Genomic DNA, 256,393 nt, shown 5'->3' with positions numbered 1-256,393 from the left:
TAACTAACCCTAACTAACCCTAACTAACTAACTAACCCTAACTAACCCTAACTAACCCTAACTAACTAACCCTAACTAACCCTAACTAACCCTAACTAACCCTAACCCTAACCCTAACCCTAACTAACCCTAAACTAACCCTAACTAACCCTAACCCTAACCCTAACCCTAACCCTAACCCTAACTAACCCTAACTAACTAACTAACTAACCCTAACTAACTAACCCTAACTAATTGAAATTGTGTCTTGTGGTGATATGAATAGGCTAGTAGGTCTCGTGGGACGCAGTTACGGCGATATTTTGCCATATTTTCCAATATGAACTCTGTGGCAAGACACGGAGATTGGGAATTACGAAGCAGTACTTGTTGGGGGAAAAACAATATAGAAATTCAGACAAAAGAGTCGTCGTCGATCAGTACCGTATATATCCTCGATTTTCCTGTTGACGAGCCCCACGTAAGACAACTGCAAGGCCATCATCGTGATGCAATCCGCTGCTTTCCGAATTTTCTAAACATCCATATCTAGACAATTGGGAAAGTAATGTGCCACCATGGCGCTCACATTCCTCTTCTACTTGCTGCTTGGCATACTCAAGGCCAGTAGTATGAAGCTGGTAGTGGGAGAAATCAATAACATTGACTTTGTTCGATACCCGTACATCCCAACATATGGACCTCAAGTAGGTGTTCCTCTATTCAAAGTATGCATCATGCTCAGAGAAGCTGCCATTCTAACATATTTTTTAGCCCAATGCAGACTATATGGTTGACAATCAACATAACTATTTTCATGCCGCGCCCGACAAAGGTCCGTATCATTGAAAACGTGTCAAAATCATGCGGTTGTTGTTTTCTTGAGACTGGATTCTAAATCTGAAGAACAGGTATCCAAAATGGCGCCGTGTGGGACTGTTCTGGTTCTTTTGACAATTACATGTCGAATCTTCGTGGATACAACGTATCGCGTTGTGCCAACGATGAGAAGCATTTACCGATGGTCAACAATACTTCCCAATACACGAACAGGACATCGCACCATCTCCTACCCAAGGACACTAGATCGTTGAGCTCGCATATCCGATCCTCGGACGTCTATCAAAGCCCGATACTGCTGGCTACTGGCTGCCGGTCCTGTCCTCTCTCGGCACTGTACGTAATATCCAAATAAATGAAGCCATCACTTGCCACGCCCAGTCTTTAACTGATATGAATGATTACTCAAAAGCAACCCTTGGCAGGAGCTAATTATAAGTTCTATCGCAACGTTGTTACGGACTACAAAGCAGACAATACGGGGAAAACAGATGCCTCGGAGGCAATCAACGCACCAGTTCAGGACGGCAATCGGTGCGGTCTCGAGTGCGGTAACACGTTCACTCTGGGTACTATTGTTTATTTTCCTGACAGTCGAACATATGTGCTTGTTATTTCTTGACCTTGTTTCACGAGTATCTAACAGGGGTCCATGGCTGGGCCGGAACATACAAGATCTGCTCGCCATTATCCAGTATTACTACACTCAGTTCATCGGCAACGCAAACGACAAGCCTATCATTAAAGGATGCAACAAGTTTAAAGGGATAGCTTTGATCGACACTGATCAGTACATCCCAGGAAGTGAGTTCATCCTGACATGCGTATATATATCCACTATCTATCTAATACGGGTTCCGTGGCTAATTATATTTGCAGGTCCGGTGCCGAATGGTAGGTATATTCCAATGTACCGTGGAAGCAGGCTCATGATAACTAATGCCCTCCAGGTACATCAATCAAAACCAGTTCTTCCGCTAGATCCGAAACTTTGCTTTTGACATCACGGATATGCCACTGGCAACAAACGATGCAGACCAGGCTCTGGTTCCAACTGGAAGCCACTGGCAGGCTTCGCAGGCTACGACATTGCAAAATCTTGCTTTCAACATGCCACAAGCGAACAATAAAAATACATCATCGCACGTCGGAATTTTCATGGAGAACGGTAGCGGTGGCTTTGTGTCAGTTACGTGTTTCTACGATAGCTTCCTTTTTTTTTTTTTTTTTTGGCTCTTCTTCTAGTCGTTCATCGTACTAACACTGAGAAACAGACCATGAGAGACCTAACCTGAATAATACAACGATCCATCCAATCATAACCGAACAAAACTAATCTCATAGACATTCAATAGAGGCGTAATTGGATGGCGTGCCGGTAAGTAGTAACAAGGATCTAATTTCACATGTCCGTTTATATTAACAGTGAGTTTCTCCTAGTATGTGACTCCATGTGGAAAAGCCGCCAAAAATGGCAGGCTTTCAGTAGTATCTGACTCTTTGTGGAAAACCCACCGCTGGTGGTGTTTCTTTAGTCAGACGTAAGTCAACGTTCTAAGCCACACCTTCGTGTGCTAGTTATTTTTGTGCCAGTTATTCTTGTGTCAGCCACTTTTGTGCTGGCCACAACTGTGCTGGCCACATATGTTAGGAAAACGGGTGTTTATTTCACACGCTCTCGACAACCTTTTGTTAATATGTGGTCTGAAACCTGAAGCGATAAAGTCGGGCGCGATCTCCTAAATAGGAAGCCGCCAAAAATGGCAGGCGATCCACATGGAAGGAAATAACTAATATAAACAACAGGCTCACAACAATAAACTGAAAAGTATCGTTGCTTTATACGGTCTTTAACGTGCCGTGTAGTAAGACTACACTAGGAAACGCGGTTAGGATACGCCTGACTCTGTATAGATAACACACCCATTATATAACACGTCAAATCCTCCTCCTTAACCCACCACGGGCTTTTCTCAATCTTATATCTCCATATATACCAGTTAATTAGGCCGGGGCCAAACATAAGTCGAGAGACATAAAGGCAGACCGCCCGAACTTCACCGGCGTCCGAATTGTCCAAGCAAGGTTCTTTTAATTCTCGTGTCAGCCCCTCCAAGGAGATATGGATGATGGTCTCTGCTATATGGCTATTAGGCCCCCACCCCTCGAAGGAAGCTCGCCTTAGCACAAGCCGCGCTCCCTACACGACGGGATCCTCCAGGGACTGAAATTAGTCACCTTGGACCGGGCGGAGGCGCATTGTGGTCTAGGCCCAAATTTTGGCCTGGCATATTTTGGCCGTGGCCGGGGGATCAAGCAATTCATAAATGGCTCGTCCTCTTTGCTCGTTCATGCCCCTGTCTTGCCGCATACACAATCCCCCAGAAATGGCAAGTGCGGCTCAGACCCAGCCAATATTCCGTTACTAGTGGCCGATGACATGGCGTGCCCCCTGTTCATCCCACAAACGTCAATCGCACCCAGCAGCACAAACACTTCATTCCTGTATGCAACGCAGAATTCCACCGTGCACATAAATACATCAACGGCCTTCACTTCTCCGAGGCCACCGTGGACGCCGCCCGCTCCTTTGTCTCTATGTTACCTAGCCTCCTCCTTTGTCGCCTTCTTCTGTGCCCGGGTCGGATAGGCTGCGTCAGGTCCATGGAGGACATTGCCAGGGTAGCAGAAGTGGTAGAGGACGAGCGCAAAGAACATCGGGCCAATGTCGAACACATAAACGAACCACTCGTTATTGTCGAGGGAATTGTTAAGCGTAGTGTGGACGCCAGCTGAGAACTCGATAATACGGAATATGATACGCCACTAGACACCTCCAGTCAGCATCCATCATATGGGCATCTAATTCATGGAATACGTACCGTGATCAACAAAAGACTGGCATAGAGCACAAACACCAGCTTGGTACCCCTTGTCTTGCTCTTGATCGTGTCGGCCTGTCGAAGTCGGATCAGGAAGTGAATACCCAGGCCAAAAAATGCCAGAACGACTGCCTGTTGCAGACACACACCAGCCGTATACACATGCAGGCCGTTGGTCGTCGAGTTCGCCGATGAGGTGCTGCTATTGTTGCTTACCGTCATGAGCGCACCAGCCAGTTGAACGATAAAGGACGTGATGTCGAGGGCGACAAAGATGGTCGACATGCGCGTGGCCTTAATGCCGGCCAACCTCTTCTCTGGAAGGTAGTACCAAATCATGCGGCCGAGCACGACATAGTCAAAGGCGTTGATCCACAGTGGAGCCAGGACGAGGAAGACGAACGAGACCTCGTAACTATTCTTGTTGGTGGGGTTCTGGATGGATGCCACTCGCGACGCCGCCGCAATGAGCTCCCAGATCGCACCCATAATCAGTACCCAGAGGAACGTCTTCCGGTAGTAGCATGCTTGGATGATGTGTATGAGCGTCGTGGCGGCGAAAAGCGCAGCAAAGGCGATGGCGGCCGGGCACCAGGAAGGGCAGTAGCGGTTCCAATGGCCGTTGGGATCGTCGAGAGCTATACGCCAAGAGAATCAGTGTGGTGTATGCATAATCGGTGGGACGAGTGGATGCAGATAGTACTTACGGAGACAGACTGGTGCCATTTTGCAAAGATACCTAATTCGGTCAGAAATACAGTCAATGTGAAGTCAAGGGAGTGAGATGCAGCATAAAGGAAGACATTAAATAATACGGCCCTCGACACGCCGCTTTCGTGAACCTTTATATAAGTCAACATTGAAGAAGATCAGAATGGGAAATACGCGAGAAATCGGCGGTCGAACTAAAATTAGCTAATCGTGACGATGCTCCGTTAGACGCTAGCAACGGCGCACGGACGGCTATCCTGCATACAAGCGAGCCCGCCAATGACATCTCGCCCCAAGACTTTGGGACGTAGGGTCTTGCACTCTGGCACTTTGTCTCCTCCTGGCCCTATGTCTTTCAACCTCTTTCACTCCACCTTTCACGATCCGCCCGAAGACTGCAATGTCCGATCGGCTTGTCACATGGCTCACTTAATTGATTTTTTTATTATTATTTATCAGAGGCTGTTTGCTGATTCGTTCGCTCGCTAAGGCGGTCACTTTACACTAGTATGGTCAAGCCTCTGGCTGCCGGTCGTACACGGTTTCACATCAATCTGAAGACACGATGGGGGTAATTCATAGCATAAGAGATGAATGTTTTGACCCAGCAGTGGGCTGAAACGCCAGGTATGCCATGTCGTTGTGAAAACACAGGCTATCTATCCTACACTCGCAATTGGGGAGATTAGTCCGTGTATAGGAATCTGAGTTATTCAAGTGGCATAATATAGTTTAGGATGTATCAGTCACAGACATTATCTACTCCCCACCCATGTGATAACCTCTTCCCTCATAACCCCGTCACCCTCCCTCCCAATCCTCATCCTTATCGCCCGCTCATACGCCATCGGCATAGTCACCGCCACCGTCAGCCCCACGAGTGGAACCCCCAGCTCCTCCATCTCGGCCCTAACGAAGCGCCTTGCGATCCCCGCCGCCATGCTCGCGCTCCAGATGCCCTCCTGCCGGGGCGCCGCGTCCATTAAGCGCAGGGCGCGTAGCCGGACCGGCAGCGCGCGGCACTTGATGGCCGTGTAATACAGAGGACCGATCAGGCCCGCCTCAAACAACAGGTTGACCTCGTGACTCGGGCGCTGCATCTGGTCCTTCGACTCAAGCAGCAGCGCCGTTCCTGCAACAATCGCCTCGAACGTTGCCGTGGCCACCTCGAACGCCACGTCGCCAGTCACGAAGGCATCGCTCATGATGCCGAGCGCCATCGCCTGTAGCTGCAAGACCCCTGCGGCGTGCTTGGCCTCGGTCGAGGGCAGGTCGGCGAACAGCGGCACCATGGTCGCCTGCCACTGACGGAGCAGTGCGCAGGCATGGTGCGAGCCGGAACCGGCGCCGCTGATGCGCCGCGAGTGCTGGATCAGCAGGCTAATGCGCTCGAGGGCATCGTGGGCTTGGCCGAGCGTCGTAAAGTCGGCGGGCGGAGTGTCGACGAGTGGCGCGAGCACGTCGCGGTGCCCGTGCCCGTGTCCGTGCCCGAAGAGCCGGTCGATGAAGAAGGCCTGGCTGAGGATGTTGCGGAACAATTGGACGAGGAGCTTTCTCGTGTCGGAAGGGGGGCTGTCGGATGAGAGGGGCTGTCGAGCTTGAAGGTGTTCGAGAACACGCAGCCCGTGCTTGACGTGTACGACGGCTCCGTTGTAGTTGTTCTGCATGAGCTCGATGCAGACGAAGAGCACGCAGGCGATAAGCGTGACGTCCGGAGTGGTCGTAAATTGGGGCTCGCGCGCCATGTTTAGGGCTTTGCTGTAGTTCTTGACGGCGGCTAGTTGAAGCCCTTGGAACCGTCCAATGCCGTCCACTCCACCGATCTCGAGACCTTCGTGGAACTGGGCTACTGTGACCAATGCTTGAAGAACGGTTGGCTCGTTATAAGCAGCTTGCAAGACGAGCGTGTTCCAGAAAACCGAGTGAAACCGCCCACTCAGTGCTGTGGCGGTCTTGGTTTGGAAGTATATGAATCCTCGACGCTCCTCGATAGACCATAAGTGGCTCACACTGAGCGGATAGCTTAAACTGGAATATCCTAAGCTTATCGGTCCGAGTTTACTCTTCGACGTTTTTATTAAACCCTTTGCTAAATTCTTAAAAGCTGGCCCAGGTGGTCTTCGTAGAGGATAACCATCACACTTGCGACCTGTCGACGTGCACCTGACACATTCGGGTTTAGTCTCGTCGCATCGTACCTTGCGGATCCTTCCGTCGAGTTAGTCAAGATACTAGTAAACACAGTTCCAGTATTGGTTTTTTTTTATATACCTGTAAGTCAAACACCCTGTCCTGTTCCTCGTATGGCGCTTTTTCTGCTCTGGAATAATAGTGACGGCGTTGTCGGGCGCTGATATCTAACCGAACGCATTCGGCGGAACACCGAACTCGGTCGATAAGAGCACGGGCCCGTCCTTGGTGCTAGCCTCTACGGAGAGTAAAGCCATGAATGTCGTCTCGAATTTTCGGATGATACGAAAAGTATCAAACGCTGGGCTACAGCCATTTAATATGGCTGCTTTACCGAGCAAACCAATTAGCAGACGGCTTCTAATAATAAGTAATATAGTACGCCGCGGAACAACCCACATGTCGTCTCGGAGAGGCAGGGCAGAAGACAAATGGCCGAAAGAAAATTTAACGAGATGTGATTGGCGGGCTCGCTTATATGCGTGTGGCTGTTTTGGGCCGTACTAAGCTCGTGGCAGCGGGGACCATCCCTTTTCCGCCCATGATTAGCAATCATCTCCAGGATTATTCTTCCGAAGACTACTTTTATTTTGAAGATTACGATCCTCATAGAGCCAAAAATAGTATGGTTTTATCAGAAGACAATAGAATTGGACAAAACCCCTATATACATATGAATTACAAGCAATGCCTGCGAGTCTTTTTCACCTCCCACCGGAGCCGTTTTGAAATTGCCGCAGACAAAACAGCTGCCTGGTACTGGTTTTAGACGATGACGACGACACTATTTGTAATAGGGATAACTCTGAGTGCACAAGGGATACACAGCCCTCTTCATAAAGAACCTGGATTTTTTTGGATTTTTTTTTTGCCTGTGGCCTGCAAAGAGGGTGTACAGCTTTCATGATAAGACTGTCCGATTTCTTGATTTCCAAACTATCGTCGTCAAACTAGGCAACGCTGTCACTGAGGTGTGGCTCATGCGGCCTCGTAATGTATCACCGCTGGAATTGTCTCTGACCATGCAGCTCTACACAACAAAATTCCTCGCATGCTAGGTAATGTGCCGTGATGCAAAGGTTCGGTTTCGGGTGCTTTCAGGCCATTGTGGGAATTGCCTTTCGACATGCCTTCTTCTCTTTGCATAGTACAATATCTTAGCCCTAGCTGCTGCTCTAGTTGTATAGGAATATGGGAGTATGCACCAGCCAGCTCTACGACGTTAGCCAAGAGTCAAGAGTGAGACACGAAAAGCGACTTAATACACCAACAGCAGAAATGGTTTGCCATCTACGATCTTCTACGTTTCGGGCATTATTAATGCATGAAACATGCTTCTACAAACGTGAACGAAGTGAGGTGACTCGAAGTTGCGTCGTCTGTGCGAGAAAAAAACAGGGCCAGCCAAACACAGAAAAAATGCATAGAACACAACGAGTCAATAAACGCTACTCGTTCCGCGTGAGCATTTATGGTTCATGGGGTCGGGCGCGGGGGGACTTTCAAGGAACGAGATTTTGGTGAGACAGCGTGGAGCTAATTCGGCGGGTCCGGTCTTGGCGACCATGCAAACTTTCGTGGGTCGGTGTTAACCTTGACTGACTAACAAGACGGCTTATTTAATCCTAGCGGCATAAGGCCTGGCCAGGCCTAGGCCCCCCGCGCCGGCTCAATGCGACTAGTGAAAATGTATAAAAGTTGCTTGTTTTCTTTAAGTGGAATAGTAAGCGAGTATTAATAATCCGAATTTCACCGTGTAACGTGTAACATAAAAAGAATGTAGCGTTCTTCATTAATACAAACTAACTTTTGTCTTGTCTCAACCTACACATTCAACAAATCCGTCCACCATGCATACAAATCAGTGCTGGGCATGTAGAGGTACTGTCCTTATCCCTTTTCGCCTGTCCTTAATTACGTGCGCTGTTAACTCAACGCGTACAGATTCTAGAGCCATTTGCAACCGCGCACGCCCATGTTGTTCCAAGTGTGCCAAGTCTAATAGACAATGCCAATATGGATTGCGGTTGTCGTGGCCAAAGGCTACGAATCCGAAGCGGAGCTTGACCCATTCCATTCAGGTTGTCTCTGAGATTAGCAAAAATGTCTCCCAAACAAGCTTTGTGAATACGACGTCATGGGATATTCAGCTCCACCATTTCCTAAGGATGAATCAAGGTTAGTTGCCTATGGTATGGTTAAGAATTTAACCATCATACTTATTATATCTATCACCAAAAATACAGGACTTGGTAGTGACGAGGGACTTGTCGTTCAAAGACTCGATCTACCGATGGCGCCATCATGGCTCCCAATCAGTCTAGGTCTTGAGAACATGGAACTTCTTGATCACTGTAAGTATGCTAGTTAGTAAATTGTAGCATTTGATAAAGGCTAACAACTTGTAGTTATATACACGGCATCATCCACGCTGGCTGTTTTCGAACCGAACAACAATGAATTCTTTAGTCTTCTAGTACGCCTGGCTCTTTCAGACAATTCACCGTCTTCGATGGCTGTACTACAGTCGGTTTTGGCGCTCTCATCATTCCACAGGCATGGCCTGCAAGCAGATGTTTACAGGTTCAAAGCTCTCGCTCTCCGTACCCTAGTCACATCTTACACTCCCGGTATTGATAGCCCCATAGTCGCTCAACATATTGCGGCTAGTATGGTACTGTGCCACCTCGAGGTATGTTTGGGCTTCGGGACTCTACCTTTCTTGAACAACCAGGTCAAAAAATATCAGACATAACAAATACTTACCAACGCTCAAGATGCTTGGAATGCCAAATAATGTCTCCTTGTGGTTTTGTGAGTATCGTGTGGTTAATGTGGTAGTTCCTCGCGCCGCCTTCGCTTGCTATGGGTGACTTGTTTCTTCCAAAGACATTGCTAACCTGCATTCTGGATTCTAGGTCATTTGAGCCAAGCCAAAAATCTAATCGACAACGCAGGCGTTGACAGTCAATATTTTCAACGCGAATTTTCCGGCCTTCTAGGTTGGGTGGAGTACCATATGGTCATGGGCCGCTTTACTATCCGACATTGGTATATACATGATATGCCTAGAAAAGGAATAAAAACGTCCGCAGTTACGGACCAGGGTACTTGCCAGCTACGAAAGGTGAGGCTAAAAAATATAAATTACAGTGTTTCTTTACCGGCACTAATTCAACATGACATAGTTCAAAGATGTATCGTACTGCTCACATGAGATTCTTCGACTTCTGAATTTCCTGTTCGAGATGATTCAACAACCGACAGATGAACTATACCTCGATGACGAATACGAAAAGTCTTTACGCTGTCTTGAGAATAAGATAAATCAGATTGTCCCGTCGGCATCAGAAGGTACATCGGATATGATGTCCCAGCGGAGCACAGCCTGGGCAGCTGTAATCGAGCTCTTCAAGCTTGCCGCTTTAATTTACATGAAAAGGGCATCGCGGAACTTTTCAGGCATCTCCCCTCAGATTGACGCAATGGTGGAGAGGGCGTATCTACTTTTAGATGACCTGGAGGCCTTTCATCCGGCATTCCCACTGCTCATTATTGGATGCGAGGCTCGTAAAGATGAGCAGAGAAAGAAAATTCTCGAGCATATTGGCAGAGCAGGGAAAACCTCGAGTTTGAGAAGCTTGCATGACCTACAAAACATTCTCCAGCAGATTTGGGTCCAGCATGACCTTGCTGTTGATTATGATATGGATTATTTGAATACGTTGGACGCCGTCATAACTTCTTACCGGATTATGCCGAGTTTTGTTTAAAAGATTTATATTGGGATTTTTCTTGTTGTGTTATCATTTATTTTTTTATTTTATTTTTCAATTTATGTTTTACAAAATCACATCTTTATGATACTCCCAGGCATCAAACCGTGAAGTAGATTGTGTTTTACGTCCTCGATAAAGGTCGTTTGCTAAGAACCATAGACTTGTTCCCGGTGAGGTCGACAAAGTCGGCCGAAATGCGGACCAAGTTGGCATTATTTTAAATGCCAAGGTAGCTTCGTAGCCTTTTGTAGCACAAAACTCGAACCACAAATATGCCAGGCATTACGACCGGAATCAAAATGAAGACAACCGGAGGCGTGCTAACAATACTTATGCATGTACAAATGAACGAGATAGTAGCTGTCAATGATTAAATCGCCGTTCCGCCCGTAAGTGTCGTTAGTAAGCGTTTGGTCTTTCTGCTTTAAGAAAACTGGCAACTTTTTTGTGTGGTAGTTTAAAGTGGAACCGACCCTACTTTCAGCGTATTGGTACATGATATAAGAACAGATTTGAAATCAATAACAGCGAGTAAACCAGGTTCACGGTCGATATATAAATACGTGCACTTCTTGCTGCTCTTTTGGATCGATTAACTTTAAACTCTCAGAATCACTCCGCAATTTCATCTCAGTCTTTCGAAATTTCACACTCCTAAACGATGTCTTCCTGGGTGATTACCGGTGTCTCGCGGGGACTTGGCGTATGTTCTTTCTTCCCGGACTCATACACAAGACTCGTGTCACTAATACTAATTATTCTAGTTCGAGTTTGTCCGCCAGCTCTCTGAAAACCCATCCAATATCGTCTTCGGTCTCGTCCGCGACAAAGCAGCCGTCGAATCCAAGATTGCCGCTGAAATCGGCCGGAAAAATATCCACATTATCCAGGCCGACACCACGGACCCAGCGGCATTGGAGGTAAGCTAATGAGTACATACTTAAACAAAACCGCAGTCGAAACTAACCCGTCGGTTTGGTAGAAAGCAGTTCAGTATATTTCTCACATGACCAATGGCACCATTGACTACGTCATAGCCAATGCCGCACTTCAAGCCAAGACGGCGTTGGTTGGCTTTGATACGTTGTAAGTTCTAGGCAGAGTGACAGAGAGCGATCCTTCGACCACGTCAATTATTGACTAATTCCTTTTAAGGAGCAACGATTCAAAAGCCCTTGAACAAGATCTCATAGACCACTTCCGAGTCAATACCATCGGCGCTGTCCATCTTTTCAACGCTTTCATGCCCCTGGTTTTGAAAGGCCGGGCCAAGAAAGTAATTGCCATCTCCACAGGAATGTCGGACCCGGAGATGACACTCCAAGCGGACATCTACCAAGCCACCTCTTACGCCATAAGCAAGGCGGCTCTCAACATGGCCATCGCCAAGTTCAGCGCCGTGTACCGTGAGAAAGGCGTCCTTTGTATGGCTATATGCCCTGGTGCCGTTGATACCGGCAGTCTAAATATTGGTCAGTCGTCGTCTTTGATAACTAGTGAAACAGAGTTCTGCTTTGCTAACGTTTTTGATAGAAACTGAGGAGGAGGGACAGTTGGCTATCGCTATGTTTGGGAAGTTTAAACAATATTCACCCTCTTTCCAAGGACCTGTGAAGCCAGAGGACAGTGCGAAATCGGTCCTAGCTCTCGTTAAAAAGGCAACTGTTGATGATGGTTATGCAGGCGTCTTTCTCTCTCACACAGAATTAAAGCCATACCTGTGAGATTTTACGCTCGTAAGCGTTTTTGGTATAGAGATGAAGGACACCCTGTAAGTTCACCAGGTTGGAAGGTTTATGTTCTTTACAAATTTGACATTGCAGATCACAGAGTACGATATGGTATACGAAGGGTAATACAACTTTGCAGGCTATGTGCGCTATAGGAATTAGAATCGTGATACATGTGAGACCTTATTCCTTGTTCCGTTACCTGGTATCTCGAAGCCAGTGACGTACTACGTATTGTGCGCAACAACGAAGTAGGCTCGATTTAACATAGATTGGTATGTAAAACAGTAAAAACCCAAACCTAAAGGCCTAGTAACAATCCTTATAATTTTTAATTAAGATCAGGGCGGTATAACATCTCTTTTGCGATCATTCGTTTGAATCTCCGTGTAGACCAGCCGTACCCCCTTGGTTGAACAATATCACACAAGTCTAATAACACACTGCTTTTCCAGTTCCGTGCAAATGGCGACCCGCCAGATGAAAATCCTGTCTGCCAAAGGAAGTCCAGTTTTGATTGTACCAGCGTTAAATCATTGGCACCATCGTTAATAAACTCATATACTAAGGCAGTATATTGTTTGTCTTCACAAAGGTCCCGATATACTTTGTTAATTGTCAAAGGAACCCACTGAAATCCTTTGCCACGTAGATCATCGCGAGTGACGGTCATCCAGCCGTAACACTTTCGTAGCCGTGGCATTTGGGTTATTTGGTTCCATGAAGACGTTGGTGAAAACCGCCCGTCGTCGTGTTCTCGTTGGCGTTTCCGCCGTGTCTCATCGGAGAAGGCGTCCAGGTTGTCCGTGGCTTGTTGCCATGTTAGTGGCTCTGGCTGTACCAAGATGGGTCCAATGTCGGCCGAATTTTCTGCGAGGGCCGCTTCCATGATATGGAAGATGGCTGCATTCTGGCATTCCCGCTGCGCTGCGTGATAGTGTAATGAAGTCGTTGGTTTATCATCCCAGAACTACGTCGAGTTCGAGAGAACGAATGTGTTAACAGCGTTACAAACGGGACGCAAGGCGAATATAAAAAAGAAGCAAAAGGTTTAATAGGAAAGGCAGGGGTTACAGAGAGAGAGGGGGGAGGGGGAGCGGGGACGTACAACTTTCAATACGTAGATGGGCCCATCGTCGCTAAATCGAACTTTCCAGTTCATCCCATCCAGACCCCCATCCAGCCCCGTACACAGGTTCGTATCCCAGTTACTGTTAATACGACCGGCATATCTGAGTTCGGTCGCGTCAAAGGCGCACCGTCGAAGCTTGGGATTTCGGATGTCGTCAAGGGTACGGTTGGGTGTCGCGTCATCGAAGGTTCTATCGTCGAGGAAGGGCTGGCTCTTGCGCCTCTCTGCTCGCCGTAGGCGCGCGGCCATATCAATCTCATGTCTTGTCTTGACACGTGGCGGCCGCCGCATCGCACGCGCGCGAACGTCGGGGTGGACTTGCATGATCTCTCGTTGAGTACGTGTGAAGGGACGTGGTCTTTGCTGTGCCAACACACCGGCGGCGGGGCCCATGGCCATTTTACTTTAAGCTGAAAGGTGGCAACCTTACACGTGATCATTGAGGCGCATTTAAAGTTTGAACCAATTAGAGGAGAGATCCATTAGGAGGACCTCATTGGTGTAGTAAGGTTAGCTATGCGGTACAATATATGACTAGTACTCTTGGGATTCAACCTCCTAGCCCGTGAATTTATAGGTCACGTGTGCATGCCACATGATACGCCCCGTGAGCAGTCCGTCTGGCAAACTATCACAGACCACACCTTTCTTCAGGCCTGTTACTGGCTTAATTAATAGTAACGATCTAGTTCGTACACAAAACTCACCGGTTCACAGTACTAAACAAAAGTGGCCATAAGTGGTCTGTTCACATAGCCATTGCGCGCCAATTTTCGTGAAACTTCATGTGTGGTCTTCGTCGCAATAATACAGTCTGTCAAGGCCAGCTAGGCAACAAGGCAGTTGGGGGCCGTATTTCGTGTATCTGTTTGTGATTGGTTGGCACTTGAAGGAGGATACAGACTAGGCAACGATATTCTTCAATCATCACATTTGGTAACACAGCCACCAGTACTGTAACCCCGCAAACGACTTGAAAATAAAAGTAATAAAAACCAGGAAAATACTCTCTAAGACCCCTTTGACAGCCATTATTTCTTTCGAAACGAACTGATTAGCACGAGGCCGCTTGAGCTATTATATCAAATCTGATTTTTATTCGACATTTTAACTCACCCACTTTCTCACCAACCCCTTTATGTACTGAATGTAAACTCATGAGACAGACGGGACTGGATTTCTTATATTTCATGAAGTCATCTCTGGCTTCGTCTGCGCTGGGAGAGCTGTCATTCAACAGGTACATATGTACCCCTATACTTCTCAACCTGTCACAATGCGGTACTATTCGGTAATAGAATCTGACCGTGGGATCGGTAGGCCATGGTCAACTTACTTTCGGCCTTGACAAGCCGCAACTGGTCCTTTGACTCTTCTAGTGGAATCACTGGTGATAACACATCGGTCGACAGCGACATCCTGAACGATACATGGTTCGACTGGGACGATTTCACATACAGTAATATCACGACTATCTTCAGAAATGAGCTGGCTACTCAATATTCAGGAGACAACGTGGGACGACCACTCGAGAAAGACCTCTTAGTTTATCAGGAGGATTCTGTTGAAGATGGCATAAGGAGATTCTTTATGCCGACGGTGAACTACGCTTTGGACGAGATGCCTGGTAGACCCCACTATGGCCGCGGTAGTCGATGTCCGTTATATTCATCTTACAAACCAGACTGGTCGTGCGTATCCGACTTCTGTCTTAACGACGACATGAGCACATATATGAATACTGTCCCTGGAGAGACAAAAATCAGTACGAAATGGGCTCCCGACCTATGGAACACTGATTTTAGGAACTGGCAAAGAGTTCTTCAGCAGCAAGTCACATACATGACGGAATGCTCTACTCGATACGGCTTCATTGTTACAGATGAAACCGTGGTCGTACTCAGGATCACGAAACATAACGAACATACGGGGTTGGCTGCCTCCCGTACCCCGCGCGCAACGCACACAAAAACAGTATCAGCGGACACTGTAATGACGAACAATTCATCTGAGAGTGCAATCAGTGAAGCAACCACTGATTCCTACATAGATGACTCGTCAGTTAACTCGGAGTACAAGATCGAATATAAGAGCGTTCCCTGGTCCAATCACGGCACCCAGTTGACCAGTAAGCTGGCTCTGTGGGCTATCGCCATGATGTCAGTTCACGGTGACAACCAAATTGACTCATACTATCCCGGGTTGAACACATGGAGGACTTCAACACCCGCAGAAGGCGGACGCATCAAGCATAATACATCAGGTGTGGTCTCTAATCGAATGACTGAGCGTCGCATTATGGATGAGCCTGGTGTGTATTTTCAGGCCACGTTTGCCGGAGACTTAGAAGCCGTGGTATAACCTTGAATAAAAATAGGGTCAGGGCGACTTAGGGCTTAACATTCATTCTGTACCGCCTAATTGTCGAATTTATGGGTTCCATGGTAGCCCGTAATTTGGAAAGGTGGAAGTACCTCGACGTCATCCTATGAAATAAGAAAGAAAAAGGAACATCCGGACCGAACATCTCACAGATATGTTGTAAGCTTGGAGCACCACAGCTAGACTAGAATTTACATAGAGTGGTATGGAGTGCGTCTTCCCCTATTGCTCAGATTTCCTTCGCGCCGGCTTCCAACAGGAAGGTACAGATCCGACGGGTGATAATGGCACAGTCGTCGTCCGACGAGATAACGGCCGGGAAGGGATATGCGGTGCTTATCATTAATCTTCAACAGGCTTAATCCGCGTCATGTCTCCGTTCATTTTATATACAGTAACGAAGTTACCTTTAATTATGACGATTTAGTTGACTTACTTCCCGTCTATTCTAACGCTAACACACGTTAACAGACGGCAAAAAGTGGCGTAATGCATTTCAATCGTTTAGTAAGTCTCTTGTGACACCCAAAAATTTGCACATTACTGTTTACTGTACGGTAGAAACCTACGTAGAAATTTTAGTTTAAAATTTTTATCTCAAGTGTTTACTTTGATTACTACTTATATAAATAGTTAAATAAAGTAAAACATGTGTTAAATCTTAAAAATACTATTTTTCAGCTTATACTAAAAAACGTATCGTTTAACCGGTTCTGGTAAACTGCCACCAGTCAAAGTTAAACAATAAACCACTACCACTGCCAGTAAAAAGAAAGACTAAATCGTGCGTTCCAGTCGTATTAGAGACCGGGCAATTCACCGAGCTCCATGTCTGCGCGCCTCCAGTACCAGGAACGGTACATGTCCCAATAAGCGTTCCAGTCTTGCTTCCCAGATGAAGCTCGATCTTTCCACCATTTCCCGCGGAAGCTACACTTGCCGTGAAATTAGCAGCACCAGTTCCGTTTCCAAAACCAACCCCATTGACCTTAATATAATCCCCATTGTTAATAGACGTCACATGTATCCCGCCCGCGCTGCTCACCTCAGTCTTCAGACCAGAAGAGAAAGCAATAGTTTCTGCTTCCTGCCGCACGTAAGGATTTAAGTCCTCGATCTGAGGAGGACCCGTTGTGGTCCACTTGATTTGCGGAATGGTGCCATCTGCATTATAATTAAATTTTTCAACGCAGATAGATCGCGTGTAGCCGCCACCGCCAGGCAAAGCTCCATCATGATAAAATAAATAGGAGTTATTTTTGTACTCGGCAATTCCGGGGTGGTTCGTGAAGCTACTGCCTTGGGCTGGCATGATGACACCTTTGTAAGTCCAGGGACCAACGGGCCCATTGCTGGTTGCGTAGCGGATGTCTTCCGTGGGACCGTTACCGGCGTAGATGAGGTAATATACGCCATTGCGTTTATCAACCCATGGTCCTTCCGTTAGTGCAGTTGGTCTGGCCATTGAAGTTGGACCACCGCTAATAGAGATCATGTCTTCGTTTAATTTGACGTATCCGAAGCCGGTATTGGCATCTGAGGAGGACGTGGATCAGCAGATATTCGTATAATGGTAGCATACCTTAAGAACAAATGGGTTATGTCGACCAAGACTCCTTACTACAGGAAAGGAATGGCCGTGGAGGAGAAACGCGACAGGTACTCACAATACAAATAAGCTTGACCATCGTCATCAATCCATACCGTCGGGTCGATATTGTTATTATCAACGAGAGGCTTCCCAAGAGCATCTTTGTAAGGTCCCGTAACATTATCGGCGACACCCACGCCAATGGCCATAGCCCCACTACTCTTTTGCATCGGCAAATAGTAGTAGAACTTGTTGTTCCGGTTGATAACCTGACCAGCCCAAGCTCTCCCCGTAGCCCACTTGAATGTGGAGAGACTCGCAACAACACCGTGGTCCTGCCAGTTCGCCATATCAGTAGTGGAAAAGAGCCTCCAGTCCTTCATGACGAAGGTTTTAGATCCATCTTCGTCATGGTCAGCGAACAGGTACATGCGACTATTATATACAAACGGTGCTGGGTCCGCGGTGTAGATTGTTTGTATGGCGGGGTTATCGGCTTTGCTAACATTGACCATGCTTAGCAGTGCCGCGAGGAATAGCACCGTGCAGCAAGATGCGTCTCTGATGCCTTGACCACCGAAGAGTTTCATTCTGAGGATATGAGAGAGTGAGAATTGTGGAATATGGATCTCGACAGGAAGAAAGTTTCGTGGAAAGATTGAATCGTGGCACTACACGGTAATCAGTATATATTTCGTTACGGATACTATTCTACCTCAAATTCTCGAAGTAGGGGAGGCGATTTTAATATACACGAGTTTCGATAGTCGTATGTTCACACAAGTAGTAACTTGGATACTCTGGCTGTTCGTGCCGGCATCCAAAATGTCCAATTAACAAATAGTAGCGATCTTTAATTCGGTGGGCTCTAAATGAACGACTTCATCGTGAAATTTGGATATTGATCGGGTTCCAATTTACCGGACAGCTAATTTCTGACTCGAACGCCTAATTAATAAAGATACTTTATTCTTATTATATCTCCGCACCCAATTATACCAACTTTCTTAACCTATCGGCTATGGGCAGGCTAATGACTTCAGCCGAACAAAGTTTAACAATCGTTTCTACAGTTAGTATAAGACCAAGAGCTCCTAGGATAGTAAAACCATTTGATACGCTTTCTGTCATATCTGATTCCGTTTGTAAACACGGCCGCTATGAAGTTCTCATCCCATCTCCTTGCGTGGTGCGCAGCGTTTCTGAGCACGCCCACGTCGGCTGTCAATTTCTACGTTTCCCCTACCGGTGCCGACAGCAATCCCGGTACATCTGCAACCCAGGCATTTCTAACCCTCAACGCAGCGCAGCAAGCAGTGCAAAAGCAGGTCGCAAAGCCAATTACAGAAAATGTGACTGTTAGCATGGCTAACGGCATTTACTCCCTTTCGGCGCCACTACGATTCACTTCTCTAGAGTCCGGAAACAATGGCTTCTATGTCAACTGGGTGGGAACAGATGCAACAATATCTGGCGGCCTCAAAGTCACTGGTTGGAAAGTTGGGACCGACGGTATATATGTTGCCAGTGTTCCGGCTGGTACAAAATCACGCAACCTCTATGTCAACGGAAAGGCTTCCAATTACGCGCGGAGGAAGATTGCCAACCGGAAGGATATCACCTTCACTATAACTTCCATGAAATGGACGTCGTCATATTATGACTGGATAACGAACACCCAGGGAATTGCTAATGCGGAAGTTCGTTTCATCAACTCCTTCACGGATCGATATGCGCCAATCCAGTCTGTTGGAAATAGAGAGCTCGTCATGAAGCAAAACTGGTGGTTTAATAATAATTGGGGTTATGATGACGTTGCGAAACCAAACGCCGACTTTGGAGTGTGGGTGCAGAATGCCTTGGCTTTATTGGCTGAAGGAGGCCAATTTTATCTCGACTCGGATGCAGGCAAGGTTTACTACAAACCCTTAAGTGGAGAGGACATGTCTACGGCGGAAACATATCTTGCTACTCTCGGTACGCTCGTATCGGTTGGTGGGACATACGCAGCTCCAGCGCATGATATCTCATTCCAGGGCATAAACTTTGTGAGCCCCCGTGAAGACTTTTTTCAAACATTGTTGATTTTACTAATTCAAAAATATAGGCACACACCACTTGGCTACAAACGACAGATATGGGCTACGTTGACCAGCAAACTGGCGGCTACATATGTGAAAACAAGACTTACACAGCGTCAAACTTCGAATCCGTGCGGCCCTGGTGGTGCCAGATGCCCTCGGCTATCCAAGTTAGTGCTGCGAATAACATCACATTCTCAGGTGGCAGCTACACGCAACTCGGCGCCGGGGGTGTGGGCATTGGGAATGACGAAAATGCACACATCTCAGGAGTCGGCCTTGGAGCAAGCTATATTTCCATCAAGGATGGTTATTTTAGCCAGGTGATGGGCAACAGCATCACTGCAGGCGGAATTAGGGCAGATGCCCACCACCCTAGCGACAGCCGCATGCTAAACACGCGCTTAGAGATCACCAACAACATATTTTACAACGTCTCTTCGCTCTATAGCTCTACCGTACCGATTTTCGCCAGCTATATCCAATATTCCATCATCTCACACAATGATATCAACATTACGCCATACTCTGGTATCTGTCATGGTTTTGGCTGGGGCTCAAATGATGCCGGTGGCAGCTCCGAATACAGTGATCGCGGTCTCTACAACTTCCAGCCTAAATATACTACCCCGACTACCTCGCAGAATAATCTCATTGACGGTAACCTGCTCCACCGCTACGGACTTTCTCATACAGATCTTGGAGCTCTCTATACACTTTCCAAAAGCCCATCTACGATTATCTCTAATAATTATGCTTTTGACTCGACCGGTTACGGTGTGTATACAGACGAAGGCTCGAATTCGTACACAATTTCCAATAACATACTGCTTTCTACTAGTATATGGGACGCGGTTAACGGGGTCAATACGGCAAATAACAGCTACATTGATAACTTTGGTAAAACGGGACGTCGAAGTTCCGGGGTTACAATTATCTCAGAGCTGTCACAAGCGTCAGTAACAGCAAAGAGAGCGGCGTATAGAGCTGGTGTTTTACCGGCGAAGCGCCGTGGTCGCCAGGTCTCGAACCCGGATATACCTGATGGGTGTATCACAATCGGCTCGGAGAGTGGAAACGTTACTATCACATTGGACAACTTCGATGACACTGCATTCACCAGCGTTAACTTCACAGTTACTGCAAGTAATACTACTTTTACGCCAGTCAATGTCCCGAACACAATCCCGGCCAATTCGGCGAGAGTTGCGACCTACGAGGCTTTGGGAAGCAGTCGGCCGCGTGTCTCAATTACTGTGAGGTACACAAACGGGCGTACGGGAGACTCGAAGACTCTTACGGCTGTCAAACAATTAACAATGTAGTGTTATACTATTTAACACATATTAGCACGGTGCAGTTTTCTCTATCGAAAGTTCTCGGCTCCGTGAAACCTAGCTCAGGATATATATATCATGATACTAACTCAGTATTATGGCTATCTGATGTCATTGTCAATCATTCTCATGGCCTCGAGACACTCCTCATTGTGTAAGGGCAGGGCGATGACTTGAATTATCATCAAATTCTCTAGAGACGTCTGTTTGTGGTATTTTATAAGTACAATATGTTCATATGAAGAGAAGGGACAGGCCATACAAGCTAGTTGGAGAGTAGTCTTAAATCACACAAGGCTAAGATCAAGATCCGGCATTTCCAAATGTGTCACGGGGTACGGCTGTGCTCTACACCCCTACTATAAGGAGAACGTTCATGTTGTGCTTCAGCCAGAGCTGCGGCCAATATCCAAATAGACGTTACGAAGGATATCGAATGACTGATGCTGGGGAGGTATGTCCAAATGGGATCAACCGGGCGGCTGTCACCGGCAAACGGATACCCACAGGGCGTTGAAGTACGAAACTGTCTAGGAGACCACCGTGATCGAGCTACAATTCTTGTCACCAGTTCATACGGATGATGTTTCCCTTGACAATGTTGACAAGCAGCAATGCCACTCTGCACAACTCCATCCCTGAGTCAGTGTCTCTACGAGTCCATCAACTGCACGCGAATTGGTTCTTACATTGTCTCAAGGTGCGAGGAGTCCCGTCACGCAGTCTTGGGGCCCCGTTAATCGTATATTTTGCGTGTAAGGTGCTTCTTATCAGCTTATGTGCGAACCCGTAGAAGTGTCGATGTAAATAAGCGGTGTTAACGATAAGGATGTGTTCGGTGCCTCTCTATGGGCTAGGATAGTGTTTTGGCGTCGGAAATGCTGACATTTGGGGCGTAATATCCTGGAGTGTCCCGGGCAGCCAGATAAGCTGCACCAACAGTTATACGAGGTGAGATTATAATAAAATATTCTCCTCTGACACCGACTGCTTCTGTTTATCAATAAACTCTGCAAACATGTTTTACGTTGTATTCAATAACTCCAGACAGTCCATACGCTTGAGCTAACCGCACATCACATGCAGGATATACACCACGTCGTTTACACATGCTCGCTACCTTGGAGAGGTACAGGCTCCTATTAGCAACCCGATAAGAGCGATATTTGAACCGCATGTTGTCAGGATCACTGTATGTCAGACTTGATTTTGGTGTGTTGTAGATTATTTCCTGTATACTTGAATTTATTTTACGGTTGACCAAAAATATTCTAGCGTGATATGTTTCGAGTTATAGAGCCAATGTATTCTTAAACCTGAGTGTGATTCTATGCAAATAGGAAACAGATCACTGGCATCATAGTGTCATACACTAGAATTGACCTGCACCCTTTCCGAAATGGCCACCGGTCGGAACTGTTAACCAAGGAACAGCCTTTTTATCGTCCGTATTCGAGCCGACGGTATTACCCCACCATTTCAGTGTAATATTGTTATAGCTCAGGCAAAAGAATATTAAAATCGTTGCAATGGCAGTTCCCGTATCCATTGCGGCCTGGAGGATGTCTATATTATCATCAGTGTACTGTTTTCATTATAGTATATCATCCATGCGGTCCTAAAAACTCACAGTTGTATCTTTTCCACCATTCAAAGGCGTGTCGGCGTATAGAAAAGTTAAAAACGAAGCCAAAAATGAACCATAACGAATATTGAGCTAAAGGTCTGTCAATAATATCCATGTAAACAAATACATATGAAAATTAAGTGTGCTTGTCCAACGTACTAGTATTTGCCGGGGGGATTTGTCCGGCTGCGTTGAAGAAAATGGGAACATTAATGTACCGTGCCCAGCTCTTAGGGTATCTGCGATAGACCAGGTAGACGAGTACTGTGACCACGGGCTGGAAAACGTTAGCAGAATTCAGCAATATTGACCTCGAGGATGTGCCGGCTTACTCCAATAAGGAAAAATACATGATACCGCTATACACCTGGCCTGACTGAAACATGCGTTGAGGGCCAATGGTGCCCCAGATTAGCGACGCGTTGTATACCACCAAGGCACCGTTGCAGGTAAATCGATTCATATTTGTAGGTTCACAAAGCCCGTCAATATGCCCAATCATCCAGCGGAGAACTATCGTTATGAGTTAGCTTGTTGCTGTTCCATTTAATATAGTAGAAAGCAGCTGTTACAGATGCATACCTCCAACTTGAGTCATAGTGGCGAGGATAGACGCATATATCTGCCCTATGAAAAGGACGCGCGGTGGAATTTTCTAACACGTTTTGTAAATTAGCACAATAATAAAACTTACAAGCAACAGGCACGGCTTCCGTCCATATCCTTACCATGTACTGTCCAAGTTTAAGGTCTTGCGCAAAGTCCATCCCATGCTTAACCGAGTTGTAGCCATAGCACTTGACCATCATGTTTGCAATAGGTTTACCTGGCCATGCGTAACCAGCGATGAGCTCGGTTATGATATTGAGGAAACTGTTTTCTGTTAGCCAGCATATTCCTAGCCGAGCATATCCAGTGGGGTAAATGCTCACATCCGTTGATTTGTGGTCCCCTCTAGAATACCCTCTGGTACGATCAGGAGTACGCCCATGCCGAAGCATACCACAATAAACCCCCAAACAGGTAACCCAGTCTCCCAGTAACGGATAGTCAGAATCCCCAGACCAAGTACAGATACAGTCAGCACACCGTACCACCAGTCAGGAACCTCCTTGTAGCTGTTCATGAGTCGTTTGTGGATATCTTCACCACCATGCCGCGCATTCTTGAATTTTGCGTATATTTCGCTGCCGTTGTACAGATACGTATATACGACGATGGAGGTGACTGCAGCAAAGGACAGCGCGTATGTGAGCGAGTATGACATGGAGATATACATGGGCGAATACTCTTCATATTTGCTGATAACAAAGTCGAGATTTTCGTTAACAACGCGTGTGATGTTGTACGTTTTACCCGTATTATCGTAAGTGGTAGATGAAAGGAGTGGAAGGCTGATGTACCGTTAGACCCTAGTTCTACTGGATGCGGATGCAGTTTTGCAGAAGTCCGGTACTCACTATGCGCTGTTCCACACATTTGCATAGTACAGTATTGGCGACAGAAACAAGTAAAACAACACCACTACGGCGAATGCGTTACAGGTGATATAAAACGGGGTCATCAATGGAGAGCCAGCAAAGTTGATCTGCGTCCAGTCAATGCTGAGCGGCAGCAGGCCGAGGCCAGAACTCATCTAATAAAACCGGGCGGGTGAGCATAATACAGCGACAGTTTATACGGCACTTGGAAAATGAGATACGTACCCCAAAAATTGTGTTCACCTTTTGGTTGTGAGGTGCAATCCATGTGACAAATGCAAATGTACCCAGACTCGTCCAGATGTAGTCCGGGAACCAAAAGAGGACAAATGCAAACAAACTGAACCAGCTGAAGAAGTGGTACCGAGAAAGAGTCCATCCATTTACAGGAGCATGCTCCTGGGGCTCGTGCAACGCTCTGAACAAGACCGTCGATGACAGGGTGGTAGGCCAAATAAGGGCGCCGGGGTAGACGAGCCACCGGCGGGCCAGGCCGGCGAGACCAAACCCCAGCATCTGGGATGTTAGTAGATAGAGAAAGCCAAAGCCAGCGCCGTAGTCCCGGTCCCAGTAAACAGGGCTAATGATAGCCACGAGTGACCCCGAGGCGTACGCAACACTGGCACTGATATTGACACACTGTTAACGTATTAGCACAACGAGCGGAGCCGGATGTATTTGACGCTGAAGTCTGAAAGTCCAAGGCGTACAATGACAATTAAAGCGTGCTCTTTGATTGTGAACCTGCCCGGGTTGATGTCAAAGGACAATCTTCCCAGTGGTAAGCGCCATCGTGGCAGATTCTCCCAAGCGCGTCCTACGGGAAAGACGAGAAGCTGGGCAACAACATAGCCGATCGTGAGAGACGGCTGTATGTCGAGATGAGACCGTTAGAGTTTGACGAAAGGTATTGTATTTTGAAACGCCATGACTCACATAGCGCAAACTAAAGAATTGATTGACACCTGCAAACAACATTACAAAAATCGTCGTAAGTGTCCAGGCGCGGAAAGCTGGCTTTTGTTAGCCAATGTAAACAGACCCTTAAAGAGGCACTTCGGCCACAAGACATACTACTGCATGCCTTTTCAGGATCATCTGTGTTTGGTACGCAAGCCGCAACCTCCGGAACTAGACAGAGCAGCAGTCAGAAACAGGTCACACAAATAGAAGGAATATTAGCTGGGCATACATGGAGACTGGTCGCCACTGACATCCCATCGGAAGGCTTCGTCCGGTGTCAGCTCCGTCTTTTCGACCCGCTGTCGTAAGGGCCGCGAGCTGTTGGTAGAAATCTCATCGCTAGCATCCTCGACGTCGAGGATATCCGTTCTAATGGCGACTTTGTTCTCTGTAATGTTTTCGGTATCGTTACCCTGGTCGCTCGGCGTCTGGCCGCCCCGACCCGTGAGCTCTATCCCGTATGCCATGTTTTATCAATACATATATGTGGAATAAAACTCTGTAATTCTCGAAAGAGTCGAAGGCAGCGACAAGCCAAAGCGCTGATTAGATATAAGCGGCAAAAGGTCAACCATGTTATCTCACCAGCAACGTCTGTTTATCGCGCCATTTACTTACCTGCTTTTGCCATTCGTTATGAGCCTCGTACCCTTGTTAAGTCATCATTGTTCAAGGCATAGCAATCAGGCTACTAAACTGTATCCAGCTTAAGACGCCTAAACATTCCAATGTCGGTGGTTCTTCGAGCGTGTTCAATCCTTCCTACGGTTGCTTCATGCAGCATCAAATGCAGCTAGTCGCCGATAAACGGCCGCATGGCCAACTCTAAAGCCATGTTCAGGCGGCATCAGTCCGACAACGTTTTAGATTTGCTGTTGCTGCCATTATCACATCATATGCAAACGACATGACGATGCGTACAAGGTTGGCGGGGTAAGAACATCGGCCTATCTCTGCCGAACATACCGGTCCACACATTTCGTGTCAGTAGTTTTCCTATAAGTGTTCTTAGATCTTTACCAGCTGAGTCTACATATTGTCAAAATACAATACACCCGTTTGAATCTCGTGACTTTAGAACGTTATACACGACGAAAAGTCCTCATCAACATGTTGTCAATCACAGCAATTACGCTCGCTGTCTGCGGTGCACAGGCCACACAAGTTGTCCTGTCGAGCTTACCCGCCGTTGGCAATATCGCCTACTCGCTACCAACTGATCGCACGTTTCTTCTTAATGTTCCAGTCGGATATACGCATGGAGAGCCACATCCTCTGGTGCTTTCCTTTCATGGAGGTGTGATTTTTTGTCTTCTTCTGTTTTGTGCTTGTAGTTTAAGGCAAAACGTTCTTACCATACTTGTATGCTAACTCATACAGCCGGTGGCTTCAGTGAGAAGCAGCAGCGTATCACGGAACTCTCGGATCCGTCGTTAACCATTTCCGGTCGGCCATTTTTGACGGTATATGCGCAGGGTGTGAATAATGCGGACTGGAACATGCATCACATCTGGAAGGGTGCCCCTTACGAGAACACAACTGTCGATGATATTGCCTATGTATATGATATCATCGCCACCGTTGCTGACGCTTACACTGTTGACCGCACACGCATATACGCTTGTGGAAAGTCAAATGGCGGTGGATTCACTGCACTTCTTGCCTGTCGCCCTGACACCTCGGCAATTATCGCGGCTTTTGCCCCTGTCTCTCCTGCGCTCTACCAAGGAACCTATTCCTTCTTCAACTGCACTCCCGCGCGCCCGGTACCGATCCTGCACTCTCATGGCATTGAGGACCGCGACACCGAGTTTCTAGGCCGCACGCCTCTAGGTGGTTCTTTCGGCCCCGAGCCTGATGTGCGTCTCTGGCGTCGCGAGTGGGCAGAACGTAATGGTTGTCGTGGGCCTTACGCCGGGGCCTGGCCGTTACCATCCGTCCGAGAGGTTCATCCAGGTGCATGGGAAGAGGTTTGGGACTGCCCAAAAGATGCTGAGGTGCGTGCCTTGACAGTTGAAGGGCTCGGTCATGCATGGCCATCGACTGTTGGGCTTGACCTGGCTGGCAGCCCCAACCAGACTGCCAACTTCAACTTCACCAGCCAGCACCTAGTGCAATTTTTTTCACGGCACCATTTGTGACCTCATTCTATTGTGCTACGAAGCAAATAGAATAAATACACCTGCCTCTGCTATGAGCCAGGTTAAGAACATTGAAAATCTGCGGCCTACAACCCTTCGCCTTCTACAAGCAGTGCCAAATCACGCTATTCAAAGTGATGCATCCATAAACCAACTATTCCATGCATTAATTCCCAATAATTAATGTTGTATGTACGGTGAAAACTACAAATATGGGTTTCAAATAAGTTAAAGGCATCCGTTGAACATTACAAACTCGACGTGGTTGTCTCGTTTACTCGTATGGAGTAGGTAGTTTCCCAGGCTCTCGAACTACAGCCCAATGCTGGCTTGCAATACGCCGTAACTAACCGAGGCTAGACTCCCGGCGGCGAGGGGCTATCCGTTATCGCTATTTGAAATCCAGCGTGATTGATAGCACTGTCGCCCCCTCGGCAAACTTTCACCGGTACTTCAGCACTTTATGGCCGCCCACGGGCCCGAATCGGCAGTGTCGATTTGGGTTTCAGCAAATGTAAGGCGTTGACTTTCGTACAAGCACAACTTTCCGTGGGCCCTTGAATACGGGTACTGCTGGTGTACTTAAACCGACAATATTTCCCAATCAGGTTCGTTCACATACACCCTTACAACAGTTTCGTACGATTTGATGGAGCACGAACGCCGTCTGAGTACGACACCCCGTACTAGCAAATCTGAAAAGATGCCCACTGTTTGTAAAAGCACCGAGCTCGGCCACTCGTCTTTGTAATGGGCCAGTAAGAGTTGCCAGTCGGCCACTAACTGCTTTTTAGTGTCGACTCTTGGCCGCTTTTTGACACGGCGCTGCACGTGATGACGTCGTCCACGGCTCTCCAGAGCCCCTTCTAGCTCAAAGTTCGGTAAAACCCCATATTTGGGAAAGGCAAGATTCTTACATATAACCGAGCTCATTGTTCCGCCCAACATTGTGCTATTTTCGCAGTAGGCAAAAGCGACAAGCACATCAAGCTACGATACATGAAATAATCGTCTCGATACCGATCGCTTATTTCATTTACCTGTCTCAGTCCGAACTTCACCTCTCTTTTCCACGCTACAACGACCATGCTGCGGCGAGCCGTTGGCCAAGCAGCCACTCGACGGACCACACCGGCTCTTCTCTCCTTGCCCCGGACGGTTGCGCCTTCTTTCAGCTATAGTGCCACACGCCTCCTCTCGACAACTGTCTCGCGCCGCATGGCGACCTCCTCCGCTCCTTCGACAGCCGTTCTCCCCACCGTTGAACCACCACTTTCCAAAGTCCTGGCCAGCGATGCCTTCCAGCTGCTGCCCGAGGCCGACAAGGCTGGTGCCTCCGAGGACGCACTGTACGAGTCGCAGCTGAAGGAGGTCGAGAAGTGGTGGGCATCCCCGCGCTTTGAGGGCATCAAGCGGCCCTATTCCGCTGCCGACGTTGTTTCTAAACGCGGCTCGCAGGTCCAATCGTATCCCAGCTCCACCATGGCCCGCAAGCTCTGGGAACTCATCCGGAAGCGCGCTGCGGCTGGCGAGCCCATCCACACTCTAGGTGCCATTGACCCTGTTCAGATGACTCAACAGGCACCCCACCAGGAGGTGCTCTATGTCTCCGGCTGGGCTTGTTCGTCTGTCCTGACGACCACGAACGAAGTGTCTCCTGATTTCGGCGATTACCCTTACAACACCGTGCCCAACCAAGTCCAGCGCATGGCCAAGGCACAGAGCATGCATGACCGCAAGCAGTGGGATTTGCGCCGTAAAATGACGCCTAAGCAGCGTGCTACCACGCCGTACGTCGACTACTTCCGCCCTATTGTTGCTGACGGCGACACCGGTCACGGTGGCCTGTCCGCTGTCCTCAAACTTGCTAAATTGTTCGCTGAGAATGGTGCTGCGGCGGTCCATTTTGAGGACCAGCTGCACGGCGGTAAGAAGTGCGGCCATTTAGCTGGCAAAGTCCTTGTCCCAACGGGCGATCACATCAACCGTCTCGTTGCTGCCCGCTTCCAGTGGGACGTGATGGGAACTGAGAACCTGGTGCTGGCACGCACAGACTCTGAGTCCGGTAAACTGATAAGCTCGGCTGTCGATGTCCGTGACCACGAGTTCATTCTTGGCGTCGCCGACCCCAGTGTGGAGCCGCTCGCAGAGACACTGCAATCGATGGAGGCGAACGGCGCGACGGGCGCCGAGATCGACGTCTTCGAGGCCGCCTGGGTCAAGAAGACCAAGATGGTAACCTTTGATGAAGCTGCTGTTGCCCACCTCAAGGCTGAGGGTGTGGCCGCCGCTGATATTACCGCTTACGAGTCCGCCGTGGCGGCAGACCGCGATCTCGGCATAACAAAGCGCCGCGCTCTCGCTAACCAGTACCTTAAACCAGGCCATGAGGTCTATTTCAACTGGGATACGCCACGGACCCGTGAAGGATTCTACCACTTCCGTAGTGGGATGTCTGCCGCCACCAAGCGTGCTCTCGCCTTTGCCCCATACGCGGATCTGTTGTGGGTTGAGACTGGCGATCCCAATGTTCAGGTCGCTCGGGACCTCGGTCGTGCAGTGCGTGCCAAATACCCGGGCAAGAGTCTTGTCTACAACCTGTCGCCGTCATTCAACTGGATGGCCCAGGGCTTCACCGAGGAGACGCTGCGCTCATTCATCTGGGACATCGCCAAAGAGGGCTTCATTTTGCAGCTGGTGTCCCTGGCCGGCATCCACACCTCTGCGACCGCTACGTGCCAACTGTCAAAGGAATTCAAGAAAGACGGCATGTTGGCTTATGTCAACCTCGTGCAGCGCCCTGAGAAAGAAATCGGTTGTGATGTCTTGACACACCAGAAGTGGAGCGGCGCAAGCTACATTGATGGCATCATTGGAGCTATTCAGAGTGGCAGTTCTAGCAACAAGAGCATGGGCGCGGGTAACACAGAAGGTCAGTTTGACTAAACGACGTACTGTGCCTAGCTTTTATTTTGAAAACTACCATGTATATAGATTACCGAAAAGAAATGTTTATAAATTGAAGGTTTGCGATGCCTCAGATTGGAAATATATACATTCGCAGTCGTTATTGATGTATTGTACTACTGGCCTTGCACCAGCAACGTCAAGGTAGCTTGACATATCAATATTCAAAGAGGAGACTACGTCCTCCTTTACGAAGTTTTGTTTCTCTGTAGAGAAACGCTCCTGCAAACAACGGAAAAAATCTTGTCAAACCCTGCATTCTCCTCTGGATCAATACAAACTCGTAGGCAATACCCGGCTTAAGATCCCGCCCCCCTCCACGCGATCTGTGCCGGTGTGTAAGCTTTGACGGGTGCCGTCATGTCCCGTAAGATGTCCACGAATTTTATTTAAGTATCAGTGCAAAACTGGAAAGTCATCCTGAGCGTTCTATCACTTCCACTTCAACGAAGATTTTTGAAAACATTGAATGCGGCCCGGCGCGTGCGCGTAACCTAAGATAAACGACGAAGGAAGCAATGGGCAAGCGACGTATTAAGAGAAACACATATACACGATACTTCGCTTACCACTTAGCTCATGGTTGTGTACAAATTACCGTGAAAATTGGTCATTTCACAATGTAGAAGGTACCTCTTGCCGGCTCCATACAGTCTCGTCTGCGAACCGCTCGTGTGACCTTCCAGTTGTTTTCCCGGTATCTACGTCTAGAGACTGAATGTCTCTAACCACGTAATATAGCAAATTCAACTTACAGGTCCCCAAAAACGGGTGTAGTTTCGAATACGTAGATGTTGACGCAGACCAGCTTCATCATTATGTTGGGCGTCGATCCAGTGTAAATACAAACTGAGTATGAAAAGGTGCCACTACAGTATCAATCTGTGGATCCGGAGGCCTTGAACGGGAACTGACCATGAATGTTAGATATGTGGAAGGGTCTTTTTCGTCACTTCCAGCACTTAAAGAGAAGTCATACGTAGCATGCATACTTACTTTCTCGTCCGTCAGGCCCATTACATGAATGTTAGCGCTCAAAAGAAATAAAGAGGTTCATATGAACTAATAACGCTATGTATTGATGGCATGCCAACATAAGCTCCTGTCCCGAATGTCTACAATAAAAAAGACTCTTGCTGCCATGCTACTACATGTCCCATACGCCCGTTAAACAATAAAATGAAGCACCCAGCATAAAAACAAAAAGAAAAGAAAGGAAAAGAAAAGAAAATCTGGCATTACCATGTCCCCAGCACGGGAAGGTCACGCGAACTCTGCCCCACATGGAAGCGGTATTGACCACCGGTCACCATGACCCAGTTTTGCTGCTGCACGTCCCAGTAGCTAAGATCACGCCGTGTGAGATTAAATGTCACAGTCTGTGTCTCGCCCTTCTTCAACATCGGCTTCTCAAAGCCCCGAAGAACTTTCACAGGGAAGTCAACGCCAGCAGCATCGGCAGCATCCTCGGGGTAGGACAAATACAGCTGCACCACTGCCTTGCCGTCGCGACTGCCAGTATTTTGCACGTCCACACTCACAGACACGTACGCCTGCCACAGATCTGGGTTGCCACCTTCGTCTCCACCCGCCCCGGATGGCGGCTGCACAGTATCGTAGCCATCCGGATACGGGTACTTGGTCGACACAAGGTCAAGGTCGTCCACAGTGTCGAGGTATGGGTAAATATACTTTTCGAGGCGGCGTATTTCTTTGGGAAAGAGAGCTTCCTTGATGTCGGGGACCTCGTTGCTATAGGTAGGCGGAGTGGCGGCAGGGGGTGGCCGGGCTGAAGGTAGAGAGCTCTTGGGAAGGACACCTTGGACAGACAAGTTGCCAACGACAAAGTCGGTGTAGGAAAGGCCGTAACCAAATTCAAAACGTGGCGTGATGTCGTATTTGTCAAAATGACGGTAGTCGATGTAAAGGCCTTCTGAAAAGTCCTGCTGAGGAACAACACCGTTGGGCAAGTACATGACCTTGCCTCCAGGACCGAAGTCCTCGAGGGTGCGTCCGATGGTGTACGGCAGCTTGCCACTTGGATTAACCCGGCCAAAGAGGACATCGGCAAGGGCATCTCCGCTTTCTTGGCCGGGCAAATTGGCATAGACAAGGGCCTTGACCTGCGGCAAGTCAATCCAGCGCTCCATGACAACTGGCCCGACAGAGTGAATTACCACAATTACATCACCCTTGCCATCGCCACAGCCAATAGCAACGCTGTAGACAAGATCATCGCCGCCTTTTTGCAACAAGAGATCATTCCGGTCGCCACCAATGCCACCCCAAGAAACAAAACCTTCGCCGGCATCTGCATTGGCAAACACAATGCAAACGTCCAGATCTTTAAGTGTCTCGGTATGCACACCATGGTTGGATAGGCGACGGCGAAGGTCAACCTTTCTTTCGTCGAAAACGGACGACAGCGCATCGACGGGTGAAGTGAGATACGGAAATTCAACAGCACCTGAACCCCATCCAGACCCCAGTGTACCTTGGTTGCAAGCCCTGTTCTCACAGTAGTTAGGACCCTGGCCCGGCCCAGCGTCTTCGCCGAAAATACCAATCTTGATCCTGGGAGTCGGGCTGGCGGTGGAATCTCTTTCGGATTGCGGTGCAGGGTGCTGTGTCTTGACGATGCGGTTCGGTTGGCCTGTAATGCCGTCGGTGCCAATGGGCAGAGTATTGTTGGTGTTCTTTAAGAGGACGATGCCTTCGGTAGCAACATGTCGAGCAATGTTGGCATGGTCACCCTGCACGTCGACAAACTGGTTCACAACAACGGTGTCTTGTGTAGACGGGCTGCCAGGCGCGAGCACGCCTGTACGATTGTGCGTCCACGAAGAAAAGTTGGGTCGCTCGCCGGCCCCATCAAATCCGTGGAAGAAGTTTGGATCGTCTTGTCCCATCTGGTACCAGGCAGCAACAATGCGTGTCGCCATGTCGTTTAAGCGCTCAAGAGGTACGGACCCGTTGAGCACGGAGCGTGTGAGTTCGGGGCCCCACAGAGAACGGCCATTCTGCCAGCGCAGACCGTCACCGGGCATGGTCATGTCCAGGCCAGCCAGCGCAGTACTGACACCGGATCGCTGGGCGAGCCTGAAAGAGTCAGCAAAGGCAATAGGTCTGCAAACGGAGTGAGTGTCCTTACCAGTCTGACATGACAAAGCCTTGGAAACCAAGCTCGTCCTTCAGAATGCCATTGAGGAGCTTCGAGTTGCCACATGAATAGCTGTTATTGACCATGTTGTAACTACACATGACACTGGCCACGCCTGCTTTCACAGCATCCCCAAACGGCCATGCATACAGCTCGTGCAGTGTACGGTCATCGATGTTGGAGCTCAATGCATGCGGTAGACCCCATTCATACGGCTGCCGGAAATGCTCCTGTTCATTTCCAACAAAGTGCTTGATCGTGGCCATGATGCCCTGGTCCTGGATGCCCCGGATGGTCTCAGCAGCCGCAATTCCCTGCAGGTATGGGTCCGATCCAAAGCCCTCCCAATTGCGGCCACCAGCCGGCATACGACCAAGAGGCCCAACACAGGGGCCTAACAGAGCATGCACACCTTTAGCACGGGCCTCTTCAGCGTGTGCTTTACCGTGTGCATACATCAGCGCGCGGTTCCATGTGGCGCCAACGGTGATGCCAGCCGGCAGGGCCGTGATGTTGTCGGCCATGCGGATGCCCAAAGGTCCATCTTGGAGGTTCAGTTGCGGGAATCCGACATGGACTGCAGGCCCGTTCGTACCGACGCTCAAGCCCATCTGCCAGCCCGTCCCCGTGGTTATGTTGACTTTTTCTGGGAGTGTCATGCGGCTCACCAACTTGGCAGCCTTTGTATAGCTGTCGGCCCACGTCTGCGCCGTGCCGCCCAGTGGTGCCGGATACCACGGTGGGGACTGGCCATAGAGAGGTTCCTCACCAAGCTTCTTGTAGACAAAGCCGCCGCTTGCCGCTGTCAGCAGCAAGATTGTGCCGCCAACGACCAGTGCTAGTATGCAGCACCGTGACCGCGACCATCGTTTACGAAAACGTGCTGGAACCAGCCAGCTAAAGGAGGCGCTGGATCCATGGGTCTTCTTATCGCCCTTTCCGTCTGAAACATCATTGCCATGTAAAGGATCGGTCGTCAGGAACTCCGTCGCGTCAATGTCCGAGTCGCGGTCGCTGTCGGAAAGATCGTAGGAACCACGCGCATTGCGGTTGTGTTCTGATCCTGATGACAACAGGCCACGCTTGGCCTGGTAATCGACGCTCATCTTGGAGAGGGATTTCGAGGGCAGGAGAATGTCGAGATTGTCGGTGGGTCGAATGAGTTGTGCTTGCAGAAAGGTCTGAGAGGAACGGCAAGTACGGAAGGGCCGGCCTCGAATTGATTAGGCCACTGCAGTCGACGGCATTCGCAGAGTGATGTTTTCAACCTCAATAGCCAAGGAAGAAGTATCGCAAAGGTACAAACAAGACTTGATCCCGCTTCAAAGAAGCCACACTAAGGGGTGCTCTAGGAAAGATGATTTAATTCCATAAAGATGGTGCTGTGATGGGAACCGCGTCGGTGCGCTAATGTCGGCTGCCCCTTCCCAAGGCCGAAACATTCAAAACGTGGGGGTTCAGGAGCCACAACAACAAAGCCACAAAAGGCGCCACAGTAGGTCCGAGGGTCAGCACCGAGTTTACAGTGTCTCCAGATGGCTCTTCAGGAAACAAAGGCCGTCAACAATTGAGATGTACCACATTCCTCCGAGTGATGGGATTTTTTTATTTTTTTTATTTTTGTTACTGTGTAGGAGCTTGACAATTATTTTCCCTTGTTTTATGCAATTTCCGTATGATTAATTTTGGAGAATTTTTTTTTATTCAATAATATATCTTCCGCAGAGGATTTTAGTACTTAAAATTGAATAGAACTTTGATACTTTTACATCAATCACGACCAATTAATAAATCCAAGTTGTTTTCTTCCTCCCGCCCTTGTATTTTGTATGACAAAGTCAAATAGCGAAGAATAAAATTGTCCCGGAGACTCGATTTTCCGGGATTCTGTTTAAAATCAACACCCGCATTTCGTCAACCTGTAAATTTTCCTCACCGGACAAAATGGCATCATTTCCCCACCAAGACATCCGAAGCTGAACAATGCACCTTTCTGAAAAAGCCATTCGACTATGGCATGCGAGGTGGCTTAATGTTTACGGATGACGACTCTCAAAATAAAGTACGGAAGTGTCTTGCCTTCTGTTTCGTACCTATCGAATTCACATGGCCCTCGCAGCTCAGCATGATATGACTGTTACCTGATGTGGAAAAAGGCGACATTGCAATGGTAATCCGTTAAGTAACTATGACCTTCTAAACTACAAACCGAAATCCACACCAAGGATTTGTGTGAAACACAGCCGGACGTCCAGATTAGCCGCCACGTCCGAGAAACTGGACACAGCTTATGCAGGAAAGCCTTAAGTGTTCTGAAAGTACGTCCCGTTACTATGTATCCCAGCATTACCTGACAATTGGCAGTAGGGTAGCGGCTTTAGAGCTGGTCTATCCCAGACGTGATACAGACTTGACTAGAAAAGAGAAATACAGATAACCAAGCAATTCTATTAACGCCCCGATTTCTGGAATTGACCCCGTCCGGTGATTGATACAGCGTCCTCCGCTTTTCTCCAACACCGTCCGGTGGCCACCTGTACAGTCTGTCTCGGAACAACGTCTCCTGAAAAACATAAATAGGGACAGATTCCCATAAAGATATAAAACATGGCTGCCAACCACACGCCGTCAGCTGCCGATCATTCATTCCATATACCTGGTAACCTGAACAAAAAAAAAAACCAGCCGCCGCGCTGGCCAAATTCGTCGAGTACCTCACCCAGGCCTTCTGAGCCTTTTCCAGCCCCTTTTCCGAGCTATTCGCCCTTTCTTTCTACCAACACATGCTTCAAGAGAAAGCAAAGCACCTACCTACTAAAATGGGGTCCACCGAACACACCGGCAGCAAGTACGACGCCATCCCTGGCCCTCTTGGTCTCCCTGCTGCATCCCTATCTGGCAAGGTCGCCTTGGTCACCGGTGCGGGTCGCGGTATTGGTCGCGAGATGGCTCTCGAGCTTGGACGTCGCGGTGCTAAGATCATTGTCAACTACGCCAACAGCGATGCTTCTGCACAGGAAGTTGTTGAGGCCATCAAGAAGAGCGGGTCAGATGCGAAGGCCATCAAGGCCAACGTTTCTGATGTTGAACAGATTGTGCGGCTATTCGAAGAGGCCGTGCAGGCATTTGGGAAGCTTGACATTGTATGCTCCAACAGTGGTGTTGTGAGCTTCGGTCATGTCAAGGACGTTACTCCTGAGGAATTTGACCGTGTCTTCAGCGTCAACACCCGGGGTCAGTTCTTTGTGGCGCGTGAGGCCTACAAGCATCTTGAGGTGGGCGGTCGCTTGATCCTGATGGGATCAATTACGGGCCAGGCCAAAATGGTGCCTCGTCATGCCGTATACTCGGCGAGTAAGGGTGCCATCGAGACATTTGTGCGGTGCATGGCTGTTGGTGAGTACCAATTTACGTTGAAGTGATACATGACGAGAGCCGTACTGACAAGCGTAGACTTTGGTGATAAAAAGATCACCGTCAATGCCGTTGCCCCTGGTGGCATTAAAAGTAAGTTCTTGGCTCCACACATGCATCGACTATTGAGGCTCGCAAGTGGTTTACTGACTGTGCACAATAGCCGACATGTACCATGCCGTTTGCCGTGAATACATTCCGAACGGCCTGGGCTTCACAGACGAAGAGACAGACGAATACGCTGCCGGTTGGTCGCCCATCCACCGCGTGGGCCTCCCTATCGACGTCGCTCGTGTTGTGGCTTTCCTCGCCTCTCAGGACGGCGAGTGGATCAATGGCAAGGTCTTGGGTGTGGATGGCGGAGCTTGCATGTAGAGAAATATATCGAAGTAGACCAAGGCCAGGGTGTCTTACGTGGTAGGCTAAATAGTGATCAGGCGAAATAAATTAGACGTGGTACAGGGCATGTGCTAAGAAATATTTACTGTGTGTGAGTGTCTAGGTGAGTATGCATTTATTATATTTTGAAAAATATAGAGGAAGGCCGTAACCCCAGCCGCTTTGGATTGTCTACTATGCACTAATTAACTGGAAGGCCGGAAATGTCGGCGATAAGTTTGTTTAGCGCTGTTAAAACAAGGGGTATGTCAACAAACAGCCTCCTTTGTGTGAAATTGGCGATGAGTCCATGTGTTCAATTTCAAGCAGAATTAAAATACGTATCTAGAATTCTGAGATCATTTTGGTTTTGCCATACTGTACGAGTATACTTCTACTCCGCATTCATTATCACGTGTTTGGCTAATATTTCGCGTATGTTTTGTAAATGCCATTGTTCCATTTCATCGATCTTAAAACTAAATACAAAGGGTAAAAATACACGAGCCTCCGTAGGCCCTCAATGAGAGCCAAAAAAGTAAACAATATGCGACGAACACAATTCTACACTCGGACATCTGTGGACCCACCCTCTACTTTGTGATACAAGGGAACTGCACAATAACGGTTCAGGCCGAGTCGTAGTCGTTCTTCCGTGAGCTGCGCGACGGACTTCTATGGAGATCTGACTTGCGCATTACCTGAAATCGGCCGCGATCACCAGGTGTGCGGACTATGACCAGGTCGTCTTTGTTGTTCTTCTTGCCTCCCTTTTTCGAGGCACCGCTGCCATTGCTGGTCACCGATCCGGCAACACCGGCGAGTTTGGCCCGCATTTTCGCCAACTGGTCTCGAAGGGCCATTCCTTCGGCCTCGGATGTGGCGTATGCAGCGCGTAACTCCTGTAGACTCTCTTTCTGAGCCGCAATTTCGGCAGCCAAATTGATATTTTGCTGCGTGATCTCTGGGAGCTGGGCAGCATGGGCAGCGGCTTCCGCCTTGGCAGCTGTGGTGGCATTCTGCGCGTCTGCTAGAGCGTTCCCGGCGTCTGTTTGGGCTTTGTCCAAAGCTGCAGCTGCAGCTTCTTTTTCAGAGGAAAGACTAGATTCCAGAGAAGTGATTTTTTCTTGCAGCTCAATGTGGGTGCTCTCAAGTTTTAAGTACTTCTCCTGAAGCTCGACATCAGGCGTCGTGGAGTCGATGTTGTCGCTGTCGGCAGTGGCCTGGATGTCGGTCGCTGCTTTGACCTTCAGTGCCTCACATTCTGCTGATAGAGCTGCGCGAGCTTCTTCTAGCTTTGAAATTGTTTCCCTGAGGGAATCTGAAGTCTCCGTCTCCACAGTGACGACTGCGCCTTCTGCCGCCTGGTGTGCTTTGTCCAAGTCGGCTTCATATCTGGTGATTGTTTCTTGGTGAGCAGTGTTCTCCTTCTTGACCTTCTCGAATTCTCCCATTAGTGCCTCAAGCTCAGTAGTTTTGGCTACCATGTTGGAATTCAGCGTTTTGATTTGGCCTTTCAGATCGTTCACCTCTTTTTCGACCACCTTTCGCTCGCTTTCCTGCGCAGTGCGTTTTGACTCTGATGCGGCTAGTCTCTCCTCAAGGGACGTCCTTTCATTGGCAAACTTGCTGGCACTCTCGGAAACTTTCTCTTCTGCCGCTGCAGCAGCGGCCACAGCTGCAGCTGTGGCTGTGACTCGATTAGCCTCTTCTTCTTCCAGAACACCAATGCGGACCTGAAGTGCATTCTTGGTTGCCTTTAGGTCCTCGATCTGTCCAGCCATGAGAAGATGCAGCTCTTTGTTGGCATCCCGCGCGGCAACGACCTGACTTTCGAGGCCTTCGCATTTCACTTCGAGATCGCTACAGCGTTCTTCAAAGGCAGCTTTGCCCTCACGAAAGAGGGCCGATTTGGTTTCTTCCTGGCGGAGCGAGTCGCGCAGTTGGGTCAGATTGACGTTGGCATCTGCCAGTGCTTGCTTTACTGCCGCAAGCGCTGCCTTGGTCTCCTCAAGAGCCATTTTGCTGGACTCCAGATCGGCACGGAGCTCGAGAAGTTCCTGTGTTTCGGTGTTCTTGCGCTGAAGGCTTTTGTCCATTTTCGCGTGCAGATCGTCAACTTCCTCTGCTAGGTTCTTGGCTCGCTGCCGGTGCTCGGCAGCTTCACGACGCAGGTCATTACGCTCGGCCTGGGCCTCACCGAGGGCAGTGATTGCCTCTTCGAGCTCGATAGCAAGTTTCCTCTGCTCGGATTCGAGGCTTTGTTGTCGCTGCTCAAACTGTGCCTCCAGGGCCACTTTGTGTGCCTCGAACTGCGCAAGGCTATTCATGTCACTGGCCTTACCACGAGACATGGTGCTCGAGGTGCCAGAGGGCACTGGTGTTTCTTTTGTGGCATCGAAAGTGTTGTGAGAATAGGAGTCTATCAAGGACCACCTTGTAGGAACATGTACAAGGCCTGACTCTGTGCGACGTAGTTCATGGTCAGTACAGCCATTGAAGGACCGTGAACGGCGACGTGTGGGTAAAGAGCGTGTTGGCGGCAACATTGTTGCAGTGGAGGATGTAGTAGACGACGGCGCACGCTGAGAACAATCGACAGTGGCGGTTGCCTGCAGGGTGTCGCGTATGGCCTTCTCTTTGGGCAGGTAGTCGTAATAGTCATAGTGCTCGCGTTCATCGACTGATGTTGCCTGTGTGCTGCTAGACAGGCACGAAAAGCTGTCTTCCGTCTCGGAAGAGTCGAACGTCACCGTCTTCCTGGTATTGGTGTTGGTTCCGTTGTGGTTTGTAGAGATTGAGCCTACTGTGCTTCCGTGCACAGAGCTGTAGATGGGGTGGGGTGGAAAGTGATTATCGGCCCCGAAAACTGGGACGGAGACTCGGTCTCCTGATCGCCGCGAAACAACCGTGCTCGTATGCGCGCTTGGAAATTCTGGGAATCGGTCGCCCATGTCGTGTGGCCGACGTGCTGCTGTCGCTGGTGTTGGTATCTCCCCTGGTGCAGGGAGAGTGAGCATGACCTCGGATCGACCCGACGAGAAGTGAACTGTCGGCCGAGAGTGATCTGCTGGACGCACAACACGGTTGCGAATCAAACCTCGGCGTGTTGCGGTCAACCCATTGCTGCGAATGGGTGTGGAGGCGGTACTCCGTCTAGCATCGTTGCGAGAGTGTGTTTGCAAGATGCGATCCGTCTCAGAATCATCATCGTTTGCAACAGGTGGCTTGTTTGTAGTGTCTGATGTGAGTGATAGACGGCGTCGGAGGCGCAGATGAGGCGCAGACCACTTGTTCGCGACAGGAGCGTTGTCGGTGTTTTTGCCCATGGCGACTGCCGTATCTGTTGGGCGATATGTGAGACGGGGCTTGTGGACACGAGTCGCACCCTCGCGGAGGTACGAGCTGCCAAATTGGTTGTTTCGGTCCATTTTGAAGAAGTTGTCGGCTCCGCGCTCGTTGTTTTTAACCCTATTTGTGATTTGATTTATTTTGGTTCCGCGTCTGTTTCCTTGTCTTTATTGTCGTTCTGGTTTCTGCGTGCAGACACACTAGAGCTTCGTTGAGAGCAGTGAGCCTGGCGAGTGAACCACGGTTAATTTGTTGGTGATGTTGAAATAGTCTCGGTGTTGTCCTTGAATATGATAAAGTTGTCGGTCATTGTCATTGAAAGACGTTGTATGATGGAGGTACTATTGTATTAATGTAACTCATGCCGAGAGACGTAAATATAAGTTATGGAGAAGATTGAAATGAAACTATGAAGAGGGATCTATTCGAAAATGAGTCCGGTTTTGTCATTCTATCATTGGCGGAAGTTTGAGGCGATACCTGTACGGCAAGAAAATGAAACTGCAGCAGTAAATAAAAGTACGACGTACCATCCCGAGCTACATACTCAAGCATTCCCTTCAGAAGTACATGTTCTACCGAGTACTGTGACTGATCTCACGAGGTACCGGCACGGATGGTTTGTACACAATCAGGCAGAAAATGCAGGGGATAGGGCGTCGTGGGCAACATAGGGCCACGACCTACTTGGCTATCTCGGACTGGACAGCGAGATGACAGAATTGGACAACAATGCCCGCCCCAGCCTCAATATCACCTGATTGGGTATCAATCAGAAAAGCCAGGCGAATTGGGGGATACGGGCGGAAAGGCAGCTGCGTAGGCAACAAAGTCAGTTGGTGAGATGGAGGCCTCGTACTATCTTATTGTTTTGCATTTCGTTTCTTTTTTGTGTCCGTGGGTATTCTTTCTACAAACAAACTTTCACGCCAAACTGTTGAAGTGACCGGACTGGTATCTAAATACGTCACTGAGGTCATGTACCAGCCACTCGGTCCAGAAACAGCCTCAAACGTGAAGGCCCAGTAAGGGGGCCTGGGCGACTGGTGCCAAAATGTGCTTTCCGTGAGCCCAATCTCCACCTTTGGGCGCCAAACCCCCAAACATCCGCCTTGGTGGCGAGAACAACAACAACAACAACAACATGCTTGCTCGTCATTAGACATCGCTGTTAGCTTGGGGATTTGGGATTCCTGTCCGTCGTGGAATATTCGCTGGTCAAGAACCGGGGCTGATGCAGTATCTTACTCCTGGACGGCACTATTGTCAGGGCAGCGGCGAAAGGATCTACCGGTTCTACCAGCATTCTTAATTTCTCGCACATTTGTTAGTCTTGGCTTGGTTTTCGTTTTCTTTCGTGTTTCGTTGTCTAACAACTACATGTTGTTTCCGTTTTTGGCTTGCGAATCGCACGGAGAGCGGTGATTCGATGCAGACAGCTGTATGTGCAGCCATGTTCGCTTTTCTGCCTCGTTTTCTTTCTGTTTTAATTTTTCATGTATTCCCTTCGCATATTCTCATAGACATTGTCCCTTTACGTGGTCAACTCTAATTCGGCTGTCTCTCTGCTTAAAATGGCACATCCAGTCGAGCCTCTGTTGGTCTGTTGGTCTGTTGGTCTGTTGGCTTCTGTCGTATCACATCCAGACTCCAGTCATCTGGCCCCTGTACAACCTCGAAAATGAAACACATCGTGACGAGTAGCTATGCTGTATGAAATATATTGTTTGGACTGAAAATGACGCAAAAGAATTGTTGGGAAACAAGATGGGGGCGCCAACCAAGCCAGATTTCCCAGACCGCAGCAGTGGATTGTGGTCTGAAAGCTGTTCTGAGTCACCCCGAGTGTTGACGACCGGAAGGTCCACGTCTCCACTTTTCGCATCGGCAAGTAAAGAAACGCATCGTAATGCACGGCATTACGATTAGGACCCTTTGGCGCGCCTAGTGTTGTGCATCGTGCCATTGAATGGGGCCGCACAGGAAGAACTCTATTGGAAATCCAATATGCCGAGAAACGAACACTTATGGACACGGTCAACCAGTGCAGCACTTTGCCAGTCTCATAAAATCAGCTCGTTGAGTCACATCAGCTTTTACCAACCAAGCGCCAAGCTGCACGGTGGTAAAGAAATTCTACAAAAATAGAAAAGTCAAAAGTTGGACAACTGGTCTCTCGTTCCAACCAAGATGCATGTGGTTGGCCATCTCCCTTAATAGAAAAGCTCAACAGAGCACGAGCAGTTGAGATCAAGCCAACCTAGTGCATGCAACATTAACACCTGATAACACAAGCTTCATGACTGACCACGTCCTCGGCTACGTCGACGTTTACCAGCAAAATGAAATGACGTAGCTTGTTCCGTGTTCAATTCACAAGCATGCGCACTTCTTCACTCTGGCGGTTCTCCACATGCTGCGGACCTTCAGGAGGGAAATGGACGGGATCAGACTGGTTTTCCCAAGTCCGCCGATTTTCCTATGGCCTTTCTTTGTATTCGCTACGATCTCATTGGGTGCAGGGGGCGCTAACTCGTCTGGCCGATCCATTTGCAGAAACACAAACCACAGTATGAATTTTCAATTCCCGAGTTCGGAGGCGAAAGGTCGGAAACAAGGCGATGGTGCAGCCAACCGCAATAGACTGCAGCTAACAGACATGTGCCGTGCATACGACATATTTGCAAACCGGCCTGCCCCTTATTTGGCCGCAGCAGACAACGGGACACCGGACCTGACCGATGTCAAGCTCTGCCCTCAAGTTTGTTTTTGAATTGCACTGTACGGAACATTCTCTCATCGTTTTAACCTCTTCCCTCTCATGCTTTATCGATTAAGAAACAGTCCACGGCGACCAAATGCGGCGAACTTCGGTGTATCCTAAAACAGCATCGGTGCATTTACACGCACCAGGCCTCTGACATATTGCTGCTCCAGTCGACGAATCCCGAACAACGATCGTTTGACAAAGCGATACCACGGCTTAATACACTCTCCCGTTACGTTCATAAAAAGCGGCATTATTTAATCACGTGAGACTGCCAGGATATGGTTACCATGTACTCTCTCTTCCCGCCACTGTGCCGTGTGTGTCTCCAATTAAGCGACGTCAATAAATCAGACTCTCGATTTTTCTTCCTCTACCAAGAATGGAGATGTGGGTGGGTGGCCCCAAGCGAGTGTGTTTCAGTACATGGTCGTCACCATCGTAATAGTGATGTTATGTTCTTGTTCGCAGGTGCACTTTTCAGCGAATTTGTAGGTGTTATATGCCAAAGCATGAAGAGAACACCGCCGCAGCCGGCCCTTGCCCATTCCTTTTACCTTACTTTACATCCCTGTAGGACATGCGTGGGGTAACTACGGAGTATGCAACAACTGTCGTATGCAATGGGAGTTCACAGTGCGGGGTTGTCCATCCCCTGCATTTAGCAACATGATCATTGATTGGTGGGAAGAAGACCCACAGCCGCATTGCCTGCCATCCGCAGCCGACCGCCTAAAAAATTGGCAGAAAAAAATTGGAAGTAAAAAAGGGTCCAGAAAAATTCTCATTGACCAATTGGGGTGAGTCACCCAATACTATTTTCCTCGATTCTGCAGGGCTTGCAGCGCTCATCGGAGGGCGAACCTGCGCGCCTTTAGTGTCAAGTCACCAACTACAAGCCCCTCCTCGCCGCTCTCGCCGCCCTCGCCGCCATCGAACAAGACAGAGAACTTTAAACCCACCCGCCGCTGTCAATTTTTCCAAGGATTCTGCTTTCTTCTGTCATTTTGCTCCTCCCGTCCCAGATCCATCAACGAAACAGTCATACTCACGATTCATCCGACCGAAGAAACTCTTTAAATACCCTCATTTTTGACCTTCTTCTCAATAATCCCTTTTCTTCAATCAACTTGACGCCTCCTCTCTTCTTTCGAACCCTCCCCCCACCCACGGTTCGTAACGACAGCCCTCGACACCATGTCTCCCTCTGCCGACGTCAGCGTAAGTTAAACCAGAGTCACCATCGTCTTGACAGAAATGCTAACCCTCTCATCAGGGCTCAAGCCTGCCCAGCTCGGGTCAACAAGCCCACACCACCCGCAACTCCAATCCCTACCAGCCTGTTGGCGACTTCCTATCCAATGTCTCCCGCTTTAAGCTGATCGAGTCGACGCTGCGGGAAGGCGAGCAGTTCGCCAACGCCTTTTTCGACACAGAGACCAAGATCAAGATCGCCAAGGCCCTCGATGAGTTCGGCGTCGACTACATTGAGCTGACCTCCCCTGCCGCTTCCGAGCAGTCCCGTATGGACTGCGAGGCCATCTGCAAGCTCGGCCTCAAGGCCAAGATCCTGACCCATGTCCGCTGCACCATGGAGGACGCCAAGATTGCTGTCGAGACCGGTGTTGACGGTCTGGACGTTGTCATCGGCACCTCGCACATGCTGCGTGAGTTCTCCCACGGCAAGGACATGGAGTACATCACCAAGAGCGCCATCGAGGTGATCAACTTTGTCAAGTCCAAGGGCCTCGAGGTTCGCTTCTCGTCTGAGGACTCCTTCCGGTCCGACCTAGTCGACCTGCTTGCCCTCTACCGCACCGTCGACAAGGTCGGTGTCAACCGTGTTGGCATTGCTGACACCGTTGGCTGCGCCTCGCCCCGCCAGGTGTATGAGCTGGTGCGCACTTTGCGCGGTGTTGTGTCTTGCGATATCGAGGTCCACATGCACAACGACACGGGCTGCGCCATCTCGAACGCGTTCTGCGCCCTCGAGGCAGGTGCGACTCACGTTGACGTCTCTGTCCTCGGCATTGGCGAGCGGAACGGCATCACCCCCCTGGGTGGCCTCATGGCCCGCATGATCGTCCAGGACCGCGAGTACGTCACCAAGAAGTACAAGCTGCACAAGCTCAAGGAGATTGAGGACATGGTCGCCGAAGCTGTGCAGGTCAACACCCCCTTCAACAACTACATCACCGGTTTCTGTGCCTTTACCCACAAGGCTGGCATCCATGCCAAGGCTATCCTCAACAACCCCAGCACGTACGAGATCATTGACCCCGCCGATTTCGGCATGACTCGTTACGTGCACTTCGCTTCGCGCCTGACTGGCTGGAACGCTGTCAAGACGCGTGTCGGCCAGCTTGGCCTGTCAATGACCGACGACCAGGTCAAGCTGGTCACTAGCAAGATCAAGGCTCTGGCCGACGTCCGGCCCATTGCGATTGACGATGCAGACTCAATTATCCGGAGCTTCCACCTGAGCTTGAACGGCAAGGACGCCGAGGGCAACGGTGCTGAGAGCAATGGCGCTGAGAGCAATGGTACTGAGAGCAATGGTGCTGCTGTTCCAGTAGAGGTGCAGTCCGAGGTTGCCGCGAACTAAACCAACCCGAAGGGAGAACAAAGATCACAGGCGAACCGCCGTCAACAAAATATATGGGAAGTGTCACAACATATTTGGAGTTTTTTCATTTATTTACTTACGTTTTGAGAGGACGGGCATTTTTGACATGGTGCTTGAATGTCCTTGCTAATGTTTTCTTGCTTGTATATTTTTGCTGTTTTTTTTTTTGGGCACCATATTTGGGCGTTTAGAGCACTGATAACATGCGTCATACGTATGTGGTAAATAAAATAATGGAAAGATACAGCGTACTTCCAAAAGACACCATGCATCGCAATCCAGATGACAAAATACATCCGATTGACTACATACAACTGCTGTATTGATGATTTGCGATTTTGCTAGTTTGATTGTCCATGACAAATTGTATTACGCCAGACTCGACAAGAACGCCCGCCTCTTCTTTTCTATTATCTTGACTTGCATCACGAAGAGCAAATTTCGGGTCCTGCTATGTTCTCGTCAGAGCTGCCATTGGCTGGTTTAATTTCTGCGGTACAATTTGTGACCAAGACAATGATATGAAACTTTCGACATCTAAACATTTCGTTTTCATTTGAAACGCAAGTAGCATTTCTGCATCCCAAGTTCACGAGCGAGTGCACCATCATTCACGATCCTTCCATTCCATTCCCGTCCTGCTGTCGATATATGGTTAAAAGTGGAATCATCTTAATATATGCCATTCTTTCTTGAATTTTTATTCGGCGGTTATGACGCTCTTTGTTACACGTTGTAAGCTACATGTGACAACTGAAAAGGTGTTACTGTTGTATTTCATACGTCGTCATCCCGTGGCTCCGCTCCGACAATCTGGGGCAACACCGTCAATTTCAACTACACCATGAGTTACGAAAGATTCATGCATAACATTCTCGCCATCTCTAAACCACACCACCTCCGACATTGGGCGGGCGGTATGCTTTAGTAGTGTGGAGGTACAGAAGAAAACTAAGATGTGTATGTGGTTCCACTATGAGCCAGCATGTGGTAACGAACCATTAACAACCTGCCGTTTGTATATTCCAACCAGTAGCCTTCTGCCGCCCGTCGTTTTGGCACATATTGATCTTTTGCGCATCATTTGTCTACTTCCAAACACGGTTTGCACCTTTAGATATGTCTTGGGACCCTTGTATCTAAAATCAGTTATCGAGCATGTGTGAACATCGCCATCAGTCAAGCGGCAAGTACCGACGCGTTATTTACGAAGGCATTTGATTTTGGCAAAGATTCTCATACCAATACGATGGACGGACTTGTGTCCAACCGTGCCTTGAGGGTGGCACATATTGTGCCGGCCAATTGGATGGACCGTTGCGTCATACCAGAATCAGTTGACACAAGTCAATTATTGACACATATGGTAACGAGTGAAGCTATGATATGACCTCGCTAATAAGTGGAATACACAGGGTCGTACAAAATGCATGCCTAACGCGGCACCAATAGAATAAGAGAACCTCCAACGCTGTTCCCCCGTACCAAACAATTCTGAAGTCACATTTTGTACGAGTGTAGGTACGGCGCACCTCAACCACGACGGACCTGCGATACGGAGAGAAAGGATCGGTAAAGTATCAAGGCCTACGAATTGACTAAGGATTGACTATCTCGACAGAGACCAGATTCGGCCTTAGCGAAAGGGTAAAATCAAACGCGATGAAATAAGAGCCAAAACTGCATAAAAACACTGAATAACTGCCATGTATCGTCGAAATGTGCGTTGTCGAGACCGTTAACGGTATTGTAAGGGCAATATTGCACAATGTCAAGGATGAATTTGGTTGTGCAAGAGTGCAGCTGCATCATCAGATGGGTGCATTTGCGGTGTTAGTAAGGGTCTCTTTGTTATGCAAGCGGATGAGAACCAGAATACCGCGAGGCTCTCAGTGTTTCGCCGTGAGTAGCAACTAATGTTACCGAACAGCGAGAGAGCAGCCAATGCTCTGTCCGTTACCAATATACTTTAGCGCCGTTGTTGATTCACATTCCTCTGCCCAACGCTCACCGGTTCTAGCTTTCAGCTGAAGAAAAAGCCGCGGACCCAATACGGACAAAATGCCAAATCCCTTGCTGATCTCCTCGCTTGCCACATTTTTGAGTTTTGATGCGCAGCTTGGCCTCGGTGTGTTCTACTTTGTGTATGGTGAATACCAACGACGCTACCTGTTGTGTGAGCGCCCAACGTTGTAACTAAAAAGGGACAGGCGGGCGAAAAAATAAATAAATAAAGATATGCAACTAGTTCGGCGTACTGCTACGACATCCTTACAGCCATGTGTAAGGTTATTTTCTAAGTGCAGATTCCATAGGGCAAGACAAGATCGGCGACCGGGATATCATAGTGGACCAAATCGTACACCCGCGCGGGAACACAAGCCGATGCAACTCAGCGATAACTGCACTTTGCTTTCAAAAATATGTTTACTTCCTGTGCCTTAATTTTTGCGTTTCTTAGTGGAACGCTCAATTATTACCGTGTGATCTAACTTTGATTAAATACAGAATTTTGGAGCTGGACCTCTTTGTACAAGTACATCGGTCAGTGTTTGAATGACAAGTTGGACGTTTCGCATTTTGCAGACTGGAGAAAGGGGTAACAACACGCTAGAAAATTGCAAAAATAAAATCATCGGATAAAAAAGAGGCGATCTAAACAATTAGTCGAGCTGATGGTGTCGTGGTCTGACTAGACACCGCGAACAGATCCCTTGCCAATCTTTCCTTACGATCTGGGGTTCCGCAGTAGCCTTTATTGGTCATTTGTCGCGGCTCGCCGTTTGTTTGAAAGCGTGTACCCAGTCCTCGTCTCTGCATTTCTCCTGCTTTAGCGACCGTGGCTCACTTGTGCTCTCCACCTCGCCCTGAACTCGATAGTCTAAGTAGTAGTGCGGCCGGTGCAGTAAGCAACCATTGACAACCAGTCCCGGACGTCGGTTACCAACAAGGGCTGGTCGATCGGGTGGTAGAGTTGAAAATATGTCCGTGCTGGCAAGACAGTTTACAATGAGACGCGACCATGGCCAAATACGTCTGAGAAAATACCATAACGGAACAAGAAGCAAGGTTACAAAAATACACAGGAAGAAATGTAAATAAATATGAGACCAGTTAACTGTAGAGCTTTGACAGTAGACAGTCAACAGCGTGACTCCCAGTGTCTTATAGCTAAACAACTCAGTCTACGTTCAGGGCGATATGCGATGCAGTCGGAGGTCACGTTCTCATTCTGGAACAGAGAAATTAGCCAACAATTGCCCGCATTATCGAACCACTGCAATATTTCTCGTGTCTCGATGGTGGACACCGTGAAAGGAGTTGACGATGAATCCGCGGCAGTCTTAGAAAAGGGAGGCGGGTGGATGGTTCTGATCCGAAGTATTGACCATGAAGGTATTATTTCCGGATACCAGAAGCCTGTACATCCACCTAATTTTTCAGTGTTTCGCAGCGCAGAAGACCAAGGCGATCTCCATGTATGCAACGTTTTGGTTGATCCCCTCCCCTTTTTGGCCCTGGGCACTTACAGTGCCTCTTGTATATTCTTTGTCTCATCTGCCTGACAGCAGGCCTCCTGACTAACGAGATCTACTTTCTTTCGTATTCACGCTCTTTAATTTGCCGTTTGTTTTTCAAGGCTTGGAATACAAGAACCGAATTTGTCATATTACATTGTAGTAGCCAGTCTCACTGTGTTTCTGTCTAGTCCATTTCGTCTTTTGCACACTCTGCTGGCCCTCACCTCCTTCATATCTGTCTTGGATTCACGGCATTCGCTTACTTTTGTTCCCCTCCCTCCCGCCAACCTCCGCGTGCCATTTCTGTTTTGTCCCTTGTAGTCCCTTCTCTGAATCACCAGAGATGTATATGTATATATATCACAGCCACTTCGGCTTGTTCCATCCTTTGAATTTTGTCGTCCTTCTCTCCTAGTCTACCTTTTCTACCTCCTTCTTGTCTTCCATACAAAAAAGTTGTTGTTGTGCTGATAAGAGTACAACAACCTCATTGTTTGGTAATTTCTTTATTTTTTTTCACCTCTCCCGTTTTCAACACCAACCTTCAATATGGCTCGCAAGAACGACGGTGAGCAGCTCACATTTGCTCGGAAGCTTCCGCAGGAAGGCAAAAACCTCTTCGTGGCTGGCATGGCCGAGTTCGTTGGCACGTTTCTCTTCCTGTTCTTCGCACTCGGCGGCACGACAGCTGTCAACACGGCCGGTCCCCAGGGTACAGTCCTGGCTGCCGATCCATCACAGCTTCTGTACATCTGCATCTGCTTCGGATTCTCACTCGCCGTCACTGTGTGGATGTTCTACCGCGTGTCTGGTGGCCTCTTCAACCCGGTTGTCACTCTCAGTCTGGTGCTGGTCGGTGCGGTGGGCCCGGTCCGTGGCGTCGTCGTCTTCATTGCCCAGTTGCTTGCTGGCATTTGCGCTGCGGCCGTCCTGTCTGCGCTGCTACCAGGTCCGTTGATGGCTAGCACCACGCTGCGTGACGATACCAGCATTGCCCGCGGTCTGTTCATCGAGATGTTTGCCACGTCCCTCCTTGTGCTGTCGATTCTTCTCATGGCCGTCGAGAAGCACCGTGCTACCTTTACAGCACCGCTCTGCATTGGCCTCGCCCTGTTCGTGGCCGAGTTGACCAGCATCCCCTACACAGGTGGTAGTGTCAACCCTGCGCGTTCGTTCGGCCCCTGTGTCGCCACGCGCTCGTTCACTCACTACCAATGGATCTACTGGGTCGGCCCCATTCTGGGTAGCCTGCTCGCCACTGTCTTTTACAAGATCATCAAGTTCCTCGAATACGAGACCTGCAACCCAGGCCAGGACGGATGCGGCTTCGACGACCGGCCGTGCAGCATGCAGTACGGCAACGGTGATGGTTCCAACCTGCGCCAACACAACGCGCACGGCAGCATGGGCGGCATGGGCGGTGCAATCGCTGGCGACAACACTGGCCTGGCAAGTAACCACCAACACTCGGGCAGCGACATGTCTGCGCAGCGCAACAAGCTCGACGGCAAGCTGAGCGGCGATACCCATTTCGGCCCAGATGGTACCTACCGCAGCTCGACTGCCACGGTCCCCAACGCGAACGTCAGGGGCACCAACGCCAACTTTGGCAATGTTGGTGGTGTCGACGCCACTGGGTACCGTAACGCCACCAATCTAGAGGCCGGCGTCGACGCGGCAGTCGACGGTTACAATAACGTCCGCGTGTAGTCCTGGTGAGGTATGCACAAGGATAATGGCTGGTTAGAAAGCAACTTACTTGTGTTTTTCTTTTAAGATTTTTGTATGCGTTTGTAATGAAGTTGTGAGAGGATTACGGGAATTTTCGAAATTGCAAAGGCGTGGTTTGGATATTGCTCTGTGTGGTTGTCGCTGGGAAACACCGGTGTGCTGGGGCAGGATGCCGGAACAAATACATCATTGAGAATAAAATAAAACAAAACCTTATCACGTACCCGCTGTATGTACTCCGTACCAATGTACCCTTTGTGATTGTCGTCACCACTGCATACGTCCCCTTTATGGTGTTGCTGATCCTGTGTTCTAGATGCCCTTTCAGTAAGTACGGGCGATGGATACGTACTGGTTCGGTTTGGGCTTCTGTATCTGTAAAAGAGGACCAGTTTAAGTTTGTCAAAAATAGGCGGAGAAAGGTGCCCATAGGGCTGCACCTAGTGCACCGAGTGCACGTTAGCGGCATGTTTCCTGTTTTACCAACCGCACAGCTGGTGTTGTAGAAGAGCCTCAAAAGCGTTCAATTGACAAAATTGGGATAATTGACATTATGCGGGCTTGACCACAAACGCCACGCTGCTATGGTCATACTTTCCGGATCGTGAAAACTGAAATTGGGTCAAAAAAGTGACGCAGTTTCTAACTCCGTTGAGCCTACAACGACATTACGTATTCGGGAAAACGAGATCCCTGGAGGTACAAATATTCCGCACAGTATTTCGTACTTCTGTAAATTACTCAGCAATTGCGTCGTTCTGTGCGGAGTAGTGCAAGAAGCCATGCGGGGCATTGCGACTTTTGGGCTTGTTCCGCTTGTTCCGACCAGCCTTTGACTAAACCAGTCTTGCCTAGCCAATGATCGCACAGTCGTGCCTTCTACTCCTGAAAGGATACGTGATTGCATAATATGCTTTGGATGTCTGCATTTCAAAGGATACTGACAAATGAAGAAATAGAGACCACCATAAGGAGAGGGGAACATCAGAAACAAACCTGAGCAGCGTTATATAACAATCAGTTTATGCACCAGCTCTTGCAGCATCTCAATCGACGAGACAGAACCATCCATCAACGTGGCGTTGCGCGAACAATATTCTCGAGTAGCCACAAGAAACGAAAGCACCTGCAAAACACTATTTATTTACTCACAATGGCCGACGCCTCATCACTCGCAACCAACGGCCCTATCAAACAAGAGCCTACCAACCGCCGCGTGCGCGCCCTTCTCGGCGGTCAGTGGATCTTTGACACGCTGGACGCGGTCTATGTCTGGGAACATAAGTACTGTAAGTGGATCCTGGACAGCCACCTAACCACCGAGTGCATACCTGAATCGTACGTCGTATTAACAACAACAAAACAAAAAACAGACCCTGTGTACTATGTCCCGGTAGCTGCCGTCCTGGCCGGGCCAGGCAAACTCGACAAGAATGACGGGCCCACTGACAATGGCGTTGTCCTTGCCACATTGCAGAGCAACAGCAAGGCTGCCACGGTGACCATTTTCGAAGCCGGTCCGCTGGCCGGGCTTGCTAAGGTCGCCAGCGAGACGCTCGAGTGGTATGCAGAAGACGAGAAACTGCTTGGATCACATCCCAAGGACCCCTATACTCGCATCGAGTGCCTCCCCTCGTCACGCCCTGTACGTATTGAACTGGGCGGCACAGTTCTCGCCGAGAGCCGCAACAGCATCTTCCTGCACGAGACGAATCTGCGCACGCGCTACTACCTGTCCCCGACGTCAGTCAAGGACTGGAGCGTTCTGAAGCCGAGCGAGACGACAAGTTTCTGTCCGTACAAGGGCCAGGCGCGTTACTACCACGTCGTGCTGCCGGACGGACGCGAGGTGAAGGATGGTGTGTGGTACTACCCGTTCCCGACACTGGAGTCAGCGGTCATTCAGAGCCGGTTGTCGTTTTACAACGAAAAGTTTGACGTCTTTGTGGACGGGGTCAAAGAGTAGGCCGCATAACGTATGGTTTTGACGACGAAAGTTCTACTTATGACATGCATATAGGCAAATAGTGTCAAGTCAACAGAATGGTATCGTGCTTCTTCTCAATAAACAAAAGTGGTATATTCGCTCTCGCAGTGTCTCTCCCAGTCACCTCTCCTTCCTGTCAAGCATCCGACGGCTGTCTACCATGTACCATCCCATACTGCTCCTTACTGTGGTGACACCAGTGTCTCACCAGCATGCGGCTCCTTCTTCTCAGTGGGCGTTGCATAGCCCGATGCACCAGCACCGTCGATAGCTTCAGCTTCGATGGCCGTGCGCCGCGTTTTGGGGCCCTTACCCACCAGATCACGGCCAATGGACTTCAATGTGTGCACCAGTGTCTGGCGACCCTCGAAGACAGGGTAGATGCCGACAGCACAGAGCGACAGGAATATCCAGATAATACCGATAGTGACCCAGCCGGTAAAGAAGGGCTTGGAAAAGACGTAACCCGAGCCATACATGGGCATCGGCCACAGCACCAAGAAAGAAACGGCCAAAAAGACCGTGCTTACCTTGCTGATCCTGCCAGCACGCGTGAGCTTCTTCTGCTCTTCCTCGAATTCGGGACCAGAAATTGCAGTGGCAGCACGCGGGGCGGGCACGCTGTCCTCCAGGTCGGCGTCGACAGCTACACCATCCACATCGACATCGGCGTCGTCTCCCTGGCGAATGTCCATCATAGACTTCCAGTCATACTTGTCTAGGCCGAAGATGAGCGTGAAGACCGGGATCAGGACGAGGGGCGAGAGCAGGGCCACGACATTGCCAGCCAGCATGGGTTCATTGGAGCCAGTACAGTCGACGTCAAGCACACCGCACTGCTTCTTGGCCGTGACGAGCCACGCAACAAGGGCCAGGGCCAAGCCCAGGACGGGCGTGAGTGAGGCAGCCCACTTGTTCTGGCCGGACCAGGTGAGGGTTAGCGTCACGGGCAGAACGGCCGACGAGACGATGACACCCATCATGAGGTACAGGTAGCCCATGCTGATGCCGGCATACCAGAGACCGACGGAGAAGCTGGCAATGAACAGGGCGTAGCCAACGACCATGCAGTGGCTCATCCACACAAGGCGACGACCGCTGGCAGCCGGGTTGATGTATGTGCGGTAGATATCGTAGGTAAAGATGGACGAAACAGCGATCAGCTCCGACGATGTGGCAGACGTCACGGCCATGAACACAATCAGCAGCGTCGCGGCAGCGCCTCCCTTCCCGAGCAGTGCAACGGCGGCATATGGCAGGACCAGACCGGCCGAGACCTCGGACTCAGCCATGCGGTTGGGGAAAGTTGGAAAAACAGGGTTGGACTCGAGGGCCAGTGCAGCCAGACCCAGGGTTGTGGAGGCCAGGAAGGGAATTGCGAACCAGCTCAGGCCGCCCATGATGTATCCGGGAAGGGCGTGGACGGGTGAGGCGGCAATGGCCTTGTTCCAGTAGCCGTTGTCGTTGAAGATGGTGGCAAAGTTGCCGGCAATGTTGATAACAAAAAAGATGGCGCCCTGCTTCGAGCGCATGGTGAGGTAGCTGCCGTGCGCGTTGCCGTCAATGGGGTGGTCGTTGGCCGCCTGGACAAGTAGGTCGTACACGGCCGCCGGCGAGCCAAGGAGATCGGAAGACGCGTAGGTCGTCAGCGCAAAGATAATGAGAATGATGAGCAAGATAAAGGTGTGGATCCAGTCCGTCAGGATCGTGGCCTTGAGGCCGCCCACGAGCGTGTACGCCACGACACCCAGTGGCAGCAGGTAAATGGCCGCGATTGTGTGCATTCCGGTCAGGGCATTGACAGTGGCTGAACCACCAATGATGAGCATCAGTGACACGAGGATGTTGGTGGCCAGGCCGAAGACGAGGAAGACCATGTGGGCCACGGTGCCGTAGCGCGCCTTGATGATTTCAAGAAAGGTGTGGGCATTGGGAGCACGGCGCTTTAGCTCAATAGCGAGGGTAGCAAATAGCAGCACCTGGACGGTGGCACCAGAGGCATACCAGAAAGGGCCAGAAACACCGTAGCGGTAGCAGACGGCTGTGCTCTGCAAAAGTGTGGCGGCCCAGGTCCACGACGAGACGACAGCAGAGCCGACCAGACCCGACTTGACGGTACGGCCAGCTGTTGTGAACATTTCTGACGTTTGCTGCTCTGCGTTGTAGCGCTTGAGAATGAATGTAACGAGGATCATGCCTGGACACGGGATCAAAAGTTAGTACGGCATCGGCTGGGAGCCACTGCATAGCTGGTCTGTGACAAGACTCACCAAGGGCAAAGGCGAGGCCGAGGCCCAGCACCACGCCATATCCGACGCCCTGGTCAAGGGCCGGAGCAACCATTTTGCAAGTTGTCTGAAGATCGAGACGGGATGTGACGAGGTGACAATAAGGGGAAAGTGGTATGATGGAAAAGAAATGTCAGAAATTTTGAAGCATACGAATTAAGGGACTGTGATTGGTACTCGTGTACAGTGTGAGTTCTTGAGACGAAGAGGCTTCGATGATGAAGCAAAATAACATTCGTCACAGACAGGCTGATCATCCCCTCTATATATAACTAGCGAGATAAGTGACGTTAAATATTCAAGAAAACATGGAATGGACGGCTTAGGCCATGTGAACAGAACTTTGAACTTGAGCTCCGATAGAGATAACGGTCTAAGTTCCATTCGATGGCACGGTGTTGCCATATTCAGCATCTTGATAACAATGCGATACTTTGAGTAAGTAAGATGGGACAAACGAACCACCAAAATAGTAAAGAAATTAAGAATATCGGACAAAACAAAAAGCCAAGATCCACGGCGGGGGGGTAGGACAATCTCTGGCAAATCAGGGCCCGCTTAGTGCGGTGTTAGCGGTCCTACTTTGTACTCGCAGTTAAGACCATCCCAAGAACGAAAGCAAGACACAAGGCACAACCAGGATTTCAAACAACAAGGACTGAACGATAGACCGAGTGGCAATAAGTACGAACGTCCGTTAATGGCCAAAGCTCTTTCGTAACCTCATAGCTGCCTTCTCGTTCACCGCCGCGTGCTAAGATCCAGGGCGCCAAACAACTAAAAGCGGCTTTCAGTTGGGACAGCCTAAACAGCTCCTGGTGGAAAATACAACGAAATCCTGGAGTACCACGCCCCATTACACGCTGTTCTTGTTCGCAGGATTTCAGGTCAAGGCTCTGATTTGTGATCGTGTGTCGTGTAATTCAAAAGCCACGAGAAGCTGTCTAGGTAGCGGGTAACGAGCGGGTCTATGAGCATCGACAGTGGGCTGAGGTGGATCATTGTCGCGATAATTCTGAGCAGATTATCATGGACAAATTCAATGAGGTACAACATGGCCTAACCTGTCTGCCAATCAAACGGCTTTGTCTAGCATCATTTACACAGTACTTTGGGCCAGGCCAAGCATCCTCCGATAAGCCCTGGGGAAAGACGAGATACGAACACAAGGGTAAGGAATAACTGAAAAATACACGGAGTTACAAATTCAGCTGAAAGGGACCAGTTTCTGCGACAGCCAATAGCGTGCAAGTGATAAGAAAACAACGGTTCACATTGTGTTTTAGGAAATGCTTAGCGCGGCCCGGTACCTGTCCAGCGAGCTTGTATGGCGGTATGGCATAGGCGATCTTGGCGTGCATGCTAAGGTGTGTATTTGGACTGCCGAAGGAACGACCACCTAGACCAGCCGCAGCATGGACAGTAAGATTTAGACTGCAAGAGTGACAAGTGGGAAGGCGACATAGAGTAGATATTCGGAAAGAGTGAGACAGAAGGGGGCATTGTAAAACGACAAAGATGCGAGGATATCAAGCGAGAAAAGGGACGCCGAAGGTGGTAAGAGACACATGCGATCTCGGAAGAGATACGCTATCGACATGTCGCGTGCTTTTCCAAAAGGACTTCGACGGGAAGGGGAGGGGTGGGGGGGGGGGGGGGGGTAATGGTCAGTCATAACTATTGCTCATTTTTGTAATTGCCTTTTGTCTCCCCACAAGAAAGCTTATCCCCACGTTAACTTCTCCATATTGACGGTTTCTTTTCGGGATTTTCAGCTTCTTCCTCGCTTCATTCAATCCCGCCACATCTAATTTTGTCATTCTCGCTGGGTTCGTCTTTAGATGTCTGATAAAGAATACCTGGAGTTGATTGGTCAACATAAGGGCCTCCAGTTAATCCCTGTTCCGGAGGTGGCCGTTCATCATTGTCGGACGAAAGGGTCTCAAGTGTTCAACTGGTACTCCGTATTACTTGGTTACATTTACAGTTTCATTTTCTGTGTTTCAATGAATTGTCAATAAAAAGCAGAACGTAAACGCCAAAGTACTTGACTAGTTTACCCACGTGCCTTACTGTCAAGATTTTCACCATAGTTATAAGCATTCTTCCACCTTCAGGTTCCACATGTACAGACGAACACCGCTACATTCCCTAGTCAATCATCAACCATGAAATCTATCCAAATATCCTTCCTATTTCCCCCACCCCGTTGTTGAGCTATTTTACCTGAGATCGTGGGGGAAATGCTTTGGCTAATGGCAAAGTCAACTGTCCGCCGCAAAATCAAGTCTGGATATCAAGACAGCGAGGCTCAAACAAGAGCTCATGAGATGGCACTGGTGTGGATTACAAGTCGGGTCTCCTCATACTGGATCCTCGCTTAATTTTGATAAGATGTTGTAAAATGGGGAAATAGTCACACATAATATGCAAGTACGATGCACACCATGAGCACGCTGCATCTCAAATGTCCAGGTATTACCAAAGTGTCAGCTGTCAGCTGCCAGACATCAGAACCGCGTGCTATTCCGTACAGGAAGTCGAGTTTAGATGCAAATAAATCATACGTTTGGGTATCCTCACATATCTGTTGACTAATATTGGAAGCCACATATATTTTATTTTGTTTTCCACTTTTGATTTTCGTCTTATTCTAGCGCTGTACTCCATTTGGAACAAAGAATTATTTGCTTGGCATCAAGTTACGTACAAAACTAACAGAATATCATATAAATATGTACCAAAAAAATGCACTACGTTTGAATCACACATCAACTGACCATTTTCTACTTTTTCCAAATTATGTGACCACTGGCAAGTATTGATATGGCCCGGGCTTAACTCGTCTATTGAAAATGAAGAATCTACGTTTTGCAGCGCCATACTTAACAGGTACATGATAATAATAGTTATGAATAGAAATGAGAGCAGAGAAAGGTGGTCGGAGGTTACTCCTGGGGTGGCTTATAACTCTTCATCACGTCTGCCAATCAGTTGGACTCTGCAAACATCGTGGCACGATTTTGCTGTTTCCGTAAAAACTGGCTGTTAAGATTCACGTACAGCTCAGCTTCAAGCAGCAATTATGCCTCTTTCTTCCTTGTGGCCAGAGTCATTGCTACTGGCCACTCGACTTCAATGGTACCGTTGGGTCCGGAGCAAACAATTGCCTCCAACTCTTTCCACTCCTCCGACGCCCAAGTTTTCTCATCAAATCCCATCTGTGAGCTGGCCAAGAAGCCACGCAACCACGCGACGTCCGCTCGACGTCCCCATGCTGCATCTTGGACATATTCCAATACGTCTGTTGGTGACACAAATGTCGGGGCCTCTTCCCATAGGGACGGATCGTTGTCAACAAAGTAGAGTGGCCGTTTCTCGTCCTTGGTCACATTGATGTATGTGCGGCGTACGCCCTCCTCGAAAAGATTTGAGGGGAATGCCACAAAGTCCAGGCCAGTCATGGCCCGTGCAAGACCGCGCGTTGCTGCAGGAAACAACTTTCCTTCACTCATGAGTCGCAGTGTTGCGCGGCTGGTGGTTTTGTACCAAAGCTCTTCAGCTCGTAGTTGACCAGGGAACAGTAGACGGAATCCGTAGGTAACGGCAGCAAATGTGCCGCCCGGCTTCAGGGTTTGAGCTACAGCACGCACGGTAGCAGCACTTTCCATGTAGTGGAACGCCATGCAGATGGATGTGAAGTCGACGGACGCTGGTGATAGCCACTCGGCTGTCTTCTCAGCAGGAATTCTGTGAAACGTGAATTTTTCGCGTGGTTTGAGACTGGCCTCAGCAGTCGCCAAGTTGGAGGCACCGGCGTCGGATACAAACACCATTTTGAAATGCGGACCGATGGCCGTGGCAGCCGTCCCGGGACCTGTACAGGAACATAAGCCATGGACTTGATCCATGCTCGAAAAGCGGGTGCCTTAACTCACCACATCCTGCGTCGTGTGCAATCTCAAATGCGCCACCATGGTTTCGATGGTAGTCGAACCATTGTTTCCACATAGACTCTGGATAGACTGGACGAAAGCGGTGGTATGCTTCCCAATCAAGGTTCTTGAATGCAAATACGTATTTGATATCACGTTTTCCGTCGGCATCGACTTCGGCCTCGTGTCGTTCCGCCAGGACGGATTGGACGGATTCGATCTTACTCGCCATGGTAGTAAGTGATTTGAATGAAGCCGAAGTCAGGAAGAGAGTAGCAAGTGCAACACCCAGGGCGAATCATTGGGGTATTTGAGGGAAAAGAGAAAGTGGAATAAATCAAAAGCTTTGAGCAAAAGCAGGAATGATCTGCTCCGTAACGAGCGGCACCAGTATTGAGAGCGATGGACGATGCTCCCTTTGGGAGATATTTGTGCTTTAGTTAGAGCACAAGTACGAGCTAGGCTAGAAAAGTAGAAAGAGAAGACGAAAACTGTAAAAGAAAAATACGATAGCGTCTAGCACATCACTTAGGAACGGAGCAAACAGAAATGCAAGGAGGCTAGTGAGGCCCGACCGTTTTTGAACGTGAAGGGCTCATGGGACAGGACGAGAACTGGACTATGAAGCTTGGCAATCGTCAAGGTCTTTTGCGGAGTAAGACTCACTTTAATATTTAGCAAGAGAGGCCCAGGAGAACTCGCAAAGCCAAGGACACCAGCGCTAACTCTGCGGCGGACGACGAAGCCGGTTTGGACGGGGACGGAGGGGGAGACGAAGAGCGCTTCGATATAAAAGCTGCTAGAAGAGCCCAACAAGAATCAGACTGAGTCTATGGCGCTCCACGGGGTTTAGTTCTACCTATGGGTGAGAGTGAAAGAATGCATGGAAAGGTGGGTATGAACAAGTAAAACATGTATCCCAAAAGTAAGCACGCCCAGAACTGGACGGTTTCTTGCTTGCCATGGCGACCTGTCCATTTATTGTTTCTGGTGTAGAAATTTCAAAAGGAGGAAAGCGATGGCGCTAGACGGCCGTCCACAAAGGGTAGAGAACAAAAATACAATAATACCCAAGTGAGAGGCTCGCCTGCATGGAGAGGGCCCGGTCCGTCGCCTGGCCCCTGCATTAAATTCGGTAACTACGCCGCTCAGTAATTAGGACTTGCTCCCAGTGTTGCGTATTTGAGTGATAAGGGCCGCGAAGTTTAGATGATTCTTTGACGAGGAGAAACAAAAAAAAAGAAGCAAGAGGTTTCAAACGCTTCTCATCCCCCAGTCCGTTTCCTTTGTCGCATGCTGAATAGATTTGTTGGTAACACTACATTTATGTGGCCCCCTACAAACGATATGATATGCACAAAAATGGCCCGCGCCGACGCGAAAAGCACATTGCATACAACCGTAAGCGCTTGGTTGTGTTTTGTTGTGCTGATGAGCTGGAGCGAATTCGCAGTTTGTACCGGTGACAGTGCGCCAGTAGATCAGGCCTAAAAGTGATAAGGGCAACGCCCTGCAGGGAGGAGCTGCACTTACAATAAATATGCAAGCCACTCCGTATTACAACATAATAGAGCAAATAAAGCAACTTGTGGGTAACAGTAGGAAAGCTGAACTGAAAGGAATCGTGGGCTTCGAAACACAACTGCATTGAGTCTTACGAGGAATGCATATTGATTTACACGGTATGAGAACTGAGTACTAGGTTTCTCTCTCTCTCTCTCTCTTCTCTACCCGCTCCCTTTAAAGATTAAGTAAAGGGAATAAAATAATGCGTTTCTTTGTCAAGCCACAGTCCAGATTCAGATATACGGGTCGATAGGGATATCAAATATAAAAAATGTGTGCATCTGGACCGTTCATTCAGTATCGTTCAATACGCTGTGTATTCTTATTCAGAGGCTGGAAACTGACCCCGTGATGCAGAGTACACACTGAAGTAGCCGGACGAAATGAACGTTGAGACTAGGTCGTACTACATAAGCGATCGCCAGGCCATCAGTTTTCGGGGCAGGAGCCCAATATCCCGTAGCTATGACCTACATCACGTCCGTCACTTGGAATCCCATCCTTTCCGCTGCGCTACGTCTGTCGGCCATTCGGCTGTAAAGGATACACAACATGTAAAGCAGTATGCGGAAGGCCTCCGCTCCGTAATTCGGAGGCCGCAACGCAGCCTTGGACTTTGCAGACAATATTGCAGTACGGTGAGGGCCAAGTAGCACGCGTTCTATGGGAGACTCTTATTTGAATGGTTCTTGCTTGGTTTCTCGCTGCAAAACGATAGAATAAAAATGACATGAAATGTCAAAGGCAATGTGTCTTCACGCTATGTATTACAGTGGCTTATCCAAAATATTCAAATCTCGTGTCAAACCGCTCTCGCAAGTTTGAAAAAAGGCATTCCAAGAGCCAAGTACTACACACAAAACTTCCGTGTTTTTGACTTACACGGTCTCTATGTAGCGTTTCATTTCCCTAACAAAAAATGGTCAGTAACAACGTCAACACTGCCAAACGAGAGAAGAAAACTAAGGGCAAACATACCAGTCGGTCACAGCCTCGTCCCACTGGCGTATCTCGTGGTTACGAGTCCCGCCGTAGTGGTCGACAAACTCGTCTCCCAGCACCTCGCGCGCAATGCTCTCCTTGTGCATAAAGCGGTCGTTGGCCTCTCGCAGGCTGCGTGCTAAGCGAATACCACCATCGGCCTCACTGCCCACGCCCTCGCCCTTGCCCAGAGGGGGACACGGGATCTTCAGCTTCCTCTCGACGCCGCGCCAGCCCAGCGCCAAAATGGCGGCGAGCACAAAATGCGGGTTGGCGTCGGCGCCAGCAACACGCACCTCAAAGCGCGTGGCGCCCGCCTTGGAGCCTGGCGGACCAATCAGTCGAATCGACGCTTGGCGGTGTTCGTATCCCCAGGAAACGGTAACGGGTGCCCAGAAGTTCTCGACGAGTCGCTTGTAACTGTTGATGGTGGGCGCAAGGAGCGGCATGACGTCCGGCAGCCCCTCGAGAATCCCGGCAAGGAATTGGCGACCCAATTCCGAAAGATTGGCAATATCGGGCCACGCGGCATCGTCATCGGGGGCGTCGCGTGCTAGCAGATTCTTGCCGGTCTTGGAGTCGACAAGCGAGATGTGGATGTGGCCACTGTTGCCTGGCAGGCCCTGCTTGGGCTTGGCCATGAAACAGGGGGTAATACCGTAGGGTATGGCGACGGACTTGACCACAAGCTTGAATAAACTGGCGCGGTCGGCCATCTCTTGGATGTCGCCAAACTGGAGCGCCGCTTCATAAACCCCCGGGCCACTCTCGGTGTGCCAGCCCTCGATGTTGCAGGCAAACTTTTCGCACGTCTCAAAAACTTCGTAGTAGTAGTCCTTGTTCGCAGCGGGGCGCGTTAGACTGTAGCCAAACATGCCTTCAGTCAGTGGTGGTAGGGTATGTGGCGGGTTGTTGGCCAGGTAGGCTGCAGTCGAGGGTTGGCGGGCAATTGCATTGTTGGGCGCCGAGTTTCCATCTGTCGGCGTCAAGAAGTGAAAGAATTCGTACTCAGCTGTCGAGAAAACTTGTCAGCCGTCGACCTCGGTATAAATCAGACACGACGTGGTACATACCGCCGGCCATGGCCCCGTAGCCTTGGCTGCTGATCTTGTCGACTTGAGTCTGAAGCAGGCCGCGCGGACACGCACATATGGGCTCCTTGCTGTCCGGGTCGAAGAAGCGCAAAAGCACAAACGGCACATTGTCCTCCCACGGTATCCGCCGAAACGTTTTGAGGTCGGGGACGGCCAACAGGTCGCGATAGCCGTTTTCTTTGTTGCTGACTTGGAGCTCCTGGAAGTACGTCTGATCGTGCATGTCCCAACCGAAGATAACGGAGCAGAAGCCAAAGCCGCTTGTTGCAATCGACAGAAACTTAGCCTTGGACACAATCTTGCCGCGTAGAATGCCGTCCACATCCACGCCAGCAACCTTGACTTTGGTGTCGTGCTCGAGAATGGCCGGCAGCCGCTCAGCCGTGACGTGTTCCGCAGCCATGGTGACGTGGCCCGGCAGAGAGACGACGGGCGAAGTGCTGTTGAGAGAAAGAAAAGAACATGTACAAATCACAAAAGCCAGAAACTCAAAAGCCAAAACCGCGGGGGAAGAAAGATAGCAAAAGAGTGTAGACGACACGAGTGTTGGAAACTTGGCAGTCTGTGAAGCTGACGATAAGATCGGTGAAAGGACAAGTGCGGGGCCAATCGTCAAGCTCCCTTGACAGCGCAAAATGACCATCTTCCTACGCCCTGTACTTTAGTGACAGACGCCGAAACGGGGTCTGGGGGGGTTCTGTAACGTTCCTGGTATCTTACTGGCGCCCTTAGCCTCACCGTTTCGCTGGCAAACAAAAGTGGTGAGCACGTAAAACGTACTTTGCGTGTCTGCACCTCGTAATGGGTAAGCGCCGACAAAAGGACGCCTTAAATTTGGGATCCATGCCAACAACCCCTTCCGTTGTTTGTCGTGTTAATGCTTTGAGGCCTTCCCGGAGCACAAGGTGCCAGCCTCCTGAATTGGTGCACACGACAAAACCGGGCGCATGTCGTGTGCTGTAGTGCTGATAGAGGCACGTGTATTTTTTCCTCTCGGACAAATGCACAGCGGGCGGCCACTGAAATCCGGACAGGTCTGGTCTAGACGTAACTAGCCTGGCTGGTCGTATTACCAGCGACCGAAATACGGGGAACAGCCAATGATTGCAAGCTCCAAAACTGCTGCAACAAAAAGCGAGCCACCGAGCCACTTAGGAGCACCCCTGTTCCTGCCATGGGTCGTGCCTGCCGCAGGATCTAATTACTGTGTCTGTCTGCCGTTGTCGGCGGACATTGGTCCGTGACGCATCCCAATGCGGAAGGGACAAGCGGCGCAAACACTGGGCATCCAACATCACCGTGCAAAGGCCATCAGTCCTTATCTGAGAACCTATCGAGGTAGTAATTGGAATTCGCCGTTAGAAAGGCGCATTCTGCCTCTCGTGCCATATTCTTCTCCTTGGCCTGTTTTAGTTTTGTCAAGTTGTGAGTTTTCTTTCATTTTCCCTTCTTTCAAATTCATCTTTTCTTGAACAAGATTTCCCCAGCGCGCCTTCTTCATTCGCTCCGCCGTCGCCGTTTCGAACTCGACCCCACCCACCGCCTGTCCACCCTTCTTGGCAACCTCCTTATCGTGAACAGTCTCCTGACTCGACACCCCCTCCACACCATCCGAAATTCTTGACATTCACATCCTCCACAAACCGCATTCTCTATATCTCATCAAACGTCACGACACGGTCCTCAAAAGCACCAAGAAAGACATCTACAGGCAGTTCAACCTCCCCTAGTCACTGTATAATGTCCTCGGCCGGCCGCCTCGCGGGCAAGAATGCCATTGTCACCGGTGCTGCTGGGTAAGTTGGCACTGCATCTCCTGGCGTGCACCGCATTTTCCGGCAATTTCCGTCTGGGTGTCTACTGACTCCACTTTGTTCACTTTGTCTGCAGTGGCATCGGCTTAGAAACAACAATCTTGTTCGTCAAGGAGGGCGCCAATGTCCTCATGTCGGACATCTCGGCCCCGGCACTCGAAAAGGCCCTCGCCAAGGTCAAGCAGCTGCTACCCGATACCACGGCCCGCGTCGAGACTGTGGTCTGCGACGTCTCCAAGGAAACCCAGGTGAAGGCCATGGTCGAGAGCCTCGACGCTTGGGGCGGCCTCGATGTGATCTTCAACAACGCGGGCATCATGCACGCGCACGACGACGACGCCGTGGAGACCCCCGAGGAGATCTGGGACCTGACCCACAATATCAACGTCAAGGGCGTGTGGTTCGGTAGCAAGCACGCAGTGCTGTCGTTGCGGCGCCACAAAAAGACCAAGGGCTCCATCATCAACACGGCGTCGGTGGTCGCACTCGTCGGCTCGGCCACCCCGCAGCTCGCCTACACGGCATCCAAGGGCGCGGTGTTGGCTATGACACGCGAGCTAGCGATTGTGCACGCGCGTGAGGGCTTCCGGTTCAACTCACTGTGCCCGGCGCCACTCAACACCCCGCTGTTGCAGGACTGGCTGGGCGACGACAAGCCGAAGCGGGCGCGGCGCGAGATCCACTTCCCGACAGGCCGGTTTGGCGAGGCCATTGAGCAGGCGCAGGCCGTTCTGTTCCTGGCGTCGGACGAGTCCAGCTTTGTCAACGGGCACGACATGGTGGTAGACGGTGGTATGACCAAGGCGTACGTGACGCCCGAGGGCCCAGCTGCCGGTGCGCCGGTCAACAACGCCCTGCGGGACTCTCTGTGATACCTAGGCTGCTGCCCCCGATTTTTATGAATAGTAATGCGACTGCAAATTGCGCAAATCGAATATGTTAAATCGCACAAAAAACGAACAGACGAACCGATGCGGTTTTCCTGCAGTACATGTACCCTCAATGTTCGGTTCTTGGCATATGATTTCACCGTCACGTGTTAATTTGCCGCGCCTACTAATGTGGTGGGGGGTGGGGAAAACAGCTGAGGGGCAAGTTGGCTTGTGACATTGGCCAATAGAAGACAACAACCCTGCCCAGGCGACTGTCAAATAACCGCACTGGTAGCCGTGGCGGCCAACCAAGGCCGCTGAACCGTGCCCGCTAAGGCGGCTTTCCTCGGTTCATTCTGGTTTGAGGAAAAGCAGCTCGGCTTGGATAAGAGGAACCGAGAAGCGCAAAGCACACCGGGGATGAGAACATGACGAAGGAGGGATGGTGCCGCAAACTGGTCCCTGATTCGGAAAGACGACGTTCTGCGTCGCGTATAATTTTTTTCTCTCCTCGTGTCCTGTTGTCTTACTTTCTCTTCCTCTCTTTCTTCTTCGTTATTTTTCTCCCCGCCTGTCTTTGTTCCTTTTCCAAGCAACAGAACAAAACTCCTGCTCCCCACCCACATCACTTCACGATGAGTGCCCGGACTACTACGAGAGCCTTCGGTGCTCTGCGCGTAAGTAACCATGTTGGCATCTGCATCGAAGCATCTTTGTCCATGTATTGAATGCACTACTAACCACCCCGTCAGCCCCTCGGCCGCACCTCGACGCCGCTGGCTTTCCGCCCCCGCCACTACTCTGCGTCTGCCGAGCCCGACCTGAAGGCCACACTTAAGGAAGTCATCCCGGCCAAGCGCGAACTGCTCAAGAAGGTCAAGGCCAATGGCAGCAAGGTCATTGGTGATGTCAAAGTTGAGAACACGCTTGGCGGAATGCGCGGCCTCAAGGCCATGCTGTGGGAGGCCAGCGTGGTCGACCCCGAGGAGGGCATCCGCTTTCACGGCCGTACCATCAAAGATTGCCAGCGCGAGCTTCCCAAGGGCACGACCGGCACGGAGATGCTGCCTGAGGCCATGTTCTGGCTGCTGCTGACGGGCCAGGTCCCTTCGACTGCCCAGATCCGCGCCTTCTCGCGCGAGCTAGCCGAGAAGTCCGAGCTGCCTGCCTTTGTCAACAAGATGCTCGACGATCTCCCGGCGGACGTGCACCCCATGACACAGTTCTCGATGGCCGTATCGGCGCTGAGCCACACTTCCAAGTTCGCTGCTGGCTACGCCGCCGGCCTGAACAAAGCCGACTACTGGGAGCCTACGTTCGATGACTGCATCAGTTTGCTGGCCAAGCTGCCCACCATCGCCGCCAAGATCTACCAGAACGCCTACAATGGCGGCGGAGCCCTGCCGGCCAAGGTCGACCCCAACCAGGATTGGTCATACAACTTCGCTGCGCTGCTCGGCAAGGGCGGCAAGGAGCACGAGGATTTCCAGGACCTGCTCCGTCTGTACCTCGCCCTCCACGGTGACCACGAGGGCGGCAACGTCTCGGCCCACGCCACCCACCTGGTCGGCAGTGCCCTCAGTGACCCCTTCCTGAGCTACAGCGCCGGTCTGCAGGGTCTGGCTGGCCCGCTGCACGGTCTGGCGGCCCAGGAGGTGCTCCGCTGGGTCCTCCAGATGAAGGACGCCATCCCCGCCAACTACACGCCCCAGGACGTCAAAGATTACCTATGGTCGACCCTCAACTCGGGCCGTGTCGTGCCTGGTTACGGCCACGGTGTGCTGCGCAAGCCCGACCCGCGCTTCGAGGCCCTCATGGACTACGCGGCCACCCGCCCCGCCATCTCGGCCAACCCCGTCTTCGCCATCGTCAGAGCCAACAGCGAGATCGCTCCTGGCGTCCTCAAGGAGCACGGCAAGACCAAGAACCCCTACCCCAACGTCGACTCGGCCTCGGGTGTCCTGTTCCATCACTATGGTTTCCACGAGACCCTCTACTACACGGCCACCTTCGGTGTCTCGCGCGGTCTGGGCCCTCTGGCCCAGCTCGTCTGGGACCGCGTCCTGGGCCTGCCCATTGAGCGCCCTAAGAGCATTGACCTCAAGGGCCTGCTTGAGCTGATCGAGAAGAACTAAGTCGGTATCTGTTTTTCTTCTTTGAACGAATGGGGGATTAAAAAAAAAGAACTCGAAGGGGATCTGCTTTTGGTTTATTTCTTAGTATGTTTTCACGTTATGTTTTACGTTTCAAATGATAAACTAGAGCCAAGACCAGGAACAACGAGCTTTCTGTACGACTTAAGCAATGAAATGATACAGCGAACGGTGAAATTCTTCAACAGACGCATGTCGCCACAAGCTACCTCGCAATGCTTCAACTCCACATAACACCGCGGAAATGCAACGGTAAATGGATCAGCTGTCAGGAAGTCGAAGACGGCTAATCAATTAACCGACATCATGCCCTCGGCTCTTTTACTGCACTTTATTGGGGGTTTGTGCTTATTTTAGGTTTTGTTTTACGTTTGGTTTTTTGGCATTGCTGAGTGATTTTATGCGTGGTTTAAAGCGTCTTTGACCGCCTTCTCCAAAATTTACCCCTGGCGCTTTCCCATACCCGCCCCTGTCCCTCTGAAAAAGTTACGCAGCAAACGTGCTCCATTTAGCTCAGTGGTTCGTGGGGAAATGGCAGTCTTTGCATTGCCGATGTAAGCTGAACCATGGAGATAGATCATTGAGCCTGAGATCAGTGGCGCTTTCGGCCTGCGCCTGGCCGCCGTTAGACCTGGCGATATGCATCATCATCCAGGAACAGACATCAGTCACTACGCAACGACGCCTGACTTTTTAAAAACAACAAGCAATGAAGAACCAGCGACGCACGGTTGTCATCGACTCCTTACTTATAAGAGGCTCTCCGTCCAGTGAAGGCAGATGCATTATAGCGGGAACGGGCTGTATGTCGGAAGACAGATACAAGGCGGCCCACCCCCGCTCGAGTATGCTGGCATTGCATATTTGGTTCTCTTCATGAACATCTATACGAGCGCCATGATATGGCGAGCCTGAGTATGGTCATTCCGGCTTCCCGGGCCAATTCAGTTGGTGGGACGGTCCATTCGGAGTATGCGTAGCCAAACACGTAAACAAAATGCGTAAACAAAATGCGTAAACAAATGCAGATTATAACAACGGTCCCTTTGAGCCAAGAGAGACAAATTGCAATGATCAATTAACTTCTCACCAAAGACGACGAGGATCAAAAGTCCACCAAGAGAACGGGGACAATCATCCTATGGATGATCAGTCGACTTTCTCAACTTAAGCTTATTTGAAGCAGTCACTAGCAATATAAAAATAAAAATGTATGTGTCCATCCGCGAGGTCCCATCCAGCCGTCCGTCTTAAAATAGCACTGTCTATAGCATCCACATAGGATCCCTTGTATATGTCGTGCATCCATGGTATTCCGGGCTACGGTGGTCAGGTGTTCGTCCTTGTTAATTTCGTCTACTTTTCGCCGCGTTTACTGAATTTAGAATTCCCCAGTCAAGTTCATTACGCGCCGCTCCAAGAAATGCACAATGAACACAATTCGTCTTGATACAATCATATGATCAACTCCACAGCGACAGGCCCGTCTTACCGTTCACTTCAATACCCATGAAAGACGCATCCCTCCGGTCCTTGGTCCGGTTTTCCACTAGCATGCCTTTGCTCGTCCCGCCGCCCAATAATTGTTATTGTTCGCCAAATTCGCTTTCGTGCCTCGTATACAAAATAGTTCCTGGAAGCAAACTCTTGGGTCGGCCGTCCGGTCTCCATCAAATCAAGGGAATAGATTGCATTGACGTAGCTTTGCTTGGTCCTTGTGTTGAGCAATTTTGGCCCTCTCGGCAAGAGACGGTCTAGACTTTAACCACAATCGTTTATTTGATAGCCGTAGCTCGTTGTCCGGTCGAGCCGCCAGTACGCAGTAATGCAGCATGGAACAGAGAACGACCAATAAGAGGAATCGCGGAGGTGTCATATCCCGCCCGTTCCAGGGTCACCACTTCGTATTGAGTCCGCCATGTTCTCTGTTGACCTCAAGATCTAGCTTGTCTTTTTAACTGAAGAGGTCGATGGCCTCTTTTTGTATTTTACTCTATACGTTATCCTTATTATTAAGTGAAAAAAGTGGTATGTTATTGATGTGTATAATAAAAATCGAAATCGTGAAATAACCGAATCTAAACCCAGAAAATGAAATAAAAATAATAAAAAAATAAAAATAAAACATTTTAGGTACAATATGTACGTCAAGAACGGAGTACTTTTCCAAATACATCTCAACTTATGATCCCTTCCCCCTAAAAATAAATAAACAAATAAATTACAGGTCTCAATATTCAGCATAGATCGACGCCAACGGAAAAACCAGTTGATCTGAATTTAGAATCTAGATGTCATGCTTCATCCTACGAGTTCGTGCCTGGTCAATCTAGACTTACCTCAACCACCCAACAAGGATAAGTGTGACTACACGATTCTCCAGAGTTATTGTTATTCCAAATTCGTCGCGGTTCCAGATCCTTGGACTGCGTACTTGAAAGCGTTTCTTCATAATTAACATATTAACTAAACGAAAAATTTTATATAATAAAGTAAGCGATGAAAATGTTCACGTAAGGAAAACAGACTGTGAGGTCCTTTATGAACCTAGCTTGATATATCGGCAGCGTCGTCACGACACCTGTGGTCTTTGTGTCTTTTCTGGCCATCCAGCCTTGGCCGTGCGTGCGTTCTCTCTCCACGGATGCTTTTGCAGGCCTCCCTGTTCTTTAACACTGCTTCCGCTCCAAATTAACAGGGGTAAAAAAGGGAACAGGCCGATCTTTTGTTTATCATTGTCCCGTGTCTTGGCTGCATGTATGCGGCGCAGTCTCTGTTATTTTCTAACTTCCGAGCTTAGAGGCGGGATGGGAGACAGAGCATTGCCAGCTCCAAAGAAGCACACCGACCGGAAAAACATGGAGAACAACACAAAGCAAATGGCCAAGACCCGGACAACTTGTAGCCAAGGCCATGGTTGCTCAGGCGGACAATGACTGCAATGGAGCTATTAGTCGCTCGAGCCCTTCCATTCTATGCATATTGCGGATGACGACGAGATGTGCTCCGCAAATACTAAGCGAATAGGCAACTGGGACAACAAGCGAGATGCAAATAATATGGAATGACCGACCGTCGTCTTTTCCGCCACGCTTGCACTTCGTCGTCCGGAACACCAGCCGTCTCTGTATGCATCGGGCAAGCATAGCCACAGACTTCGATATCGTGCGAAGATGAGCTGAATCGGAAGAACGAAAAGGATCCCTTTGAATTAATCTGGATAAAAAATATAATGGGAGAGTTAATATCTGATGCGCGAGCCAAGACGACACATCGTGACCCATGAATCGCTATATAAACACACCGCAAGCCCCCTCGAAAGAAATCAGATTTTGGGAATATCCAGCATCGTCCTTACTTTGAAGCCAATCCTCGAGCATCATCTCTCCTTACAATTAACTCGAATCCTCAAAGGTTTCCCTAACCAGTCCTTTCAAACGTGTACAATGCGTTCTTCTGCTCTTCTCTCTCTCCTCCCGGCTCTGGCTGCGGCCTCGCCCACCTTTGTGCTTGGCGATGGCAGCACGTCTCTTACTACGGCTGGCAACGGTGGTGAGTCCTCGGGGTTCACCGTGAACCCGGGCACCGACTCCGCCAGCGCCGACACGCCCGACCCGAGCCAGATCCAGGTTCAGAGCGTGAGCTTTTCGGGCAGCGGCTGTCCCCAGGGCTCGGTTTCGACGTCCATCTCGACGGACCGCACCGTTGTCACATTCGGTTTTGACAAGTTCCAAACCTTTATTGGCCCCGGCTACGATCTGGGTGACAAGACGAAGAACTGCCAGCTCCACCTGAACCTCAAGTACCCTGGAGGCTTCCAGTTTGCTGTGCTCGACAGCACGTACCACGGCTTCGCGCAGCTGGATTCCGGCGTGACGGGCTCGTTCTACAGCACGTACTACTTCTCGCAGGACGCGAGCGCCACGACGACGACACAAACGTCCATCTCCGGCGGCGGTGACTGGGAGGGTGGCCAGGTGTACACGAAGCACGACCAGATCCCGACGGCGAGTGTGATTTACGCACCGTGCGGCGCCAATGGCATCCTGAATGTCAACAACCGCATCGTGCTTGCAAGCACCGACAAGAAGGCGACCGGCCAGGTCACCGACGACGATGCGACCGTCGCCTTCACGCACCAGTTGCACCTGGCGTGGCGCGCATGCCGCAAGTAAGCGGCGGACAGGGAATGTTAAGAGCGCTCGGTGTTGCCGAGGAGCCTGTCGAGAGCTTGTGCTGTTGCTCGAGTTCTCGCTGTTGTGGCCTGTCATTCATTCAACATGCTTCTTGTATCTTGTCAATCAACCCGCACAGTACATAGTCCGTCAATATACTTTCAAAACACATAAACCAAATGAAAGAGGTGGAAATTGCAGTGACGATGTAAATGAATCAATTCCAAAAGCGCGATACATACGTGGATATTAACAGAAAGCGGTATTGTGACAAAAAAAGAGATAAAACATAGCAGAGAAAATTGGAACAGGATGAAAATGAAAGTGGACTGTTATGCATACGACTTCGTATCATAAACAGTTACATGAGTCCAGCATGCGTTAGCGTGGCCATCACCGGTCCAGGCAGACCCCTGGCAAAGGTGTGGTTGGTGCTACCCCCAGTAGTTGTTGTTGAAACCACCACCTTGGTGACCTGGGGCGCCCTGGTTGTATTGATCTCGGCCGCCGTACGGCGGGCCGTTCCTTGAATTGCCATAGCTACTGTCGGTGTTGTTGGTGTAATTGTTGTAGCCACTACTGCCGCTATAATCAGGGCCGGTGTTGGCACCTCGCCAGCCAGCATTAGCGGTGTAGCTGCGTTGTGGTGTTGGGGCGGCAAAAGCAGGGGATTGTGTCCGCACAATGCCGTTGTATCCTATGTTCGACGCGGGGCCCGGCGAGGCACGCATCTGAGCATTTGGTGCCGAGAAACTGCGTGTGGCCGTGCTGCTGGGGCCGAAGGTGGGCGATGTGGGCGATGGGAGGCCGGGAATTGGCGAGTGCAGGGGAGAGACCGGTGGCGCAGGGGAATGCATGCGGCTCTCATGGGGGCTGCGGCTGCCGTTGTTGTTGTACATGCTCCGGCTGTTGTAGTTGGCGCTCCGTGGTGTGCTGTTGTTGAAGCCGCGGTCATTCACCGGACTCTGGGCGCCGTTGTGCAGGAGCGGCATCGGGCTGCGCATGGCCGAAGCGGCGGTTACACCAGCGGCGCCACCGACAGCTGCTTCACCCCATGCGCGCTCCTTTTCGTCGGCAACGCTGTCAGGCGTCTGGGGCACACTGTAGGCGTTCGCACTAGCGTTGCCATTCTTGGCCATGTCACGGGCGTTGTAGTCGGTACCCTCGTGAGTCAGGCTGTCGGGGTCGATGCCAGCCTTCTTGAACTGATCCAGCTCCAGACGTTCTGCGGCAAGGCGTTGCTCGTACAGGCGGTTCTCCTCCCGTCCGCGTCTGCGCTGCTTGATGCAGTAGTATATACCGACAGCAACGATGATCGCTCCGAGAGCACCGGCGGACGAGTAGATGGCAATGTGGGCAACAGGGGAGAGCTCGTTCCATTTCTCAGCGATGGTTTTGGGTGGCTTGGCGTTGATCGTCTCGACAGCGGTGGAGTTGCCGGCCGCAATTTTAATACTTTGCCAGGAGCCTGAGTGGTCGCCGTACGAGTACTCCTTGCCTGTGTTGTAGTCGGTCACGCGGGCGCTCTTGACGTACATATGGAAGGGGCCCTTGGTGTAGTCCGTGGTGCCGCCGGCCCATTCACGGGTACCTTCAGGTAGCGTCGGGTCACCGCCAGCCCAGATACCAAGCGAGATGCGGACAGGCGTCTGCGGGTAGTTGGAGGTGTTGTTTGCATCCTTGGGAAGCAGCGTGCGCGCCTTGGTGCCGTCAATGTAATATGTGAGCGATTCGTTTGTCCAGACGGTGGTGTAGTTGTGGAAGTCGTTGCTGATGCCGCCGTTGACGGGGTAGTAGATTGCGTTATTGAAATCCTGGCGGCCCTTGCCAAAGTAGTTGGTCTCAACGTACGATTGGTTTCCGCCCATAAACTCGAGATCGATCTCATCAAGGTCGTCGCTGAGAAACATGACGGACGAGATAATACCGGTGCCACTGGCGGCTTTGATCATCATCTCAGTGCGGCCAAAGAAGATGTAAAACGATGAGCGAATGGTGGGCGAGTCGCCCTGCTTGTTGATGGTGAACTGCGCACCGTTCTCCGCAGAATAAGACACGGAACCGGCCGTGGGAACCCAGAAATCAGACGAGGGTGTCGAATTGAAGATGAACATGTGGTCGGTGCCGAAAGCCGGGTCGGCTGGACAGTTCGTAGTGTTGAGCGGCTGGCAGTCGGTTGTGACCTGAGCGGTGGTGCTGTGAGCAAAAAGCGAGAGGGCCGTGGCCACGAGGGCCAGCGGCGAGAATAGTCGCGTCATAGCGAATGAGTGTCGTGTGTATCTGGCCAGCAGGAAACGAGTGTATCAAAAGAAGGTGGTGATGATGTCTGATGGCGTCAAGCAGAGTGAGACGGTTCTCTCAGACTGAGGTGACTACCAGAGGTAGCAAGGGAGAGACTGGTGACAAAGGTCATGGAAAGAAGAAATACAAAAATGCAGACAACCAAAACGACTCGGTGCGTCGAGATCAAGAGTAGCAGGAGATCTCACAACACGGAGCGACCACGCAAGCAAAGCAGCGCGGCGCGATGAAAGAGGTCGAAGGCCAAAGAGGGAGAGACGAGACGCGCATAGCCATAAACATTAAGGTAGGAAGGAGAGGACGCTGGCGAGGCCAAGCAAGATATCTAGGGGAAGGAATGGAGCAAGACGTGGCGAGAGTCTCCCTTACACGACTGTTTGAGAGGGAAAAGTGAGGGAAAGAGCAATGCCCACATATCAAGGGCAGAAAAGAGCGAGCCAGAAAGGAGAGGTCAGGCGAGACTCAACAGACCAGGCCATGAGCCACTGGCACTTTCAAACAGGAAAGAACGAAGGGGCTACGAGGAAAGGGGCGCCGGGGTCGACAACGACGCCGCTAGGCCCATCTGGGGCACTACAGGGAGCGTCGATGCAACTTAAGCTCGAGGACACAAGAAATAAGAAACACACAACCAGAGCACAACGACGGTCAATACTCTATTTCGCGAGAGAGGCTTTGGGTCGCTCTCCATGCAACAGGCGCTGTGATTGGCTGTCACCGGAAGCGACGGCTCCTGGCTCGCTAGCCCACCTTTTTCGGGTAGTCAGGGGTAAAAAAGCGGACTTCTGCGACGAGAGCTAGGCAGGAGCGGCCTGTCGGGGCCTGCCTTTGCTTGGTTTTCGCTGCAGGGGCAGGTGGCAGGCCATTGGTCAGAGGAGCCACACCGGCCGTAACAACTGCCAAAACCAGGGAAGACTCGCTCCGTTCGAAGTAGCTCGAGTGGTTCAGCAAAGTAGCGATCATCACCCCAAAATTTGGTAAGTAGCGATCACGCCGTAGTAGTGCACTTTTTCCGTGTACTGAGTAAATTAATCTACGCAGGCTCCATGGTAGGATCGACTCTGTCCGTCTGTTGATTGCAGGCTGTCTGCCAAATACATAATGCTTGGCGGGCCTGGGAGGCGAGCATGTGGCTACACAAAAGATGCGCAAAATCAAGATTGTAATCTTTGCCTTCATGATGCAAAGCTCTTTGATAGCGACAAACACCCCAAGGCGCTTGTAACTACTCACTTAACCACATTAGTCTATCGACGCAACTGAAGCAGTGTTTCTGTCTCCCTGGTCCGGCCGTATCCTGTCCTTTATTGTATGCGACCACTTTGTGCATGTCTTCGAAGGCAAGACACAAATAAGTTGTTTCATGTTTCTAGTCTGGGCGCTTGACGCTGTGCGACGAGAGCCATTTGAATCACCGCCGGCCGAAGGCAGCCGTACAGAAAAGAGGCCGATGGACCTGGCCACTGCCCCTACAAGGTATTGATTAGCCCCCTCTTTTAATGTCGAACTACAAAACCACCACAGACGTTTCATCCCACATGCCGCCATACCGAACGAGGTCAACCAGTGATGAATTTCCGGGCCTGCTTCCTTGGCACCTTGGCTATCGGCTGCACGTTCTCAAAGTTCTCCGTAGACATGCACGCACTGCAAGGAGTGGATTAACAAAAAGAGGAATGAACCAGAAAACGACATGTTGAGGGGTAATACGGTGGACCATAAACATAAACCAAAACATTTTGTCTATTCCCAAATCAAACTTCTATCTACGTCGAGAAGTTTAACCTATCTATATGCGCTGTACGGAGCAAGGCCAAAGAAAGGGAAAAAAACGTGAAGCCTGCGGGGAAGCTGAAAAAGAAAAAACAATAAGAAAACAAAAGTGCAAGTGCAATGCAACAAAAGCAATAAAATCCGTCTATGCAACATTAAATAGCGTAAGGGACAAGGGCCAAGAGAGAAAGATCAAGAAACCAAGCAAAAGAGTCATTAAAAGGATGCCACAGTCAGCCATTTACTCCTCCTCGTCGTCCGTGTCAAGCGGCTTGGGAGTGCCCTTGGGCGAGTTGAGCCAGACAATCTCGCGCTGGCGACGGCGGTTCTCGCGTTCCTTGAGCTCCTTCTTGGTCATCTTTCTCTTCTTCTTGGCCTTGAACTTGAGCTCGCCCGTTGCGTTGTCCTCGACGCCGCTGTTGACGGCGCTGGATACGACACTGCTCGACAGTGCCGGGGTGGCAACACCAGCAGGTGTCATCATGCCGGGGGTCGTGCGGCCACTGCCGGGCCGGCTGCCGTCTTCGAACCGGTCGAGCGAGATGGTTGCGTGGCCACGATGGGTCATCCGACCGGCCTCGACATGCCACTGCTCCGAGGAAAGAGCGCCGACAAACTCTTCATTGTGAGAAATCATGACAACACCACCCTTGAAGTCGCGGATAGCGACGGCCAAGCCACCGAGGGAGTCCCGATCCAAGAAGTTAGTCGGCTCGTCAAGAACCAACAGATGGGGGTTGTTCCACATAGCGCCGGCAATGACGACCTTGACCTTTTGGCCACCGGACAGCGAGCCGATCTCATTGTGGTTGGCAATCTCCGGGTCGAGGCCGAGGTCCTCAAAGTGCTTGGAGATGACCGCTGGCTGCAGGTCACGGAAGCTGAGACCCTCACGAGATGACTCGTGGTCGTCGAACTCCTGGATGAGCTTGTCGAAACCGAGGTCAAGCAGCGTCTCGCGGGTGACCATCGTATTGTGCTTGGGCAGCATGAACCTCCATTTACTGAAACTTGTTAGTAGATGTTTGGGAGAAACACGACGAAAATGTGGGGATTGTCACTTACACTTCGTACTGGAATGTCTTCTTGTACTTTTGGCGACCGACTAGAGCCTCAATCTGGCGCTTGCCCATGCCCTCCCCGAGCTCGACGAACTTTTCCATCTGCTCGCGGTCTTTCTCGGACAACATGCGCGTTTGCTTCATGTGCACCTCGCGGTCGTCGCCGTGCTGGTAGCGCCACTGCAGGTACTGGTTGGGCGTCTTCTCGAGGTGCATCTCCACGTGCTCTAGCGCGTGCTGCTTGATGTAGCCAATGCGCAGGTTGGGGTGCTTCTCGACTTTGCCACTAGTGGGAATGACCTCGCCGGTCAGCAGCTTGATGAGTGTCGACTTGCCCGCACCGTTGGGCCCAATGACGGCAACACGCGACGACAGTGTCAGCTGGCACGAAGCATCGGTTAACGAAGGCTTGGGAGCGCCAGGGTAGGTAAACGACACGTTGGTCATGCGCACGATGGCCCGTGTCTGCGACTTAATACCCGACAGGATGCCCGGCGGTGGGAACTTGAACTGCACCATGCTAGAGGACAGCGTGTAGTAGCTCTTGGCCTCGGGGTGGATCTTGACAAACGTCGCCAGGTTGCCCTTGTAGTGAGCGAGCTTCTTGCCCGGCTCGTAGTGGTAGATGTCCGTGGTGACTTCGTCGAGGAAGCCCGAGTCGTGGGACACGATCAAACTCGTGATCTCGGTGTTGCTCTTTAGGTACTTCTCCAGCCATGCAATGTTCTCAACGTCCAAGTGGTTGGTCGGCTCGTCCAGGAGCAGGACGTCGGCCTTCTGCAGCATCGCACGCGCCAACGCCAGCTTCATCTTCCAACCACCGGACAGAGAGCCGACTTTCTGGGCCTGGCGGCCCTCCGGACCAGCCGTAAACCCGAATTCAGAAAGAACGGATGAGATGCGGTCCCGGCCCTCCTGTGCAATAGTAGGGTCCTTGGCAACAAACTCCAGGATGCTGATCTCGGCATCCTCACCCTGGTTGTGCTCGACGTAGCAGGTGCGCAAGACATCCTGGGGCGGGAAACCCTCAAGCTTACCGCCAGCAATGCTGCGCATGAGAGTGGACTTGCCGGCACCGTTGCGACCAACAAGGCCGTAGCGATGGCCCTTGAGCAGGCGCATGTTGGTGTGCGACAGCAGCAGCATACCACCGTAGCCGAGAGAGAAGTCGGCGTTGACAATCTCGACCTCGCCATCGTCCTCCTTTTCGGGAACACCGAACTTGCGCTGGTCCTCCTCGACATAGAAGGTCTCAACAGCCTGTGCGACGGCTGTATGGTTGGCGACCAGGCTAGTCAGGTAGGGGCTGACGAGGGAGGCGATGCGGTTAACATAGCGGAAGTTGACATCCTCAGAGACCATGGTCGTCAGGTACGGGCGCAGACCGTTGAAGAGATCCGAGTTGCCAGCCAGCAGACCGCCATCGTTCTTAATAGCCTTGTCCAAAACCTTGCCGACATCTTCGGCGGACGTCTTCTCAACAACGACAGCGGCGCCGCTCTTATCTGTAGCCATGGCAATGTCCATGACGTTGAGGGCGCGCGTCGCCATCTCGCGAACCTCGGGGAGCGAGGCACGGTCCTTGACGGCCTTCACACCGGGCTGCAGCTTGGGCAGGAATGTGCGGGCCTCGATGGGGTCGTGGACCAGCTTGGTCAGGTTCTCCGTGATGACGACAGTTTGACGCAGGACCTCCTGGGCGGTATTCGGGTTGTTAAGCGAGCGTTCGAGGAAGGGAGTCAAAAGGGCGAGAACGGGCGATGTGACAATGGCGACAAAGGTGGTGTGGGCCAGGGCGTGGATGGCCTTCTGGAGGGTCGCGGGGGAGGGGTGCTGCATAGTGTCGATGAGGAGGGGGATGCGCGGAGCGACGTCGTCGTTGGACAGCAGGGTAGTGAGCGAGGTCATGGTGACGACAGCCTGCTTCTCGACCTCGGACTTGAGATCGCTCATGGCGGCCTCTGCAATGGGAATGAGCGTGGCAAGCTTGGAGCCCATCAGGTCGCGCAGCACATCCTGCTCAATGGCCTCCTCCTTGGTTGTGCCGAGTGCAATCTTGGTCTTGTCGGCCATGCGCTGGAGCAGCTTCAGGGCGCCAACGGTACCCTGCCACTTACCGGTCTTCTTGCCAAGGTAGGTGACGAGGGCGGGTAGCAACCCGGTAACTAGAGACTCGGCACGCAGATGGGTGAAGAGAGCGTCGAGACCGTACTGGGCGGCATCGCGGACGACGCTGCCCTTGTCCGCAAGGGCGTCGAGAGCGCAAGCGACCATGCCGCCATCCTGCAGCAAGAAGTTGACCTCGCTTGCGGGCTGCTTGGCCGGGAAGCGCTCAAAGAGAGCGCCCAGCAGATTCTGGGCACTCTCGCGGCGGAGGCCGCTCTTCTTGTCGGCAGCAGCCTTGCGGACCTCAGCGAGGATGCCGTATGACGTTAGGCCGCGAACACCGACTGCCGGGTTCTCGAGGAGCACATCGCAGAGCTTGTAGGCGGCTTCGATAGAGGCGTTGGAGGTGGTCGCTGTAAAGACGGTATTGAGGATGGCGGTCACTTCGGCCTGCGATGACGCGCCGTCGACGGTAGCGGCTTTGGGGATGAAGGGGAGGGCGTTGTGGTTCATGGGAGGCGAGACGGGGTGAGGCATGGTAGATGTAGAAGGGGGAGTGAAGAGGACTAGGAAGAAAAGGAAAGTAAGGAGGAGAAAGCGAAGGAGGTTGGATGTCGAAGAAGGCGCGACTTGGTTTTGGAGGGGAGATGGTCGTCCAGCAAAATTGGAAAGTGGCAGAAAATGAGGCGGAAAGAGCGACCGCAGTCCCAAATCCACGCACGAGGCGATGGAGGGGAAGAGTGAGAAATAGGGAATCGCAAGGGTCGCGGACTTGCGTTGTCGGAGAGTTGACGAAGCAGCAGCGGAAAGTGATGTCAAAAAGAACGAAGACGAAAAAAACGAGAAGCAGGAAGGACGGGTTATGAGAGGCGCAACCCACTGTTAGTGAACTCTAAACGCAGCATATGAAAAAGTCTCGCCCCGCCAAAAAAATCTTAATACAATTTTTTCTTATCTTCCGGATACTGCCACGAGCAGCTTATCGTAACTATGATAGGCGGCCTGGGACCTGTGCTATAAGAGGTTAGAAGATTATATAAGCGGGGCTATTGCTCCTTGCCAACAGGCCGCTTATTAGTGGTGCAGCGACTCGTTTGTCAATGTGTTTGCTCCTTTACATGCTGTAGTGGGCCTCACACAAGTGGTAAGAACAGGAACTCTGGCCCGTACGTTGAGTTCTGCCAATAATATTCATTTCACTCACCACCATACAGAGTTGCACGCAGTGTACACATGTGACAAGCAATTACTACTAAAGAAGTTGGTATAACATGTACGTACAGAACCAACCACAACCAACCAACGCCATCAAGTCCAATGCTTTTCAACATGTCTTTCGCTTCAAACGACTTTTTCCATTGTGCTTTGCTTCTCTCCCTCTTACCAAGAGAATGTCATCAAAGCCGGGTTGAGAACCAGAGGCAGCAGGAAATGTGACACCGCCACGGTAGCCATCGGCAGAATGGCGACAAAGTCGGTGATTCGCCAGTCCACAGGCACGAAGGGAGCGACGGCCAAGATGACCATGCCAATAATGGAAACTGTTGCAAAAAGCATGGAGAACGCGAAGCGCTTCAACACCTTTGGCACCTCGATGAAGAAGTTGGAGAACTCGACCTCCTTGGCGGTGGACCCCCAGGTCATGTTGACTTCGAACATGTGCGCTAAGATGGCCTGCGAGACGTGCAGCGAGAGCCCGCCCAGGAAAATGGCGAGTAGCAGCGTCCACTTGAAGTTTTCGAACAACGAGTGCAGCAGACGACGCTCACCGGTGCGGTATCGCATGATGGCCAGCGCAATGTTGCCGAGGCCGTTGAACACGAGAATGATGGAGAACCAGACCTGCCACGAGTCGACATAGTACTTGTCGAGATAGCCGTTGAACCAGCCCATCACAAAGTAGTTGGCGGTGGTCATGAGCCAGGCAGCGCCAATGGCGTAGTACGTGCCGACGTACGAGATGATGGTGACCTTGGACGTGAAGCGGATGTTGGAGAACAAGAACTTGCGGAAAAGCGGCGTGAACGGGCCGCGCCACAGCCAAGTGCGCACGGGGTGGAAGAGCAGCTCGTTGCAGCCGTAGGCGTACTTTTCCCAGCGCGCCAGCTCGTCATACACCGTCAGGGACACGCCCTCCTTGAACCCATCGCCAGACCAGGCCGCCATGCGGATGATGTAGCCGTCGCACTGCAATCTCAAGGACATGTCAAAGTCTTCTGATACGTGGCTCTCGGACCAGAACTTTTCATACCCGTCGTCGTCAATGTACGACACCTGCTGGACAGCGCTCCAGCGCAGGATGGCGTTGTGGCCGACAAAGGGCGCGACGTCGCCGTTGGACACGGTGTATCGGATGGCCGTGTAGATGAGGTTTGTGAAGAAGGTGATGCCGTTTTCAAAGTAGTTGTGCACAACCTGCATAACGCTCGAGGAGAACTGCAGAATGCCGACGTCGGGGGACTGCTCCATCTCGCTCACGGCATCCAGCAAGCAGTCGGACGGTACGCGCGTGTCGGAGTCGATGATCAGGATGTAGTCGCCCACGCGAATGTTGCCGTCGGCCCATGCGCGGCCGTCCTCCTCAAGAACCTCGCGCAGGGCATGTTCATACGCCCGGGCTTCGTGCTGCTGCGTCCAGGCCGGTCCCCGCTTGTACACACGAAGCTTCTCCTCGACACGGTTCGAGATCATCAGTGCAAAGTTCATGTTGGACGCCTTCTTGAACTTGCCACGCCGTCTGAAGCCGTTCTCACCATCCTTGGGCCGCGCCACCCAGCCAATGCTGTGATCGGCATAGAAATCGATGCGTGCCTGACGGGCCTCGTCGTCAAGCAGCTGCAGGCCGTCGTCGTTGATGAACATGTTGGCGGAGCCGCCCTGCAGCTCATATGTCGATATGGCCTGCTTGATGGACTTGACGGTAGGCTCGATGACGGCACCAAGACCCTCTTTGTAGACGGGGCATTGCACGGTGACGTGTGGCAGGACGGACGTCTGCAGCCGTGGCGAGCGGCGGGCTGAGTAGAATTTAGAGTTGACGGTCAACTGGCGGACGGGGCCAAAGATTTGAGCCAGGCAACCAATAATCACCTGGGCAAAGAAGAGGGTGAAGAAGATTTGGACGGGAAACAGGGCCACCAGTGCCAGACGCGTGTAGCTGTGGTCGACCGACACTTCGATGGCCAGCTGGCGCCAGGCCGCGCCCAGAGACACAGTCACCAAAATAAGTGTCAGCGTCACAAGGCAAGAGTTGAGCAGGTGGATCGGGCGCTTCTCAGGGCGGATCTCTCCGTTTTCTTCGTCCAGGTCGTAGTCAGTGTAGCCGCCAGAGCCAAAGGCGTCGCCGCCGGCAGCCGCACTCCCAATACGCCCGCCGCTCTTTTCGTTGTCTTCGTCATCGCCACCTGACCGCCATACGAGACCCATAAGCTCGGCCTCGATGTCCTGGGCTCGCGTGACAATGTGCATGGCATCGTCGTCCCACACAACCAGAAGGCCCTCGGACGCCACAAAGGCAGCAAATTGGTGCTTGCGGGCACGAGCCAGGTCTTCAATAGCGGGCAAAATCTGGATGCGCAGGCCGTTGAGCAGCGGTACGTCCACGGCATCAGGCGCCCATTGCAAGAAGGTTTGGATGACTCGAGAGTTGACCGTCATGGCACACGGCACGTTGAGGGAGGCACACGCTTGAGCGAGGGGCGACTCCAGCAGCCGAGGCGGGCAGGCCATGTACTGTCCGCGTATCTTACGCAGCAAGACTCCCTCTACCGCCCCGGTACCATCGGCAACCCAGAGGCGGGAGCACTGCTGCTGGTAGAGGTAGTTGACCATGACCTCGTGCTTGATATCGTCAAGGAAGACGGAGCTGCCGGTGGAGCGAAACGAACTGGTGCCGGAGCGGACAGATCTCATGGACCGCCTAGAAACGACGGACGCGGGGCGGAAGGTGGCATTTTTGCTGCCTGTTCCCGGTGTGTCCACCGCTGTTTCATGCTCCGGTTTGCCCGGGATGTTGAGGTGGTTAAACGTCTCGGACGGCGTCCTGTCTACCAATGCTGGATGGACCCCGAGACCGTCCGTGGATCCGGGTGTGTGTGCCATGACTGGCGGCGTACAGAGTCGATATAAATGCGTGCTCAATGTGGTGGATGGATGTTAAGTGCAAGGCCGCAGGAAAGATTCTCTTGAGAACCGCCGCCTCGTAACGCGAGGCGTCGTCCGGCGTGATACCGTCGTGATGTGTGCTTCTTAATGCGAACATCAGAGTGCCAACATCCCACGACGTAGAATCTCATGCACGCCTATTCATAGTTGGATTGATGCTATGGTTGCAAAGAAGGATGAGAAGGGACCTTTGTGGAAAAAACAAGCACATGATCCGGCCGAAGTCAACTTCAGGAAGGCAAACAATACAGACAAGTGCTAGTAGAAGTACGGATGGACCGTAAACTTGCGGGTACGGCGTTGGTCGTTGAAGATATCAACGGGCCATGTTTTTGAGAAACAGATGCTTTTCCTTTCATTTTTATCCTGGATATGTAACAAACCAAGAAACTCTGGTCGGTAAATTAGCTGCTTCTGGCTTTCCCTGCTAAATGAGGAGAGAGCTCACTTTACTTTCTCTCGCTCCGTTCTCTCCATCGTTATCGTCCTTTCGAATTCAGGTGACACCGGAAGAATGAATCGGGAAGCTGGGCAAGTAGGTAAACCGGATGACAGGGGGTAGGGGAGGTCAATATACAGGCCGTGTCCCTTTCCGACTGTGCTTGTTTCTAATCCATGCTCCAATTCGCCATGCTTACCAGTCCGAGGGAACAACTCCGTCGCCGCAAGGCCAAATAGGAGAGGGCCAAGGGCCAGGCCTGTCCTTTTTATTTTTTTTCATCGTCTTCCTCACCAACCTTCAAACTATCCCAACACCAAGCCCGACCTGGCCACCGAGAAACTGGTTGTGCAGGTTGTTAAAAGGGACGATGTTCCTGTACATCGGCAACGGGTCCGAGAGAGGGGCCAGCTGAGTGGATAGAAAACGTGTCCGCCCGTTCCGTTTACTGGGAATTATGGCGGAGACGAGTGAGCAACCTGATAAAAGGACGCGTGAAGTCTCGACGAACCTGGCTGGTTGTGTAAGTTACAGGGTGCATTTCGACTGCGGCACTGCTACTGCGCTGCTACTGCAACTGTAAGCCTTGGTCAATTGTGGTGGGCCTGGACTTGGTGGGCCGTTTTACCCTCTGTAGGCACTAACAAGAACAAAAGGCCACCAACGTCAGCGGGCTAGTGCAGCGGGGTGACTTCGCTTTTGCAGCTGCACCCTGGTCCATGTCTGGCTTCTTTCTTACTTCTCGGATCTGGTCTTTCTGGCCCTTGGTGTTCTCTTCTGTCTGATTTCTTTGGGTGGGAAACAAAACGTCGGAGCGACTGCTCTCGATGTGTCGTTCCGGCCAGTTCGCAGTAAGTCGAATTAGCCGCTTCTTATTAGTGGACCAATACAAGAGCTGTAAGTCCCCCGTAGCTCTCCGGGCATTCCCTGCAAAATGCGGCACAATCTCAACTCCAAGCTCGCAATATTCTCGCACTGTGTCCAGCATGTCGACATTATTCTGGTCTGATGGGTGATGGCTCTACCCTTCTGCTGAGGAGTTACAATAATAGGAAACTTATGTGTGCCTTTTCGCTTAGTAGACATGACGTCCAACTCGGTTCGAAGCAGGGCAATGACAAAAAAAAGCCAACAACTTGTTCGTCAATATATTTGTGCACCGTCCGTGACCTCGTACTCGAGTCTTTGGCTTCCGTTCAGCACGGTTTTTTGCCGTAGAGAACAGGGGGAAGTGGTTCAGCTGGAGAAAGTTACGAGTCTTTGTGTGACTGTGGAGGTACTGGGCGGCCAGTTGAGCACATTTATAGAGCACGGTCAGTCTTTTCTTATCGTCGACGTCGTAGTCTTTGGTTATTTCCATCTCACCCGCCACGAGCGGCCTTCCATTATCGTGGCGGCAGCACAGCGTTTGTGCGAGTGTACTTGTGTGGTTGTGTTGGTCAAGGCTGTAAATGGAGTTGGGAATAGCATCCGTCAGTGGTGCATTTTATTTGAGCCTGCAGTCGCCCGAGCTGGTTCTGCAGACCTGAGCAAGCCACACTCATTTGTAATATGTCAATACGTCTTTTTCTTCAAGACGAAAATACTTTCATATAATATCAAGCCGAAGATCTGACGCAAGTTGTTCCGAGATTGACCTCCAAGAACGCCATCGTGACCACGTTAACCAAAAATAAGCAACATAAACAGCCCGATATTAAAGTCAAACATCAACAATCAAAGGAAAAAAGGCGAAACGAACCAAGCATTAGAGAAAGAAAACAGGGAGAAACAAAGAAAGAAAGAAAGAAAGAAAGATACTCAACCTCGTATCCGCTTATCACTCATCCTCCTCTCATCTCTTACAGCTCTTCACCGGCATCGCACTGCTGCCACATCTGTACCTTGCTTATTTCCATCTGCGGCTGCGTCCACGTCGGGTACCACTCGTGGCGTGCGTTCCAAAAGTCCAGCTTGGCATTGGGGCTGCCGTCGAACCAGGGCTTGCCGTCCGAGTTGTCCTTGAACCATCCATTGGTGCCGCCCACAGCGACATTCAGAATCAGGTAGAACGGCTGGTCGAACGGCGTGTTGGACCGCCCCGTCTGCGCCCACACAGTATTGACCTTGGTGTAGTTGGCCGCGGCCGAGTCCTGGGGGAAGTCGCCGCGCTGCCACATGGGCTGGTCAAAGTTGATGTACAGAGCCTGCATCAGACGCGAATTGATGTACATGAACATGTACTTTTCGGACCACTCGATGCCGAATGTGTTAAAGTCGTCACCAAAGGTCGTGTGCAGCGCCGAGCGCTTGCTGTTGGTGCGCCACCAGGCATCGTACGCCGGTGCAGGGCCCCAGTGCAGCGCCGACGACATGACATTGGCGCCGCCAAGCGAGTAGCTGTAGTTGTTGCCGCGGGCCTCCATAATGTCAATCTCGCCCGACGCCGGCCACGGTCCGTAGGTGTCGTTCATCGGCATCATCCAAATGGCCGGCCACAGCCAGTCGCCCTTGGGCAGGCGTGCCGTGACCTCGACGCGGCCGTACGCAATGGACGCGCTGTTTTTGGATGTGATCCGCCCCGACCGCGCCGGTGGCACAATGCTGCTGTTGCCCGACGTCGTGTTCGTGGCTGCCACGCAGTCTGTCCAGACCGTCGACGTGCACGTGTGGTTCGCCAGCAGGTCGATGATGCTGCTTTTCTCAATGAGGGTGGCGTCTTGCAGCGTCGGCTTGATCCATAGGTGGCCGTCCTTGACAAAGACGTTCTCGTCGTCGGCCGTCGTCTGCTCAAACTCGCCGTTGCCAAACCCGCCGACCTGCACCTCCTTGCTCCACAGGTCTGGCCGGAACCCTTGCGAGAAGTCGTCGCTCAGCACCAGGCAGTACTTGTGCTTGACCACACTCTTCAACCCGTCCCAGACGAGCAGGCCCGACAGGATCAAGCCAACAGCGATGCCAACAAGCGGCAGGATCGTCACCCATTTCTCTTTCGGGTCCTTGTAGCTCTTGGCTAGCCACGGCTTTTCCACCGAACCCTTGGGCACACGCCGGCTGTGGAAGTAACGGTGCGCCTGAGCCTCCATGCGGTGGTTGAGGATGAGCGCACTCTGGCCTGACAGGGACTGTGGGCGAGATGCCAAAGGGGTCCCGGCCGGGTTTGCAAACGGATCGATGCCGACATCTGCGGTGCCGGCCGTGTTGACACCTGTTTCCGGTCCATTATCGCCCTCTGAGTAGTGGGACACGGATTCGTCGCGAAACGGATCTTGGTTCTCGCCGCCTGCTATGAGTCTGCTGCCGTCACGCTGGGCCTGTTCTGCATCCCGATACCGTCCGCCTCCATAGTAACCGTTGTAGTCGCCATAGTTATGATCCATGGTGGCCTGGATCCCAAAATGTGGTAGTATGTGGTTGTGTGAGTGTGAATCAATAGGCCTTTTGAGTGATTCGTGCCGCTTGAAAGCCAATATGACGAGATGATATTACTTTAATCGTAAGGGATAAGAATGAGCATAGGAGACACATGAATTTCTGGCAAAATGCCCCTTCCGGCTTAATTCTCAATTCTCAATTCTGGTAGAAAAACAAGCTCAACTCAAAAAAAAAAGGAGTGGATGATTAGGCCACCGAGTTGAAAATGTAACGGAATAATTGAAAATGAGCGACTGCAGCTTATGTTATAGCAGAGAGGTTTTTTTTAAGTAGAGAGAGAGAGAGAGAGGGAGGTAGAGAGAATAAGGACTTCCGTGTTAGTGGCGTCTCTCGGTACTTTTAATTGCTGGTCTCATACAGCGCCTTGTTTCTGTTGGTTGGTAGACGAAGCAAACATGACAGAGAACTTGAAAGGAGAATCAGAGTAATGGGCTATCGCTGTATCCGTCATCTGCTCGATAAAACAATCAGAAATTCACACAATCTCTCATTCTTCATTCTATATCTTCCGTAGGAAGTGCTGGGACGGGAGAGACGGGCAAGAATATAAAAAGGCGCAGCCGTGTAATATTGAATTGCATATGCAAGGTATGTCGTCTTAGCTGCTTGAGGCACAACATTTTTAAAGTATCTTACATGCACTCGTGGGAAATTTACACAGTGCGATCTGGAAAACAGAACTCGTCCCGTATTTTTGTTGGTTGTTATTTTTCCGGTGCCTCTTTTCTAAAACTTCTCCCCTTTCCCACTTCTTTTAACTAGAAAGGAACACCTTAAATCCCACCTTGGATGACCCCTGACGAAAATGCCCACGTGTGAGCCAAAGTGTCTAACGAAAAGGTATCATTGGGTGGGTGGAAATCGGCAATGAGGCACAGGAAAGGCGCAAGCCAACCGTCGATCCCTGTGAACAGGCCAGCTTCCTGAAGTGGCAGGAGCACATGAGCACAAGAGCACAAGTACGGACTGGAAACGAGAATACTTTAATCATGACACCTTTAACGAAAAGATATTGACCCCAAGTTAGTCGACCGTCTTCCAAGAGAATTTGGCAGCTTAAATACGCGAAACCCATGCAGGAGGCCAAATTGACGCAAGCCAAAAATTAACACTGCCAACCTGAGTAACAAAGACAAAGCTCATGCGTTACAAGGCTACTTCTAGTCATCATTATGCCGCCCCTTCTTATTGATATTTTATATCTTTAACCTCTTCATTCTCGTAATTCTTTAATTTTGAAAACAGCATGTAATTGTCGCCTTCTTTCATAAATCCCTTCGTGTCAAAATTTGACAGAATTGGAATTCATGTATCAAGTAAAAATACCGTAAAAAATGCTGTTACTTTGACTGGAAATCAATAAAAACTCCACGTAACCAAAAACTTCTCTGCGCATCACACAGTAATGTTAGACTGTCTGCTATACAGAAAATTTTACCTAAACTGGATGGAATGCATCTTCAGCATCATTATTATTTAACATTTTGTTTCGACAGTACGTATCACCATAGCCCAAACTTGTGAAAACATGTTACCTTTCTACAATAGGCTCAACATTTCAAATGTAACAAATCAAAAGCCATATTGAAAGGGACATTTGCTATTTATTTTCATAGAAACAAATCTTAGTTATAATTTTATTGACAGCAGAAAACGAATCTTAAGAGAAACGTGCTTTCATGCTCTTGGCATAGACTGTGTCGTTACGGAGACGGAACATTTCCATTACTTTATTTGTAATCATAATAATGGTCTAATACATACATCAACTCAACTGCAAAACGACCTCTCAATAAAATACACTCATACTAACTATTCAGAACAATATAATAACGAAAAAAATACAGTCGCTCGAGGGCAACATGCTGTCTATCAATCTCATCTCACCAACGGCGTCTGTTCCCTCATCTGGTCCATCTGAGTCTTTATCATTTATGCCCACCAACTTGTCAACCATACTCCGATTGCAGCCTCGATGGCGTGTACCATTGCTGCACATTTCTCAAATTGTAAAGTGTGTATGTCGAATGGCTGTTGGCGACATGTTAGCCAACTGCGGCCATGCCTTGTAAGCGCCATAGCGCTTCTAGACGACCATGCAATGCAACAAACCGATGTTGGGGCGTTGGTGGTGGTGTCGGACCGCCCGATCCGCCACCACTAGGATTGATCGGGCCAGGGCGTGGACGAGGTGAGGGTGACGGTGGAGGGTTCGGCACCGGAAACGACATCAACGGTATGCACGTTGCGCCTTGCATAAATTTGTCGCCGCGGGTGTACATGGCTCGTCGTTGGGGGCCGGAAGGCTGTTGGTGATCACTGAGGCGGGGGAATGCAAGGCCGACCCAACGTCGTCTGTAAGTGGACCAAAAGTGGAAGTTGGGCAGGGCTTCTGTAATGGGATCAAAACATAATCCACGGAGAAAGAAACAAAAACACAAGTTCAAATTAACGTGAAAATGAATGGAAGTAACGAGCGGATTGTGGTCTGATGAGATATCGAAAAGGAATAAAAAGGACAGGAAAAACGCCGTGGCAGTTGATCGTGAAGAATTAGGACCGTGAGGTCAAGTAGTAATAGAGAAAAAGAATAAATGGGAGAACAGCATAAGAGACAAGGGCAGAATAAGATGTAATTGACACAGATAAACGAAAGAAGATGTGGTGATGAATTAAACACGAATCCAAGTACAGGATCAACAACGCTTTTTATACCACGGCCAGCTCCCAAACCTTGATTCTTCACAAACAGATTCATCCCTTTTCACCGGACGTCCCTTCGTTTTATCAGTCGCCTTTAACCCGTCCTGTCAAAGATCACTAAAGGAGAGAGAGAATAGAAGCTCCGTTTGCGTGCGTGCGTCGCCTTTGGAAAGGAGCAGGGAGGTTAACCATCACCAGACGCGGCTGTAACTCCGGTCGAGACACACACGCTGAGCGGCCCGTTTGTGACACCATGGGAAACAGAGACAGAAGGGAGCAGAGCCGCCGCCCCACCGAATTATGCAGGTGTGAGCATAAGATCTGCAGGTCCATGTGTTGGTAGGTCCAGGCAGACGCCCATGCAAGAGAAGCAAAAGAAGCCACGAAAGAACTTGAAATAAAATGGAAGATGCCACGAAATATGCAACTCAGGGTTGTTTTCTTAAGAAAATAAACTCGACAAGGACCAAAATTCACCCGACCTGTGACGAGATTCAATCTGCGTTGCATCGTTCCCACCAAAAACTTTAACACGGACAACCAACGCTGCACTGCCAACAAGCCGCAATACTAGGCCATTATGATTGGTTACGGTCGACTTACACTGGTTGCAGCCTTACATGCACACAACGCACGAGGCAATATTCTAGCAAAATTTCATGAGCTTTTACCTCACACCCTTTACTTCTTCTTCTTCTTTCTTCTTTTTTGCTCTTTTTTTTACGCTTTCATAAGTTTTTCTCATATCTTCCATTTAAGGTCAGTTAATGGAGAATGCAAATAAAAACTGCACATGCGTGAGAATCAGGGCTTATGACACTTCCCACTGACTCTTCATACATATTATGCCCTTCGCTCCTTTATTGTATAAGCTCCATGTAACGCCTTTCCTTCCCTGTCCTTATCGCTCTCCCCGATTCTGGCCCCCAACCGGTCCCTCCACAACACCGAAGACCCTGAAAAGGGGCTGAACAGAAAAAAGCATCGAAGAGAAGCAATAAAATGCAAAGATATGATCCGCCAACAGAATGAAGCGAATGTTGGCTGCAGACAAAAATACATACCCGGACGAAAGATATGCCTTTTTGACATCCACCAACAGGTCACCGTGGTGACACCGAGACGGAGTAGATGAGGGATAAACGAGCAAGGAGCAGTAGAGGTGACAGTTCGAAACGAAGTCAACCAAATGGTTAGACCTCAGCTGTTGCCATAGCTAAATATCGCGCTGCACATCGACCATTCTGCCGTTGTCTCTTTCGTTATCCCTGCCAGAGTTACCGCCGTTTTCGAAGCGATTGTTGGTCCATCTGCTATTCTTTTCGTTGCTACCACCACCACCACCACCACGGGCACCGCCGAATCCACCACCTCCGCGCCCTCCAATACTGCGTCGTCCCTTGCGTATTCTGTTTCGGCCACTGCGATGGTCAGCAGCCGGAGGAGGCGAGAGAGAGCGGGTTCTGGATCGCGAACGAGACCACGACCGTGAACGATAGGGAGACCTCGAGCGCGACCGGTTAGACCGCGGCGACCGACTGCGGTACCGATACTTTGGGCTGTCGCCATTGTCTGGCCCTGCTGCAGGCGACCGCGAGCGACGGCCGCCAGGGGACACGGACCGTGGGCGGTAGGTGTCAAAAACACGCGCATTGTTACCGCGGTCCCGGCGGCGTCCACCGCCGCCGCCACCACCACCGCCGCCAGTATTGCCTCCGTCAGCAGCGGCATTGTTGCCCAACTTCTTTTGGTTCCGACCACCGCCGCCGCCCCGCCGCGCTTGCTTGGGAGCGCGCGTCAGCTTGCGACGCGGCAAAACGACCGAAACGTTGACGATATTGCCGTCGAGCTGGGCCTCATGCATGTGGGCCGTTGCAGACTCGGCGTCGGCCTCGTTGCCATAGAGGATGTAGGCTGTACCGCGGTTGGTATGTGAAACATGGCTGATCGGCAGGTCAAGGTCGACAATGTGGCCGAACTCGCCGAAAATCTCGTAGAGATGGTCTTCGTTGACGTTCGTTGTCAGCTTTTCGACAACGACCTGTGTTTTGTTAGCGACGGTGTAGTATGACCCGATATTTGTAGTATAGGATACGGGCGCAATCTACCTTGGCAGTCCGGCTGGGAGGCGATCTCGTCCGGCTTCTGCTCCGACTCCGACTGTAGCTCCTGCTGCGGCTGCTGCTTCTTCCTCTGCTGTCACTACGGTCACGCGTCAGAGACCGTGACCGCGACCGCGATCGTGTTATGGACCGTGACCGATTGGACCCCGGTGAATAGGAGGGACGACCACTGCGGCCACGCGAATGCGACTGGGACCGGGATCTGGACCTGGAAATGGACCGCGACCGGGATCTCGACCGCTTGCTGGAAGCTGGGGACGGATCGCGGGAAGCCATTGTGTGATATGGCTGCGTTGGCGAGCCGCGTCTTGAGTATTTAAGTATGTGAAGTTCCTTTGTGAACTGTGTTTCGATACGGCCGCAATGGGTTCTTGTGCTTTCGTGGGACGGCCGAGGAATTGAATGGCTAAAAAATACTGCATTGAGGAACCAGATGCCGCATATGCCGCGTGAGGTTTTCGAGCTCTTTGTCGCCTTGTTTAGCTCTGGGAGCTGGGGCCGCCTTCTGTTTGCGACAGTCACGTGCAATCTATCAAATCTGCCCGCAATTCATTTAGCGCTAGTCCATTTATGGCTACTCATATTTCGCCAACCAGGCAGAGGTTCCTTGCGTGGGCTCCGTGCTGTTGTTGTTTGTGTTGGCTGTGTGCGTCGCTAAAGCCAGCCTCCACCACGTCCTTTCACGAGGTAGCCACTTCTTACACCTGTAGCCACACACTCTCGACTTCCCGACTACAACACATCTAACGAACCCCCGATTGCGACCGAGCTCAGTCCCTGAAGCGAGAACAGCTACCTTTCCGACATCTGTCTCCTTACCACCGGATCCTGATCTGCCGTTGCCACCATGTCGGACGGTGCGCTGAAGCCGGAGAAAGACTTCTCCAAGGAGACGGCCAAGGTCATTGGCGAGGCTGAGGAGCTTGCCAAGGTGCGTTTGACCTTGCAACAGACCGGGCGCGGCCTAGGATGCGCCTGGATATGCTTGCGCGTTGTTGTACCCCATGTGTAATGATGCTAACAGCTCGTCCCTCCACCTCAGACCGACATCAACGCTGCTATTGAGAAGCTCACGCTGCTCGAGAAGCAAACCCGCCAGGCATCGGACCTCGCATCGACATCCAAGATCCTCATCGCCATCGTCACAATATGCAAGGAGGCTGGAAACTGGAGCCTACTTAACGACCAGGTGCTCGTGCTGTCCAAGAAGCATGGCCAGCTCAAGCAGGCGATTACGCGCATGGTGCAGACGGTTATGACCTTTTTGGACGCCACGCCCAACTTGGAGACGAAGCTGTCCGTCATTGAGGCCGTGCGGACAGTGACAGAGGGCAAGATCTTTGTCGAGGTCGAGCGCGCGCGTGTTACGAAGATTCTGTCGGACATCAAGAAGAAACAGGGCGACCTCAAGGCAGCAACGGACATTCTGTGCGAGCTGCAGGTCGAGACGTTCGGTTCGATGAGCCGCCGCGAGAAGACCGAATTCATCCTGGCACAGGTTGCGTTGTGCATTGAGAGCGGCGACTGGACGCAGGCTGGCATTCTGAGCCGCAAGATCAGCGTCAAGTTCCTAGCACGCAAGCCGGCCAAGACGGCGGAGCAGCTGGAGAAGGAACGGAAAGAGAAGGAGAAGAAGGAGAAGGAGAACCCCGACGGAACGGATGAGCCCGACGAGAAGGAAGACGACGTGACCGACCTCAAGCTGCGCTACTACGAGCAGCAGGTCATTCTCGCCAAGCACGAGGACAAGTACCTGGACGTGTGCAAGCACTTCCGGCAGGTGTTGGATACGGAGGCTGTTGAGAATGACCCGGCCAAGCTGCACCCGGTGCTGCAGCGCATCATCTACTTTGTCATCCTCGCGCCTTACGACAACGAGCAACACGACCTGCTGGAGCGCATCGCACGTGACACGCGCAACAGCCAGGTGCCCAAGGACGCCGAGCTGCTCAAGTTGTTCACGGTGCAAGAGCTGATGCGTTGGCCCGAGGTGGCCAAGTTTTTCGGCCCGCACCTGTGCGAGAGTGACGTCTTTGACGCTAGCAAGGAGGAGGAGGACGACGACGAGGACGACCGCAAGGCCCGCCAGCGCTGGAAGGACCTCCGCAAGCGCGTCATCGAGCACAACGTGCGCGTGGTGTCCAAATACTACACACGCATCCGCATGAGCCGGCTGACGCAGCTACTGGACCTGACCAACGACGAGACGGAGAAGTACATTAGCGAGCTGGTGACATCCAAGACCATCTACGCCAAGATCGACCGACCGGCACGCATTGTCAACTTTGCCAAGCCGCGCGACGCCGACGACATCCTCAACGACTGGAGCTATGACATGAAGAGTCTGTTGAATCTGCTGGAGCGCATCGACCACCTGATTACCAAAGAAGAGATGATGGCGCGGATCCAACCGACAGGCAACGCGTCATCGGGTGGCAAGGGCAAGGGCACGACTGTGAAATAGAGACCTGACTAGATACTGGCAGCGTGAGATTTACGGGTGGGCCGAGTCGGCGTGTCATTGGAATGCCATTGTAACAATTACTTTTTTTGTTAAACATGCGGTCATGGTATATTCGCTTGCATGCCACATAGACTGAAGGACACGAAACAAAACAAAAATCAAATTACCGTCACTCTATGTAGACGTCTATTGGTGGTGATAAGCTATTTGCAAGAGGCCCGCCTTTTGTACACGAGCGCGAGACTCATTCCTCGTCTATATCTTGGAATCGGTAACGACGCTCCCTTCGGTATTTTCCGAATGCGTCTTCACAAATGACACCAGCGGCATCACCCACTCCTTGTTGATGGGCACATAATGGCCGCCAGGGTGCGTCAGTGCCACCGGCTCAATGCAACGATCCACTAGTGCTTGTGTCCGAGTCTCGTCGACCACTGTGTCCAGGCCGCCGATAAAGTGCAACGAAGGCGTCGTGATTGCTGGCTCGTACAGCCACCTGAGGTTTTCGGGCTGGGCAAAAAAGCCACTGTAGATGACGGCGAAACGCACGGCACGGTGGCCATTGGCGGCCCGCAAAGCCTCCACCCAGGACCACTCGGCCCCTTCTGGCGCCGGACGGTCCTCGAGAGCGGACGCCACGATCGCTGCCCCAGCACCGCCTTGGCTGAAGCCCAAAACACCGTCAACGCCGCCGGCCTCTGCAATGTACTTTGCCAAGTGGGTCATGCCCTCGTTTAGGAACCGGTACTCCCCGGTCGCATCGTCACGCCGCCACCATGCCCACGAGTCGGATGTGTCGTCCTCGTCGTTCTCGACAGAACCATCTTCGGGTGGCTCGTAGCCGGGCAAGTCCCGGGGCCGCAGACGATTGGGCCCCGTGGGGTAGAGCAAGACTGGTGAGAGGTGGAAGGGCGCGAGTGACTTTTGCAGCATCTTCTCGAGAGCGCGCGTCTTGGCACGGAATAGATTACCAGACTGTGTGAAGCCATGCAGCATCAGGATCTTGACATCACGCTTGGGCACTGCGGCGGGCTTTGGTGGCTGATTCGCCTGGGGATGTGGTTGGCTGGCCATTGTGCAGAAGCAGGACGTGAATGGCTGAGATGGAAAGACGGAACGAGACTGGCGGAATGAGCTGCTGGACGGGCTTCGTAAAACTCGCAAGGCCAGTGACGACGGGAAGACGAAAGGCAATTGCATGGGAGATGCAACTGCAGAGGTTTTGATGTTGTGTGTACGAATTAGTTCGGAGGTATTGATAATCAATGGGTCTTGGCCATGTGAGGCACTACATGCGGAAGGCTCAGGTACCTTCGTTAGCGCGAGGGGCAGGTTGCGGTAGCCGCGGTAGGCTGTTCCTAACTCAGCCCTGGATCGTAGCTTACACCACACATACTCACTGTGAAGTTCGACAAAAAGATTTTATGCTGTGCTGACTGCGTTGCAGCCGCTTGGTCTACAGCGTTGAAAGGCTGGTTATGTGTTTCCTTGTTATGATGAATGTCATCGTATCTGCGCCGGCACTGATATCGACAGGCTATGCGCACCATCTCCCAAGGCATGTGGCTTTACGAGAAGAGCACCGAGGAAAAATACAGCTGCAGAATCGCCGACGGCCACACCTAGTTGATATACAACTAGCATTTACCTTCAATTTGTTAGATCTCAAGCATGGTTGTTGTTGCCGCTACACGGCTGTAAGTCACCCTTGTGTCAATGTCGTCTTCCAGTCTGCTGCACCTCAGATACACCATTGCACATAAGCAACCAATATCACAGAAACAAACGCAATGTCGCAGTCGTTCAATGGATGCACTTTTGGGTTGTTGTTCTATGGTACAAATCTCACGCACGCGCGTAAAAACACATAGTCGTGGAGTGGATGATGGTCAAATGAAACGCGATCGGCCGTTCCCGAAGAAAGCCTATCTAGCTTTGCCCTCGATTCGTCTTTATATGCTTGCTATTCCAATTTTGCACATCGTCGTAGCTCGTATCGTCCACTACTTTCGTCGCCAGTTACCGCCTGCCCATGCTCGTCCGTTGGAAGGTTTAGTGCTTGTCGGCGGCGGCCTTGGCGTAGACGTTTCTCGGGTCGTTCTTCCACTCGTCGGCTGTGTCAAGAGAAAAAAGGAACAGTTAGCAACAGCATGGCCGTAGTATGGTATACAAGCGAGTAGTTTTATTCTAAGTTCGGCGACTCCCGATTCCGGAGGCATATGTACGTACACTTCATCGAGGCGTTCTGTGCGGCATTGACGCCGTAAGCAATGACCAGACCTAGAAGATGTCGTGTTAGCCGTTATATCATCGTAAGAATACATATGTAGGCTGCGTCGTGGCAAGGGAGCCCGTCGATAACCGGATGTCGCAGTGTCGGATATCGAACAACGGGGAAGTCGGCGCATCCGGTCGCGGTTTCGGCGGCCGGTGTGAAGAGACGGGCAATCCGGGTTGCTCTCATCGGGCGTAGAACGTACCAGCTACAAAAAAGGGAGCCATCGGCCGCACTGTATCAGGCGTTAGCATTATGATCATGGAACAATGCAACAATGGCGAATCGCGAACTGGACGGGGATGAGGCAAAAGAACTTACTGACGGGGCCCGGGAACTTCTTCAGGGGGGTGACGCCGAACCAAGACATGGTGCAAGGGGTATATGGGTGGAAGAAGATGGTGGGAGGATGAAGAGCGGTGAAATTGGCCGGTTGTGGTCGGTATGGCGAGGTGAGGTTCCTGTGCGAAGTGCGTTGACGAGTTGTTGTTCTCAACAGGAGAAGCGTTGTTTTCTGCCGAACCGTTTTTCCCTTGGTCCCGTCCTAGCCCGGTCCCGCCCATGTTGCTGTTGGCGCCTGAAAGGTGAGGCAAAGACAAATGAGTCACGTGCGCCTCCCAGCTCCACCAACCCATGGTGCCCACATTGGTCGAGCCCCGTTTTGCGGAGCCACGAGCTGTCCATGTGACATCACCGCCAACTGAGGGGGTTCCAAGCTGCTAAGAAGTGGGTTTACTTGTCTGTTGCTGTCTCTCTGAGTGGCCATCCCCATGTTTCCGCCGTTTACTCTGGGGCATATCAGGTCATTCCTGACGACAGCAGACGAGGACAGGGAAGGAGGAGCCGGAGGCAACGACAAATTGGGTGAGCAAATAAAAGGCAAAGCTCTCGACGTGTTCCGGGTTTGAGTTTACATCTGTCTTTCTCAACTTCGTTTTTCAATTGATCCATCCAGACAACTACCGTTTTTATAGTTGTTGCGGTTGACTGTTACGGAATTAGAACCTCCTTCCAGCAACCGTCAGTCAATCGCGCCTGCCGCCTCATTTTATTGCCGTTACTTTCCCTCTCGTCGACCTTTCACTATTTGCCATTCGAGGCTTTACGTTTTGAAAGCAGGAGTGTTCATCATTGCAGCTTCCCAGTCTCTCTCACAGCAGCCCTTCTACGCATTGCTGGTCCGCCAGCCAATTATCCTACGCCGCTGCACACCCTCTTTGTCTAAACCCCCGCTCTCGTCGCCCAGAGCTGTTGCCAGCGTACCTTTCTTTGTGCTGTCGTATTCTACGTCTGCAAAAATACATCGCCCAGATCACTCTTTTGCCTTGCTCCAACTGCCAAACTATCTCCGCAAACTGCTGACCTGAGCAGCCTTGTACCGTGTTTACCCTGCCATCCCGGTGCTACTCCAAGGAACAGCTGATTCGTCCCCTCTCAAACTTCCCCTCTCCCCTCCTGTGCCCTTCCTGCATGCTCCCAGACTTTGTACCCTCCATCCCACAAACAAAGCTGATACAACCAACCGCCACCACCGCCAACTCCTCTTTCATGTTCTCGTCCACGAAACCATTCCAGTTCTTGATTCTTGTCGCTTGCCACAGCCGCTTCTGCTGCTGAATACTTCTTACTCTGCTTGCTTGTCTGCCGTCCCTGGAAATACCCGTCTGCCGTCGGATTTGCAAACGCCAGCGCAGGACAAAAGGACAAACGTCTCTGCCACCCCAAGAAACTTTGCCAGACCCTGTTTCTGACTCTGTTTCTGTGACGTTTGTTCCTTGTTCGTGCTCGTTGGCTGCATGTGCGCACCCTAACTCGACCCCCCACTCGCCGTCAACGCCGCCACAACGACTGATTCGTTGTTTACGAAGCTTTCGACAGCTGTGACGACGACCTCGACATCTTCTACTCGCACGATCCCTCCCACTGTACTCCTCTCCTTCTCCTCCAAAATGCTTGCACTTCGTCGGGTGTCCGTGGCGACCGCTGGGTCTGCACCGCGCGTCGTTATGACCCGGACCATGAGCTCGACGGCACCCTCGCACGCAAAAAAAGTGCCTACCCTCTCAGACATTGTACCAGACAGTCAGGACGACTTCAACAGCAAGCAGAAAGAATTCCGGGAGAAGCTGGCCGAGGCGCAGAAAGCGCAAGATTCAAGTGCGTCGTCCCCCCCTCTCTTTAACTCCAGACGCCCTGTGGATCCGGTGCCGGCCGACGGTGCCGAGGACCCCAATGCGCCACCTATGTTGCAGGGCCTGGGCTCACTTAGTATTACCGGTGGTAAAGGATCACGGGCCGAAGCGTCGTCCAAGACACCAGAGCGCAAGTCCGGTCCCATCGCCAACCTGATCTACGGCACCAAAGAGGGCCGCGAGCTCGACGCACAGATCGAGGCCAGCTTTAGCCAAGTCCTGGCACGCGGCAAATACGTGCACTCGATCGTGACACACGAAGTCAAACCCGACAAGGTTGCCGAGTACGTGGACCTAGTCGGCAAGTGGTACCCACGCATGGCGAGCATTCCAGAGAATAAGGTGCACCTGGTGGGCAGCTGGCGCACCGAAGTCGGCGACTGCGACACATTTGGTAGGTTCCGGCTTCTGCGAATTCCATCGTGCGACGTACAAAATTTTATCTAATCCTTATTTTCTTCGTAGTTCACATCTGGGAGTATCAGCGGTACGAAGGCTACCATACGTCCATCAACGCCGTCGCAAACCACCCCGAGTACGCCGAGTTCGACAGCAAGCTACGGTCGCTCATCAACAACAAGCATGTCTCTCTTATGCAAGAGTTCTCATTCTGGCCCACGACACCGCCGCGCCAGCTTGGCGGTCTTTTTGAACTGCGTTCGTACACACTGCACCCAGGCAACTTGCTCGAGTGGGAGACGCACTGGCGGCGCGGGCTCAAGGCACGGCGCGAAGTCATGGAGGGCGTGGGTGCGTGGTTCGTCCAGGTGGGCGAACTCAACACGGTGCACCACCTGTGGCAGTTTGCCAACCTGGAGGAACGCAAGGTCCGTCGCGAGCAGAGCTGGGGCATAGAAGGCTGGAGCGACACGGTGCACAAGACGGTCCCGCTCATCCAGTTCATGAAGTCACGCATCCTGGTTCCTATGCCGTGGTCTCCCGTGGCGTAGGTGTAGAGGGCATGGGCGACGCTCTTGCGTTTTTATATTAAGAGATTGGATTGGGATGGCCGCGTATGGTTGGTATTTTCTGTGGGTTGAGATTTGGTTTCGATCGCATTGTATTGAACGCCTTCGTATTGGTTGCATTTTTTGTGGCAGCTGAGGCTCTCATCTCGCGCCACTGTGTCTTAACTGCGAAGCTTATTTCCCCTGTTACATTGTAAATGAAAATACATCTCTCTTAACCGAAAGTGCCTACGCAGTTGTATGTACAAGATTTGTGCACTCTCTCTCAAACGCCACCAACGTCGGGATACCCAGAATCACGTAACATCAGTGGTATATGCAAACAATTCCCACCATGTACTTAGTCCCTATTCGTCAATTTCCTCGTCCATCACAGCAGCCAGATTTCTTCGTATATGTACAAGGGCGTGGCTCAAGGCGTTCAATTTGGCGCTCAGGCTAAGCAAACTCGGGTCGGCACTCTCGACGCGGATCTTTTCCCGCACGTATATGCGCGCAGGACCTTCGGGTGTGGCGGAGCCGGTGCCCGTACCACTGTCATGTCCGGAATCAGAACCAGCAGCACCGGTAGGTGGGGGGCCATGCAGACCCTTGGCGCTGCCGTCCTCACAGCAGTAGTTGAAGACGCGATCGGCCTCGTCATGTTCAATACGTCGCGCCGTGCCTAGCGCCAGTGCAAACTTCATGCCGAGGTTGACCGGCATGTCTGCCGGTTCGAGAGCGCGCAACCACAAGACGAGCTGACTCTCCTGGAGGCCAATATAGAAGCTGATGCCCGGAGGTAGTTGGGGCAGGAAGTGGGAGAGGGCGGCGGAGCGGGAGGACCACGCGGAGTCGGACGTCGTGAGTGCTGGCCCGCGCAAGATGGCCGAGGCGTCCTGAAGAGCTTGGGCAAGGACGCGCAGCTGTGCAGCCAAAAATGTGCCGATTTTAGGAGCAGGGCCAAGGGCGTGGGCCGATTCCGAGGAGGATGTCGACGATTTCTCTGGATAAGCGTGTGTGAGGGTGATGTTGAGCAGTTCGATGGAGCGGGCGAGTAGGATGCTGAGGTCGTCCAGCGGAGCAATGGTTATAGGATGGTGGGGATCGATAGAGAGAGTCTGCGGAGGCAGGGTACGCATCTTGAGGTTGACAATGCCTTTCGTGATGCGTGTGCCGAGGCGGGTGATGTGGCCTTTGACGGCCTCGGTCCGTGGCGTGGTCACAACAAGCGTGTTGCCTTGGTCGGCGGGCTCGAGTAGCTGATAGCAGTCTTCAAGGCTGACCTTGAGACCGCGCAGGTCGTCACCCATCTCGTTGAGAAGCCATTCCAGCTCGCGAGCCTTTTTATCGTGTGAGCCATCTGTTAGTAACGAGGTCCGCTGTGGTGACAAAGACTTTTGCTCGCTCTGTGGCTCAAGCATCATATGCGCTTGCGAAATCTCTGCTTCCGGTGTCTCTTCCGCCGGTGGCCTTGATTTGATTGTCTTCAACAGCTGCGCCCTCCCGCAATCCCGTTTGAAAGTCTTCGACTTGAGCTTCTCCTGGTCGACGAGCCTCTTGAAGGGGTTATCGTTTTCAAGACTTCGCACCATGTGTCTTGGTCGCGGCGATTCTTTAAGGAAGCCTACGTCAAAAGCAGGTGAGGGCTCGGGCGCCGATCGCAGAGCAGAGCCCGGCAATGGGCAAACAATGACCCAATCGGACGACATGGCGAGACGTTCGAGGAGAGCCAGACTGGTGGGCCGGCGTTGAAGAAGCAGCAAGGAGCAAAGATGCTGGACGCAAGACGACGCACAAGGAGCAAGAGTGAGGATCAATCCGAAATCGAGGGGGAAACGAGCTCACCTGTGTCGTCTCGATCGCATCTTTTAACTCCTCCGGCGGCAGACTTGGCCAGATCGCCACAGACATGTTTGTTTGTCTGAACGGATGCGCGTGTATGTGTTCTCGTTCGTTTCGAAGCTGCCTAGGCCAGTTCCAAGGCCGCCGTCAAGTCGTGATCGTGTCCTTTGCCCAGCGTCCTCTCTGCGCTTTCCATTAATGGCTTTGCTTGCCAGCAGAAACCGATCATGAACAGGCATCCATATTTCGCTGCTTGGAGCTAAGGGTCGATTGGCGACATGGCCAGGCCACCAAATAAATTAATATCCCGTTGGCTGATGAGGAGATCAAAGGTGTCGGCAGAGGGAGGTCGGGGTCGACACGAAGAGGAGCTATTATGGAGAATCAGAAATGCATCTGCCTGCACAAGGTTTGGGAGAGCAAAGTTGGTGATGTGTCTGGGGGAGGATGGAGGCAGCTAATCAATGGTTCAGTGGAGAGCTACGCCGACAGGCCCCCGGGGGTGCTATAGAACGCGAGCAAATTTTAGTCATCCGAGCTCCACTAAAACCCAGCCTATGCCTAGATTCATTTGAGCGATGCAAAGCAACAACTTCTTTTGTCAAAGATCCCTTCTAATTCGGCAGCCTGGTCGAGAATGGACGCAGCCTTTCCACATCTTTGGCGAAAGGGTCCTGGTGTTCAATATGGCAACCTCAAAGTCGGCAAACAGTGAAGTGGCACCATCCTCACCAGGCAAGGCCCAGTCTCAAGGGACGAATCAACGCACATCAGCAAAGGGTGAGTTGGAGCGAGATTTTCCGAAAAGGTTTCTTGTCGTTTGAAGACTTAACGCCGGCCCTAACAACCACCACCAGGACACGTTATTACGCGTAAGAGAGCCATACTGGGCCGTGGTCAGCCCGCATCGGCTGCCGTCAAGCCGCTCGGCGTGCTGTTCGTCGGAACCAAGGCGCCGTTCATGTCAGTCGTGAAACGGGCTATCAAGACACTTGACAAGGGCCCAGGCGGTGCACGGTGGTCATCGACGAAAGTCAAGACACTCCCCGAGCGCATTGCGTTGGCGCAGGAGGCGCCCATCCACGCGGCGACGACGGCCGCTACCGGCACCGGCACTGGCTCCATCTACAAGGCAGCGCGACAGAGGGAGGTGGTCATTCTCGGCACAAGCCACGCCATTTCCAAGCTCGCACTGGTGGCTGCATGGTTCCAACGCCAGCAAAACTACGTGGTGACCGTGCGGACGCGGTCTGCTGTGTCGATTGACGACGTGTATACGTTTGTGGGGGGGGAAGCGGAGGACGGCGACAATGGCGACAACGACGGCGGAGGTGCCGATGCCGACGATGCCGACGGTCCCGCAGACACAATGGATATCGACGCTCCGGCGAGGACGGCCACGACAGCCACGACGACAGCAGCCACCCAGCCACACAAGTCAACACGGCTGCGGAATATGAGCTGTCTTGAGGTGGCTGTACGTTTAAAGTGAGGTCGCGATTTTGGAGCCTTCTTCACACACTTGTTTTCGTCTCTCTGCGGATCTGCATTGGCGTTCCGGTATACACAAATTCGCTAGCGTTCAATCATTCAGGTTGCTATTTACATCTTTTGTCTGGGCTGTGTGCCTTCTGTACTCTGTCTTTATTCATACAGTCTCGCCGACCTCCGCTAGACGAGCTCGTCCGCCCATCCTACACAGAGGCCTTGATCTCCTGCACCTCGAAGAGGGTGCTGTCAACATCCTCCTTGGAACGAGATGCCTTGCGGGGATTCTTGGCCTCAAAGATGTCGTTCAGCTCCTCAAGCGTGCGGCCACGGGTTTCGACCATGACAAAGTAATAGTACAGCGCCATGGCCGAGCAGGTGGCCAGGTAGATGAAGTAGGTCTTCCAGGTAATCTTCTCGAGGGCGACGGGCAGCGCAAACTGGTTGACGAGGCCGGCCGCCGAGCCGGCCATGTTCTGCAGGGCCATGCCTTTGGCGCGCTGCTCAAAAGACAGCACCTCGGCCGGGTAGAGGGCCTGGAACGGTGTGTAGACGGCGGAGAAGGCAATGGCAATCAGGAAAATAAAAACAATGGAGGCCTTGGCCGAGCTCGTGTTGCCAAGAGTGTAGTAGGCGCCGGTGCCGCCGAGCATGCCGCCCCACAGCAGGGCCATGCAGACACAGCAGGAGATGAGCATCTTGCGGCGGCCGAACCGGTCGACGAGACTGGCGCCCGTGCAAGCGGCAACAGCGCTGGCAATGGTGATGCCCAGGTTGATGTTGAGCACCGTCGTGGTGTCGGTGATGCCAGTCGTCGACAGCATCGCAGGCAGGAAATAGGACACGCCGTTCTGGCCGGTCCACTGGCTGAAGACGGACACGGCAACGGCGCACAGGATGGCTCGGTACAGCGCTGCCTTGGAGTTGAAGAGGACGCGGTAGTCCCACCAGCGCTTGTCCGCGCCGTCCAGCTCGAGCTCCTCGGCGAACTCGCGCATCTCGAGCTCGACGTACAGTGAGTTGGGGTTGTCGTTTCCGTGGTATTTGACGAGCAGCTCCCGACACTTGTCGACTTTGCCGTGCACGAACAACCACCGCGGCGACTCGGGCGCGATGATGGCGCCGGCCAGAAGGATGGCCGAAAAGACGATCTGAACCCACGTCGGAATCAGCCACGACCGGTTGTCTTTGTACTCGACACAGCCGCGCAGAGTGGCTGCCGCCAGGATGGCACCGAGGAAGTAGCAGCAGTTATAGAGGCCCGTAATAACGCCGCGGAACGCCGGGTGGGCAAACTCGACGACGTAGGACGGACAGGCGGCGTTGCCGATGCAGCCACCAAACCCGAGGAAGAACCGGCCGGCCAGGTATTGAGGGAGGGCGTGCGACGTGCCCTGCACTATGGTGCCCATAATGACAATCAGGCAGCCGACGGCAATTCCGAAACGGCGGCCCCAGGTGTCAGAGAGGGGGCCGATAAAGGGAAGGGCGGACACGGAACCAATGGAGTACATGCTGGAAATGAGACCGGCCTTGATGCCGAGGATGGAGGCGCCAAACTGCTGCTGGAAGGACGGCATGTCGAGCAGGTTGCCCATCAGCGAGCCGTCGAAACCGCCCGTGGTTGAGCCCAGGAACATGACAGCGCAAATGGCATACAGCTGGATCATGCGCTTGCTCGTCTTGTCGACGGGCTCGAGACGGCGGACAACTTCGAGCGCAGCCACGCCACGATGGTCACGGAGGACGTCGACAGCGGCCTGGGCCACGGACTCGACATGTTGCCGCGTCTCGCTTGCCTTGGTTTCTGGAGACGTCATAAAGATGGTAATGGTGTGGTAGTGTAAAACAGTTGTGTTCTTGACGATATAGTGGCTGTCGTGTAAGGTTGTGTGTACGGGACAATGATGGTAAATTACAGAAATATTGGATAGGGAATATGATCAGATAAAAGAAGGATGCGAATGCCGGCAGTGGTTTGATGTACACGATGTATGGTCACAACAAAACCAGGAGTAGACGTCCTAAGGCCTCGGTATTTATGCTTCGTGATGTATGAGGAAGATGTCGAGGCTCCTTGTGGATTTGGGCTCGTCGTGCAATGGTGCAAGGCAATTGCCGCGGTGTGATTGTCGATAAAACACGACAACAAGCGAGCTTCCAACTAGATGAAGGTCTGAGCCAGCCCCAGTCTGGGGAAACGAAAGTCGCAAAAAACGGGTGAGGAGATGGGGAGAGATGAGCAGGAAGGCGACGAGAGGTGAGCCCGAATGGACGCAACGCTCTTTCGTATTCCGACGATATTTCCGCTCTGCAACCACAAACGACGAGCCACTCGCCAGCCTCTTTACATAATAGGCCACTGTGAGGGGGCAGGAGGGACGTCCGTGTGGTAGAAAGAAGCTGGAAAGGAGGCGTCGAGCCGTTGTCGACTTCGTCCCTAGGAGGCGCAATTCGAATATCTTTTTGCCTTCAGTTTTTTCAGTAATTTTTGGCCCGCTGTTTCTCTTGCAGTTAGCCTGTTGAGCAGGCCTTATTAGTTTTTTGCAGCGGTGGGAGGGTTAGCTATGGTAAGCCCAGCGGTCTAACATCGGCGGACACAAAGGTGTTCTTGTCTACACTACTTACCAGCAGTGTGACACCAACATTTGTCGCCGCTTTGCCTTCCTAAAATGGGACTGCCCTTGCACATTTTGGGGGACTTACACCAGGGGACCCTGACAGCAACGACATCTCATTGGCCAAACCACACTGTGTGCCGCTTGATAAACGGAGCCTCCGCAATTGCTCTTTAGGAAGGATTTGTCCCGCAACACCTGCGCTTTGGAAACAAGGCACATAACCGGAATTTTGAGCGGAAATCCTGGTATGCCGTTGGGATGGTCTCGATTTTGGCTTTCCCCGCGTTTTGGCTCGTGTTGTTGCGGAGATGGACTGCAGATATTCGGCTGTCATTACTTTCTAGACAGGGGGAGGCAACATGTTAGCATTTTCCGATCTTTTTTCCGACGTCAGGTGGCTCTAGGTGCCAACTGCGAATGGGGCGGCGAAGTCGCTGTGGGGAGACGAGGGGAAATCGAGGAGACAGATTCTTGTATTCAATGATTCTGCAAGGATGGAGAAGATGGAGTAGGCTTGTTTGAGTTGTGGAGACAAGTCGATGAGGAGGGCGGAAATTTCGTAGGAATTATTAGAGTTATCTAACGAGACTGAGAATAAAAAGTAAAACCAAATAAATAAATAAAAAGAATACAATAACAAGTCTGAGATAAGACATATTGTTCTTTACGGACTCTTCGGGGGTCAGATGTGCGTCAGAGCATATATAATGAATGTCCCCTTATGGAAGTGAAGCTGTGAATTGTAAACATCACTCGTCGTCGTCGAACAACCTCTAACTCTTCCCCTCTACGTGTCTACTTGTCCTTGTGCCACCGACGCACCGCAATGCCGTCTAATGCTTATTCCTCCACGCCGCCGGTCATCACGACCGCGTCGGTCGAGGGCGATGTCAACTACCAGCCACCAACGTTCCCGCTCGGACCGTTCACCAAGTACGCCGGGAATCCACTGCTGGTCCCCAACCCGGACAATATGTTTGAGTCGGCCTACATCTACAACGCCACGGCCATTGTGCTCGACAACCGGGTATTTCTGCTGTACCGTGCGCAGACGGCCGCCCTCTGCTCGAGCATTGGCCTGGCATGGTCGGACGACGGCTACGACTTTACGCGCCTCGACCGACCGGTCCTCGAGGCTTCAGAGCCCTGGGAGGCCGGCGGTGGCGTCGAGGATCCGCGCATCACGCGCTCCGAGGACGGCCAGTTTGTCATGACGTACACGTCGTGGGACTTCAAGGTGCCGCGCCTGTGCCTGGCGACGTCCACAGACCTGGTGAACTGGACCAAACAGCCGCCGCTGTTCCCGGACCTGGAGGATGTCGAGTACTGCGAGCACACCGGCCGCACTCTGATCCGCAAGGGCCACTCCAAGTCGGGTGCCATTTTCCCCGAGAAGGACAAGAACGGCAAGTACCAGATGATCTTTGGCGATTCTCTGTTGTTGAGAGCAGAGAGCGACGACCTCGTGCACTGGACGGCCAAGCCGTACAACGAGTACTTTGCGGAGCCCGTGCACCCGTGGGAGTCGCGCTTGCTCGAGCCCGGCCCAGCACCGATCAAGACGCGCGACGGCAAGTACATTCTGGTGTACAATGCCGCGACGTTGGGCTGTGCGGGCTACCGCAACAACCAGTACTCCATCAGCCAATTTTTGATCGACTATGACAACCTGGAGAACGGCCCATTGGCCCGACTGGACAAGCCGTCGCTGGTAGTATCGACAAAAAACGAGAGGGAGGGCCTGGTGAATGAGGTAGTCTTCTGCGAAGGCCTGGTACAGTTCAAGGGCAAGTGGTTCTTGTACTACGGCCAGGCAGACAGCGAGCTGGGGGTGGCGACGGCGGATATATGAGGCGTGGGTTTGGTTTGCTTCTTCTGTTTTTATGTACAACTTTTTATGATTAAATTGTTCTAGACTGCGCCAAATGTAAATGACTAAAACTTTAAACATCATCTACCGTCATGAAAATTGGGTATCAGGTTACTATTTTGATTTATGTGTCTCGCATTCTCGGGCGCTTATCGCATACCGGGGTCTCCAACAATCAGCTCCAGAGTCAGTGCCCTCAAGTCCCGATATGTCCAAAACACCGAGTAGCCGTCAATCTCGTCCACGGTCCATGGGCCCGTTCCGATTTCCTCACGGACCTGAGCTGCAAACGCCGCATGCCTCTCCTCCACATCCGTCCACATATCCAGGATGGCTCGGCAGTTTTCAAAATGTGTCTGGTGCCACAGCTGCAGCATGATGCGCGCCGTCGTCGCGCGGATGTCCACAATCAGATCCCATCGGTCGAGAACAGCGCGAGGGCAGATGAATACACTGCGGGCCAATGCGCACATAAAGTAGAGCACGCCAGGCACAGGACGAAGAGCAATAAGACCTCCCAGCGTGTCGGCGCGGTTGAGGATATAGCTGTACAGGGAGAGCAGGACCAGGCTGGAGAGCTGGTGCATCACGAGAGACTCGGGTGTGGCCGGCAGCTCGTCTCGAAGGTCCAGAAGATGGGGTGGCAGGCGGACTTGCCACAAGAGGCATTCGTACTCGAGCTTGGCCCAAGCGATGCGCGTAATTTGTGTTTGCGTGGCGTCATTGGCGTCGCTGATGCCGTCCAGCTCGGTGCGGATGCATTGTTGGTTGAACCGCGCTCCAATGTCGGCAAGCAGCAGATAGTGTCGTGCGAAAGTGCGCTCGCCCAGCGACATTGCATATCCATGCAGCATGTTTGTCGGTAGACGGAGCAAAGTGGTCGGCCGGCCGACGAGTTGCCTCCACGTGTACGCACTGACAGCTCCCGCCATGACGCACGCTGGGATACCAAAAGAGCGAGGTATCGATGTATGCTGCTGCTGCTCCTCTTCCTGCCTTCGTATGCTGGTGGCCTCGACCGTTTTGAGAATACGCTCGATTGTTGCTTCAGAAAAATGCATGCAGGGCATCAGCAACAGAACGCCGGCAGCATCGGCCAAGGAGAGATCGTGTTGCCGTGCAATTGCGTCGTCGAGTGCAGAACCGTCGCCAGAGCGTTGTGCATGCATCAAGTGAAGAGACAGGGCGCAGGCCCGTGACAAACAGTCGGCGAGAATGCCGCTCTCATCAAAAACGTCGTCAGCAAGCATCTCGACTGCGACGAATGGCAGGAAGGGCTGGACATCATGCACATAACGGTCATACAGCGAGTTTCGTAGTACACCGCCGCCTTCTGAGTACCTGCGCTGTTCGTTGCTCGCCGTGCTTCCATCTGAACCGCCTGCTGCTCGCCTCTCCAGCAGCGTTTTGTTGATCTTGCCGGTCAGGCTGTCGACCTTCACCCTTCGCCGGCCAGCGTCAGAAAAAACACCGTCGTCCGGAACGGCCAGTCCGCTCGCAACTGGTGGCACGTCTGTCGGTCTACTGTCTTCACCTCCCAGTCCCAGCCGTGCAGCAATGTTCCGCGACGTCTGTCGCCGCTTGAGGCTCGGCCGTCGCTGGCTAAACTCGCATGGCAGATCCAAATGCTCGCAGTCCGTGCAGCGCGAGCCCGCCCCATCTACCACGCATCGCTTTTTGCGGTGCCGGCAGTAGTCGCACGACTTAAACATAAAAGTAAGCGTGTAAATCGGTCAAGCGGGAATCTGCGGTCGTAACGGGGGGTTGCATGAGCCGCTGTTTCGCCTTGGTGATGTCAGAGCTGCTACTCATGCGGCGAAAAGAGCGGCAAAAAAGGCGGCCGACAGCGAGGCAGCGACGGATGACAGCATTTATGGCGGCGAAGGGGTTGGGGCGATTGGGGGTGGCAGGCAGTGATCGTGCGGCTTAAGGGAGAAGGTACGCTTTCCTCTGTCGCTCCTTCCACTTGCACACACCGTCATCCGATTGATTTCCCCAGAGGTAATACCTCTCTTCCCCTAGCGCAACCATCTCTTCTCTCCATTTTCTCACCATCCCATCCCTCCTCACCCTCTGCATGACTGCATTGTCTCCATCTCGAGCCAAGTTAGTGTGATGGCGGAATGGTGGTGGACAAGGCACTTACCGGAATCGCGGTTAGTTGACTGTTAATTGGTCTGTGGGACCTTTCGGAGGTCGGAAAAATCGTCGGGTGTTTTGAGAGCTTCACTGTCCCAGAGCTTCTTTGCTTGATACAACAGCAAAATCGATTATCATGTGCCAATACAAGACCGTATATATGGAAGCGCGCTTTCATGTTCATACGACAACATCACGAAATGGCTTTCATTGGCATCCACTGGACGGTTCACTAACTTCCAGAACTTGATCTCCGGCTTCCTCCTCCTTCTCCCGCGGCCACCGAACATCACAATGGCTGTCATTGCCATTCACCAAGCCGAGCAAGGGCAAGGGCACGTTCCAAAAGTAGCTTTATAATTTGATTTTTGGCCACTGTTTGCTAACCAAGTCTCCTACCGCAGTCCCCATGCTTTTGCCTCTCAGACCCTCTCTGGCTGGAAGTGGCGCCAGCTTGACAAGCAGCAAGAGTGGACAGCCTGCGCACACGACAAGCCCACAACCGAGATCTTCACAGACCTGATCGATGCCGGTCGTATCCCAGACCCGTTCTTGGACGAGAACGAGAAGCTGGTGCAGTGGGTCGGCGAGGCCGACTGGGAGTACGAGTGCAGCTTCAAGGCGGTCGCCGGCTCAGCTCGCCAGGTGCTCGTCTTCGACGGCCTCGACACGTTTGCCGCGGTCTACCTCAACGACCAGCTGATCCTCGAGTCTGACAACATGTTTCACACACACCGCGTGGACGTCCATGGCACCCTCCGTGACGGCGCAAACAGCCTGCGCATTGTGTTCCGCAGCGCGCTGAACCAGGGCAAGGCCATCGAGGCTGAGCTAGGCAAGCTGACGTGCTTCAACGGCGACAGCTCGCGGGTTTATGTGCGCAAAGCCCAGTACCACTACGGCTGGGACTGGGGCCCGACGTTCCTGACGTGTGGTCCGTATCGGGAGATCCGTCTCGAGACGTACGACGCTGCAGTCCTCTACGACGTCTTTGCAAATGCCGTGGTATCGGATGACCTGCAGCAGGCCAAGTTGGACATCACCTTTGCGGCGGACGTTCCCAAATCTGTGATAGTCCAGGCCACAGTCACTTCACCTAGCGGTAAAACTGTACCGCTGGCAACATCCTTGGTCGCTGGTGCGACAAATGGATCTGTGTCCACGGCCATTGCCCAGCCAGAGCTGTGGTACCCCATCAATCATGGTCCCCAAGCGTTCTACACTGTCAAACTTGAGGTCTATGCCGCTGGTAACGACAACGACACAGCCTCTTCACCGACTGTCCTGGCTACATCTAGGACTCGCATTGGCATCCGCCGCGCGCGCCTTGTCCAGGAGCCGCTTCTTGACGCCCCGGGCACGAGCTTCTACTTTGAGGTCAACAACGAGGCTGTTTACGTCTCTGGCTCCAACTGGATTCCCCGCCACTCCTTCTTGACAGCCTTGACGGACGCCGACTACCGCCAGTCGGTCGACGAGTGCGTCGCTAGCAACCAAAACATGCTGCGTGTATGGGGTGGCGGTCTCTATGAGCACGACGCCTTTTACGACCAGTGTGATGAACGCGGTGTTCTTGTGTGGCAGGATTTTATGTTTGCCTGTGGCCAGTACCCGTGCCACGACATCTTTGAACAGAGCGTTAGGCGCGAGGCCGAGGATCAGGTGCGTCGCATGCGTCGGTTCTGCTCGATTGTGCTGTACGCCGGCAACAACGAGGACTACCAGGTGGCGGAACAGATCAGCCTCGACTGGGACCAGGACGATAACAGCGGCAACTGGACCACCACCAACTTCCCTGCCCGCTATCTGTACGAGCGCACCCTGCCTGCCGTGGTGGCTGTCCTCAACGCCCAGGTGCCGTACCATCCTGGCTCACCATGGGGCGGCATCAACACCGAGGATGCCACCATGGGTGATATTCACATGTGGCATGTGTGGCACGGCACTCAGGAGCCGTACCAGAACTGGCCGAAACTGACGGGTCGTTTCGTCTCCGAGTTTGGTATGCTGGCGTTCCCGCCTCGCCGGTCCGTCGAGCGTTATGTCACCGATCCTGCCCAACGCTACCCACAGAGCGCTGTCCTGGATCTGCACAACAAGGCCGGCGGTGGTGAGCGGCGACTGGGCTCGTACATACTGGAAAATCTGCGCCTCAAGAGCGTCGATCTCGATGCCTGGATCTATGCGTCGCAGCTCGTGCAGGCCGAATGCTTGGCATCGGCAATCCGCAGCTGCCGGCGTCAGTGGAAAGGCCGGCGGCGCGAGTACTGCGGCGGACAGCTGGTGTGGCAGATCAACGACTGCTGGCCGGTGTCGAGCTGGGCGCTGATTGACTTCTACGGCGAGCGCAAGCTGGCCTTTTATGCTGTGAAGCGCCGCTCGGCGCCGCTCGTGGTCGACCTTGGCCGCACATATGTGTCTGTCGAGGAGGGCAAGAACACGCTCGAGGCACTGAAGCCGCGCCGTGCACACATTGACGTCTGGGCGGCCAACGCGAGCCTGTCCCAGTATGTGTCTGACGTGACGGTCACCATGTTTGACATTGTGTCAGGCACGGTCGTCTCTACACGGAAGCTGAAGTCGGAAAGCCTGGCAGCCAACGAGACGACCGAGCTGCTGCATGGCCTGGCTGTCGACGACAAGACGGCCGTGCAAGCGGTGGTTCGTGACGCAGCGACTGGTGCCGTTCTGAGCCGCGCGTCCGACTGGCCTCAGCCGCTGAAACACGTGGCGCTGGCAACCTCACAGGACAGCGGCGTCCAAGTGACGGTGTTTGATAACCGCGTGGAGATTACGAGCAAGGTGCCCATCAAGGGCCTGGAGCTTTCTCTGTCGGCTGACAAGGCCGTTACATGGTCAGACAATGGCGTAGACGTGTTCCCGGGCGATGTGTACTGCATAGACGCGCCGGGGCTGTCGCGGACGGACACTGTAGATGTGCGGTACTACGGGCTTCAGTAAGGTAATTTCAAATGGACAGTCGACGATGATGTAGATATAGGTACTAGTAAATTTGGAAGTCTAGATTACTTAATGAGTTCGCTGTCAAGGCCCTGCGTGCCGTCCAATGGCCCAATGTACATGATGTCGTGGAAGACTTGAATCCAGTCGCCATCCGCTGCGTCCTTGCTCTGGTCTCTTGCCCACCAGTACTGGACTTTGATCAAGGTTCCCTGCGACAATCCGTCGGCAGTTTTCTCCCCGTCCTCCTCCTCCTCCCACAAGTCGACATGCATGCCCACCCAGCCGCGTTGCTCGGCGTGTCGTTTCAGGTCGTCCACGGTTGCAAAGCCTGCATGCTGGACCAGCTCGTCATTCCCAAAGTCAAACTCCTCGGGCCGCAGAGGTCGAATGGTGGCAAAGCTCTTCTTCTTCTTGCTCGCCTCTTCCTCCGTGACAGAGGCGCCGTTGATGCTCAGACCAGACGACTCGTGGAGGTAGCGCACGATGGTCGCCCGATTTTGGGCCGCATAGGTGGGCTTCGGCCGGCAGATCTGGCGGCAGTCGGCGGCAAAGAAGCGGCCCCGGGCATCGATGTCGGCCGTGTTGCGATAGTCCGCGTAGAGCTTCTTGAGGCGATTGGTGATTTCGGGCGAAGAAGTAGCCATAATGTTTTGGTCCTCTCCTTTTTGACGCTTTCATAGATGTGACGGATTCTAGAAGTTCTATTGTAGATATGGATATACGTAAAGTGTCAATATTGTTATGTCGAATGCAGTATGAAGTGACAATGGAATAATGAGATCTGTTCTTTACAAAATAACTGCTTTAGGGCGTGCGTCACCGAGCGTGAAGACGGAGACTCGGGCCGTTAGCACAAGAGTCCTGCTTTCTGAGCAAACATTCAGCGATGTCATGGCACTGGCACAGCCAAAGAAGCAGACGTTGCAAGATACTTCATTAAAGTCAGATATCATTTAATGATTGCTCTTTTTGAATTATTTTCTTTTGCTCTTTTCCTAACCTTTCCAAAACACCGTGCTGTTATGCCTGCTACTTGCCAACCACGTCAAACAGGATGCCGTTGCTGCCAACCCTGCCAGGGAAGACAACACACGGCAACCACTGGCTCGTCCCGTCCCACCACCAGTGCTCGTCAGATATATCTTACAGCGGCATGGAACTGGGTGTGCCCGTTGCGACCATCATGACGTGCGGCGCGCCCACCGGCCAGGCCAAAACGGGGGCGGGCGAAGTCGCGGCCATGGCCAAGCGCGACGGCGAGGGCGCCGACGTGACATACGGGAAACTGATGCCGGTGGCCGACTCGATTGAAAAGGGTCTGCCCATTGGTCTGGCACACGGTATTGTGCTGAAGCGCAACGTCAAGAAGACCTTATCGCGGTTCGTAGTAATATACAGCGGCGCCAAAGCTGGCGTCATGTGCTGTATAACGTCTCGTCCAGGCCAAGCCTACTCTTTTCAGCGGTCTAGACGCACTCCTCGCACTGAAAATGACTAAATATAGGGGAGTTCGCATAGAAGTTTACTGAAGCGTTGATGTTCCAGACCCCAAACCAGGGACCGTCGGTCGCACAATTCTACCCATTCGAGATTATCGCGCGTAAATGTTATATAATACTTGCGGCGTCCCATCTGTTAATACATTAATAGGCCATCTTTGCGCTCCAATGAATACTTCCTCGTTCGTCGTGAGCCTCTTTCAGCCGTCTGCGTGGGGGTTGCTAGCTTGGCCAGGCCAGATCGCGGAGCTCTTCCCGCTAGCATGGCCGAGGAAAGTCCCAGTGCGTAAGATACCTCGCCGTCCTTAAGCCAGACTCGGGGTGTTGTCCACCAATCAGCATCGCGCTTGTGTGTGCTGAGTCTGCGAAGTTTGCCATGGATCGCCGGCCGCCACAGCCGCCATTGTCTCGTTTTTTTTTATCAGTGTTGCCAATTTTGTGATCGTTCCGCCGTCTATTCTACAGTGCAATGACATTAAGGCATCAGCAGAGCCGATAGAGATTTTTCATCTCGATCCTTTTGCTTCCTCTTCTACCCTTCTCGTCATCTCTCCCTTTTTTCTTGGTCTCAAATCCGCTCCCCTTTTTCTCTCTTTTCTCCTCTCTTTGCCCAGGATGTCGTCATCCACGTAAGGTAGCAGCATCGCCAACTTTGGCGCTTTTTGGCACTCAGTTCGCGCTCGCTTCTTCCTCCCTTTCCCTGCACACCTTCCTGTCGGGTACGATACGCCTTATATCCACCGTTCCCTTGGCACCTTCTAGCTCTTGCACCTGCCAATCCAACCCTGTCCTGCCTCCTGTCCCCATACACAGCGCCCCACTCTTCCAGACAAGCTTCTGCCACCAAAGTAAACTGTCTTCCTGCGAACATTGACATCGACATCCCAGTCCGCCCGCCCACCACATCGACTCGTTCACTCCAATCCGCCACCATGGTGCAGCCGAGTGTGGTGAGCGCTGCGGCGGCTGGCACGTCCCGCCCACGGCAGTCATCCTCGTCTGCCTTCCGTCCGCGCATGATGTCGCGGAGCTCCCAAGGCTCGTTTCACGCCGGCGATATTTTCCCATCTTTTGACACAGCCGGCAGCCGCAACAACGCGACTTCCACACGACGAGCATCAGTTGGCACAAAATACCGCACGCTCCCAGCACCAGCCACCGGTGACGAAAACACGTCGCTCCTTAAGAAACAGAAACAAGCGGTGGCAGCACCGACAACACTTTCACCACCAAACGAACGCGGCGGTGAAGGCGATGGTCACCATGCCGCCCAACGAGACCACGATACCCGGTCGACTTCCCGCCCGCCCTCTGACCGCTCGCCTTCTCATAGTCCCGGCGCACAACATGACGCGACTCCACTACCCGTCCGCCAGCTCGGCCTCCTCGCCCTCCTGAGTCTAGCCGAGCAGACAGCCCTCAACTCCATTGGTCCCTACCTACCCACCATGGTTGAGTCCTTTGACGAGGTGCCCGAAAACGAGATGGGGCTGTACGTCGGCATACTCGCCTCGACGTTTGCGCTCGCCCAGCTGGCCACAAACCTGTTCTGGGGCTACCTGTCGGATGCCATTGGCCGCAAACCCGTGATGCTCTTGGGCTCGTTCCTGCTCATGCTCTGCTTCTGCGCGTTTGGTTTCTGCACCCGCTACTGGCAGGTCGTCGTCGTCCACGTCGCCATGGGCCTGCTGAACGGCAATGCGGCTGTGGTGCCGACATGCCTGGGCGAGGTCACTGACCGCACGAACCAGAGCAGCGCCTTCACGTGGCTGCCCGTCGTATACTCACTAGGCTCGATCACAGGTCCCGCGCTGGGTGGCCTGTTGGTGGGTGTGCTGCCTGGCGACTCCTACCCCTTCTTGGCGCCCAACCTCATGAGTGCCGTCCTGCTGGGACTAGCCGTTGTGGTGCTGGCCATCTGGTTTGACGAGACACTGGACAGGTGCGACCGGCGCACGCTGCCGGCGGGGCTGATGTGGATCGACGAGCTGTGGTCGTGGTGCTGCTCCTTGACGTCGCCGGAGAATGGCAAGTCGTCGGAGGCCAGTACGCCTGCGAGTGCCAGCGCCGGTTCTCCCGACAACTCTTCCAACAACGAGACAAGCCCACTGCTCGGGAGCAGTGGCCGCGGCTCGGAGGACGCGACACAGGGCGGCGACGACAGCGACGACAACAGCAACACGGTCGCCAAGCTGCCGCTCAGCAGCAAAAAGACAGACCTCCTCAAGCAGCTGCTCAACCACAAGACCGTGCTGCTGCTCCTGACGTACCTCGTCTTCCAGCTGTCCAACATTAGCTTCAACAGCTTGTACCCCATATTCTCGTCTGCACCGCTGCCTACGGGCCGAGACCTGCCCCCCGGCATGATCGGTCTGCTGTTGTCCTTTGCCGGCGCTGCCACCATTGTCTTCCAGATCACCGCGTTTCAGCCTCTGAAAGTCAAGCTTGGCAACCTCGGCACCTATCGTGGGGCCCTTTTTGGTCTAGCTGTGAGCATGCTCGTCATGCCGTGGGTGCCGCCCGGTCACGACGGCAAGGAGTGGCAGCTGCACGTCCAAATCGGCGCCGTACTTGTCTTCAAGAACATTTGCGCCGTCGGCGGCCTGTCCAGCGTCATGCTGCTCATCAACAACTCGGCGCCGTCGCATGAGACTCTGGGCACCCTCAACGGCATTGCCCAGACCCTCTCGGCTGCCGGCCGCAGCATCGGCCCGTTCTTGTCGGGCGCCTTGTTCTCGCTCTCCACACGCATCCAGCGCCCTGCACGCGGCGAGCTGTTGGCATGGTATATTTTTGGCGGTGTGGCCGGTCTCGGCTGGCTGCTGAGTCTGGTGATCAGTGGTCGCGGGCTGGAGAGTGCCGACTGGGAGGGCCACGCGGAGAATGGGGACGATGACAACGATGACAATGAGGCCGACGAAGAGTCGGCATGACGTGAAAAAATAATAATGATATAATGAAGTTTTGGATATTTTACCACCATATAATTCGCATTCATATTTTGCAACGGCTCCTTTCTTTGATACATCTATGTTATGCAACTCTCCACAAGACCGCAGGGGTCGCGAGAGTCAACTTATTCGACAGAGGTGGTGCATGATGGTCGATACGTTGTACACGCCCAGAATTACATCGCCCAAACTCCGGGTCGTGCCCCAAACTCCACCATCTCCACTTCTTGTTCTTCAATTTGCCAAATTTTTTGTCGTTGTCTTGTTGTCCCGCCTTTAAGAACTCGTCTAAGCACGCTCGCCGCCACAAGCAAGACAGGCCCTGTTCTTCCACCTGCCGGACGTGTAGCTCAGTGGTAGAGCGAGGGATTGCAGATCCCTAGGTCGGGGTTTCGAATACCCCCGGGTCCTAAAAGAGGCTGAACAGTAGTCCTTTTTTGCTGCTGACAGTAGTAGATGCGTATTAATTGTCGTTTTTTTTAAAAAAATTGCAAGTTACCAATCAACCAAGTTCATATCATAGTGTTGACTTCGATTATACTGTTGTTTTTAACAGTTTAGCTGTTGTTTAATTTTCATAACGTAACCTTAATCCGATACATGTAATAATAAGTTTTTTTGTTCTATTAAAAAATCGTTATGTTTTTTTTCCTCTCTCGTATTAAAAGAAACCAAAACCTTTCACATTAAATTTCGTCGTACTACCTCGGGTTCCGTTTTGCATTACCTCCCAAGTATTTAATTTCTAAAGAGCAAATTGTAATTGAATGTTCCTAGGACAATCCTTTCCAAACAATGGCAAGCCGTCGCCTTATTCCAACCAGAGCATATCGTTCATTGTTTCTCACCTCCACTTCTTGATCTTACCACCCCTTTTGGTTGCCATATTTCGCCCCGTTTTCAGCCTCTCGTAGTTAACAAAGACTCGTACATGCAAGAGACGTATATGCACCCGCGGAAGAAGACGTCGATGCAACGAGAGGCGTCTACTAAGTGACTTTGTTGGATCGCTCCCGATCCGTCCCATATGCTGCGGGTAGGGTAATTATGCGCTGCTCACAGCCTGCGTCCCCCTTGGCCCTTTTCCGTCGTCGCCTGATCCTTGATCTTCCCACTTTTGTTCCTGCATCGCGGCACTTCCGTTCAGCCTCATGGTATCGAACATCCAACCAGAAGCGTAAAAGGCACGATCTTGGAGCGCGCTGCGCTTCTGACACGTTTAGATCCCTCGTTTAGCTGCCTCGTGTTTCTGACGGCTCTTGCATCTCTATTTGGTGCGGTTTCGAGGTTCTCGCAATTAGTCCCACCCGACAAAGTATATATTTCCTCAGGGGAAATACGAAAATGCATGTGATCGTGCATGGGATCTCATCACGGCTGCAAAATCAGCCTTTTGCTCTGACAGGAATCGCAGGAACTTGGCCTCTCCTGGGCATGCTGACAGCCCTTTGCATATGAATTACTAACTATCGTGTGGTTGTCGTACTGTAGCAGTGGCGGCTCTCGGCAGGTAATTACGCTGTCTTGCCCACTGGATCACGATCTCGTCAAGCGCTGAATTTGACTCATGCTCCCCTGCTGTCGCTGGGAATGCCCTGGCCCCTGGCTGAGCCTCGTGCCAATGTCAGGGTCTCCTTCTGTTTCCTCGACACGACACAACCCCCCCCCCGGGCCATCTTCCTATTTCTTGGCTTTCCGGGCTCCCTCCTTCCTTCCCCAGGTAGTATCTTACCTTTGATCCCGTTCTATTGGCTCTGCCGGTGCCGCACCTCCTGCACACTTCTGCACTCTCTTGCTGCAAGGCTGTCCTGCAGCATTTTGTCTTTTTGTTTTAATTTCCCTGTCTCCGTCGTCCCCGTGTCTCGCATTCCTTCCACTTGTCCTTCCTTTCCTGTTTTGTCCTCGTCCATCAGAAGCTAGATTCAGCCCTACGTAGGGCTGACCTGCGAACGGAAATGATGCCCGTGATGGTAGCAACTCGTTTGGCCAAGATGGATTGGTCAAGATGGATTGGTCTCGACCTCGATCTCGACATAAGTCTCGTGTTGATAGTTTCCCGTGTCTCCGTTTCCTTGTTGGGCTCCGTTTTGACATGCTGCAATTGACGCCTTCGCATTCCTCGGCCGGCGGCCACGTCGTTTAGCCGTACCGGCGTATCATGGCCGTTCGTAACCTTCGCTCTGCTCCGGGCACCGCCTCACGTGCTGACCTTGTGGCCGTGCTCTTTCTATTTTCTGTCCGGCTCTTCGCTTTTCCGTAGCTGTTCTTCTGTTCCCCTGCCTTCCACTGTATCTTTTCCAGTTAGAGTCATGGCTTTGCGCTCACACTTCCTGGCATCATCACTAAAATCTCACTGCAGGGTCTTTTTGTCGCCTGCCGGCCAATTTCTGCCTTCTTTCCTCTCTCCCCTCTTGCTTATCCCGCAGTTCCGGTCCTTTTCTTGTCATCCTTCTTCTATTGTTTGTTTTACTGCCAGTGTCTATCCCTGCTAGTGTTTTGCTGTAGATTTCGCATCGCCACTTTCCTGTCAACAAGCATCGTGATGATTTACTTTTCTGCCAGTTCAATTGTTTTTTTATTATTTTTGCTTCGGAATTGACATGTTCCGAGCCCTGCGACTGCCTGCGCCGCACTGGATCCCAGCAAGTCGGTACGCTGTGGCGCTTCCCCATGTCCGCGGAAGGATTTCTACTGCGTCCTTGACTTCCGCATTACCCTTGCGCCTTGTTAAGGCAGCCCAAAACGCGAGCCAAAAGAAACGGAAACAAAACGAACGGAGTTGTGCTCCGAGCGCCGTAATACGTCTATTAAATACAACATCCGTCTTGAAAGAACAACGTACAGTAGTTACATCGGCGGAGCGCGCCCAGTGTCTTGGAATCACCAGATCTAGCGGGACGGCATGCCCGTAGTTCTTCACCTAGAAATTTTGAATACCTAACGAACGCTCAAGGACGTATTTCGTACTTCCGTCGGTTAATGACAAATTCAATTGCCACTCAACTTACACAGATATCCGTCAAGCACTCATTTTTGTATCTTAGCTCACCCGTAGCCTAATAAAGTCACATCCGAAGTCACCGAAAGCCGCCCAATGACCCCTAAAATGTCTAGAACATGATGATTACAGAAGATGGTGACTGTCCCCCAAACAGTCAATACGCTGTTCCAGGCTGTTATATACATTGCTCAGCAAACGCGGTGATAACGCAGAAACAAATCACGACGAGACTGTAGAAGACCATCCTCGCCCGACACTGGTGAATGCAGCTTCGTAAACCAGTAGAAAACTAGCTAAGGTTTACTGGAATCTAACAAAGCCAAGACCAGAAAGAGAGATAGGTCTCAACCTTAACAGAACCGCCATTGTTTTTTATCACCGTCCTTCCAGCGTATTCTGTTCAAGGCCGATCGTTTAAACGCCGTTCTGGCAAGGTGACCCTTTGCACGTCATTGTCAGCAAAGGGAAACGGCATTTGACAGGTGACAACCGAAATCGAGGGAGAGAAACGGAGAGGCGAGAGAGAGAGAGCGGAAATCCCACTTTTTTACCACACCTTCTCTCTACTCCGTGCCCCTTGTACCTGCGCGTTGCTTTTAAGCCACGGCGTTTCTGGGGCGCTCCCAACCTCTTTTCTTCGACTGTTTCTCTTACTGATGACCGCTCGCTCACCAAAATCTCGTGTAAGATCAGAGAAAGGCTCTGATTGGCCCATACACGCGACCGTTAGATACATGCAACCCTCTCCAACGGCACCTTTTCGTGCCTCGTCGCTCATGCTTACCGTCTTCGAGGAAACATACGAATATGGATCACCCTCCCACCCCTGCTTTACCACGTACCTGGGATAAAGATGGAGGTGAGAATCGGTATTTCGTTTTTTTTTTTTTTTTTTTTTTATATGTGGATTTGTTGTCTTAGCTGATATTCGTCCATCCCAAATTTTTGCATACATACCCTTCTTTGCCCTACTGAACCTGCTTTTGATTTTAAAACAAGGTGCTTCTTTTCCATGTTTATTTTTAAAAGAAGAAGAAGAAGAAGGCGAGAGAAACTGCCTTGACAATTCAGCCCTTTCCCTCTCATCCTTCTACTCCATATTACTCTTCTGCCGTGAGCATAATCACAACGTCAACGCCCCTCCTCCTTCGCCCCTCCAAGGCACCTTCTTCTTCGTCGTCCTTACGAGAGGCATCGTCAAAACGTCACCTAAAAGGAAACATATAACAATGGACAAGGTCTCCTTCCCCAGCGTCGGACTTGTGTTCGAGTATTGCCAGCACGTCTTCCGTTTCCTGACACAGTCCATCGCTACTTCTTTTGCTTCGGCTCGCTCTTTCTGTTCCTTTTTGGTTCTTGCCGTTTTTCATTCTCTCAACTTCGTATAATATCCATTCTTCAGTTTCATTCTCTTCGTTCGTCCCTCTAGTTTCTGTTTCCTCTTTATTATTGCGGCCTGCCTTTTCCATGCTGCACCCTTGTTTCCTTGCAGTCGAAGTACACGTTGGGCTTTCTCACGGTATCGACAGATCCTTCATCCAGTCATTGCTTCCTTATTTCTTCAGATGCTATTACTTTTCATCTTATTGTCCTTTATCTACATCCATAAGCCCTGTCGTCCGGTCGTTTGAGGCCAAGCTACTCAGATCACGGCGGACCACGATCGAAGTCCGTGCCGCTTGGTTCTCGCGTGGACCCCATAGACGACCACAAGATCCCGTTACACTACCGTCACGACCAGCACGCTCTTCCAAACCCGGTCCAAGGCCATGTCTTCTTCGAGGTCTAGCAAGTCCGGTGGCTCTGGCAGCTCCGCAAGCTGCAAGTTCAGAACATCGCATGTATGTCTGTCACCTCGTGCTCGCTTGGCTTGTTCTGTTTGCTAACGCGGAGCCTTCTTTAGAAAACAATGAAACAGCTCATAGACTCCCTCACCACCCACCGCGTCAACACTCTCACCGAGCTCCGCCGCATCGAACAGATCGCCGCCGCCTGTGAAAATGAGGCCGACGCCCGTGCCTTCCAGGAACCGATGACCAGTGCCTGGCTCTACTATGTGAACAGCAACCAGTTCTTGACCGAACTGCGCGGGCTGACGCCCAACTACCCGTTTAGCGGAGACGTTCTGGCCGACGCCCAGCAGCGCGTGCTCAGTGACCCCCTGAGCAACCGAAGCTGGAACATGGCGTGGCTGTGTCTGTCCAAGATTCGCAACGACGGGCTGATTCCGCTGTACGCCGTGGCCGAGGCCAACAAACCGGAGATGTGGGGTTCCTATGACGCCTGCGGCGAGTCTGATGATGGTAGCTGCCAGGTCTACCAGCCACAGCCGGAAGAGCTCGCGCAGCTGGCACAGTGTTTCGAGTACGAGTGGACAAAGGCCGTGACGACGTTGCTGCGGCACTGGTCAACGCCACCGACGTGGTATTGACAGGCAAAAGGGATGAAGTGGGTGAAAAAAAAAATAAGAAGACGTCGACACGGTAACATGTCGGATGTTGATCGGTTACAATGTAACGTAGCCTTTGTGCTCTGCGTCGGTGAGCAATCGCGTCTCTGTGGCATCTCTTCCGTCTCTTCTTCGGCTCTTTTCCCAATAGTCTTGGCATCAGCGCGGTCGTGGTTTGTCGTGGGCCGGCCTCTTTCGGTATCATGGCGTAGGTGGGAGGACTGCTTTTCATACAGCCGGAGTTGTGTCGTTCAGCGTGGAGCTTTGGGTATTGATATCATCTTGGTTCGTTGTTAGATTTGCATTATTCCATGTTTCTGAGTGTTTTTCATCTCAGTTTGTTTTTGCTTTTTTGTTCTGTTCTCCATGACTTTGACAGCAGCATATAGATTTGAGGTTGGGATCAGAACTATTGGGGAAGGAAGGCCACATAATGTAGGCAGACGTGGTGGGCGGGACCTACCACAAACACACAATAAGATAATGCAGAGCTTCACACACCGATAGAATGTAATGTGGTCATGTCGAAAGACGTAGTAAATGCGAAGCTGACAACTGCGGCCCCACTGACCTTCTATTACCTTCTAGAGTCAGGTGATAGTTTGATATGCTGCCTTTTGTTCCATTTCGAAGGTGTTTTCGCCTATATATCAATATAATATTAGGCACGAAATACTCAATGTTAACCGTTAGACAGATATTGCAAGAACCACGTCGTTAAACCATATTTCAATGTCGAAAGTCTGTTTCCTCTGTGGACATCACCATGCCGTAGATTGTTTGTCGCTTTCATTGTTTTCATTGTTGAGAATTCTCCCCATTTTACCAGACTACAGATGCATGATTCAGTCAATATGGTTTTGAGTTAGTTCACGTCGAGGACAATGCACGTCCTTCCCCACAGTCAAACGGATGCCGGCGAGTAGCAACAAGTCAAGTATTCCGGGTCGAGGCTTGGTTTGCAGTCGAGTACTTTGACGCTTAGTTTTGTCTCGGCACATTGAATATGGCAGTGAATGCAAGTAAACTCTCGAGATGACTTTCACGTACAGTTTCGACGCACAACCGCCTGTCAACAGGAGAACTTGGCCATATTGGTGTTAAAGATTTTGAAGGAAGTCGAGAGCGCTTCGAAATGTCTCTATATTAATACCTGGTCTATTTGGAAAGCAAAAGGGGAATCTATGCATATAATGCGTCTAAATGTCTAACCACCTGAAACATGTACTGCCACCGTCTACGGTATTATTTTATTAGTATATGATGGAACAAACAACCGCCTACAACTCTCGGCACTTGTGGCACACAATTGTTATACGCAACGGCCCATATGTCTCCTACGCAGTATCTGCCTTCTTGGCTGGCCAGACCAGCCAGGCGACAGCAATGGCCACCTTCAGGGCAGCAGCAATCCACAGGGCGCCCGGCATGCCCGCACTGCTGCGCTGCAGCCAGCCACCGGCAATGCCGCCCACGAGAGTCAAGACGGCCGCGGCGATGCGGCGGTTGCGCTTCGCGTTGGCGCGGACGGACACGAACAACTTTGGGTCCGAGAAGAGGTCGCAGTAGAGCGAGGTCAGGACGTTGGTGGGGACCTCGCCGTAGCCGAGGACGCGGCTGGTGTAGATCTGGCCGCCAAACTGGAACGCCAGCAGCGCAACGGGGCACAAGATGACGTAGTCGTTGGCCTGGGCTTCGCGGAGGGCCGACTCGGAGACGGTGCTGAGGCGGGAGTCGGCGAACGCAGGGATGACGGAGGCCTGGGCGAGGGCGGCGGCGAGGATCACAAAGATGGCCTGGAGGAGGCAGGTGACAAAGAGGATGACCTTGCGCTGCTGCGAGCCCAGGCGGCGGAACTGCGAGAAGGCCAACGCGCCCAGCTGGAAGCAGGCGATGGACACAAGGGCCTTGAGCCAGAGACGCGGCTGGCCGGCCGGTAAGTGCGAGGCGCCGAGGGCCAAAAAGATGGTGTTGCCGGTCTGCATGCTGACAAAGACGCCGGCGGCGTTGAAGGCGACGCTGTCGGACAGGCCAGACACGAGGCAGTAGAGGAGGAGAGAAACATAAGCGTAGGAGAGGTCGATCTCGTCGGCGAGGGATGACTTGGTCGAGGGAGGTTCGCTGGCCTTCTGGGCCTCGGTCGGGGAATGCGCCTCGAGGTCGGAGGAGGCAATTGCGTTTGAGTTTGAGTCAGGCGCCGTCGCGGGCGCCGGCAGCTTGTCGCCCATCGTGTGTGTATGACGAGACAAAAGAAGGAATTTGTGTATGGCAAGATTTGAGGTATTGCAGATGGCGCAGAAGAGTGGCACGTGTCTTTGGCACACAATGGGCGCCGTCAAACACGACCTACAGTACTCGCGAAGAAAGGAGGGTGGGCGTTTAAAGGATGCTGGGATATGAAAATATGTCGTAGAATCAGCAAGATTAAAGGAGCGAAATAATTACCGAGGAACATAAGAATCTACAAAATGTCGCAAGGAGTCACGATTTTTTTCTTCTTTTTTTCTGTTTGGTCGCATTTCGGAGTACTCCGAACAAGTCAGGTCGTTCTTGCGCTTTGCGGAGAGTCACATGACATGACGTGACGATCTTGACTGTTTTGTTCATTGGGACTCCATTGCAGCTCCGTTCAGCGGCCGCTAGCGCTGTCATGTTTGCTAATGCCAACCCCAAAGTCGCTAAACTTAATTTTTGCCGAATTTGGTTCCGTTGGCCACTCTGACACCAACACGATTGTAATACATGTCAACAAAACGAAATGCCAACATTGTCTTGGCCCTATTTTCCCACCTCCCAGTCTGCGAGGAAACGCGCCTTGACCTCCCTCCCATTCAAGCCTGACACACCAACTGTGATTGCCTGTCCCGGCATCAGGTCGAACATGTTGTCCTCCCAGCGCGGATCAAAGGAGCCGTGGGCCTCCTTGCCATCATAGACGGGCTCAATCCAGACGCCCTTTAGAGGCTGGTTGGCGACGACAGTGACGTGGGCGTCGACTTGGCCTTTATTCTTGCCATTCTTGGCATCCTTGACATGCGCCACCTTGACGTCCAAATTGGTGTCGTTGGGCCACTCGAGGTAGCGGTACGGCTCGGGCCAGTCGACATAGCGGGCGACGACATTGCCTTTGGCGTCCTTGAGCGACAGCTCCAGAATGATCAGACTGTCCTTGTTCCACGACGGCGGAGCAGCGAGGGTGCCGAGTTCGTTGTTCTGGCCGGGAAGGAGAGCGACCTTGCGGTCGGCGTCGGCCGTGGGGAGCGGGGACCACTCGTCTGCCCAAAAGTCGTACGCCTGGAGTGCGAGCGTCAACTCAGCGGCGGAGGCGGCCGTGTTGTGCGCAAAGAGGGCAAACGAGGGCGGCGCGGACGCCGCGAGGGGGTTGTTCTCGTCCACGAAACGCGAACCGGGCGTGCGCTCCGACGCGACCGAGATGGGCGCATAGAGGCGGCGGACCACGTGTACTACGCGGGCTTGGGGCGCACAAAGTAGTCGACGAGCGACCACGAGGTGCAGGGGTAGTCGTCGTTGAGCTGCCAGATGATGGAGCCGGCACAGCGTGCCTTGCTGACCCCCGACGGGGACCGCCCGCCAAACATCCGCTTCCAGTCCCGCAGCGCATACTGGTACGCCTCGGCCTGCATGAGCTGCGATGCGTAGGCAAAGTTTCTCGAGCGTGGACGTGTCGTACCGGACGTTCTCGGCCAGGTAGCGCGCGATGCGCGCGTGCGCGCCGTGGCCCTTGTTGTGGAAGTCGATGAGGCGCGACTGCGCGTGGCGGCCCTCGCCCTTTTTGCCCGTGCGCGGCGCAAAGTAGTCAATGGTGCTCTGGGCGGGGAAGCCCTGCATGCCAAACTCGGAGACGAAGCGGCCGGCCAGCTGCTTGTACTCCTGATACGGCTTTTGGTTGCCGTGCCAGACATCCCATTGATGAACGTCGCCTCTCGTCAGGTCGTTGGCCGCGAGGCCGCCCGGGCTCCACGGCGAGTTGGCCCAGTAAAACGTCTCGGGGCACAGACGAGCGGCCCGCTTGGGCAGAATGTCGAGGTAGATGGTGCGCTGCGGAAAGGAGCCGCCCGCCGGATAGGGCCCGCGGACGTCGCTGTGGTCGTACGCGACCTTTTCCCAGTCGAGCAGCATAAAGTCTTCGTTGCCGCCGCATAGAATGGCGAGCGACGCGCGGCTGCGGAAGCGCATCGTCTGGGCTTCAGCTTCTTCTGTGAAACTCTTGAGGAACGACCCGTGGACCGGCAGGTTCGTGCACGCAAAGCCGTAGTCGTGCCACACCAGCAGGCCCAGCTCGTCACAGGCATCAAAAAAGCTGTCGGACTCGTAGATGCCGCCGCCCCAGACGCGCAGCATGTTCATGTGCGCGTCGCGGGCGTTCTGCACCCAGTCAAAGTAGCGCTGGCGCGTGATGGTCGGCAGCAGTGTGTCGGCGGGGATCCAGTTGCCGCCCTGGGCGAAAATGTTGCGGTCGTTGACGCGGACCATAAACGTCGAGCCGGGCTCGCCGTCTGCCAGCGGTTCCTGCTGGACCGTGATGGTGGGGACGCCGAAGCGGGTTTTGTGCGTGCATTGGTTGCCACCAAGCGTCACCTCCAACACGTGCAGGTGCTGCTCGCCTTGGCCGTTGGGCCACCACAGCTGCGGGTCTTTGAGGTCGAATGTGGCCGTGGCCGACTGCAGGTTGCTGGAGAAGGTGACGGTCGACTTGGCCAATTTCTTGCCAGCCGGGTCGACGACACGGACATTGGCCGTCTCCTCGCTGCCTTCACCCACGACAGAGACGGTGACGGCCACCGTGGCTGACGTGTGGTCCGCAACAAGGCTGGTCGTGCGCACATAGACGCTGTCAATGCGGTTTTTGTAGGTGTCCAGATACACAGGCAAGTACGGGCCCGCCGTCACCACGATCGGGCCCCAGTCCCAGCCCCAGTGGTACTGCGCCTTGGTGTCTTGTCCAAGACGGAAACGGCCTCACCATGGTCGTTTGTGCTGGCCAGGCGCCACTGCCACGCCGTAACGCCGGTTCTGGTACGAGTCATGATGCGGCGGCGGTTGCGTTCTTGTTCTGGTGATGTTGTGATAGCGTGAAATTGAGCAACACCTTCGAGCAAGATGAAGCTTGAATTTCGTTGAAACAAGGCGTAGTGTGCGGTTGGAATTCTATATTTAAGGAAACAGAGAGCTGTCTGGGTAGACCACGGGACGAATTGGCAGGATAGGAAAGCAGACGAGAACTGAAATAGCTCCCCCGATCACCGCTGTTACAAATCAGGACATTCGTTTATCGTATCACATTTTGTCCCATCGTCTTTCAGTAAGCTCTGCGTCACAGAAAGGGATCTTGCGGCGTAGCTCCGAGGATCTTCCTTGCTAGAGTTGGCGACGTTGTCAAACGGTCTTTACTTCGTTTTCAAAACAAACGGAAGTCCAACCGACGAGGGGCAATCATTGTGGTCCACGGACTCGATGTGATCCGAATTGCATCGGGTTGTCGGTTCCGCTGAACCGATGTAAGACACTACAGCCCGCCGTAAAGTAGCGCAATCGCAGTGGGTTCCGAACGAAAGGGGAAATTCCCGTGTAAGTCGGCAAAAACGTCGGAAAGAGATGCACATCAGACTTCAAATCCAACCGACATGTCGTCTCACACACTTGTGCACTTCATTCTTGTATCTTGACTCGTGAATTCTAGCCGGTCTATCTACCTCCGGCCTCTTCTACTCCACTGCCAGCGGTGCACCGCCTTGGTCGGCCGAGGCCAACAGAGCCTCCAGAATAGCAAGATCCTTCAATGCCTTCTCGGCGCTCTGGCGCGGGTCGACGGCACCTTTGGCGAGGCTGGCACCAAAGGCCACAACTTCGGGCTTGACGCCGGAGGAGAGGGAGAAGTCCTTCTTGTCCTCCTTTTTGTCACCACCCGCAACCTCCACCCACGTGCTCGTCACTGTAGTGGGCGTCAGTGTCACGGCACCCTTTGTCGTGACGACCTCAATTTCAGAGGCCGACTTGAACTCCGTCCCAAAGGACACACAGAACGTGCCGTTGGTGTCTTTGTCCGTCGTCAAGATGGACTGCACTGTGTCGACCGGGGCCAGCTTCGGTTGGAGCAGCGTCGTAAAGGCGGACACCTTGCAAGAGGTGCCGCAGGCCAGCGATAAAGTGCACACCGCCGTCCAGCAGGAAGCCGCCCTGGTACCCAGGCACCTTGCGCCACTCTGTATTAAAGAATTTGTCATCGTCGCCAATCAGCGTGTTCATCTTCATGTGGAACGTCGTGACCTCGCCGCCCATCTGGCCGACGCGCTCAGCGGCGTACTGAATCACCTCCAAGAAGCGAAAGTTTTGGGCGACAGCCCCCAGTGCCTGGCTGATCACGGCTGGCTGCACCAAAATGGGCAGGCAGACAATAACGGCGCCAATGTCGGCGCGCGCCAGCAGGTCAGTCAACGACTTGCCTGTGGTGACCGGGCTGTCGTAGTAGACGTCGGGCTTCGGGCCCTACGTGGCCGCCGCAGCCAAAGCTTCTGCCGACACCTTCGATCGAGAGTAGACGGCGCCGAGTGTTAGGCTTTCGGCGGCCTCGACGGCAGGGAGGTGCTCTGCACTGGATTAGTGGGAGGCGAGGACCTACAAGCAAAAGGCTGGGTTCTGAAGATTTCTTGCTTACCGTCCTTGACAAAGATGCCGGCTCCAAGCAACGCGACAACAGTCATGGTGAAGCACGGTGTGATGAAGTGAAAGTCTCCTGTCGAAGTTGTTAGGGATGGTAAAGCTGTTCAGGCCGTCGAGGCTGAGTCTCTGGCTGAACTTGGAGAAAATAGGAAGACGATGGAAAAATTGAGAATGAAGGCAAAGGCAAACTGCAATGCTCCAGTACAAATGCAGCCCCGGCCGCCTGCTACCGAAGCTCTGGGACGTAATGATGTTGTACTTTCCAATATTCTGGTTTCGGCTTCGTCTGTCCCGCATTTCGGTCGCGCCAACACGCCATTCCCACGGCCATCTGCCGCCTGTCTCCAAAATAAACCGATGTCGGTTCCTTGACGTTCGTGCGGCCGTAACTGATAACTGAACCCTGAAGGTGGCACGCGACAGACAGATCATTCATTGCCTCTGTACAGCTATACGTACCCAGATACCTTAGCTACCATCCGTCTCGTGCGTCTTGCCTCATCCGAAGTGCGGAGCATCGACGGCATCTGGCCACAGGTTTGTGCATAAAGACAATGGTGTCATCCAGTCCGTGTCTCGGTTTATCGCTTCGGAGTGTCGCTTCGGGGGACATGCGACGCTATTCTGGGGTGGCCAGCGCGTCCTTGATGGCCGTCTACAGCGGACTTGACACGCTAGTTTTGTAAGTCTTTAGCGTCATACCTACCTTCCAAGAGAAGTAAACACCCCTGAATCCATGGCCTTCGGAGTATCGCGTCCGCCTGCCGACGATTCGTTGTTGACGACACAACCTGCATCGTCTCTACCGAGTCAGTTGACAATGATCCACCTCCATCTCCACTCGACCGCGGGAGCTGCGGGATGGACAGGGTGGAAGGCCGACACGGCCATGACTGGGAAAGTATGGTGATTTGGCCACCTCTCTTGTCTTGTTGATCTGACTTTTGCTCCATCCTGTCATTGCTTAAGAGGTCATCAACAACATAAGCAACAAGGAATCGCACTGCAGGTCTCACTCTATCGCCACGTCGAGTAACATAAATACAAACGGCGTCGCGGGCAGTCATCGTGTCAAGTTGGTTCGGACTTCAGCGACATCAGACAGCTTAGTAAAATAATACACAAATACACAGCACCACTAAAACTCCACCAACCTCCACGCCGCATCGTCTGCATCTACCTACTACCGTCATGCCTTCCGCTTCCGCCCCGTTTGATTTCCAGGAGCCGACCGTGGTCCGGCTCTCCGACGAAGAGCGCACAACCGGCCGTATCACTCTCGAGAACATTGACATTGCCGTGTCCGCAATACACCGTGACGGTCTCGTCGTACCTGAAAATGCCGTCAACACAGCCCACATGGACGCCATCAACGCCATTCTCGTGAAAGACGCCGAAGAAATGGCCAAGATGGACTCAACTCACTTTAATGGGGTTTGTACTCCCACCTGCATCTGTATTCATTTTTTTTTCTTTTTGAATGTGCAACCCCACATACTGATCTGCCCCCTTGAGGACCAGAACTCCGTCGACGGCCGCCCGACTGGCAACATGTCCCAGGGTCCCCCACTCGAGCCCGAGCTGCTCTTTGGCGACATCTGGGCTAACGTGCCCGCAGCGGCCGTTCTCTCCGCTGTCTTCGGCCCCAAGCCGCATGTCAACTATGTCAATGGAAATACGGCGCTCGGCGGCTTTGACGACGCCCGCCAGCGCGTGCATGCCGACTTGTTCTTCAACCATGCCCAGTTCCCGTTTGCCGTCGTGGCCAACTACTATTTGGAGCATGTGTCCCCGGCGAACGGCTCCACCGAACTGTGGCTCGGCTCGCACCGCGACACCTCGTTCCTCGACCACCGCAACTGCCACCCCGAGCGCGCCGACACGCCGCCGAGCGACACAGACACAGGTGCCAAAACGAAGGAGGGGGCGGCCGCTAAGGGCGCAGACTTTGGCATCCGCGACGAGCGCCTCGATGCCCGCCGCAAGCACGCCCCACCCATGCAGCCGACCATCAAGAAAGGCTCGGTCGTGCTGCGCGACCTGCGCCTGTGGCACGCCGGACCGGCCAACCCGGCCACCGACCCGCGCATCATGCTGGCCTTTGTGCCCACGCCCTGGTGGTATGCCTGTCCCGCGCGGGTTGTGCTGCCGGCGTCGTGCCAGGCCACGGTCGACAGCTGGGCGGCCCGTTTGCTGCATCCGGTGCAGTACGACGCGCACTTTGTGCCGGCCAGCCTCGACCACCGAAAGGTCAATTTCGTCCCCAACTTTAGCAGCGCCAACAAGGGCTACCTGTCGATGCTGCCGCCGCATCTAGGCTCGGGCTTTGTCGATGACGTGAGCAAGTATTAGGCATTGGTGCTGAGTGTGGACTGATGTAGTGGTACGGATTGTCGGAATGCCAGGTGGTATCAATTTACTGAATATATACATGCATTTATTTTGCGTCGACGCCTTACGCCAACGCAATTCCTTTTAATGCCATTAACTGTTCCACCTTGGTCACATACGTCTGCACCGCCGGGTTTGCCTGCCACGCTTGGATGCACCGGACCGCCATCACAATCGCCTCGCGCGCCCGCGGGTGCTGGATGGCTTCGAGACCCGGCTCTGCATACGAGCACAGCAAAAAGCATGCGTTGCACGGCGGCCCCACCAAGTTTGGCACCAGCAACAAATGCCGCCCCTGGAGCAGCGACTCGACCGCAAAGACATGCACCACCGAATACCGCAGTGACAGTGCCGCCGCTTCCACTGTCCGCTGGTCGCTCTGTCCGTGCTGCGGCTGGGACAGCATCTGCACCACGTACTGCCAGTACAGGGCCGCGTGCACCGCGTAGCACTGCGCCCGCTGAAACACCTTGATCGGGTCTAGCAGCGGCCGCACATCCATCGTGTCCACGCCCGGTCCCATTCCCAGTCCCATTCCAGATCCAGATCCAGTTCCAGTTCCAACAGGCGTGTTGCCGTGGCCCGTCGCCTCTGAACTCGCTACTTCGTCCAGGTCAAACTGAACTGGTGCCGGCAGGTTGCTGTGCCACTGTGCCATCTGCAGCGCAATCTCGCCGACCACTACAGGGTCAAACAGCGTATGTCCGTTCCACCCGCGGCCGCCCCGTTGTCTGGCAAAGATCCGCCGCAAAGCAATCTCGGACAAAAACCAGTAGATGCCGGGCTCCTCATAGTCGCTCATCGGGAGCGGCACCACGTCCTCAAAGTCTCGCAACAAATTGGCGCTGTATGACACATACGCCTGTAGCTCGTGCTCGATTAGATAGCAGGCCCAATAGCTGCGGCAGAGTGCCTGGTAACTGGGGTCGGCTGTGGTGTCCGGGAGTGTGTCTAGCACGCCCACAACGGGGTGGCCGCTTCGGCGAGGCCGCTGCAACAATAGAATAACCTTTTCAGAGGCCCGTCGAATGAGTTCAAACGCCTGTATGGGTCGGATCGCATACAGCAAGTAGAACGCCATCATAATATGGCACTGCACATGCGCCACCGTGTTGCGGAATGTGGCTTGCCGTGGGCTGTCGACGAGGGCACATGCTGCCCGAAAGTAGGCCCGACCGGGAAACACCCGCGCGTCGTCTTCCCTGTGCTGATGGCCCTCGGCAAATGCTCTCAGCGCCAGCACCAGTAATGTCAGACTGGTCTCCACGTGTTCCGGTTGGAAGCGCAATTCGACCGTCCGTGTCACTATCTCCGAGCATACCTGTTGATCGATGATGGAACACCATGGCAGCACGTCCCGGTAGAAGATCTGCTGGAGCTGCCAGCACCGCCGGGGGGTGACATTCAACCATGCTGGCAGGTTGCACATGTCGAAGTCGGCGGCGTCGGTGCCGGCGTCCCCGTTTCCACTCCCATCAGCCGACGTTGACGCTGGTCCTGCCATCAGCGCCTCGCCCTGCAGAAACTCAGTCTCAATGTCGTCGTCGCTGCCGATGCGCGCCATGGGAATCAAGGCTGGCGGGCATGGGTGACCATCAAGGCGTGCAATACCCTCAAAGGAAAGGTTCCCGACACGGGGCTGGATCCGCAGCGGTAGGCGAGGCACATGATCGTAGGAGGGGGAATAGGAGGTGTCGGCTGTGGTCATGACAGTGGCGGCCGTGTCTGTAGACTGGGGAACGATCGGTGCTGACGGCCTTGTCGATGCATGCACTTGCACGGCGGCTTGGATGCTGTCCTCTTGTCGATTCTTTCTCGTTCAGCAGACCCTCGATGCGGTGCAGACACGAAAGCACTTCGCCGGTGTCTGCTGCCACAGCGGTATGGCCACTCACATTCACGTCTCTCCGCGTTGCGGCTGCAGCCCTCTTCTCCTCGGGAGGCTCGACCGTTCGGTAGATGCACTGGGCCCCGATCTGCGCACAGAACGAGCACGCCGGCCGGCCGGCATCGCAGCGCGTCTTGCGTGTTCGGCACACCTCGCAGGCTACCGACACGCGCTTCTTGGGGTAGTTTGTCTGCACCGTGGGGATGGGGATGGTGGGTGGGGGTGGGTTTGCTGTGGGTTGGACTGCGGACTGCTTGTGCTGCAGACTCTGCGTGTGTACTCAAGGTACTGCCAGTGCTTTCGGTGCGGACACGCTTCCTCGGTCCACCGTCGCCACAGCAAAACGACGAGGCCTCGGAAAAGTCAGAAGCCGGTGTTCGTGGCGTGTGACCCATGGCGGAACGGTGAATGTGGACGTCGTGGCCGGACTGTCGGATGCTGTGCCTAAGAATGGTGAAATGGGACTGGAGAAAGGATACAGATGAAAAGGAAAGCGATCCACCACAGATGCCTTCCCTTTTTATCACGCCCGACTCCCCGAACAAGAAAGAGACATGGCAGAAGGAACGATCATGGTAGGAGTCGCAGCAATGTGACCAAAATATGGGGAAGGTGCGCTAGCCATACCAGCTGCAGCATACTACCCCAGACTTGGCTTGTTGACGGCGTGCCTTCCCCAGATGGAATGCACCAACGTCTAGCGTCGGTACTAATTACCCGCAGAACAAGTTCTCTCATCGCTCCAATGTAGACACAGAATTGACCGTCGTTTTGGGGTCTTGTGATTTTGCTTCTCGCCCACCAGTCGACACACCCCATTACACCGCCCCGCGTCGTGGCTTCTCGGCGTCGGATCACGGCTCGGATGCGCGTTAGCCCTGCGGGCGCAATGGCCTGTGGAGACATGGGGCCGGTCGAGGCACGCACACTGTTTGCCGGCCACGGCTTTCAAAGGTGTGCAGGAGCTTTTGGGTTTCTTCTGTTGATGGATGGCTGTGTCGACGCAGATCGGCGTGCCCAAACTCGGTATTGCTCTTCTTTCCCCAGATTCGCGTTCGCTATTCCCATGTCGATACCCCGGATTATCGCTTGATTCGAGCCCCAGTTCACCAATCAAATGTCTTGCGTTGACATTTCGACGTCCATGGCTTGGGGGAAAGGGGCATGGGAACACACATTCGCTGATGCATGCACCCGAAAAGCAAACGTTGGTTTTGTGTTGGGTGCTGGGCCATGTCTACCTGCCCGCCTCGAAGCGCAAGATATACATATATCCGCCTGCATGACCCTGGACCGGCATCCCGTTGCGGTTCGTCCTTTGGCCTTTGGCATCTGTTTGCGTTGTCACATTTACCGTATCTCCCACTTGTCATCGTCACAATCTTCTCCATTGCGTCTCCACCATGGCTGCCACGGACTGGGATTGGGCCGAGTCCCATCCAGAGAAGTGATGGGCTATGATCATGAAGCTCAAGCGTTTCACATTGTGGTCGCTCTACATTTCCATCGGGTCGATGATGCTGGGTTGATCATGGACCGTATCGGCCGCAAGCACACCATCTCCTTGGGCATTGTCTTCACGTCCGTCGGCATCGGCATGCAGATTGCCTCGCACGAGTGGACACTCTTCCTGGGCGACCGTCTTGTCAATGCCGTCGGATTTGGCGTCGTTTACGTCGTCTGCCCCGTGTGGATCGGTGAGAACGCGCGGCCTGAATTGCGTGGCTTGTTCTTGCGCTTCACCAATGGCCCCATCATTCTAGGACAGTTTATTTGTTGGCGTTGGGGATGTTGTCACAGTTCTAACTTTTCTTCCTTGACTTTAGTACACATCTGACGACTGATACTCGACGTCGTAGCTGCTTGTGGCCGTCGCCACCTTGGCTACCGTGGCTTGCAGCGATTTGTACACATCCGACTGCCGGAACGCCGCCGCTGTCGCTGCATCCTTGTGGCCCGTCAGCGTCACGAGCACGTTGGCATCCTCACGCTAGGGGGCCACAGCAAGAAAGTCAAAGTGAGCCGGCGGCTTGATAAACTCGGCGTAGGCCGCGGCTGCAGCGGCCTGGTCGGCCTGGGGCACGGTTGCGTGCGAGACAATGTAGGAAGCCGCCTGGGGCGTCTTGTCGGAGCCAGTGGGCAGGACGATGTGGTGGCAGGCAAAGCTCGGGTTGGCGCCGTCAATGATCTTACCAAAGCCCGGCTTCACGGACTGGTACTGCTCACCCGGCTCAAACTGATCCTTCTCGGCGGCCGAGGTCCAGTCGGCGAGCATGGCCACAACCTGGTGGTCGGCCGTTTGAACCCCCACGATGCCCTGGCGAGAGATTGGGAACTTGGCTACGGACGTTGCAATCTCGCTGTATATGGAGGAGAACTAGGATGGTAAGACCTGTCAGCGTGCGTCCCTCTTTCTTTTTTTTTTCACGCAAGCAGTCGTTGCACATGTCTTGGCGTGTTCTTGCCTCTTCCTCTGAAATAGCCGACCTGAGGAAGGTGCAGATCTCGGTCAGGCGGCCAGACCCGTCGACGACGGGGTAGCTGATTGGGAATGCCATGCTGGGCAGATGTGTGGATTAAATGTGGTGAGGCTGAGTAGATGGGACTTTCATGAACTTGACTCGACTCGTACAGCCCTTGAGAGACAACATCTATCAGTTGTATTCTGGGTATTGCTCAGTTTTGTTCTATTTTATTCGATCTGCTCCTTCATTGTTTAAATGTCATAAACTCGATCGGTTCCTAAACCAAACGCTGGCAGCTGATCACGGCCGTTGCAGGTGAAATTTGGATGAAGCTTCACTTACACGAGAGGAGAAAGTGGAGCGGCCGTGGAGAAGAGAGAGTGCGCTGCTGGGCACAACGCTAGAGTGTCATGGAGGTGATGGTAGAAATGTCTGGGGCTAGTAGCGGAAGATCGGTTCGCTTGTTCAACTCCGAACCGGTCAGAGTCGACGTCTGTAAGGAGTAGGATCCAAGTCAGTCATTTCCATTTTATTTCTTTAGAAATAACAAGAATGAAAATAATTAAACAAATAAACCGCATTGAAAATACTCAATTTAAGAAAGCAGTCAATTGACAATTCGAATATTTGACCACATATCCTTCTTACGTTCTTCGAGTCTGGTGTCCCAGTCCCTTCTCCTACTAGTCCGCTCGCACGTTTGTCTACTAGTGCTAGTGGATATGTTGCAAGCTGTGGCCTTTTTCTCACGCGTCCTTTTGGTTCGGACATTGGACGTGTTGAGTGCTTCGTGTCCTTTGTGCGTTTCACTGTTGGTTTTCCTGGGGTTTCCAAAGGCCGCGTTATCCGTTTCCGCTTGTTGTGCGCCACCACGGCCTGTGTTGTTCTTGGGAAACGAGTCCATATTTCTATCCTCTTCCGGCTACTTGACGCTACCGAGTTCATCCGGTTTGCGGTCGTAGGGATCGGGGGACATTCTTCTCAGGGTACACAAGTGAGTCGACATGCACACAGCTGGAAACCTGCCCGTCTCCCTCGAATTACACCTCGCCATCCAAATGATCGCAAATGAGCCCGATCGACGACCTGAAGCCTCTGAGTGCGTGATACACCCCTTTCTGCAAGCCGATGATTCTCTACAGGATAAAGGAGCAGGCCTAGGTTCGTCAGCTCCTACCGGTACTAACAGTCGACCATTGCCGCCACCCGCGTTGTGCGATTACTACCAATGCGAATCAAAACAAAGTTTGTTCGCCGTCGTCTCTTTATGCTGTGTGAATTCCAGTTGCTCCATTACTTTTTCAGTTCTCTCTCTCTCTGTGATTTCTTCTTGGTTTTCTTTCTTGTTTTTTTTTTTTTTTCTTTTTTCTTTTCTTTTTTTGTCGAATTTCATTCGTTCAGCTACTGCGTTCCAAGTATTTGGTGGCATTCGTCTTCTGTGTTTTGCTGATTTGGAGCGCCTTCCAGGCAACCAAGCAAACCTCCTCCACGTGATTTGCCAACCTGGTCGATAAGTTCATGTGCTGCGACGTATTCCCAGTTGCATGCCACTTGGAAAACATCACTGTTATCATCAGCACTCGCGTCAGGACATGTTGGCGAGGCGGAATCTAACCCACTAATTGTTCATGGAAATGTCGCGAGACAATACCTTTTCGCCCATGGAGGATGAGAGTGCGTCGAGAGTTACTTCGCTTCACACCGACCGAGCCTTTGATGCCGAGACGAGACGCCGCCAGAATGCAGCACGTCATCTCGAAGTCCTGAAGAAAGAGCACGAGACCTATGCGCACTGTCATGAGATCCTGGTCGCGGCCGACGTCGACGCCGAAGCCCAACCGGTGCACGTCACTCTGTACGACTGGACTTGCCTCCAGCCCTCCCCAACGTCATGGCCGACGTCGCCAGAGCCAACAATGTCAACACCGTCGCCATCGGCGACCTTTCTCGTCAAAGACCCAGGGTCGGTACTGGCGGCCGTGAAGGGCTACCTAGACTTGGGCACCATTCGTCTGCCGGTCACCGCGACGTCTATCGCCGACCTCTTAGTCGACGAGGCACAAGACCATGACTACGACTTCTGCGATGACGAGGACACCCGCAGAGACTCTGCCGCTGCATCGTCTGGCAAGACGCCATCGCTACCGGACCTGCTTCAACGCTTGCGACAGCGTTTGGCTCGCCAAAGGATGGCAGCAAGAGGGCAGCTGGTGCAGCTCTGGACGTTCCCTGTGCAGACCCTGACCTCTGACGATCTGTTTGCAGACAGTGCCAAGAAGTATGTTTGGCACTGGTACAAGCCCTCGAGTCCGTACGTGCAGAAGGGTGCCTGGGAGTCGCAGTTGGATGCTGTTCTCGAAAACGGGTCGTGGATGGCTGGGAAGGACTTGACGTTGGTCGTGCGCCGTGTATCGCAGCAGCTGTGGCAGAGCTTGGAAGACGGCTATATGCCAATGGACCCGTTTTCGTCAGAGAATGGCAAGGTATAGGCGTGGTCTCTGGTGATGCAACAGATGTATTTGTTAGCAACGGAAAGCCCCCTAAGGATGGTATGGATGCAGTTGGGCTTTCTCGCCTCACGTCACGTCATGCCGACAGCCAAGGGCGGTCATATGACATTCGTGGAAGTTGATCGGGGCTCTGCTTAGGCTGGGCACATTTGTGACAACAGACTCATGCTGCAGCTTAACGGAGGCCAATCAGCTGGGAAGGGACACGATTTGCTGACAAGCTATTGGGAGGCAGGCCAAATTGGAGAGATCAGTGGTATGGGGAAGGTGGTGTGGGCACCAGACCGGTTCAGATGGCCGGTCGTTCCTTCCTCTCGATGCAGGTACAGTAGCTTAGTGAATGTCGTCCACAACCCCCATGGAAACCAAAAGGGAAGCTGCAGAGGGAAAGATTTACTTGGCAGCGGCAGGTGCCGTGCAAAAGGGGGATGAGGATGGTGGAAAGAGGTTTACATGGATCATGTTCTGCCATTCTCCGCTGCTGGATGAGCTCCCAAAATCAATGAGAGGATGGAGAGAAAGTGTAGTCCTTTGATAGTCTTTTATTTAACAGCCACTGTTGCTTTGGCCCCAATGTACCTGATTATTGTCGTACGTGGGTGCTCCTTCCGTACCTGGCGAAGACTTCTTGTGTGTTCCGATTAGGAAATAGCAACCAGCTGACCTCCTCTTCCTCCTTCCTGATAACGACGCAGCAGAGGCAAGAAAACGCCAAAGGAATACATCGGACGCGGGGAAGCAAACAGACAAAATGCCAATATAGGAAAGAGCTGAAAGAAACGAAACACCGTGTGGCAAATGCGACATGGCACTCTCTCGTTGTGTTTACCTGCTCTTTCCTGTTTTGTACTTGTCGTCTCCCACGTCTCTCCTTCTCTTTCCTATTTTAATCCCCTTCGTCTCCCTCTCTCTCTCTCTTTCGCTCCCTCCTCTTTCTTCTTCCCTTTTTTTGTATTTTCAACCGCTTCTACACACGCTCCCTCAACACACCTACACTCGCTCACAACCACTTGCTTACCAGCACACTGAAGCTCTATTGAAGAAGATCAGAACTGCTCCTTCACTTTCTCAGCGTCCCTTCTTTGTCACAAGGATACACCATCGAGAAGTCCACGGTAAGCGCGGATATGTCTTCTCGCCCAGCCCTTATATTTGCACATTCGACTGACGATGTTGTCGGCAGTCTAGCTTGTTGCTTCATAGCTCTCCCTCCTTTTACCTTTGCTCCCACGATACTTCTTCGTCACCATGCACGCCAACCTCCCGAAGAAGCTTTGTAGCGCTTTGCTGCTCTCAACTATCCCGGCTGCTACGGCTGTGGCCAGCGCCAATACCAGCCTGGACGGCAAGCGTGCCAAAGGCGACAAAAATGACCCCATTGCGTCCTTTGAGCCGAATGACGCAGTGTTCAAAGACTTGATTGAAATGCATGAGAAGGTTAACGTCTCTACGTTCACATGGTACAGTTCCTTCCTGAGCCCGGTTTTGTCCTCTGTTTTGAAAAACGTCCCTTCCCACATCACACGCTGGTCTTTATTTGTCTCCACTGCCCGCTAATTTATCCTCTCAGCTGCCACTTTGGCAATACCGACACCTGCTCGGACCAGTCCTGGTATCATCGCGTTACCGGCAAACTCTAGGCGAGTCCGCTGCAGCTGAATGAGACCAAGCCTAAGACAGGCTCCAACATGACTCTCGAGACCGGGTTCAACGCGACCTGCGACGAAGGTGGACTCCCTGTTGAGGTTGAAGTTCACCTCGAGTAAACAACACCGAAGTGAACCGCCCGGACGGCGGCTTGTGAGCGCTTGGATTTGCAAGCGCAGCCTTGTTCGACGCGTCCAAGGACGCTCGTTACACACGACATATTGTTTTTGTCTATGGTCTGGCATGTTTTACATTCAATCTGATTGCAGTCTGGCAGAGGGCATTTTACCTGCACATTTTACTTTTGTTTCACTTTCACCAAGCATTCTTCGACCTGGATTCCTGAGAGGCCTTTGTGAGCCACGAGCTGCCAGCTGTGGTCCACTTCTTCCAGTATGCTTGTCGTCGATATGGCGTTATCACGGATAGGATTACGGATACCATGGATATGACTTGGCCAGCGGGGTATATTACAGGCCGGAAACACAAAAATTCACAAAACGACAAAAAAAAAATGAAAACCACCTACGGACGGATGTATGCGAGGAACGAGAAGGATCCCAGTTTTTATGATTTGTTATGTATCTGAGAAAAAACACACAAAAACAGTCCACCAATCTACCTCCATTACATCAATAAATCTAGACGGGTTGTCACCTCTGTCTTTCGCTATGCTTGCTGGCCACGTATTCCTTGTGACGCATTCCGTCATTCTTCATTCATTTGCTTAGACCGACCTACGCCGCCGCCTTTTTGACGATGAGCACGACGCCGAGTGCCACGCCGCGGACGGTCTCCTTGCCCTTCTCCACGCCTGTGTCCTGGATGAGACGCTCGACCTCGCGGCGTAGCTTGCGCAGGACGTTGTCCTCGCCTTCGAGCCGGTCCGGGTTCGCCTCAGCCCAGCGCGTGTAGATGCTGCTGGTGGACATGACCTTCTCGAGGACGTCCATGTTGACGGCCACGTCGGCCACATCCATGAAGCGCTCCGACATGGTCCAGTCGCGGCGCACAAGCTCGCTCTGGGGAAAGGCCGCGACGGGCTCGGGCGCGGTCCACGGCATCAGCAGGTCCCGGTACCCGTTGCGCACAATGTGGTTGCCCTCGTTGAAGTAGGGCTTGAGCTCGTGGTCGTGGAGGTGGTCGATGGCGGCCTGGACGGCGTCGGCAGCGGGCGAATCGGGATGGATGCGCAGATCGCCAGTGGTCCAGAGGGCCACCGAGCCGCCCGGTTTCAGGACCTGGGCCGCGCGCTTCCAAAACTGCTGCATGTCGAACCAGTGGGCGGCGTTGCCGACCGCGACGAGGTCCACGGTGCCGTCCTCCAAGGCCACGTCGGCGTCGCCGCCCGCCGCGCCAAAGTCGTTGGCCCCGCCCTGGCCATAGCGAATGGCCTCGCCGGACGCCGATGTGCCGCCGAGCTCTTTGGCGGTGGCAAGCATGCCCGGGGCCGGGTCGATGCCATAAGCGTGAGCGAACTGCGGGGCCAGGGAGCGAGCGACGTTGCCCGGCCCGCAGCCGAGATCGACGACGATGTCAAACTGGCCGCCGGTGGTTTTGTGAGTGGTGGTGATGAAGTCGTAGACGGACGGGTGGTAGTCTGGGCGCACATTGGCATAGTGCTGGCCCTGCTTGGCGTTGTACTTGCTAAAGGTCGTTTCCTGTGGAGCAGACGACATGGTGGGCGACGTGCACTGGCGGCTTGGCGCTGTTACAAGGAGGGGGTCTTTGGGTCTCTTGGTGTTGAGTGTAAAAAATGGAAAGAAAAGAAAGCGAGGCAATTGGGAGGGGGGGAAACGGAAGGAACTGGTCTTGGCGGGGAGATGCTGTCACCGACATTTAAGTAGCCAGCCTGCCCCGTCTGTCTGTCCCAGTACAGCTGAAGTCCATGTCTTGGCGAGTTTGGAAGGCCCTGCGTTGAGGAGTCTTGGATGCCTGTCCGTTTCCGTACCTTTTGCAGCTTTTGTCCCTGAGCAAAGTACGAGCGGCGGGATTGTGTGCCCGTTGCCGGTCTGCAATCTGCCGGCACGTCTGATTTGACAGGTCTCTTGGTATTGTGCCCCTCTCCCATCGACCTACTCGGCCAGTCCATATCAACAAAAGACACGACATGCATGGGGCTGTTACATCTCTATGCCCCTCAACAAGGGCCCAGAGCGTTGTTGCCAAACCCCTTCCACGGCCACGTCGCGCAGCTATTGGCCCGGTCTTATTGTCGAACCGTTGTTGGGCCTGTCTGACCCTGTGCCTGATCCTTTGTGCATGTCGCTCCTGGAGACTCTGTTTCCTGGGTTTTAGCGTCTGGCGGCGCTTATGGCAAAAGACCGATTTCCAACTCGCTTGGACCATTGCAAGTACCTGCGAGCCCAACTCCATTTGCGCCTCGCCTCTGTAACCCCTTCTGATTTTTAAATTTTTCTGTCGAACAAATTAATGCCTTAGGCCGAAATCTTTACGTAAGCTTTTCGCTACCGTATCCAGCCTGCGGTTTTTCCCTGTCCTGGTGAGTTTGTCTACTGCTGGTTCGATTACTCTTTTTATGCCGGGGTTTGTTATCTGTACGTTTCACCTTCCATGCTAGCCCGACCGACGCCCGACAATTGCATGGAAATTGACGCCGTCACGTCTGTGCAGACCATGGCACCGCCAAGCTTTGCGCCTGCCACCGAAGGCAATCGCACGCATCACGGCCGTATCCTGCCGCCATTTGTCTTGCCGCCGCCACTTGCTTTTGACCTAAAAAATGGACGTAGACCAGCTACACGTACATTGGGCGGAAGGCTCGGTTTTGACATAACACCCCGGGGCTTGCATGAGGTTTACATTGCAGCTTGTTCCAACCAGCATCTACTGCCGTTCTTATCCCAAACAACGAATATCGTCGAACTCGAGCGCGACGGCCAAGACATCTACAAACTTCAGAGATCACATAAAATCTACGGCGATTACTGCATCTTCTTCACAAAAAAAGAGATAGAGGGTAAGGAAGTTGTCGGTATAGAGAGTACACGGATGTCGTGGCTGCTTCGTCACTTAACGCTGCGTTTGAAGTTGGCATAGCAAAGTCCGTGGTTGCGCGCAACCTAGGATGCACTGTGGTCAACAAGGATACGTACGTGATCTGGAAACAACCGCGCATCTTGGTCTATTTAAAGAAATGCTCCGAGTTTCGAGGCTTGCGGTTGTTGGATTTGATTATAATGTCTTAGTAGTCTATAATACGCTTGTGATTAATATAGTACTACAAAACTCCCCCTCTTCGTCTCTCGTTTCGCTTTCCGATAGCCTTCGTCACCCAGGCACAGACCCGGAGCTTCGTCAAACTTGATCATTCGTACTACGCAAACCGTATGTGTTCTGAATTTCAAATGGAACTATGACATAGTCGAAATATGGTACTGACAGGTTAGTGGAATACTGCTTTCCGGAAGATGAGGTACGTTGCCGTTTCTTTTAGAATTCCCTGATTCATTAGAAATTATTGGCTAATTATATGTAAATAGAAACACCAGGAGTATTTGGAGAAGCAACACTATACGTCCTCGCTTTTAGTTTTGTAAGCGAGAGGTCGAATAACGCTGACGATCCACAGCCGTCTACCATCGCAGTTCCCGACGACTTCACTATTGCCCAGAGCAAAATGGGGCACACCGCGTGTTGGACCTGGGTACAGGCACAGGTTCCTGGGCAATAAACTATGGTACGTTGCGCTCTTCTTCACCTTGTCCTTTCCTTTGTATACGCTTTGAAAGAGAAACACAACTGACATTTAACAGTCGATACCTATCCGGCCGCTCATGTCATCGGAGTAGACATCAGCCCAATTCAACCTCTATAGTACGTTTGATTTTTCTGTCTTTTCGCACTTCCTATATCTAATCTGCGTACAACAGCGTGCCGGAAAACTGCTGCTTTGAAATTGACAATGTCGAGCAAGATTGGACTTGGTCGCCACATTTTGATTTCATCTATTGGCGGTTTCTGTATTGCTGTTTTGCCAACGTTCTAGGGATGATTCAAAAGTGCTTTAAGTATGTTTTTTTTTCTTTTTTTTTTGTCGTTTTGCCCACAAAAGCTAACCCACAAAGCAATATCAACCCGGGGGGGGGGGGATATCTTGAGATGTTCGACGGGTTGTAACTTATGTGCGACGACGGCACGTTACCGACTGACTGTGCACTTCACCGACTGGTTTCTTTAGTAACGAACGCATCGACAAAACGGGGCCGTCCTATCGATAAATCGTCGCACTATGCTCAGATGATGCAAGACACAGGCTTTGTGGATATTGTCCATAAAGAAGTCAAGTGTCCCATCAACGGGTGGTCATCGTCGGAACTAGGTCCCTTCGTGTTGAAATTGTTTGAATCTGATCTAGAGGGTCTCTTTATAGCACTTCTTTACAGCTATTGTGGCATGACGCGCGCAGAGGCGATTGTACTTTGTGCTGGTGCCCGGCAGGATTTACGCAACACAAGCATACACGCGTACTGGGGTTTGTACGTCTTCCCCTCGTTACTTAATTTATATAACAACACAATGTCTAACATTTTACAGCTATTATTCCTACGGCAGAAAGCCAGACGAGAAAGCCTCTAAGAGGGTGGCCACAATCTTCAAGCCTATGGTTGTCGAGAGAGGGGGGAACCATCTTCGCCACATTTGTTCGTCTATTCGTCATGGTGTTCTTCATAACCGTTTTGAATACCTTCACTCCTACCATTTGACATCTATTATTTTCCTAGCTTTTGTTTTTCTTTTCTCCTTCACCTCATTTGTTCTTCAAAGTTTGATTTCGTTGTTGTAAAGAGTACAGATATGATAGTTTACATTACTCGCTGGAAATACCTCCTAGATCTTCAAACTGAGTCACTCCACTATGCTCGCTCCCATACTCCGAATCCGAAAACAAAGATCCGTTATCGCTTGTATCTGAAGACTATCCTGGTCCACAAAGCCATTTTTCAAAGGAAGCACAAATTCATCCTCCTGGCTCTCCTTTTCATCGTCGGCTTCATAACCCGCGTCTTCTGGAGGTTGAAAAGACCGAGCGGGGGAATCTAGCAAAATATTAGCACTAACCAATTTATGTCTTGTGATTTAGGCAGTAGGATACCTTGAATCTGGATGGTCCTGTGCGCCATCGGAGAAGAAAAAGTTCGTTGAGAAGGCGTTCAAGATGGGAGAGATAGGAATGTGGTGTACATGCTGATGTCGAGAAAAGAAATCAGAAAAGGAAAAGGAGAGGAAAGAATACTCTTTCTCTCGTACTTATCTTGAAGAAACTGCTCTTTTCTGGCGGCTGTGGCCGATGCAATCCCACTTGAATTCATTTCACGCACCGCGCTCGTTGCTGTGTGGCGGCGGTGTGCTTAGACATGCACCTTTGGCGCTTGTCTTGACAAGGCTACGAAAGAGGACATGATACCCCTGTTCTTGCGTGAGGGATGTGGCATAGTGTTACTCGGAAGACAGGACGGAAGTCGACCCTCTACTCGACGTAACCCACCGAGGGGGAGGGGGTGGTGCGAAGGGGTGCATATTAAAACTTCATGCCCCGAACCTTTTCTTTTTTTGCTTTTCTTTTCTCGGCAAACCCTCTTCCAACTGCTGCTACTACAAGAATCACTTTTGCTGTTCAAATGAAAGCTATTTATTGGTGCTTTTAAGTGAAACCCTTTTGAGGCATTCCCATAGGGCTCTTTCTACCTTTGTTGTAACACACAGCTTCGACGCATCGCCGGAAAACCAACACGATTGAGTCTCTGTCTCTAGCTTTTTTTTGTCTGAGGTGCTTTCTCGGAGCAAGCCTTAAATTTATAGGGGTGTAACAAACCTATCAAAAAGCGTTCCTAAAGCAAGTGATAGGACAAAATGAGAAGGACATCGGAGGAGCAAACGAAAACAAGTGAAAAGAGACATTCCAGGCGTCTGTTTTGACCGTCGACTATGACGGATCCCCCATTATCGCCGGGCTTTGTCATCCAGATCTCGTGTTGGTAAGATGGGGGATATAAATACAGCGATAAAAAGTAAAAAGGAGACCTGAAATGACAAGGTGAAAAAAGGGGGCCGTGGGGGGGGGGGGGGACAGATGGCTCGCCCTTTCTCCCTGCTTCGTACGGTAATTTGCGAACCAGCTCCAGGCATTAAAGCTCGCCGTATGCAGAGAGATGGAGGAATTGGGAGCTCCTGTACCCCGACAAAGTGTGGTTCGCACTTGGCGGAACTTTGAAACTTTGAGCCTCAAATTGGGAGCGTCTTCTTTCCAGCCTTTACACCACCGCAGTTTTTCAGCTTCCGTCAGGCTGTGTATAAAAGGGTCCGGAATTGCCAAAGATTAGTCGTTTTGTCTGCCGACTTCAATACTAGCTACACCAGTTCTCGCTGCATTCTTGTTCTATACAACGTGGTTGTTCCTGACACGGCGAAGCAGGCGCGGCCTTCTCCTCCCCGGCCATATCTACGGCTGGGCCTGGCGTTTCTCCTCAACGAAAGAGCTCAGTTTCTATACCTCCCACTCAGAGTAAGCCGACAGAGAGATGACGGTGGCTAGACACCGTGGCGGAAAACATACGTCTTGGATTGGAAAAGGTAGAGAGCAAATGCATCGAAATTGATCTCGAGCTGATCGCGAACAACGATCCACGAAATACACCCGATGCTAACGAATGGCAAGCGTTCCTAGCCCTGCACAAGGCATTGCTCTATAAGTATCTTACTTTATTCATTTGTCTCTGTACCCATCGGCCTCGTCGGCGCTTCGTTGCGCCGCACGGAAGTATGACATGCCCGCTCGTATGTGGCGGCACGGCATGTACAGCTTTCTCGAGCTGTTGCGCCACGGCCTGCCTGCGTCGCGCGAGTACATTGTTGCTTTTATTTCCTTCGCATACAATATTGTCGGGTCCCCGTACAAAACCGCACCCGCGTTCAAGGTTACAGGGATAGAATGTCTGGGCGATCTGAGCCGGTACCGTATGGCGATTGAAGACGATGACCAGCGTGTCTGCGGCAATTGGATCAGTGTTTCGCGCAACTGGCATACCATGGCCTCGAATCCAGCGTCTAGAACAGGTCGACTTTGCCACCGTCGTGTGATTCTCGCATGGCCAAATGTGGTCAACCAGCTGTGCAACTACGTCAAGAGCCTCTGTGTGCCGATTCCTTTCGTCTCTACACGTGCATCTTAACATGACGCTTCTGGATACCACTCTCAACGGCGAGACCAAGCATATCCGGCCTGTCGAGGGTCATTTCGTCAAGGCCCATGTCATTTTATTTACGAACTGTATGCGGCCAAATAAAGAGATTGCGCTCACCGTGACCAGCCTTCTTGACGGCCTGGATACGCACATTGCCGAGTCTGCGCAGGCCTGGACCGAGGCTGTCGTTTCTATGGCTATTGTGAACCGCTGCGCGCCGCTCACCTACGGCGGCGATGACTATGTTCTGATGAAGTGCCGCCGTGCTATGAACCGTATTACCAAAAACATCGACGGTAGTGGCATCCTTGGCGTGGACAAGCCGTCCTCTACTACTTTTGCCCGGTTTTCTAAAGACGAACTGACAAGCAATGATCCCAACATCCTCAGCGTCTGCGCCCGCCCAAACGACGGAGGGTAATCAGAACGACCAAGAGCAATCGTTTCCACAGCGGCCCGTGGCAGATCTCCAGGTCTTCAAACATCTTAACCTAGCCCAACGTCTTGTAACCGAGATGGACCGGGTGATTTTCGCCCTCTTTAAAGACGTTAAATATCACGGGTACGTTTATACGCGCCTCATCTGGTTACTCGGCATGGTTCGCCTTACTGAAGGGATGGTCTACGTTGAACAAGGGTTTCCTTGGAGAGAGCTCGTTGTCTCACTTAACCACATTCTCTTGTCCAGGAAAGAAGAAGAGAAAAAGAGGATCCAAGGGAGCCAATTCAAGCAGCACCAGAAACAGCAGGCCGCGGTGGCCGCCGATAACAACAGTCCCTTTATGCCTGCCGAGCCATTTAATGTGGACATGCCGCTACCGCGATCAACGCAGCGGCGACGAAAGCTACCGGAAAATTGGTTGCTGTGGGGGCTTCTATGGGCGGAGTACTACTATCCGCAAGAATGTTTTGCCGAGATGGACTCTACCGAACACGCCGAGAAGCTGATAGAGAGCGGTAAGACGGGGCCGGTACGTGAGAGGCTGACACGCGAGGACCGTATTTTGCGGATAGCGCGCCGTCTGGCTGAATACAACACCTGGATCTTGTACGATGCTAAAGCACACAAGTTTTCTGTCAACGCGTCGTTTCGCAGTGTAGCCTATTTCGGTGCCGAGGTCAGTTTGGCGTTTCGCTTGTTTTTGTTTTCGTTTTGTTATTTGATATTCTTTGTGGGCGTTTTTTTTCTTGTTTAATCAACCTCGCCAGTTTTTCTCTACTCGCTAAAAAGGGAATGAGCGTCGTCGACTGTCCTATTTCTGTATCTAGACAGCAATGTATTTACATAGTCAAGTTCTGATAAAACATCAGAATTACGCCGCCTCGATCGATCCTTATCTCGTGTCCCTGTGATAAATCGGGGGGATATGAGCTGGTCGTGCCATTTAGGTCGTTGGAAGATGGTAGAAATCGTCGGGTAAAAGACAATTTTATCCAAAATCTTCGCGTCACCTCAGCCTCTTTCAGCCCTTACATGTCGCGTATGAGTCTCTTGGATTGTTAGCTAGACTCGGCCGAGATCGTCTTGCAAGCAGGAGGCCGGGACAGTCTTCGATAGGGCGTATGATAGATTATTGGCTAGGCGAGCATGGGCCGGGGCTGGCCTGTCCGCCGTTAAACTCCCGACAGTACGTCACCATTACCCGTTAAGCGAGTCGGGTCGCCTACCTCGTTGATTTAGAAATACGCTAAACTAAAAAGGGTAATTAATACATAAAAACCCCTGAATTAAACATCGCCTACGTAAAGAAATCTCGATGCGTCCTAGTCTAATGTTAAGTGTTAATGATAACTATTTACGGGTTTATACTTGTCATACCCAAGATATCTTGTAGACAATTTGTTTTTATACGACCAATTTCTATCATCACGGAATTTTAATAGGCGTGCCGGGAAAAGAGTAAAACAAGGAACAAAATGAAAAAACAGACTAACCCAGCAGTTCGAATCTTAATTTCTTACTCATCCGTTTCTTCGCTAGCGACTCCCCTCAAAATCGGAAACTCACCAAGGGCGTCAACGACGCGAGCGATTCTGACGATGTGTGGCCTTTCTGTATTTAAAAAGAAGAGACCTACCGAAGTCAGCTAGACCTACACAGCACCCATTTGCACGATGGAAACGAGTTCATCTAACGTTGAAAAAAGCTGGTTACCATTTAACAAAGATGGGCGAGTATTCCATTGGAACAGCCAGGGCCATTACTGGGACGATCATCTGGGAATCTATTCAACAGAACCGTTTTCTTTTAATCTAGTAAATTCGGGCTTCTAAATCAAAGCACGATCAACCGCAATCAGGGATCCGATCGAGATTTCATGGAACGCTAAGTAAGAGAAGTTTACAGGCATAGATGTGATGAATGGAAAGGTTCTTCAAATGAGCAAGGTAGTGGTACGAAAACTACTATCAGATCCAGAAACAAGCCAGATGGTGCGTTCTGCACCTCTATGCCACAGACAATAGCAGACTCTCTTTCTTTTCGTTTGAAGATATATGTATTTAGTTTTTGAGAGACCCTTGCCCCGTCCTTTATTCAAGAGACTTTCCTTTCCGCGGGCTACCGAGGCTGACCTCAAGTCCTCTAGCAAGGTCAACCTCATCCTCGCTTTGAAAATGCCGCGGGGGTCTCATTTTCACACTATCGGCCCCCACACCCTGGATGGAAACCCGGCGCCCGCCTCCAAGCCGGTGATGACTGGAACACGGTGCGGAGCGGGCCGCCGCTACCCACCCTAAGGCCCGACTAACCCCAGTTCACCCCATGCGGCAGTTGTAGTGGTTCGTGGCCCAGTTTTTTCTTTCGTGTTTTTCTGTGTTTGCTTGTTGGTCGCTGCGTATTTTGCTTCTCGAGGCTGGCCCTCTTAGCTCTTATTCGTGTTGCTTCTTTTCGGTCAGCCGTCGGCCAAAGCTCTTTATTCTCTCGTGTTGTTTAGTCCTAATACACCGTGCATAAAACAATGTGTTTAGATAACTAGTAGATGTGACAAAACAAAGAAACCATTTTATCGGCTGTCGTCAAAAGCCGACACGGGCTTTTTGTAATTATGAAATCCTGGCAACATATTACTAGTAAACGGTTGGTCGGGGTTTCCCCGGGGACGTGCAGGATGTACTGGTAAAAGGTCGTCGGGACTTTACTAGTAGATTTGCGGGACATTTTACTGGTCAGCGGTCGTTCGGCGGTTACTAGCTGAAGATGAAGATTTCGGTTGTAGGATGTTTTACCGGAAACTAGTTGTCGGATTTACTGGTAAACGATTGACGGGTTGATAGGATCGTACTGGGTGTTTGCGAAAGATTTTACTGGTACTGGTGTGCGAGAATTTTACCAGGATTGTCAGGATTGTCAGGATTTTACCGGTAGGATTTCGAGGTTGGCCAGGATTAGGCAGTAGGAAGATTTATCAGTAGATCCATCCTGACACCGTTTGCCGTTGCATCGAAAATATTTACTGACGGGATTGGCAGCCTCCACCCTCAGATCCAGCTTCGAGTCCATCGACTTTACGTCGATGTCAACGTATCGCAGGAACCTGCTGCCGCCGTGACAGGCTTGCAAGGCCGACAGGGGCACCAGGGTGTACCCGGTGAACTTGCCGTTGTTGCCACGGTAATGAAACTGTTCATTCTGCCGCCGGAGCCTGGCCAAGAGGGTAAACAGTGGCGGGCCCGTCTGCAGGCGGCACTGTTATATAACATACTTTTCGTATATCTTTCCTTATTAAACGGAGAGCTTACTCGCCTTGGTTCCACGGTGCAATAGAAGCTCGTAACACATCCTCGGCGAAAGATTCTAATAATTCAAGATGCGTAATTGTAGATCTTTCATCCTTTCCTCGCAGATACGTGTTAAAGCAACGTGTGTCAACGGCCTCCTTCTGTTGCAGCCATTCTTTCACGGCAGGGGGCAGCGTACCAGCGACAAAGAGGTCGTGGTCTTTCAGGTACTGTATATACCGATCTTCTCTCTCCAGTCGCATGCGCACCGCTGCGGAGAGAGCACCACCTTTGCTGCCGTCCAGCGTAAAGAACTCTGCCAAGTAGTCTCGCGGTAATAGGAACGGTTGGAAGAATTTGGGAAAGATGGAAAAGAAGTATGTTTGGACGAGGTGGTAGTGGTGCCGCAGGATCACCGCAATAGGGAAGTCGAGGCGTTCGGGAAGATCGGGACCCCATTCGTCGGCGAGCATCTGGTATACGTTGCGCACGCTCAGCGTTGGTTTTGTTGTTGTTGGTGGAGTTAAAGTTGAAGAGGCCGCAGCCACCTCCGCGGCCATAGATGACAGCACGGCGTAAAATTCGCGGTATTCTTTGCGGTAACTCTGCGAGGCGACGAAGCTGGGCGACCCCTCCGCCAGCCAGGTGGGTGGCATGAAAAACTGTTGCGGAATGGCGCCGCTCCATTCCCAGTCGATGACGCCTTGTATGTTGAGGTCGTCGTCCACAAGGATGTTGTACCACCGAAAGTCGGTATGCGCGAGGACAAAGAAGTTGTAGTTTGTACGCGTGTCGACGACGTCGAGGATCCTGGCCTTGATGTCGTGCAGCGCAAACACTTCCATCTGCGCCCCGAGCAATGTGCGCTGGGCGACGGGCACTTGGTATGCTTCGGCAAGGATGCTGTATTGGTAGAACGCGTACTCGATGGTGGACCGAAAGGTGGCCGGTCGGACGGATGCTCTGCGTCGTGTCATTTTCTGCAACTCGTTGTACTCGATGCAAAGGAGGTCGCCCATAACAGGCTTAGATTCGAGAAGGCTGCCTTGAGGGTTGTCCTGGGGACCTGGATACAAAGAGCCCGAGAAGTCAAATTCGAGCGCGCGGAGCTGAGCGATAATGTCAATTATCTGCGCGTACAGGTGCGTCTTCCTCTCGCGTGTATCGGCGACAAACTTGACCAGGTCGATGGGCTGGCCTTGGATGTAGTCGAGGATCATGTAGACGCAGCGCGTCGGGTCGGCATCCTGCCGGCTGAGGTCCTCGTCACATCCATACGTATGGACGCGGGCCACGGGAATCGTAGTCTGTTGGCGTACGTAGCTGCAAGGGAAAGCCGGTCAGACACTCTCTACCGCCCCCCATCCCCCCAGTGCAAAGGAGACCGGCCTGACTTACCGCATCGTCGCCACTTCGCTCTGCACCTTGGCCCACGCATCATCGAGAGCTGGCTCGATGGCGACCCGCACGTTCCATTGTGTGCTGTGATCGTCGGCGAATTCGACAAAAAAGCACGCGTTGAAGGAACCGCACGCCGTGTCCCTGAAGACGCGGCATGGCTTCGACGCGCTGTGGTGGCGCGACGCTAGGCGGCAGACGGCCTCGGGGTCGATAGCGTCGACGAATGCCTTTTTCGCGGCCTCGAGCTGCTCGAGCGTGGGCGGCCACTCCTGGTCTGTCTTTGGCTGCTGGGCCATTCTCTGCCACTGCCAGAAAGACAAGGGACGAAGGAGGAAATGCAAGAAGACTTGTGTGTTATGATTTGAACAGTGGTAGCAAAGCGCCAGGGGCGAGACTGGAAAACGTCGCTAGGGTCCTAGGTGCATTCGGCAGTTGGGTTGGCTTATCAGGGGCGAAACGAGCGAATTAAAATCGGCCCGTGATTTGAGGGGAGAACGAGGGGGCAGATAAGAGAATTTATTCCCTCCCGGAAGTCTACAGGGCCCTTTTGGCGCCCCATAGGAGCACAAAGCGTATGGGGTGCCGCCCATCCGCTTTTCTTATGGAATAGTGGCCGTTTTCCTAGATGCATTTTTCTTTCAAGGCGATAGAAACTGTATTACTGCGCAACTACAAGACTAGGTTGGTATCGCTACTTGTTCTATCTTATTCATGCAATCCCGTAGCTGACCGTGACATCACGCCGTCGTGCCTGTCTAGGGCAAGTCCTCTGCAACGCCGGCTAAGGTTGTCCAAGGCCGGTGCCTCGTTCAACGGCGGTCTACGCGGCAAACAAGCGCAGCAATACCGCGCCATCCATCGAAACTACGCTGCCGCCAGAGTCTTGAAACGATGCGTTTTGGAGTCGGTGACGCAGATGCTATCGCCCCGCCTGCGTTTTTGATGATGATCCTTGGCTTGAGCGAAATGTTGTGCTGATGATAGACGTGGGCCTTGAACAGCTCTCGTTGCCGAGGACTTCACCGCGCGTCTTGCGCTGGGCGAAAGGGCATGGCACCGGTCCCCCCCTCTCTGGCTTTGAGGTGTGCGCTCTCGACATGCTTCCACATCGACGCCGTCCTCGTAAATCTCCGGCCACAGAAAATACATGGCGGCGGACGCTTTCTCGTCTTCTATTGAAGTCGTGACCCGGCTGTGTCGGGTGCAAGGCTAGAAGCGGTCTCTATGTGGCTGGAATTGGCAGAAGCTGAGGCTGGTATTTCAAGAACTCCGTTTAGAATGGGGCGAGGAGCGGAGGATGGCTCTGTGAGAGGCATTGGCGTGGCTTTCACTTCCCGGAAGTGTTGTGGCTTTGTGTATGGTACTGGTTCGTCGGATGGATCTCTGATCTGGTCCTGCCAGGGCTTTGCTGTCTCATCTGGAAAATGATTTTGCTGCGGAGTAGGCGTTTCTTTCACCTCTTCCTTCCAAGCAAGGTCGACCAACGCATTAATTGCATCGATTTTCCTGTGAACGGCCGCCTTTCCGGAAGTTGGTCATTCAAATCGCCAAAGATGTCAGCAACTCGTCTCCGTTCAGGAAGCGTAAACGCGACTGTGCGGACGAGCTCTTGACGATGCTCGTTAAGCAGCTGCAGGTCGAGCTCTTTGTCGTTCTTCAGGTCAACATACTGTTGGCGAACGACTTTTTCAATCTGCCTGTGGTGCTTCTTTCTCGCGGCTAGCAAGGTCTTTTGAAGAGCTGCGAAGTTTGCCGTGTCGCAGTCTGTAGCTAGATCTTCGCGGTCATGATGCTGCTGAAGCACGAGAACGGACATCTTTTCCCTCAAGACATTGAACTTCGGCACTAGGTCCAATGGCACGCATCATCTCATCCGTGACGCTGGCAGGGGCGTTTTCGTACTTTTTGGTACCGAACGTGTAATTGCATGTTGAATGAGACAGGAGTCCCGGCCAGTTTCGAGGGCGACTGGAGGTGCCCGTTTTCATTTGCTGTGTTTGCACCATCGTTTACTCTCTCCCCCTCTTTTGGTGGCCGTTTTGGGAAAGTTCAAATCACGTGTACTGCAACCACACACAGCAAAAGCATGTGAAGGTGTGCTACCTCGCATTTGCTCGTTCCTTTTCTCACCCACCCCGAAGTTCCCCCTATTTTGTTTGATGTTGGGGATACGATACTTCGCTGTGGAGAAGTCCCATGGGCGCCATTTTGTCGGTCTTCCTTCCGGGGACAACCAGGAAAGCTTCAACAATCCATCACAATCCGTAAATGCCGGCAACTCCACGACTGTTTATCTAAATACCCTCATACATTGTCGACAAAACATGGCTGGTCTCAGTCTCGACATCATCAAACGGGCCGCGGCCGACGCTGTGCAGGCAGCCAACTCGCCATCCGGCCGCTCGACGCTGGCTACGACGGCGGCCGTCGTTCTGGGGCTGGCCACCATCCCGTGCGTCAACCGGCTAGCGAGCAACTACAGCCTGGGCAACACCCTATTTGCCAGCACCCCTTTGGCCAGCACATCGCCGGAATGGTCTGACTGGTCCAAGGAGATTGTGCTGATCACGGGCGGCAGCAGCGGCATTGGGCGGATCATGGTGCACGAATTTGCGCGGCGCGGCGTCAAACTGGTCGTGCTGGACCGGCAGCGGCCGCTCGAGAGCGGCGCCGACGGCGGCCGGTTCCCGGGCCCAGACCAGGGTGTGCACTTCTACGAGTTTGATCTGACGGCGCCGGACAGCGCGCTGGAGACGCTGGCGGCGCGGATCCGGCGCGAGGTGGGCGAGCCGACGGTGGTCATCAACAACGCGGGCATCGGCCACGGCCTGTCGCTGCTGGAGGCGACCAACGACCAGATGCGGCTGGTGTTTGCCATCAATGCCGTTGCGCCGATCCGCATCACGCGCGAATTTTTGCCGAGCATGATCCGCAAGAAGCACGGGCACATTGTCAACGTGGCCAGCATGGCCAGCTTTGTGACGATTGCCAGCAACGTCGACTACAGCTGCACCAAGGCCGGGCTGCTGGCGTTCCACGAGGGCCTGACGCAGGAGCTCAAGCACCGGTACAGCGCGCCCGAGATCCGCACCACCATTGTGCATCCGCACTTTGTCAAGACGCCGCTGCTGGGCGAGGCCACGACCGACTCGGACGCGACCAACTCCGCGCGGTTCCAGGGCGGGCTGCTGGACGCGAACACGGTGGCCCTTGGCGTCGTGGACCAGGTGCTCGCAGGACGCAGCGGCCAGCTGTTCTACCCGCCCAAGTTCGCCTCGGGCACGCTGATCCGGGCGATGCCGACGTGGCTGCAGGAGCACATCCGTGGCACCTTTGCGACCGTCTTTGTGCGGCCGATGGCCATGGGCGAGAAGAAGTAGGAAGCATGTTGTATGTGTGGGAAAGTGCGGCTTGGACATCTACTTTGTATATTTGAATAACACTATTTATGGACGCAATTTACTGTTTGGATTTTGTGGTTTCATGTTTGACTCGAGAGTTTGTTGAGTGTGGTGGTCCAATGCTCATAAACAGTCGATGCCGAGGCCTGGAGGCTTTTGAGCCTCCGAGCCACAGGTGATCGTCGGTACCATTGTCCATTGTGGGGAATTCTCTCGAGGTTATTACCCATGTACCTATGGGGGAAGACTTGCCAAGTTGGGAGGTTTTTCCACTTTGAGACCTTTGATTGGGATGGCATATTATTTAGAACTTTCTTTGTCCACATTTGCCATTGAATACGGGTTGGTCCACACACAAAGCATCTATCTTTCCACCTCGTCTTTCTCCATCCACACCATCACACTTCTGTGGATGTGAGGTAGTCCCAGACGGCTGACGCGTGGACTTTGATGACATGCAAGTACTCACGAATGGACGCCGACTCGTTGACTTGGGCCACTCTTTCGGTCAGCATACTACAGTACACATAATGTTTATGGTCGCATATGCGGTCCAGCGGCCTTTCGTGCAACACAATTACTTACTTGTCTTGGGGCTGCCGCCGTAGATGTAGGCAGGAATGCCGGCATAGCGGTAGTGCTTGCAGTCGGTGGCGCCCATCGACGGAATGGCAAGCGGTGCTGGGTCGCCCGGGGCCAAGCCATGGGCATTGCGAATCAGCAAGTCCAGCACCGGATGGCCCAGCGGCGACACGCTGGCCGGGTTGCTCGCTGGCTCGACGACCGACAGCACAAACGACGCGGCCGGCTTGTACTTTTCCGTGGCCTTCTCGATGACGGGCAGCACGTCGTCTCGCGTCAGGCCGACCGGCATGCGAATGTCCAGCGAGAACCGACACGTGTCCGGGATCATGTTGATGGCCGAGCCAACGCCGCCCTCGATGGTGCCAATGTTGACCGTGGGCTTGGCAATCACGTCGGCCGTGCCAGGGCCCATGATGTCGTCGATGCGCTGCCGCACGTCGGGGCGCCGCAGCTGGTCGACAATGCTGGGCGGCAGCCGTGCCGCGGCGTCCAGGCCCTCGACAGCGGCGACAACGTCGCCCAGGAACGCGGCGGCCGTCCGCACGGCACCCTGGCTCAGGTTCGTGTAGGCGCCATGGGCGCCCGCCGTCGCGCACACACAGCGCATCCGCAGCGTGCCCTTTTCCGAGAAGCGCACGCTGCCGACGCCCACGGGCTCGGCACCGAGCATGACATCGCCGCCCCAGCGCTGCCGGTTCGACCGGACCAAGTACGACGTGCCCCATTGGCCGCCCGTCTCCTCGTCCGACACGCCGCAAAAGGCGACGCTGCCGCGCAACAGATGCCGCCGCTCGTGCAGAAAGACGTACGCCACGAGCAGCGCCGCCGTCCCCAGCTTCATGTCCACGACGCCGCGGCCATGGATGCGGTCGCCCTCAATGGCGCCCGACCACGGGTCGTGGGTCCACTGGCCGCGCGACGCCGGGTCTACGGGGAAGACGTCAATGTGGCCGTTCAAGACGAGGCGGGGACCGGGGCCGGCCCCGCCCGCAAAGTCGCTGACAATATTGGGGTACCGCACCTCGTCGTTCGCCCCGTTGTCTCGGCTGGGGGTGACAATCTCGTATGGCACGCCGTGGTTGTCCAGAAAGGCCGTCAGCACGGCGGCGGCGGCGCGCGTGTCGCCCGGCGGGTTTGGCGACGGGGTCTGCACAAAGGTCTGCAAGAGACGGATGTGCGCGTCAGCCGCAGCGTCGAGTGCCTGCAGAAGCAGAGCCTTTTGGTCCGGGGCGGGCATTGTCGTGGTGATGCCGGGGGGGACGATGGCAAGGGAGTAGAGTGAGTGTCGTTGGTATTGGTGCTGCGTAGGACAGACTTGGAGATATGTATCAAATTGGACCCAAGTCAGCACTTACTATGTAAGCCGTACTTGTGGTCTGAAATACGCAATGATCACGACAAATTGCCATATTCAAAGTCCTCACTAGTGACTCATCCGGCGATGCGATGCAACATGCAGACAGTTGTCCAGACGTATGGAAAGAGAGGATAAAAAGACAAGTGAATTTAGTCCGGATGGACCATATTTATGCCGTCGGCGAGCATCACCGATCAGTTATCCTTTGTCGAAGCACTACTACCAGGTTATGCATTGTTGATCCTTGCCTTTTAGTTCAACCAATTGCGTCCTAATGTGTTTTAACGCAATACCTGTTCTACTCCCATCCGCTGTTTGGTAACTGAAAGTCGTTCTGACCATCACCTCACTCACTGCTATTTATTCACGCCAGTTGACGAGACATTTCCTGCCGGGCGCAACGATGCACATTCCCGGACACGTGGCCAGCACTGGCTATTTAACAAGGCAGGACGATGCATCGATTCAATTCAGACACAGCATGACTACTACCTCGGGTTTCGTCGACATATCTGACACCAACGGCAGAGCCACCGCGATTTAGCGCAGTGGTCGGTTACAAAGCCGTGATTTAGCTAGGGGCCGCAGCGCAGAACACCGAGAGAAGGCAAAACGCGGGCAACCCTTCGTTGCGATGATAATCAATACGAGGCTGTAATTCTCGTCGATCCAAGGACATGCAATTCTTGTAATAAGATGGTCTGGCCGTCCTGTTTGGCGCAGGGTAGCAGCACCAAGACAATCTAAAACAAGGATATCGCATAGATCAAAACGACCGACGACGATATGGCCAACGACAAGACGACGTCTTCTGACCCCCGCGAGGTCATCCGCACCCTCTTCCGCTTTCTCGATGCACAGGGCCAGGGCGACTACATGGGTGAGGCCGTCTCGCAGCTGCAGCACTCGCTGCAAGCGGCAAACAGGGCCGTCGAGCACGGCGCCGACGAGCCCACGGTGCTGGCGGCGCTGCTGCACGATGTCGGCCGCTTTATCCCAGAGGCCGCGTCTCTTCCACAGCTGATTGCCCCCGACGGCACGGCCTTTGGCACGGAAGCCCATGAGCGCGTCGGCGAGCAGTACTTGCAGCGGCTTGGCTTCCCACCGTCTGTCTACGCCGTTGTTGGTGCGCACGTCTGGGCGAAGCGGTACCTGTGTGCCACGGAGCCGCAGTACTGGGCGTCTTTGAGCAAGCTCAGCAAAGTCACGCTGGAGCTGCAGGTACGTGTCTCCGCCCCCCCCCCCCCCCCGGTCGTCTTCTTCAGTCCGATAACGTATGCGGCGTACCTGTTAACAAAACAGGGCGGTACATTTACACACGACGAGGTGGCAGAGGCCCGCAAGGACCCGCTGCTCGAAAACAAGCTCAACGTCCGGCGATGGGACGACCTGGCCAAGGTGGCGGGCAAGGTCGTGCCGGGATTGGATGCGTACGAGGACATGGCTGTGCACTGCCTTGCCGGCGCGAGGATGAACGAAGCTTGATTTGTGGAAGCAAATACTGATGTGCAAACGCCGTGTACTCATTACTCATTATCTTAATCCACTCTCTCTCGCGCTCTCAGTTGAACACCCGTGAATAATGGTACGGATTCTTGCCACGCGGCAGCGGCACGTCGACATGGCGGCTCACACCCTGGGCCCAGGCATAGCAGCACCACACGGCGACGAGAGCGTCACGCTGGTCGCGCCGCATAGGCGCTGTGACGAGGAGGCGCGGCGTGTCTGTCGGCTGGGGCGGCGGCGGCGGTGCCACCACCGCCGCATCCTTTCCCCGGTCCACGCTAGCTTGCACGGCGATGCTCCGCGCCTCCATCGTCTCGTACATGAGCGCCACCTCGTGTCCCGTGGCGTCGAGCCACGACAGCACCCCTTGCCGCGTGGGGCGGTGCTGCGCCCGGAAAACGGGTGCCGGGTGCGCCTGGTCCCACCCGAGGCCCTTGACGCCGTCCTTGCTGTTGAACTCCATCAGGACCGGCTCCGCCGACCACGAGGCAAAGCTGCGGCCCCGCAGGCCCAAGTGGCCCAGCGGCGCCGCCCGCGCGTTGGTGGCGCGCATGTAAAACTCGGGTCGGCTGCCGCCCAGGGCGCCGCCGAGGCCGACGACGTAGTCAAAGGCGCGCGAGCGGTGCAGCGTGTACATGTTGCGGGGGCGCAGGACCATGGGAGCTTCGTCGCACCGCTGCTCCAGGCGGTCCAGCTCGACGGCCTTGGTGGCTGGGCCGAGCGTAGCGAGACCGCGGTTCACACGATACAGAGGAGTGCTGGGCGCGTGCTCGGCAACAATGGTCTGGCCGTCCAGCAAAAGCGCGGCAGCGGCAACAATCTCGGCGTTGTAGGCATACACGTCAAACATGGCCGTGTCGACTGCCGCATCTTTGCCCTTTCCTGCTGTCCAGCCAACCTCAAGCATCGATGGTTGGTAGGCAGGCGGGGCGGCGCCGGGTGAAGGGCCGGACGCAGGGCCAGGAGACGGGCGGGACGTTTCCTCGTAGGGAGGGAGGATGGACTGTGCATCGGATGCATCCTCGATAGCCGCATCCGGCGGGAGAGTTGATTTTGAGTCGGCTGAAGCCATGGTGACTTTGGTTGTGAGGCGGCAGAGACGAGGAGAGACGACAGGTCCGCGGCGAGAATAAATAGCTTCTACGGCGTAATTCAGGCGAAGAAGGTCAACACGATAAAATCCGACACGTCAACAAGGGTCAACGGCCAAGACATGAACAGCCACCATCGGCAACGCCAAGACGCGATAGACCGGATGCAGTTGTCAGAGTTGACGGAGTTGCAGAATGATGTCAGTGGGCAAATAACGGCGAGGATGAGGAGAATGAATGCAAAACATGGCGGACGACAGAAAATGATGCAAAAATGAAAATCAAACAAAATTATATAAACACTAGGACGCAGCAACGAAAATGCACAGGATAACGAAACAACGAGCAGAGGGATTTACGAAAATGAAAAGGATCCTTGTGACGAGAGGGGGACTGAATGCAGCTGTTGGATGGAAGCGACCGGACTGCAACAATACGGCGAACGAGGCTGTGTCTCGGTCACAAGATGGCATGAATTGGAGAGTCGCTACTTTAGTCATTTTTACAGCAGCCAACCACCAGTCTTAGCATTGTTTGACCTCCCCACAGCTTCTCTACAGAATGTGATGGCGTCCAGCTGCCAGTTTTGGTGGCCGCTTTAAGCTTCAAGGGCGGAACGACCTACTTACCAATGTCTATGTGAAGTTGAGGAAACAACAAGAGGCAAAACTGAACCTCGTTGTATTCGAAGAAAGATATAATAAAGTCGACAGATTCGTATTCCTGACGGGAGACGGTACCTGAAGTAACAAATGCTCTGGAACTGGCCGATGTTTGACAGTGGATGCCATGTAAGAAGGATAACTGCATCACGATATCAGAATATCTCCTGACCACGGTGTTGTTCGTGCCCCCGACGGAGTGGTGAACCCGGTACTATCCGGTAAGACTACAGAACAGAACACTTCAAGGCACTGACAAGAGGAAACGAAGACAAAAATGGATAGGCGAGTCCATGCCGAGACGACCCGATCTTTTACAAGTAGTGGTGACTTGTTCGTCTAACCCCGTTTCGACCGACAACTGCGTCTGTCCCATTCTGCGTGCGGCAATGAGAATTCATACCGTTACTGCCTCTCCTGGTGAAAATGGAGCGGCTGTCTGGACTAAGAAAACGGAGGGTGCCGTGCGCAAAGCACATATAGCTCAATATATCGAAAGATGGTACCTTTGTATAAATCAGGCACGGTCAGCTTCCGTTCCCCTTTAGGCACGTTGTGGCTCATGCAGGTCTGTCTACGATTTAGCCTGTATGGACAAGTTGTGGACCCAGCACCGGCGCATTCCAATATCGACACAGTCAGCACGGCTGTCCCAGTGATATGCTGAATATTGACGTACGTTTTCGATGGCCAATGTATGATGCGACCCGCTATGTACACGATGCTCTATTTAGATCGCCACTATCCCCACGGCCTGGGCCTCGGCCTCGGCCACGCCTCCGCACCTCTCTGCCGTACAATGTATGTAAGATTAAGACGAAGACGGCGCTGCCGTCGCGGCCGCCTTGCTGTCGCAGCCGACGCGCGTGCCGCTGATGGCCACGTCGTCGTACCAGAACGTGTTGGTGTCGCCGCCGTACGACTCCCAGCCAAAGTACACGCCCGTGATCTTGGGCTTGAGCGCGCTGCGCTGCCACTGCGCCGCGTTGGCGTTGGCCGTGCCCGCCTTGCTGGTCAGGCCGGCAATCGCCTTGCCGTTGAGCCACGTCTCAATCGTGCCGTCCGCGCCGACGTGGTACTCGAAGCACTGCCAGCTGCCCGTCGGCAGCGCCGTCGAGGCGGCAATGCCCTGCGGCGACAGGTCCGGCAGCGTCGCGTCGTCCGACTCGCGGTTGTACATGAGGATCTGGCTCTGGCCGCCGATGCGCAGGTGCTTGTCGGCGCCCTGCGACGCGTCCGACATGGTGATGAACGACACGTGCGACGCCGTCAGCGCCTTGGACGCCTTGAGCCACGTGCGCACGTAGAGGTCGCCGCTGGGCACCTTGGTCGTGCCAAAGAAGACGTGTCCGCAGAACCCGCCGGCGCCGTCGACGCGGAGCGAGTTCTTGCCGCTGTGCGCGGTCGTCGTGTCGAGCGTGACTTTGCCGCCCTGGTTGCACGAGGGCGCGTAGATGGGCCAGGCCGTCTGGTCCCAGCCGCTCTCAAAGTCGTTTGACACCTGGCCGAGCGTCAGGCCCGGGAGCAGGGCCAGCGCGGCGAGGGCAGCAGTCTTGGCGTACATGGTGATGAATGCTGTGTGGTAGCGGAAGACGAGAGTGCGTTGTCAAGGTAGATGCCGTCGCTGAGGGAGAGCCAGCTGCGCAGATCCAGAAACATCGTGAGCCTTATATACGCTGACCCAACGTCTCCCGCCCGGAAGCCAGACCTCCTTTCCAATGAACGTCCCCCGCATGGGGCGGGACAGCATGCCGAAATTCATCAATTTAAAGTACACGAAGTCTTAAAGCGTCACATAGGACGCATTGGATGCATTGGATGCATGGGAGACGGGGCATGTCGTCCGCAAAAGGCGGCAAGCGCATACACAGTGAAGGCGGTCTGCCATTTGCAAGCCGCGTTGACCTCGGAAGGTCTCCCGTGAAAGAGATGAGACCAAAGGGGAAATTGGGAAGATGGGGGGCTAGAACCTGGACGGGCTAAGCACAAAAGTCGTACAGTTTCCGTTTTCCCGGGAGAATGCCACCGTCAGGGGAAAGTCTGTACCGAGTACGGAAGCAGATAAAGCACGTGGTCATGCAGCTGACAAAGTCGACTATGGCTGCGAAAGAATTCATTTGATTCAAAATGCAAGGTAGCTGACTGTCAAAGTATCGCAGTCTCCGTGGACACACTTGGCTTTCAAAAATAATATGCCGCATGGCTCGATTTTCTTGATTTGAGAATCGCCAGGACGGCCCGTAAGACAAATGTCGACGTGCTGCTGTCATTGGACAGTGTTTGGTATTTTGGGTTAGAGTCGCATCCACCAAAACAGGTTGACGCAACGACGTCATTTCGCATCACACGTTAGAACCTCCAAAATCGGAGCTCACCTGTCCGCTCCGAAAATAGTGATGACAGACGATTTGTTCCTTTTTTTCGTGTATGAAAGTCATATTTTTTCGCTTTCTATTTTCGAAATAATATAATAGGAGAAAATAAAAATAAAACGCAATGAAAAGCATAGGCATGACTCTCAAAGTCACAATTTAGATATAAATTATCAAGATCGCTGCTGATCATAAACAAAAGTCCCTCTCAAGTCAACACCTGGTATAACACAGGAAAGGAACTGAAGCGCATGACCATGTGGCTATGCTAAGCAAAAGCTTGTTTATCTTGTCGAGCTTATTTTCTGCCCTCTCTTCAAGTGTCTGCGGTTTCCATTCGATGGCCTTCAACGAAAGCATGAAACGCACCAAATTGCGTCACAGCCTTGCTCTCATTGGGCCTTGCAGGCCACGACAGTTACAGGGGTCATGAACTCTCCAATACTGTGCCTGAGCGACCAAAAACAGGATTCGAACACCCATACTCGATCCCTATCTTGAGAGATTTCATGTACGACGTAATGCTTCAATGTATATGAGAATACGTCAGTGGGAAGCTACCGGACGATGGTGCTATTTATGTGTGCCCTTTAAACATGTATATATGCCCGTCTCATCGTCCTCTTGATCTCTCTCGCAAGTAAAGCACGCCAGGCCAAACAAACTTTCATATCATCTTTTTTACCAACACTGCAAAATCACACAAAAGCAGACAAACCCGCCACAATGCCTTTCTTTTCACGCAGCAACATGGAGCCCGAGGAGGAGATCATTCCGACGCACCAGGAGACTGAGCTCAAGCACCAGCGCGGCGGTCTCTTTGGCAGCCTCCGCCGTGACCGTGATCCCTCGCCGGTCCCCTCGGCCAACCCGTCCGTTGCCACAAACGGCTCGCGGGTCTCGACCGCCGGCTTTTCCCACTCTCGCAACTCAGACGCCGGCAGTATCGTGAGTGGAACCGGCAGCCACCGCTCGTTCCTGCACCGGTCTTTCGGCCACGGCAACAACAGCGACAGCAACCTCGACCCCAGCATCCTGCAGGCACGTGAACGAGTACTCGGCGCGGAAAATGCCGAGCGGGAGGCCGACAGGGCCCTCGACATTGCCCGGCGCGAAGTGCGCGAGGCACGCGACCACGTGAAGCGGCTGGAGCTGGAGGCCAAGGAGGAGGCGCGGCGGGCCAAGGTCAAGCAGTTCCATGCACGCGAGGTGTCGAAGCGGGCGAAGCCGCTGGGCCGTATGTTGACTTCCTCTCCTAATACAAGTTACAATTGCAGTGACACAAATGTACTAACAACAAGTATAGGTCACGACCTCTAAACGCTTCGATAATGACAAATAATGCGTCTTTTGTTTATGAAATTTTACGTCACTTTATATCCTCGTCGTTGCCTTTACTTGCTTTATCAAACACTATACTGTACACTACCAATCGTTTGATTTTATGATTCTGACTTTCTTTTGTTAGCTGGCTCGTTTTGTACAATAGAATATCATCTACATGTGTTACGTATAACGTTTCTATGTTTGCAACTACCAACTAAGCATATACACGCCAATGGACGTAATTACGCATTTATGTACGTCGGCAACCAACAAGCTGACTGTTCCAACCTTATGGTGACTGGTCGTTGCTAGACGACGGCCTGCAATGACTTTTCCTCCTCTCTTTAAGCATGTTACAATTTGAACTGAATAAATGAAAGCCACCCTTCTCTTATCAAAGGGATGCAAAGAGAACATCGCCGGCAGCCGACCGAGCTCCTTGGAAATGTGAAGGAACGAATCATCTCTGTCGTGGCACACAACTTCGTTAGGTATCACGAATGCTCAACGGCAGGATCACAATGGCTGGACTTTGACGATAAAATGCCCGTGGTCCTATGAAAGGAACACAGCGTGGCGCGACATTTTTCCAAGAGATTTTTCATCCCAATTTACTTGCTACAAGAGTGTTTCACAGCAATGCCGTCGTGCGCAAAACTACGGATTGCGCATTGTGGTGCAGCATCCGGCACTTCATCCGTAGCTGTTGTTCATTGTGCGAGGGACTGCGGCAGTGAAAATCACAAAACAACGAGCAAAGCAATGAAACCATCCAGCCCGCAAGCGGGCTTCGCGACTGGCTGGATCACGAGGAAGCCCAACCATGGCGACCATTGAACGAGAACTACGTGGAAAATCTCTTTGCAGAATTTTCTTTTCTTGCATAGGTGTGATGGTTCACGATTGGAGGAGAAACTGCGGTGGATCAGATGAGAACCGAATGGTGGCGACGGGCCGTTTTCCAGCTGCAGACTGCGGCAGTTTGCCTTGCAGGCGGAGAATATGGAACAAAAGAAACCCAGAAAGGAAGCCAAAACGTCCGCGACAAACCGGAGTCCGCTCACAAACTAACAAATGTTGTGAGGTGAGGTAAAGGCAGCAAGCGCAAGGGACTGACACGGGGTCCTTCACTTCGGTCATGATCATCGTGTCGTACAATTACGACTTATGATTTGCGGCGGACGGGCCCTCTGATGTACAGATTTACGTGCGGCAAGGGATGCTTAAAACGACCATAAGCCCCGGGAACAAATGAGCAGGCCTCAAACATCCGGATTGCCCTTGGGTTGCCCTTACGTCCGCTGCCACGTTTGAGGAAGGGATGGTGAGGTGGCATAATCCTACAATGTAAACTTTTCTACTTTTGGGTGGCAACATGCAGCCCAACAAGCCAAGACTGCCTACCATCGTACTGCATATGCATATGCAGGTCCGCCTCACACACACCGTAAGGGCATCTCTGTGCAAGGGCACTTCACTTTCGCGACAACTCTTATTGCTTCGCCGCCCTGGCCTTTTTTGTCAGATTTTCACTGCGGCTTTTTTTCTTTTCTTTTCTTTTCTTTTCTTTGTTTTTTTGGCTGCCTTGTGCGGTGATCTTCTCGTAAACTGCCCTGAGACCGCTGTTGGGCCGAGATTCTGATTTCGTGTGACCGGGACACGAGATGAAAGAAATACTCGAAGGGAGGGAGACAGGTGGTCTGGAACATGAGCAGGTAACAATACCTGATTGGAAGAAGGAAATTTCTCACATTCAAGTAATACCCTTTGTTTTGTCCTTTACGGAGTAAATCTCCATCGTTTTCTTCCCACTTTACTTCTTTGTCCATTTATTGATTGTTTTTCAGGGTTGAAACCGACATTGTTTTTGAGGAGACAAAGAAATAACGAAAGCCGGCGTCCAAGTAACACGAGCCACAAATGAAAGAGGGACAAAGGGAAATGAAAGATGAAAGTATTTTTCACCTTCCAGTCGCCACGATGGTACATTATCATACGTAACAAATTGACAATTTGGCTCTTTTGGCTCGTTTGGTTAGCACCTCCACTTGAAAGTGTGGCGGACCTGGAAGTGACGAAGAGAAAATGGGCGCAAAAGATGTGGCGCTGTTTTTGCTCACCGTCGCAGGTTGCTCAGGGCTTGTCTGCCTTGGGCTTAGCGCCAGGAACAGAGGTGGGAACTAGGGAAGTGCCTGCAGGAACCGCCAGACATAACGGTGTAGCAGTACATAATCATACACATATCATGCGTGACGATGGAGGTACATGTACATCTTGTAGGTAATTACAAAATTCGCATTACTACGATGTATGGTCGTGTGTCCTTTGGTACGAATGTACAGATGTCCGGTAGATAGAACACAAGCGGGGAAGAGAACACAGAGAACCAGAGAAAACGAAAAGTAAGAACTCCGTGCGACGAAGGTCAATAAGACCAGGGAGGGTCGCAACGGTTTTGTGTCGCGCGACCTCCTCAAAGCATGGCATGTCTGCCGATGGCGCCTGCCCTCCGCTCCAATTCCTTTTTGAGGGGGAAATTGCGGTCCATCGCGCAATGGTAGCGCTGGGGGGAGGACCACTCCGATGGTTGGACCGGCGCCAGATGGGCGAAATTATGTGAAATTACGGAATACAGAGAACCCGCCGAAGAAGGAAAGAGATAGTCTCAAAGTAAAGTTAGGGAAGAGGGGCAATGGGCCTGGACCGGACAGGAAACTGCGATCATCGTCGTTCTGAGATGAGGAAAGCGCGACCCAAATGGTAGTCTGTTGTTGTGCTTCTCGGAGAGGAAGGTGCGCCCTCGTGGACATTCGTATCGCAACCCCCCACTGTTCTGACAAAGACGCCTGCTCAGGTTGCAGTCAACGGAGTTTCACGACCGTGCCAGCATACGACGACATGCTGCGATGGCGCAGTGCTAGGAAGAGAAACCGAGGCGAGGCGAGGGGAGAGCGGTCTCACGATATGACCTCAGACGGCCATTTTCGGCGACAAATGCGACATGGCTGCGTGAAATGAGAAAGGGAAAGAGTGAAAGGCGAGAGGACCAGCAAAACAAACGGAAAACAACGGAAAATGGGCAAGTGCAGGGGTCGCTTTGGAGCAGGCCGAAAGAGACAGGTCTCCCCGTGCCTGCAATTTGCCAGAAACCGCCTCTGCCCTTGCCAACCAGGTCGCAAGTACTTCTGAGAGGACGGGTCGCAGCGGCTAATTTGGGCCAAATTTCCCTGCAGCGCCTTGTAGCATTGACCCCGGGCTCTTGATTTGCCCACAGACGTCTGTTTGGGTTTTAGAGGCGGCAGGGGTCTCGACACTCTATTACCGCGTTGCTTGCGCCGCAATATGGCGACAACGCCACTGTTTTGAGGTGGTTTGCACCATTTTCTCTTATTTTTTTCAGTTAGCTGGCCCGTCGCATAACAGGGGCCTGCCTGGCCACGACAAATGGATACCCGCTGTGAAGGCCCGGTTTACTGGCCGACCCACAATTTTAATGGCGGTCTCTTTCTTATTTCTCTGTGTCTTCTTTGTGGTGCGTTTGTCCCATCAGCCAACAAAGACCAGCGCGGTGTTATTGCGCCAAACCGACAATGTGGACCCCTGCCACAATATCCACACTCCACACACACCCACACCCACTTTCAGGCACATTCAGAGACCCCCCCCTGCGAGCGATGGGCAGGTGCGATCGTGGAAAGAATCTGAGGTGCTCCTTCCAATTCCCATGTCGTTCGACGTGCATCAGTTTTGCTGGGGTTCCGCTCTTTTATTCCTTCGCTCCCCCGTTCTCCACAAACGTTCTGACTTCTTTCCTCTTTCTCTCTCTTTTCGCAGTTTTTGCTTCGTCACCTCCATCCACATCCATATTCTCACATATTCGGGCTTCGTTGGCAAAGTCCTCTTCCACTCACTTACACAATCGAACGTTCAGCCGTGTTTACACGCAGACTCTCCACCACCACGCCAGTCGTCGGATTCTCCCACCTCTCTCACACAGCCTCTCCGAACATCACGATCTCTCACGAAAACCTTCACCTTCTCTCTGCGCTTGCTCCGGAAGCACAAAACTTCGTCACGCTCACGCCTTGACCGCAATAGCTGAAAATCAATATAAATCAAAATGCGCTTCTCTACGCTCACCTCGGCCCTCCTGCTGGCTGCTGCCTCCGGTGTGTCTGCTGATGCCGCCGCTGCCGCCACCGACGCGGAATCGACGACGACCACTTTGGTGTCCACAAGCACGCTGTACAAGACAATCACGCTGAAGCGTGTCGTCGCGACCACGACGTCCACCTGGCACAACGCCACGACCAGCTATCAGGCAACTGGCACAGGCTCTTTCCGCGTGTCGTCGGCGACGCACGCCGCTACGACCTCCGGTACTGCCCCGATTGCGACCGCGACCACGAGCGGCAGCAGTGCTGGTCTACGGAATGCGGCCGGTGTTGCTTTCGTCGGTGTCGCCGGTATGGTTGTTGCCGCGATTCTGTAAACTGTCAGCTTCAAATCAACGCTCCCTGGACTCCGACACTCGTCGATGCACACAGCCACCAGCTACATTTCCTTTGTCTCTACCCCCTTTCGACACGATCAACACGCTGCGAGGCCTTGGTTCCTCGCGCGATTGTCTCTCATGAGAATTCACGACACGCCACCATCACCGTCTTCACCTTTATCATCGTCCTTCAGCATTGTTTTGAGCGTTCAACATCGGCGGCCTGCCTTGCCTATTTTCTTATGAACTAAACAAGCTCTTACAACAACACCGACATCCGGCGACGTCAACAACGCAGTCTGGGAAATTCAAACCTCTCCCGTTCTATCATCTCGACTGAAGTGGATGAGCGGCCACCACCTCAATTTTCCGCCGGACTGGTTGACGCCTCTCAAACTCCTCCTTTTTATTCTTCGCTTCTACCATTGCATGTGATTGCGGCCGAGCCTTGACTTATTCACAGTAAGAGGCCTGGGGCGTTTTCAAGTCTTAAACCAAACCACTTTACCATCTTCTCTGCTTTGTCACTCTGTTGCGATTCTTTTCAAGCTGTGGCAAACCTCGGTCTTCAAAAAAACTTCAAAATCTAAGAATCGAAACAAGCCCTTTTACAAAACAAAACAGCTCCCGCTAGACAATCTCTTTTTTTGCTCCTACCTGCCCCCCATTTACTTTCATTCTATTTTTGCCACCTTTTCGATTCACGCCAAACGCAGCCTTTTCCCTTCCTTTACAAAGCGAAGGCGAGGCGAAACCCCTTTTTCCGATACCCCCTTTCCAACCTTTTATTCTTGGTTCCAAGTTTTGGTTTGGAACAATTTTTTTTTACCCATATCTCTTTTTACCTTTTTCTTATCTTATGAGTTGTTTTTCTTCCCTTCTAGTTGCATACATTTTCTTTTATTGACTCGACTGGGCGTGCGAGTCACAAATGGGACAAGGTGCAGGGAGCAATGGAAAAACACGGTTGCTGTTTTGTGTTGTTTGGAGAACTGGATCTCGAGAATCTGCTTGTTAATATTTTTCTTTTTGACAATCGTTCTTTGCCATTTCCACAGAACAAAGTTCACAAATTTTACTCTTTTACCAATTTTGATGATCTTCTACAGTTGTCTATACGTGACGGCGTTCTCTGTAATACGTGTACATGAGTTACGAAGTGGCTCTGACTATGGTGTTAAATCCAAACATTCAACCCCTATTTTGATTTGTTTTGTTTACGAAGCAAGGCGGGGGAGCGGGCTGGCATCCCTGGCGCATCGCATTTTGAACTTTCGCAAGGGAGACACGTTTGCAATTAAAGGGGCACTTTCCCACAATTTGAGTACAAAAGGTGCGATCACCAAGGTGTCTGTGAAGGAATGAACATTTGACAGTTGACATCTGATATCAGAAATCTCGTCTTTAAAACCTGTCTTGTCCCGTCGCTCGCTTAACAGTAAATAAATAAGTTTTGCCCTTTTTCAGCGACGCGCCCGTTGGGCCCCGTCGCCTGCAAGTCGCTTTTTTGTCTTGCATGCCACATGACACGTCAAGCGACGCGAAGCCGTTCCTTTCTGTCCCCAGATCTATTCCAGCGCGAAAAGTAGCGGCAACTGCCAGGAACTTTGGCAGGTCGTGAAGCACGCAACCTTTCTCGCGGTGCCGATTAGTTCGAAGCGGGAGGCGCCGAGTTCTCGATTCGACACTGTTGCAATGCGGAAGGAGAAAAGGCAAACGCAAAAAATGCACAAGCAGCACGGGTATGGCTGATCTGGTCGGTGCCTTGAACCTGATGCGCGACGGCGCTGAAGTCGATGAATGCCATGGAGAGCACGAAACGTCCGCGTTTGTTGACATGCAGGGTCGCCTGGAATGTGCGCCGCGGTAGTCGTGTGCAACGCTCTGATGGGCGCCATAGCGTATTACTGAACAAAGGCTAGTGGAGCTGAGGCGTTGAAGGGCGTTTCTCTCCCAAGCATTTACAGTGGGTGCATACGCCGCATCACCACCAAATGCGGCCATTAAAGCCACTGACACAACCGAGGTCGCCACTGGAACCACGGAAAAGCAACCCTGCATACGCCAAATGCCAAGACTTAGATGGAGCGCAACCCCAGAGTTGTGGCGTGCTCGAGGCTGTTTGAAATCCACTAAACACAATTTGGCTCGATCGCTAATCTCAAATCCTCTCCACTAACAAATTTAAGTTAATAGCCCCATTTTCAACGCACACCACCTCAAAGCTTACGTTTCTTACATCCCAGCATCACGCTCGTCTTGGTTACGCAATGTGCCTGTCACCCAGCAAGGCTCCCCACAAACCACGACGACAATCGAGATCGTCAACGGGTCAACAAAATTTTTAAATTTTAATGAAATTATACTGCACGGAGTAAACAAAAGTGTCAACACTCGTATTGACCTCGGGGTGCATTCCCGCACTTTAATCGACTTGTCCTCACATCCGATTACGCGCATCGAGATTTGCAGTGCAATGCAAAGAAAGAATGGACTTTGATACAGAGAAGATTTTGAGAAAAGCGCATCGATTGATTATGTTTGCATGTCATCCGCATCGTGCCCCATCTAATGAGTATCACCCAACTCATAAGGCTGCTTCATATGGCTCAAATTTGTCCAACTTAACATGCACCCCGATAGCCTCGTCCACATCCACGTCCGCTTGATACTTGAACGTATCAACACATTAAAGCAAGCTCGTTCGGGACAGATTCCGCGTCCTATTAGTGCAGTCATGTGGAAACCCGACGTAAATGTTTCTCTCCGAACACATTCTCTTACCAAGCATAATCAGAGCTGCAGTCCGTTTGCGATGGCACCGGCAAAGGAAAACTCACACTCAAAGTCGGCAGCAGGGTCGTCACAAAGGTCGATGAGATGCTGGTAGGGGAAGTGATGTTGTTCGCTGGTGGCCTCATGATAGACCTCGTCGCCTCAACAGTCAGAGCACTCAGCGTACTGAGCGAGCCTTCGGCGCCCAGGTTCCGTCCCGCCCGGAACCGTCCCGTCGAAGTAGTAGTCGAGCCCAAAGAAGCTACCGAAGTTGGCGCCTTGCAACTACCGCTGCCTCCACATCTAAAATCGATTTCTAGCGAGCCTTGGTTCCGCTAGAACTTGAACAACGCAACGCAGGCGGTGTAGCCGGCAATGTTGTCACTGTACAGCGCCACATCGGTGCCCTGTCGGTTGATCATGCTCACAGATCCGATTGTGTTGAGGTTGTACATCTCGATGCCAACAACGTCGGAGGAGGAGTTGCTGTGAATAGCGGCCGGTGACGGTGACGGTGAGGCTGGCAATGAGGACGACGTTGAATCGCTCACGGTGGCATTATTCACTTCGCTTGCCAAGACACCCGTGTACACCATACGTGCCTGGCATAGTTCGCCGTTGCCAGGGGCGCTGCAAGACGTATCGTAGTTGTTGAAGAAAGAGTAAAGGCCTGCTCCGTAAACACTCACATTTTGGGAGTTGACAATTCGTAGACCCCACGCCATGGCACACGGAGGGTTCCCGGGAAGCTGACCTTGGCTGTTGACCACAGCGGGATTGCAGTCCTTGTCAAAGTCAGGATCATGGATTGTAGTGTTTACCGGATTAAACGGCGCCGGTGCCGGCGGGTTAGGCTGGTAGTAGGGTGTCTCTGTCTGGATCATGCCCATCCAGATGTTGCGCGTATTGGCAAGCTGGTACTGGTACTTCACGTGGTGCTCTGCGCAGGTGGCCACCATCCAGACGCGTCCTTGTTCCGACTCCACCAGAATACCGCGTCCACTGAAGATGGAGATCTGCGAGCTGAGAGGATCCTCAATATCGTGGTCTGCGGTCCAGATCCAGTTGTTCTCCAAGTACACATTCGAAGCCGATCTGGTTATATGCAGACCAAGATACGCGGCCACACAGGCTGGGTTGACATAGTTGGTGAGCTGCGGCGTCTTGCCACATTGTGCCAGTTGCAATTGGGATCCGGCAAACCCGCCTACACGCACATGTACATCCCACATGCCGGAAGGTGGGTTCAATGCTGTGCATGGACCGATGGGCGTTTCAAGGTTGAACTCGATGAGCACAGCGCCTGCCATGGGACCTTGTGTCGAAACAATCATGTCGGACCACTCGACATAGCCAACTTCGCCAGGCCCACCAACTTGTACCACTGGGTACGGTGCATTCATGTCTTGAAATTTGGGTCCGGTCCCCATGATCACAGAGGACAGCGCCTCACCAACAATGCGCACATTGGGCGGAATACGGATGGTATCAGTGACCAGGTAGTATCCCGCGTCGACAAATGCAACCGAGTCGGTGAATTCATTGGATGCTTCGTGGAACAGAGCATTCAGTGCTACTGTGTCGTCTGTGACGCCATCACCCTTGGCTCCGAACTGTCGTGCTGTCAAAAAACTAGAGACTGGAACGTCGTCGTACTGCGGCTTCGACCGTTCAAAGTATTTGTTGCCCAGTCTCAGCTCGTCCAGCTCGGGGAAATATGCATCGTTAAAAGCCTCGTACACGTTTGGACCGTTTGGAACGTAGATGTTCCCCTATGAAAAGGTAACGTGTGTCGTTGTTAGTCGAATCCATACAGGAGGACGGGAAATGGGACGGAAACGGAGGGACGAGAATACAAACATATGCGAACCCCTTTTTCACAAGAGTGCCTGACGCATCGCTGTCCACGACAGCACCTTGTGGCCCCATGACTGCCACGTTGACCTGCCGAAATGCGACGTTCTCCATGATGAGAGAGCCTGCGCCTGGCTCTGTTCGGTTGCTTGGTGCACGGCCCGAAATGATGCCCACGGGTGTGTTGTAGAACAGCGAGTCAAGAAGCGTCACGGAGCCAATGATGGGACCGGTCATGTTGATGCCAATTTGACAGTCATAGACGTAGATAGACTTGTACGTCCATGCCCAGTTCCAGATTTGGAGGATAGCGGTGTTGGAGTTGAAAAACGTCATGTTGCGCATGGTGTACTGCTGGTTGCCCAGCTGGCAGCCGTATGTGCCGCCGTAAAACACCAGGTCGTTCAGTAAGCCACCGCTTCCCTCCTCCATGAAAATTCCAGTATGTTGCCTGCCCGGATCGGGAGACATGACGAAGACGCAATTTTGAATTGACGTGGCTTGGGCCGAAGGCCAATGAACTGCAGTCACGGCGCCCGGAACTTCTGTAGTATCAAACCGAATGTTGCGCAGCTGGCGAAAGAAGACATTGGTCGAAGTGTACTTGAGCTTGCCTGTCACGTACACGTCACCGTCGAGCATACCGATAATGTTGGGAACAAAGCTTGCCATGGCCTTGATGGTGGGCATGTTGCGGGGGTCGCCGATGATTTGGGTGTAGTAGTAGTCGACAATGGACGAGGAGATCATATAGGTCCTGTCTGAGTCAGTCGTGGCTCGCCGCAGCATTTGCATACGTCTCGGCGTCCAAATATCTCTTACCCGGTTGGAAAGTACACGACCGCAGGCGTTGTAGTCGACCCGACGCATGCTGTGAGTCCGCCGCAGCGGTTGCCGGCGCTGATTGCAGCATTGATCGCGGCCGTGTCGTCGGTCACTAGAAGCGGTCAGATATTTTTGCAGGGTCGGTTTGAGCATCGACAAGGAAAGACAGAAGGGCAAGCAAAGAAACACACCTCCGTCACCGACTGCTCCGTAGTCCTTCACGTTTCGAAAGATCGTGTAGCTCTTGTCCGGGTTAAACGACGCGATGCCGTTATGGGCTATGGCGTCCATCCAGTACGGCGTAGCGCCGGGATCCTGGGCAACTGTCGCCCCGACAAAGGAGGCGGCGAGTAGCGCAAGGACGCTCGTGAATTTCATGATGGAGATGAGGATGTCAGCATAAGCTTCAAAGAATTCCAGAGTTGGCTGTTAATTCTGTCTCAGGCTGTGATGTGATGCGGTAAATACAGAGTTGGGAGCTTAATGTAAGATAAAGTGCTGACTCGTGCCTCAGAAAGACGTCAAAGTAAATCAGACACCGGAGTAAACACTTCAGAAGTGGTATCTCAAGGGGAGCTTAGATGTAGACGGAAGAGATGGAGCACAAAGAGAAGGGGTGCAGATATTTATTGTGATGTATAAGGGGTGTTCGAGGGACGTGTTTTTAATTTATTTTTATGTTTATTTTTTTGTGCCAAGATTTTACCTTGTTATCAAATAGCGACATGAGGAAGGAGCGACACAGAACACGCTCTTCAAGCGTGCACAACCACGCATAAAGGGAAGGAGCGAAGGTGACAAGAGCCTCATGGCACAGTTTGCCTAACGGGGCCATGACGTCGGCTCTGTATCTTTGGAACCTACTTCTGTCACAAGGAAGACAAAAGTAGGCACCACATCTAAGAACATGACCTCATTTGGCTGAGAAGCGAAGCGAATATGCGTCACATGGGCAAAATACATATGCGATGCGGAGTCTGTGAACTTCATGTCGGTTTCTGGTCGGTGAGACCTCGCTTTGTATTCTCCGAAGTCATTTCTCACTTGCACACGAGGAAAAACGAGCGAATAGTAAATGAAATGAGACTTAAAAACATAAAGAAAAGTCACGTTTTGGCTTCGGCGTAAAGACAAAGCGGCCACGGTCGTGTTGTCCAGGATCCATTTTGGTCAAAACGATCGTTCTGGTGAAGCACCCAAACAAAGAAGTCACCACAAAGGCGGCAACAATGAATATTTTGTTCACAGCCACTTCACTGGCATACCGCATTAAGAGTTTTAGAAATATAAATAAGGTAAACTTACTGTCCAATTTACTAAAGTTTCCAAATGGCTATTTTTAAAGAGCAAAACCACAATTCAGAATACAACCCCCACAATACCATTACGATGCCGATGCCCATTAACGAGTTCATCTATATCCCACCACAGGACCGGGAGCTCCTGAGACGGCTGGTAGAGCTGCTCCAAGAATACCCCGATGTCGCAGCATTGTCAGCTCTGTCACCATCGTCACCGCCGCCCGCTACGATAGAGGGCTCCACAACGACTGCGAAGACTGCGGCCAAGGGCATGCCCACGAACAAGCCCCTGGCAAATCCGCCTTCTGAATGTGTGGCCGCCCTCAAACTCCCGATACAGGACTTGCAGCGACCGGAAGCAACGCGACACAGAATGCATGCGACCCACTATGGCAGAGGGGGAATCAAGTGGACGTCACTGGGGCACGGGTTCAGGTACACGCCGGGTCCGTCCGTGGCGACGCCGTGGCAGCAGTGGACATGGTGCGACGCAGTCGGGCAGCTGGTACGGTGTATCCTTGCGCTCGTTGTGCTATGTGCTGCATACATGCTGCGGAGTATGGTTCACCAGTGAAGAGAGGAGAAGCAGGAACGAATGATTGGATAACAAAACGATACAATAGAACAGAATCTATGTCTATCGCATAATTTAGAAATCGCGATCTAGGGTTGCGAGTAAGGAGCGAATGGGGAATGCATAAAGAAAGAGCGACAAATTCAAGAAAAGGCAGAAAAGAATATAACTCCTAGCCATGCCTCCCAATACCCAAAAAATGCTTATATATAAACAATGCAATGCAAATAAAAGACTCCGAGATGAAGAATGAACGAATAACCAGAATAAAGGAGCGCCAGAACAACCAAAGTAAGAAAACACGCTCGAAGGCGCCAACATAGGTACTTTGTATAAATCCGATTCTTGTTCGTCGCCAACCCTTAGTGGGTCGGTTCGAAGAAAGTGTTCATCGACAGGCAAACAATCATGACGCAGATGCCATAAATGGCCAGGGCCAAGGCCATCTTGCGCAGGAGGCCCTCGCTGAGATGCTCCAGGTCCCAGCGCCACTTACGGCGCAGACGCAGCCGGCGGGAGAGCGACGCAGACGCCGCGGCAATGCTCGGCACACGGCCACCGGCCGACAGCAGTGACGCCTCGTCGGCGTTGAGGTCAGTCTCGTTGTCATTGTCGCTGACGTCGGACTGGAAAGCATCGTCGTCTTCTTTCAGCAGACGCTGGTGGTGGCTGCTGTTCGGGTCGCTGATCTTGTAGTAAAACAGGCCCGGCAGGATAAAGGAGATGGACGTCGAGCCGGTGCTGCCGACATAGGCGAGGACGGTGTCGAGGCTGGAGACGCCGAGGGCGGTGGCATAGCTGCCGACAATGATGAGTGTGGTCAAGAGAGCGAAACGCATGTCGGACATGGGCGAGACGGGGGCGCCGTGGCTGTCGGTGGCCTGAGCGGCACTGGCCATGGAGGACGCGACGGACGCACCCGAACTACCGCCGGGCAGAAGAGACGCCGCCGACGACGACAACGGCTTGTTCGGGCGCCACTTGAGCACAGCATCGAGCGAGGCACGGCACGGGTGGATTTGCAGCGGAACGCTAAACATAACGAGGACCACAATGGCGGCCTTGCCGACAGTGGACGCAAAGTTGGCGGGATCTAAACAGGCAGTTGCAGTTAGTAGAGAACTCCCAATAAGAAAGACGCAGAGGACGGGGCACGACATACACATGGACACAATGTTGCCGACGACGTTGCTGCCAAAGGTCAGGTAGCCCGTGACGGCGACCAGAATATAAATGGACGCAGCCGAGCCGATGCTCGACGACACCACGCCCATGACGTTGGCGGGCGAGTTATCCTTGAGCTCGTTGAGGATGGAAAACATGTTCTGGTGGCACGTGTACGCAAAGACGACGACGGGGAGACTGCTGAGCAGTGCCACAGGGCCGTGCCAGCGGATCAGGTGCACGTCGCCGCGCTCCGCAGGCGAGTCCGAGGCAAAGTGGTAGACAACGAGCACAATCAGGTAGCCAATGGACACGAGAGCGATGACGCTGGTGTACTTGAGCGAGTCGAGGCGGCGCAAAAACGCCAGCGGGATGATGACGAGCATAAACGCCGTGATCCAAAAGTGGCGGTCCAGCAAGAAGGGCACAGCGCCCGCCTCCCCATTGAACCCGAGCACGACGCCCGGCATCAGATCGCCAATGATGATCAGGTACGAGACGCCGACGCCGAAACACTTGACAGCAATGGCCGTGTCAAAGACGACGGCGGCGTTGGGGTAGGTGATTTGGGACAGCGCAAAGAAGGACGCCGTGCCGCGGTCGAGATAGCGGGAGCAGCGCGACTGCAGGTACAGCCCAAACGCAGACGTCAGGCCCGACCACAGGATCACGAGCGTGCCGAGGCCGACGCTCATATGCGACATGGCGGCCGGCATGGCGAGTGTGCCGGCGCCGACAATGGTGTTGAGGAGGTTGATGACGCTGCTGATCATGGTGGCCTGGCCACCGCCGGCGCCACCGTGCTTGGGGCTGCGTCCCCGTCGCCGTCGCGCCATGTCGTCGCTATTGCTGCTGGAGGCGCGCAGGTCCGGGCTAGATCGACCGGAATCGGAAGAAATGGTAGAGTAATTCGGCATCGCGCGGCGGGCGCACGGCTCGTCGCGAGGATGTCGTTGGGAGAAGAGTAGACGAGTATAGCGAATGCAAGGAGGCAGGCGAGAGAGCAAAAGACGCCGTCAGGCTGGGGCGCTCTTTCTACTCGACCGCTGCTGATCAGAGCCCACGCAGTAACTTGTCTCGACGGGGCAGGTCGACTCACGGCGAGTGCATCGACGAGGGCAGATCGAGGTCGTCGGAAGTTCGATGTGGATTAAATGCTGTTCTTCCAGTCAAGGGCTCAGCAAATCGCTGAAAAAGGTCGCTGTTGCTGTGGGACGTTCCGCTGGTATATTGTAGTCTGTTGGTGTGTAGTGTGTGCCGCGTTGTGGTGTGTACGGAATAAGGTGAAGATGGTAAGTCAGATGTGGTGACGCTTTTTGTGTGGTTTCTTTTTTATTTTTTACTTTCCTTGATGTGTCGTTCTTTGTTCTTGCCCCCGTTGGCACTTCCCCAAAAGAGCTGTAGCACGTAATACCACACCATGGGGAATGGCAAAGGCGGCTCAGCGGGTCCTCCAAACGCAAGCCAAGCCTTGACCAAGGCCAGGGCGTCGCATTTTGGCTCGCTTTTAGTGGCTGGCGGAGCCTGGCATTTCCCACACTGTGCCGCTGTTGCACCGCTCCTCGCACCCTCCCCCACCAAATGCCTCTGCTGGCTGCCTTAGTCACCCGCCAAATCCACTACGTACGCCTACAAAGTGTTGGCCGACTTCGCCATTCACCATTGCATGTCGAAATACCAGCTTCATAAGGCGATCATGTCAAATCCACCGCAGACATAAGACGATGGTCTCGTATGCGGCGTCAAAAGAGACCTATTGTGAGAGTCGCCCCGTCGCTCGTCAGGCCGCACGCAAAGTGTCCTGAGAGCCTTGAGCGTTTCCTTACTGCAATCTCTCCTGAATTAAATTAGGTAATTCTTCTCTGTTTGAAATTACGCCTTTGCACCCCTTTCCCAGAAATACAGGGGAACATGCGCTAACGCCAAGCGGCCAAGAACAATATTACGCAACAGACAACAGCGCTGAGGGTACCCAGAAACGCCTAGAAATCAGACCAATTCCAGCGGTATTTGGCTGGCAAAACTCACTGAATTAGGTAGCAACACCAAAACAGAGCGCAGCCAATCATAGAGCTTTCCCAAGGTCGGTTTCCCTGCGATGTGAGCTTCGCCGAACCGAACCCGAATCATCAACGACATACGGCCACTCCATACCACCGCCTCGACCGCTTCTCAGAGCCTACACACCCTCAACGCCACTTGTCTACACTCTCAACTCGCGACAAGGACGCCACAACTATGGAACAGACCAGCCAGGCCACGCTCGAGCTGCTCGAGTCGCGTGTCCGCCGCGTCGAGCACTTGTTGTACGGCGACGACGGCAACACGCCCAAAGACGCCGACTCCCTGCCGGCCAAGCCCGCCGTCGACGCCCTGGCCGATCTCGAGCGGCGCTTCTCGTCCTTGGTCTCCAACGTCCGCGTCTACGCCGAGTTGCTGAAAATTTGTAAGCCGGACCGGCCCACCACCTATCGGACCGACGATGCTGCTGTGGCTATGTGGTTGCTGACAAGACAGACAAATCCCACCCCTCGCTCTTCCAGGCACCGCCCGCCGATGTGCCGCCCACCCAGCTCGACCGCGACGCTCTCCGTGCCGTCGTCCTCAGCTACGCCAGTGCCTTCCCCGCCACCGCGTCGGCCCTCAATGCCGCCCTCGTCGACACGCCCGTGCCGGAAGCAGCACTGAGCGCACAGCTCGTGGGACTTGTCCCCCGGATGGAGGCCCTGGCACAGTCACAGAAGCAGCTGGATGCCGAGGTGGCTGGCCTCCGCGGCCGCAGCGAGCGCCTCGTGCGGCAGTACTACGAGCGGCAGGCGCTGGGGGCGTCCAACATGGTTGCAAGCGTAGAGGCTCGCGTGGAGCGGGCCGAGGGCCAGATACGGCGATTGGAGACGGCGGCGCGGAAGGCCGAGCAGGAAGGTGTGTGAAGACGGCCGAGACTGGAAGGTCGTGACCAGAGGCCCATGGCCAACACTATCGGACACACCATCGCCCGCTCATTCGTCGTCTGGCCTCTCTGCCCTGCAAGTCCATTTTGCAACGTTTCCGATTCCAGTCATGTTTCAGCAGAGACGTGATCGCGTCGTCCGGTCCAGTCTCGTCTCTGAGACTTTGTTGCCATTCTAAGCCCGTTCGCTGTATCAGACACGGCAACGTCACGGCACCCGGACATCAACGTATCATTGCATCGAACTTGCAATGGCGAGCATACTTCGTTTCCAGGAACAGGAAGAGAACTTTCTCTTCGCGAGACCTTTACCGGGGCGACTCGGTAGCAACGTTTAATCTCCGTAACTGGAATTAGGGTTGAACTACAGAACTTCCAAGGCCCACAGATGTACGAACGTCGAGGCAGGACGTCATGATGGCCGATGGATTTCATTTGAGACGCCAAGGCCAGTGAGGCTCGGTCACCGACGTCATACTTTTGAGAAATGGCATGCACAAAGCTGTGCTTCGTCCATAGCGTTACCTGATACCACGATACTATCTGAAATCTATCTGCCCTGTTGGCCAGTCGCATTCAACATTTTGTCCCTCAACACATCTTGTTAATCGTTAATTTTTAACCGTGGGTTACTTCACATTCTCCTCTTTTTTGTCCCCCGGAAAACCTAATCTATGACGAAAGACGCGAATCGTTCTTGATAAAGCAATGTGCAAAAGCGCCGGACGGGGTGTTGCCGTTCCGTGTTTCAGCTTTGCTTCCTTTTAACCTGGGCCCATTCTGCGACAGGAAAGTGCGGCGAAAGCGCATTTGCAAGAATTGATTGCCGGGAGGCAGTGAATAAATCGCAGGCCAATGGAAAGCGTGTTCTTTCAGAACACGCTCCGTATTGCAGGAAGAGAAACAACGAATATCGTCGACCCCTGACAGGAAAGTAAATACGGTGAATGAAGACTGAAGTCAGAAGCGACGACAAGACGCTATGACGAACAAGACCCATGGGACGACAGTGGATCGTCAATGGCCAGTTGGAGTAAGGCGTGTCATCGCCGTCAGAGACGAAGCAAAGGAGGCCATGGTGTAGACACGAAGAAAACGGCGAGCCGAGCGGCCATCCGGATTGCATCAAAAGCCCGTCCGTCGACGGTCACGATGTATATTGTATGCGAGTAACTGAGCAATGTTGGCGTTGTCGTGACCAGCCCTAGAGCAATTCATAAGAGTACGGAGAATGTACTCGGCCTTCTCGATCTCAGGTCGACGTCGTGCACGCCCTGGGCGTTCCTTCGTGTGCTAGTTTGAACGCGAGGCAAGGACATGGAGGAGGTTGATGATAGGCACAGCACGGTACACGCAGGAGAGGAAAAGGGGCCAGATCGACAACGGCATCGACGACTCAAGACAACTGGTCCGGAAGCTTGTCGATTTGCTATTGTCTCGACGAGTCTTGTTCAACGTCGCCATCGCATGCCTGTTAATTCGACCATCGGTATGTCCAGACCGTACTCTGGCTACGTAATTCATGGGTCGTTTCAAAAGCGGCCAATAGACCAAGAAAAACTAGAGGCCAATCACTATGCTTCTCTCTCGAACAGAAACCGTTTTCTCGAGTGCTCGTCTCTGCCCTTTTTCGACTAGTTTGCTCCGTGCTGCAGCATGTTTGAAAAGTGTGCTGTGCCGAGGAAAGGGGTTCCCACGGACGTTTGATATGTCACCTGTGCGTCGAGACTACGGGGATTCGAGCGCTGCCTTTATCCATTACGGACCGTACGGCGTCTTCACCGTTCGAAAGACGGAGCTGTCTTTGATGTCTCCTTCGGCGACCAACGTCAACGGATGTCGCATGAACATGCAATAAAAAAGAACAGATATTGCGTCGTGTTCCGCGCTCTTTGTTTAAGTTTGCCCAACTTGGTCTGCTCCTCCACTCTTTCACCGTGATCACTGCCGAAACGGGGCTTCGCTGCGACCTTCCAAGCCGAACGGAGGCTGTCAAGTTATCCAGTTGTTGTCCCAAGATCCATGGAAAAGGTCTGGCCATGGAAGTTCCCGTTTCTATGCAGAGAAGAAGCGCAGAGGGAACACGAGAAGTACGGTTAAAAAAGAGGCACAGCAGGTATCGTCCGCCTTCCGAGTGCAACCCCCCCGTCACTCCATGCTCACCACATTGCCTCTTTGATGAAGCCAATCTGCTGGCCATTATGCCATCGGAGCAGCACACGAACACGGCCTGGGCCCTCCGTCAACCTGGTCTCGTTCTCACGTCTCGGTGCCTCTGGCCTCTGGTTTCTTTTGTTCTTGATTTGCCGTCAGCTGTTCCTCCACTCGTCGGGCTTTGTTGCTCCCTTGCAGGTGCCCATCTTGAAATCGTTGCGCATCGAAGGCACGAGGCCAATGATTTCCTCCCTTTCGTTCTTCCACGTCCAGCCCAATCGGTAGCGCGCCATCCGACAAATCATGCAGCCCAGGCGAAGCTTCGAGCCCCTGCATACCTAAGGAAAGGAGTGGTGAGGAGGACAGACATCTTGCATCTCACCGCATTCGTATTTGCAGTGCAGGCATGGATGCGCCTATACCACAGGTACTTGTCTCTCCACTCGGCCTGTAAAGTGAAAGGACACTTGGTGGAGCCTTGTGAATACGTGGAAGAACGCGTCAGTGGCAATGCGTCTGTAAGTACGAATGTACTGTTTTCTTCAAGGCGACGTCTCACGCTGATGTCGGTGTCGCTAAAAAGTATGGGGGTTTCCACACTGACATGGCCCACTGGAACCACTAGAACCACTGGAATAACTGGAATAACTGGAACCAGTTAGGCCCTTGCACCGGAGGCACCACCAAATGGTCTTGGCACCAACTAAAGAACTCCTGTCGAACCGTTGCACTCAATCGAGTCTGTTTCTCAAAAGAAGATGATATCCGAAACTTCGACTGGCGATGGCGATACGGGAAAGCAAGCAACATTACGAAGTACGAATTGGCAAGTAAAAAACGGCTTCTCACAGCCAGTCCCAACCACTAGCTTTTGGGTGGAGAGAAGGATGGCGGCCTCGATCCAGGAACACTGTTCGTCGTTTCACTGGAGCTAAACGGGCTCCATAAGGAAAGGGAGCCCCAGCCAGACTCCCAGATAGGGTCGAAAGGTGAGGGACGCTAGTATCAAAAACGGTAAAATTCAAGGGGACGCGTTTTGCACCAAGCGTTTCCAGCGTTTCCATCGTTTCCAGCACTTCGCTAGCGTCCCCTTTTTCCCTTTCCCATTTTCTGCCCGCTTTCGTGCCAGCGACAGCCAATGATGTTGCATGCGGCCGGACCACGCATGTGTGCCTCGCAACTGCGCACTCCTCTCTGCCCCTGGCCTGCGCAGCATCCCTGCATCCAGCGAACAAACAATACCGTCTCCCGTATTTGCCACGTTCAGTATCACGACTGCTCCTACGCGGCGAGGCGACTCGCTGCCCTTTGCTCTTTCCACTTTTTGCATTCCCCCACCTACCCACCTGCCACATTCACGTGTAAGCTGCTTCTCAGCAACGCTTTGCAAACACTCACCGTCCAGTCTCCTGGGCCGCTAAACCACTCTAACAATTCATCGTGCTTCGTACATCCTATACCGCATACCGTTTTGGAACGAAACACCTCTCATCCAGTAAGATTTTCATTCTCTTTTTTTTCTTTCTGGTAAACATATTCTTTCCCGCATATTCTTTCCCGCATCTTGGAATTTCTTGATTATCTTGCCCGTCCTTACTCGGGCTCTGTTCCTTCCTTCTTTTTGCCGTACACCCCTGTCTATTTGCTCCCTCGCTCCTTCTTTATCTCGCATGGTCTTGTTCCGTAGTCACGGTCGAAGGGTTGTTCTTTCTCGTTCCGGCAACTATCTCGACTTTGCCATATGAGGCCTTCGTTCCCAGCTTTTCTGTCCTTTGTTGATGTTTGTTTCGTTGATCCTCTACTTCCCCTTTTCTAAATCCTCATTTTGCATCTCCACGTCGTATTTCTCTTCTCTGTCACCATTTCGATACATCCAAATAAGGGAGCCTGCTGTGCAGATATCGCCCTCGTTCCATCCATTAAAAACCAATTGCAGCCTTTTCATCGTCCCAACAGACACAATAAAGTCCCACACACAAAGCCAATCGCGACGACAAACAGGCTCACAGGGCACAAATATCCCTTTCCGTCGCCATCTTTCGAACGGACATCCATTTCTGCTACACGGTTTTGTGGTCTTCTGGCCCTCTGCGTGCTCGACCGCGTGGCCTTGTCCGTCATTCAGTGGCCTCCACAACCGCAACATCTTCAGCGGCGATCGCCATTACACTCCGACGTCCGACGTGCGACATCCTGACTCGTCTGTCCCATAGACTTGGCTAGTATTTTCGCAACCATCACACAAAACTTTTTTGCTCTCTTTCCTGATTATCGCGATCTCGCCACTTCATGGGATATTCTCTTGGCCCCCGTCCGTCTTTGACATCGCCACGTAAACTCGAGACATCTAGGCATTGATTGGCATCCCGCGACATTCCGGACACGCCCTCCTCTCACGTCACGTTCACATTACTGCGAAGAAAACGTTTTATCGTGTGCGACATATGAATTACAGCCGTGTGTTGACTTCCCCACTCTTTGTTTTCTTTCCCTCTCCGTATTCCCAACGCACCTCATTGTGCCAGTCCGGAACGGTAAGACACACTGGTACCACCAGAGGACGCCTCACTCCCATGGCTCTCAACGATCCCGTACCCCTGCCTCTTGTCCCCCGTCTATTACAACATATTTGGAACGGAGTCGACTGACGGCGAAAACAGCAGCAACGGCTCAAACGCTCAACCACACCAGACGCCAAAACGCTAAAAACGCCCCTACCTTCTTTTTGCCCCGTCCCATTCCTGGAACACTGCCACACTTTGGGCATTTTCTCTTTTTGCTGCCATCCACCGCCGCCCGCTATCCACTCTGCAGCACACCCTCTCCACCAAAGCCCACTTTATTCGATCTCCCGCGCTTGGTTTCCACTCGCTCCCTCACCCTTCGTCGCCCTTTTTTCTTCACTCACACCCCAGCCAGCAAACAAGGCCGCCCACAGCCTCTCCTCGACGAGTCCAGCCTCCGCATCCAACAGTCCTTTTCCTCCCGCTGGGTCTTCTAACCCCTTTCTGGCCTCTTCTCTCATTCTTTCTTTTCTCTCCCTCTCCTGTGTCTTTGCGATTGGTTTTCTCCCCCCATTGTCTGATTAGTTTTTTTTTTTTTTCTTTCTTGTTGCCTCTTATTTTGTTCTTTTTCTTTTCTTTCCGTCGCTCTTGCCCATCATCTAGCTCTCGCTCTTCCGCCAACTCTCTCGCCTTTTCGTCGACCGAAACAGACGTTCCTTATGCCCTCCTACGGCTCGCTTCGTTCACCGTCTCTGCGCAAAATGGAACAGTCTCGCGTCCAGTACGGACGCCGAAACGGCTTCAACTTCGGCAACATCATCGGCGACCCTTTTGCTCTGGCCACCATCTCCATCTCTGCAGTACGTTCAGTTGCCATTTCTTCGCTCTCCACCTCTTCAATCCCTTCTCTCGAGTAGCAGAGCGACAGTGACCGTCAGGTCGCATGCACAATGCCAAATGCTAACCGGACTTCAGCTTGCGTGGATCATTTCCTTCATCTCCTCCATCGTCGCCCAGGTCCAGACCGGGTCCACCTTCCCGACCTACACTTGGTGGACCGTCGTCTACTACTTCTTCGTCGTTGCCGGCGTCTTGGTCGTCGTCGCCTCCGACACCTCTCAGACCTACCATGTCGCTGTCGTTGGCTACCTGGCCTGTGGCCTCGTCCTGGCTACCTCGTCCGTCAACGGCCTCGTGTACTCCAGCAACGGTGCTAAAGAAGCCGCGGCTGCTGGTTTTATTCTCCTGTCCATGGTGACGGTATGTCGCAGTCCCTAACTCTTCCCTGCTGTCTTGCGCACCGCTAATTCGTTTCAGATCGTCTGGATATTCTACTTCGGCTCAGCACCGTCTGCCGTGCCCCGCGCCTATCTCGACTCGTTCGCCCTCAGCAAGGAATCCAACACCAACAGACAGAACATGGTTGGTGCCTACGGCGTTGGCCGCCCCGAGACCTCGACGTCCGCCGCTCCGCCGCAGATGTACACCTCCGCACAGCTCAACGGCTTCGAGAACTCATCGCCTGTCACCGGTATGCCCACCGCCCAGCGCAACTCGACATTGAACGGCGGTGGCTTTGGCGCACCGGCTGGCAAGACCGCTGGTGCACCGGGCGGCACGGAGGGCGAGATAGTGCCCCCGACCGAATACCCGTACCGCGCCAAGGCTATCTACAGCTACGAGGCCAACCCCGACGACGCAAACGAGATTAGCTTCTCCAAGCACGAGATCCTCGAGGTGTCCGACGTCAGCGGCCGCTGGTGGCAGGCAAGGAAAGAGAGTGGCGAGACGGGTATTGCACCAAGCAACTACCTGATTCTGTTATAAGGAGAATAAAAATGAATGCAATGGGCTCGATGGTCGACTGTCCGATGACAGCACTACATGACATTACACGATCGATGTTCTGCCGCCGCGATAATCGACTCGGCCAGCGCGTTCACTCCTTACGCTCTTCTTTCCTTCGTTTTTGTTCATATTATATATACCCACATCTACGCCACCCCCGTGCCCTCTCTTTCTCGCCTCTTCTTCGGTCTATAAAATATCGAGATATCACACGTCTAGCTCGAAATTACAAACGCAGGGGCTCGGAGACAAAAACATGGACACGCCTGGCTGCCAGGTATGCACAGGTGTTTCAGGTTCCAAAGCCCAGCTGCTTATTGCTTTCTTACGTATTTGCCTTTTCTGCGTTCTTTTTGGCGACACATTTCTTTTGTTATTTTTACTTTCGACTATTGCGCATCCAGTCCTCTTTGCCGTCACTTTGACATTTTGCCTTAACACAACGGGGTTGTTTCCAACTTTTTTTTGTCGTTTTTTCATATTACCACTTCTTTTTGGCAACTGTCGCTGTCGCGTGAAATGGGTCGAGTTTTGTGTCCTCTATCCACCATTTTGGACATACCGCCGCTCTTTTCATCTCACCTGGCAGAGCTGAACACTGTATTTTTCAACCACCGTTTTACTGCACCGTTCGCTTCCATGTACCTCTCTTGAGAGGCCCTTTGTTCGTCTGATCATTTATGCTGTGTCTTTTACTTGACGTATTTTTTTTCCTTTGACGAGATGAGTTCACGGCTACGGGAAACAAAGCAAAACCTGAGGTCAGGTTCTTGATAGGTTGAATCGAAATAAAACTTTGTTAAACACAGGCTACTATTCTATGCTGACGGTGCTATTGTAACTGGATAACTGTGAAAGCATGTCAAAAATATGTTCTCGCACTGACATAGATTTGCACCACACGCTTCATCCAGGTGCGTCCATCCAGTTTTTGCTTCTCCTCTGTTTGCCTCTAGATATGACGCACGAGCGCGCAAGACACACATCCAAACCAAAAAAAGAAAGTACGCCCTGACGCCGAGGAAAACGACTTTGTATGGCAGTATCAAAATGTCTCAGGATTGGCCTATACTTCGAGCGGCAACGTAGGCCGCACGACAGCAAAGGCTTCAACATTTTGAGAAAGGTTTTGCGTGGCCACATGCCACTTGCTGTGCTCACAACCTCGGTCTTGCATTCCACCTAGTCGGCGAAGTCGGTTGTCGGCCGTCCATTGTCTGCAGTCCCTGGTCCGAGGTCCATAGTCCGCATTGCTGTAGTCAGCTAGTGGCCTCTTCTCAGCCCAGACTCACGCGATGCAGGAGTCGCGATGTCAAGCAATCTTGGCCTTGCAGTGCCGTCTCTAGCCCGTCTATGTCGTGTCATCCCCGTCAGTGCGCAGCCAGGATCCGTCTGCCTGGCCGCTCGTCACGGCGCCAGCGGCCCAGATGTATAGGTATCGTATCCTGGTAGCAAAATTGCATCGCTGTTCACTGCCCCACGGTCGACTGGCGCAGCCGCTGCCGCAGCTCCCGCTCTTTCTGCGCAACTTCCCGCTCCAGACGCTCCACGCTGTACTTGAGCTGCTCCTTGCGCTGCCGCACCATGCGGGCACGGAGGGGGTCGACGGACGCCGCTTTCGTTGCCCGGCCTGCGGCCGCCGGCCCCCCCTTGCTCAGCTTCGCCGGCTCCGCATCCCCTTCGAGACGCCCTGCCTGCAGCGCCGCCCGCGCCTGCAGCGTGTCAATCCGGCGTGCTTGGCGCGCCAGCTGGTGCGACGCGCGGTCCAGCAGCCGGGCGACAGCCGGGCCAATCTCGCTCTGGAGGGAGGCCTCTGCGGCGGCGAGGGTCGGCTGGGGAACGAGTTCGTAGTGGCGGACGGTCTTGAGGACGCCGGCGAGGCGGGGCATGTCGGCCACGGCGCCCGTGCTGCCGCTGCCGCTGCCGCTGCCGCCGTTTGGGCCGTTCGTTGTCTCGGCGGCGAGGGTAGCAACGGACGATTCGAGGTAGGCGAGCGAGGTGCGGAGGGACGCGACGCAGTCGCCGTAGAGGGCGAGGGTCTGCGATGGCCCGGCGGACGAGGCGTAGAGGGACATTGTTTCGTTGGTGAAGAGCCGACGCGTATGTCGAAGCGTCTCGGTGGTGTGAGGAGGTTGTCAACGTGCGATTGTATTTGCGGGGTTGACGTACGAATGTCGATGGCAAATGGTGGAGGTGACGGCTTGCGCTCGAGAGAGACGCGCACAGGCCCCGCTTAGCCGTTGGTGAAAGTAAACAACATGCTCCACTTTTACGTCCCATACAAAACGATCCACACAGCACAATGTGCGCCTACACCAATGCTCGTGTATGATTCAAGCCCACGAATAGATGGTAAATGGTGTATTTTTTCTTGAAAATGCAAATGCTTCGGCCCGTTATGTATCAACCCCAGATCTCTAGATCTATGCGTCAAAAACAAGGACAACGCCGTCGTCGCCGGCAGTGGTAATGCGCTCGCCTGTGTCGCCCTGCACGAAACCCAGCACACCACCGCCCTCGCCGTCGCCGCGATGCCCGCGCCACTCCTTGACCATGCCGTTGTCGCCGGGCTTATCGGGTGTCACGTTCTTGCGCAGATCCCACCGCCGCACCACGCCGTCCATGCCGATGCTCGTCAGCAGCCACTGTGCAGGGCCGCCCACACCGGCGGCCACGCCGCCCGTCAGCGACGCCGGCGCCGACTTGACCCATTCGACCTTGACCACGGAAAAGTCGTCGTGGGCCAGGCGAATGTGCCGGCGCAGCGCAAACGACCGCGTGACGTCAAAGACGGCGATGCTGCCGTCGACCGAGCCAGCAGCCAGCAACGTCATGGGCGGCGGTGCAAAGGCCAGCGTCTCGATGCCGTCGCTCTGCACCTCGAGCGACGCCAGGATGGTGCCAAACTGTGCCGGGTCCGTGGCTGCTGCGCCGCTGCCCTGGCCTGCCGGTGTTGGCCGTGCCGCACCCTTTTGCTTGGCGCCGCCGCCCGCCGCGCCCTTCTTGGCCGTGCCCGCCGCCTGCGCACCCGTTAACCGTGGCAGCGTCACCACCTTGATCACACCGCCCGCGCCGCCAACGGCCACCAGCGTGCCACCGGGCGACACGGCCACCGAGTACAGACCGCCGGGCACCTCGAACCGCTGGTCCTCGCCCGTCAGCGACAGCAGCGCCTGTGCGCCGCCCGGGACCAGGCCGCGGCCGGCCGCCACGCCCCACACGTCCCACACCTGCAGCGAGCTGTCCTCGCTGACCGTGGCCAGCAGGTTGCCGTCGGCGGTCCACGTGCCGGCCGTGCAGGCGGCCGTGTGCGAGAAGAAGGACTGGACGATCTGGATGGGGCTGGCCGGGTCGGCCGACGGGTCGATGGACAGCACCCAGACAGAGCCGTCGGACGCGCCGAGCGCCACGGTGTTGGGGTAGTCGCGGCCCGGGCAGGGCGCCAGCCAGTTGATCTCGGGCACCTCCTGCGACTCGCCGACAAACTGGAACTGCACCGAGCCGCCGCCCACGGCCACGCTGTACACGCGCATGCGCCCGTCCATGCCGCCCGACACGAGGAAATCGCCGTTGGGCAGCGTAAACGTCAGCGCGTTGATCGAGTCCGTGTGCCCGGTCATCTCAAACAGGGGCGCCAGCTCCGTGCTACTGGGCTGGTTGGCCGCCGCCGAGGGGTCTGAGCTGTAGCTGGCCGGCAGCAGCGGGCGGTCCGCGGCCGCCGACGTGTCAATCACATAGCCCTTGCCGGGCGCCGTCTCGCCCTCGCCCTCACTGCCGCCGGTCGCCACCAGCGACGGGTACTTGGGGTGCTGCGCAATCGCAAACACCGAGTCCTTGTGGAGGTCAAAGTACGCAATCGAGTCGTTGACGAGCACGAGCTCCTCGTCGTCGTCGTCGTCGCCGCTGTCCATGGCAACATCGTCGCCGCCGTCAGCGCCGTCGTCGCCGTCAATCTCCTCGGCAGCATCGTCCATGTCGAGCATCTCCGGGCCGGAGTCGTCGCCGTCATCTTCTGTCGGGTGCTCATCGCGCGCGTTGTGCGACATTGTGTCTTTGTTAGGGGGTTGTCGGGGAGGAGGGATGTTCGTAGAGGCTGGAACGGAATGGCTGTCGTACGAAGTCGTCGTAGTTGTAGAAGCCGATTGTAAGAGGCTGTAGTTGGAAGACGCTCTGCACAAGGGTCCGCAGAGACAATGAGTGACCGCCAATGGTATATATATGGACGGTCGCCGAAATATAAGAAAACTCGTTTGAGGCGGGCGTCAGTTCGTCGAGGTTCTTTCCTCGCGTCCCAGCTTGCTTTCTAAGCGAAGAAAATTACGGAAGGAACTATGGAGGCCAAACAGCGACCAACTTTTGTATTTTCTGCCGCCTTCCTTCGCGGGGCAGTCCAAAGCATGCGCTGTTGCTACCCCACTAGCCAGAGAAAGAGTCATTGCCCGTAGGCGGTGAGGCGCTGTAGGCTGGCCACTATGGGAAGGTCGGGCAAAGGCGCCACCCGAGCTTACAAACGATGAATGTGCACTCGCCGCAAACTCGGAATAATATCATAATAAGTCTTGGATGCGAGTCATTTCTGTGTTTATGGAAAAGAAAAATTATATACGCATGCCCACAACATTAATAGTATTTTTTAAAGTTTTTTTTTTTTTTTTTTTTTTTTTTTTTTTTTGGTAAACAACAACGATATACAAAGAAAAACGGTTTGTTCGGGAAAATAAGATAAAAAAGACTTCATTGAATTTTGTTTAATCAAGGAGGAAAACACTGTTTAACTTCTCGACTCTATGATGTCCCTAACAATAGTGAATGTAAATATTTGGGGGTTGAAAATATAAAATAAATAGCGGAGAAGTAACGGCTGAAACAAAAAACTCCAGTAACTCAAACCCCTCAGAATCCCGATGACATAACTCCTCTCTTCATTCGAGACACGTCGACACATGACCAATGCACACCCTTCAACTACTCGCCTCGACGTTCACTACCAAGTCGGCCGGCGACGCCTTCTCCCACTTGCCATCCTTCAGCACGTACGAGTACGAGCTGCTGCTGTCCTTTGCAGCGGTCTCCTTTGTAGGGAGGTCGACGAGACTCGGATTGCGGCCAAGTAGCCACGAAGCTGTTGTCGTCTCTTTGCCGTTGCCTGCACCACCGTCCACATAGACCAGGCTCCTCAGGCCGGCACGCGGTCGCTGGAAGTACTCAGCCACCACGGGATCCGAGGCCGAGGGACCAGCGGCCAGTGCGGCCACCTGCGGACCGCCGAGGCGTGCCGCCACAATTTGCGAGAGCAGGCCGGGGAACAGCCACGAGTGCTGCAGCATCTCGACCTCAAAGGCGTGAATTGTCTCGCGTGCGAGGTGCGTGTAGGTGTTGTCGTTCAGAATGCTGCCGAGGCGGAACAGGTTGGACGCCGCCACGGCATTGGTCGCTGGCAGTGTCGTGTCCATACCGTCCTTGAGGCGCAGCAGGTCGACGTCGTTTCCGGACTCCTGCGTGCGATAGAAACCGCCGCTGGACGAGTGCGTTTGCGTCGAGGGCACACCGGGGCTGTCGTAGAACAGCTTGATTTGTTGCTCTGCATGGTGTTAGTATGACTTTCAGTGTCGCACAGAGCAGAGGCAGACGTTGACGTACCCTGCAGCTCATCGGCCCACTCCAGCCACTCGGCCTCGCCCGTGGCCTCGTACAGCTCCAAAAGACCCTCAATCAGGTAGGCGTAGTCTTCCGCAAACGCGTGCACGTCCTCCCGCTTGCCGTTCACAAACACGCGGTACAGCTTCTTGTCCTTTGCAACCCACAGGTTTTCCTGAATAAACTTGGCAGCGTCTCGCGCAGCCGTGATGTACTTATCGCCCTTCTCCGCGCTGTGGCCACCGAACTTGAGCGCGGCGCCGGTGCGTGCAAGCGAACCGATGACGATGCCGTTGCCGGCCACCACCACCTTGTCGTCTAGTGCGGGCCGCACACGCTCCTTTTCGCGGTGCGCAGCCAGCTTTGTCCGTGCCTCGGTCGTGATGCGCTCGACGTTCTCACGCGGGATGTTGAACTGTCTCGCCAGCTCGGCCGTGTCCTTGCTCACATAGAGAGCATTCTGGTTGATAAACTCGTCAAACGGATCATTGTCGCGGTCCACGTTGCCGTCCTGCAGCACGTTCCAGTACGCCGCCGCCACGCGTGCGTCCATGTCGTTGTGGCCGTTGCCTCCGCCGACCACTGTGTCAAACTCTCGTCGTGTCCAGACATAGTACGCGCCCTCCCGCACGTGGCGGTCGCCTTTCCGGTAGTACGAGTCGGCGGATTCGCTGCTGGCAAAACCGCCTCCCTCAAGACGCACGGGTGCGCTCGAGAGGTAGTCGGCGAGCGAGTAGATTACGTCAAGGAACTCAGGTTGTGTCTCAGCAGCTGAGCTACTGGAAAGGTCCGACCTGGGTGCGCGCAGAGTGTACAGCCACGCGTCGAGGTACAGGCTCAGCAACAGGCCGTTGTCGGGGATGAGCTTCTCGAAATGCGGCAGGGACCAGTTGATGGTGTGGCTGGCCCGGCCAAAGCCACCAGACAGGTGGTCATGCAGAGCGCTATTGCGCAGTTTCCGAAGCGTGAACAGCGCCATCTGGACAATGCTGGAAACCTCGGCATCACCAACAATGTCCTGCACAACGGAAGGGAAGCTGCCGAGCTGTAGCAGGAACGAATATTTTGCGGGCGTGACGAACTTGGGAACAACACCAAAACCACCGTTCACAGGGTCGAACGTCTGCCTCAACTTGCTATAGGCTTCATCAAGCTGGTCGATATCAAGATCGAGCTCACTCGACAGGTTTGCCTCATTTGTTTTAGACTCGCCCGGCTTGAGCAAACCCCGAGGACCAAGCGTGCCCTCGGCAGCAAATTTCCGCAGCTGTACGACTGTCTCCTGGGCCTCCGTCCGGCATTGCGCCTCGCGCTCGGTCCAAGATTGGCGCAGCTTCTCCAGCACGCCGAGGAAGCCAATCAGCTCCTCCTCTCCGTCCTCGCTTCCGCTCTGCTTGTCACGTCCGCTTGCTTCCGCACCCGGGCCAGGCCAGTAGCTGCCGCCAAACACAGGCTCCAGGTCGGGCGTGAGGAACACGTTGATGGGCCAGCCCGCGCTGCTGTTGACCAGTTGCAGATAGTTCCAGTACACAGCGTCGATGTCCGGGCGCTCTTCGCGGTCGACGATGATAGGGATAAAAGACTCGTTGAGTATGGACGCGATGGAAGGATTCGAGAAAGAGTCTTGTGTCGTCAGGTGACAGTCTAGAATGAGACAACAGGTTAGAGACAATGTACAGATTTAGAGCGCAAAGTATGGGAACACCATACAGTGGCAGGCGAGAAAGCCAATGTGCAGGAAGATGGGCTTGTTCTCCTGCTTGGCACGGTCAAGTGCATCTTTTCCAAACAGCTGCCAGTTGACGGGCGTGTCTGCTTGCGCACGCACATACGGGCTGTTGCTTTCGCCGGCGCGGTTGCGGAGGGGAGTGGCTTCGGTGACTGGAGCTGTCGCCGGCGGCACGGCTGGCGCAGCAGCAGCGGCTCCGAGAGACGTCGCCTCGCTTGACGATCCCGAAGAAGCCCCGCTGGCTTTCTGGAGCTGTGCGGCCATCATCTGGAACGGTTGTTGGGTGGGTTGTCCCCTCTTTCTCGAGCCGTGACGTCGGTTGAGGGGTAGTGGGTTATTCGGCACGCGACTATCGTGTGCGCAAGATCGTTACGGAGCAAATCTGACGTTGCGAATGTGACGAGCAGGTGATACAACTCCAAAAATCAGATAAGCGATCTCACTGTTTGGTGCAGCCTCGCTTTCCGTCGGGCTGGCGGCAGGTATTATGCAACCCCTCCAACCTCCAGATAACAAACAAAAAGTGTTATCGCAATTATGCGCAGTGTCGGGATGCAATGTATCGTGCAGCAAAGGCGAATGAGAGATGCGCAAAGGAGTTTCCAGTACAGAAAAGGGAGGTCCAAAAATGGTAAAGAAGATAGAGAGAAGACGATCGGTGTAAATCCAACGAGTAAACGGTGCAGAGAACAAAGGAGAATCAGGAAATAGTGAAATGCATTAAGACGGAAGGAGGGGAGGGGCATAAATGATGACGGTGGTAGATTGCCAGGCAAGCGCAGCCCAGCAGCCCCAAACAAACCGCTGGCGCACCTGCTTGCCCCACCACTTAAGTTGAATATGCCCCTGTCGACGACCTCGGTTTTGTAACGCGGCCCAAGTTGGTCGCTCTTTCCTTTCAGTATTTCGTTCTGTATGCCTGAGTCAGCCGCGTAAAAACATGTACCCAGTTGTTCTTTTCACTTTAAGTCATAAAATGCCATGTGAAACGATGCTGACTTTCCTACGGTGCAAACCAATGTAGGACGGAGGAAAGAGCGACTCTGAAAGTTGCATCCTATGGACTCCCAGACTGCCCCAGGAATGTCATTCGCGTGACTATTGGGCAGTGTGTAATTACTGGCATCCCTAGCAGGGTGGTTAACGACTCCGTTTATCTTACAGGCGAATTGGTCGCCCTATGCCCCGCCCAAGGCCGCAGAGTTCCAGGCGGATTGCACTGTCTTGATCGCCTGCTATTTTCAGGCGACAGTGTCAGCGACTTTCTGCATCTGGTAATTGGGCAAACAGTTCTAAACCGTGAAACTGTGAATGTTGCATATAAAGCATGAGTTACCACAACTGTCCAGGTACAGAAACCTCTTGCTGATGTAGCCTTCAATAGCAACTGCAGCCTTGTGGTAGTCACGTGATACCGCATTACAATGTCAAAATCGCGGCTCTGGAAAAGCTTCACATCCAACCTCTCTGAAAACTGTCAGCTTTGTCTGTACAGATGAACAAGCGAAGGAACCATTAATCTGCCGCTACTATGAACAAGATTCGGCAAATACAGGAGCTCAACAAGAAAGAGCTAGAGCAGGGAATGTAAGTTTCCAATGTCTGCGACAGTGCCTGCCGAGAAAGCTTGTACTTCTCAAAGAAGCATGTTACTTACTGTGCTTCTATTTACAGCTCCCCGAATGCCTCTTGGCACACCGACTACCGCGACACTGCTTTTGTCTACTTTGGTGGCCTCCCCTATGACCTGAGCGAAGGAGACATCATCACCATCTTCTCGCAATATGGCGAGCCCGTCTTCCTGAAACTTGCGCGCGACCAGGAGACAGGCAAGAGCAAGGGCTTTGGCTGGCTGAAATACGAGGACCAGCGCAGCACCGACCTGGCCGTGGACAACTTGGGCGGAGCACAGATTGGCGGGCGCATGATCTCGGTCGACCATGCACGCTACAAGGCACGCGACGACGAGGACGCGGACGAGTTCAAGGTCGGCTGGGCAGATATGCAGAGACGGCTAGGTGCTGGTGCTACTGGCGGCGGAGGCGGCGACAACAGCGACACGGATATGGGCGAGGCAACACCGAGCGAAGGCGAACGCAAGCAAAAGAAGAAGAGCATCCGCAGCCGAGGCGACGGGCACCAGCCTCTACTACGCGAGGAGCGCGAACTACAGAAGTTAATCGACGAGCACGATGACGAAGACCCCATGAAGGACTTTTTGGTGGAGGAAAAGAAGAGGGAGGTCGACGAAGCAAGGAGGCTACGCGACTCGAAGGGTGACGGCGAACGTAGGCACCGGCACCGCTCGCACCGGTCACACCGCTCGCATCGAGATGATGATGAGGCCTCGTCAAGGAGAGATGACAAGGACGGCGACCGCCGAGAGCACCGTCACAGGCGGCGGGATGATGATGGAGACACTCGGCGGGACAGGAGCGATAGAGACAGGGAACGAGATCGCAATCGCGACCGCGACCGGAGGCGGGATGAGCTTGACGATGACGAAAGTCATGACCGGAGACGAGAGCATGACCGAGGACAGGAACGCTATCGGGATCGGAATCGGGATCTGACGAGAGACGCCGGCAAGGATTCTTCGCATCGGAGACGGGACAGAGATAGGAAAGACGACCGCGACGACCAGGATCGGGATCGGGAGCGGAGGCACTGAGGTACAATCACGAGGGCGATAGTTGTTCATGTCCATTTCAAGCATTTCTAACAATGTTTCTGACCTATATACCCCGATCCGTAGCGTTCAAAGCACCAAATAAACTCCGGTGAATGCCAAAGTATCCCGCGAAACGCCACGCCACAGCTGTGCAGATAAACAATTCTAAAAAACGTATTCGTCAATAAACGCAATAACGCCACTCGGTGCCTAGGAAAAAAAAAAACAGGAAAGAACAGCGAAAAGAACAACACCCAAGGACACATCCTAGCGCACGAGGCGCGGTTTTTCCTAGACCTCTCAAGATAGTTCCATGTTGAGGTAGTTGGCCCATGCCTGGCGAACACAGACGCGCTGGCCTTCGTTACCGGTCGATATCACGAATCGTTCATACTTGGGCTCCAAACCAGTCCCGAGAACGACCACTGTATTGTCGTTCCGCCAGCCAATAATACCGAGGGGTAAGCGCGATCGCCTCATAGCCGATGCTTCGTCTGCCTCGCGGATTCGGTTGGCCGCAGGCCCGTCGTCCATAGCGAACTCGGCGCTTGCAAACGATACGGTGTCCCGGAAATACTTGGGCATAAACGGAATCTTGCCGAGAACGCCCCAGCGGCCGCTACGGCTGTCTCCGCTGCGCGTCGGATCTGCTCTCTGGTCCGACGAGAAGGACACGCCGCCGTCGGACTCTTCATAGGCCCACTCGCCGCCAACATCAGAGGGGACGCCGCCAGATTGCCTGCTTCCGCCCGCCGGCCCGGGGCCATCACTTGTCGTCTGGTGCGGGATGTCGAATATATGCAGGGTGCCCTTGTCCGATGTGCAGGCCAGAAGCGTTCCTGATGGGTTGAAACCGAGCGAGAAGATACTGACTTGGTCGACGCCACGGCGGAGCTCAGCGACGCGGCCGTTGTTAGCGGTAAGGAATACGCGGATGAGTGTACCCTTCTCGCTCGCCGTTGCCAATAGCGAGCCATCGCGACTCAGAGCGATCGCGGCCAGCTCGGAGGAGTGTGCTGGGATGATGCTGACTTCGTGCGTCTCGTTGTGGACGATCTTGACGTGCCCAGGGATCTGGCCCAGAATGGCAAAATGGGTCCGCGACACGGCGCAAAGGCCGGCCGGGTTGGGCGTGGTGGTGAAAGAGTGCACACGCACTGGCTGGTGGTCGATGTTGTAGATAGACACCTCTTCGTCGAGGACCACAACGAGCTTCTGCCCAAGCACATGCAAGCCCCGGATGGGCCGTTCGCAAGGCACTTCCCGCGTGAACTTCTGACGCTTCTCGTCCCATACGACAACCTTGAGTGGATTGTGCACGGGCACGCGGCCGCCGCCCACGAGGGGGATGATGTTGGTGCGTCCGACGATTTGGATGAGGCCCACGCCGCCTTCTTTGAACGGCCGCTTAGCTAGGAGCTTGCAATTTCCCGCATCAAAGACTGTCGGTTGACGCTGTTAGCGTTCGTTTAACTACAGGGAAGGGACGTATGCCGTACCTCGTATACCAGAGTTGGTGCCGACGACAAAACAGTCGCAGTTGAGATTGAACGATGCCGCCAGTGCGATGACATTGCTAGAACCCTCGATAGGCGTGCGGGCGTCCATTTTGTCGCGCAGATGTCCGCCTCGATGGACGAGATGAACGGAAGTCGGTCTGTGTATAGTGAACCCGGCCAGAGTAGGTCGACGTCATGGAAATGTAAACCGTTAGGTGTGGGGCCGTACCGCGTACATTCGATGGGCGCAAAGTGGCGGCTCCAGAATTCGAGAAGAGGACTTCCAGCTGCCTGGCTTGACGCCCGAAATGGCGGCACCTTGAACGTGCAGTAACGAATAGTAGCAAGGCCTTGAGCAGTGATTCGCAAAACTAAATTGGCACGACGGTCCGTCTGAACGAGCGGGAGATAGATAGAAGAGCTGGTCGTAGGTAGAAGCCTCCCCTCCTTCAAGTGGGTATCAGTGTCCTAACGGTATTCGGAGGTTGCAAATCGCGCCTATCCATATCGACGCATGCTCCGCTGCAGGACGGTTGGGAAGTACGCCGGGAAGAACCTGAAGCTCGATATTGAGCAAGGACGACAATGTACAAGCCGATCCGGCGAGAGTGATGGAAAATGATGAAGGAGAGTTGGAATAATTGTTCAGGACAAATGGTGGACAGAGGTCGGTTGGAGCTCTGTCACGCGTCACCAAAACGGAGTCGAGCTAGCTCATGCGCGCTGTGGCAGGTGCCGTCAAATGGCCAGCGATTGCCAGCTGGCGCAACAATGCTTTGGAGCTTGTTGAAGGCGCCAGCTGGCAGCAGTTCTTTCCTATTCGGGATGCCACTCCCTGACGGCCACAAAAAGTATTAATATTCCAACTCCAAACCTGCGCATCAAAACGGCCTGCGAACTTGGGTTTGGCGCATGCATCTCGTCCTTGCATCGAGTTTCTGCCCAAACTTCGTTCCCATGTATCTAGCGCTTGCTGAGAGCCCACCCGCCAAAAGGACACGGCGCAAGGTGGACTTTTCGCCTCTGTCTCTCATTTTGTCGGCCGGCCGCCTTGGACACAGAGAAGCCATGAGCGGCTTCCCCCTTTCTTGAACTTGGGGCGCCTTCCCTATTTGAGCCATGGCGTGGAAAATAAGCCGGTCGGCGCTGTCTTCCCCCCTGAATTTACTTTGCTGGTGTGCGACTGGAGCCGTGTTTGTCTTGCGCTCCGTGCACGGCCCACTTTATCTCCTGTAGGGGCGACGACGATGGTAACGGGCAGGTCCTTGGGCTTGCAGTCCGCTGCTTTAGGGGTTCTTAGGCCCATCTCGTGTCCCTTTCCCAGCTTGTGTAGGCTGTTAGGAGCTCCTTCCCCGATTGCGATCCACGGCAGAGCGCCCCTTCCCCTGGCTGTTCTTGTCAACGGGGGGATTCCCGTATTGTGCAGAGACAACTGCAGGTCGCGCTTGCCCACTGAAATTACCGTGCTGTGTACTGCCCCTGATTTTCTGGACCGTCCTTTCGTTATTTCTTTTGCTGGGTTGCGACCTTGAGACGACTCCCCACTCCCCTCGTTGGTCCCCCCTTCTTTCCTGCTTCGACGGCCACCGCCTCCTTAAAATTAAAATCTACGTATCCCAATCCGTACCTCCTGAACTTTCTTGCGTCCCCCCTTCTCGAAGTTGCACGCAAAACAAAACACAAAGCATCCCACAACAAACTCTCGCCCACTTTCTGCTCCCCACCGTGCACTCGAGGTCGAAACGAAACACTTCGTTCGGTCGAAACATCGAGCAATTGCCCGCCTGCTCCGTGAAGCTCCCCCTGTACACCGAGACCATACCAAACAAGCGTCCTCAGCCCATATTACACCGGCATCATGTCGTCGCCTGCCGTACGTCCGCACTTTTGTGATGCCTCGCTGGTCATTGATTCGGCGTCTTTTTCTGCTACTTTGCTGCCCTTTCCAAGCTGCTAGGTCGCAGGGAGACCATGCATCGCGATCACATCTGCCCGGCCGACTTTACCCCTGAATAGTCTCGTTTTGCTAACACCAGCTGTTTCCTCTATCACAGAAGATGATCCGTCGCAAGAAGAATGTCAAGAAGGGCATTCAGTTCTGCCTGATGGTCTGCGGTGCCTCGGGTACTGGTACGTTGAGGCCAGCGCATTCCACGAAGCTAGATGTCCTCAGATCAGGCTTCGAGCTCCCCAGACACCTTTAAAGTGCTAACCTTCGTGTGCACTCATATAGGACGGACTACCTTTGTCAACACACTGTGCAGCAAGGGCGTCTTGACGCACAAGGAGTCGGACGACCCGAACACTGCCCATGTCGAGGAGGGTGTAAAGATCAAGCCGGTCACCGTCGGTACGCATGCAACCCATCTGCTTTCCTGGACTGGCTACTGGAAAAAACTGTCCTACTAACAGTGACCACGCAGAGCTCGAGCTTGACGAGGAGGGCACGCGCATCTCTCTCACCATTGTTGACACCCCCGGTTTCGGCGACCAGATTGACAACGAGGCCAGGTATATCCGCCCAACAGGTCCCTGTAGGCGAATGGTCGTTCTCGACTCTTCTGATCCGTGTACTGATGTCTATACCTATACAGCTTCTCCGAGATTGTCGGTTACCTCGAGAGACAGTACGATGACATTCTGGCTGAAGAGTCTCGTATTAAGCGTAACCCTCGCTTCAGAGACAACCGCGTTCACGCGCTCCTCTACTTTATCACCCCCACTGGCCACGGGTAAGTCAGATTTGGAAATGCATGGTTTTGCACTGGTGCGCCCGGGATTTCCTGCTCGTTACCTGAAAACTGACAACATCTCACCTAGCCTCCGCGAGCTCGACATTGAGCTCATGAAGCGACTTGCCCCCCGTGTCAACGTTATCCCAGTCATTGGTCGCGCCGATTCGCTGACTCCCGCTGAGCTGGCTGAGTCGAAGAAGCTGGTTATGGAGGATATCGAGCACTATCGTATTCCCGTCTACAACTTCCCCTACGACATTGAGGAGGATGACGAGGACACCGTTGAGGAGAACGCCGAGCTTCGTGGTTTGATGCCTTTCGCTATTGTCGGCTCTGAGGACATTATCGAGATCGGCGGCCGCAAAGTTCGCGCTCGTCAGTACCCATGGGGTGTTGTCGAGGTCGACAACCCGCGTCACTCCGACTTCCTGGCCATTCGCTCGGCCCTTCTGCACAGTCATCTGGCTGATCTGAAGGAGATCACACATGACTTCCTCTACGAGAACTACCGTACCGAGAAGCTTAGCAAGAGTGTCGAGGGTGGTGCTGGAGCGTACGTTTTCCCCTTTTGTCGCTCTCCATATGCGGTATTCCTGTCTTTTGATGTCATACTAACTCCCGGACAGTGACAGTTCGATGAACCCCGAGGACCTTGCCTCGCAGTCAGTCCGCCTCAAGGAGGAGCAGCTCCGCCGCGAAGAGGAGAAGCTGCGCGAAATTGAGGTCAAGGTGCAGCGCGAAATCAACGAGAAGCGCCAAGAGCTCTTGGCTCGCGAATCTCAGCTCCGCGAAATCGAGGCTCGCATGCAGCGCGAGGCCGCAGCTGTTGCCGCCCAGCAGCAGGCAACCTCTCCCATCGAGGCGAACGGCGACCACGACGGCAACTAGATCCGGCCGGATGTCAAGGATATCATGGTGTAATGCTTTTACTCGCCATGTCTATGACTATCGTCTTTGCGAAGTTCGAACCAAAAGGGGAGATTGGGTGTCGTTGCAAATACCAACACGGGCGTTGAGATCCGACTATTCTGTGCGGCTTGAAAAAGAATTAAAATATCCCGTCTTCGGCGTATTTTATTTTGGGTTTGAATCACTCCGGGGGCAACCAATTACATGAAACTTACGACGAGGCGGGTCTTGAAAAAAGGGAGAGCAGTTCTATGCGAGCTTTTTTTTGTGATGCAACTTGCAGACGACATCACGGGCGTCTGACCGAGATCTAACTGCGGTTGACAAGAGCCTGCGACGATTGGACCATATGGGCAACAACTGTTTTAATTCCCCCGCCCGTCCTCTTGTCTAATTGCTCTTATTTTTATTGTTTTCTTTTTTGTCTTTTCGCCTTTAATCTGCGGTCGGGCATTTGGTTGTTTAACCCTTTACCCCTTTGTTTTTGTTTTGTGTTCTCTATTTCTATGTTTTCTCTATTTCTATGTTTTCTCATCCTTTTTCCTTTGCAGTAGTGCGTGTTGCTATTATTCTTACCTATGAGATTTCTAATGCAGATATCCCCAAATCATACTTATTAGTCTATCCAAGCTTGTCTCTTGTTAATTGCATGACATTGTCTGGAATCAGGGACGCACGACATGTAAACGCACGACTAGTAATAGCTCAGAACATCGGTAAAGATTTGCTTTGATAAAACTAAGCAGGACGGTGTCATGTCAACAAACGAAAAGAAAAATGGAAAACAAACCAGCTATGTACAAATACAAGGAGACAATAAGCAGAGTACGACAAAAAGCCAAGACGTGAAATATTGGACACAAGGAAATAACTGCTGCCAAAACAAGCACCAGAGTAGAGAAATGTAGCAAAGCCCGCAAACTTGGTGTTCTGTAAAACGAAACCAAAGACACTCGACATACCAAATGTCCTCCTCTTGTAATCGTATTAATGTGGTCGACGCACCAACGCACCGCCTTACGCAGTCTCGTCGTGGACACTCCGGTTTCACCTTCATCGGAGACTTTTCCTTCCCTCTGTTCCACTGTTCAAATCTTATGCCACTTCTGCGAGATTTTCCGCCGTCTAGTTGTTCTGCTGGCTGTTGAGGATGCGCAAGATGGCCAGGAACAGGTTGATGATGTCCAGGTACAGGCTGATGGCAGCAGCAATCTCCTCCTCAACGTGGTGCTTGCGCAGGACCATCTGGGTATCGACCAGGATGTAGCCACTGAAGATGAGGGCCGTGATGCCGCCGTAGATGAGCTCGGTGGTGGAGCTGTAGGGGAAGAACATGGCCATGAAGCCGAAGAGGATCAGCGCCCAGAGAGCGCCAAACAGGTAGGGCATCCACGAGGTAAAGTCGTACTTGGTCTGGCAGGCGAAGAGGGTGAGGAAGACAAAGATGCCGGCGGTGAGGACCACGGCGTTGAGGACGATGCTGGCTTCGTAAAACGAGACAATAACCGAGATGCTGTAGGCCTCGAGGACGGTGAAGCCGGCGAGGAAGAGGAGGTTGGCCGGGTACGACTTCCGCTTCCAGTAGGTCAGGCCAAGGAAGCCCATGGCGCCGAAGAGCTACATTCCTGTTAGTTTGCGGAACAACCAACGTACGTCATAGAGTGCATGTATTTTCGTTGGGACGAACGCAAGGCCGTGCTTGTGCTTACCGAAACAAAGACGAGAGCCGGGTGTGTCTGGATCCATGTGCGGTAGCCCTCGCTCAAGAAGCTGACGGCGCCGAGGGCGCTCGTGGCCAGCAGCTGGATGGTCAGGATGGCGTAGACCTTGCGGACAAACTGGTTGCGGATGCTGACGGTGGCCTCAGCGACGGAGCCGCCAAACTTGAAGTCGTCCGGCAGGTCGCTGTCGTCGTCGACACTCGCGCGGGGCGCACCGGAGAACAGCCGCTCGTGATCGTCGTCGGCGGCGGCGCGGGCGCTCGCGCTCGCCTCGGCCTGGTACGAGGGTGGCGCCTGGGTGTAGTCGAGGTGCTCATCGGGGTCGACGGCGGCCGCCGGGCTATACTTGGCCGTGCTTGCCATCGTAGAGGATGAGTGGTGCGGGATGTGTTGATGGTCGAAAAAGAAAATGGCGTGTCGAACAATCTGGGACGAAAACTCGAATACCGAACACCGTTGGCGATGATACGACACAAAGGACACAAAATATGAAAGTACAAGTTGTCTCGAAATTCGTGCGGATGCAAGAAGGCTGATGAAATCAACTAATCACCGGGGGCGTTCTAGTTGCCTAATGACGAGTGGCGCGGGGAGAGGCAGTGTTGGCGCCAAGGTCACCTTGTGTTTGGAATAAAGTCATGTGATTTCCAGCTCTATAAAGTCACGTGCAAAATCACACTTTCTGTAAACAACTTTCTGCGACTGTCAGAATGGCTGCCAATGAAGCGACTGTTCGTCGCTATTGGATCTATGGAAGGCTAGGCCTAGTCGATGGCATTGTACGCTTCTTTCCTATCCAGTTTTTGCTGCATCTTGTGACCATAATATTCGTTGTTCCTTTTCTTTCTTTTTTGTTGGAGGATAAATAGTGAATGCTGCATTTAGAGTACACGCGAGTGAATCTTGCGTGCTGGCGAAACCGATTCTCATTGGAGAAGGGCGACTCCTTCCATACCCAGTTGATCTCGTTATTAGGGTGTGGGGCTCCGAAATGTCGTTGCCTTGGAATAATAAGACCACGGGTCGTGTCTTCACCGCTGTCATTTGGTTTTATGCAAGCTCTAGTGCGCCATTACCGCCAAGACCCTGCAATACCCCCCAAAGAAGCTGGGGGCTGTTTGTATTCGGGGTTCGATAGCGGCTACGAAGAGGAGCGTAGATAAACAAACATCGTACGGAGACGAGGAGACGAGGTAGGTCGACGACAGAGGCAACCGCGGCCGGCGCAGTCGGCGGTTTCGACAATTTGGCTACCGCATTTCATCTCGCTATGAGTATCTCTTTCCTTTTTGAGTACACGCTGGCGGACGCCGAGCGGGGAAGTTACGACGGGGGAACGACGGCCACAAAAACATGGAGCGCGGCAGGGGCGTTGGCCATTCTCTCGCCTGTCTCAATGTAACACGGCGGGGAAGCAGCAATAAATACGAAGTGTTTCTTCCGCCCTAAAGCCCGTAATCGTCGGCAAGACACTTAAGTAGCCGCCCCTGGGAAAGAGCGATGGGGCACTGCGCGGCATACGATGCTGTTGCAAGAACTAGCGTTTAGATAAGCCTGAAAGGGAAGTTGTGACCAGCGGCGCTCCAAGTTCGTTGGAAAGAGGTTCAAAAACGTGTGCAGTTTTGTTTACCCCTTTTTTTTTACTTATTTTTGCCCCTGTTAGCATGAAGCTCCCCCGCCCTAGCGCTCTCCTTCGCGGCTTTTCAGACAGTTAAAAGACAAAGAAAACAACAGCACTGAAATCTGGTCCCGTCGATTCCCATCCAAGCCGCACTCAACAAAAGATACTTGGCCAATCAGGTCATCGCGAAGTCGCACTAGCGTCGCTTTTTTTGTCCAAGCCAGAGCCGGCCTGTGATCCTGGAACGGTGCACCGATTCTCACCGCCTAGGCCGGAAAGAGGACCTAGCTGGGAAGCACCAAAAAGAGAACACGAAAAGACGTGCAAAAAAACCCTTGTGAAAGAGGATACTTGTACAGGCGACCTGGCCCCAGAACCACTTTGTCCAAGAAGCGAAAGGTGATCAGACCCACTGCACCGCCTTGCGACGATTGAAACACTCGCTGTTGGGTCAGGTCTTTGCAGAAAGGCAACACACGAAGCAAGGCAACTGACACAAGACAACATCTTGAAGATCGTGGTCGACAAGACAAACTCCGATTCTGCAATCGTCTCGACAGCCTCCAGACGTCCTCCAAGCTTTCCCGACAATCTGGCAGCACCATTGGACAGACCGCTCTCCTGCCAAACCGTCTTCAGCGACACCGCTCTGCTTTGTCTTTTTGCCCCAAAATAGGAGGCTGGGAGACGGACGACCGACCAGCAGTCTCAGCCGCCGGGGAGTTACGCAGACACGCGAGTGAGCTTGCTTTGGATCTGTTCTGCTCGGGACGTGATTTTGTCTTGCATTTGAATCGACCTGGCGTTGCCAATTCCTCCTGGTTGAGGGACGCCGCCAATTCGCAGCTATCACGACTTTTGCTCGCTTTGACAGCGAGACAGTAGCACGAGGCAGAAAAGCTAGGGCTTCTACGGTCTCTTTTCCCAACCTTTGCTCTCCGACGCGAGATCACCGAACCATCCTCCGAGACCGCCCTGGACTCCCAGTCCGGCAATTGATCTCCCTCCCTCTCTTTCTACCTCTTTTTGTGTGTACACCACACTACACCACATCCAGTACAGACAGACCATGGCCGCCGTTGCCAGCAGCGCCCGGCCGACTGCCGTGCCCCTGCCACCGCATCTGAAGCGGGCTGCGAGCAAACCGACGGCCAGCACCAATGGCAAATCCAACGACGACCTGCCCACGCCGGTGTTCAAGACGCAGACGTCCAGCAGCGCTCTGCCTCTGCGCCGCAAGCGGAAACAGGAGACGCCCGTAATGCAATTTACACGCTGGCTGGTGAACAACCAAACAGGTAGGTCCAAGGGAACCAGAGAGTAACAAGCATGCAAACATGGCGCCGTTCACAAAACGCAGCTGACACAGGACGTCAGGCCTCTCTGCCAACCTCTTTGCCCTCCTTTTCCTCACACACTCGCTGTTCCCCCGCGCGCGCGTTCATACTACCAAGTTCTTCACGCTGTCCTATTTCAACCCGGCCACCGGCAACTACAACCTCGGCAGCGACGACGTGCCCCTTATCCTGTTCCTCGTCGTCTTCTTCACCGGCCTTCGCTCCAGCACCATGGACTATGTTCTGGCCCCCTTTGCCCGCAGCCAGGGTCTCTACAGGAAGAAGCCCATTACCCGCTTCGCCGAGCAGGCCTGGCTCGTCATTGTCTACACCGTTTTCTTCCCCCTCGGCGTCTACCTCTACTACAACTCGCCGTACTTTTTGAACATGAAGAACCTGTGGACGCACTGGCCCGGACGCGAGATGCCCGGGCTCCGCAAAGCCTACATCCTCGTCCAGCTGGCCTTTTGGCTGCAGCAGATCATCGTCATCAACATTGAGGAGCGCCGCAAGGACCACTGGCAGATGCTCACCCACCACTTTGTCACCGTGTCGCTGATTGCAGCATCCTACCGCTACCGCCACACGCCTGTCGCCAACGTGATCCTCATCCTCATGGACATTAGCGATTTCTTCCTTCCGGTAGGTCGTCCTACCCCGCGCCTCCTCCTCTCCTCCTCTCCTCCTGACTCTCTTCACTCGTTAGCCACTGCCTACTGACCTCCTCTTCAGCTCGCCAAGTGCCAAAAGTACCTGGGCTACACCAACATCTGCGACGTCACGTTCGGCGCCTTTATGCTCAGCTGGTTTGTCTGCCGCCACGTCTTCTACTCCATGATCTGCTACTCCGTCTGGGCTCAGACTCCCCAGATTATGCCTGACGGCTGCTTCAAGGGCGTCGCGGCTGGTGCTGGTGCGGCCGGCGCGGTCGGCAGTGGAAGCCCGCTGGGCGTTGCCGTCGGAGCCGACGAAATCTCGTCGCTCACCCCGACCATCTCCAAGCTCGCACCCTTCCTCAGCAACACTACCAGCAACAAGCTCGCCTTCTTGATCGAACCCATGGTCGACTCCGACGGCGCTGTCTGCTACAACTACGCCGTCAAGTGGGGCTTCCTGTCCATGCTCCTGTTCCTGGAGCTTATCATCATCGTCTGGTTCTTCATGATTGTCCAGGTCGCCATCCGCGTCGTGCGCGGCAGCGGCGCCGATGACAGCCGCAGCGACGACGAGAACGGCGATGAGGAGGAGGAGGAGGAGGAAGAAGAAGCGGGAGACGACGACTTTGTGAGCGGCGGTGATGGGAATGGCCACGCACAGCAAGCCCAGCCTCTCGAGGAAGAGGTCGGTGTCGAGGCGCTTGACCTCAAGGGTTGGGAGCGCCGGACAGGTGTCAAGCGCGTCGCGTCGACCTCGACCGGTGTCAGCCTGCCGGGCCACCACAGCGACCGCAAAGAGCTGTTGGGCCGTATTGGCTGCGAGAAGCAGGTCGACTAAGGATGGTTGAGACGAGCGTGTTAGAAGAAAGTGAATACAGGGGTTCAGGAGCACAGTGAGTATGGGGTGCACGGAGGCGTATTTGCACCACAGAGCAACAGAAGATACGCAAGTGGAGGTGGATACCAGAGAGTGCTTTTTTTATGGTGGTGGAAAGTTATGTGACAAACAAAAGACATATCGGGTGCAAAATAGGAAACGGGGAGTTCTCTCGTTTTTTCTTTTCCTTTGCTGTCTGTTTTCCCCTCTCTGCTTTCGTCATCGCTGTTTTCGTCATCTGTGTTTTACTTATCATGTAACGACCCGGCATGGACACCCCAGGGAGGTGTTGAAGTCCTTCGGGCTCTCGGTGAGCCATGGGAGATTTTGCCTTTCAACAGGAGTTTTGCTTGTTAGTGTTTCGTGTTTCTGTCTTGTTTTGTCATTTTGCTCATGTTTTGTTTTTCATCGTCTCGCGCAAACAAAGGGCTTCTCAAAAGAAGCAACGCTACATATCCATCTCAGTTTTTCGAAATTCAAAAAATTCATGACAAACCATAAGCGGCGAATGTGCCCGTTATCATGATAGTATTTCCCCAATGCACAATGTTTCTCTGCATCGCTTCTCAAAATTCCCGGCTTGAAACACCTATACGTCGTATATTGTACACCGTCGGATAATTAATACGTGCTTTAAGGCGCGAGACGGTGAAACGAAACGGGCCGGAATCCTGCCGAGTGGCTGGTGATGATTTATACTTGTATTAATATTAAAAGACAACGACAATAAACCAGCCATGCCTATACTCTGTACACCTTGGTTGTCTTTATACTGTCGAACATGGGCCGACTGGCAAAATGCATCACGACCACGAACAGTGAGCGCAGAACACGACCCGAAAAGATGTGCAATGCAACAGTCACCGTTTAGCATGTCAACGGCCCGTCGGTCACATACGTCATTGAATTGACGATCTCCATACCCGGTGGAAATTTTCACGTCTTGTTGACGGTCAACAATCGTGGGGCGGCAGACAAGGAAGAGGACACGACGGAAAACGGCGTCGGTTGGAATGGAAACGCGTGGCCCAATATCATCAGTCTTGCCCAAAACGACTGCCAGGACTTGACCCGCTTCGCCAATGTCGTGCGGGGACATGCCGTACGGAGTATTCTTCTTGCACGTTTACGTTTCTATGACGATCGTGTCTCGGGGGGGCCATTTATGCTCGTGCCGGTTCTTGGCAGGGTCTACGCAGCATTCCCAACTAGCAGCCAAGAAAAGAAGGGAGACAGGGAGAATGCAATCAAATCATCAAGGGAGGGAAGACTCGTGACAAGAATGGCGCGACGCGATGAGGCGATCAACTGAAAGAACGGACCAGCCCTTGTATCCTCTTCGAACTACAAAGGGACAAATGGCTTAATCACTTGACCATACATGCGACTCGGACAAAGAGACCCTGCAAATAGTCAAAGCCTGCAAAGAAGCTTGTTCACTTTTCTACTCATGGATGGACATACATGGAACATCCATTCTTCTATCGCGTCGAGCATCAGCATCACACACTCACACTGGCATGGTTAATATATTTCACTCTTCACTTTTCACTTTTTTTTATTGAAGTTGTAAATTTGTCCTTGCCATGTCTTCTTGATAGATCGTCAAAGTGTGAATGCCGGCGTTACAAGAAAAACAATGTCCCTCGTTGAATACAAAAAAAAGAAGGTACGCTAGGAGCAAAAAGTGAAAGTGAAAGAAAAGCAAGTGGAATACACCAAGCAACATAAAGGTATGCCAAGGCTACTTGCTCGCCATCTCTTTCTTTTTGCCGCGATCCTGGTCCTATACATACTTTCTGCAGTCTCAGAAAGAGGTTCTTTTCAAAAACCAAAATTGAGAAGAACCCGTCCCAGCGAACCAAGCGCATTGATGAAAAAGAAGAGAAAAAGAAGACGATAGGAAAAAAGTGTGTGAATAAAAAGAACACAAATAGAAAGTAAAAAAGAGGAACAAATGACCCAAGGAAAGAAAAATGAAAAAAAAAAATGAAAAACGCATTCACATTTTAAGAAAAATGGGGGATGCGCCACATTGTGGAAGAAGTAAAGAAGAGAAAAGTAAAAGAAAGGGGCGGGCTTTTCTTGTGTCTGTCAGGTTTAGAACGGTAAAAGTTTTCAGCCACACGTATCCGGGCCAAGAGACAAGGCATTTTCAGTCAAGTTTCGTGAAAAAAAGACATGGGAACCATATCACGTTTAAGCCGTGACGGTGGCCTCGCCCAAGGAAGGCAGCACATTCTTGCCGTAAGCACCGCCCATGTTACCCTCGGCGCGGTAGTCGCAGACGGTGAACCACGAGGCCATGCCGCTGTAGATGGTGCCGGCAGGGCAGTACTGCGAAGCGCAGCCGATCTCGGTGGTCTCGACCCAGACAACCTGGGAGAAGTGACCCCAGGCCTCAAAGTTGGACATGTCGGGGTTGCTTTCACCGTAGCCGTCGGCAGGGAACTGCGAGACCTCACCGTTGTACCACATGTCGGTAATAGCCTGGGCGACGACCTTGGAGGAGTCGATGCTGGAGACATCGCCTGAGGCACCGTAAACAGCAATGTTCTGGCCGTACGAGCCAGTGGAAGAACCGGGGGACCTAAGGCAGCAAGTTAGCACTCATGTTCTCGAATATAAAAAGCTGATGGTGAGGTAGGGCTGGACATACAAGTCATGGGCGAACACGCAAGAAGCGGCAACGGTGGCGGCATAGCTGGCCAGGTCGCTATTCCAGCTCACAGCCGGGGCAGAGTGGTTCGAACGGTGCAGGTTGTGGTGATAGACGGCAGTGCTGCCAAAGTCAGACGGCTGCGAGTTCGAGTTCGAGCCGGAAGCAGCCGGGGTGGAGGCAGCGGCAGGAGACGAGCTCACGACCTCAGCAGGAGCCTGGGCCGCAGCAGGTTGGACAGCCGCAACGCTGGCGGCAGCAGGGCTCGGGCTCGGAGACTCCTGGCCAGGTGTGACGGTGATCGTCAACACCTGGGGCGTGGACGATGTCGTGGGTGGCGGCGGCGGCGGGGGAGGGGTCGACGTCGTGGTAGGCGGGGGCGGAGGAGGGGGAGGAGTCGTCGAAGTCGTCTTGATAGAGGTCGTCTTGACAGAAGTCACCTTCGGCTTAGCGTGGGTGGTGTGGTGCGTAGTCGGCTTGGTGGTCGGCGGGTCGACGGTCACGGTAACGTACACCAGGTCGGTGACGACCTCAGTGTGCAAGACACGCTTGTTGATTGGGCTGGCCACGGCCAGGATGGAGCCGGCAAGAGCAAGGGCGAAAGAGGCCTTCATATTGAATGTTGTGAGGAGGATGATATAAATGTCGGGTTCTTGAGTTATGTTAGCAACGGAACGTTTCGTGCGCGAGTATTTTTGTGCTTTGGCGGGTGGTGTTTTCGTGGGAGATTGTGCAATTGTGAGGTGTGCTGGATATGTTTCGTGATGATCATGGCGAATCTTTGCAGAACAGACTCAAGACAAAACATATCGAGTCCAAACGTGGGAACCAGGCAGCTTTAAGGGGGGAGGATAATGCGGACATGGTCAAGGAAGCGAGGCTCTGTTTCCTTTGCTTCTTTGATAAATGAACAACATCTTAGAAGACTCTATTGGTGAGGGCGTCGCAGATGCTCCTCGACAAGCGAGCCCCTTTGTTGACCGTCCCCAAACAACCGACGGGGCCTGAAAGACTATCCAACAATGGGATTGTAGTGCAGGTGGAAATCCATGTTGCAGTTGTTGAGGCGAACCACAGTGACGGGCCAGGAAAGAGAGGGCGCAACAAAGAAACGCCCAAATTGTTGTCATATTACGGTGGCACATCACCAAACAAAATACATACCTATTGACGTATGCAAGGTCGCAGTGCAATCCAATCCAGGGATGCTGTCTCTTTTTTCTCTTCGAACGGCTGAGAGAAGGCAAGAAGACGTGGGACAGATATATAACCGATAGGTATAAATCTATGTGGATTTGGCGAGATGCGAAAGACGGTGGACAGCGCTGCTGTATGGACCTGGTGACCCGTCAAGGATACTGTTGAGAAACGGTGCTTCGGTTGTAAGGCGAACCGTGAGTGCGTATGAGTCGAACACGATGTTGTTCGAGATATGTTTTTTTTGTTGTTTTGGTTTGCTGTAGCTGTAGCTGTAGACACAGTCTGGGGCGGCCCTGCTGAATGAGGGTGTTGACAAGGAAAGACGAAGTAAAAATTCACAAAAGCAAGAACTGAAAACAAAGGAAGGACAACTCGGCTGTCTGGACGTGTCGTGACGAGAGAAACGTTTTTTTTTTGTCTTGGGCGAGAGACGAGGCGCGAAGAATGCGGAACAAAATCGAGAGCGTGAATGGGAAATGGGGGGATTTGACAAGTTTGTAAGGAGTGGAACGTGTCGAATGAGACACCGACCTGGATTGCGGCCACAAAAAAGGAGTGTGAGGATAAAGAGAAAGAAAAATGGGTGGTGGGAGAAGAGAAAGAGGAAGAGGAGGAAAAGAAAAAGAAGGAAAAGGGAGAGACTCAAAAGAGGGATGCGATGCTAATATGTGAGCGATAGCCAGAGAGGGAAAGAGCGTTGCACACAACAAGCTCCATTTGGGCAGGCACCTAGCCGGGTCGGGCAGTGAGGTAGACCCTAAGGCGAAAGGACATACAAAAGCTACTTTGCGAGGCAAGAGTGGAATGGGAGACATGGTCCCTTGGGGGCTCCAGGCCAGCTAACCCTTCCACTTTCTCTCGTCTCTTTATAACACACACAACATACTCCGTATTTTCCACGGAAGGGCAACTAAGGTGAAGAAAGTGGAGGCACTCACTTCATCCACCTGCACCTTGGGCCAGGTAGGCCTGTCTCTGAAGGGGAATACCAACAACGTAGAAGTACCCATGTACCGTTCCTACTGCGTAAATTACGGGGTTTCGACGCTCAGATAGAGGAATAGGAGGGTATGGAGGGTGAGGACGGACGGACAAATGTGAGTTTGGTTGAGCAATTGTATGTTGGTTGTAATCTTAGATGCCTCGTGGATAGCCGGCGTATTCACTATTTTCAGTTTTTTTTTTGGTACGTTTTACTGTTTGGTCCGTCCGGGCTTTGCTTGGCCTACAAGTCTCGGGCAGCACGAGTCGGCCAGGGGGCATGGGCCGCAGATGGAAGGCACGACCGAATGACAAACGAGGAAATTGGCAGGAGAACAGGGAAGAAGGTGCGGCCCAGGGGTGCAGAAGAGGGCCTGCAGAATGCAGAAGGAACGGCCTGCCTCACGTAGAATACTTCAGGGATTTCTGCACCGGGATCCTGGCCAGGCCTTGTTCGACTTTTTTGTTTAATTGACCACCATGACCTGCAGAAAATCGCAGAGAAAAGATCAGGCCGATAAACATGAAAAAGGTGGCCGGGGGATGCTCGTTTGCTGGTCGTGCAACGACAGGGGGGAATCAGTGTTCCCTGGAGAAAAAGCCGCCGGAGGAAATCACGGACGGCGATCCCTGTCCTGGTCTGTAGGCCGAGGGGCCAAAATGTCCAAGGGAAAGAGCGATGCGCAACTGACGAAATCAAATAGGCCTTTTTTCGCCCATCGCCCTTGCCCTATTGTCGTTCGTGGTACCTTGCAGCTACGATACTTCGTAGGTTGCCACACACAAATCAAGATTGTAATAAACGGCAGGTGCGACGCAGTCAACAAAACGTGAGAGAGGGCAGATTCTGAGAGTGAGAACTGGCTCACAGACTCTCAAGACTCTGTGCAGCGTGCATCAGCCGGGCCCCAGCTTTTGCTCCGTACTCAGTAGTGTTGCAGCTATTTTGTTAGCCAGGGGTAGCGGGCATCCGGCCAGGCACCGCGCTAATTACACACCCCTTTCTTTACCCCCCTTTGTCGTTTAAATTGCACACCCTGGCGACTCTCCCACTCGCTTTTGCGGAAAGCCGTATTTTCGCTTGCACTCTCCGATCATACTCCCTTCTCGAACGCTCAGTGGACAAGACCGCACAGATGCTTTACCTGCCCTGGCGGCAAGCGACCAGACGAACATATGAACAGGCGAGTAGTAGGCGAGTCAGCACACAGATGTTGACCTGGTGAGTATCTTAAATGAATGCAATTCAAAGCATCAAATGACGACGGTTAGGGTACGACGGCAGCATCAGCTCTTTGTTTGCATGGCTTTTGCCTCTCAATTTCCTCATCTGGACAGTCTATTTTTCAATGAGCGGCCAGCCCTTGGACGTATACGAACGCTCCGTACATCGTATGTTGTCTTGGTATGAGAGATCCGTCCAACCCGTTTTGCAAATACGGCACTATGAGTGGAATGGGAAAGGAAGCCGCGTACCACGCACAAAGGAACATAGGGGTACGAAAATGGGGCCAAGAGGCGGCCAAGCAGCCAAGGCCTCATAACAAAAAGGCATGTGAGCACAAGTACGCGGCACGACGGTTTTGATTACTGAGGAACAGCGAGTCAAACCAGGTGTGCTGTGAAAGCTCATTTTTGTCCCTGTATTTTGTTCCATCCTTATACCGTCTCGTTTCTGACCATCGTGGGATCGTGTTCTGATGATCGTACCACACCCCTTTGGAGGATTACTCTTTACCGCATATGTGGTCATTTTCAATTTCAATTAAATGTCCTGCTGGCTTATCGAGCATCCGGTTCAATTTGGCTTCAGTTGGTGTTGGTATATCACGCTAGAAATGCCGTCTGCCGTCTAGCAGTGAGACATCATCCCATGCTGGCTTGCTTGTTGGTTTTTGCAACGTGCGCGTATTTCTTGCCGTACGAATGGGTTCATCTTGAATGTTCGAAACGCACCGTTGCTCGAGGATGATACTACGACATGACGACCAATGTGCCGAAGAACGAGAAGTGACAAAGAAGAATGAGGGTCATGGTTGACGGGGATTGGAACAGGACCATTGGGAGGACCGCTGAATAGGGGCTTCCCGCTCGTTCCTGGTCTCCAGAGTATTGCATGCGTCCTCCCAACACTTCAATGCGTCGTACGACGTCCTTCATACAGCGTCTGGACCGCGGGACTGAACGATTATTGCAGGGCCATCCGCAGAAGCCAAGAGGCGTAGTCCTAGCATTACCCATCGTCTTTCGGGAACAGAGCATTATCCATAACGCTATATCTTCTCGGGGCTACGAGACGACATGGACTGCGGAGTATGACATATTCCGTATGCTTTACAGCTACGGAGTACACATTATAGCTTGCTTGTGGGGATTGTAGAGGATGTAGTGGCGGGTTTAAAGGGGCCATGCGGCTCAGGATATGAGGGGATAGAGAGGTATTACGTCGTCATGAGAGGGAAGTTGGAAGATGCATGTGGACATGCCCATTTAGTACGCCATCAATTGTCTTACACCGTCGTTACAGTGGCAGAGTGGCTCCATGGCCCAGGCGCTCCTTGCCAACTTTTCGGTGTCACAGTATTTCCATCTGTTGGCTCCAGGACTCCAGTTTTCGCTGCTCGGAGTACGGGACAGCTTGAGTTGTCTCTGTGCTCAAGGGCGGACACATATGGAGAAGCGATGTCCCCACAAAATGTGTTCAGTGGATCTGCGGGTGGCGCTTTTGGCCAAACAAAACGATGGACCCCTGGCTAGTTGTCCTGAAACAACGTTAATTTCGTCCCAAGCAACCACGAAAACCGCACCACGAAAAAGAGCAAAGAGTGTGAACAACACCAGTCACAGTGCAAACCCAAAAGACTGCATTACTCGCCAGCTTCATCGTGAGAAGTCTACTGTCCAAAATGCGGCCAGTGTTGGGTACTGATGACGAGGGTGGAAATACGGTAACCGCCCTCAATCTTGTATGGGAATAACAGGTACCCTGAAACAACCTTTTTCATTTCATTTCCGCACAACGCAAAGTAACTTTGATGTTTGATATCAGTAGTGTGTTCCCACCTTGCAAGGTCAACGTGGCAAGGGAAAAACAACCAAACAGCCCGTGTGTATGTGTATGTTGTACAGGACAGTTCAGTTCGTTCTGATCTGACGTCGCCATGTGGTGTTTTTTTGTTTTGTTTTTTGTGTGTGTGTGTGTGTGCCTCCTTTTGTTAGTCACGTTGCTCTTTTTTCGTCAGTCCTTGTCGTCGAGCCTGGTTGTTTCAAGATTCGGCGAGGGACCCGGCCAGGCGACGTGGCCTGGGCCTCTCTGCGGCCAAGGCCAAGAAAAAAAGCGTGGTGAACAGAAACAGACGACGGGAAACTGGAAACAAGCTAAAAGGGAGAAAAGTCTTGCCAAGGCGAGAAACGGGACGACATACAGAATACTTCGTACACACAGGTATCCGTGTTAACTTGCGGCGTACGGCGTACAAGTCCATGAGACTACCTGACAAATAAAGCGGGTATTCATGACAAAAAGAAACGAGGCTACGTGCATGAGTTGCCAATGGGGAATATAAGGGGCAAATGGAATTTGTGCTGCTCAGGGAAAGGCAAAGATGAAAAAAAAGCTCGCGAAAAGAACAGGGGCTTCCTTCTCGAAGTAGAGAGGCCAGACCCAAAAGGATCCCGCTGGCCAGGCCAGCCAGGCTTTTTTGCCAGGTTCCTGGATATCCACCGTCCAGAACAATACAAAGTACGACATACCTGCTGATCAAATCTTGGCTTTTTCCGACGGAAACTCGAGCAGGGCCAGAGGACGGCAACTTGGCCAGGGCTTTTGCTCCGTCCGTAACCAAGACGGGTCGATCTCCAATGATAATGATGCAGAATAGTACAGTTTTGTTCCATAAAATCGGGCCTGCCGATCATCTTTCGAGATCGTTATCAACGTCGTGCTCGGTGGTTCGAGGCATAGTGGGGGCGACGCTGTAGTACGAAGAAGACACCCAAAGCTCAACATCAACATCAACATCAAACAAGATGTGTCTGCCGTTCTCTTTGATGAGCTCCGTCCCAATAACTTAATTTCTTGACTCTTCCTGTTATGACGATGCACACAAAGACAAAGCCCTGGTAGGAAATCCTACATCTTCAACAGCCCGTTGTACTTTTATTTGCATAGTTGTTTTCTATTGATTATCCATTTTGAAGGATTTGTGCAAATTAACAGGTTTTCCTCTCTTTTTTGTTATAAAAAAATTAAATATAGAAAAGAAAAAGAAAATTCGGTTATGAAACAGGTGCCATGTAGGGGACCGAGAAACTCCATTGCATGGCCGGTGCTGGCCGAAGATGTCGCCTAAGTCATGTCTCCGACCCATCCACCGGGGCCTAGACGAAAGCTGCCAGGTATGCCTCTCACGATTGAGTGCAACACTTTGATGTCAGCGACATAATCCTTCTGCATCTCTCGGCGAGGAAGATAAACAAACAACCCACGGAGCTCTATAAGATCTCTCTATCTGCGACAACTTTCTCATCCGTATGCTGTGTAAGGTCATGGACTTGTCATACCTGCCGAGGATATTGTGTTTTGAGGCAGATACGTCGCCAGACGGAGCTGATGAACGCTTAATAAAGTACGCACCCGAAGAACCAGTGGCCATTTGTCTGTATTCTCGCAAGATGCCTTACCGCTACCCTGGCTTCGTGGCCTTGTCGATCCCAGCTTGTCACCCGTTTGGCAGAACCAGATGTAGAGCTCGAGAACACCCGCGGGCTTGCTGTCACAGACTGATTGGATGTGCCTGTCACTGACACTGTCAGGCGAGAAACCAGTACCTGCAGAAGCTTTGTGCTTCATCCATTACGTCGTATGCGTCTTTCCGTCCCTGTACTGCAGACGGCGGAATCCAGACGAACGAAAACAACATACGTAGGCGACCCTGTTTTAGCCCGACAGCCACATAGCGCTGTCGTGGTTCGGACCATCGGATGCAGGCAAACGCCATTGCGTTTCAAGAAAAGAGAGCCTTAATGCCTCCGTCGGCTTGGAATTCTACCGTGAACTCCATCTGTACGGACTGCACTCGGTTGCACCATATGCAAGACAAATAAACATAGCCTTTCCCATCCGAGGAGCTTTGAATTTTCCCCTATTCCGTGCGTCCAGGAGCCTCCTGTTCCTGCTTCGACGTCTGTGTGGCCAATGTATTTTGTGTCGCCTTAATATTCATATTCTTATAGTGCTTGGATATTTCTTGATGTTCGTGGAGGTAGACGTCTTCAAAAAGGCGAGTAAACCAGAGTCAGACCAGTGATTCAAAATTTAATGAGAGGCAGCCAGTGTTACGAAATAGAGTGCCTGTCACATTGCAAGGCCACAAGATACACGAGAAATGAATTCGACAGGGGCGTAATCAGGCATCTTCCGTGACTACTTCGGGTACATTAACGTATGTGGTGTTTGAGTCGGGAAATACTGGCAAATGATTTTGTTCCACTGTGTCCACTAAGAGTGCATTATAAGATGGCTACCGTACTTGTCACGATGTTGACTTTCGTGGTCGTACTACAGGTGATATATAGATGATGCAAGGAGCGCTCCTTTACAATTATTGCATACGCCGTGTACCAGTATCATGGAAAAGCTGTGTCAATTAATTATATGAACTTATGACTGAATATTTTTGTTTGGCCCAAAAAGAAGATTTATTTTAGTGAAAATCAACGAAATCAACAATAAAAGAAACGTACAATACAGAGTGATTGTAAAATCCTAAGCCTGTGAATGATGGGTTGTCTGCAAAAGAAAATCCCAGACGTATCTTACAAGAGAAACAGAACAAGATTGGTATGATAAGGAGCAAAACAGTCCCTAGCCGAAAGTCAGGTCACAATAGATACAACACGAGGTACCTGGTAGAACACTCGGCAAGAGGCCAGAGGGCAGGGTGCTTAAAAACAGCCACTCGCCTGTTCATATCGATCCCCAGTCTGAGATTCAATGTGCCCGGTACGCGACATCTTCTCCAAGTTAAGGGATCGGCGGCACCTGCCATCTCGATTCGCTCTGGGTCAGATGGGCTCAGAAACGAGCCCAGTGTCCCAATCCTGTGCTCTCAAAGTACTGTATATACAGAACTATGACTGTCTGTAGTGGCCAATGTGATTTTCCACGTTGTTTCTCTCGAGACAACCGTGTAAGGCATTAGCGAGACTGTCTCGGTTTCCATCCACCGTACGAGAATATCGGGCGCCGCCGTTCCGTGCTTGCAGGTCAACCTGGTTCAAGGACGGACGTTTCCGTAGTAATATCGACACTCTGCCAATAGAAATGATCATGTGAGGACATGGAATACATTTCCTGCTGATAATTCCATCGCATGGAGACTGGGAAGTGAAACGTCGACGAGCATCTCAAGTATATCACACGATGACATGCCTTGCGGTCGATTGGAACCTAATGAACACAGACACGTCATCGATTTCTAGTAATGGCACAATATGGTGACGTGCCAGGGACGCGACGTCGGCCAATGAAACATCACGAGGAGGTAATGACGGTGGTTGTCTGGGAGTATGTCGATCTGGACCTTCTTCTCCCCTTCGTAAGACCTCGTGATATTGTATCGACGAAGCTGCGGATCTGTATCTCGTCACATGGCCACGGCACTCGAGACCTTGATGTCCCAAATTCTGTGTCATGGAACCAGGCGGACCTGATACCTTCATACATCAAACACCTTTGTTATCTCTCATTCCTGCCTGAATCGTATGATGTCACGTTGTTTTGTTGGCATTGCTTTTCTTTGGATTAGCCTACATATATACACAAAAAGGGTTTGCTCTCCTCCATGCCGTCGTTGTGACTCCACCTCCTGTGTCCATGCTGCTTTCCCGAGGGTCAATGATGCACGCCAGTCAAATACTGGGAGCACAAGCTTTCCTGTGCCGAGTCTCCATCGATGCGATACATGACGTTGTTCGTACGATGACCGTTCGTATAATTCACGACGACGGCGCCGCAGCCGCGGCCGGTGCGGCCGCGCTCTTCGGTGGCACAAACACCTCGCCAGGCCGGTTGTAGTGTGCGTAGATTTGGGTTTTGCGGAGATGGATGGGCGTGCCCTTCGCGGCGTCTGGGATGGTCTTTTCGAGGTTCTGTCAAAGGGTTAGCGGTGGGACACACACACACAAAATACGACGCAAGGCAGACGAAGACGCACCAGCTTCTCAAAGACGCACTTGTTGAGCGTCCACTCCTCTGGTCTGCACTGCCACAGCTGCTGGTTGTTGTTCTCGAGGCACTGCCAGTGCTGGCGGAACGACTCGAGGCAGTTCTTGTTGATGTCATCGAGCACGCTCCGCGCGCACCGCGTCACCCGCCGGCCCTCCTTCAGGCACTCGAACTCGCCCTTGCCCGGGTTGTCGTTCTTGCATTGCATGTAGTCGTCGTTGTACGGCCGGCAGCGGGCGCCGATGAAGAAGGAGGCAGACAGCAACGGCGCCGAGCTGGCGCCAATCTCCTGCACCTTGGGGATCGACTCGGGCAGCGCGGTGGTGTCGTACAGCACCTGCTGGTTGAAGCTGGACAACTGTTAGCACGATGTGGAATGCATGGACGCAGAGGACCATGGCCGGGGCCCCGGAGCCGTGATGGATGATGGATGGAATGACAAAAGGTCGCCAAAACGTACGAGGGTTTACGGCCCGACATTGTGGCGGCTGCACCGTGGATTGGCCGTTAACCAAAATCAGAATCAATCAAAAGGACGACAGATGTTGTCGTAAGAAGCGTGGAGACGTCGGTGTTCGTCGAGGGTGGGCGTGAGGCTTGAGCCGGTTTTGTGCGTGTCGTCCTGTGTTGCGCGCAAAAGCTCCGGCTTTTTTGGCCCGCCTTTCTTGCACGGTGAGCCACTCGAGCCACCAAAGCCCGGTTCCGGGTCAGCACCCAATTACGTGCGCTCATTGGCTGTCTCCACACCGAGCCAGCCTGACGGTCAACAGCCAATCAGAAGTCACCAGGCTGGTAGCAGAGGACCAGAGCTTAGGTGAAAAGCGTGCCTGGCCGCGCCTGGCGGCCCTAAATTTATTTTTGCAGCGAGTTACTTCGAAACGACCGCCCCCCAAGCTCCCCCAGGCGCGTCCATTTCGCACTCGCATTCGGCCACTTGATACCTTCGGACAGGCATCACGATCTATACTGCATCTGTATTGACGCACCGGCGATTAATTTGACGAAACCGAGTTTCTCGAGCCGCCCCCTTTGCAACGGAGCGCGAGCAAAGCAGCGATTGTTTTGTTGACGCGACGACACGACACTTCGTTTTCTTTGAATTGTCAATCATCTCACAACCTTCAAGGCGGACACTCGCAAAAAGCGGACACTCATAAAAACACAAACAACGAAACCGCCTCAACAGTCTCCGACATGTCGCTGTTCGGGGCCAAGCCCGCCACCGGTGGCTTGTTTGGCAGCAGCGCGACTACTGCGGCGTCCCCCTTTGGCCAACCGGCGGCGACGACCCAGCCGCAAACAGGCGGTGTCTTTGGAGCTTCGACACAGACGGCACAGCAGCCACCAGGCGGGCTGTTTGGCGGAGGAGCACAGCAGCAGCAGCAGCAGCAGCCAGCGGCGACTGGGGTACTGTTTGGTGCATCGACACAGCAACAGCAACAGCCACAGCTCGGATCGAGCTTGTTTGGCGGCTCCGCGTTCAACACAGCCCAGCAGCAGCAGCAGCAGCAGCAGCAACAACAACAACAACAACAACAACAGCAGCAGCAGCAGCAGCAACAGCAACAGCAACAGCAGCTACAGCAGTCTGTCAACCAGTCGAGTCTCTGGGGCACATCTGTATGGCAGCCCGGCCAGCCAGTCGCTCCTCGTAAGTCGCAAACGCCCTGTTCCCTGTTCCTATCTTCACCCCTTTGCTATGTACTAATATGCCCCGGTACAGTCGAAAAGCCCATTCCCGACCAGATTGATACGCTCATTGGCAAATGGAAGCCCGACAACCCAAACACCGTCTTCAAAGAATACTTTTACAACAAAGTCGACGAGAACCGCGTCCCGTTCTTCCAACCCCAGGCCCACGAGAACCCCCGCGAGTGGGAGGAGGCCCTCCAGAACAAACCCGCGCCGGGATACCTCCCTGTTCTGTGCACGGGCTTTGACGGCCTGGCCACCCGTCTCCAGCTGCAGCGCCGCACCGTCGCCACCTTCAACGCCGGCCTGCACGAGATCAACACCAAGCTCGACGTCATCCTGTCGCAGCACGACCTGCAGACGAGCGTGCGCGCCCTGGCGGCACGCCGGCGCCACAACGAGCTGAGCAAGCGGTGCCTGGCGCTCGCGGCCAAGACGCAGGTGCTGCGCAACCGCGGGTACGCGCTGTCGGGCGACGAGGACGACCTCAAGCAGAAGCTGGCGGCGCTCGAGAAGACGATGCAGGACCCGGCGCTGAGCGCGCGCATAGAGGAGCTGTGGAGCCGGCTCATTGTGCTGCGCAACTATGCCGACGCGCTGCGCGTGGAGGTGAACAAGCGAGGCATCAAGGAGGAGGAGGGTCTCGGCGAGGAGATTGAGGCCAAGGCCAAGAAGGTGAGTCCTGCACATCCAGTGCACTTTTGTCTTGTTTGCCTGTGGAGCCTTCTGATGCTAACTAGTTTGCAGATTGTCGAAGACTACGAGAAGCAGCTCCAGCACCTGAAGAAGGAGGTGGACCAGATCAACACCGACTTTGACGTGTGGCAGAAAGAGCAGAAGTAGGCGAGCGGCATGCTTGCCAGCTACGAGTTACGACGCTGCTTGATGAAGGATAAAATAGGGGCACTGCAGCAGAAGAAGCATTTGGACGGAAGACACAGCCTATGATGTGCGTGTCTTTCCGCTTTTGCAATTTTGTAATCTTTTCTTTTCATGTTTCTGTTCGGGCTCACATCTGTATGACACTTGAAGGAATGTACAAGTTTTTTGTTCTGCTTTTGCTGGCTTAAACGAGCTCGCAAATGTGGCTTTGGTGACGGGCGTCGAGACACTAAAGAGAGGACCTTTTGATATTGCGTTGGTATTCCTACCATATATGGGATTGTCTATGTATATCAAGCATCACTATGGACCATACCTGGATGCCCAAGTCTGCAGACCCACCCCAGTTCTAACTGTTCCCATTCCGTATTTTCATACATGGTGCATGCGTTATGGCAATTCTCCGAACATAACGTGTGTATATCGTACATGGCGTCGGCGAAGTGTCGGAGAGCACGCGGCGAGGATGGCTTCATTTACAAAATGCTATGCCACTGGTCGACCCCCGGTTGCTTGGGAGATCTCGCCGCCTTTTCTCCCAAGGAACCGCCGGCATCATAGTCGTCTTGGTATCGCGGTTGTCGATTCGAGCTCAGCTGTTCGTTTACAGCAGCTTCCAGACTGTCTCCACGGCAAAGGGGGCTACAAAGGGACGAACGGTCAGCAAGGGTGCCACTGTGGCCAGTGGGGGACACCACAAGGAGATGCTACATACACAAGTACAGAATGATTGAGGCCACGACGAACTGGCGCATCGTGCCAGTGGCCTCGTTCTCGCCGCGGCGGATGTCCTCCTCGGAATACTTGGGGGCTGTGGATGGACAACATTCGTCAGCACGGTTGGCGGTGGTCTAGCGCATGGCAGGTGCAGTAGAGAATTGATACGTACGTGCTGCAAACATCTTGATCGATTGAGGGAGGCGGTTGTTGCGGGCGTGACGGGTGGTTCGGGTTCGTTGAGGTGGTCGTCAATGGTGTCGTCGGTGTCGTCAGTGTTGCGCCGATGCGATTTTCCAGATTTTTCGTTGGCGCACGAGTCCCGCGGCATCCCGCTGAATTTATTGTGGGTCTTGCCTCTCTGTGGCAGCCGCGCAACTGTGGACCACCCAAAGGCTCGTCAGAGGTGCCGTTGCAAATAATTCAGAGCATTCACTCAGATTTCAGAAATCCACGACGACGAGCCCCTGTGATATTCAATTCATATGAGTGTTTAGGATATGCTCAGCCATATGTACTGTCTTCTGCAGTCTTGTTTTCTGTTGCTCGCACTCATTGTCGTTTTTGCCCATCCTCTGCGAGCATATTCGTTATTTGTAACTGCTTTTTCTTTCTCAAATCACGTCGCTTGCTACAGTTCATGTACACCTTTTCTTTGGAATTCTTCATTTCGAGTACTGGAGAGCACGGTTCTTGATCAAAGGCGTTGCGTTTGAGGCTCAGCGCACTGTACCTCAGTTCCTGCTATCTACCAAAGGCTGCCTACTCAATTGCACCTTCTGCAGTAACGGCGCTATGCCTGAATGCACTACCACGTATCACACAGGTCGTATGTTGCTCTTCTAAGATGTACCTACAGCCTCAGCCTCGCGATCGATTCTTCCATGACTGTTCTATCGCCACAAACGTAACGATGGTGTGGCGTAAAGGAGTCGGCCTCTGATTGGACAGCGCATTGCTTGGTGTGCCAATTGCTCAGTGCACGGCCCAGCAAAACCGACGACCAGAAAGAACAGCGACTGCCGCTAAGCCGTCCGAGAATAACCGGGGCGCACTTGAACCACTTGCTGCTTGGAGTAAAAATGCCCAATTGGGAAATAACTACTGATGGGGAAGAAAACCTATGGTCTGGCCCGTGTCGACCCATTTTGCTGGAGATATGTGGAGCGTAGGAATTAGAGGCCGAACACAGAAACAAAAGCAGCAGAGGAAGATAGTAAAAAAGGCGAGGGACAAGTTTTTGCGAGCGCTCGACAAAGGCCTCTGAAACAAAGTGAGTAAAGGTGAATGAACGAGGGGCTACAGCAGTTGCCATGCCGTAAGGAGTACAATTACTGGAATCGGTGAGAATGTGAACCAATGTGAACCAATGTGGAAGGAGCCAGCGAGAAGGGCCCGCTGCTCCCCGCAACTCACACTTTCGTATCATGGACGGGCGGGCGGCTTCTTATCTCACGGAGCACTGCGTTGAAAGTGACACACCGTCCCAGAAGCCCCTTTCCCCGATGTTTTTGTGCGTTGACCTGTCTCGCTACGGCGGAAGAAACGTGTCTATGCCAGTTCTTGCGCTTGTACTCATGCGCGGTCGCTGGTGCGGAGTCTTGTCTGTCGCCTGCTCCTGCTGTTTGCGGAATGCGACGCATCGCACACTGCCCGTTCTCGCAGCTGTGTTCTTGCCGTTTTCTGCACCTTCCGATTTCTATTGCTAATGTATTCGTCGTAGTTGGATCGAAATGGGCGAGTGGTAGTGCCTATCTGATCGCGTGGCCGCGCCTTCTCTCACCGTCTCCTCATGTCGCTGCCTCCTTCCCTCTCCGGCATCGTCGACGCGGTCAGGCTCGAATGCAGTGCTGTCCTCTATATTTACCGTCTATGTTTTGTTGTGAGCCAGCAGCCGCCGGTCCTCGGTCAACTGTATCTGACCAATCTGTCATACGCAACCCTACAAGAGGGACACGGCGGCCTCGTCAAGAAGTGGCGAATTGGTGCTGGCACATGTCTTACAGACCGGTCCCTTATGTACTTTACCCCTTCCTTAGCTTCTCCAATCTTTAGTCCTTGGCCGATTCTTTCCGCCTCCACAATAACACTACTCATTGATAATAATTTTTTTTATCTTTTATCTCGGTGGTTCCTGCTGTGTTGGCAGGCGCGTCCCTCTTTTTGCTCTGCTCCTTCCCTTTCCCCTCCATCCTTCTTGCATTTCTTTCCTTTCTCGTGTCCTCTTGCAATTTCTCTTCTGGTGATCTCTTTTGAGCGTCATCTTCCTCTCCTTTCCCCCTGGCAGCGTGCCTACTCCAATTTTTTGCCCCTCCCCTTACGACAGCCTCCCACCTGCATACAACGACGACAATGCTGAGCCGGGGACTTACCGCTTCGCGGCACTTACACCCCAGCCGCTTAGCACGGGCAGGCTCCAGACTGGCTGCACCGGCACCGACATTCTCCGCGCCGCGATGGACATGCCAGCAGTGTGTCCGGGGCGTGTCGAGCTCGTCGTCGAGCGCGGCTGCCGTCTCTTGGGCCACTTCCAGCGCTTTTGCCAAGAAGTATCAGGCCCTCGACACCTTCCAGCGTCGCCACATTGGCCCGGACCAGACCGAGACCGACGCCATGCTCAAGGCCCTCTCGCCGCCTGCTAAGAGCCTGGACGACTTCATTGCACAGGTTGTCCCGCCTGATATTCTGACGGAGCATCCCCTGTTCCCCAAGGCCCAGTCTGCTCGCGACGACCCGGTCACGCGCGCCGTCAACGAGCCGCTGGCCGAGCACACCGTCAAGTCTTATGCCGAGGCTGTCTCCTCCGAGAACGACACGAAGACCAAGAGCTTCATTGGCGCCGGTTACTACGATACGCTCGTCCCTGAGGTCATCAAGGTCAACGTGCTGGAGAACCCCGCCTGGTACACCAGCTACACTCCCTACCAGCCCGAGATCAGCCAGGGCCGCCTCGAGTCCCTCCTCAACTTCCAGACCGTCGTCACCGACCTGACGGCGCTGCCTGTCGCCAACGCGAGTCTGCTCGACGAGGGCACCGCTGCCGCCGAGGCTATGACCCTCTCCATGAACATGCTGTCTGCCTCGCGCGCGCGCCGCCCAGGAAAGACGTTTGTCGTCTCCCACCTCGTCCACCCCCAGACCCTCGCGGTGCTGCGTGGCCGGGCCGACGGCTTCGGCATTTCGGTCGTCACCGGGGACGTCACGTCGGCTGGTTTCGCCGAGACGCTCGAGACGCTCGGCGAGGACCTGGTCGGTGTGCTCGTCCAGTACCCCAACACGGAGGGTGGTGTGGAGAACTTCCGCGGCCTGGCCGACCAGGTGCACAAACATGGGGCCCTGCTGAGCTGTGCGACTGACCTGCTGGCTTTGACTGTCCTGACGCCGCCCGGCGAGTGGGGTGCCGACATTGCCTTTGGCAGCGCCCAGCGCCTTGGTGTGCCCATGGGCTTTGGAGGCCCGCACGCGGCCTTTTTCGCTGTCGCCGACAAGTACAAGCGCAAGATGCCGGGCCGTCTGATTGGTGTATCCAAGGACCGGCTTGGCAACCACGCTCTTCGCCTGTCCCTGCAGACCCGTGAGCAGCACATTCGTCGTGAGAAGGCTACGAGCAACGTCTGCACGGCCCAGGCCCTGCTGGCCAACATGTCGGCTCTGTACTCCATCTACCACGGCCCCGAGGGTCTGCGCGCTATTGCCGAGCGCATCATGACCGGCACCCGCATTCTCGAGCGCGCTGCATCACAACTCGGCCTCGAGCTCAAGCCCACCAACTCTCTCTTCGATACCTTTGTGGTCAAGACACCTGGCGGCAAGGCCGATGTCCTGCTGCAGGCTGCTCTTGACCGTGGCTGCAACCTTCGCAAGCTGAACGACAACGAGGTCGGTGTCAGCAACGACGAGGCCAAGACGCACGAGGACCTTCTGGCTGTCATTGGCGCCTTCTATGAGGCGGCCCCTGCCATCAGCGGCGCATCATCTGCCGACAGCCTCGAGTCGTTCCTGCAGAACCTCCTGAAGGAGGTCGAGGCCGGCTCCATCACGCAGACTACGATCCCCGAGGAGTTCCGCCGCACGTCCAAGTACCTTACACATCCTGTTTTCAACACCCACCACTCGGAGACCGAGATGCTTCGCTACATCTACCACCTGCAGTCCAAGGATCTGTCGCTGGTCCACTCCATGATCCCGCTCGGCTCTTGCACCATGAAGCTGAACGGCTCCGTGGAGATGGCAACGTTGCGCATGCCTGGCTTCAACCAGCTGCACCCCTACGTGCCACGCGACCAGGCCACTGGCTACCAGCGCATTTTGGCCAGTCTGACGGACCAGCTGCGTGACATCACTGGCATGGATGCCGTGTCTCTGCAGCCCAACTCGGGCGCACAGGGCGAGTTCGCTGGCCTGCGCGCGATTCGCCGCTACCACGAGCTCCGCGGCGACACCAAGCGCGACATTTGCTTGATCCCGGTGTCGGCCCACGGTACCAACCCCGCGTCTGCTGCCATGGCCGGCATGTCTGTCGTCCCCATCCGTTGCGACGCCAAGACAGGCAACCTGGACCTCGCGGATCTGGAGGAGAAGTGCAAGAAGTACGCCGATCGTCTGTCCGCCTTTATGGTTACCTACCCCAGCACCTTTGGTGTCTTTGAGCCCGGTGTTCGCCGCGCGTGCCAGCTCGTGCACGAGCACGGCGGCCAAGTCTACATGGATGGTGCCAACATGAACGCCCAGATTGGCCTGTGCTCGCCTGGTGAGATCGGCGCCGACGTGTGCCACCTGAACCTCCACAAGACCTTCTGCATTCCTCACGGCGGCGGTGGCCCGGGCATGGGCCCAATCTGCGTCAAGGAGCACCTTGAGAAGACCCTGCCTCCCGAGTCCGAGTACTTTGCAGCCGACGGTGACCGCCAGGTCTTCCCGCCTGTCAGCAGTGCGCCGTTTGGCAGCGCCAGCATCCTGCCTATTAGCTGGGCCTACAACCTGCTCATGGGCGCCGACGGTCTCAAGGAGGCCACCAAAATCACGATGCTCAACGCCAACTACCTGCTGAGCCGCCTCAGCCCCCACTACCAGATTCTGTACACAAACGAGAACGGCCGCTGCGCGCACGAGTTCATTCTCGACGTGCGTCCTTTCCGTGAGTCTGCCGGTGTCGAGGCGATTGACATTGCCAAGCGTCTGCAAGACTACGGCTTCCACGCGCCGACCATGAGCTGGCCTGTCGCCAACACGCTCATGATTGAGCCCACCGAGAGTGAGAGCCAGGCCGAGCTGGACCGCTTTGTGGATGCGCTGGTCAGTATCCGCAAGGAGATCCGCGCCATCGAAGAGGGCCGTGTGCCCCGCGAGGGCAACGTGCTCAAGATGGCGCCGCACCCCGTCCACGATGTCATTGGCGACAGTGCCGACAAGACCTGGGACCGGCCGTACACTCGCGAGCAGGCCGCCTACCCGCTGCCTTGGCTCCGCGAGAAGAAGTTCTGGCCAGCCGTTGCCCGTGTCGACGACAGTACGTGACGTCCAATCCTTTTTTTTTTTTGTATCTTTCTTTTGTTTTGCTAACAGAATTGCAGCGTATGGTGACCTGAACCTCTTCTGTACGTGCCCTCCGGTCGAGGATACCACCGGCGAGCGGTAAAAAGGCCTCGTGCCTTTCGTTTTGGTTTTTGACCATCTTTTCATTTGCACATATATTGGCTATTGCGGCTTTTTGATTTACGGCGTTCAACCGGCTTGAATTTTTTAATGGATTAGCGAGGGTTTCAACAACATGATACTTTGCTCTTGACTAGAACACAGCGAGTATGATATTTTACTTGTCTCTGTTCTCTGGAGGCTTACTTTGATTTTTTTCAACACATATCCCCTTCCCATCGAAGGAGGAGGACCATCGATCTATAGAAAACCACACCTCAAAAGGGGGGCGTTCTCAACTTAACGTCTGCATAGCAAAAGAGAACTTTTGTCTTTCGGAAAGATTTTGTCTTTGTGTTTATGATTTATGCTTTCAGACGAGTTCCATTATTCCAAGATGTCACGGCTGGAATAAAAAATTTACAATGTATTTTATATCCCTCACCCAAGCGCGACTGCAGTACCATTTCCTTCCAGTGAAACTCATGAAGTCACAGGTACTTTTTTTTTTGACATATTTCGTATTTTGATGTTGTACATAGATGCTGACGTAAAAGTGTAGGGTATGGGTGTTTTAATATATACAATCGAAGTGCCCCCTTTCGCCGCCATTGTATGATTCGTCGGCGTGTCTTCTCTGATGCGGTTGAAAATTTTGCTCCTGTTTCTCTATGTATGCATTTTGTTGCCCGTCTGGACCGAGAACTGTGTGGCCTTTGTCAGACGGAACCGTGCTATCCGGGGTCTCGAATATCCCAAGCGTAAGCTTGCAAAAATCGTTCATTTATGGACCCAAGCTCTCTATTTCTTCGGAACGAAAGCTGGTACTGCCTGTTCCGGCACAGGCCCCAGCGGTCGCGGGGGGTCTGGCCGCTTCTTTTTCTCCAGGATGCCCACCTGTTGTCGGTTAGACCATGCTCCATACGCGAGGATGGGAGGAGGCACATCGACGACTTACCATTGACAATATCCGCCATGCCGTCTTCGTCGGCTGCGCCCCGACACCAATCCAGTACTTGGCCCGCGTAATGTCCAGCTTGATGTCCTTGTGTGCTTTCGGCGGCGGCGCGCCGGGACGCTGGTTCATCGCCTCGTAGGGGTCGCGCCGTGGTATCGGGTCGTATGTGCCGAGCACCTCCATGGGTCGGCTCCTGAGTGCTGTCCGTGCCTGCGACACAACAATGTTGTAGATGGGCTGGTTGGTGCGGCCGAAGCGCGCAAGGCGGATTTTGATGACCATTTTGTGCGTCTGCGTGTGAGGAGTGAGCGTTCGAGTCGAGCTGGATAGGGAGGTGAGTCAATTGGCGAGAGAGCCTAAGCCCTGGACAGATATCGTCGCGTCTATCGCGGTTGCGGTCGTGGTGTTGTCAATGTCGCCGTTAACGTTTGTGTGTCTCGTGGTCGTGCGAGCATCGAAAACTCCCGATGCCCACGAAAAATGCAGCGATTGGCTTTCGCGCTAAAACAACGATTAGTCACCTTTTGCTTAGTCATTTAACGGGGCACCATTGGGAAGCCTGGAAATCTGCAGGGCCCTGCCAAAGGGACTTGTTTTAGGGGCCTGCATGCTCGCTAGCGTCCCATTCCCCAGCAATGATGTCAGGCCCCCGTCTCACAAGCCATCATCCATTCATACTCTCTAGTCCAAGGCGTGTAGACAACGCAACCTTGTAGCCTCTTTCAAAACGGTTAAAATGTGCAGATTCACTCTGCAGTAAGTGCTGAGCTGCTTGAACCGGACTTTTCGCCTGCCACACCTGTAGCACCTGTAGCGAGCCTAATGGTCGCACTTACCAGTAACCGCTCGTTACACGTCATATGACTTAACGGATTACAGCGGCCACCCACCTAAGGAAACTGCAAGGGACAAAAAAGTGTACTATTACGTCGTTGAAGAGGGAAACAAAGACTGACGGAGCTCCTTCCATTCTTCCACTCGTCATCTTGCCCGCCTTCCCCCTCCTTCTTCTACCGTTGAACTTCTCTTGTCTTGCTTTTCCGTTTCTTACCTTCACCTTTTCCTACTTTGCCACTTTTCTAGCTTCACGGCAACTTCGTTATTCATTGCCACAATCCGCCGTCGATGCCGCGGACACGATACCAATGGCATTAAAGGTATGTGTGAACGACCCATGACGCTGTCTGCCCTCGACATCTATGACAGCCGAGAGGTGCCTGTTTACAGGAACGTTGATGATACAGATTTAGACTCGTGGTCCTTGCCCCACCTCGCCACGAGTTCTCCCGTTTTTGCTTATTTGCAAGTCTATGTATATTTGGACATATTCCATGTGCTTGTCGATAATCTGGCCTTACAGCTAACTCTCTTGTCCCTTTTTAGACGATCTCCGCTAAGGCGGCTGCAGCCTTGGACAAGGAGTTGATGAGCAGCGGTGCCTTCAGCATTGACCAGCTCATGGAATTGGCCGGTTTGTCGGTCTCCCAAGCCGGTGCGTGAAATCAAATAACCTCGATCTTCGCACATTGCATGGCCTTGGCTGTGATACCGCCGTGCAATTGTCGCCGAACTCCCATGAACCAGCCTCCTTAAAGAAGCAACAAAGCATGGCGTTTTTGTTCATGGAATTTGCTTCTCAAACGGGATACCTCAGCTTGCATTGGAACCATCAATTTAACTAGAATGGCACATGCAGTTTACCGCGTTCACCCTCCGTCCAACGGTCGCCGTGTCCTCCTTGCGTGCGGCCCCGGAAACAATGGTAAGCTTGCACCATCATTGCGTATGCTTGCGGAACTGGGAAGATGGTTTAACGGGTAAACCTTAGGTGGTGACGGCCTCGTTGCCGCAAGGCACCTTAGCCATTACGGGTACCAGCCGACGGTGTATTATCCAAAGCGAAGCTCAAACGAGCTTTACCACGTAAGTGAACGGTTTATATTTTCTTTTGTCTGACGATGTCCTCTTCCAACCGTACTTGTCCTGTGCCACATTCCCACACCCTTGTTGGATTATCTGTCCTGAATATGACCCGCACTGAATTCCGTTATGGGTATACATATTTGTCGATTGTCTATCCGTGTTTGTGATATGACACTGTTGAGTTCAAAGACAGGCGCTAAGTGTTGGATGTTGATATCGTTATCACCCCTTCGGGGCCTTCCAGTACCCCCCCCCGCGCCCCCTCCACTTTACCGTCGTTGTTCTTGATTTTTCCGGCCATGTTGTTGTGTAGCCTCGCCACTGTCGCTCCAATTCGTTCTTGCCTCCATCTTTGATTGTCATCGTACTGACTGGCCGGTGCATAGCGTCTGGCGAAGCAGCTCGAAGACTTGAATGTCCCTTTTACCGATGACTTCACAGCCGCCCTCAGTGCGACCGACCATGTCGTCGATGCGATCTTTGGTTAGGTCGAAACCTCCTTCCTTGGTGAAGCTCGGCTATGATGATGTTGATACAGACTTGCTGATTTCGGTTCAAACTTTATATGACCAGGCTTCAGTTTCTCCGGAGAGGTCAGGGAGCCCTTCCCGGCAGTCATAAAGGCCTTGGAGGACACAAAGATCCCCGTGACATCGGTTGATGCTCCGTCGTCGTGGAGTATTGAGGACGGCCCGCCGGAGTCAGGAGTTGGGAGCAAATTCCACCCTGCAGTTCTCGTCAGCCTTACTGCCCCCAAGCCCCTCGTCAAGCACTTCAAGGGCCGTCACTTCATCGGAGGAAGGTACGATTCACTCACACTCATCCTTTGTTGTATGGTTGTTCTTCGTGTCCCTTTGGAGATCGGACCTGAGGTGCTGCTAGGCACGGCGGCACTGTCCGGAGCCGTATGATTGAAGAGCCTGACCCATTTTCCTTCTAGGTTCGTTGCGCCGTCCATCTCCTCGAAGTACGACTTCGATGTCCCCCAGTACGAAGGCATCGATCAAGTCGTCGAGGTGGGTAATAGTTTCTCTGCCGACAAGAAACTGTAGGGCTTGGGGCCGGAACGAAGCCAAGTGTACCCAACGACGATTGTGGCTCCACTGATCATATAACCTGACAGCCCCCGGTTTGGCTGTTCGGACAGACGGGACTTGGACAATTTCCTTCCGGCATCTCAGTCACATCCATCCTCGTACCGACAGGACACTTCACCAGTGGAGGATGGTACTCATGGCAGAAAGCGATATAAGTCAGGTAGATTTTCCCGCAGGCTGGGCAGTCAGCGATGTGCTCAGTGCACATTAAAACTGTCTTGGACCCCGCAGAGAATCCGAACAAGGGGAAAGATTGAGAAGACGTTGCTGGCAACTGAAAGTTGGTTGTCACCCTTGACTGGTGCTTCCCCCTTCCCTTTTGTTGTCTGTCGTCGCCGGCCCTGGTTTGGTTGCTTTCGGTTCCTTTTGTCGTCTCCTGAATCGACGTTGTTTTCGATGTCCTCTTCCCTTTGTCGCTGTGGTTCGTTGGAATGGCTGATGTGACGATGTTTTGTTGTTGACGAACCGACGGTGTCGACTGGTCGGCGTGCTGTGCGTGCTATGGTGACTGCCGCGGTGTGTTTTCGAATGTGCTGATTTCCAACCCGGTAGAAATCCACACACCGTCCTGGCGGGTGTGCTTATTTCCCTCTCGACTCGGCACCTATTCGACTTTGTTGTCCGCTCTCCGTCGTGGGCGGGGCATCCGCGTCCCCCTTGTTTGTTGCTGATGGACACGACTGAATTGAAGAAAAAAATCAAATCAAATCAAAGTGCAAGATACAACTTGGGTGTCGGATGCTGAGGAGCGATGGGCATCAACGGACGATTCTCTCCGGCCAAGGCGTGGCTCGTCAGAGAGATGAATGTGGCTCCTCCCCGGTTTTTCATCCGGCACGATTTGCTTCCCGCGTCTGGCTGTGGTTCTCCTTTCTTGTCCCTCACACTCCCGCCCTACCTTTCAGCGTGCCCCTGCTGTTTTGCCTCCACAGAGGTAACCCCCCTTTCCCTCGATGCACGTCTTCCTGGAACTAGCAACGGTCGTGTGGCTCTTGCAGTGCAAAGGACACGTGATGCAGAGATAACGTTATGGGTTGTGCTGTAAGGTGTTCTAGGTGCCAATGCTTACCAGCCGTCGTTTGTTGTGTTGCTGCTAGTTGTTGTGGCATTCCGGATATGTGCTCGCTTCTCGGTCGGCTGTGTCTATTCTTTTGCAGGATGGATGGCTATGTATGACGGCCTTCTGCCAGGTGTGTTAACCTGCTACCTGTCTTGTGTCTCGGTAACGAGGCCTGTGTGCAAGCCGTTAGCCTGCTGCTTGTTACCTCCCTTCCCTCTCTCTGATGCTGTTGATCCTGCTTTGCCCAGTGCGGTTGGTTGATCGGTGCTTTGGTTTTCACCCAACCAAGATCACCTGCCGGCCCGGCGGAGACGTGTGGCGAGAGGAGGCATACTCTAGCGGTGGCATAAAGAGGTATCGAGGAATCTTACAGGTGGTACATGGGGCGAAATTATGGTTCAAGAGTGAGTGGTCCGAGAATGGACAGGGCTGAAGAGGGAAACTAAAGTGCCCTTCAAAGTTGAAGTCTTGAACGTCATATTCGGAGGCGAGGGGCAAAGGCGTTGGAAGACACCAGGAACACCCACCGGGTACGCCCACCATAAACACACACCAGGGTCACCAGGAACACGAGTGTGCTTTGCCACATTGTCTACAAAGACCCCTTCCTCTCCCACGCCCCTCTCCCTCCCGCTGATCTATTACTACGAGAACGGCCTACCTGGAGGCGGCGGTAAGATTATGTCCTTGCATCGTCCGCCAGCAGCCGAAATGCCTTCTCTCTCAACTCGCTACTTTTATTTTTATGGCCCCTATGCTGCATACTAAGACCTTGTACACAGGCCCCAAATGGAAGCGGAATCGAAGGACGCCCTTCACCCACACTTGAACAGCACAAGACAACACGCCGGAGCAAATGCTCCTTCTCGTGTCTGATAGGCCAGGCGCAACTGGGGACGCTGACGGGCGGGCTTGTTGCGGGCCGGAGAGCAGAACGTTTGCGCATTCTACTTTACGTTTCTTTGTCGTAGATTGGCATACCGATCGGGATGGCATTGTCTGCTTTTCGGTTTTCTTTTTTTGTGTGCATTTTTGTGGATATCGTTTTTCCCTTCTCGTCCAAATCGTCTCTTTTGTCTGCAGTGATCCACAAATACCGAAACGCATTTTATGTATTGTGCGGGACAGAGGCGATTCCGCCATACGAACGGGATGGAACTGCATTCGCTTGAACATATTCGTAGATACACAGTTCACGGAGCCTCTTGCAAAAGTCATCACGTCGTATGGCCATACTCGTCGACTCCACTAAGTGGTGTTGGAAGGCGCTTACGACGAAAAACCCGTATTTTTTGTCAGTAATTGCTGTGCTTTGTACGACGCGCGCAAAGTAACACGCTTGCAAGGTTTGCGGAGGTTTTTCTTCGTCTTCTTTTTTTTCTCTTTTTTTTTCTCTTTTTTTTTCTCTTCTTTTTTGGCGTGTGTGTATAATACCTGCTTTCATGGCGTTTTGTTCTGGCTCGGCGCTTTTTTGTTCGTTATTCAGTGCCGGTTTGCGTCGCTTCCGCTTTTGCATGTGGATGTGGTGCAGCTTAAACTCTGAAGGGCAGGCGGCATCCTTTAACTCTGCGCCAGTGGAACTCTCTCCACTAAACTCACTAAACTCACTAAACTCACTAAACTCACTAAACTCACTAAACTACACCCACCCTTAGCCACCCCCATCTACTCGTAGCCCGTATGGAACACCAGAGGAAAAGCGTCAGAATAACGAAAATCGGCAACGGTCATGAAATCCCAGTTTTCGTCATAGCCTTTATCATCTGCTGTGGCGGCAGGCTCCACCCCTTACGGATGCCCCTGGAGAGCAATATTGGCGCGCCACAGGCCTTCAAAGGCATTATTTTCCTAGCGCACTCCGCAGGCCCTGGTTCATATTTTTCATCCATGTGTCCAATGCTGCGGTGCTTTTTTTCTTTCCTTTTTTCTTTCCTTTTTTCTTTCTTCAGTGTTGTCGTTAGTTTTGTAAGTTATCACTGCTTTATCCCCCCAACTCTGCGAGCGTCTCCATATTTTTGGATCTTCCCTTCCCCTACGACAAGCACTCCATTTTCTTCACCATTTATATGTCCAACAGCCATCTCCCCTCCCTGTCGCCTGTTTCCCCGACGTGTCCTTCACGCTTGTCCACCAAGAGGGCGCCGTGATTTTGTGTCCGGCTGCCGCAACAGTCTGTTGATGGGCACGATATTTCCATCGAGATTCTGCAGGACACTCGGGAACCCACCCTGCAGCTGAAGCTGATCAATCAGATTGAACCGAAACTGCACCAACTCCCGCGTTTCAGAACGGGATTCAACATATCCATGCTTATGTCTACTTTTCGTCTGAACTCACCGGATGGAAGGTCCATAAAGGAAAGATACCATGAACTTGGGATCCTGGCACCTCGACAACACAGAATGCATAACCCCCACCTTCATGGTGCGGCAGTGATAGCATGCATATCTACACCGTCGTTATCAAAGGATGGGCTCGACGTCGTACATCTGTAGCACCATGTCGTTTCGGCCGGGAACGACGTCCATTGTGTCTGTCATTGCTACTCTGCCTGTGAAAACGCGGCTCTTTGCGGCTCTCGGTATTGGCCACAGGTTGGCAGTTGGGTCGTACGGTTCTCATTTCGTTTTAATTTCTTTTCAAAAATATTCTGTTTTGATGGTAGATCCCAGGCCAAGGTTCCCGAGGCGTTGGAACTGTCACAGCGTGACAGATGACAGATACGAGACAAACAAGCAAGGCTGCCAATTTCGCGTCATTCTCTGACAGCCAACGGCGTCTAAGCTGGCAACGGTCATTGGCTAGCTAGAGAACGAAACGTCAAAAATCCTGGCCAAAAGGCTCCCGCTAATATCATTTTTTCAACCGGTGGCCAGCACGCCACCACTGCCCCACGTTGCTAAGAAACTGGAAAATCTCGAAAGTGCATCGAGAAGTGTACTCTTTGAGGCTGTTCGAGACCAAAATAACAAGTCGCCTCGGTCGCCATGGTCGCCTTAAGAAAGCTAGAGGCCGGATGTTGACAAAACAACCAAACAAAAAAAAACAAAAAAAAAAAACAAAGAAACGAACAAACAACCCCATACTACTGTAAAGTGGTTCGACTCCAATACTTTGAAAATTGTCCGAACAAAACTTAAAATCAAGGAAGAGGCGAGCACAAGAAAGAATGGAAACCAGGCTCCAGGATACAACAAAGGGACGCCACCTCGGGTGATTGAAATGAATTGCAATGAGTCCCATTTCCAGCTTTCAGAATCCAATAGACGGAACTGAGACTGACAGGAAGTCCTGGCAGTCCACGTGTCCCCGGAAAGTGAAATAAGGTCAGCAGCCACACATCAACGACAGCTCGACGGCGTATTATTTTGTTTTTACATGGTTTGTAGTTGTCCCGTGTTGGATGAAACGGGCTCTAAAATGGACTAGTTCTCGGGATTCCAAACGAGCAATGCCGGCGCCGCAGCGCGGGGAAAGACATCAGGTTTCCGTTTGACGTTCTTTTTATTTCCCATGTTTATTTACGACGGACTCTACCTTTTGGCAGACGTCCTGGTGGTTACCAGGAAACGTTGTCTCGGTTGTGCCACCGAGAAATCATGACGAAACTGGCCTAGAACAAAAGCTTGCATATGCTTCTCTCCACCCTGGTCACATTGCCACATTGCCACAAGAGCCCACACTGTGGCCAAATAATGCCTTGGCTGGCCTGTTGACGTATCTTATACTCTTGTCGATCTAGTTTTTGGGGAGGGCCGCACGGCCGTCTCAAGATTCAACATTCCTTAATGTCGCCGTTGTAAATCCATAAAAAAGTTGCTTGGCAAAACCCACCAAGGCCAGGTAAAGGGGCAGATAATCCATTACTCAACAGAAATACGGACTTGCCAGCTTTTTTCAACTGGTCAAATATGGCAGCCTTGACGGCGAGGTTCTAGATCCCTGCCACGAGCATCTAGAGCCTCCAAGTCAAAGATTGATGCTTTGCCAACAACAGCCTTTCTTAGGAGATTGAGTGCTTGCTCGTATTCTGATAACGGCCGTGGCGAAATACTTGACGATCGAGAACGGACCAAGGCATTCGTTGGCTGTGACCAGAAAGAAAATTATACATGTTTGAAGTCTTTGTTTCTTCATATGTTTAACAAGCTTCACATGAGCTGAGTCTGTAGCGGACCCTGAAGACACTTTTGTCTTATTTATTCATAATTTCCTCGTGAAAATGGACTTTACAACCAAGCTGAAAGAGGTCATTTCGTGTTTTACGTACCAAAGACAAAAAAAAGGACAAAAACAGACATCTATATATGGATATCTTGCGAGGAGCTTGAAGACAAAGTAAAATGAAACCGCCCAAAATTGATTCGCTCTGGCTTACTCTACAGTACATTCTCGACCTTGCCCCTATTTGAGCCCGTCTTCCACTTTTCATGACTTTCTTGTCTGGCTTGGCCGGTTCATGAGGTCGGCGAAAAAGGCCGTCATCTTCTCCGTGTCGACGTTCTCCGGCGCCAGGGATGCACCGTCGACGCCGGTTCCTGCACCCGCACCGGCGGCGGCACCACCTGCTACACCGGCACTGATGGCAGACCCGTCGGGGCTGCCCGGTTCTGGGGATGCCGAACCATATCCATGGCGGTTCTACACGAGTGCAGAGTTAGCATGCATTTTGTGAATTCTTGCGTAGCAGAGTAGAGGCAGAAGTGTGGTTACCTTGATCCGCTCCAGCATGTCGTCGGCGTCGACTTGGATGCCGCCGAGGTTAAACTGCACAGGGCCAATGTGGCTGCTGATGACCTCGGCGGGATCGTCCGCGCTCGCCAGCGCATTGGAGCCGCTGCCGCTGCCCATGGAGCCGTCCCGGCGCTTCGACTCTTTGGCCTCCTTGTCGCGCTTGGCCTCGTCCTTTTGGCGGAACTGCTCGAGCAGCTTGAGCTGGTCGCCAAGGAAGAGCTGCACGTCTTCGGTCTCGACCTCGAGCTGCTGGCGCCGACGGCGGCGGCGGCGCTTTTGTGTGCCGGTCTCGTTGCCGTCTGCATCGTCCTCGTCCGCGTCGAGATCCCCGCCTGCCAGTGCCAACACATCCATGCCCGGGTCGCGGATGGCACGCTCGTACTGTGACACAGCCGAGTCTGGGTCCTCGTCGTCCTCTTCGTAGTCGTCGTCGTCGTCGCCGCCGCCGCCAACGGGTTCCGGGCGATCGCCGCTTCTGCTGCCGTTGGCAAACCCGTTCTCGCCTTGGCCCTGGCCCTGGCCCTGGCCCTGGCCCTCGAGCGTGTATTCGTCCCGCTCTGGAAGCGCGCCGTCGAGTGGTGGTGATCTTGTCCGCGTGCCGGGTTGCTGTGATGCGTCGTTCTTGGCGTTGGCGCCGTTGGCATGGCCTGCCGCCTGGGCCTGCACGACGGGGTAGGGCCGCTGCAGGTCGATGGACCAGCCCGCGCTGACCTTGTCGACCTCGAAGCCCTCGCGCACCACCAAGATCTTGGTCCACGAGTCCCAGTTGGACGGCACGACCACCTCGGTGCGCTTGATGACCTCGGGCTTGAGCGGCGGGCGCTTGAGCAGCGACGTCACGCCCAGGCAGGCGTGGATGAGCGTCGGCAGCTGCGAGGGCATGCTGGGCGTGGTGTAGATGAGCGAGGCGCCGTGCTTCACCAGGACGGTGCGCAGGTACTGCAGCACCAGGTCAAACTCGTCGTCTTTCCAGCCCTGTGTCTTTTCCAGCACGTCCGTCTTCTCGGCGTTCTGGCACACCACGCACAGCGGCAGGCCCAGTGCGTCCTCCCACTCGCCCGGCCCCGGCGGCAGCGCGTCGCCGCCGTCGCCACTGCCCCCAACACCATTCCACTGCTGCTGCCGCCGCCGCCGCTGCCGCCGCCGCTGCCGCTGCCGCTCGACCCTGTGGCAGACGCGGTTGTCGTGCCGTCCAGGTTGCGCGAGCCGCCGCGGCCGCGCTCGCGCCACTGCTCCATGACCTCCTCCAGCGCCTCCTTGGCGGCCGGGCTCAGCGACACCAGCACGGTGCGCAGCAGCAGGATCCACTCGCGCAGCTGGCGCAGCCACCGCCACGGCTGGGCCCAGTCGAGCAGAATGACAATCAGCGTGTTGGGAATGGTCTCGGGCGTCAGCAGCGGCTGCAGCAGCGCGCTGAACGCGGGCGACGGTTTCGACAGCAGGTACAAGGAAATGCGGGCGAGGATGTCGCCGTCCTGGTCGGCGTCGAGCACGTCGTAGTACGTGTAGCCGAGGGCGAAGTTGTTGGCGACGGGCGCGCCGCCGGGCAGCGTCGGGTCGCCGCCGCCGCCGCCGAGGCTCGTAGACGACCGGCGGTCACCCAGCGACGTGAGAAACTCGCGCTGCGAGTCGACGGTGCCGCCCAGCACGAGCAGGTTGCGCTCGGGCAGCTTGCGGCCGCTGGCGACGGAGTCCAGCATGGAGTTCCACAGGTCCTTCTTCGGCTTGCCACCGCTCCCACTGGTGCCGTCAGGCCCCGCCGCAGACGCAGACACGCTTGCATTGTTGCCGGAGCCGGCCGACACGGAGGTGTAGGTGGAAAAGCGGTTTGTGTTGGCCATGTTGCGTTGTCGGTGTGGGAGACGAGGAATGTCGAAGTAAGATGGTTCGTTGTGCCGGTGCGATGGAGAGCAAGTCGTGGCGTGCGTGCTAGCGTGCAAGTAAAAAAAGTATAGCGACGGAGAGCTGTCGTCGGGGACGGGCTGAACGACTGAACAACGTGTATCGTCAACAGACAAAAATGGTGTCGAAAATGGATCAGGGGAGAGCTAAGTCAGGAGAAGTGCCGTCTAGCGTGTCGCGGCCAGTGGAGATCGGCAAGATTGAAAAAGTCAACAGTCGACGGCCGACGTCGTGCAAATGCGCTGGGGTATCGTCGGGTATCGTGGGGAGTGGCGCTCGTTCGCCTCGGGGCCGCCGGTGCTGGTCGTCTGTCACCAAAAACCGGCAAAAGTGAAGCTTTCCAGAAGACGGGTGGATGTTTCTGATTTTGGCGTCACTGCACCCATTTGCGGTCGCGTTATTGGTGCAAAGGGGGCCACCAGCCAACGGCTCTGGACGGGGAAGGCACGGCTGTGGGTAGCCTCGCTCCTCGGTAGCCCCTGCAGCTCGAGTGGGCCCCTGACCTTGAGGCCCACTTTTCAAATCACAGGTGCATCGAACTCACACAACGGCATCCAACATACGATCATTCTTTGGAGAGAACGTGATGCGTACGTGATATGTCAGACAGTTTTCAAAGTCGCAGAATTCAGTGCTCACTGCAATCCTTTTGTTGCTGGCATTATCATCGTGGTATTCTGTGGCCATACCTAATCTCATGCAGCAACCTTGCCATGGTCGAAATTGCCAACTCGACTTAATTCGGCTTATCCCTGGAGCGCTTTTCGTATTGATGGCCGCTCAAAGATGGGAGAGACGGATTTATTCTCACTCTACACTTGCACGGATTGGGGCCGTCTCTCGCCGCTGTGGTAGCCGTGTGAATGACCACCAAGATGGTTGATCTAACGGCACAATCCGAGCAGATGCTGTTTGATGCAATGCCACAGAATGTCCTGAGCTTTGCCAAGCACCTGTTCATATAGTCGACGAGCCGATCGAGAACGGTATCGCTGCGTGCCGCTTGTGCTAGGATCCAGTACTGGAGAGATGCATGCGACTGGAGGACCTTGTCCAAGACCGCCGGGTGTGGATGCCAGCTACGCTGTCCTTCTAGGCCAGGTCGTGAATGCCGTACGACAGGCAGCCTTCGACTAATGGTCCTGGGTGGCCGATCAGCCTGAGCGAAACGCGCTATCGGTTCCGCGTGGAAGCTCTCTCACCTAAATGACCCGGTGCTCGGATTCGGCCGGCAAAACTGGCAGAGTAACATCCGCGGCCTAGTAGCCAGCCACCTGGCGTACACGGACCTCCAACACTGGGTCGGGCAAGAGACGACAGACATCACATTCATTGACGTCGACGGTCTGCGCACGGCGATGCCGATCGACAAGGGATATCTCGCGTCTGCCGTCTGGGCTGGAACGGAGCCGCATTACTTCATCGAGGTCAAGACGACAGTGAGCTCCGCTATTGGAACGCCGCTTTTCATGAGCAACCACCAATCCACCAATATGACAGGGTCGGTAACACCCGGATGCCCTGGTTTCCAGGCGTGCCGTGAAGAAAATGACGCAACTAACACTTTGATAGATCCAGAACTTGGCCTACCACTCGGCCACGAGCCATACAGACATTGAGCCAGAAAACGAGAAAATCTACATCGTTGATCCATATTTTACCTCCTACCACGCCTTGAGCTCGGACCAACCTCATCACGGGCCACGGATATTCCCTGTCCGGATGTTATTGCCACGCCGAATAGAAAATGGATTCATAGAGCACCCAGATTTACGGTTTCCTCTCTGGACTGGCCATTCCTTGCTTGTCTTTTGTAAGTCTCCCCAGATTGTTTTTGTCATTTTCACTCCCTAAGGCGTTCTTCTGTGCAACGCGTGATGAAGTTCCCATGGCTTTGCTCCTGTTGGAACCCGTACAGGTCATCTTTTTTTTTTTTTTTTTTTTTTAACACCGACTCCTACCAATGCTTTTACTCTTTTACGTATCCTTAACACTGCATAGCCGTCTCCTCGCCTTCTCCACTTGCCGGCCCGGCCCCGATCCGAAACTTGTATCCCCAACCCCGCGTTTCTTGAGGCTGGTTTCCCAGAAAACGTCTGGGGTCTACTTGTTTCAGTACTCCGGAAAATGATACGCAGACATCACTTGGCGTTAGCGAGGATGAACAAACGGCTTCATCACTGCCTTTCTTGTATTCTTTTATTCTTGTTACGGCATGCTCAAACCAGCTGAATGGATTGGTGTTTTCCTCTATTGCAATACCCGCAGTTCCCTACAAAGACAAGGACACCACGATATGTCTCATGAGCCGTCCGTCCGTTATGCCGGAGAATAGAATATGTGCACACCTGTAAATCCCAGTCGAGTAACATGAACGTCGACAAACATACGCGGAGGCCTTTGACCTAGCCATATGCGTGTGGTCGTCCAATGTAGGGTGCTCCTGTCCCAGTATCTCCTCTTATGTGTAGAAGTCGAGCCCACTTTGCACACGGCCATGGCTTACCGTCCCTATAGAAGAGGATGATCCCTTTGTCCTTTTTGTCCTTTTTGTCCTTGGCAACAGAAATGACCTGGCCTGCTATCGGCGTATCTGCAAATTCTATATCATGCTAGACCATTTCTACTGCTGTTCCTCATCCCTGACAGTCGACCCTGACATAAAAAGCAATGCACATCCCCGTTTCTTGCTGATCTTTTCAATTCCTCTTCAACCAGTATCTCTTGTCTTGATCTCGTTCATTTCTTCCTTCTCTTGTATTCTTATGCCCCTGTACCATCGCCCTTCCAATCCTTCTCCTTATCCTCGTCTACCCTGTTGCCATCGATCCCTTTATCATGGCAGACATCTCCGGGAGGTCTGGCAGCAAGTCGGAGACCGACGTGGTGACGCACGTCGAGCATGACAGCGGCCTAGACCAGAGCCGTGACCAGATCCAAACACAGCAGCATGGTCACGACGGTGACAACAGCAACAACAACGATGTGCCGGCCTTTGAAAAGACGGCGCTCGGCCGTACGGAAGACGACAATGTGGTTGGTGCCGACTTTGCCGTGGCCGACGACCAGCTGCCCGCCGGCTACTTCCGCAGCCTAAATTTCGTGGGTTCCATGCTGGCCATCGGGCTGTCCTTTTGCTGCGGTGTCGGCGGCTTCTCGCTGATTGCTCCGGTGCTGGGCATTGTCAACGCGGACATTGGGCCCGACCCGAACCTGACGTGGGTGTCCATGTCGTACCTCCTGACCAGCTCGATTGGCCTGATTGTCGTCGGCCGCGTCACGGACATCTTTGGCCGCCGCTGGTGGTTTGTCGGCGGCAACGCGATGGGCACGCTGGGCGCGATTGTCTGCGCGGCGGCGCCCACCATCCCGGCGCTGATTGCGGGCGAGACGCTGATCGGCGTGGGCGCATCGGTGCAGCTGTGGGCGAGATTGTGCCGCTCCAGTGACGGTTCCTGGCGCAGGCGTACGTCTTTGTCTGGAGCATTCCCGGCAGCGGCCTGGCGCCGGCGATTTCGTATGCATTCATCTACCAGACCAAGGCCGGGTGGCGCGGCATCTTTTACTTTTTGATTGCGCTAAATGCCATCACGACCGTCCTCTTCTACGTGTTCTACCACCCACCGACCTTCCATATGAAGCACGCGTCGGCCAACAAACAGGCGTTCATCAAGCACTTTGACTACCTGGGCATCGTTTTGGTGACGCTCGGCCTGCTGCTGTTCCTCATGGGCATCTCGTGGGGCGGCACGCTGCACCCATGGAAGAGCGCGGCGGTCGTTGTGACGATTGTGCTGGGGCTCCTGACCATCGTGGCGTTTGTGCTCTGGGAGACGTACGGCAACCCCAAGGAGCCCATGATGCCGATCCACGTCTTCCGGCACCGCGGCTGGAACATCACCATTGTCCTGTGGTCGCTGGGCGCCGCCGCCATCTACTACGCCAACGCCATCCTGTGGCCCAGCATGGTCGCCGCGCTGTACTCGGAGGGCCACAGCCGCATGTGGGCCGGCTGGATGTCGTGCATTCCCGGCTGTGGTATTCTGGCGGGCGAGTTTTGTGCGGCTGCGTTCAGGCGCAAGACGAACTGGCAGATTATGGCCGTGTTCCCGGTGGGGGGCGTGCTGCTGGGCGTCATGGCCACGAGCACGCCCGACACGGTCGTGCGCTCGTCGGCGCTCATCTTTTTTGCGTCCTTTTTCATCGGGTGGAACGAGCTGCTCAACTCGACCGTCGCCACCATTTCCATCCAAGACCAGCGCGAGATTGGCACCTATGCCGGCACCGGCGGCTCGTCGCGCTCGCTCATCTCGACCGTTTGCTCCACCATCTACACGACCGTCCTGTCCAACCGCCTGGCGCACACCATCCCCGCCAAAGTACCTGCTGCCGTTGTGGCTGCCGGCCTGCCCGAGCGCTCCGTGGCCGCGTTCCTTGCCGCCATCCAAGCCGGTACTGCCACTGCCTGGGACGCCGTCGCTGGGCTGACGCCCGAGATCCGGACAGCCGGCATCCGCGCCTACCAAGACGCCAGCGCCTCGGCGTACAGCACCGTCTTCCTGACGACGATTGCGTTTTCCGGTCTCGGCAGCATCCTCGCCATCTTTGCGCCCAACGTCGACCACCTGCTGACCAAGAGCGTCAACATTACCGTCAATGTGGGCGACCTGGATGCAGCCGTGGGAGTGGCGCAGGAGCAAGAGAAGGGCGTCAACCAGTCGGCCGTGTAGGGTTCTCGGTGACATGTGACGGACGTAAGCAGAATTATGTGTGTGATGCTCGTGGACGGGTACCAGTTGACAAATGTACATGCTACGACATAATCCATCGGACAGTGACAGCTGAATGAAGCAAACAAAAGATCAATGTTCCTCGTTGACAATATGCTCAATCATCACGACCTCTTAGAGATACTATATTTTTACGTCTCCACAATTCGGGGAAACTCCATTGTTCTCGCTCCTCGGCCGTCCTCTCGGTTGCTCTTTCCCGCAAACAGCACCGTGGCCTACTCGATCCCACTAACACGCGCTGTGCCTAGTCCGTCCGGGTCTCAACACCCTCTTGAACTCATCAGGAGTGTTAGGAGTTCCCGACTCCGCGCCGCCGCGAGGTAGTCTTCCCACGATCTCATGAGTTTCCGTTAGTAGACTATCCGTAGTCGTGCGGGGACTGTGTGTGCCCAGGAAGCTGGAGTAGGCAATGTTAGTTGTAAGCCATCGGGTATCGATGGACAATTCCGCTACGGGCAACAATAAAACAATAAAACAGAGCAGGGCCTCCTCTTCGTTCTATTCTTTTTGCTATTCTTTTGCTTCTTGTTTGCAGTACGATAAATTCTCTCTCCTTTTTAAAGCACTTTATCATGGCCGAAACACGAGTTGCAATCATCACCGGCGGTGGTAAGTCGATCTCCCTAATCTCCCTGATCTCTGCTTCTGATAATCCCCTAACCCGCACAGCCAGCGGCATCGGCCTGGCCACGGCAACGGCCCTCGGCGCGCGCAAGGCCGGCTGGGAGATCCACATCCTCGACTACAACCCGGCGGCTGTCAAGGCCGTCGACGGCGTCGTCGGCGGCGTTTTCCACCAGGTCGATGTGACGGACTACAAGGCTCTGGGCATTGTTTTCCGCGACATCTTTCGACTGCACATGCGTATCGACTTTGTCTATGCCAATGCCGGCGTGGGCGAGCGCGCCGACGCGTTCTACGACCGCTCCGAGGCGTCTAACCGCGACGAGCCGCCGCCGCTGCCCAAAGGCACGCAGACGATCATCGACGTCTGCCTGACGGCGGCCACGACGACGGCCTACCTCGCGCAGCACTATTTCCGGCTGTCGCCCGAGTCGACGCGGGGCGAGCGCGTCCTCACGTTCACGGCCAGCTGCGGCGCGCTGTACCCGTCCTTTAGCAGCCCCGTCTACACGGCCACAAAGCACGGCGTGCTGGGCCTCATGCGCTGCCTCGACCGCGTCATGTGGCGGCGCGACGCCGTCCGCGTCAACGCCGTGCTGCCCGGCACCGTCAAGACGAACCTGCTGACGGCCGAGCTGTGGCAGCAGTTCCCGGAGGAGTACTTTACGCCCGTCGCGCAGATCGCCAAGGCCGTCCTCGTCTTCCTCGACAACAAGGACCCGGCGCGGCCCGACCTCGACGTGATCAAGGGCCAGGCCATAGAGTGCTCGGGCCAGAACATGCACTACCGCGACCCGTATCCGTTCTGCGACCCAGGCATGGAGCGCGTCATGGCGGCGACAGACACGGGGAAGTAGGCCGGCATACGGAAGCGGGGGGACAGGGTGGAATCGAAAATTGGTATATAGGATGGAAATACATTATAGTCTACTGGCATGACACCTTTGTCTGCCTGCTACCTAGACCCGGAAATAGGGCTTGCACGCCGCCTTGACCACGTTCCACGCGTCGTCAAACGCCTGCACCACCTCGTCCGGCAGAGGGCCCTTCTCCAGGCTCGCCAGATTGTCCTCGAGCTGCGCCGCACTGCTGGCGCCGATAATCACTGCGTCGCCGTGCTCTTTCCGCAGCACACTGTGGTGGCTGACCCAGCGCAGCGCCGCCTCGGCCGTCGGAATACCGTGCGCCTTGGCGACGGGCCGCACCACGTCCAGCGCGTCAAAGTAGGCGTCGTTCCAGTACCGCGTGCGGTAGTTGGTGCCCTGCGTCCTGGCCGGGTCGAAGCGGCTGCCGGGCTCGACGTCGGCGGCCGTGTCGGCGCGCGTGTAGCGGTCGGTCAGCAGGCCGCCGGCCAGCGGGTTGTACTCGTAAAAGGCGATGCCGTAGTGCCGCAGGCACGGGAACAGCTCCGGCTCGGCCGCGCGGTGCAGCGCGTTGTACACGCCCTGGTACACGTCAATGGCCTTCCAGCCGTGCCGCCGCGCCGTCTCGGCCATCTGCGCCACCTCCCATGCCGCGTAGTTGCTGATGCCAAACCGCCGGAAATACCCCTGCTCGTACAGCCGGTTCACCTCGCGCAGCGTGTCCTCGTACGGCACACTGCGGTCCGGCGAATGCAGGTACCACATGTCCACCTTGTCCGTCTGCAGCGCCGCCAGGCTTTCGCGGAGCGCCGGCTCCAGGTCGCTGGGGCGGTGCGTGTACGTGTGCGCCTGCGCGACGCCCCCGCCCCCCCGGCCTGGCGCCAGCTTCGTGTCCAGCACGATGCCTCGCTTGGGCAGATCCAGCTGGCCCAGGTACGTCTCCGACGACCCGCCGCCGTATGTGCGCGCCGTGTCGATTTCGTTGTGCCCGTGCTTCTGGAAGACGTCCAGGATCGTCGCGCAGTCCGACAGCTGGTGCACGCGTGCCTGTTCAGCGCCCGCCGTGCCAAACGTCATCGCCCCGAAGACGACCTTTTGTGCCGACGTAGCCATGGTGGGGAAGGGATCGTTCAATTGCTTTGCAACGGTCTGGTTTGTTTGGACGTAAAAGTGAAAATTGTGAGGTTTGTTTTGTTGTTTGCCATGTTCTTGTCCTGGCAGGAACGGATGGGCGCCTTCCCTTTTATATTCAATCTTCCCCGCGCGTCATCACGTCCCGCATCGGCTAGCCGGCAGCGGGCCAGCAACCGCTTCCTTCCCTTTTTGGGCGGGCTTTAGCGGAACTTAACTGGTTCATATCGCCGGTCGAGGAGCACGCCAAAAATTGTGTGCTTTTTAACCACGCTGGCGTGCATACAGATTGGCCCGCGAGCCTGTATTCTCCTATCTCGCGTAGCCGCGAGATTCGAGACAGGGACCGAACTGTCGTCTGCAAGTGGAACCAGACACGAAAGAGAGGACCGCGGGACACGACCAAGGAAAGCACTTGACGGTGGGATTCCATCAATCCATTCCGGATTCGTCAGCGCAAGGTGCCTGCCGTTTAGAATCCATCCCGCCCGGCAGTGGCCGGTTAGGCTGTCAGACGGGAAGGCCGTGACTGACGAATAAAGTATGCCGTACGCCTAGTAAACTTAGAGAACGAGATGCATAAAACAAATCGCTTAGAATGCAAAATGCAACTAAAGTTTGCGCAGTAGTGGAGGGTGCACTCCTTTGAACGGTGCAGTGCTGTAATGGACTGAAAGCCGAACTTGGCTATTGCCTGTCACCTGATGCATTTTCCAAAGGAAATTCCAAAGGAAAGACAATGCCTAAATTATGTGCTCGCCCGTACGTGCCGTCCATACTAGCCAAAGTTGCATTTCCAATTCGTCCGGCACTACGGACGTGCAAGACTGACAAATGGGGGAACGGTGCGCCATCGCGCCATCGAGCTTGTTGGCGCGGTTGAAAGAGTGTGGTGCGTGCCCTTGCGATTGACCAAGATATAAAATAAAGAGCATGGACAGTGACGATGAATTCCAAACTCAAAGTGCTTTGCGATCTTCATGAACCACTGCTGAATGGTCCGGGAGGTTAAACATCAACAAACTGAATCAGAACGTCTCACGTCAACCATTCACTTACACGACCATCAAATATGACGACAACAACAGTAAGCTCACCCCAACCCCGATCCAACTACTGTTAACCCAGTGCTAACCCACCGCGTAGTCGTACCAAGCCGCCGACGGAAGCTTTGTGCGCCCGGACAGCGAGTTCCGCCAGACCATCTCGAGCGAACCCGGTGCTCGCTACCCGCCGGAGAAGGGCCGCTACGCTCTATACTTTGCGCCGGGATGTCCATGGGTATGACTTTCTTCTTTCGTTTGTCGCTTCCCTCATTTCTTTTTTTCTCGTCTCTTTTTTCCTTCCTCCCTTCGTTCCTGACCATCCTTACAGGCCCATCGCACACTCATTGTCCGCAAACTCAAGGGCCTCGACGACATTGTCGACCTCTACCAGCTGCACAGTTTCATGGGCCCTGAAGGATGGTACTTTAGCGGCGAGGGTGGCTCGCTGCCCAAAGATCCGCTGTACGGCTTCACCAAGCTCAAGGAGCTGTACTTCAAAGCGAACCCAAACTACACGGGCCGCTACACCGTGCCTGTGCTCTGGGACAAGAAGACCGGCACGCTCGTCAACAACGAGTCGAGCGAGATCATCCGCATCTTGGCATCGGCCTTTGACAGCCTCCTGCCCGAGGCGCGCCGCGAAGCCAACCAGCCCGGCGGCGGTCTCTATCCGGCGGCCCAGCGCGCCGAAATCGACGCCCTCAACGACTGGGTCTACGCGACGGTCAACAACGGCGTCTACAAGATCGGCTTCGCCACCGCGCAGGCCGCCTATGACGAACACGTGCCGGCGCTCTTCGCGTCGCTCGACCGGCTGGAGGCGCAGCTAGCCGCCCACGGCAAACCCTTTCTCTTGGGCGACGCCCTCACCGAGGCCGACGTCCGCCTGTACACAACGCTCGTGCGCTTTGACTCCGCCTATGCCGCCGTCTTCCAGTGCACCCTCCGCTCGATCCGCCACGACTACCCGCACCTCCACCTGTGGCTGCGGTGCCTCTACTGGGACGGCGCCGCCGTGCGCGACCAGACCCGCGGCGCTTTCCACGCCACGACGGCGCCCTACATTGGCCACTACATCGAGGGCTATGCGCGGTCGCGGCACAAGGTGGTCTTCAAAGAACAGGGCCCACTGATCATTCCGACAGGGCCAGCCCAGCTGATTGAGCCCTTGCCGAAGGGAGAGGATTAACAAGTCCGGAATGCAATGTCCTAGAGATTGGATTACGTGGGGTCGGTGCCACTTGACAATCATCTTCGTGGCGCCATGCTTCGTTTGTTCTAGTTGCGCTCTTTTCAAAGTTGGCGACGAAAGTATGACTATATTATTTTAACTCGAAATGTATTGTTTTTATATATGAGGCGCACACATTATGTTCAAGGACTCAAAAGTCAAATCGCGTGTGCGTATCTCATAACGGAGCACATGGTTTCCACAATAGCTTACAAAAAGCTGGGGACCACGCCTCCTTTCTTTTGCCTGTCTCGCCAGAATACCACCTTCACCTCGTCCCTCGCCTTCTTTCCCATCCCTCGCGTCTCGCCTACGCACACCCCTTACTCGGGTCCGTGCTGATAATGGAAAATGCCGACGCCGTTAGATCCAGGGTCGTCTTCACCGAGCTGCTGCACGTGACTGTCGACGAGGTGCCACCCGCCAAGAAATCGAGCAGCACAGGATAGTCGCCGGGCTGCAGTGCCTGGGACGTGGTGGACGCGCTGTTTGTGACGGTGCAGATCAGCGGGAGGGAGGGATCGGCAGCAACGATACGGACATATGTGTAGAAGGCGTAGTAGGTGCCGGGGACGGTGGGGACGGTAACGCTGAAGGAAAAACCGCCGACATGGCTATTCGTGTCGAGAAAACGGACACAGGTGTTGCCACCACCAATAGGGCAGGCGACAGGATACGACTTGGCAATGTTGCTGCTGGATGCGACGTCGGTCGGTTGGTAGTTGGGTCCGAGCAGGTTGGTGTAGCAGGGAGGGAGTTGCGGCGGCGAGGAGGACGACGCGGCGGCCGAGGAGGACGAGACGGAGGACGGGATGATGGAGGAAGACGACGGTGTGTGGGACGGTTTGCACCGGGATGCTGCGACGGCGCCTGCCCATAAGAGGCTGCCGAGGACGACGATGGACGGAAATCTCATTGCGGGAGATGGAAGACGGGGTGCTGTCATGTGAAGTTGCTATGCAGGGAGATGGAGTCGTCGTTGATGCTGTTAAGAAGAAGACCTTGAATTCAAACAAGGACGAAGTGAGGAGTGGGAATTGATATTTTTTGTTTGTTCTGGGAGCAGGAGTCTGTTGTCCAGAGTAAGGTTACTAAATCGACTCCAACCCAACACTACGGTTCAGCTCCAGACCTTGTCCGCTTTTGTACACGAACATACCCTTGGGCACTTCATATCCTTTGCGAAGCGTTGTTTGGTGACATACACGAGGCCTTCCATTGGAAGTGTGGCGTATTCAACAGCTGGATTGGGATTATTTATTGGCTTGGCAGTGGACGAGGTCGAGTTAACGCGACCGAGCAGATGCGACCGTCCAGTAAAACCGCTGGCTTCGTAAATGGATATTATTTATTTATTATTTATTATTATCCGCTTTTCTCAATCAATCCTGTCTATTAACGTCTAGCTGGACAGACCCTCTAGGGAATAAACTGTCACAGAACTATATGGCGTGGTTGACTATGTAGTGCTTAGTACAAGGATACGTGGTGGACGATATTGAAATAAGGTGAGACGCCTTGCCCAGCCACCTCAACACTCACCAGCTGAATGGCGAAGCGTATCCATGACTATGGCAAGAGCATCCCGCCATTTCTGCAGGATGCTATCACTACCTAGTCGGTTGATTCGATGGCTGCCGACTGGAGTACCGAACAGAAGCTCCTGTCAACCTTCCTCTTCTTTTCCCTGAATTCTGGATGCCTTTGGCTAAAAGTATTAGTCATCCACAATTGTCAAATACAGTTGGCCAAAAACGTATGCATTATTGTGTATATGTGTAGAATCTCCGCCTGAATCCATAATTGCCTCAATTCTGGGATTTACCTTCCTAATCCCTGAATTGCGTCACGTGTGCTAGTCACATGTTGTGTCCCGTGACCTTCACTCCTCCTGGCACCACCAGCCCAGAAGGTCACGTGTCCTTAGATAGGTGGTCCTGCCCCTGAGAGTGCCATTCCTGTAGAATGGCATGCACATCATCCTACACAATCAAACTCAAAAAATAAGCGGTCAGCAAAGATATTTTGTTTCCATTAAGAACAGACATCATCAGTCGTTATTGTGACTTACACGACCGTTTATGGAAAAGACTAGCCCGCCATGGTGGAAAAGACATTCGAATTGGACGGGAAGATCATTGGATACGAGGAGGCCATTGATTGGGAAGACGACTTTCTTCAGAAAAAGACAAAGCACGACAAGAACCTTGCTTTTCTTCGTGACCTGTACCCCAAAGCTGCGTCGCTGGAGCAGCTTGTTGCCTTCTACCTCAAACTGGACTCGCGACGCATCGAGTGCAACGTGTCTGATTCTCTTCAGGGCGGATTTAATACGGTACTTGCCGTCCAGGTCCACGATACGCCAGAAAACAAATATACCAAGCAGCGCGATGTACGAGAACACGACTGGCCACAAGAGGGCCATAATGTGATTTTACGGTTTCCCACACCGGCGAGCTGTGGCGAGGACGTACACCCGGGTTCTATCCTGGAAAAGATGCGTTGTGAGGTGGCCATGTACGTGTGGATCCAACTGTACTGCCCGGACATTCGGATCCCGTTCCTTTACGGTTTTGGGTATCCCAACGGAAGACATGTAGGTTTCTTTTCTTTTCTCCCCCTCTGTCTCTGCACTCTTTGAGCAAGCTATGTTAATAACTAAAGTTTATCCATGCTCGCAGTGTTTCTTTCCTTCGCAGAGCTTGGCTTCGTATTCGCCAAACTATTGCCGGCGTCTGCGGTCGCCCCGTACCGTCGGACTACCTTCCGGTCACTCTCCCTTCATCTGTCAAGCTCCCACCCAACACCGGTTATTTGCTTCTCGAGTTCTTTGGTCCGTCTATGGGCACGCTGCTGAATGTGGCAGCAGATTCTCGGATTCGGCCACCGAGCGAGATTGATCCGGCAAAGAAGCAAAACCTCTACCGCTCCTTTTCACGAATCATGTTGTCTCTGGCCCGCGTTCCGCAGCCGCGTATTGGTGCCTTCCGCTTCAACGACGACGGCACCATTACACTGGACAACCGGCCGCTCGTTAGCACTATCACGATCCATGAGAGTGAGGGTGCCCCGCGGACGATACCCCCGAATCAGACATTCAGCCGCGTAGACGATTACATTGACAGTATGATCAGCTTCCACGAGCATCGGTTTCTGGCCGCGCCCCATGCCGTGGTGAGCAGGTTTGATGGTCAGCTCCAGATGGCCGCGTGGGTTTTTATTCGCTCCCTGCTGCCACACTTTGTCAACAAACGACGAAATACAGGGCCCTTTGTGTTGCAGTTGAGTGACAAGAACCCTTGCAACTTTATCGTGGACGACGACTGGAACGTGACGGCCATGTATGATCTCGAGTTCATTATCGCGGCCCCCGTCGAAAGCATGGACGCCCCGAGTTGGCTCGGCTGGACCTCTCTTGACGAAAACGCATCGACGGGGTATTCTGCATATGATGCGGAGCGCAGCGAGTTCATGGACCAATTTCAAGAGGAAGAGTTGCGCATGATCGGAACAGCCACTCCCCTTGGCGCACGACTAAGCGACGTCATGAATGAAAGTTGGCGGTCGGAGCGGCTCTGGCTGTTTGCGACCGTCCTCGGCCTCAATGGGGTCACGCAGCTCGCAGAACATCGTTTTGAGCCCCTCTTTGGCTCCAACGGGTTCCCACGAGCTTCTTCTTTGTACCGCATCTGGCGAATGGACGCCGAGGATGTGCTGGCAAAGAAAGAAGCCGACAACGACAGGTACTTAGCCCAGGTGGCCGCGCTATTTGGACGAGGCAATGCAGCGGGAAACAGCAAAGCAGCCGATGTAGTTCTCGCCGAAGAGGCACGATAGGCACCAGACCATTCAGCAAGGACAAGGGATAGATGCATCTTTGTGGTATGTTTAAGAGGAGGCGGTGAAGAAATTATTTAGAGAGTGCAATAGAGCCAGACAACTAAGAGTCATCATCGGCGTGCTCATCCTTCTCCGCCTGTCGGCGTCGTTCTTTATAACTCTCTCAGGAAAGCAACTATTTATGCCACATTCCTGCACCGGGCCACCAAAATATTGTAATTGGTTGATACTCGGCGGCAGATGCGGCAGAAGCAGGCACAAGGAGGCAGACGCAAGAGTGGTCCACTTGGGCAATTTGGAACCAGTGCTGACTGGCGGGTGCGCTACACGGAGTCTACTGCAGTAGATTTCAAAAGTGTTGTTTACTAATTGACAGACAAAATCACCATGGCCTCACTATCTGTTTGTTCATTGCCCGAGCTATACCAAACAATATAAGAAGAAAACTGTATCGACGCGCAGTACGAGTACATACTATATCTATGCACTTGGCATGCGCAGCCAAACGTTGAGGGATGAGAAGTCCGTTGTGGAACTGGCTTCCCGCGCGGATCGACCCGCCGCGTAGTGCCGCTATCATCGGCTCCCAAGACCAAGACACAGCTGTTCTGCAGCCACTGCCCAGCTAGTAAATAGCAAGAAGAACACAGAGGCAACACGAGCAAGCTACGGACAGCTATCTTCTTGTATCTTTCTTGTGGCTCATACCTTACCCTTGTAAAGCCGCACTCCGCAGGTGTGATTCAACCTAGAGGGGCATCCTGACGAGCTGTGATTGATGGGCGAAAACCTTGCCCACTCCCATAAAAGTACGGGTGGGCAGCCTGGCAGGATCCAAATATGTACACACTTGCCCGTACCTCGGGGCGCCGAAGAGGTCGAAAAAAGGACAGTTGGCACATCACAGTTGGAGGGCGGCATGCCTTAAGAAGCATACTCGTAGTTTCTTTTTTTCTTTTCTTTTCTTTTTCTTCTTTCTCGTTTACATTGCCCTTTTCAATTACCTATTACCGTTGTGCCACGCCCCTACTCTCCTAGTAAGTGCTGGCCACAGCACCCACTTAACCGTCCGTAATACCGCGCGGAGCTCGTCTACCGGCGGCCCGCGGAGTTCGTCTCCTCTCGTCGTCGATGCTTATCGTCAATAAACCGTTTCGCCTAAAAATCAATCTCTTGACTTAACCTTTCGTTGTGGGACGTCCATAATCGTCCTAAAAAAACTCGCATCATGTGAAAGAATCCGACGAAAATAGGTCATGTGACAGTTGTTATAAGAGTACACGTATATTTAGAGCTATCGAGTTTGTCGGGCACGATGCATCTTTCTTATACGGGGCCATATCTTTTGACACTCTGTGACGGCCGATCGCTGTTCCGGATGATCCTACCCGGCTCGACACCAATATTCTCCTCCGGTGTAATGAGCATGACGAGCACTCTGTAGTCTGACGCGTTTATGATGTACCCCCGAGAGAAATTTAGTAATAGCATTTCAATGGTCCCTTTCCTAGGAATCGACGGCAGACCATCTCCGGCTACGTAACGGGGCCAAAATCTCTGCAGAGCATTCCCTCAGTCCCCGCAGAGCGTCCCTGTACAGAGTTCGGAGTAATTCGTACAGTTTTCCCGTTGCATGGACCGGCCTTTGTGTCGGTTAAATAGAGGAAGACTCAAGGAGACGACGAAGATGGTTAGACGAATTAGGAAAAGAGAACAAACTTCACCGGGAAAGCCGTCCT

General features: G+C 53.0%; 74 protein-coding genes and 1 non-coding gene across 75 annotated transcripts; 37 read left to right on the top strand and 38 right to left on the bottom strand.

Moving 5' to 3' along the window:
• Positions 1 to 27,932: 27,932 nt before the first annotated feature.
• On the top strand, positions 27,933 to 29,792 carry SPBR_04158 (isocitrate lyase; the record flags this gene model as incomplete). The annotated part of the gene is made up of 1 exon (XM_040762441.1): positions 27,933 to 29,792. The coding sequence occupies one exon, from the start codon at positions 27,933 to 27,935 to the stop codon at positions 29,790 to 29,792; it is 1,860 nt and encodes a 619-aa protein (XP_040621815.1).
• A 1,259-nt stretch (positions 29,793 to 31,051) lies between these two features.
• Positions 31,052 to 34,079, bottom strand: SPBR_04070 (beta-glucosidase; the record flags this gene model as incomplete). The annotated part of the gene is made up of 2 exons (XM_040762354.1): positions 31,052 to 32,912; positions 32,965 to 34,079. 2 exons carry the CDS (start codon positions 34,077 to 34,079, stop codon positions 31,052 to 31,054), a joined length of 2,976 nt encoding a protein of 991 aa, XP_040621814.1.
• Positions 34,080 to 35,792: 1,713 nt separating this feature from the next.
• On the top strand, positions 35,793 to 36,762 carry SPBR_04356 (3-oxoacyl-[acyl-carrier protein] reductase; the record flags this gene model as incomplete). Its single annotated transcript, XM_040762639.1, has 3 exons — positions 35,793 to 36,369; positions 36,427 to 36,480; positions 36,551 to 36,762. The coding sequence occupies 3 exons, from the start codon at positions 35,793 to 35,795 to the stop codon at positions 36,760 to 36,762; spliced, it is 843 nt and encodes a 280-aa protein (XP_040621813.1).
• Positions 36,763 to 37,394: 632 nt separating this feature from the next.
• Positions 37,395 to 39,119, bottom strand: SPBR_04183 (uncharacterized protein; the record flags this gene model as incomplete). Its single annotated transcript, XM_040762466.1, has 1 exon — positions 37,395 to 39,119. One exon carries the CDS (start codon positions 39,117 to 39,119, stop codon positions 37,395 to 37,397), a length of 1,725 nt encoding a protein of 574 aa, XP_040621812.1.
• A 4,961-nt stretch (positions 39,120 to 44,080) lies between these two features.
• On the top strand, positions 44,081 to 45,488 carry SPBR_04251 (uncharacterized protein; the record flags this gene model as incomplete). Its single annotated transcript, XM_040762534.1, has 2 exons — positions 44,081 to 44,104; positions 44,160 to 45,488. 2 exons carry the CDS (start codon positions 44,081 to 44,083, stop codon positions 45,486 to 45,488), a joined length of 1,353 nt encoding a protein of 450 aa, XP_040621811.1.
• Positions 45,489 to 49,579: 4,091 nt separating this feature from the next.
• Positions 49,580 to 50,740, top strand: SPBR_04304 (aquaporin rerated protein, other eukaryote; the record flags this gene model as incomplete). Its single annotated transcript, XM_040762587.1, has 1 exon — positions 49,580 to 50,740. One exon carries the CDS (start codon positions 49,580 to 49,582, stop codon positions 50,738 to 50,740), a length of 1,161 nt encoding a protein of 386 aa, XP_040621810.1.
• Positions 50,741 to 51,914: 1,174 nt separating this feature from the next.
• Positions 51,915 to 52,727, top strand: SPBR_04412 (uncharacterized protein; the record flags this gene model as incomplete). The annotated part of the gene is made up of 2 exons (XM_040762695.1): positions 51,915 to 52,050; positions 52,135 to 52,727. 2 exons carry the CDS (start codon positions 51,915 to 51,917, stop codon positions 52,725 to 52,727), a joined length of 729 nt encoding a protein of 242 aa, XP_040621809.1.
• Positions 52,728 to 52,930: 203 nt separating this feature from the next.
• SPBR_04136 (urea active transporter) lies at positions 52,931 to 55,091 on the bottom strand (the record flags this gene model as incomplete). The annotated part of the gene is made up of 2 exons (XM_040762419.1): positions 52,931 to 54,945; positions 55,019 to 55,091. 2 exons carry the CDS (start codon positions 55,089 to 55,091, stop codon positions 52,931 to 52,933), a joined length of 2,088 nt encoding a protein of 695 aa, XP_040621808.1.
• Positions 55,092 to 58,119: 3,028 nt separating this feature from the next.
• Positions 58,120 to 59,203, bottom strand: SPBR_04320 (uncharacterized protein; the record flags this gene model as incomplete). Its single annotated transcript, XM_040762603.1, has 2 exons — positions 58,120 to 58,913; positions 58,975 to 59,203. The coding sequence occupies 2 exons, from the start codon at positions 59,201 to 59,203 to the stop codon at positions 58,120 to 58,122; spliced, it is 1,023 nt and encodes a 340-aa protein (XP_040621807.1).
• Positions 59,204 to 61,499: 2,296 nt separating this feature from the next.
• Positions 61,500 to 63,015, bottom strand: SPBR_04227 (glutamine synthetase; the record flags this gene model as incomplete). Its single annotated transcript, XM_040762510.1, has 2 exons — positions 61,500 to 62,530; positions 62,592 to 63,015. The coding sequence occupies 2 exons, from the start codon at positions 63,013 to 63,015 to the stop codon at positions 61,500 to 61,502; spliced, it is 1,455 nt and encodes a 484-aa protein (XP_040621806.1).
• Positions 63,016 to 64,352: 1,337 nt separating this feature from the next.
• Positions 64,353 to 65,298, top strand: SPBR_04361 (uncharacterized protein; the record flags this gene model as incomplete). Its single annotated transcript, XM_040762644.1, has 2 exons — positions 64,353 to 64,408; positions 64,503 to 65,298. The coding sequence occupies 2 exons, from the start codon at positions 64,353 to 64,355 to the stop codon at positions 65,296 to 65,298; spliced, it is 852 nt and encodes a 283-aa protein (XP_040621805.1).
• Positions 65,299 to 65,933: 635 nt separating this feature from the next.
• On the top strand, positions 65,934 to 67,433 carry SPBR_04230 (citrate synthase; the record flags this gene model as incomplete). Its single annotated transcript, XM_040762513.1, has 2 exons — positions 65,934 to 65,975; positions 66,051 to 67,433. The coding sequence occupies 2 exons, from the start codon at positions 65,934 to 65,936 to the stop codon at positions 67,431 to 67,433; spliced, it is 1,425 nt and encodes a 474-aa protein (XP_040621804.1).
• A 3,464-nt stretch (positions 67,434 to 70,897) lies between these two features.
• Positions 70,898 to 71,626, top strand: SPBR_04430 (uncharacterized protein; the record flags this gene model as incomplete). Its single annotated transcript, XM_040762713.1, has 1 exon — positions 70,898 to 71,626. The coding sequence occupies one exon, from the start codon at positions 70,898 to 70,900 to the stop codon at positions 71,624 to 71,626; it is 729 nt and encodes a 242-aa protein (XP_040621803.1).
• A 434-nt stretch (positions 71,627 to 72,060) lies between these two features.
• On the bottom strand, positions 72,061 to 73,884 carry SPBR_04164 (uncharacterized protein; the record flags this gene model as incomplete). Its single annotated transcript, XM_040762447.1, has 1 exon — positions 72,061 to 73,884. The coding sequence occupies one exon, from the start codon at positions 73,882 to 73,884 to the stop codon at positions 72,061 to 72,063; it is 1,824 nt and encodes a 607-aa protein (XP_040621802.1).
• A 2,057-nt stretch (positions 73,885 to 75,941) lies between these two features.
• Positions 75,942 to 79,404, bottom strand: SPBR_04056 (elongation factor 3; the record flags this gene model as incomplete). The annotated part of the gene is made up of 2 exons (XM_040762340.1): positions 75,942 to 76,704; positions 76,766 to 79,404. The coding sequence occupies 2 exons, from the start codon at positions 79,402 to 79,404 to the stop codon at positions 75,942 to 75,944; spliced, it is 3,402 nt and encodes a 1,133-aa protein (XP_040621801.1).
• An 843-nt stretch (positions 79,405 to 80,247) lies between these two features.
• On the bottom strand, positions 80,248 to 82,968 carry SPBR_04088 (uncharacterized protein; the record flags this gene model as incomplete). The annotated part of the gene is made up of 1 exon (XM_040762372.1): positions 80,248 to 82,968. One exon carries the CDS (start codon positions 82,966 to 82,968, stop codon positions 80,248 to 80,250), a length of 2,721 nt encoding a protein of 906 aa, XP_040621800.1.
• Positions 82,969 to 85,311: 2,343 nt separating this feature from the next.
• SPBR_04226 (uncharacterized protein) lies at positions 85,312 to 86,829 on the bottom strand (the record flags this gene model as incomplete). The annotated part of the gene is made up of 1 exon (XM_040762509.1): positions 85,312 to 86,829. One exon carries the CDS (start codon positions 86,827 to 86,829, stop codon positions 85,312 to 85,314), a length of 1,518 nt encoding a protein of 505 aa, XP_040621799.1.
• Positions 86,830 to 90,803: 3,974 nt separating this feature from the next.
• Positions 90,804 to 91,986, bottom strand: SPBR_04297 (uncharacterized protein; the record flags this gene model as incomplete). The annotated part of the gene is made up of 2 exons (XM_040762580.1): positions 90,804 to 91,628; positions 91,696 to 91,986. 2 exons carry the CDS (start codon positions 91,984 to 91,986, stop codon positions 90,804 to 90,806), a joined length of 1,116 nt encoding a protein of 371 aa, XP_040621798.1.
• A 571-nt stretch (positions 91,987 to 92,557) lies between these two features.
• SPBR_04205 (26S proteasome regulatory subunit N5) lies at positions 92,558 to 94,174 on the top strand (the record flags this gene model as incomplete). Its single annotated transcript, XM_040762488.1, has 2 exons — positions 92,558 to 92,641; positions 92,753 to 94,174. 2 exons carry the CDS (start codon positions 92,558 to 92,560, stop codon positions 94,172 to 94,174), a joined length of 1,506 nt encoding a protein of 501 aa, XP_040621797.1.
• Positions 94,175 to 94,429: 255 nt separating this feature from the next.
• SPBR_04407 (dihydrofolate reductase) lies at positions 94,430 to 95,248 on the bottom strand (the record flags this gene model as incomplete). Its single annotated transcript, XM_040762690.1, has 1 exon — positions 94,430 to 95,248. The coding sequence occupies one exon, from the start codon at positions 95,246 to 95,248 to the stop codon at positions 94,430 to 94,432; it is 819 nt and encodes a 272-aa protein (XP_040621796.1).
• A 3,150-nt stretch (positions 95,249 to 98,398) lies between these two features.
• On the top strand, positions 98,399 to 99,591 carry SPBR_04295 (NIPSNAP family protein; the record flags this gene model as incomplete). Its single annotated transcript, XM_040762578.1, has 2 exons — positions 98,399 to 99,035; positions 99,107 to 99,591. The coding sequence occupies 2 exons, from the start codon at positions 98,399 to 98,401 to the stop codon at positions 99,589 to 99,591; spliced, it is 1,122 nt and encodes a 373-aa protein (XP_040621795.1).
• A 365-nt stretch (positions 99,592 to 99,956) lies between these two features.
• SPBR_04221 (37S ribosomal protein rsm22) lies at positions 99,957 to 101,502 on the bottom strand (the record flags this gene model as incomplete). The annotated part of the gene is made up of 2 exons (XM_040762504.1): positions 99,957 to 101,366; positions 101,437 to 101,502. 2 exons carry the CDS (start codon positions 101,500 to 101,502, stop codon positions 99,957 to 99,959), a joined length of 1,476 nt encoding a protein of 491 aa, XP_040621794.1.
• A 617-nt stretch (positions 101,503 to 102,119) lies between these two features.
• On the top strand, positions 102,120 to 102,925 carry SPBR_09176 (uncharacterized protein; the record flags this gene model as incomplete). Its single annotated transcript, XM_040767302.1, has 2 exons — positions 102,120 to 102,213; positions 102,291 to 102,925. 2 exons carry the CDS (start codon positions 102,120 to 102,122, stop codon positions 102,923 to 102,925), a joined length of 729 nt encoding a protein of 242 aa, XP_040621793.1.
• A 202-nt stretch (positions 102,926 to 103,127) lies between these two features.
• SPBR_04207 (uncharacterized protein) lies at positions 103,128 to 104,741 on the bottom strand (the record flags this gene model as incomplete). Its single annotated transcript, XM_040762490.1, has 1 exon — positions 103,128 to 104,741. One exon carries the CDS (start codon positions 104,739 to 104,741, stop codon positions 103,128 to 103,130), a length of 1,614 nt encoding a protein of 537 aa, XP_040621792.1.
• A 1,627-nt stretch (positions 104,742 to 106,368) lies between these two features.
• Positions 106,369 to 107,394, top strand: SPBR_04338 (uncharacterized protein; the record flags this gene model as incomplete). Its single annotated transcript, XM_040762621.1, has 1 exon — positions 106,369 to 107,394. The coding sequence occupies one exon, from the start codon at positions 106,369 to 106,371 to the stop codon at positions 107,392 to 107,394; it is 1,026 nt and encodes a 341-aa protein (XP_040621791.1).
• A 167-nt stretch (positions 107,395 to 107,561) lies between these two features.
• On the bottom strand, positions 107,562 to 109,124 carry SPBR_04216 (uncharacterized protein; the record flags this gene model as incomplete). The annotated part of the gene is made up of 1 exon (XM_040762499.1): positions 107,562 to 109,124. One exon carries the CDS (start codon positions 109,122 to 109,124, stop codon positions 107,562 to 107,564), a length of 1,563 nt encoding a protein of 520 aa, XP_040621790.1.
• A 721-nt stretch (positions 109,125 to 109,845) lies between these two features.
• On the top strand, positions 109,846 to 112,512 carry SPBR_04094 (beta-mannosidase; the record flags this gene model as incomplete). Its single annotated transcript, XM_040762378.1, has 2 exons — positions 109,846 to 109,899; positions 109,978 to 112,512. 2 exons carry the CDS (start codon positions 109,846 to 109,848, stop codon positions 112,510 to 112,512), a joined length of 2,589 nt encoding a protein of 862 aa, XP_040621789.1.
• Positions 112,513 to 112,577: 65 nt separating this feature from the next.
• On the bottom strand, positions 112,578 to 113,159 carry SPBR_04476 (uncharacterized protein; the record flags this gene model as incomplete). The annotated part of the gene is made up of 1 exon (XM_040762759.1): positions 112,578 to 113,159. The coding sequence occupies one exon, from the start codon at positions 113,157 to 113,159 to the stop codon at positions 112,578 to 112,580; it is 582 nt and encodes a 193-aa protein (XP_040621788.1).
• A 410-nt stretch (positions 113,160 to 113,569) lies between these two features.
• On the top strand, positions 113,570 to 114,013 carry SPBR_04501 (uncharacterized protein; the record flags this gene model as incomplete). The annotated part of the gene is made up of 1 exon (XM_040762784.1): positions 113,570 to 114,013. The coding sequence occupies one exon, from the start codon at positions 113,570 to 113,572 to the stop codon at positions 114,011 to 114,013; it is 444 nt and encodes a 147-aa protein (XP_040621787.1).
• A 933-nt stretch (positions 114,014 to 114,946) lies between these two features.
• Positions 114,947 to 116,947, top strand: SPBR_04145 (major facilitator superfamily transporter; the record flags this gene model as incomplete). Its single annotated transcript, XM_040762428.1, has 1 exon — positions 114,947 to 116,947. One exon carries the CDS (start codon positions 114,947 to 114,949, stop codon positions 116,945 to 116,947), a length of 2,001 nt encoding a protein of 666 aa, XP_040621786.1.
• Positions 116,948 to 117,304: 357 nt separating this feature from the next.
• Positions 117,305 to 117,376, top strand: SPBR_09484. Its single transcript has one exon. It is a non-coding gene; the product is annotated as a tRNA-Cys (tRNA).
• Positions 117,377 to 121,875: 4,499 nt separating this feature from the next.
• On the top strand, positions 121,876 to 122,397 carry SPBR_04485 (uncharacterized protein; the record flags this gene model as incomplete). Its single annotated transcript, XM_040762768.1, has 1 exon — positions 121,876 to 122,397. The coding sequence occupies one exon, from the start codon at positions 121,876 to 121,878 to the stop codon at positions 122,395 to 122,397; it is 522 nt and encodes a 173-aa protein (XP_040621785.1).
• A 1,355-nt stretch (positions 122,398 to 123,752) lies between these two features.
• SPBR_04379 (uncharacterized protein) lies at positions 123,753 to 124,643 on the bottom strand (the record flags this gene model as incomplete). Its single annotated transcript, XM_040762662.1, has 1 exon — positions 123,753 to 124,643. One exon carries the CDS (start codon positions 124,641 to 124,643, stop codon positions 123,753 to 123,755), a length of 891 nt encoding a protein of 296 aa, XP_040621784.1.
• A 550-nt stretch (positions 124,644 to 125,193) lies between these two features.
• Positions 125,194 to 127,463, bottom strand: SPBR_04125 (beta-mannosidase precursor; the record flags this gene model as incomplete). The annotated part of the gene is made up of 4 exons (XM_040762408.1): positions 125,194 to 125,832; positions 125,901 to 126,084; positions 126,107 to 127,373; positions 127,400 to 127,463. The coding sequence occupies 4 exons, from the start codon at positions 127,461 to 127,463 to the stop codon at positions 125,194 to 125,196; spliced, it is 2,154 nt and encodes a 717-aa protein (XP_040621783.1).
• A 678-nt stretch (positions 127,464 to 128,141) lies between these two features.
• On the bottom strand, positions 128,142 to 129,137 carry SPBR_04351 (uncharacterized protein; the record flags this gene model as incomplete). The annotated part of the gene is made up of 4 exons (XM_040762634.1): positions 128,142 to 128,552; positions 128,590 to 128,893; positions 128,927 to 129,023; positions 129,092 to 129,137. 4 exons carry the CDS (start codon positions 129,135 to 129,137, stop codon positions 128,142 to 128,144), a joined length of 858 nt encoding a protein of 285 aa, XP_040621782.1.
• A 1,150-nt stretch (positions 129,138 to 130,287) lies between these two features.
• On the top strand, positions 130,288 to 131,448 carry SPBR_04303 (uncharacterized protein; the record flags this gene model as incomplete). Its single annotated transcript, XM_040762586.1, has 2 exons — positions 130,288 to 130,530; positions 130,618 to 131,448. The coding sequence occupies 2 exons, from the start codon at positions 130,288 to 130,290 to the stop codon at positions 131,446 to 131,448; spliced, it is 1,074 nt and encodes a 357-aa protein (XP_040621781.1).
• A 103-nt stretch (positions 131,449 to 131,551) lies between these two features.
• On the bottom strand, positions 131,552 to 133,770 carry SPBR_04129 (uncharacterized protein; the record flags this gene model as incomplete). Its single annotated transcript, XM_040762412.1, has 3 exons — positions 131,552 to 133,219; positions 133,383 to 133,606; positions 133,665 to 133,770. 3 exons carry the CDS (start codon positions 133,768 to 133,770, stop codon positions 131,552 to 131,554), a joined length of 1,998 nt encoding a protein of 665 aa, XP_040621780.1.
• Positions 133,771 to 134,870: 1,100 nt separating this feature from the next.
• On the bottom strand, positions 134,871 to 135,933 carry SPBR_09169 (uncharacterized protein; the record flags this gene model as incomplete). Its single annotated transcript, XM_040767295.1, has 4 exons — positions 134,871 to 135,087; positions 135,214 to 135,323; positions 135,378 to 135,735; positions 135,863 to 135,933. The coding sequence occupies 4 exons, from the start codon at positions 135,931 to 135,933 to the stop codon at positions 134,871 to 134,873; spliced, it is 756 nt and encodes a 251-aa protein (XP_040621779.1).
• Positions 135,934 to 137,474: 1,541 nt separating this feature from the next.
• Positions 137,475 to 138,329, top strand: SPBR_04399 (uncharacterized protein; the record flags this gene model as incomplete). Its single annotated transcript, XM_040762682.1, has 1 exon — positions 137,475 to 138,329. The coding sequence occupies one exon, from the start codon at positions 137,475 to 137,477 to the stop codon at positions 138,327 to 138,329; it is 855 nt and encodes a 284-aa protein (XP_040621778.1).
• A 1,269-nt stretch (positions 138,330 to 139,598) lies between these two features.
• On the top strand, positions 139,599 to 140,116 carry SPBR_04486 (uncharacterized protein; the record flags this gene model as incomplete). The annotated part of the gene is made up of 2 exons (XM_040762769.1): positions 139,599 to 139,787; positions 139,991 to 140,116. 2 exons carry the CDS (start codon positions 139,599 to 139,601, stop codon positions 140,114 to 140,116), a joined length of 315 nt encoding a protein of 104 aa, XP_040621777.1.
• A 618-nt stretch (positions 140,117 to 140,734) lies between these two features.
• Positions 140,735 to 141,676, bottom strand: SPBR_04364 (uncharacterized protein; the record flags this gene model as incomplete). Its single annotated transcript, XM_040762647.1, has 1 exon — positions 140,735 to 141,676. One exon carries the CDS (start codon positions 141,674 to 141,676, stop codon positions 140,735 to 140,737), a length of 942 nt encoding a protein of 313 aa, XP_040621776.1.
• A 5,515-nt stretch (positions 141,677 to 147,191) lies between these two features.
• On the top strand, positions 147,192 to 148,429 carry SPBR_04286 (uncharacterized protein; the record flags this gene model as incomplete). Its single annotated transcript, XM_040762569.1, has 3 exons — positions 147,192 to 147,619; positions 147,891 to 148,320; positions 148,412 to 148,429. 3 exons carry the CDS (start codon positions 147,192 to 147,194, stop codon positions 148,427 to 148,429), a joined length of 876 nt encoding a protein of 291 aa, XP_040621775.1.
• A 2,510-nt stretch (positions 148,430 to 150,939) lies between these two features.
• On the bottom strand, positions 150,940 to 152,619 carry SPBR_04194 (uncharacterized protein; the record flags this gene model as incomplete). The annotated part of the gene is made up of 2 exons (XM_040762477.1): positions 150,940 to 152,245; positions 152,321 to 152,619. 2 exons carry the CDS (start codon positions 152,617 to 152,619, stop codon positions 150,940 to 150,942), a joined length of 1,605 nt encoding a protein of 534 aa, XP_040621774.1.
• Positions 152,620 to 154,647: 2,028 nt separating this feature from the next.
• SPBR_04332 (short-chain dehydrogenase/reductase 2) lies at positions 154,648 to 155,703 on the top strand (the record flags this gene model as incomplete). Its single annotated transcript, XM_040762615.1, has 1 exon — positions 154,648 to 155,703. The coding sequence occupies one exon, from the start codon at positions 154,648 to 154,650 to the stop codon at positions 155,701 to 155,703; it is 1,056 nt and encodes a 351-aa protein (XP_040621773.1).
• Positions 155,704 to 156,301: 598 nt separating this feature from the next.
• SPBR_04284 (peptidase) lies at positions 156,302 to 157,546 on the bottom strand (the record flags this gene model as incomplete). The annotated part of the gene is made up of 1 exon (XM_040762567.1): positions 156,302 to 157,546. The coding sequence occupies one exon, from the start codon at positions 157,544 to 157,546 to the stop codon at positions 156,302 to 156,304; it is 1,245 nt and encodes a 414-aa protein (XP_040621772.1).
• A 906-nt stretch (positions 157,547 to 158,452) lies between these two features.
• SPBR_04442 (uncharacterized protein) lies at positions 158,453 to 159,151 on the top strand (the record flags this gene model as incomplete). Its single annotated transcript, XM_040762725.1, has 2 exons — positions 158,453 to 158,887; positions 158,969 to 159,151. 2 exons carry the CDS (start codon positions 158,453 to 158,455, stop codon positions 159,149 to 159,151), a joined length of 618 nt encoding a protein of 205 aa, XP_040621771.1.
• A 76-nt stretch (positions 159,152 to 159,227) lies between these two features.
• SPBR_04343 (uncharacterized protein) lies at positions 159,228 to 160,244 on the bottom strand (the record flags this gene model as incomplete). The annotated part of the gene is made up of 1 exon (XM_040762626.1): positions 159,228 to 160,244. One exon carries the CDS (start codon positions 160,242 to 160,244, stop codon positions 159,228 to 159,230), a length of 1,017 nt encoding a protein of 338 aa, XP_040621770.1.
• Positions 160,245 to 161,736: 1,492 nt separating this feature from the next.
• On the bottom strand, positions 161,737 to 162,489 carry SPBR_04426 (uncharacterized protein; the record flags this gene model as incomplete). Its single annotated transcript, XM_040762709.1, has 1 exon — positions 161,737 to 162,489. The coding sequence occupies one exon, from the start codon at positions 162,487 to 162,489 to the stop codon at positions 161,737 to 161,739; it is 753 nt and encodes a 250-aa protein (XP_040621769.1).
• A 1,534-nt stretch (positions 162,490 to 164,023) lies between these two features.
• Positions 164,024 to 164,617, top strand: SPBR_04471 (uncharacterized protein; the record flags this gene model as incomplete). Its single annotated transcript, XM_040762754.1, has 2 exons — positions 164,024 to 164,534; positions 164,604 to 164,617. The coding sequence occupies 2 exons, from the start codon at positions 164,024 to 164,026 to the stop codon at positions 164,615 to 164,617; spliced, it is 525 nt and encodes a 174-aa protein (XP_040621768.1).
• Positions 164,618 to 168,743: 4,126 nt separating this feature from the next.
• SPBR_04512 (uncharacterized protein) lies at positions 168,744 to 169,115 on the top strand (the record flags this gene model as incomplete). The annotated part of the gene is made up of 1 exon (XM_040762795.1): positions 168,744 to 169,115. The coding sequence occupies one exon, from the start codon at positions 168,744 to 168,746 to the stop codon at positions 169,113 to 169,115; it is 372 nt and encodes a 123-aa protein (XP_040621767.1).
• A 3,113-nt stretch (positions 169,116 to 172,228) lies between these two features.
• SPBR_04087 (glucan 1,3-beta-glucosidase) lies at positions 172,229 to 174,950 on the bottom strand (the record flags this gene model as incomplete). Its single annotated transcript, XM_040762371.1, has 4 exons — positions 172,229 to 173,665; positions 173,754 to 174,504; positions 174,570 to 174,684; positions 174,764 to 174,950. 4 exons carry the CDS (start codon positions 174,948 to 174,950, stop codon positions 172,229 to 172,231), a joined length of 2,490 nt encoding a protein of 829 aa, XP_040621766.1.
• A 1,011-nt stretch (positions 174,951 to 175,961) lies between these two features.
• Positions 175,962 to 176,447, top strand: SPBR_04492 (uncharacterized protein; the record flags this gene model as incomplete). Its single annotated transcript, XM_040762775.1, has 1 exon — positions 175,962 to 176,447. One exon carries the CDS (start codon positions 175,962 to 175,964, stop codon positions 176,445 to 176,447), a length of 486 nt encoding a protein of 161 aa, XP_040621765.1.
• Positions 176,448 to 176,809: 362 nt separating this feature from the next.
• Positions 176,810 to 178,528, bottom strand: SPBR_04186 (uncharacterized protein; the record flags this gene model as incomplete). The annotated part of the gene is made up of 2 exons (XM_040762469.1): positions 176,810 to 177,540; positions 177,610 to 178,528. The coding sequence occupies 2 exons, from the start codon at positions 178,526 to 178,528 to the stop codon at positions 176,810 to 176,812; spliced, it is 1,650 nt and encodes a 549-aa protein (XP_040621764.1).
• Positions 178,529 to 179,849: 1,321 nt separating this feature from the next.
• SPBR_04443 (nuclear distribution protein) lies at positions 179,850 to 180,541 on the top strand (the record flags this gene model as incomplete). Its single annotated transcript, XM_040762726.1, has 2 exons — positions 179,850 to 180,057; positions 180,129 to 180,541. The coding sequence occupies 2 exons, from the start codon at positions 179,850 to 179,852 to the stop codon at positions 180,539 to 180,541; spliced, it is 621 nt and encodes a 206-aa protein (XP_040621763.1).
• Positions 180,542 to 185,980: 5,439 nt separating this feature from the next.
• On the top strand, positions 185,981 to 187,046 carry SPBR_04330 (SHO1 osmosensor; the record flags this gene model as incomplete). The annotated part of the gene is made up of 3 exons (XM_040762613.1): positions 185,981 to 186,079; positions 186,195 to 186,479; positions 186,537 to 187,046. The coding sequence occupies 3 exons, from the start codon at positions 185,981 to 185,983 to the stop codon at positions 187,044 to 187,046; spliced, it is 894 nt and encodes a 297-aa protein (XP_040621762.1).
• Positions 187,047 to 188,536: 1,490 nt separating this feature from the next.
• On the bottom strand, positions 188,537 to 189,142 carry SPBR_04467 (DASH complex subunit SPC19; the record flags this gene model as incomplete). The annotated part of the gene is made up of 1 exon (XM_040762750.1): positions 188,537 to 189,142. The coding sequence occupies one exon, from the start codon at positions 189,140 to 189,142 to the stop codon at positions 188,537 to 188,539; it is 606 nt and encodes a 201-aa protein (XP_040621761.1).
• Positions 189,143 to 189,490: 348 nt separating this feature from the next.
• Positions 189,491 to 191,113, bottom strand: SPBR_04203 (ribosome assembly protein SQT1; the record flags this gene model as incomplete). Its single annotated transcript, XM_040762486.1, has 1 exon — positions 189,491 to 191,113. One exon carries the CDS (start codon positions 191,111 to 191,113, stop codon positions 189,491 to 189,493), a length of 1,623 nt encoding a protein of 540 aa, XP_040621760.1.
• Positions 191,114 to 192,028: 915 nt separating this feature from the next.
• On the bottom strand, positions 192,029 to 194,700 carry SPBR_04092 (uncharacterized protein; the record flags this gene model as incomplete). The annotated part of the gene is made up of 3 exons (XM_040762376.1): positions 192,029 to 192,648; positions 192,708 to 194,348; positions 194,415 to 194,700. 3 exons carry the CDS (start codon positions 194,698 to 194,700, stop codon positions 192,029 to 192,031), a joined length of 2,547 nt encoding a protein of 848 aa, XP_040621759.1.
• Positions 194,701 to 195,964: 1,264 nt separating this feature from the next.
• Positions 195,965 to 197,104, top strand: SPBR_04308 (u2 snrnp component ist3; the record flags this gene model as incomplete). The annotated part of the gene is made up of 2 exons (XM_040762591.1): positions 195,965 to 196,020; positions 196,108 to 197,104. The coding sequence occupies 2 exons, from the start codon at positions 195,965 to 195,967 to the stop codon at positions 197,102 to 197,104; spliced, it is 1,053 nt and encodes a 350-aa protein (XP_040621758.1).
• A 300-nt stretch (positions 197,105 to 197,404) lies between these two features.
• Positions 197,405 to 198,712, bottom strand: SPBR_04271 (phosphatidylinositol-bisphosphate-binding protein; the record flags this gene model as incomplete). The annotated part of the gene is made up of 2 exons (XM_040762554.1): positions 197,405 to 198,516; positions 198,604 to 198,712. 2 exons carry the CDS (start codon positions 198,710 to 198,712, stop codon positions 197,405 to 197,407), a joined length of 1,221 nt encoding a protein of 406 aa, XP_040621757.1.
• Positions 198,713 to 200,660: 1,948 nt separating this feature from the next.
• SPBR_04213 (uncharacterized protein) lies at positions 200,661 to 202,226 on the top strand (the record flags this gene model as incomplete). The annotated part of the gene is made up of 6 exons (XM_040762496.1): positions 200,661 to 200,733; positions 200,810 to 200,953; positions 201,027 to 201,114; positions 201,198 to 201,335; positions 201,424 to 201,891; positions 201,971 to 202,226. 6 exons carry the CDS (start codon positions 200,661 to 200,663, stop codon positions 202,224 to 202,226), a joined length of 1,167 nt encoding a protein of 388 aa, XP_040621756.1.
• Positions 202,227 to 203,372: 1,146 nt separating this feature from the next.
• Positions 203,373 to 204,331, bottom strand: SPBR_04357 (bax inhibitor family protein; the record flags this gene model as incomplete). Its single annotated transcript, XM_040762640.1, has 2 exons — positions 203,373 to 203,864; positions 203,957 to 204,331. 2 exons carry the CDS (start codon positions 204,329 to 204,331, stop codon positions 203,373 to 203,375), a joined length of 867 nt encoding a protein of 288 aa, XP_040621755.1.
• A 2,327-nt stretch (positions 204,332 to 206,658) lies between these two features.
• Positions 206,659 to 208,420, top strand: SPBR_04173 (Acyl-CoA-dependent ceramide synthase; the record flags this gene model as incomplete). The annotated part of the gene is made up of 3 exons (XM_040762456.1): positions 206,659 to 206,887; positions 206,967 to 207,568; positions 207,659 to 208,420. The coding sequence occupies 3 exons, from the start codon at positions 206,659 to 206,661 to the stop codon at positions 208,418 to 208,420; spliced, it is 1,593 nt and encodes a 530-aa protein (XP_040621754.1).
• Positions 208,421 to 210,658: 2,238 nt separating this feature from the next.
• On the bottom strand, positions 210,659 to 211,732 carry SPBR_04325 (scp-like extracellular protein; the record flags this gene model as incomplete). The annotated part of the gene is made up of 2 exons (XM_040762608.1): positions 210,659 to 211,049; positions 211,119 to 211,732. 2 exons carry the CDS (start codon positions 211,730 to 211,732, stop codon positions 210,659 to 210,661), a joined length of 1,005 nt encoding a protein of 334 aa, XP_040621753.1.
• An 8,566-nt stretch (positions 211,733 to 220,298) lies between these two features.
• SPBR_04436 (NADH dehydrogenase (ubiquinone) 1 alpha subcomplex 8) lies at positions 220,299 to 221,007 on the bottom strand (the record flags this gene model as incomplete). The annotated part of the gene is made up of 3 exons (XM_040762719.1): positions 220,299 to 220,451; positions 220,517 to 220,877; positions 220,988 to 221,007. The coding sequence occupies 3 exons, from the start codon at positions 221,005 to 221,007 to the stop codon at positions 220,299 to 220,301; spliced, it is 534 nt and encodes a 177-aa protein (XP_040621752.1).
• Positions 221,008 to 221,721: 714 nt separating this feature from the next.
• On the top strand, positions 221,722 to 223,062 carry SPBR_04263 (nuclear pore complex protein Nup54; the record flags this gene model as incomplete). Its single annotated transcript, XM_040762546.1, has 3 exons — positions 221,722 to 222,178; positions 222,251 to 222,894; positions 222,967 to 223,062. 3 exons carry the CDS (start codon positions 221,722 to 221,724, stop codon positions 223,060 to 223,062), a joined length of 1,197 nt encoding a protein of 398 aa, XP_040621751.1.
• A 3,108-nt stretch (positions 223,063 to 226,170) lies between these two features.
• On the top strand, positions 226,171 to 229,456 carry SPBR_04064 (glycine dehydrogenase; the record flags this gene model as incomplete). Its single annotated transcript, XM_040762348.1, has 2 exons — positions 226,171 to 229,327; positions 229,392 to 229,456. The coding sequence occupies 2 exons, from the start codon at positions 226,171 to 226,173 to the stop codon at positions 229,454 to 229,456; spliced, it is 3,222 nt and encodes a 1,073-aa protein (XP_040621750.1).
• Positions 229,457 to 230,253: 797 nt separating this feature from the next.
• On the bottom strand, positions 230,254 to 230,692 carry SPBR_04502 (mitochondrial ribosomal protein S16; the record flags this gene model as incomplete). Its single annotated transcript, XM_040762785.1, has 2 exons — positions 230,254 to 230,349; positions 230,411 to 230,692. 2 exons carry the CDS (start codon positions 230,690 to 230,692, stop codon positions 230,254 to 230,256), a joined length of 378 nt encoding a protein of 125 aa, XP_040621749.1.
• Positions 230,693 to 238,918: 8,226 nt separating this feature from the next.
• Positions 238,919 to 241,065, bottom strand: SPBR_04137 (dynein light intermediate chain; the record flags this gene model as incomplete). Its single annotated transcript, XM_040762420.1, has 3 exons — positions 238,919 to 239,131; positions 239,204 to 240,389; positions 240,455 to 241,065. The coding sequence occupies 3 exons, from the start codon at positions 241,063 to 241,065 to the stop codon at positions 238,919 to 238,921; spliced, it is 2,010 nt and encodes a 669-aa protein (XP_040621748.1).
• Positions 241,066 to 243,964: 2,899 nt separating this feature from the next.
• Positions 243,965 to 245,856, top strand: SPBR_04155 (uncharacterized protein; the record flags this gene model as incomplete). The annotated part of the gene is made up of 2 exons (XM_040762438.1): positions 243,965 to 244,528; positions 244,591 to 245,856. The coding sequence occupies 2 exons, from the start codon at positions 243,965 to 243,967 to the stop codon at positions 245,854 to 245,856; spliced, it is 1,830 nt and encodes a 609-aa protein (XP_040621747.1).
• Positions 245,857 to 246,491: 635 nt separating this feature from the next.
• Positions 246,492 to 247,400, top strand: SPBR_04373 (3-beta-hydroxysteroid dehydrogenase; the record flags this gene model as incomplete). Its single annotated transcript, XM_040762656.1, has 2 exons — positions 246,492 to 246,528; positions 246,589 to 247,400. 2 exons carry the CDS (start codon positions 246,492 to 246,494, stop codon positions 247,398 to 247,400), a joined length of 849 nt encoding a protein of 282 aa, XP_040621746.1.
• Positions 247,401 to 247,502: 102 nt separating this feature from the next.
• SPBR_04342 (aldo/keto reductase) lies at positions 247,503 to 248,519 on the bottom strand (the record flags this gene model as incomplete). The annotated part of the gene is made up of 1 exon (XM_040762625.1): positions 247,503 to 248,519. One exon carries the CDS (start codon positions 248,517 to 248,519, stop codon positions 247,503 to 247,505), a length of 1,017 nt encoding a protein of 338 aa, XP_040621745.1.
• A 1,090-nt stretch (positions 248,520 to 249,609) lies between these two features.
• Positions 249,610 to 250,772, top strand: SPBR_04302 (glutathione S-transferase; the record flags this gene model as incomplete). The annotated part of the gene is made up of 3 exons (XM_040762585.1): positions 249,610 to 249,624; positions 249,684 to 249,818; positions 249,912 to 250,772. The coding sequence occupies 3 exons, from the start codon at positions 249,610 to 249,612 to the stop codon at positions 250,770 to 250,772; spliced, it is 1,011 nt and encodes a 336-aa protein (XP_040621744.1).
• Positions 250,773 to 251,124: 352 nt separating this feature from the next.
• On the bottom strand, positions 251,125 to 251,730 carry SPBR_04466 (uncharacterized protein; the record flags this gene model as incomplete). Its single annotated transcript, XM_040762749.1, has 1 exon — positions 251,125 to 251,730. The coding sequence occupies one exon, from the start codon at positions 251,728 to 251,730 to the stop codon at positions 251,125 to 251,127; it is 606 nt and encodes a 201-aa protein (XP_040621743.1).
• A 1,185-nt stretch (positions 251,731 to 252,915) lies between these two features.
• SPBR_04180 (uncharacterized protein) lies at positions 252,916 to 254,651 on the top strand (the record flags this gene model as incomplete). Its single annotated transcript, XM_040762463.1, has 2 exons — positions 252,916 to 253,331; positions 253,514 to 254,651. 2 exons carry the CDS (start codon positions 252,916 to 252,918, stop codon positions 254,649 to 254,651), a joined length of 1,554 nt encoding a protein of 517 aa, XP_040621742.1.
• Positions 254,652 to 256,393: the final 1,742 nt, after the last annotated feature.

The sequence above is a fragment of the Sporothrix brasiliensis genome (genome assembly GCF_000820605.1).
Source record: "Sporothrix brasiliensis 5110 chromosome Unknown Cont16, whole genome shotgun sequence".
NCBI lineage: Eukaryota > Fungi > Ascomycota > Sordariomycetes > Ophiostomatales > Ophiostomataceae > Sporothrix > Sporothrix brasiliensis.
Note: the sequence above shows the minus strand (reverse complement) of the source record. Positions and strands in the feature narration are given on the sequence as shown.